The sequence below is a fragment of the Mus musculus genome, chromosome 13, assembly GCF_000001635.26.
Source record: "Mus musculus strain C57BL/6J chromosome 13, GRCm38.p6 C57BL/6J".
Lineage (NCBI taxonomy): Eukaryota > Metazoa > Chordata > Mammalia > Rodentia > Muridae > Mus > Mus musculus.
In genome coordinates, this window is record NC_000079.6 from 78,463,408 (window position 1) to 78,751,765 (window position 288,358).

General features: G+C 38.5%; 1 long non-coding RNA gene across 6 annotated transcripts; it reads left to right on the plus strand.

Moving 5' to 3' along the window:
* The first annotated feature begins 20,056 nt into the window (after window positions 1–20,056).
* On the plus strand, window positions 20,057–173,327 carry Gm32067. 6 transcript variants are annotated; one of them, XR_382673.2, is made up of 4 exons: window positions 20,057–20,494; window positions 167,260–167,514; window positions 170,630–171,545; window positions 172,811–173,327. It is a non-coding gene; the product is annotated as a predicted gene, 32067 (long non-coding RNA). The 6 variants fall into 6 exon arrangements; XR_001781012.2 differs by lacking the exon at window positions 172,811–173,327 and having other exon boundaries at window positions 20,067–20,494; window positions 170,630–170,705; window positions 171,346–171,627; XR_001781011.1 differs by lacking the exon at window positions 172,811–173,327 and having other exon boundaries at window positions 20,115–20,138; window positions 20,390–20,494; window positions 170,630–171,627.
* The last annotated feature ends 115,031 nt before the right edge of the window (window positions 173,328–288,358 follow it).

Here is a 288,358-nt window from a genome sequence, read left to right on the forward strand (position 1 = left end):
GGATCAAGGAACTTCACATAAAACCAGAGACACTGAAACTTATAGAGGAGAAAGTGGGGAAAAGCCTTGAAGATATGGGCACAGGGGAAAAATTCCTGAACAGAACAGCAATGGCTTGTGCTGTAAGATCGAGAATTGACAAATGGGACCTAATGAAACTCCAAAGTTTCTGCAAGGCAAAAGACACCGTCAATAAGACAAAAAGACCACCAACAGATTGGGAAAGGATCTTTACCTATCCTAAATCAGATAGGGGACTAATATCCAACATATATAAAGAACTCAAGAAGGTGGACTTCAGAAAATCAAATAACCCCATTAAAAAATGGGGCTCAGAACTGAACAAAGAATTCTCACCTGAGGAATACCGAATGGCAGAGAAGCACTTGAAAAAATGTTCAACATCTTTAATCATCAGGGAAATGCAAATCAAAACAACCCTGAGATTCCACCTCACACCAGTCAGAATGGCTAAGATCAAAAATTCAGGTGACAGCAGATGCTGGCGTGGATGTGGAGAAAGAGGAACACTCCTCCATTGTTGGTGGGAGTGCAGGCTTGTACAACCACTCTGGAAATCAGTCTGGCGGTTCCTCAGAAAACTGGACATAGTACTACTGGAGGATCCTGCAATACCTCTCCTGGGCATATATCCAGAAGATGCCCCAACAGGTAAGAAGGACACATGCTCCACTATGTTCATAGCAGCTTTATTTATAATAGCCAGAAGCTGGAAAGAACCTAGATGCCCCTCAACAGAGGAATGGATACAGAAAATGTGGTACATCTACACAATGGAGTACTACTCAGCTATTAAAAAGAATGAATTTATGAAATTCCTAGCCAAATGGATGGACCTGGAGGGCATCATCCTGAGTGAGGTAACACATTCACAAAGAAACTCACACAATATGTATTCACTGATAAGTGGATATTAGCCCCAAACCTAGGATACCCAAGATATAAGATATAATTTGCTAAACACATGAAACTCAAGAAGAATGAAGACTGAAGTGTGGACACTATGCCCCTCCTTAGATTTGGGAACAAAACACCCATGGAAGGAGTTACAGAGACAAAGTTTGGAGCTGAGATGAAAGGATGGACCATGTAGAGACTGCCATATCCAGGGATCCACCCCATAATCAGCATCCAAACGCTGACACCATTGCATACACTAGCAAGATTTTATTGAAAGGACCCAGATGTAGCTGTCTCTTGTGAGACTATGCCGGGGCCTAGCAAACACAGAAGTGGATGCTCACAGTCAGCTAATGGATGGATCATAGGGCTCCCAATGGAGGAGCTAGAGAAAGTACCCAAGGAGCTAAAGGGATCTGCAACCCTATAGGTGGAACAACATTATGAACTAACCAGTACCCCGGAGCTCTTGACTCTAGCTGCATATATATCAAAAGATGGCCTAGTCGGCCATCACTGGAAAGAGAGGCCCATTGGACTTGCAAACTTTATATGCCCCAGTACAGGGGAACACCAGGGCCAAAAAGGGGGAGTGGGTGGGCAGGGGAGTGGGGGTGGGTGGATATGGGGGACTTTTGGTATAGCATTGGAAATGTAAATGAGTTAAATACCTAATAAAAAATGGAAAAAAAAAAAAAAAGTAAACAGCTAAAAAAAAAAAAAAAAAAAACAAATTACCAAAGACTGTAGAACAGAGACTTTCAGCATAAAGTTACTCAGTAGGCCTTAAAACACAGATTCTGTTGTGTTAGAGCTGTGTGGGGAGCGGGAGTTTGTCCTGTGTCTCCTCTGTGCCAAGTTGTTCACCCATCTCAGAAACTCCAGAGGGCTTTCAGCATGCAAGCTGTGAATAGAAACCGAAATCCCTTAACAAACCTGTGAACCCAGTGACCTCACAGATACCAGGCTGTGCTTGGCGTGCACTCACCAGGGACTGAGTCCAGCTCTCCTGTGCTTCTTCTCCCTCTCACGGCTCTTTAGTCACCACAATCATTATTTTTCCTTGCCAACTTTTGTCTTTTTTTTTTAATCTTTTTACCATCAATGTACAGGAATGCAAATTAAGCTTCAAAAACCCAGTGATTCAAGAACACTCTGAAAAAGAGATGTTGACCCTGAAATGTGGTTATATTTGGGGCAATGTTTATAAGCAATTTTTTTTTTCTATTTTAATATGGCAGAGTTCTACAAATGTTATCAAGTATGTAGGAGACGAATAACACAAATTTTGTGGCTGTCAGCTTGGTGTAGGGTGAGGATCACAGTTTTTACGAGGAATCAATCCTGTAGGTAGGTCTCAGATATGTGAATTTAAAAAGTGGTTATGGTGTCCCAGTCTTTAGGAAAGTAAGTTGGCATGATTTTATTTCTTTTCACTCATCAGGGTTTAGGTTTTATTGTTCAAAAAGTCAATTAAATAATGGTCCACACTGTCCTTGTTATTGAAGACTTCAACCAAGCTGAGATTTATTAAATTTCAGAATTAGTTACCAAACCTTGGAAAGTATGTGAAAACCGCTGTATAAACTCTATAAAAGAAACAAAACAAAACATTTTGCTTGGTTTGATTTTATTTATAATCTGGAAAAATGTTTAAAAGGCTTAGAAGTTTTTGGAGAAGTTAATTAGTAATCTTTATTATCATGAAAATAACAGTAAGAGTTACAGCTTCAAACGGAATACATGACTAAAGGGGTGTTCAGCAACCCTCTCGCTATTTTGAAAGAGCCTGCCCTGTGAAGTCACAGTATCTGGGGACATCACATTTTGCTGTGTACTTAAGCCCAGTTAATATGGGACTGCTTGTGATTACATGAAAGAAATGAAGATTTTTCTCTCTCTGTCTCTGTTTGTCTCTGTGTGTCTGTGTGTCTGTCTGTCTGTCTCTCTCTCTGTCTCTCTCTCTCTGTCCATGCTATGTGCATGCATATGTGTGTCCTGTCTGTCTGTCCTGTGTGTTTTCCTGCTTGCCCCCCTCTGCTGCGTGTGTGTGTGTGTGTGTGTGTGTGTGTGTGAAAAGCTTCCTAAAAGGACACATGTCTCTGGTGTAAAGACAAGACCCTCAAAGCCTCTTTTCCTTCCCATGTGGTTAAAACTGCTGGGGCAGCAGCCCATCCTGACGATTCACCACTAATGTTCACAGCCCATGTCCAACAGGCACTGGATGAGTTTTGTTTTGTTTCCTATGGTTCTTGTTGGCTTGTTTGTTACAGTTCCGACAGAAGCCCAAGTGTTTTTCTTAGGCAGTAAAACATTAGATTGAAAGCTGCTTTGGTGGTATTTAAGAACCAGGAAGTAAAAACCATCACTGATCATTGGTTTGAAATGATATAAGAATTTAAGCTTACTAAATAAAATTAGGATTTGTGTTACATTTTACACACATACACTCCAGAGATCCAAATAACCCTATTAAAAAATGAGGTACAGAGCTAAACAAAAAATTCTCAACTGAGGAATACCAAATGGCTGAAAAGCACCTAAAGAAATGTTCAACATCCTTAGTCATCAGGGAAATGCAAATCAAAACAACCCTGAGATTCTATCTCAGACCAGTCAGAATGACTAAGATCAAAAACTCAGTTGACAGCACATGCTGGCAAGGATGTGGACAAAGAGGAACACTCCTCTTTGTTGGTGGAATTGCAAGCTGGTACAATCACTCTGGAAATCAGTTTGGCGGTCCCTCAGAAAACTGAACACAGTACTTCCTGAGGACCCAGCAATACCACTCTTAGGTATATACTCAGAAGATGCTCCAACATGTAATAAGGACACATGCTCCACTATGTTCATAGTAGGCTCATCTATAATAGCTAGTAGCTGAAAAGAACCCAGATGTCCCTCAACAGAGGAATTGGTACAGAAAATGTGTTACACTTACACAGTAGAGTACTACTCAGCTATTAAAAACAAGGACTTCATGAAATTCTTAGGAAAAATGGAGGGAACTAGAAAATATCATCCTGAATAAGGTAACCCAATCACAAAAGAACACACATGGTATGCACTTACTGGTAAGTAGATTTTAACCCAAAAGCTTGGAATACTCAAGATACAATTCATAGACATGAAGCTCAAGAAGAACAAAGTGTGGATGTTTTGGTCCTTCTTAGAAGGGGGAACAAAATACCCACAGGAGGAGATGCAGAGACAAAGTGTGGAGCAGAGACTGAAGGAAAGGCCATCTAAAGACTGCCTCACCTAAGGATCTATTCCATATACAATTACCAAACCCCAAACACTATTGTAGATGCCAAGAATTGCCTGCCGACAGGAGCCTCATATAGCTGTCTCCTGAGAAGCTCTGCCAGAGCCTGACATATACAGAGGCAGATGCTAGCAGCCAACCATTGAGCTGAGCACCAGGTCCCCAATGGAGAAGTTGGGAGAAAGGACTGAAGGAGCTGCAGGGTTTGCAGCCCCATAGGAGAAACAATAATGTCAACCAACCAAACCCCCCAGAGCTCCCAGGGACTAAACCACCAATCAAAGAGTACACATAGAGGGATCTATGGTTCCAGACACCTATGTAGCAGAGGATGGCCTTGTTGGATATCCGTGGGAGGAGAGACCTTTGGTCCTGTGAAGACTTGATGCTCTAGAGTAGGGGAATGTCAGGGTGAGGAAGTGGGAGTCGGTGGGTGGTTGAACACTCTCAGAGAACCAGGGGGAGAAGAGATAGGATAGGGGGCTTTCAGAGGGGAAATCAGGCAAGGGGATAATAATTGAAATGTAAAGAAGATATCTATTAAAAAATTAAAAAAAAAATACAGATTTATGTGCATGTGACCGTGCACACACACACTCCACACACACAACTCCCTTAATATTTGTAGGAGATTGGCTCCAAGATATCAAAATCTATAGATATCTGAGTCCCATTTATATAACATAGTGTTTGTGTATAACCTGAGTACATACTTCTGTATATATTAAATCATCTCTGGATTCCTTATATTCTGTTTAAATAGTTTAGTGAACAATGATGAGAAATAAAAATCCAGACCTATCAGTATAGTGTAATTATTCCCTGAATATTTACCTCCTTTAGTGATTGGGCCCACAGATGCAGAATCCAGAGGAAGGAGTTAGGACCATAGGACATTTTCTATTTCTAATTTCCATGTGTGGTAGATCACTGAAGTAAGGACTTAGCTGGCCTCTCTTGGTGATGGTGCCTCTAGTTAAGGTTGAAGGGTCTTGAAAAAGTAAATAGATAGCTTTAAATTATGTCCAAGGTCAAGGCAAAGTCAAGGCAAGGGGAGTGGTCCATGAAGTAGAAATTTTTTTTTTTTTTTTTGTATAAGTGGTAGAAAGTGATGTGAATAATGTGGCAGAATGCATATGGCCAAGAGGAGACGTGATCTTCAGTGTTCAGAAATGATTGAACCTGAGTCTTCTGGAGGTGTGGCAGCAATGTCCAGACATCACCACTGAGATAAATGACGTGGTCTGACTTCTTTTCCTTGTTGTTACAAAACAAGAAGGTAAATATAGGGAAAGATGTTTTCACCAAAGGGTTTGTCTCTTGGGACTGGGAATTTCCCAAAGCAAGACCCAGTTCCTATCAGAAGAATGTTCATGTTGTCAAAAATCAAACCAAAACAAAACAGATGTATAAAATCTAGAGGAATAAGCAGGAAAGAGGATGTGATTTCCTATGGTTTTTCTAGAGGAGCGCAGATTGAGTCTGCCACTTAGTTTGTTTGCTTGCCCTGATCCAGGGCCTCTGATTGCAATTCATGAGTGCAGCCTTTTGGGTGGGCGTCTTAGTAGTTCAGGATGCTATAACTGAACACTGTAGACTGAGTGGCCTAGAAAACCAATTTATTTCCTGCTGTGGTGGAGGCTGGGAAGTTCAATATCAAGATGTTGCCAGATCAAGTATCTATCTCTCAGAGTACATTTTATGATGTATAGGTGGGTGCTGTTGTTAGGTTTGCATTGCTGTAATGATGAAATGTGAGTCTGTTAACTTATACATAGAAAAGGCATATTTAACTCAAAGCATAGACATTTAAATCCAAGATTGAGTGGCTCATTGGTTTGGTCACTGAGGAAGGTAGTAGATGGTAATAGTGGCATATGCTTGAGAAAGTGAGCAAGGATTGAGAGGCAAAGGATTTCTCTCAGGGTCATACCCCTAGTGACCTAAAGGATCTCCAAGTAAATTCCTCCTGTTAAAGGTTCTACCTTCTAATAGAACTGCACTGGCAACCAAGTCTTCAAAAAAATGTGCCTTAGGGGTTAGTTAAAAACCTAAATTCTAGCAGTTTTCTCTTTGTTTCCTTACATGAGTGAGATTAGAGACTGTTCCTAAGAAAGGCACTAATCCCATTCATGAGCGATTTACCTTCATGCCTTAATCACACTGAAAGCTAATATTTCACCACAGAAATGAGATGAGAGATGTAAGAATTAAGTTCAAAATACTGTGAGCATGATAACCAAGGAGAGTCTGATTATTTACTTACCTAACCTTGTTTTGTTTCTTGTCCAAATTTGTTAAAAATGTCAGGAAAACCTAGTAAGACTCTGAATACCTTGATAACCCTTTGAAAAATAATGTATTAGGAATTTCAAAATTAGGTTACTTTTCCCCTCATGTTGTACATACATACCCCATGTACCCCCCCCCCCACACACACACACACGTTTTGCAGAAGTGTTTTCAGACATGTAGTGGAAATATGGAAACAAGTCTGATGGTTTGTCAGGGGCCAAGGGTGTGTTTCACCTTGAAGGCTAGAAAATTCAGGTTTGCAACTCATGAGTCATCACTCTTAATTGTCTGTTTCCAAGGAGTTAGATGAGTGGACCAGTGATCAGTCTTTCAGGATCTGACTATAGCAACTCATGACAAAACACATTTCTTCTTCAAATCCACACTTCGATACCTCTATGTGAGATTACATGATGCAGGGAGTTATATAACAACTTTGAATCCTTTTTTTATGAAGAAGCAAATACTCTCCATTGTATATAAAGAAGATTTAAGTGAAGTTTGGTTCTTTGGTTCAAAATGCTATTATATAAATGTCTTTTGTAAACCTTGTAGAACAACTGTTAAAATTTGGGGGATATTTCACCTCAGAAATTTGAGTTTTCACCTTTCACTATTGGTTGATTTCTTCAATAAGAAAAGTAACATCTATTGAGCAGTTACTATTTGCCAGATACTATGCTAAATACTTCTTCATATAAAATAGCTCATTTAGATGCCATGAAAGCTATAAGAGACCTAAACTATGATTGTATCAGTTTTACAGATGATAAAACTCAAGCTCAAAGACATTAAGTAATATTTTCCAGACTATGTGGGTGATAAGGGTAGAATATGGACTAAATTCATAACCACTTCATCACCTGGTTTTCTTTTGTTCTGCTATAAAAATTCAGAACTGCATTAGTTAAGTGTTATCCTTTATTTCTTTCCATTGCCTGGGGCTTCTTTTCATGTTAAGGCCTTGCAACAATGGCTCCCGAGGAAGGGAGTTATGGTGGAATATCCTTTCTTGGTTGAAAAGAAGTAATATTATTATTTTTTTGAGTTTTAGTAAGATACAGGTGTATGGTAAGGTGACTTGGAAAGAAAGTAAAATCAGAATTAGTATCCCCTTTATAATGTTTAAAAAAAAAAAAGAGTCAGGGTAATGGTGGCAAGAAAAATGGAAAATGGGTGACCTGAGAAGGAGCTTCTAGATTGCATCTTTACACAAGCAGTGGGGACACAGGTAGAATGCTCAAACTGGTCTAGAGATCCAAGAAATCTATTCGCTCTTTCCATTAAGAGGCCAAAAATGTTCATACACTGCTCTTCTTGTTTCATCACTAAGATTCTTCTTATAATAGGAAAAATACAGAGGATCTCTTGAGTGGAAACTCCTATAAAGATACTGAACATTCTATGTGACATGTAGATCCACAAAATGTCCTCCATAGCCACAGAAGGCCAGTAGATCTGTTAGAAGAGCCAGGATGTCTGAAGATCCATGCAGCCAAAATGAGAAAGGGAAGACATATATATATATATATATATATATATATTTGATAAATATAGTGCACACATTGGACAGTGTTGTGGATAGCCTTGTTGTTGCTTGTATTTTGATGCTAATTCCTCTTTCTCAGGAGGGGTTGCGGATGAGGAGTGAATCACTTATACAGGTGACTTCTTGTGAACCTTCTTCCCACTTTAACTTGTAAAATAAAGGCTACAGGCAGTGATTGGGCAGTGGAAGGGAAGGTAGAGCTGAAAAGTTTGGGGGAGAAGGAGGGAGAGGAGAGAGAGGACAGGGAAGAAAGAGAAGGAAGATGGAGGAAGAATAAGAAGATCCACAGGTAGCTATGAATATCATAAAGGGATAGAATAATTGAGATAACTTGTTTAATTTAGGTGGGCAGCTTGTATCTTTGTCAACTGGTTAGTAGTTTATTGTGTGGGCATCTTGTGAGTTGAGAATTTATTGATCTACAAATCTTATTGACTAATTATAAGCTTCTAGAATTTTGATTTAGTGGGTTAAGGGGATTTGTGACAAGTAGCCGCAGGGGATAGAAGCCTGAGAAGATAGAAGCTGCCCTGAAGAAGGCAAACTGGAGCTGAGAAGACCATCATCAGGGGCCAGCCTACAGGTAGAGTCTGAGAGACCATCGGGGCAGAGAGTAGCTGGGTGTAGAATGGGAACTTACAGACTTTTTAAATAGTTCCCGCAACAGGACTTCATCATAGGCTTCTATTGGGGTGGCAGTACCTGGGGATCAGTACCTTCCTTTCCCTCACCAACTTACATAACCCCTTGAGATGAGACACAATCCTCTTACAAATATAGATTAAAGAGTGTAGAAAGCGAGCCGGGCGTGGTGGCGCATGCCTTTAATCCCAGCACTCGGGAGGCAGAGACAGGCGGATTTCTGAGTTCGAGGCCAGCCTGGTCTACAGAGTGAGTTCCAGGACAGCTAGGGCTATACAGAGAAACCCTGTCTTGAAAAACCAAAAAAAAAAAAAAAAAAAAAAAAAAGCTACAAGTGCAGCCAGGTGATGATGATACACTCCTTAAAAAAAAAAAAAAAAAAAAAAAAAAAAAAAAAAAAAAAAAAAAAAAAAAGCTACAAGTGCAGCCAGGTGATGGTGATACACTCCTTTAAAAAAAAAAAAAAGTGTAGAAAGCTCTTGGTGCTGCTTCAAGGATGTTGGCAAGAATATTTACATTGGGTTGGGATAAGAGAGTAGGCTCAAGATGAATACAGCTGAGGAACCTGTTACTTGTATCTTGATCATCTTAAGTCCCTGGTTACAGTAATCATGGGACCTTTGTTTATGCCTTGTTTGTTCCTTGACTACTTTGTTTATGCCTAGTTTGTTCCTTGAATACAATGTCTTTGACCTAGAACTGTCTCTATTCTTTGCATGTACCAGAAAGGTATAAAAGCAGACTGGAAAAAATAAACCTGCTTCAGCATTTGCTAGAGTCATGTTACAATGTTGTCTAACTGTCTTTTTTTTTTGTTTAATCTTATTCCCTCCCTTGAGACCCTGCTGACTAACTAAGCTGGCTTGGTCAAAGGAGAATCCTAAATTGACTAATATTAAGTTTGCCCTACTAAAACTAGAGTTTGAGGCAGCATTCAAACTTCATAAAACTTGGAGCAGTGTTATTTCCTATATATCTAATTGTTCCTGGAGTTTGTATATCCTTTTTTTCATATTTTGGATATTTATTGGATATTTTACGTATTTACATTTCAAATGTTATCCCCTTTCCTGACTCCCTCCACCCCAGAAAGCCCCTATCCCATCCCCCCCATCCTGCTTCTATGAGTATGTGCCCCAACCCACCTAACTGCACCTGCCTCCCCAGCCTCCAATTCCCCTACACTAGGCCATTGAGCCTTCACAGTACGAATGGCTTCTTCTTCCACTGATACCCAAAGAGGCCACCCTCTGTTACATATGTGACTGGAGCCATAGGTCTCTCCATGTACGCTCCTTGGTTTGTGGTTTAGACCCTGGGAGATCTGTTTGATTGACATTGTTGTTCTCCCTATGGGGTTGCAAATCCCTTCAGTTCTTTCAGTCCTTCCTTTTAACTCCTCCATTGGGGGCCCTGTGCTCAGTCCAGTGGTCGGCTGTGAGAATCCTCCTCTGTACATGTCAGGCTCTGACAGAGCCTCTCAGGAGACAGCTATACCAGGCTCCTGTCAGCATGCACTTCTCGGCATCCATAATATTATCTGGGTTTGATGATTGTATATGAGATGGATCCCCAGATGAAGCAGTCTCTGGATGGCCTTTTCTTCACACTCTGCTCCACACTTTGTCTCTGTATTTGTTCTAGTAAGTATTTTGTTCCCCTTTTTAAGAAGGACTGAAGCACCCACATGTCGGTCTTCCTTCTTCTTGAGCTTCATGTGGTCTGTGAATTGTATTTTGGGTATTCCAAGCTTTTGGACTGATATCTACTTATCAGTGAGTGCACACTAGGTGTGTTCTTTTGTGATTGGGTTACCTCATTCAGGATATTTTCTAGTTCCATTTTCCTAAGAATTTCATGAAGTCCTTGTTTTTAATAGCTGAGTAGTACTCCATTGTGCAAGTGTACCACATTTTCTATATCCTTTCCTCTGTTGAGGGTTGTTTCTAGGTTCTGGCTATTATAAGTAAGGCTGCTATGAACGTAGTGGAGTATGTGTCCTTGTTATATGTTGGAGCATCTTTTGGGTATATGGCCAGTAGTGGTGTAGCTGGGTCGTCAGGTAATACCCTTTCTAATTTCCTGAGAAACTGCTAGACTGACCTTTTGAGTGGTTGTACCAACTTGTAATCCCACCAACAAAGGAGGAGTGTTCCTCTTTCTCTATATCCTTGCCAGCATCTGCTGTCACCTGAGTCTTTGATCTTAGTCATTGTGACTGGTATGAGGTGGAATCTCAGGGTTGTTTTGATTTGCATTTCTCTGATGACTAAGGATGTTGAACATTTCTTTAGGTGCTTCTCAACCATTTGAGTTTCCTCAGTTGAGACTTCTTTATTTTGCTTTGTACCCCATTTTTAATAGGGTTATTCGATTATCTGGAGTCTAATTTCTTGAATTCTTTATATATATTGGATATTAGCTGTCTATCCGATGTAGGATTGGTAAAGATCTTTTCCCAATCTGTTGGTTGCCATTTTGTCCTACTGACAGTGTCCTTTGCCTTATAGAAGCTTTGAAATTTTATGAGATCCCATTTGTCAATTCTTGATCTTAGAGCATAAGTCATTAGTGTTCTGTACTGGAAATTTCTCCCTGTTCCATGTTTATTCTTGATACCAAAAGCCATAAGCCTTTTGCTTAAAAGTCTTATAAAACCTTATGAAGCAGAATGGAGTTATCTAACAATTAAATTTAGGTGCTGCCAAGGTAAGGGCACGGCCCAATCTGTAAGTCAAGGCATTTCTACCTTTGTATGGTTCTGACATGCCTGGATTCAGGGATCTTGGTTTAGATAAATACCAGTCCCAAGACAACAGGGTTCAAATTTCAGTTGTTATGGCAGATTAACCACAATTAATTAAGGTACACTTTTCTGCTAGTTTAGTCCATATATCATTCTGTAAAACAGATGCCTCCTGTGAACAGTAACCAATTATATAATTTTACTCAGCTGGCCACTGATTGATCATTGCATCCTTATGCATTCTTCAGTTCATTAACAAACAGTAAACCACATAGTTTGTTGTAACTTGTCTCAGAGTGATAAACTCACATGATGTTTACAAAACCAATAACTGAAACAGCCAGGGAACTGATTGAAAGAAAAATTAACATACCAAGAAATAACAAGAGGTAATAACTCTGAAAGCCATTGTGACAATAACTAGACATCTTCCTTAGATATTGATTGAGGTTAAAAAACAAACAAACAACTCGACAACAACAAATATGAAAAAAAAAACCAACAAACCCCTCAAAATACCAAAACAAAAAGACCCCTCCGTGTAAAAGGTGCTTTTAGAGACAATATGCACATTTAAAACAGGAATAAAATGTTAGAAGCTGACTCAGAGTATAATGATTCAGTAAGACAAAAAAAGACATTTGCTCTATACCCTGTTATGTAACAAGAAAAGCAAACACTGCTTAAATTACTCTTGATAAGATGTTTTACAAAACCATAAGTGCTTCAATTGTCAATGTTCTAAATTGCAGAGTATAAAATAAATCTTAATCCTCCACTGTCTTCTTCTTCTCTGTATTTATAATTGACAGTAAGAGATTTATGATTTTGTTGGAAAAATTTAACGGTCACAGCACAATCATAATTTCTGCCAATGATTATTAAGACTGTTTGCATGAATTTTGGTATCCTCAGTCCTTTTTATGATTTTTCACCAAATGGTTCCTTTACCTATATTCTTAAAAATCCACCTCGAAACATCTCCATCTAAAAACCTGAACACCTAAAAATCCTCATTGCAAATCTCTGGGTCAAATACTGCCCTGAAATTGGCTTCTCCTTCTGCAGAGAGAAAGAGAAAAAGCTCTATAAGCCATACCATGAGATTTGGGAGTCCTGAGTGTGGCTTGGTAAATGCTTTCCTCCAGCAAGCCTTCAGTGCCTTAATGCCTCTCTGTGTTGTTAATAGTCCTGTGAGGTTGTCACTGCTCATTTAAGGTATTGTTAGCACATCATCTCATAAGTGGACCAGTGGTCATTGTGTGTAATGTTCACACATCCACACATGGCACTGCAGTCATTACTACTCCTTCTCCCTGTCATGTTTTATGTGGGAATATGCCTTGAGGGACTTGAAACAACCAGACACTTATATTAACAGAGAAGATAACAGATGTGCTCTTGTTTTCTTGTCTCTAGGGTTCTTTTAGATCATCAGAAATGACTACATGAAGTTTAAAAATATTTCCCCAAAAATGCTTAATGCAAGGAAAAGTTGTGTTTTTCACACATGGTGTTTATCAAAGCAAACTTCAAGCATCTTAGAGAGAAACAAAGTGAAAACTTTTAAAAAAGGCATTATAGGTGCAAAAGTGGATTTTTATGTTGAGACATCTATATCTATACGGAAAGGAGGAAAAAGAAAGAATGGGAGAATGAGCCAAAGCTTTTGCAGGACTGCAAGGTATATTTAATCTTTTCTTTTGTCAAAGATGTGTGTGCATGTGTATGTGTCTCTTTATGTGCATGCACAAATGTGTGTGGGTACACATGAATATATGAAATTAATTTCTATTTTGCAAACTTTATTATTAAAATCTTGTGAATAAATACCATATATCAAAAATTAGCCTGACCCAAAGTCTTTACATCTCAACAAACTTCTATCCAGTTAGAATGAAATAAAACTTTTGAATCTGGAAAGTTGCCTTTTAAATCTATAGAAATTTTTTTATTAGGTATTTTCCTCATTTACATTTTCAGTGCTATCCCAAAGGTCCTCCATACCCACCCCTCCCAATCCCCTACCCACCCACTCCCCCTTTTTGGCCCTGGCGTTCCCCTGTACTGGGGCATATAAAGTTTGCAAGTCCAATGGGCCTCTCTTTGCAGTGATGGCCGACTAGGCCATCTTTTGATACATATGCAGCTAAAGACAAGAGCTCCCGGGTACTGGTTAGTTCATATTGTTGTTCCACCTATAGGGTTGCAGTTCCCTTTAGCTCCTTGGGTAGTTTCTCTAGCTCCTCCATTGGGGGCCGTGTGACCCATCCAATAGCTGATTGTGATCATCCACTTCTGTGTTTGCTGGGCCCCGGCATAGTCTCACAAGAGAGAGCTATATCTGGGTCCTTTCAGCAAAATCTTGCTAGTGTATGCAATGGTGTCAGCATTTGGAAGCTGATTATGGGATGGATCCCTGCATATGGCAATCACTAGATGGTCCATCCTTTCGTCACAGCTCCAAATTTTGTCTCTGTAACTCCTTCCATGGGTGTTTTGTTCCCATTTCTATAGAAATTTTTTATTCCAGTTATTTACACACATTTCTAATATTCCAGGTGTAATCCCATAGCATAGTTTATTAAATAGCTGCTAACTTTTCATTTGAAATGGAAAGAATCTAGATTATTATCTCTATTATAGCATAATGATGGAGCATATAAATTCACATTTCTTTAAAGTGTACCAACTGATTTATATATTGAATTTTAGTTGCATCAACTGGAAAAGACTAAGATCAAAATTTCATGTCATGTTTCTAAAATAAATGTACTTATACTTTCAAAATAAATGAGATAGATACAGGATATACTCTTTAACTCTTGAAGGAAGAGATTTCTCATCTCCAGGAGAAGGTATTCCTCAAAAGACAACCTATAAAAGGGGTTATATGTACACGAGTTTCTCTCAGTTTATAAAATGAGGAAACAATGTTAAGCCTGGTATAACATCATATAGTGATGAGCTAAATGTTGGGTTAACTAATACTAAAGCTACATTGTCTGTTGCAAGCAGACATAGACTAGACAAAACAAATAAGGAAATAAATCCATGGGTCTAGAAAACAGAAATAATGGTCATATCTTCCCTTGAGGGAAAGGACTTGAGGTGAGCTGCCTATTTTCTTCAGTGTTTTCACTGGTGACCTTTTTTAGACTGTGCTCGTGAAGGTGAAACCCAAGAAAAGGGCTGCTTCTTTAGTAATGCTTAAGTGGGTCAAATATTCAGGCTAAAGCTTTTTAGCCACCAAAAGTGGCTGATACCATGAACTTGGGTCTCTGGCTATCAACTGGGACATCCCTATGTAGGCTTAAAATCCTGGAAGACCCAGAAAAGAATGACGAATGTCAAAAAGCTGAGGAAAAACTGCTCTAAGTAGCACAGGACTGAGGTTCTATCTCTGCAAGGTAAATTGAACCCCTGGCTGGTTAGACTGTGTCCTATAGGAATGAGAGCCATATATTAGAATAAAGGCCACACTCTTTATTATTGAATAGTATGATTAGGTAAAAATAATATTCCAGGAAACTATCCAACTGCTAAACTATATTTGCCATGCTTTAAAGTCCTGGTAATAGATGTCCATAATCTCAGTACATGAGATTTGGATATCAACCTGGCCCACTCAGTGGTTTTTATTTATTTTTTTAAAGAAAACAACATCATTATCATCATCAACAACAACAAACTCCACTAAACAAAACCTAAATCAATATCATATAACAAAAAACCCATGGATTATTAATAATATCTAATTTTTATTGTCAACTTGACACAACCTAGAGCCATATTGAAAGAGGAAAGTTAGTTGAAGAATTGCTTCAATCAGATTGGCCTGTAGTCATATCTGGGGCAAACTGTCTTGATTAATGACAGATGTTGGAGGGGTCAGCCAACTTTGGGCAGCGCCATCCCTAGGCCAGTGAATCTGAGCTGTGCAAGATCATGATCCAGTAAACAAATTAGCAAGCAGAGTTTCTCCGTGGTTTCTGTCTCCAGGTTACTGCCTTAACTTCCTGCTCTGACTTCTCTCAATGATGGATTTATTTGGGAGTCGAAGATGAAATAAACCCCTTTTTCCGCAGGCTATTTTTCCTCAGAGCATTTTATCACAGCAACAGGATCAAAATTAGAACAATAAATACAATATTAAAAATTGCAAGTTTGAAATTAATTCTTAAAATATATATAAAAGTAAGCGATGGAACACTAAATTGTAACTCATAAACAACAAAAAGTCAATTAAAACAAATTTTATAAGGTCAGTTGTGTTTTCAAGGATTTGAGAGAAGTGATGGTCAAAAGGAATACATAGATAGGATATCTCAATCAACATGGAATAGAAAATATGTGAACTCAAAAGCAAATTATAGAAATGAGAAATCAAAATATCTGCAGGGAAAAACGTCTTCACTGGGAGGCTATACTGTTCTACTTCTCAGAAAAGAAGAGTCAGGGAATGAGAAAACAGCATAGAAATTACAAAAATCAAGGAATAGAGACAGAGAAAGACAAATTGAGGAAGAATAGAGTCTCAAGATCTGTGAAAATGTCAGGTACCTAAAGATCCAAGAACACTTGAAAGACACAGGAGGGACCATTCAGACAACAAACTATTGAAAAAATACTGATGCCGAATTTCATTCTCTAAGGTAAAACACAATTAACTATGATGAGAAATGGATCAAAAGGTCTTAGAGACATTGGGAAGAGGGTGCTGGGAAGGGGTGGGTAAGAGAGACTGGAGAGAGGAGATAAGAGAGATAAATGGAGGGGAGAGATCAGGTATCATGCACACACACACACACACACACACACACACACACACACACACACATATATATCAAGGAGCAATGCTGATGGACATCTCATCAGAAATGTTGTAGCTGAGGAGGGCATGATTTATTAAATGCTCAGCATGAGAAATAATGCCCACCTCCAATTCAGCAAGTACTTGAACTTTAGAGTGCCAGTGGACAAGGTGCTGGCTGCACAAACATGAGAACCCGAGTTTGGATTCTCAGAAGTCACATGAAAAAGCCTCGCAGAGCGTGTTCCTGTCACATCAGTCTGGTAGGTAGAGATAAGAGGGTACCTAGGGCTTGCTAGAAAGACTAGCTGAACTGCTGAGAATCTCAGTCAGTGACAGACCTTTTCAAAAGGGTAAGCTGGATGGTGATAGAAAAAGACTACTAATGTCAGTGTTTGGTATGCATGCATACACATGCGCATGAATGTACACAAGGATGCACCTACACATACATGAGAATATACCACCCACCATGTAACATGATTTATAAGCAAAAATTGAGTGGCTTCACTATTAACAGATCTGAGAACAGAGCATATGCAAAACAAGTAGAAAACTCTAGTCCATGTAGTGACAGAAGATTTCTGACCCCCTGGATCTCCCAGGGACTGAACCACAACCAAAGGGTACACATAGAGGGAACAATGGCTCCAGCCATATATGTGGCAGAGGGAGGAGAGGCCCTTGGGCCTGAAGGTGTTCTATACCCCAGTATAAGCAAATGCCAGGGCAGGAAGACGGGAGTGAGTGGGTGGGGTAGCACCTTCACAGAGGCAGGGGAGAGGGAATGGGATAGGGGATTTCCAAAGGGGAGACCTGAAAAGGAAAAAACATTTGAAATGTAAATAAAGAAAATATCCAATTGAAAAAAAAAAAGAAGAAGAAGAAGAAGAAAAAACAATGGCTTCAAAATCATAGCCACTTGTCTGGGGATAGAGCTATCATTTCAATTCAAGAATTTCCAAAGACGACACTCTCTATTCTACTCACCAGAAAGAGGCTTGTTGATATCATTCTGAAAATACTGTGATCCACTACCACTTTTATCATCTGAGTCTTTAGTATTTCCTTTCTCACTGTTTTCCTTGCTATAAATTCTTCAAACACAATCACAGACATAAAAGTTGTGAAACAATTACTTATGGGAGTTGTGTTTCAATTAGCAAATTTGAAGGCAGTGTGGTCAGTTATCTAGATTCCAACATACCCTGCTCCTTCCTGTTCTTTTTTTGTAGTGTACTTTAAAATGTGCTGATTGAGAATTGGACTGCTGACGGTTGCACCAACCTACCCATCAAAAAGAAGGAGGCAGTGGGGAACAGTTAGGAAGAACATAAAGATATTCCTTTCCATTTCTTAAAAGCCTTTACTGGCAGTGAGAGAGTGAGAGAGACAAGAGATGGTCCAAAGGTGCCCTGTGTTTCCTGACTTTAAAGGTACTTAGTGTGGGGCAAGAAGTTTTTTTTTTTTTTTTGCTTCTCTAAATAGGGATAGACAAACTGTCTTAGAAAACAAACAGAGAATTGGTTTCAGTGTCTGATTTAGTGTAATCCTTGGAAATGGTTCTCAGATTTGTTTCATTGGATAACTGTGCAATCAGAACATTTTTTGATGTATGCAGGTGAAATTAGATGGTTTCCATGTTCACCAGTTTAGTGAAAAGTTTTCCTTTTTTCAGTTTAAAGGGCTAGTTTAGAGGAAACAGTTTATTTTAATAGAGTTTTTCAAGAGCTCTGATTAAAAACATGTGTAGACTTTACTAGGATGGCTATCTGCTTGACAAACTTAAACAAGTAACTTCAGAGGTTTTTAGAACAAAAATATCACCTATTCTGTTAAATTATCTAGGTCAGTAATGGCAACATATGGTGCTGATGTGATCTCAGAAGAAACTCAAAGTTGTGGTGATGTATCGCTCTTAGGGAGGAGAGCTTCTTATGGCAGGAGATAAGTCAACTTAATCAAAATGCTGAAAGAAAGTTAAAAACCTTGTTAGTATTTCCCTCAAGAAAGTTATATCTTCCAATGTAACATCTATTTGTCAGTCTGTCTGTCTGTCTGTCTATCTATCTATCTATCTATCTATTTATCTATCTATCTATCTATCTACATATCTATCTATCTTTATCCTCACTATCCATTGATACTAGAATAATTATTGTAAAAGTAGAAATTTGTCAACAGTGAAATGAGAGTTGTGTATGGGAGAAGATGGGCAAAGCCATTTATTGTAAAATATTGGAACATCAGACTTGCTCCTAACTCTGAATTAATATGATTATATTGGTATCAGATCTCTTAGTGGAATACTTGATAAATTCCTCAAGGTCCTTGCCAATCAGATGATGTGTGTAGTTTGTAGTATCTGCTTTCAGAGCCCACTACATTTAATCTTATTTTTATATTCTTGATTATAAAATTACTACTTTATTAAATATTGAACATAAAAATCTAATTACTATAAGCTTACATTAAACCAAGTTTGTAACAGAATTTAAATACTTTTGATTTTGAGATTTCCTTGATCCTTCCTTTCAGGAATCGATACTGTTATCCTACTTTTCACTAAGACTGTTATGCTTTGAACACAACTATCTGTGACAATGGACAGGAGACCATGTGCTTCTCTAAAGTACTAAGAGACCTCAGCTCATTCAATAATAGTTGTTAGCTGTATCTTAGTATCCAGAAATCTTAGAAATCCTGGTGACACTGAGTGATAACTTGGGTATACTTATTGTTTTCTTGATACATGATTCAATTATCAAAAGTGTGCAGACAGGAGACTTTAGGTACCTGGTCTCTGTTCTAGGGGCAGCAATTGATGGATAGAAATCCACCTCCCTCTTTCCTTGGATCTTCCTGAAGCTGCTTCATTTCCTGTATTCTGCAGAATGTTTTTCAGATTATTTTTGTCCAACTTCAAACAAAGGAGTGTGTGCTCTCTACAGCCTCAGGAGAGGGAGTAGTAAGTGGTCCCTGACCCTGACTTTGTCCCATGTGCCTTCTGACTCTCTAGATTGGGGCTTGCGCTGTGGATTGATAGGTTTCTGGCAATTGTTTACAAATGTGTCTCTACCCTCTAAGTGTTCTCTTCTCTTCCCAAGGATTTTTACTGTGCCAGACTGACATTACCTTAAAGGAAATAGCATTAAAAGTTTGTCCTTTATTGGGCCTTCTAAAGAATTTTTATCAGATTAAAGGAGGATGCTAAGTTGAAACAAGGAATAGTAAAGCTTTAGCTTATTTTATGAGCTACTATGGATAGTAACAGTGCTATGCCCATTAAAGAACTAATTAACCTGATGAAAAGTTTCAATCATCTTAAAATGCAAAGTGTTTTATAATCTTTTCTTCAACATTTTTCCTTCCAGCATGGGTACAGGCACCGAACATCCCTTTGGATTATAAAGAATAAAATATACATTTATTCTATAAATGAAGAAATGCCTTACAGCTGTGGTAAATACTGCTGATTCAGCAGTTTTCCCTTTAAAACTTAAACTAGGAAACATAAAATGTCTAGATTTTCAGATCTCCGAGAGACTCCTAGAAATAGATTTTTAAACAGTGATCCATTGACAGAGGGAGCAAGGCTCCTTCCTGTTCTCACAACCTCAGATAGCCTTGAATGCTTGTTGGGTAAGGAACATGATTGACAGAGCTAGGCTTAACTTAGTGTGAGGGCCAAGGGCACTGAGCCAAGGAAACACCACTGGAAAGGTGCCCAGCGGAAACTCAACCACACGGGTAAGCTTCCACACTAAAGATTTTAATGGAACGGTTCCAAAAATATCTTCTGTAAGAGGAAATGAAATAGGAAATCGTGTGTTATTCCAAAAGGGTGAGGGGGTGGAGGTGAAAGTTGATAGAAGGAAGGGAAAGGAACCAAGCTGTGAAGGTGAGGACGGGTGAGGAGGGGAAGGGAGAAAATGGAGGGAGAAGTGGAAATAAACGCACAAAAATGAAGAGGAAGCAGCCCTTAGGAAGGTAAACACACACAGTAATGGAAAGAACAGTCTTGCCAAGAATAACAAAAAGAAAGTTAAAGCGAACAGCTAACATAGATGTGAGGGTAGAGAGAAAATGCTGAGCAGTGCTCAAATACAAGAACCTCACAACTCTGCATTTCATCACTGACCACATAAACAGGAAAAGGAAAAGAGGCAACCTACACTATGAACATGGATGTTCCACCCCGGGAAGCTGTGTTATCTCAGGTCCTGTTGACTAGAGACATGGAGATGACTGCGTGAGGTAAGAATTATAGCCCTAGCTGTTTCTATGTATTGTATATATTTGTCAGCAGGTCACCATGCCAGAATATTTTATTAATTTCCTGAACTGTGTTATGTTGTAGTGCTAATGTCTGTAATTTAGTGGATTAGAAAAACTACACCATATATCTATTTTATATAGAAGACTTTTTTATTTTGACTCCTTTCATGATAATAATGAACTGTCAGAGAGACACTGTTAGATGATCTGGCTTCTGCTCTGATGTGCCCTGACCACACACATTGCTCAGTCCTGTCCTGTAAGAGGTTAACATCAAGAGCTGTGTGTTTAGTTTATTCCTTCAGCATTCCAAAGCATTTTCCCCAGAATAAAAGTGTTCAGAAGACAGAGATCTTCTTTTGGGAGACAGGAGTCATAAAGACCACAAGTAAATAAAATTCTAGTAAATTTTACTGAGGAGACTCAAATCTAACTTCTACATTGGTCAAATAAAATTGATATTAGGTTCTCTACTCAAAATAACATTTATACAAAGTTTTTAATAAAAATTTTTCTGTTGTGATGAAATTCATGAATCTGATTTATTTAAAAAAATGTTTATACAATTTTCTTGAAGGGTGTTTGTCTGTGCTTAGATTTATAATTCTAGGAGTATATTATTTTAAAAAGGCATAACAATACATAAAGCCTCAAAGATTGTGTGCGACTAACCAAACTGTCTATTGCTTTACTTTATCCTCTTTGTTAGCTTTATAAGTTTGATATAATTTGGTCTTTTTGTTTAACTTTTAGAAATTGTTTCTTTCGTGGGCATAGTATTGCTTTTATAGCAGTTAATAAAATCATAAAAATTTACATATTTCACATTTGCTGGAGCAGTTGGTGACACATAAACTAAGAGAGAAACTTTAACCTTGGTCCTTTCATCATTGTAAAAGCCTTAGGATTTATCATTGTTATCTACATGAGCTTAAGATGTAAGAAAGGTAACACTTGGATGAATGAGCTCCTTTCAAAGATCCACTGGACTTGTGAGTTAAGAGGGTACATTGGAGCCCTGGAGTCACTCTGACAGAAGGAAGGAGCCAAGGACGAAGAAAGCAAGAAGCTATACTCTAGTGAGGTTTGGGAGATGTATCAAAGGAAATTAAGCAAAAGAATGAATAGCAGGGGTGCAGAAAGTAAGGAATACTGATGAAGGACTGGCATCCAATTTTAAGCAAACAGAAAAGGTGTCTAGAGAGTGTAGCCTAGTGGCAACATTTCAATTTTAATAATAGAGTTTTATTAAAGAGTCTCAATGGGACTGTCATTCAATTTTGGATTGAGCATGTGTGTCTCACTAATACTTGTTTTGTTTGTTTTGTTTTGTTTTGTTTTGTTTTGTTTTGTTTTGTTTTTTCAAGGCAGAGTTTCTCTGTGTAGCACTGGCTGTCTGTAATTCACTTTGTAGACCAGGCTGGCCTTGAACTCAGAAATCCGCCTGCCTCTACCCCCACGTTGTGGGACTAAAGGCATGTTCCACTACTGCCTGGCACTAATACTCTTACTAATACTCTTTTTGGTGATGGGATATTGTCTTAGTAAGAGTTTCCATTGCTGTGAAGAGACACCATGACCAAAGCAATTCTTATAAAGAACAACATTTGATTGGGACTGGTTTACAGGTTCAGAGGTTCAGTGCAGTATGATCATGGCAGGAAGTATAGCAGTGTCCAGGATGGCATGGCACTGAAGGAACTGAGAGTTCTACATTTTGTTCCAAATGTATTCCAAAGAAGACTTTGCAAAGCCCACCTGTACGGTGAGACTTCCTCCAACAAGGCCACATCTATTCCAACAAGGATACAACTCTTAATAGTATCATTCCCTGTTGGCCAAGTATTTAAGCTCATGAATCTGTGGGGGCCAAACCTATTCAAATCAGTACATATTTTAAACTTAGGTTTGCTTTATATAAGTTTAATGTCAATTGTATGCCCTGTTTTAGTAAGAACAATACAGATTCTGTATCTGTGGCTCCAGTCAGATATCCCTTAGTACAAATTTTGTATTGGTGGCTCCAGTCAGATATCCCTTAGTACAAATTCACTCCAAGATATAAATACTAAACAAAAGGGCTAGGGAGGAGGAAGGAGGGAAAGGAGGAGGAGAGAGAGGAGAAGGAGGGAGGCAGGCTAAGGATCTAGGGAGGAGGAACAGCATTGAACAAGGAAGCAGGCTTCCGTCCCACTTTCAATGCTTCAGAAGAGGAGAGGTTGACAAAACAGCCACTGGCTGTTGAACTATTACCAGCATCATGTTTTTAGCAATACTTCAGCAGAGCTTTAAAGAGTTTTTACAGCAAAACCATTATAGCAAACCACCCCCAAACACCTCAAGATAATATCCAACTAAGTTTAAACATTGGTATAAAATTCAGCATAAACAATGAAGACAAGGAAAATGATAGCACATATACCTCTGTTGTACGATTAATCTTTCTTAGAAGTATCACTTAGAAGTTTAATGGGTTACAAATGTCATTTCTAATTCTTTTTCTTTTGAACTTGCTCTTTTTTTAAAAGAAATCTATTTATTCATTATATATATATACATATGTACACTGTAGTTGTCTTCAGACACACTAGATCCCATTCAGGTGGTTGTGAGCCACCATGTGGTTGCTGGGAATTGAACTCAGGACCTCTAGAAGAGCAGTCAGTGCTCTTAACCATTGAGCCATCTCTCCAGCCCCTGAGCTTCTTTTTAAATGTAATTTTTTATTGATTCTTTGTGAATTACTTATCATGCACCCCAATCCCTGTTCTTTTGTACTTCCCTCTGCTCTTAGGACCTCGTCCCCCAGATGGGGAGCAGGGAAGAAAAAGTGGAAAAAAAATCTCACTGGGGAAGAAAAAGTGGAAAAAAAATCTCACTGGGGAAGCTTCAGTGTGTCACAGTTTCCCACAGTGTGTACCCTTTTGACCATACATCCTCACTTGTAAATGTTCATTGCAATTGAGTCTGATTCAAGGCCTCTGGCTTCTGTTTCATTGTCAATACTAGATCCTCACAAGGGCTTTACTCAGATATCTGTTGTTGCCCTATGTAATGGAGATCCTGCAGCTTAAGTTTTGTAGGACCTTTTATATGCTTCTGTAGTTCATTAATGAGGTAGATGTTTGGGTAGACCAACTGAAAGTTCTAGATCTGCACCTGGATAGTTACTGAGCTGCAGCTCTCTTATACTCACACCACAAGTGCAAGCTCTTCAGCACTCCCCTGTGTAGCTCACCCATCATCACAGCTAGCATGGGGCAGAGCCAGCTTTCCTACTCTCATGCACTGGGAGCCAACTATGCACCTTGCCCAGACAGCAAAGTAGAACTGACCTTGGTGGTAGGTGTGTGTGTGTGTGAGCAGGCCCCGAGGGTGTGAGTAGGAAAGCTGTCCCTAAACTTGTGGGAGAGTCATCTGTCCTTATGTGTGTGTCCTTGCCTACAGCCCTGTCATGAGAGTAGGAGAGCTGCCCCTGCTCCTGCTACTCACCAGTTGCAGCACATGGGAAGACATGTGAGTCATTTCCATTTCTAATAATTATCTTGCCACATGTGGCTAGAGATAATACAGTAATGGTTAAAAAGCCTCCATGCAGTCCTGTTAGTGTTGTAAAGAACCTAAAATCTGGAACCAGTAAAACTCACAGAAGTTCATTCTTGCCCTTCAGAGTTTCTGAAAAGTATTTTTTTAAAAAAGGTGTGGGCGGAAAAAAGAAAAAGAAAGAATAACAGTGGGGCAAGACTTACATTCTAAGACCAAATGTGAAAGTCAAATTTGGTAGTTCTCAGTGAAAATGGGGAACTTTCACAGGGAGGGTTTGAGAGACAGGAGCCATCAGAGCTGGCTTTTCTTGTAACAGAGTCATCCAGAACACCAGAAAGAGATGTTTCACCTATCACTGTTTTGTTTCTCTTTGAAGGAGAAGTAGGAAGAAGAGGAGGAGGTCTGGAACATAGTTTTCATTTCTAGTTTGTATATAACTTTTGAAACATGATCACAATAGACTTGAAAAGATCTTCAAAATATAACCTCACCCTAAACTTTTTTATGGTACTGTCTTAGTCAGGGTTTCTATTCCTGCACAAACATCATGGCCAAGAAACAAGTTGGGGAGGAAAGGGTTTATTCGGCTTACACTTCCATATTGCTGTTCATCACCAAGGAAGTGAGGACTGGAACTCAAGCAGGTCAGGAAGCAGGAGCTGATGCAGAGGCCATGGAAGGATGTTCTTTACTGGCTTGCTTCCTCTTGCTTAGTCAGCCTGCTCTCTTATACCAGCCCAGAGATGGTCCCACAAGGGGCCTTTCCCCCTTGATCACTAATTGAGAAAATGCCTTACAGTTGTATATCATGGAGGCATTTCCTCAACCGAAGCTCCTTTCTCTGTGATAACTCCAGCTGTGTCAAGTTGACAGAAAACTAGCCAGTACAGGTACCACATGGAGTAAGACATGATTCAAAACCCTTAATATTCCTATTGCTTCACAGTAGCATTATAACTGTATAGATGGTCACTGAAATGAATTATTTGAGGCTTGATGAACAGAGGAGTCACTCTATGAAAGTAGCTGTGTGATATTATTTGTGGATTAGTTAGAATACAGTTATGTGCTCATTTATTTTAAAGAAGACAGTGTGTGGGGGTGGGGTGGAAATGACTGGACTGCCCCACCTAAAAAGAACTTGAGTAATCCAATCTGCAAAGCTGTCACCAAGACTTTTCGAACAGGGGAAATGGAAGCTATACTCAAAGAGCAGATGCACTGTGCTAATTATGCACCTAAGGGAAATTGAACTTTCTTTTCTTTTTCTTTTAAAAAAAATTTATTACATCTTTTCTTTATCTACATTTCAAATGTTATCCGCTTTCTTAGTTTGCCCTCCAAAAATCTCCTATCCCTCCCCCCTATGTCTCTGCTCCTCAACCCACCTACTTCTGCTTCCTGGCCCTGGCATTCCCCTATGCTGTGACATAGAATCTTCACATGACTAAGGGCCTCTCCTCCCATTGATGACTGAAGGCCATCCTCTGCTACATATGCAGCTAGAACCAGGAGTTCCACCATGTGTTTTCTTTGACTGGTGTTTTAGTCCCAGGTAGCTCTGGGGGTACTGGTTAGTTCATATTGTTGTTCCTCCTATGGGGCTGCAAACCCCTTCAGCTCCTTGGGTCCTTTTTCTAGCTCCTTCATTGGGGACCCTGTGCTCAGTCCAATGGGTGGCTGTGAACATCCATTTCTGTATTTGTCATTCACTATCAGAGCCTCTCAGGAGGCAGCTTTCTCAGGCTCCTGTCAGAAAGCTCTTGTTGGCATCCACAATAGTATCTGGGTTTGGTAGTGGTCTATGGGATGGATCCCGAGGTGGGGCAGTCCCTGGATGGTCATTCCTTCAGTCTCTGCTCTGAACTTTGTCTCTGTAACTCCTTCCATGGGTATTTTGGTACCCCTTTTAAGAAGGATCAAAGTATCCACACTTTGGTCTTCCTTCTTGCATTTTCTAGGGCATAGTTTCGCTCCTTGTGCTGGAGTTCTCCCTTTATTATCCTTTGAAGGGTAGCTATGATCATAGTGTACCATGTGTCCTTATTACAAGTTGGACTACCTTTTAGGTATATGACCAGGAGTGGTTTTGCTGGATTTTCTAGTAGTACTATATCCAATTTTCTGAGGAACCTCCAAGCTGATTTCCAGAGTGGTTGTACCAACTTGCAATCATACCAGCAATGGAGGAGTGTTCCTCTTTCTCCACATCTTTTCTAGCATCTGCTGTCACCTGAATTTTGATATTAGCCATTCTGACTGGTGTGAGGTGGAATCTTAGGGTTGTTTTGATTTTTATTTCCCTGATGATTAAGGATGTTGAACTTTTTTTCTTAGGTGCTTTCAGCCATTTGGTATTCATCAATTAAAAATTCTCTGTTTAGCTTTGTACCCTATCTTTTAATAGGGCTATTGCTTCTTGAGTTCTTTGTTTATATTGGATATTAGCCCCCTATCAGATTTAGGATTGGTAAAGAGGTAGAAGCCCTTAAAGAGGAAACACAAAAATCCCTTAAAGAGTTACAGGAAAAAACACTCAAATAGGTGAAAACAAGGAACAAAAACATCCAGGATCTAAATATTGAACTAGAAACAATAAAGAAATAACAAATGGAGACAACTCTGGAGATAGAAAACCGAGAAAAGATATCAGAAGCCATAGACGCAAGCATTACCAGCAGAATACAAGAGACGGAAGAGAGAATCTCAGGTGCTAAAGATTCCATAGAAAACACGGACACAACAGGGAAAGAAAATGCAAAAAGAAATTTAGGACACAATGAAAAGACCAAACCTAAGGATAATAGGTAGAGAAGAGAGTGAAGATTCCCAACTTAAAGGGCCAGTAAATATCTTCAACAAAATTATAGAAGAAAACTTCCCTAACCGAAAGAAGGAGATGACCATGAACACACAAGAAGCCTACAGAACTCCAAATAGACTCAACCAGAAAAGAAATTCCTGCTGACACATAATAATCAAAACACCAAATGCACTAAACAAAGAAAGAATTTTAAAAGCAGTAAGGGAAAAATGTCAAGTAACATATAAAGGCAGACCTATCAGAATTATACCAGACTTCTCACCAAAGACTGTGAAAGTCAGAAGATCCTGGGCAGATGTCATACAGACCCTAAGAGAATACAAGTGCCAGCCCAGGCTACTATACTCAGCAAAACTCTCAATCACCATAGATGGAGAAAACAAGATATTCTATGACAAAACCAAATTTACACAATGTCTTTCCACAAATCAAGCCTATAAAGGATAATAGATGGAAAACACCAACACAAGGAGTGAAATTACACCCTTGAAGAAGCAAGAAAGTAATTTTTCAGCAAACCCAGGCAAACATAATTCAACCTCTAACAGGAAAATTAACAGGAAGCTACAATCACTTTTCCTTAATATCTCTTATTATGAAAATTAATATTACCTACGAAAATCCATCAATGTAATCCACTATATAAACAAACTCAAAGACAAAAACCACATGATCATCTCATTAGATGCAGAAAAAGCATTTGACAAGATCCAACACCCATTCATGATAAAAGTTCTGGAAAGATCAGGAATTCAAGGCCCATACCTAAACATGATAAAAGCAATCTACAGCAAACCAGTAGCCAACATCAAAGTAAATGAGAGAAGCTGGAAGCAATCCCACTAAAATCAGGGACTAGACAAGGCTGCCCACTTTCTCCCTACCTTTTCAACATAGTACTTGAAGTATTAGCCAGAGCAATTCGACAACAAAAGGAGATCAAGGGGATACAAATTGGAAAGGAGGAAGTCAAAATATCACTTTTTGCAGATGATATGATAGTACATATAAGTGACCCTAAAAATTCCACCAGAGAACTCCTAAACCTGATAAACAGCTTCGGTGAAGTACCTGGATATAAAATTATCTCAAACAAGTCAATGGCTTTTCTCTACATAAAGAATAAACAGGCTGAGAAAGAAATTAGGGAAACAACACCCTTCTCAATAGTCACAAATAATATAAAATATCTCGGCGTGACTCTAACTAAGGAAGTGAAAGATCTGTATGATAAAAACTTCAAGTCTCTGAAGAAAGAAATTAAAGAAGATCTCAGAAGATGGAAAGATCTCCCATGCTCATGGATTGGCAGGATCAACATTGTAAAAATGGCTATCTTGCCAAAAGCAATTTACAGATTCAATGCAATCCCCATCAAAATTCCAACTCAATTCTTCAACGAATTAGAAGGAGCAATTTGCAAATTCATCTGGAATAACAAAAAACCTAGGATAGCAAAAACTCTTCTCAAGGATAAAAGAAGCTCTGGTGGAATCACCATGCCTGACCTAAAGCTTTACTACAGAGCAATTGTGGTAAAAACTGCATGGTACTGGTATAGAGACAGACAAGTAGACCAATGGAATAGAATTGAAGACCCAGAAATGAACCCACACACCTATGGTCACTTGATCTTCGACAAGGGAGCTAAAACCATCCAGTGGAAGAAAGACAGCATTTTCAACAATTGGTGCTGGCACAACTGGTTGTTATCATGTAGAAGAATGCGAATCGATCCATACTTATCTCCTTGTACTAAGGTCAAATCTAAATGGATCAAAGAACTTCACATAAAACCAGAGACACTGAAACTTATAGAGGAGAAAGTGGGGAAAAGCCTTGAAGATATGGGCACAGGGGAAAAATTCCTGAACAGAACAGCAATGGCTTGTGCTGTAAGATCGAGAATTGACAAATGGGACCTAATGAAACTCCAAAGTTTCTGCAAGGCAAAAGACACCGTCAATAAGACAAAGAGACCACCAACAGATTGGGAAAGGATCTTTACCTATCCTAAATCAGATAGGGGACTAATATCCAACATATATAAAGAACTCAAGAAGGTGGACTTCAGAAAATCAAATAACCCCATTAAAAAATGGGGCTCAGAACTGAACAAAGAATTCTCACCTGAGGAATACAGAATGGCAGAGAAGCACCTGAAAAAATGTTCAACATCCTTAATCATCAGGGAAATGCAAATCAAAACAACCCTGAGATTCCACCTCACACCAGTCAGAATGTCTAAGATCAAAAATTCAGGTGACAGCAGATGCTGGTGAGGATGTGGAGAAAGAGGAACACTCCTCCATTGTTGGTGGGATTGCAGGCTTGTACAACCACTCTGGAAATCCGTCTGGCGGTTCCTCAGAAAATTGGACATAGTACTACCGGAGGATCCAGCAATACCTCTCCTGGGCATATATCCAGAAGATGCCCCAACTGGTAAGAAGGACACATGCTCCACTATGTTCATAGCAGCCTTATTTATAATAGCCAGAAGCTGGAAAGAACCCAGATGCCCCTCAACAGAGGAATGGATACAGAAAATGTGGTACATCTACACAATGGAGTACTACTCAGCTATTAAAAAGAATGAATTTATGAAATTCCTAGCCAAATGGATGGACCTGGAGGGCATCATCCTGAGTGAGGTAACACATTCACAAAGGAACTCACACAATATGTACTCACTGATAAGTGGATATTAGCCCAAAACCTAGGATACCCAAGATATAAGATACAATTTCCTAAACACATGAAACTCAAGAAAAATGAAGACTGAAGTGTGGACATTATGCCCCTCCTTAGAAGTGGGAACAAAACACCCTTGGAAGGAGTTACAGAGACAAAGTTTGGAGCTGAGATGAAAGGATGGACCATGTAGAGACTGCCATATCCAGGGATCCACCCCATAATCAGCATCCAAACGCTGACACCATTGCATACAGTAGCAAGATTTTATCGAAAGGACCCAGATGTAGCTGTCCCTTGTGAGACTATGCCAGGGCCTAGCAAACACAGAAGTGGATGCTCACAGTTAGCTAATGGATGGATCACAGGGCTCCCAGTGGAGGAGCTAGAGAAAGTACCCAAGGAGCTAAAGGGATCTGCAACCCTATAGGTGGAACAACATTATGAACTAACCAGTACCCCGGAGCTCTTGACTCTAGCTGCATATGTATCAAAAGATGGCCTAGTCGGCCATCACTGGAAAGAGAGGCCCATTGGACATGCAAACTTTATATACCCCAGTACAGGGGAACGCCAGGGCCAAAAAGGGGGAGTGGGCGGGTAGGGGAGTGGGGGTGGGTGGGTATGGGGGACTTTTGGTATAGCATTGGAAATGTAAATGAGCTAAATACCTAATAAAAAATGGAAAGAAAAAAAAAGAAATATAAATGAAGAAAATATCTAATATAAAATCTAAAAAAATATTTTAAAAAAAAGAAAATTAATATTACCAACATACCCTAATCGATTGAAATTCAAAATATGAGGAATTAGAAATTTGTCAGTTGTCATCCTGTGGTCTCTCTAATTTGGTAATGGGAGAAATAGTTCCATATACACTTTCTGCTCGTTAGTACATGGCAAGGTCTTGCTGTGCCCCACACAATGGACTTGAAATCATGCTTCTCCTATCTCAGTCTCTCTATTAGCAGGACTGTTTATTTCTTTTCTTTTCTTTGCTCTTTATTTTCTCTGTTTAGCTCTGACTGTCCTGGAACTCACTTTGTAGACCAGGCTGGCCTCAAACTCAGAAATCTGCCTGCCTCTGCCTCTTGAGTGCTGGGATTAATGGCATGCGCCACCATGCCCAGTACTGTTTATTTCATGTTTTTACACTATTTTATCATTTTCAGAACAGCTTACATATTTCAAAATTATTTATACAGCAAAAAGAAATGTAGACAATTAATTTGGGAGGTGGCTTTTAAGAGAACAACAAAGAGTGAGACTGAAGACTTTGATTGATATTTATAATTATTGTATCAATTTTGAAGAAGACGACTTTATAAGTTACTCTTATTCTGAGATGAACAATTTTCAAAATCATCACAGCCAATGAACAAGAACCTTACCCTCACCTAATGTCTATGCCACCTTCCAAGTAGAACCATTGTTTATTGAAACAGTTGATGAATGACTTCATGAATAGATCATCTTAATACACACACCATTTCTTAAATGAACATAACCTGTTCCCTGGGGGCTGAGAATCGTGACAATCACTCAAGTGAAACAGCTTTGACCATAGCAGGAAATCTGTATCCAAAAATCTTGCCTACAATTCATTCCTTGGTGCACCAGAACTGTCAACTCTCAGCTTAGCTACTATGGAGGTAAAATTCTTCAGTGATGTGAGGGACATTGAAGTACAGCCTTATTACAATGAACTCCAATGTCCAAAAACTGTTCTTGCTTTGTGTTTGTACAAATGTCATACAGTTAATATATTTGGTGTTATTTAAAATTTATATTGAGAAAAAAAGTATGTATTTTCAGTATTGCTGTAGACAAACATCTACATAAGACTTGTTAACAGATTCTGTTAATAATGTTAACAGAGTCAGATAAATTGAAATTATGTATCTTTTCTCATCATAATAAAATAAAACTTAAATCAGAGAGAGAGAGACAGAGAGAGAGAGAGAGAGAGAGAGAGAGAGAGAGAGAGAGAGAGAGAGACTGGAGAGAAAATGGAGATCTCCCCTGATTCCTGGAGTCAGAACACTCCCTGTAGGCAAGTTCTCCTCTGGCAGGGAAGGTGCACAGAGGATTGAGGATCAGCTCTACCTCCTGGCTACAGATGTAAGCCCGTAGGACCCTGTCCCAGAAGCTCTGTTGCCTCTGTGACCTGTGCTCTCATGAGTGGACCAGCCTTAGAGAGACACCAGAGAGAAAATGGAGATCTCACCTGAGTCCTGGGGTCAGAGCACTCCCTCGAAATTGAACTTTCCATGGAGACTTGTTGATAGTGTACTTGCTTCTCTCTTAGAAAAGGCTGCTTTAAGCTAATTCATTCTTCAAGTCGATTTATCCTCTTATTTAACCAGCTGGCATATTTTCTTGTACACAATACCAGCTCAATATTTGCTGGGTACATCAAGTTAAAAATAAGTCTTAGATGTTTGTGTGTGTGTGTGTATGTGTGTGTGTGTGTGTGTGTGTGTGTGTGTGTGTGTGTGTGAGAGAGAGAGAGAGAGAGAGAGAGAGAGAGAGAGAGAGAGTTATATTTCCATGTTTCTTATAATTAAGGAGAAATATACGTATGCTTAAAAGTTATTCTCACTAGAAGTCTCTGGGATGTTGAGATTACATTAAATCTAAGTTATCTCCTTATGAGTAAGACCAGGGCAGGGAGAGATAGATGTGTCTCTGGACACAAAAACTGCAGAAAATGCCATTTTCTTACTGTGCAAGAGATAGGTGAATTGTGAAAACAGAGACAACCAGCCTGTTAGGCTCACACCTCATCTCTAAAGCATCCAGACTACCTCTTAGAAGGACATCTTTTCTCTCAGTTTCTTTATGATCCCCTGATAAAATTCAAACTGTTTCTTTCCTTTCCTGACACAGATTTTCACTGTGCCATGAACCTTACTTTAGTAAATTGTCATCACAGAAAACGTCTTCATAAAGGCATTTCTTCCTTTGGCTTCATAGTGTGTTTAGCTTCCAGGTTGCTTGAGGAAGTCTGTAGGAATGACAATTACCTTGTAATAGCATCTTAAATACATCCTTGTTTTATAGGTTGTGTTTGGAATCCACTTCCTTATACTGTAGGTATGTTAGTTGACGTTTCATTGCTGTGAAGAGACAATGTGATGAAGGCAACTCTTATAAAGGAAAACATTTAATTGGAGCTGGCTTACAGTTTCAGAGGTTCAGTTTATTATCATCACGGTGGGAGGCATGGTAGTGTGCAGACAGACATGGTGCTGGCAGAGCCAAGATTTCCACATCATGATCATTAGGCAGCAGGAGGGGACTGGATGTGTTTCACATTCACTTGGCATGGCTTGAGCATTTAAGACCTCAAAGCTTTACCTCCACAGTGACATACTTCCTCTAACAAGACCATACCTCCTAATAGAACTCCCTATGGGCCAAACATCCAAACACCTGAATCTACAAGGACCATACCTATACAGACTATCACAGTAGATTTTGTTAGTATTTAAAATTACATTTGGTTTTTCATGATTCATGAGGAAAAAAAAAGTAGAGGATTACCACAGACTAGTTTCTCTTTTATTCTATGCAAAATTGGAGGATTTTTAAAAAACAATATCTGATTTAGAATTATGAACAAAAAGAATTTTTCCCTATCACATTAGAATTTCTCTCTTGGGTCTCATTTAGGGAACAGTGGATTACTTGCTATCTCAGATTCTAAGACATTTACCTGTGGTGAGTGGGTAAAGCATTGGCAAGGCCTCTCAAAAGTCCTGTGCTCCAGAGGCAAAGGAGAGTGGCCCCTGGGTTTTGGTCTCCTTCCTCTGAAGCCAGAGCATAATGACTTATCTTCTAAATTTCAAGAACAAAGGGGAAAAAGTGAGTTGGTTTCCTGTTGTTGCTGTTAACACATAGTGACTGAAAATTACACAGATTCATTCTTTCCTGTTATGAATGTCAGATATCTAGAATCTGTTCAGGTTCAGCAAGGGCATGCTCCCTTGAGTCACTTGAAGAGTATGCATTTCCTTGTTCTTTGCAGCTTCTGGAACTGGAAACCATGCCTTCTTCAGTTAATGGTCCTTCCCACCATCTAGCTGCTAGGATATCACCATGCCATCTGCTTCTACTGTACCTCCCTGAATGCATTTCTTCTGTGATACACTGTAGCTCTTTGATTCTCCTTGTGATGTCATTTTGGGAAATCCTGGAAAACTTACCAAAATCTTATCCCAAGATCTTTTGCTTCACAATGTATGAAAATTTCTCCTTTTCCTTAAGAGAGTTCATAGCTAAAGACACAGATAATTGTTTATAAACTTTATCCACCCAACACAACAGTCTTCTGGCCTTTTATCCTTTTAGGATATGGAAGAAGATGTTTCCTATTTTTCAATGTCTTGAAAATTTATGCAATAAATACAATTTGTTTTAATAGACAAAATGCAATTTCTGTGTCACGGATAATTTTGTATTTTATAAGAATTTATGAAATAAATATATTTACAGTTGTCAATGAATTACTATTAAAAACTAAACATGACTATAAAATCTAGTTTTGAAGCATGAAAACATAGCCGATTCACAGGTGAAGAAACTTAGATGCTGTGAGATTACACAACATGCAAACAAGGAGGAACTGGTAACCTGCTGTAGCAGAGAGAAGAATGAGGGTAAGGCTCAATCCAGAGGTAGAAAGGGAATTCATCTACAAGCTAATCTTTATTAGGACTCTCTCGATCTATCCATCACATATTCATGAGCATGCCCTGGAATTTTGGGTGTTCCAAACTCTGAAGATACCAAGACAAAAACCTTTGCCCTGGAAAAGTCTTAGTCCACTGGACCAGAAAAAGCAGGGTGCTGCTAAGACAAAATTGGAGGATAGCCAATTCTTCCTTGATAAAGAGGAGGACTGGAGTGCAGTCTCACTGGATTTTGAAGTGTTGAAGTACAGTTTGAAAAACAAAAGTGTTCCAGACAGTGATTGATTACAGTCAGTTCTAAAGTAGCATGGGTATTGAAGATGGTGGAGGAGAGGTAAACAAGAGTAGAAGTCGGCTATACTCAGGAATGCAATAAAGACTAAAGGAGGTGACAATGGGAAGGTCAAAGATGCAAAACTGAACAAGAAGGGAGATGTAAGAAGAGCAACTGAGTAGCATCATGATGGGGGAAGTTATGCCTCAGGAAGATGGGACAAGTTTGTAGGAAGAGCTAAAGGGAGTAGACTCGTGGGAAATTGAGGGTGTTAGATCCAGAGCAGGCAGAGGGATCCAAGTTGGCTTTAGATCCAGAGCAGGCCAAGCCTTTACTCTACTTTCATCTCCATCCTCTAGCAGGAGCACGCTTGTTCCAAAGTCTTTTTAAAGGTCCATTTCCATGGTAGCCAGATCTGGCCAAGCATTTCCAAGCCCAGGGCATCAGTGCTTGCTCCTTATTGTTCTAACTTTAAGTTTTTGTTTCCTCTTTACTTTTGTTCTTTTCTGGAAGACCTCTTTACTTTTCTTCTTTTCTGGAATACCCTTTGTAACAGCTATTTTCATGTGGCAGCACTATTCCACGAGCTTTGCCTCTCTTAGGCGTTGTACCAATCCTCTCCTCTAAGAACTGTAAATATTCCCATTTGGTAGGTCAGAAAGTCTCAGTAACTTGTGAACGGTTAAAGGATCGAATCTGCCTGGCAGAGCAACTAGATCTTTAGAAGTCGGCAGCCCCTCCAGTTACACGCTGCTTCTTCAGCAAATGGAAAGTTATAGAGCCAAGGCTCATAGGTCCTAAGAGCAGAACTGACATTCAAGTCTAGGTCTCTCTAGACCCCTGGCTGTTCTTATTCACGCTACTGCATATGCACTAGCATCCCTCCTAGAGAACCATCACAGTCTAATAAGGTGTGGCCTCCAGTCTGTTCCCTGTGGTTCTCCTAGGAGCCTTTCCTTCCTCAAGCCCAGGTGGGAAATGCTGATTGAATCTCAGCAGAGCAGAAAGGCAGCTGTGGCACATATGTTGCAGCATAAGGAACTATGGAAGTATTGCCTGTATTTCATATCCTCATTCAAATCTCTGCTCTCCCATTCACCTGCCACCACGAGGAGCATGGTTTCCTTTTCAACAGGATAATCTGATTGCTACTTTTGCATCTGAAAACTAAGAGATTCATATATCCTGCCTGGATGGGAGCATTTTTCAGTCTCAAAGCCCATAAAAATATTGTGGCATGAATGGTTCAGCTGAAACAACAGAATGCTACAAAAATGAGTCTACAAAATGTGCTTGAAATATTAGTCATCAACATGGTATAAAGCACCCTTTCTCCACAGAGGCAGGCTTGTGCCTGATTGCTAAGTACACTTTCATCTGCAGGACCAGGTGGAGATTGTTGGTTTATGTTCTGGAAACTCTTAACTACCTAAATCTGTCTGCTGGTGAGAAGATTAAAGAGCGGGAAGTATATCCCATTCTTCTATGCTCCCTGATATTCTCCCAGGGCTGATAGAAAGCAGAAGTCTACTCACACGCTACAGAAACTAGACTACATATATACAAAATTCACACACACACACACACACACACACACACACACACACACACACACACACATATATATATATATATTCAGGAATATTTTATGAAAATGCATTCTATTTATAATCCAGTGATTCAAAAAATTGCTCTTGTGTGCATGCATGGAACAGATGTGTGTGGTTAAGGGAGCATGCATGCACAGGTGCTTGAGGAGGTCAAGAGGCCAACCTCAGGGTTCATTCCTCAGGTACTCTGCATCTTTCTTTTCTCCTTAACACAGTCTTTCAGTGGCTTGGTATTTGCCAAATAAGTTAGTCTGGCTGGTCAGTTCTCCTCCCAGCCTTGAGATTACAAGTGTTAAAAATACAAACCTTTGCAGCTGGCTTTTTGGGGAGGAGGGGATGTGGGTGGTTTCTGGGAATTATATTTGCAAGACTAACACCTTGCCAACTGAGGTATTTCCCAGTTCTCCCAAAATTTGTTTTGAAAGTAACCTGGAAATAAACAGTTGTCCTTTTTTTTTTTTTTTTTTTTTTTTTTTTTTTTTTTTGTATCAGTAGAACCATAAAAAAAATAAAACTGTAGATAAAAGGAGAAACAGGAATATTTTAAAACTAGTGAATGGAATCAATTTGGTGTCATGTAGAGATGTGATTGGTGGGCACAGTATTCAGCTTTCATTTAAAATGATGAAAGTATTTTTTGAACAAAGAAAATCTCTTGAGAATTTTTTTTTCAGAATTTGGCCCAAGTTTCCCACTGTTTTTATTATTAGAAAGACTAGTCATCCTTATCTGTTTAGGAGAGACAGTTTTAGGATTTCCCTCTATGTTTTTGTTGAGAGATTTCAGTTTTTGCAAAACGTATTCAGCTTGAGGGAATGTCACTCTGATTGCGAGGAGAGAAAAGGTGTCGTGCTCTGAGGACTGCTGGGGCCATTGTCCCCTTGGAAGCTTCCAGTGGCAGTAAGGGCCCAGTCAGCCAACATCCACAGTATGACTTCGAATATTTTTTTAATAATGGATTCAGAGAGCTTGAATACGTTGGAAGCGTTGGATTTTCACATGCATTCTGAACACTGGGGATTGATACTCTGCTTTAATTAGCAGCCGTATTGATGCTTACACTGTAGAAGGTGTTTTGCCGTGGAAGGCACACACCTCATTTAAGTAACTGGTTCCTTCACAAGTCACCTGCCAGCACAGCACACTTCCTGGATGCCAGCAGCTTGCCCATTTGTCAAGGCGCCAGCCTTTGGTGACTGCTTATAATGGATTTTCCTGTTTGTTTTATGAAGAGTTTTATTCAAATACTTTAAGAAGTTTGTCAGCTTACAAGTGAACAGCTCTCAGAGTGTGACCCGAACCAGTGTAGCAAGCTGAAGCAAGGTGCCAGCAACCTGCTTGCGGTGGGCGCCGAAATCCCAAGAAGCCTGGCTTGCCTGGCTGAGCAAAAAGCTTTTCCTGTTTTTTCTTTCTTTTTTTCCATCAAAGGCAGGGCCAGCTCAGTGAGATGTACTGGACATGTGAGGTGGATATTATTGTAGTTCTGGGGTAAGGCCTGCTGAAGTGGAAGCATGGAATATATATGTCTGGGGATCCCAGGAATACTGCCGCCAAAATCCTATCTACCTCCTTGAGTTTTCATCCTGCTGGTCTTAATTTAATGGCTAAGACCTCATGCCTTCTCTAGCACATGCTTTCATAGGCTTGATCGAATCAGAGACCTCAGGAGATGGGAATTTGTTGCATATTTTCCTCTGTCTAGCCAAGGGACTAGCCAGCTACCTCCTGGGAAACTCACATGGACAATAGTTTCTTAGAATAGCTTGGGGAAGAGGAAAAGGAGCCCAAGAGTTATCAGATTTGCCCCATTAGTCAGTCACAAACCAAAGCTTGTGCAACCCCACAGTTTATCCCTGCTGCAACAGTTGATCAGAGGGACATACAGATAAGCATGGCAGGTAAGAGACACCTCATGGAATGTGACAAATGAACAATTTTAAACCGACATTTACTTTTACAAGTCAGTCATTTAAGTGGGTTCTTTGTATGGAGCATTTTCAATTTTTATGTCACCTTAGAGACTTTTGCATTTCTTACAATTCTTCTGCACATTAAAAATGAATTATAGTCTCATCCACTTTCAGAAAAAAATTTGGAAGAAATTTTAAAAGCAGACAAAGGCCACATGTGCCTCAAGATGCTCCAGCAAGGACTTTCTCTCTTTGATCTCCTGATGACAAAGGAAAAGAAGGATCCAAATCTTTGTATGAATCTAGTATTTGCTGCCATTTAGAACTATTTTTTTCTCTTTCTCCCATTAGCTAGTGTGCGTCTTAATATTTCCTTGGGAAAAATCATGTAGTCAGAAAGAAAGAAACAGTGGCAAGCCAACATTCCAAGCCAGAGTGCCCAGGCATCTCTGTGATAAACAGAGGGATATCCCCACCCTACACCCCAGCCTCCCCACCCCACACGGGACAGCAGTGACTTTTTGTGCAAGGTGTAGTACAGACTTTGCTTGTCTCCACTTGCTGAAGTTTATCAACAGCTCTGAGGCTACTTTGTAACATGTATTTCTTAGAAGAGTTATTAAAGTCTCTGAAGAGTTAAAAAAAAATTGCCCAAGGCATAGGACCTATGAATCCAGGCCTTGTGGTCCAGAGCTCTGCCTGGGGATCTGTACCTATGACATCTGCTCTTAAACTGGTCTTTGGCCTTCTCTTTTGATTTCTGTTATATGGGCCATGACTCATCTTTGCAGATTCTTTAAAGTATTCTAACAAGTCTTTGGAGAACAGAAACCAGGCTTCATTTTATATCCAACAGCTACTAATTTCATATTTGCGGGATGAGTGAACTGAATTTAAGCGTTTAGGCCTCTGTGATTTTGAACATCAAGGAAGAATTTTAGTAGGCCCATATTTCCTGTACTGCAGCCCTAATGGGGGCCAAACTATTCTTTCCCCAGTATGAGGACATCAGATCCCAGAGTTTGCTCATTGTATATTCAGCCAGTAAAAATGAACAATAATGAGAAAAGGTCTTATTCTGGACTCATTTGGATAGGAATGTAGTTTCTGTGAGTCTTCTGATAGGCTCACCCAAACATCTGCAGACTGTTTAGTTTCATGTATACATCAGTGCTAAAGAGAGTTCAGAAGCTGTACTGTCTCCAACACCGTGAGACATCGTGCATGTTTACCAACATCTTGGGAACCACCCAATAAATGGAAACCATGTCTGCTGAACACACACACTGTCATTCTTCAGAGAGAAAGCTTTTCTCTGCAAGATGATAATTGTAATTCATGTGGTTTTATGGGTGGGGATATGAATATGTGAAACTTTAGTACGAATTCACTTTCCAGTGATCCCATAATACACTTTAGGTATGTGACCAAGCAGCTTGATTATGGGTTATATCTATATCTGTATATTTTGAGACAGGATCTCCTGACTGGCTTGGAGCTGAGTATGTAGACTAGGCTCGCCTAAAACTCACAGAGATTCCCCTGCCTCTCCCTCTCCAATTCGGGCATTAAAGGCATTCATAAGCATGCATTGCTGGCCAGAGATATAGTTTAAGAAGTTAAGGGGAATGTATAATGTAACTTACACTGTTTTTCTAGAACACACACAGAAATTTGATTCTCTTCTCTACAGCTTTTCCTCAGAACATAGGCTGTTACCAGGCATTGTTTAGGAGCTGGTAAATATTTGTCAGGTGGTTTAAATGATGAAAGCTTATAGATTAATATAAAAATTGTGAGGTCCTTAAAGATCTCACAAATTCCACTGTTGATGCTTGATATTAGTAGTTTTCATTTTGTTACTTTTAATTATAAAAGGATGTAGTGGCTTGAATGAGGATAGCCCACATTGGCTCATAGATTTGAGTGCTTGGACACCATGGAAAGGCACTAGTTGAAAGAATTAAGCACCATGGCCTTGTTGGAGGAAGTATGTCACTGGAGTGTGTTCTGAGGTTTACTTTTTTTTTTATTAGGTATTTTCTTTACTTACTTTCAAATGTTATCCTCTTTCCTAGTTTCTCCCACCCCCAGAGACCCCCTACAACTTCCTCTCTCCCCCTTCTTCAATGAGGGTGTGCCCCCACCCACCCACTCTGGCCACCTCACCACCTTGGCATTCCCTACACTAGGGCATCAAATCTTCACAGGACCAATGGCCTCTCCTCCCATTGATGTCTGACAAGACCATTGTCGGCTACATATGCAGCTGGAGCCATGGGTCCCTCTATGAGTACTTTGGTGGGTGGTTTAGTCCTTGGGAGCTCTGGGGGATATGGTTGGTTGATAGTGTTGTCCTTCCTATGGGGATGCAAACCGCTTCAGCTCCTTTAGTCCTTTCTCTTATTCCTCCATTGGGGACCCCATGCTCAGTCCAATGGTTGGCTGCAAGCATCCACCTCTGTATTTGTCAGGCTCCAGCAGAGCCTTTCAGGAGACAGCTATATCAGGCTCCTATCAGCAAGTACTTCTTGACATCCAAAATAGTGTCTGTGTTGACTATATGGGATGGATCCTCAGGTGGGTCAGTCTCTAGATGGCCTTTCCTTCAGTCTCTCCTCCACACTTTGTCAATGTATTTTCTCCAGTGAGTACCCCATTTTTAATAGAGTTATTTGATTCTCTGGAGTCCAACTTCTTGAGTTCTTTGTTTAGCCCTCTATCAGATGTAGGATTAGTAAAGATCTTATCCCAATCTGATGGTTTCTGTTTTGTCCCATTGACAGTGTCCTTTGCCTTGCAGAAGCTTTGCAATTATATGAGGTCCCATTTGTTTATTACTGATCTTACAGCATAAGCCATTGGTAATGTGTTCAGGAATTTTTTCCTTGTGCCCATATGTTTGAGGCTCTTTCCCATAGCTGGATATAAAATTAACTCAAACAAATCAGTAGCCTTCCTATACTCAAAGGATAAACAGGCTGAGAAAGAAATTAGGGAGATGATATCTTTCACAATTGTCACAAATAATATAAAATACCTTGGTGTGACCCAAACTAAGCAAGTAAAAGATTTGTATGATAAGAAAGAAATCAAAGAAGAACTCAGAAGATGGAAAGATCTCCCATGCTCATGGATTGGCAGGATTAATATAGTAAAAATGGCCATCTTGCCAAAAGCAATCTACAGATTCAATTCAATCTCCATCAAAATTCCAGCTCAATTCTTCACCAAGTTAGAAAGGGCAATTTGCAAAATCATCTGGAATAACAAAAACCTATGATAGCAAAAAATATTCTCAACAATAAAAGAACCTCTGGTGGAATCACCATGCCTAACCTCAAGCTGTACTACAGAGCAATTGTGATCAAAACTGTATGGTATTAGTACAAAGCAAGGCAGGTAGATCAATGGAATAGAATTGATGACCCAGAAGTGAACCCAAACACCTATGGTCACTTGATCTTTGACAAAGGAGCTAAAACCATCCATTTGATAAATGACAGCATTTTCAACAAATGGTGCTGGTTCAACTGTTGGTCAACATGTAGAAGAATGTACATCAATCCATTACTATCTTCCTGTACAAAGCTCAAGTCCAAGTGGATCAAGGACCGCCACATAAAACCAGATACGCTGAAACTAGTAGACGAGAAATTGGGGAAGAGCCTCAAACACATGGGTACAGGGGAAATATTTCTGGATTTTCCAAAAGCTAAGCCAGGCCGTTTTTCTCTCTTTCTGCTCCCTGTGTATCTGAATGTAGAGCTCTCAGCTACTTCTCCTGCTCCTCGTCTGCCTGCCTGCTACCATAATGCTTCCCTGCCATAATGATAATTGCCTACAAAGCTGCTTACATCTCTGAAAATGTAAGCAAGACCCAATTAAGTGTTTTTAAAAAAAAGTTTTGATGGCCATGGTTTCTTTTCACAGCAACAGAAGACTAAGATAAAAACTAACATCTGAAATAAAAATTTATAGAAGATGGGTATATAAATAAAATATTTTTGATGGAATGAGTGTTTTATAACTTTTTAAAGATTTTGACATTTTATTTCATGTGTATGAATATTTTGCTTGCATGCGTCAATGTGAACCATGTGCATGCCTGGTACCCAAGGAGGTCAGAAGAAGCTGCTGTATCTCCTGAAACTGGAGTTAAGGAGGATTGTCAACTACGATGTGGGTTCTGGGAACTGAATCTGGGCCCTCTGTAAAAGCAACTCATGTTTTTAATTCCTGAGACATCTCTCCAGTCCCATAGAAGGGCTACTTTAAATTGATTGTTTTCTTATTTTATAGATATTAGTGATAACCACAAAACAAACCAACCACAAAATTAAAATCCAAGATTCAGAATGATAGCATGCACCATGCCATCAAATCCTGAAGCCCCATGTGTTCCTGTCTTCTGTTTTGCTTACCTTATACTTTATCAAGGAAATTCTGCTGAACACAGAAGTAGCCTTCCTTACAATCTTTAGACACTTGTAATTGAAATAAATTCCCATCCAGTTGAGAAAACCACTAGAATGACAAAATATTGAATTATTGATCTAATTCCTCATAATATCGGGTCATAAGTGTTACAAATGTGACCAATGCTGAGTATCTGTAGTATGGGCACAAACTGGGCCTTTGTGTGTTCTTGGCCACTGGACATATTCATGGAAGGTTGTTCCCTTTCTTGTTGGCCTAATTCTTGCCTAGCTTTTCATTATGGGACACTCTTGCATTTCTACACAAGTTTGAATGCTCTACCACACTTAGAGTTACAAAGATCATTGGGAGCAGGAGGCAGGAAGTTGGCAAGAAAATCTCATTAGTGAGTGAGACTTCATCTAAATCAATCATTCATTCATTTGTTCACTTGCTCATCCCCTGTTATTATGATTAGTTTTAATTGTCAACATGATCCAGTCTATAATCACCTGAGAAGAGAGTCTAATGAAGAATTGTGTAGAATACATTGGCCTGGGGGGGATACCTTACTTGGGTTAATTGAGGTGAGAAGGCTCACAGTGTATATGAGTGGCAAGTTTCATGGGCTCTGGACGGAATGAAAACGAGGCAGCTGAGTGTATGTGCATTAACTCACTGTGCTGTGCATTTGACAATGAATGTAATGTCCAAGTTCTTGGTGACTCAACTTCCCTGCAATGGTCATTTGTGAGCCACACAGGCCCTTTCTTCTTGCGGATGCCTTTCTCAGGGTATGTATCACAGCAATGGGAACCAACTTCAAACTCCACCCCAATGTCTTTTCTTGAGTACTATAAATTAAGAGCTCTTCTTTAAAAGCCTGGTGGTCCAGCTTTATATATAAAATCTACATTGTGGAAAATGGAAACCCCTAGGAAAGCAGGAATGTACAGATTCCTTTGATGAAGGTGGGTAGGTGTTCAGAGAAGGTCTGTAGTTGACAGGTCTGTGAGATGTTTGATATTAGGAATATGGTTGCTATTCTTTGCTTTGTCATACATACATATATATAACACAGAAATACTGGTGTTCAGAGGACATAGCTTTGCAAACAACCAGGAAAGAAGGCAAGGCTAACATGAAAGAAGAATATTTCTTGACTCTTTTAGATCAGCCTTTCCTGCATATCATGTAGTAATGAGTGACTCAACTCAACCCAAGTCAAAGCAGAAACACAAATGATGTTTGTGTTTTCTTCCCTTTTTTCTTCCCTGTGTTTTGAGACTGAGATTACCTGGGAAACAAGAAAGTAATTATAATCCTAGATGTTGGCAGATTTGTGACCACAACCCTATTTTATTTGTGTTTCCTTTATCATAGGGCAAAATTATCCACTATAACTTAGCTTCTGACTATCCTGAAACTCTTCTGGGCTGTGATGATATCACGAATGATCAGGTGCCATGAATATAAAAATTCTTAATCACTTAACTATCCATCACTTGTAATTGAAACTGAAGACAGTAAGTCATAAAGGATGAGTAGGGAGAGGAGCAGATGGGAGAGGAAACAGGTTCTGAGAAGTGCTCTGGAGTTAACCCTTTAGTAAAGCAACTCCATTCCACCTTCCTGGCTGCCTTTCTGTACACATCTCCATGGCTGAACTTCTTACAGAAGGAGGACAGTTGCACAGGTCAACCTTGGTCATGGGAGTAGGGCTATATTTTCTGGTCTAGCTGGAGGCCCAATTCGAGTATCAGGTAAAAGGTCAAGTAAGGTCAATAAAATCCAGCTTAGGGTAGTGGCAGCTGTTCTTATTTCCTCAAGTACTTTTCAATTTAGAAGTCTCAAGAAAAGCTGCTTCTCTCTGAATCATTGCCTTCCCAGGCTTATGGACCCCAGAAACCCTTGTACTTTCCATTGCTTTCCAAACATGGCTTTGTTTCAGGCCTCCCTGCACACAGATTGCAGTGATGTGGGCACACAATTCTGACAGGATCTGTAGCTTTGAGAAAAAGCACTTAGGTTTACAGGGGCATGCAGTACTGTTGGGCTCTATAAAGGTGGAAGCAGAAGCTGTGAGTTTTAACCCCTGCTAGGGAAATCCAGATTGAAGCACCTTTAGTGTGGCAGGATTCTAGTGCTCAGTGAGATGCTCAGTGAAAACGTCTGTGTTCTTTTTGGATCTTATCTTCAGATTTGTAGCAACAGTTGGTCATTTTATGTCTGGGTTCTAGGATAAAACAAAATCATCTAGCTCAAAACGTGTTTCCCTCAGAGCATCATTTTCTCTATCTCTGTCTCTCTCTGTCTCTCTCTGTCTCTCTCTGTCTCTCTCTGTCTCTCTCTGTCTCTCTCTGTCTCTCTCTCTCTCTCTCTCTCTCTCTGTATAGTTATATATGCAGGTTTATGTGTACGCAGTTGCATTTTATGAACCAGAGGTTGTTCTCTTTAATTTTTGAGGCAAGGCCTCTCCATTGAACAAAGAATCTAATATGGCCACTCTGACCAGTCAGTTTGCTTCAAGAATTCCCGATCTTGGCTTTTGTTTCTTCTTTCCCTGAAACTGAAGTTAGGGGCAAGTTGCCATGCACACAGCATTTATGTGGCATCTGGGGATTAGGACTCTGGCTCTTCTGTTTGCCCCACAAGCACTTTCACCTCTGAGTTTTACACATAACTTTTATATTTGAGATTAAAAAATGTGTGTTGAACACCAACCCATGAGCGGGGCACAGCAGAGGAGTGAAATAAAAACTGAAGATTTCTACTCTGCCTTTGGAGATACAAAGGAAATCATAGGTAAAAGTTTACAAAAGTTCACAAAAGTTCTAGGAAACTGCAGAAAAAGGTCAGATTAATGCTTTAACAAAGATGGACCTGAGGGTTTTCAGCAGGCTTCTTAGGCCTTTGTTTTTATTTTCATATAAGGCTTTTGGCCATCTGTTACTTTTCTTTATTTTTTTTCTTTATTTTTCTTTGTCAAATCTGATTTTTTCTTTCCTTTTTGTCCTTCCTTCCCTTCCTTCCTTCCTTCCTTCCTTCCTTCCTTCCTTCCTTCCTTCCTTCCTTCCTTCCTGTCTTTCTCTCTTCCTTCCTTTCTTCCTTCCTTTCTTTCTTTCTTTCTTTCTTTCTTTCTTTCTTTCTTTCTTTCTTTCTTTCTTTCTTTCTTTCTCCCTCTTTTTTTTTTCTGTAAGGATGCAATGTGATCATGACCTGGCTGCCCCAAGCTTGTTGCCTTGAGAGAGCAATGCTTGCAATCTAGGTATGGATTTTGCCATGGCAGGGAAAGAAATTAAATATCTTTGATATAAAATATAACTCAGGTGAGTTTGAACATAGCACTTTTAAAATAAGATAATTGCTAAACTGTTCTGTTGTCTGCTTCAATAGTCAATGCTCTACAAACATACACAGCAGATTACTGACGACTGAGGACATAACAAATAAAAGGATACATTTCTAGACTTTCCTTTGAAGAATAAAAGGCAAACAAAGAAGATGTTTAGTTGGGGAAAGGAAAACCTCAGGAAAGAGGTAGACTTGACTCTGACAGCTTATGGGTCTTGAACATCAACCTGGACAGACAAGACTATAGGCGGAACATGTGCTTTGGGGTCAGAGATGCCTGCATTGGATCCTGTGATGTTATAGGTTATTTTTAACAAGTGACTTTTTACTTTCAATTCCAATTATCTCACCTGGTTATGTACAGGCAATGAGCAGCATATGTGTAACAGTTATGGCATATAACAGACGGCAAAGTCATGTAAAGATAGTCTCCTTTGCTTAATTTAGGTGTCTATTATTATTATTTAACTGTCTATTTTGCAAGGTGCAAAATGCAAATCTTAAAGCATTTTTTTTATGGCAACATCTCCACTATAACAATAATGAATCTGTGTTCATTTTTGACCAGTGAACTTGACCTGGGAGTGTTTCCCTGGGTGCTCCTATGCTTCTGTGTGAAGTTGCCAAGGGTTCAAGTAGCCCGGGATTTAGAGCTACATTGATGTATGTGTACTATCTTGCTGGATAGCTCTCCTAGCTGGTAAACTACTCTACCATTTTTAGCTCTCATTACATCTGTAAAATGACAAGCTGACAGACTAAATTTCAAGACTATGTTTTGGCATTTCAAAGAAGAAAACATGAAGTTGTTCTGATTTGATTTCTTTCTGGGCAAGAATGTGGCTCTAATCATTACTTCTTCCTTCAAGTGAGTGGCCTTCAGAGTAGTACTTGTCTGTTAATGATGATCTCATTGACTTGGGAGAGTTAGTATTGATGCTTCTTGAGAGGATTCCACTCAGTGAGTATTAATAGAATCCATATTTTGTTATAGAGAACTCATTCTTCTATCTGAGCATCTCTGGTTTTTTTGTTTTTTTGTTTTTTTGGTTTTTTTGGAAATAAATACCTTAAAGGTCAAAGATGTCCTTTTATGATAACTTTGCTGCAAGTTTCTTTCCTGATTCTCTTGTCAAGTAAACTAGGATAGAAGAATGATGAGAAGAAGTCAGGACAGGTGAGATCCAAAGAGGGGAGAAGTACTGTAGCTCAAGAACTAGGTGACAGTAGAGGATGACAGGCATCTGAATGCCTGCTAGAGACTGTTTCTGCATCCATTACTCCAGTACTGGAGAAGTTGGTCTCTGGCAGTAATGTTTCACTGAATGCTGAAACTTGAGTTGAGTAAGTCAGCCTGTGTGTGGCTTCATTGAATCTCATTCAATATATCTTAGTTCAATACTGAAAGAGCACAGAGTTTATCCATCTTGACATTATTGTTATTGATGTTCTGTTCCTTAGCCCATTTTACTCTCTGTCTTTTGTGCATCTTTGTTTTTTTCTGGTTTCTGAAGGCTACACTTGTTTGAGACTATGTGGTTCTTCCACGAATGTCCTGCCCTAATCACAATGTCAGTAATTATTGCTGGGGTTATAGCTTACTAGTGAGGTACTTAGCCTCATGCAGAGCCTGAGGCAGAGGAGGTGTTATTCCTAGTACTGGAAAGAAGTTCTGGGACTCTTGTCTTCATTAGGGTTTTAAACCTTTTAAATTTCATTTCTGTCATTTGTCAGAAGCTGTGGAGGCCTCATCAATGAGGGTCCATGGAGCAAGAATGTGTACTGTCCCAAGATTTACAGAAGCTAGCGCATAAATTTATAGTAGTCTGAACATGTATGAATATTTGATAGCCAAAGAAGTAAGGGCAATGTCTTAATCTGTATGTTATTGCTATTACAAAATGACTAAAACTAGTAATTTATAGGAAATAGAAGTTATATGGCAGGGAGGTGGCTCTCATAGATTGTAGTTTAGTTGTTCAGCACCCAAATAAAAACACCAGTATGGTAGCATGTGCCTGTCATTCAAGTGTTGGGGATGCAGAGGCAGGAAGAGAGCTAGAACTTGCTGGCCAGCCAGTTTATCTGGGTTGGTTCAATGACAGAGAATAAAGTAGATACTGACTGAGGAAATTAGTTACTTATTTACATACCACATGCACACATATGCAAACCACATATGTACATAGAGCCAAACACACACACACACACACACACACAAACACAAAGAGAGAGAGAGGAAGAAAGAGACAGACAGACAGACAGACAGACAGAGAGAGACATAGACACAGACATAGAGGGGCTGGGTCGTAGAGAAGGAGAAGGACATAAGGCAGCTTATTTGAGGTTGAGAAGTCCATGACTGCTGTGCTGATATCTGTAGCCTCTGGTGAGTGCCTCCTTGCCGCACCATATATAGCAGGAAACATCTTGTGGTAAGACAGACTATTTATGTCAAGTCAAATGTTTTTTTTTTCCTCTTTGTATAAAGCATTTGTATAAAGGCTATCATGAAGACCTCATTTTCGTGACCTAATCTAATCCCAATTATGTAACAAAGGCCCTATGTCCAAATACATATGATTTTGAACACTAGATTTCCATGAATGCATGAGGGTCACATTCAAAGCATAATTGGTTATGTGGTTTAATGAATTACCTTAACCATTTCCTACTTTTGCCAGGCCATGTTGGTTGTTGTCTTAGTTAGTGTTTTACTACTGTGAAGAGACATCATGTCCAAGGCAACGCTTATAAGGACAACATTTAATTTGGGCTGGCTTAGACATTCAGATGTTCAGTCCATTATCATCAAGGCAGGAACATGGCAGCATCCAGGCAGGCACAGCACAGGAGAAGCTGAGAGCTCTACATCTGAAGGCAACTAGCAGAGTACTGGTTTCCAGGCAGCTAGGACGAAGGTCTTAAAGTCCACATCCACAGTGGCACACTTACTTCAATAAGGCCACACATAATCCAAAAAGGCCACACCTTCTAATAGAGCCACTCCCTGGGCTGACAATATACAAACCATAACAGTTGTATACTGGTGAACAAAGCTGCCTTCCTAGTTGGAGTAGACCTTTTGTCTTTCATTGTGTGCTTTCTGACTGGAAAGAATCAACAAAATTATCATTTTTGCTAAAGATCTTCTGCTCTATGCTAAGGATGCCAATGCCAGCAATGACTTTCACATTCTTACTTCCCTTGGACTGCATTATCAGACACTTTGGTTGGGTCTGAAGCCCTTGTAGTTTCTCATGTGCTAGAAAAGGGCATTATGCCATGGGGTATTTTTTTTTTATCCCAAAGCCTGTAACTGTCTGTGGACAGCATCTGTCTTACAAATGTTTGTTTCCTTCTTTTCTTTGTTCTTACCTAATTAATTTTTCTTTCCTTAAAATCCTTTCTACCTGTTACCTATTTTCCAAGGTATATGCTCCTCCCCCAGTTATTTCATTCTTTCTCATAAGTGATTGGTAGAGAGTCATGTCTTAAGATATATTGCTTTTTTGTTATCAACACTTATTTATGATATCTGAGCTTTTGGTTGCTGCAATGGCAGTGGGGTTGTTTCATGGCAAAGGTATTGCAGAACTAATTAGAGTACCCCTGCTCAGGGCACACAGCTCAATGCAGATTGTAATGCTTACTAGTGGTGTCAGAGTCAGGTGTTCTATACTTTCAAGGAAGTATGAGAATGGGCATTACCATATCTGAATCTCAGGAACCAATGACCATGTTACATTTCTGGATGTTAGTGTTGCTCATGCAACCAACAATCAAAAACCCCTATATAAAAATCTAACTTTCAAGATGACAAAGAACTAGAGGCTTTGGTAAGTGATTAGGTTATGAAGGATGCTGATGCTTGACTACGGATTTTCCAGCCTCAATAATTGTGAGCAAAAGTTTTCAGTTTTCGATGGGTATAGTGGTGTATCCTCCAAATCCTGCAATGAGGAGGCAGACACAGGCAGAATTCTATACTGTGAAGTCCTGATCAGACAGAGATCTATAGTGAGACTCTGTCTCAATTTTTTATTTATTTTATTTTTTTATTATTTTTTTAAATTTTCAATCAGATATTTTCTTTATTTACATTTCAAATGCTATGCTGAAAGTCCCCTATACCCTCCCTCCGCCCTGCTCCCCTACCCACTCTCTCCCACTTCTTGGCCCTGGCGTTCCCCTGTACTGAAGCATATAAAGTTCGCAAGACCAAGGGGACTCTCTTCTCAAAGATGGCCGACTAGGCCATCTTCTGCTACATATGCAGCTAGAGACATGAGCTCTGGGGGTACTGGTTAGTTCATATTGTTGTTCCTCTTATAGGGTTGCAGACCCCTTCAGCTCCTTGGGTACTTTCTCTAGCTCCTCTGTTAGGGGCCCTGTGTTCCATCCAAAGATGACTATGAGCATCCACTTCTGTATTTGCCAGGCACTGGCATAGCCACACAAGAGACAAGCAAAATCTTGTTGGCATATGCAATAGTGTCTGAGTTTAGTGTCTGATTATGGGATGGACTCCTGGGTGGGGCAGTCTCTGGATGGTCCATCCTTTCGTCTCAGCTTCAAACTTCGTCTCTGTAACTCCTTCTAAGGGTATTTTGTTCCTTATTCTAAGGAGTAATGAAGAATTCACACTTTTGTCTTCCTTCTTGATTTTCATGTGTTTTACAAATTGTATCTTGGGTATTCTAAGTTTCTGGGCTAATATCCACTTATCAGTGAGTGCATATCATGTGATTTCTTTTGTGATTGGGTTGCCTCACTCAGGATGATATCCTCCAGATACATCCATTTGTCTAAGAATTTCATAAATTCGTTGTTTTTAATAGCTGAGTAGTACTCCATTGTGTAAATGTACCACCTTCTCTGTATCCATTCTTCTGTTGAGGGACATCTGTGTTCTTACCAGCTTATCCCTATTATAAAAAAGACTGCTATGAACATAGTGAAGCTTGTGTCCTTATTATCAGTTGGAACATTTGGGTATATGCCCAGGAGAGGTATTGTTGGATCTTCTGGTAGTACTATGTCCAATTTTCTAAGGAACTGCCAGACTGATTTCCAGAGTGGTTGTACAAGCTTGCAATCCCACCAACAATGGAGGAATGTTCCTCTTTCTCCACATGCTCACCAGCATCTGCTGTCACCTGAATTTTTGATCTTAGCCATTCTGACTTGTGTGAGGTGGAACCTCAGAGTTGTTTTGATTTTCATTTCCCTGATGATTAAGGATGTTGAACTTTTTTTTTTTTCAGGTGCTTCTCAACTGAGGAATACTGAAGGCCTGAAAAGCACCTGAAAAAATGTTCAATTTTTAATTTTTATAAATTGTCCACAGTAAAACATTTTATTGTAATAGATCAAATGGAGAAAGTCATCCTCTGGCCAAAGAAGATGAAGCTTACTGTTGGCATCCAGCTTATGTTGATGGCAAGATTATTCTATATCATACCGGTTATTCAGAATAATTGAATAACTTCTTTTTTTTCAAGTTTTTATTAGATATTTTCTTCATCTACATTTCAAATGCTATCCCAAAAGTTTCCTATACTGTCCCTCTGCCCTGCTCCCCTACCCACCCACTCCCACTTCTTGACCCTGGTGTTCCCCTGTACTGGGGCATATAAAGTTTGCAAGTCCAATGGGCCTCTCTTTCCAGTGATGGCCAACTAGGCCATCTTTTGATACATATGCAGCTAGAGTCAAGAGCTCTGGGGTACTGGTTAGTTCATATTGTTGTTCTACCTATAGGGTTGCAGACCCCTTCAGCTCCTTGTGTACTTTCTCTAGCTCCTCCATTGTGTGGCCTGTGTTCCATTGAAATGACTTCTTAAAAGTAGAAAAGGGGATGAGAAGAGAACAGGAATATGGATCACCTGAAAAGAACTTGACCAAACAACACTAGCTTTGAAGATGGAGAACAAAAGGAAAGGAGGTGGTTTCTAGTGTGTGTGTGTCTGTGTGTGTGTGTGTGTGTGTGTGTGTGTGTGTGTGTGTGTGATTGTATGCTATATGAGTGCATGTGTCTTTTGATGCAGGAATGGTCTATAGAAAATGCAACATGGGACAGGGAACTGAACTTAGGTCCTTAGTAGAGAACAGGTGGTGCTCTTAGCTCCTAGACCATCTCTAGCTCTTGGAATATAACTCTGGAATATAACTCTGACTCAAGGGGTCATATTTTCATTTCTATTTACAAGATAATAAATGTGTGCTGTTTTAAGCTATACGTTTGTGACAATTTATTGTAGCAGCAACAATAAACACTGTCCTAGTAGATAGAAGAGGTGACTGACAGGTTTCCAAAGGTAAGACCTGGATAGGAGCCAAAACAAGAGTGGATGTGTTGTGCCTGCCAGAAACAAGAAACAAAGGCTTCACAGCTTTGACCCATCTGTTATAAATAATCACAAATTAAGCTTTCCACCCCCATTCTCACTTTTCCTTCTTCATCCTTTCTTTCATTAGTTTTAAAGTGAATCACAGGCTTTCATCAAGTGGTATGACCTTTATATATACTCACTTATAAAATCATTTGTGCAGTAAGAACTAGTGAAATATGAAAAACAAACACCAGCATAGTTAAAAATTATTATAACAGATATTACAACCATGCCAAATAAAATTAGAGTCAGTCAAGTACTATAAGAGCAAAAAAATACTTTATTTCAATAACCTTGAAACATGGTCATTTAAATGTACTCATGTCATTTAAAATTATACAAAGGGAAAAAGAAATAAACGATTGAGTCATAAAAATATACGTGGGAAAGTATGCAAAATTACGAAGTTTCTGATTTGAATATCTAGTTTGCATATTCATATTATAGGGTATAGTTCACTCCTGATTTAGTAATGAACATTCTCCATGTATAAGATGATGACCATTAATCTTAGGTACCTACAATAAAATAGATGTTGATTCAAAAGGCAGCTTTAATTAGCTGAGTTGGACACATCTTAAAGCTTCAGGCTTTTAGAGAATCTTAAGACATGGGTTAGAAGCCTTTGGCTTCCCAAGATACAGAGACTTGTAGAAACCAAAAGTTCATTGAGTCTGTTATATTGTCAAGGGAAGAAAAATAAGAAATATGAAAAGAGTGGCTTTTAATATCTTGGAAGTGAAGTTTAGGATTTCAGTCCAAGGCATGTGTTCAAGAATAACACTAGTAAAAACTAACACCTTCTCCCCAAAATTTGTAGCAGCTTAAACCAGAAAGATTTTTTTTTTTTATAAAATGAAACTTATGCATTTTGAATATTTTCTCATGAGATGCTCTGCACTGCATCTAATGACATGGGCACCACTTTTGGTTTTCCAAGTCAGGAAGTCTCAGCAAATATTTCAAACAAAGCACTTGAAATATAAGTGGAACAAGCACAAATTTTCAAAAGACTGAATGTAGTAAATTGAGAAGAACAATGGCTGCTGTAAAAAGGTGTGGATGAGGTTTCCCACAAAATGCTGCTTTTTAGAGACAAGACAAAGCAAAGCCACAGCTGCCACCGATTCCATCTTTGTTGTGTTTGTAAAACCTATCTGTGAATGCTGGCAGCCTTGGCGCACTCCCCTGGAGTATCACTTGAGATGAGTCTTTTTGTACATCTAGGGCTAGATAAAATCTCCCAGGACACAGAAGCAATGATTTCCAATATAGTGTACAAATCTGGTAGCTAGCTAAAGCTGTGTGCCACATTTCCTTACTCTTTGATAAAATGGTTCAACAGGACTTTGTAAAGGATATGGGGTGGCCTCAACACCAAAATTCAGTGATTTTTCTCCATCATCTCTTTAGAATATTAGACTGAATTTTTCCCCAAATTACCACTGCTACTGTTACGAGTCTTTGCATCATTGTGATTTGCATGAAAGAACTAGTTTTAGTATCAAAAGATGGCCTAGTCGGCCATCACTGGAAAGAGAGGCCCATTGGACTTGTAAACTTTATATGCCTCAGTACAGGGGAACGCCAGGGCCAAAAGGTGGGAGTGGGTGGGTAGGGGAGTGGGTGGGAGGGTATGGGGGACTTTTGGGATAGCATTGGAAATGTAAATGAGGAAAATATCTAATAAAAAGTATTTAAAAATAAAGAAGATTAATGCTGGGCTGGAGAGATGGCTCAGCGGTTAAGAGCACTGACTGCTGTTCCAGAGGTCCTGAGTTCAATTCCTAGCAACAACATGGTGGCTCACAACCACCTGTAATGGGATCTGATGCCCTCTTCTGGTGTGTCTGAAGACAGCAACAGTACTCATATAAATAAAAATAAATACAATTTTAATAATAAAAAAGAAAAAAATTGTATATATTGAGTTTCAGTTATTTTTTTAATTTTGTCAGTATTTTCAAAAGAAAATTTTGCTGAACAATCTTTGAGCTTCCTGGCTCTGTGGTTTGGTTCCTGACACTTTTGAGAAGGTTTGTCCTACTAATACTGTAGATAATTATTTCTTCTGGTATTGTCATTATCCATTTTTAAAAACATTTTGAAATTGTCCTACAGTTTTTGCCTGCTTACTGATGCTGTCTCCATCAACATACTTTTATAGATCTTATGATTATCTCCTTATCTATGCCCAATGTATTGATGAGTTGAAGGCACCTTCATTTCGATTACTTTATATAATGTTTAGCCATTGCTTTTTGACTCTTCTTTGCAATCAACATTTTTATTGCTTGTGCTATCCACCTAAATGTTCATAATGTCTACTTTTCTATTAGAAATCACTCTTGATACGTTACCAATAGTCACTTTTAATTTCTTGTCTGTCAGTTGTGACGTCTGTGCTACACTGGGCTTCACTATGGTTATTGATCTATTTTCTCTTTTTGTGTGTGTGTGTGTTTCTTTGCTCTTCTGGCATGTCTGTAATTTTATTCTGTTGTATATTAGACATACTATATCAGATAATAGAAACTAATATAATATATGTTTAGTGTAAGGGTTTGTGCTCTTCTTGCTTGGTTATGTCCATGCTTCATATTTTTGTAGTTATGAGTACAAAGGCTTCAGACTCCTCTAGCACCTTTTTGTTTCTCTTCCTTTGCCTGTATAATATTGTTCACCAGACAACCTGTGTATCAAAGCTAACCTTTTTGGTATTTTGGGCTGTTATTATACTGAAAGTTTGATGGAACATTCTGTAGTATTTTGTAAAAAATCCCATCTTTTAGTGGGTTAATTCACAAGGTTTGTAGATTGTACACATAGTATTGTTCTCCAATGAAATGGTCTGCTTTTTTTTTTTCTTTTTCCTTTTGGTTGCCACTTTTCACATATATTTCTTTGAAGACATCTCTGTTCTCCTGCCACCTCTTTGGATAAAACAGAGGCTGGGAGAACTGAAATGGAGGAATTCCTCTCGAAAGCTGTGGTAAAGTTGATTATTTTGACAAGGCAACCCAAGAGAGTAGGGACTTTTAAAATAGGTGTTTAGACATGTTTTTGAAGGCTTTGCTCTTCCACTCTCCTTGCCAGAGGCACAAAGGGAACTTTTTCTGATCTCTAATGTTATAACCTCCTGTGGTTCAGGGCTCCTGGAGAGGAAGCCAAAAAAAAAAAAAAAAAAAAACAATAAAAAATATATAAAGTAAAATTAATCAATCAGTCAATCAATTTGGGCCTCTGGGGTTTCCTCATATTCATATTTATCTATACCCATTCTTTCACAAAGAATGTAAAAAACAAACGAACAAACAAACAAACAAACAAAACCAAAAAAAAAAAAACCCACACCATTTAGTTTTACATGTAGGTCATGATTCCTTTGACTTCTGCTTTGGCTTATCCACCATTGGTTGCTGTTTCTGTCACTTGTTTGAACTTTGTAGCTTGTCTCTCACCTTATTATCTACAGATCCAAGAAAGTGTTTGAGTTGTTCATTTGGATTTGTTTTGGTCTGTGTATGTGTTCTCTTGTGTGCTCATGAGTGTTTTGGGTTATGCATGTAAGACAGTTTACATCAGTTGTTTTCCTCAACTCTTGGCTACATTATTATTTAAGACAGTCTCTTACTGAACCTGGACTTCCCCAGTTGGTCTAGCCCAAGGATCTTCTTGTCTCTGCTGCCTCAATGCTGGGATTGCAAGTACCATGTACTACCTCACCTGGCTTTTATGTGAGTGCTAATGTGTGCAAGGCAAATAGTTTATCGCCTGAGCCATCTTCACAGTACCTGTCCCACATTAATTAATTAATTTTTGTGTGAGTAAAGATTTCCAAGGTATTTTCATGTTGAATTGGAAAGTGCATTCTTGATAGAAGTTGAATTGCTGTTTACTTTATATACAGTACTGGAGTGTTTGGAATTTGTGTGCATGGATTAGATTGATCTGTAATTCTCTTTTTTTTCCCACACTGTCCTTGTCTAGTTTGGTTTCAAAGTTTAATATAACCACACAAAATTAGTAGCTCTACTTTCCCTGCTTTGCACGCACTCTGGAGCACAGCTATAAGATTGAAACTACTTATTCCCAGAACATTCTGTAGAAATTACTTGTAAATTTGTCTCAATCTACTGTTTCCTATGAAGGAAGACGCTCCTCTCTACTTCAATGCACACTGATGGTTCAGAGGCATGGACACTATGAACATCATTCTAAACATCTTTTGAGAATTTCTTCTTTTCTACACAGTTTTACGCTTAGTCAATGTTTTATAAGTAATCAGAATAAAGTTATTCTTAATATTTTCCTATTGGTCTTGTGGTTTTTTTTTGTTTGTTTGTTTGTTTTTCCTTCTGGTGTCTCGTTCCTATAGAGAAGATCAGAGCCAGGTAGCAGATACCCTTCTCAGGAGACTTCTCTGGCAGTCCAGAGGCAGGTCAAGACTGATTTTAAAAACATACACTCCCTGAAACCCTCCAATCAGTTTTAACTGTCAGTGATTTTTAAGAGTGACATCAGAGTCAAATATTGCCTATCAATCTGTGTCATATGTTGGCCCTCAGTCTATAGACCCTCTGTGTATAGGTCTATAGATTTAAAAAAGGCTTTAATAATTGGTTGTTTTTGATATCTCGACATTTTACAAAGACCTCTACAACCAGTCTGGCTGGATTCTGTGTGCAGCAATCCAAGTCAGAGGCTACATTTAGACACAGCCTGTGAATCCAAAGTAACATGAGCAAAGTTCTAGTCACGCCATAGTTTATAACTGCCAAAATGTGGACACGGAGGCAGTTATTTTAAAACTTGATAAGCAACACAGCATTTTGCAGAACTGTGGAATAAAAAGAATACTTCTAGTTGCCCAATTAGAAAAGCATTGCACAATTATTGACATCTTGCTATCAAATGCTCTTTACCTGGCTGTGGGATGGATACTTCAGGCTAGAGTTGTTTTTAAAAACATAATTTGTATTTTAGATAAGATTCTTAAAGCCTGGTTTGTATTCTAGAGAATTCTTTATATTTGATAGTTTATGTTGGAGAGATTTAGTAACCTTCTTGTTAAAAATGAGAATATATTTAACTTTTATCCATTTTAAGTCTAATTTATACTCATATATAGACCTATCTATCTATCAATCATATATTTAGATTCCTAGATGCCTTAGTATAATATTCCTGTATTACATTTTTTCTGGGTTTTTTTTTGAGGAGGGTATAATTTATTCACAAGTTAAATTGGGAAGCTGGAAACTTCTTCAGTGTTCATGTAATGTTTAATTTAAATTATTTCCAACCATAGCCCAAGTCTTATGCTGCTATGGACAATCTGTGTTTCTTGGTATATGTCCCAACATTTTATTTAACAAAATAGAAATAGAAGAACAAATATAAAAGCGCCAAATGTGAAGTAGAGCTAGAAGACTTTGACAGACATAACAGCATAGCTGCTTCATCTTTACAGCATTTGATTCAGGGACACTGCAACTCAAAAAAATTTCATTTTTGAACATTTAATTCCATAATTCCATAATTTAAAGAACAACTCAATACAATACATAATGGAGAAACGTCCAGTTCAATCTTCATTCCCATAAATTTGTTGGTATGAAAGAACATCAATTATAAAAAGTTCAATCCTGATTTGGTTCTGATTATTTCAGAAGAATTGCCTTTTGAGCCTTTCCTACCAACTTCCTCATGTAGTCAGACAGGAATATTAACTCAGTTTGAAAGAATAATTATTAATGATTATGTGTGTATAACTTAATGTCATTGATGTTGAACTGTCAAGATTTTCAAAACTTATATTTGCAAATGAAGTGAAGCCTGCAAAATGGTCACACTGATGTTCACTTGGTGAAGGAGATACACAAGTGAGGGAAAGGATGAGCACATGATCAGTGAGAGCAACTTGACCATGGCATGGAATTATTTATCCTTTCCTCTCTTGTTTGTATTTTCTGTCTCAAAAGCTCAAACAATTATAAGGAACAGATGTGTGTCTTTTAGGTAAAGTAGGATAAATAAGTATATTTTTATAGGTTCATATAAATGTATTGTAATTGGCGCTTCTCAGAGGTTTGGTTAAAATAAAGTGTTTCCCATTTTATCACAAATATGTCTTGAAAGGATAAGAAATCGCCTGACTCAATGTATTAGCATCGTTGAGCATATAAACCCGGGTGACTTAAAATATAGGGGTGCAGTTTTTCACTATGCCTACCAAAGCACAGCATGGTTAAGTACTAATGTAGATTATTAACTATATTCTGTCTCTAGGGACCATCTGTTACTTAAGTAGGAGCAAAGGAAGCTCTGTAGTATGCTCAACTGATACTGAACAAATAACCTATGATGAAGAGCACGCATTTAAGGACTGAGTATGTGGTTCTACTAGATGAATCTTGAAAGCCAAGTGTGCTCCAGATTATAGAATGCTATAGATTAATTCCAAAGTCTTTACATAGATTACTTAGAAAAGAAAAGATAACTGTGATGGTTTACTATAGACCACAGTCTGAGATGTAAGAGTGAGGAAAAGTGGAAAGTAGACAAAGAATAAATCTAAAATAGTGCATTCTGGAACTGCAACACTAAAAGCAGATTTGCCTGTTACACTGAATGGCTCCAGAGAGACATTGTGAAACACTGCAGAGGTGTGCGGGTGCTTGATACTTGCCTCTTTTTCACTTTATTAGCCTTACTCAAGGGATTATATCCCCGGCTTGTGTTATCTGAACTATGTGGATAGTCTTCATGAAAGCTATAGTTTCTTTTTGCCTGTTGTTGCTGTTGTTGTGGTGGTGGTGGTGTGTGTGTTCCTATATTAGTACACTCATGAAAAGAGTATGTATGGAATGCATGTGTTTGTACAATGATGAATTTTAGGATATGATTGGACATGATTCGCAATAAAGCCTGATCTGTGGTTATGAGAACACAAAAGCTGTAGACAGTGTAGATGCTATAAAAGAGACTGTTATAGAGTCTAAAAGGGAAATCCAAGTCACTTCAACTCTGAGAATCCTTTATATGTCTCAATGAGACATAGAGAGATGTAGCCACTTGTAATGTAACTGAGGAATAGAGTTCAAAAATGGTTGTATTACTGAAAGGGTTTCAGAAAAGGTTGCTGTGGAATGACATGTAACATGAGTTTGAGAAAATGAAGTCAGCAGACTATTCCAGGTAGCAGCATCATATGTATAGACATGTTCCCACCAAGTCTTTTTTTTTTTTTTTTTACTTATTTCTAGAGGTTAGCTCCTTAACTAGGCAGGTGCTATTATTCATGTCATCTATAGAAAATTTTCTATCTTGAACACTTTAAAAAGCTGAAAGAATTTCTGATGTTCCATCAGCAAGGTTGAAAAAGGGTTACAGTAGATCAACACACAGGAGTGCCATGGAATGGAAAAAGTGTAGTTTGACTAAAAGTACCACCTACAAATTGCTCATATGATCAACTGATCCAGTTTCATCTACCTGCAGTCAAACCCAAACTCAAGAAGTAGAAAATTCCATAGTATTGCTATACTTGCAAGGATTTTCTCTTTAATGGCTTGTTCAGTATCAGGCTTTTTAAATCATTCAATACATCTTTGTCTAAAGGTCACAAAATTGGCTTTAGTGACATCTTTTTACATTTCAATCATAGGTAGTAATACCTTACTTTGACATCAGTCACCAAAGTAAGACTGAGTATAATTTTATGCTGTATATAGAGTGGATCCAATCTAAGAAATGTATAATTAGGACTAGACAGATGGCTCAGAAGTTAAGGGCTTCTCTTCCAAGGACCCAAGTTCAATTCCCAGCACCCACATGGCAGCTCACAACTATGTATAACTCCAGGGGATCTGACACCCTCACACAGACATAAATGCAGGGAAAACCCCAACACACATAAAATTAAATAACTTATTTTATTAAAAAAGAAAATGTATGGTTGTTATCATAGTTTCCATTCAATGTATAAAAAATTATTAAAAGTTTATATTTCAAAAGATTTAAAATTTATCAAAATAATGAGAAATTAGGGTGTCCTAAGACAATATTTGTATGTCATATTCCTTTTGTTACTTATATTACACATATAAAAACTATTCCTATCAATAATGGCTTTGATATTCATTCCATTCATGTATGTGATGAGCACAGCAAACACTGATACAGCTATAGTTATGTGCCGAGCATGTTAGACAGAGAGATGAAAGTGAGTGTGTCATCATCCTGCACAGTGAGGCTATTCAGGGGTCCGGGGTGAATTTTGGGAATGTCTTTGCCAGGGCTGCCTATGATCAAAGTGTGAGCCTACGATCAACGTATGAGGCTGAAATGCAGAAGAAAGTGTTGGTTTACCGATGGAGATCTGGACTAACTGAATGATGAATTTTAATAGAAAAGGCTCAAAAAGGAAAAAAAAAAAAGCAAGTATTTCCTTAGAATAGTTGCATAGATCAGAGTCCAAGTGAAGTTTATGTGTGACCTGTATGTTTTCCTTGAGAATAACCATGATTAAGTTTTTAGGTTAGTTGACAATAATCAGTTTTAATAAACAAACAAAAAACCAAAAATCATAGCACAAAAGGTTTCCTTTTTTTTTTTCTTTATAGTTCAGGCTAATCTCAAACTCAGGGCAATCCTGTAGTCTCAGCCTTATGAATGCTTGTTGGAGGTTGCCTGCTCAAGCCATTGGGTCCAGATCATACCAAGCCAAACAAAGAAGAAAAACAAACAAACAAGCAAAAGCAACTAACAGAACTACCTCATTTGTCTTTTAGTTTGGAGTTCTGAAACCTATCTTCTCTGCCCTAGTTGCAAAAGTGGAGCTGGTCTAGTTCATGAGAAGCTGAGTGAATTAGATCCATGTGGAAGCCAGTCGTTTCCTAAACCTCAAACATTTGTATGACAGAAGGTTTCTTTCTGGGTCAAACTCTTCCCAGTTCTTATTGAGGAAATGGAGCTACCACCTGGTCTGTGGAGCTGTTTGGGAATGTGTGTGTGTGTGTGTGTGTGTGTGTGTGTGTGTGTGTGTGTGTGTGCATGTGTGTGATGCTAAAGACTGCTGACAGTGGAAGTTTATGTCCTTTTGTCTTCCAAATCCATGTGAGAATTTCTGGAACTAATGAATTTTCTCCACATGTGCACATGGCCAGGCTTTGCATAATCTTTCAGAGGATTTTAAGACGTATTGAAACCCATCTATGGACTTTTATTTTACATTATAAAAATAGGACATTCACTATGGTCTCATAAAAGAAAGCTTATATGACTTAATCCTAGGGAAAAGTGTAGTAGAAATATAAAGGATAAAATTTTAAGTAAGTATATGTGTCTAAGGCATACAGATAAAAGCATGGAAAATAGAGTTACTTCTAGAAAAAGGAATGCAGAAGGAGAGAATGGGTTTATTCAGTGCTTTGAATTAATTTAAAATTAGACACAATTTAAGAAAGATATTATGAAAAACAGGTCTACATTAGATGATGTGTGCAAAATGAACAAAACTGACTTGAAAAATTTTAGTCTCTAACACAAAATTAATGAACAAAGATGTTACTCAACTAGGAGGGGCTGAAGATACTATGAAGATTTGATGATGATAATGATTATAGTCACTTCCATGGATAAGATATGTTAAAAATGAAGTACTCCAAATAATTATTTCTGAAAAGAAGAGTAAGACAATTGGCTCTTATCTTCCCAGAGGCTAATAATTAACTTTACAGGTGATATTAGTAAGGCCTACTCCAACAGTTATAGATACTGTTTGGTGTGCCCCAAGCATCATTCATTATAATCCATTATAGAAAATCCTGTGAGATACAGTCATCATCAAGAATAAACATACTCAAACCAGCGCAGAGCAACTGGAAAGTTAAAGTGTTGATTTAGAAATCACTTTGGTGTGCCAGTAAATTTGGCTAGGTGTACTGTTTGTTCCAAATTAAGCTAAGTATGGGGACAGCTTCCTTGGTCCTGTGAGGCCTAAATGGAATAAAAAGCATTGAGTGACATTGGCTTCTGAGGGACTCCTACCAGGAGATGATTTATAGGAGACATCAGACTTGTTTAGGTACAATCTTGGTATGTGATCAGCTTGGAAGAGAAGCTTAGCTCTGTGCACTTGGCAGTTCTAGAATATAATGTTTACATTAAGCTAAGAAGTTCATGTACAGGAGCAGTAGTCCTACGGGGTTAACTTGGTAGGCTCTTACTTTGTAATTTATTCTCCTCAGTGTGAGTGATTCCAGGGTCTGCATATTTGAGGGCGATGTTTCACTTAGATATTAGATATTAGATGTGGAGGCTTAGTTTCTATTAAACTAAAAGACGTTGAGAAAACAGTCTGCATGGAGTATATTATGGAGACAGTGGTAGGATGATATTGGTAGTATAAACCTGAGGGGAAATCTGTTACCTCTAATTATTTTCCTTATGAAATTGACATAATAAACATGTGATTTAGTCTGATAGAAACTAAATGATCTTAGTTGTATTTCAAAAAATGCTTAAATACTAGAGTTTGGTGTTTAAAGCAACATGTCCTGATAGTTTTCAAACAAGATGAGATAGATTATGAATGTTTATCTTGAGTGCCAACTGTCCAAGCCCAAACTAGAAACATCTGCCAAGTGATTTGCATACTAGTTTTAATACCATTTCTAATGTTTTAGTTTCTTCCAAACACAGTATGAGAGTTGTGCTGACTGTCAATAAGAGAACCCCCAACATGAGACCAACTTCAGCAGACTTCTTAACATAGCTATTTGGCACACCAAACATTATGATTGGGGAGTCCCTCTAAACATTCTAAAATATCCTCATAAGTTTTATGGCTGTGATAGTGAAGTTTATCAAGTTGGCCTTGAGAATATTTAATTCTAACAACCAAGTTATTACAGCTCACAGAACTTGCTAAATGGAAGTATTTATTCTATTTAATTCCAACTATATCTGTCTATTAAAAATTAACTACCAATGCTTTGGGAAAACAGTTTGATAATAATTTTTATTTTTTGAATATAATATTTAAAATGTAATGTTAATCTTTATGCAAGCTTAGAAACAGTCAATGATTTAGTGGATTATGTTATTTAAATTTTATTCTCTTTTTAAAAAATTCATTTATTTACATCCCAAATGCTGCCCCTCCCAGTTCCCCCTCCCAGGTTCCATGCCCCCATTCCCTTCACCTCTGAGAAAGTGTTCCTTCCCTCCTTGTATTCCCTACCTTGGTGCATCAAGTTTTTGCAAGATTAGGTGCATCCTCTCCCACTGAGGCTAGACAAGGCAGTCCTCTATTACATATGTGCCCGGAGTTGGGGGTGGGGGGTGGGAGTGTCTCAGACCAGTCCGTGTATGCTCTTTGGTTAGTGTTTTAGTCCCTGGGAGTTCCAAAGGGACCTTGTTAGTTTACACTGTTGGTCTTAATATGGGTTTTCCATCTCCTTCAGCTCCTTCAGTCCTTCCCCTAACTTGTCCAGTGGTTAGCTGTTTGTATCTGTATCTGTGTCAGTCAGCTGCTGGTAAAGCCTCTCAGAGGACAGCCATGCTAGACTCCAGTCTGCAAGCACAACCAAGCATTTCTAATTACATATTTTCTTAAGTAGAAGATTGTTCAATAATCTCTAAGTTATCCCTATGTAGCTAATCAATGCAATACCTATGGATTGTTCATTTTAGATAGAAACCCTTCCCAAATATGAAAAAGTGAAATACATTTAACACATCTGACCAGTAAATACTTTTTGGCTTTGGTTTAATGAAATGCAAGACAAGCTGGCACAAAATACAGAACCCAGAATCCAGGTGCCCCACTCTCAGCTCTTCAGCTTAGCTCCTCTCTGGCAATTCCTCCCATGGAGCCTTAAATATACTGTTTGGGCAGAGGCACATGTAAGATGTAGAAACCATCAAGATATATTAATAGGCAGTGATGCAAGCTGACCTGAGATGGGTTGATGTAAAGTGGTAACTCCAGCCTTGGGCAAATGTGTTGCTGTTTCTCAATTCTTCAATATTTAAAGTGAAGGCTTTAAAACCCTCTTTCAGTTAAGCATCTATATAGCTTCCTGCATATATTAATGATGTCTGTTATGAATGACCCTCTATGGAAGAACATTTTTCTTTGTATAACCATGGTGGTTTTTTTTTCCTCTTTATATGGCAAGGATAAAGATAAATCAATAAGATTAAAGCAAAAAATTGAAAATTCATGATGTTAGTGATTTCTCTACATTTATCTGAAACTTTTTTTTGTCAGCTTTGCCCCTGGTAATTTGCAAATGGTTTCTGCCACTGGATCTGACTATGAAACTATTTGTAGAACTAAATGTGCTCTATCTGGTCCTTGGGATCACCCTGACAATCTTGCAGACACCCCATTTCTAGCCACACTTGTGCTTGCCAGTGAGTAAGATAAAAAGGAGAGAAATTTCTAGTCAGGTGACTTCATTGCATACCCCGGTAGAAATCAATGTTAGATCAGGATGGTCTAAACAGTGAGGTAGTAGCAGTTCACTGGAAAAAGAACAGAGTGTAGATATTCTAAAGGAACCATGAAACTATTGTGCATATTACCTCAAGAACCTTTCACATTAACAGAATATTGCCTTGATACTTGGTTCTGGTTTGATGTATGTCTCTTTCCTCTGTACACAACATTTATTTTATATATCCATACGTCACCCCTCCTCATCTTTTTCTTCAGTGATGGATGAGAAAAGTACAGTAGAGAAGAAACCAAGAGACATGTGTTTGGAAGTTGAAGGAAAAATCTGAAAACAGAAAAATAAACTTAATTTTATTTTTCCCCACTGTGATATATTTTGGTGCTGCAGAAATACTGTTTTACCTCCGACTTTGGCATTTTGCCTTGTTAATACAAAATAGCACCCCTCTGAGAGCCTAGTTCCCAGCTCAGAATCCCATTCATCACAGAGTAGGGGCCTTTCTTAGAGACAAAGAATGAAATAGATGGTATTCTTGATTTTACACAGAAAAAGGCATCCTTGGTAGATTTTAAATGATCCTGTGAACAGGAGAGAGAGAGAGAGAGAGAGAGAGAGAGAGAGAGAGAGAGAGAGAGAGAGAGAGAGAGAGAGAGAACACGCATTGGAGCCCGTGCTTGCAGAAAAGCAACCATTTCACAATTCATATGAGTGGTGAAGTAGAGTTTGCAGTAAGAATGGGCACATTAGTGCTGTCAGGCAAATGTTTACCCTAAAATATTAGTATCCACTCAGATGTATATATGTTTTGATCTTTATGTTACAAAAAAAGCCAATGGTGTTTTGACAAGAAGATATTTGAAACTTGTGGGATTGGATATTGTTTAGTTATAGTCTAACACTGAATTGATATTGCCATTAATACTAATATCAGTGATTTGATGTTGAAAAGGTTACAGTATGGATGGCTTTTGTTCTAGTTGTAATGCCAGAAGAAAACATTTCTCCCCTGAATGACACTATCACTTATATTCTTAAACAAGTTAAATCTCTCTCTCCCTCCCTCCCTCCCTCCCTCCCTCCCTCCCTCCCTCCCTCCCTCCTACCCTCCCTCCCTCCCTCTCCCCTTCCCTCCCTCCCCCCTTCCCTCCCTCCTTCCCTTCCTCACTCTTTCTCTCTCTCCCTTTCTCTACCTCCTGTTGCCTGTGCATATCTATTCCAAAATTAGTGATCCCATTTTCCTATCAAGTCCAATCACTTTCCTTATTCTGACACTTTTTCCTTGACTTTTAGTATTTGGAAAGGTATGAATAATGAAGAACGAAAAGTAGGGGAAAAGGATTTGTAAAGGTGAGGGGGAAAGAACAAAAAGAGAAAAAAAAAATAAAGCCTGAGTTAAAGGAAAAGTAGAAGACTGGACTTAAGACTACCCACGAGTCTTGAACTTCCTTCTCTGTTTTCTACCAGTCTCACTGAAGAAGAAAGAAGGAAAAAATAAATACCTAAAAACAAATCCCAATGCTACAGCATGCTGTATAGCTTATCTGTATTAGGAATGACCTGAGTTTTGGATGCTGTACTAATCAGAAAAGCTCTTACAACCCACAATTGTTTACATAAAATTCCTTGACAATTGCCAATGCAAATTTTCTGTCTCTCATAGAAATAATACTATCCCTTCTGGTCGGTGCCAGCTCCAAGTCACCTTGGGTCCCACGGTCCCCAGAGGACTCTCCATGTTATCTTAGGATCACTGGTGAGTGGAACATAACATCGGTTGCAATTGAATCTTGCTGGAGCTGAGCCAGCAGCAGGGAAGCAGAAAACCCACCTGGCAAGGGGCACAAGTCTCTTCCGGTCTGTGCCAGCTCTGGGTCACCTTGGGTGTGGAATGAGGGACACCCCCAGAGTCCCTAGAGGATTCTCCATGGGATCTTAGGATCACTGGTGAGTGGAACACAACATCAGTTCCAATCCAATTGTGACAGGCCTGTGACATTAGGAACAAGGACACCGGAGACCTTCCTGACCAGAGGCTTGGGTTCCTTTTGATCAGTTCTGGTTTACCTTGGTTTTGAACAGACCAGACAGCTCCACAGTCCTCGAAAGAGACACCACTTCCAGGCACTGTAACATGCCCAGGATCTTAGGATAACAGGATCCCAGGATAACAGGAGCTGGGCCACACCAGTATTTCAGGGTCTCAGAGGAGTTTGACTGCCAAGAACTCTAACACACCCAGAATCTCTAGTTCACGGGAGCCCACAATCAAAGGATCAAAGAGAAAGCTGGATTCTGAGGAGTCCTAAATCAACTGGGATTATAGGAAGGACAGGCTCCAATCAGATATATTGAGGGCAGCAAGCATTTGAGATAATCAGATGGCAGGAGGCAAGCATAAGAACAGAAGCAACAGAAACCAAGGTTACTTGGCATCATCAGAACCAAACTCTCCCATCATAGCAAGCCCTGGATAAACCATCACACCAGAAAAGCAAGACATGGATCTAAAGACAGTTCTCATGATGATGATGGAGAACTTTAAGAAGGAAATACAGGAAAACACAGGTAAACAGCTAGAAGTCCTGAAAGAAGAAACAAAAAAATCCCTTAGAGAGTTACAAGAAAACACTAACAAACAGGTAAAAATATTGAACAAAAGCATCCAGGATCTAAAAGTAAAAGTAGAAACAATAAAGAAAACCCAAATTGAGACAACTGTGGAGATAGAAACCCTAGGAAGGAAATCAGGAACCATATATGCCATCATCAGCAACAGAATAAAAGAGATGGAAGAGAGAACCTCAAGTGCAGAAGATTCCATAGGGAACATGGAAACAACAACCAAAGAGAATGCAAACTGCAAAAGGACCCTAACTCAAAATATCCAGGAAATCCAGAACATAATGAGAAGAACAAATTTACAGATAAAAGGAGTAGATAAGAATGAAGATTTTCAACTTAAAGGCCAACAAATATCTTCAAAAAATTAAAGAGGTCAGCGCCAGCACCTGGGCACCTTGGTCGCAGAGTCTGTAGACACCACCAAGGTCCCCAGAGGACTCTCCACAGGGTCTTAGGACCTCTGGTGAGTGGAACACAATGTCTGTTCCAATCCAATCTCGAAGGACCTGAGACAGCATTAATTAGGAAAGCAGAAAATCCGGCCTGACCAGGGTCACAAGTCCCTTCCCGTCGGCTCCAGCACCTGGGCAACTTGGGCGTGGAGTCTGCGGACTCCCACAAGGTCCCCAGAGGACTCTCCATGGGATCTTAGGACCTCTGGTGAGTGGAACACAACTTCTGCCAAGAGGCAGGTTCGAACGCCAGATATCTGGGCTCCTTCCCTGGAAAAGGAGAGCTTGCCTGCAGAGAGTACTCTGACCACTAAAACTCAGGAGAGAGCTGGTCTCCTAGGTCTGCTGATTGAGGCTAACATAATCACGGAGGAACAAGCTCCAACCAGAGACAACTATAACAACTAACTCCAGAGATTACCAGATAGCAAAAGGCAAACATAAGAATCTTACTAACAGAAACCAAGACCACTCACCATCATCAGAACACAGCATTCCCACCTTAACGAGTCCTGGTCACCCCAGCACACCCGAAAAACTAGACCTGGATTTAAAAACATATCTCATGATGATGGTAGAGGACATCAAGAAGGACTTTAATATCTCACTAAAGGAAATACAGGAGATCACTGCTAAACAGGTAGAAGACCTTAAAGAGGAAGCACAAAAATCCCTTAAAGAATTGCAGGAAAACCAGACCAAACAGGTGATGGAACGGAATAAAACCATACAAGACCTAAAAAGGTAAGTAGACACAATAAAGAAAACCCAAAGTGAGGCAATGTTGGAGATAGAAACCCTAGGAAAGAAATCTGGAAACATAGATGCGAGCATCAGCAACAGAATACAAGAGATGGAAGAGAGAATCTCAGGTGCAGAAGTTTCTCTAGAAAACATCGCACAACAATCAGAGAAAATACAAAATGCAAAAAGATCCTAACTCAAAACATCCAGGAAATCCAGGACACAATGAGAAGACCAAACCTATGGATAATAGGAGTAGATAAGAATGAAGATTTTCAACTCAAAGGGCCAGCAAATATGTTCAACAAAATTATAGAAGAAAACTTCCCAAACCTAAAGAAAGAGATGCCCATGAACATACAAGAAGCCTACAGAACTCCAAATAGACTGGACCAGAAAAGAAATTCCCCCCAACACATAATAATCAGAACAACAAATGCACTAAATAAAGACAGAATATTAAAAGCAGTATGGGATAAAGGTCAAGTAATATATAAAGGTAGGCCTACCAGAATTACAACAGACTTTTCACCAGAGACTATGAAAGCCAGAAGAGCCTGGGCAGAGGTTATACAGACACTAAGATAACACAAATGCCAGCCCAGGCTACAATACCTAGCCAAAATTTCAATTACCATAGATGGAGAAACCAAAGTATTCCAGGACAAAACCAAATTCATACATTATGTTTCCACGAATCCAGCCCTTCAAAGGATAATAACAGAAAAAAACCAATACAAGGATGGAAATCACGCCCTAGAAAAAGCAAGAAAGTAATCCCTCAACAAACCAAAAAGAAGAGAGCCACAAGAACAGAATTCCAATTCTAAAAACAAAACTAATAGGAAGCAACAATTACTTTTCCTTAATATCTCTTAATATCAATGGATTCAACTCTCCAATAAAAAGACATAGGCTAACAGAATGGCTACACAAACAGGACCCAACATTTTGCTGTTTACAGGAAACCCATCTCATGGAAAAAGACAGACACTACCTCAGAGTAAAAGGCTGGAAAACAATTTTCCAAGCAAATGGTCTGAAGAAACAAGCTGGAGTAGCCATTCTAATATCGAATAAAATCAACTTCCAACCCAAAGTTATCAAAAAAAACAAGGAGGGGCCCTTCATACTCATCAAAGGTAAAAATCCTCCAAGAGGAACTCTCAATTCTGAATATCTATACTCCAAATGCAAGGGCAGCCCAATTCATTAAAGAAACTTTAGTAAAGCTCAAAGCACACACTGCGCCTCACACAATAATAGTGGGAGACTTCAACACACCACTTACATCAATGGACAGATCATGGAAACAGAAACTAAACAGGGACACAGTGAAACTAACAGAAGTTATGAAACAAATGGACTTAACAGATATCTACAGAATATTTTATCATAGATCAAAAGGATATACCTTCTTTTCAGCACCTCATGGTACCTTCTCCAAAATTGACCATATAATTTGTTACAAAACAGGCCTCAACAGATAAAAACATATTGAAATTTTCCCATGCATCCTATCAGATCCCCATGGACTAAGGCTGATCTTCACTAACAACATAAATAATGGAAAGCCAACGTTCACGTGGAAACTGAACAACAATCTTCTCAATGATACCTTGGTCAAGGAAGGAATAAAGAAAGAAATTAAAGATTTTTTAGAGTTTATTGAAAATGAAGACACAACATACCCAAACTTATGGGACACAATGAAAGCATTTCTGAGATGGAAACTCAGAGCTCTGAGTGACTCCAAAAAGAAACTAGAGAGAGCACACACTAGCAGCTTGACAAAAGACCTAAAAGCTCTAGAACAGAGGGAAGTAAATTCACCCAAGAGGACTAGACAGCAGGAAATAATCAAACTCAGGGGCGAAATCAACCAAGTGGAAACAAGAAGAACTATTCAAAGAATCAACCAAACGAGGAGTTGGTTCTTTGAGAAAATCAACAAGATAGATAAACCCTTAGCCAGACTCACTAGAGGGCACAGGGACAGCATCCTAATTAACAAAATCAGAAATGAAAAGGGATACATAACAACAGATCCTGAAGAAATCTAAAACACCATCAGATCCTTCTACAAAAGACTCTTCTCAAAAAAACTGGAAAACCTGGTTGAAATGGATAAATTTCTAGACAGATACCAGGTACCAAAGTTAAATCAGTATCAAGTAAATGATCTAAACAGTCCCATATCCCCTAAAGAAATAGAAGCAGTCATTAATAATCTCGCAACTAAAAAAAGCCCAGGACCAGCAGGGTTTAACGCAGAGTTCTATCAGACCTTCTTAATAAGATCTAACTCCAGTTCTGCACAAACTATTCCACAAAATAGAAGCAGAAGATACTCTACCCAACTCATTCTATGAAGCCACAATTACTCTGATACCGAAACCAAAGAAAGATCCAACAAAGATAGAGAACGTCAGACCAATTGCCCTTATGAATATTGATGCAAAAATACTCAATAAAATTCTCCCTAACCGAATCCAAGAAGACATTAAAACAATCATCCATCCTGACCAAGTAGGTTTTATTTCAAGGATGCAAGGATGGTTTAATATATGGAAATCCATCAAGGTAATCCATTATATAAAGAAACTCAAAGACAAAAACCACATGATCATCTCCTTAGACCCAGAGAAAGCATTTGACAAAATCCAACACCCACTCATAATAAAAGTCTTGGAAAGATCAGGAATTCAAGGCCCATACCTAAACATGATAAAAGCAATCTACAGCAAACCAGTAGCCAACATCAAAGTAAATGGTGAGAAGCTTGAAGCAATCTCACTAAAATTAGGGACTAGACTAAGCTGCCCACTTTCTCCCTACCTATTCAACATTGTACTTGAAATCCTAGCCAGAGCAATTTGACAACAAAAGGAGATCAAGGGGATACATATTGGAAAGGAAGAAGTCAAAATATCACTTTTTCCAGATGATATATAGTGTATATAAGTGACCCTAAAAATTCCACCAGAGATCTCCTAAAACTGATAAACAGCTTCGGTGAAATAGCTGGATATAAAATTCACTCAAACAAGTCAATGGCCTTTCTCTACATAAAGAATAAACAGGCTGAGGAAGAAATTAGGGAAACAACAGCCTTCTCAATAGTCACAAATAATATAAAATACCTTGGTGTGACTCTAACTAAGGAAGTGAAAGATATGTATGTGAAGAATTTCAAGTCTCTGAAGAAAGAAATTAAAGATCTCAGAAGATGGAAATATCTCCCATGCTCATGGATTGGCAGGATCAATATAATAAAAATGGCTATCTTGCCAAAAGCAATCTACAGATTCAATGCAATCCTCATCAAAATTCCAACTCAATTCTTCAACGAATTTGAAAGAGCAATCTGCAAATTCATCTAGAATAACAAAAAACCTAGGAGAACAAAAACTCTTCTCAAGGATAAAAGAACCTCAGGTGGAATCACTATGCCTGACCTAAAGCTGTACTACAGAGCAATTGTGATTAAAAACTGCATGGTACTGGTAGAGGGACAGACAAGTACACCAATGGAATAGAATTGAAGACCCAGAAATGAACCCACACACCTATGGTCACTTGATCTTTGACATGTGAGCTAAAACCATCCATTGGAAAAAAGACAGTATTTTCAACAAATGGTGCTTGTACAACTGGTGGTCATCATGTAGAAGAATGTGGATTGATTCATTCATATCTCCTAAGGTCAAATCCAACTGGATCAAGGAATTCCACATAAAACAGAGACACTGAAACTTATAGAGGAGAAAGTGGGGAAAGGCCTCGAAGATATGGGTACAGGGGAAAAATTCTTGAATAGAATAGCAATGGCTTGTGCTGTAACATCGAGAATTGACAAAATGGATGTCATAAAACTGCAAAGCTTCTGTTAGGCAAAAGACACCATCAATAAGACAAAAAGGCCACCAACAGATTGGAAAAGGATCTTTACCTATCCTAAATCAGATAGGGGACTAATATCCAATATATATAAAGAACTCAAAAAGGTTGACTCCAGAAAATCAAATAATCCCATTAAAAAATGGGGCTCAGAGCTAAACAAAGACTTCTCACCTGAGGAATACCAAATGGCTGAGAAGCACCTGAACAAATATTCAGCATCTTTAATCATCAGGGAAATGCAAATCAAAACAACCCTGAGATTCCATCTCACACCAGTCAGAATGGCTAAGATCAAAAATTCAGGTGACAGGAGATGCTGGGGAGGATGTGGAGAAAGAGGAACACTCCTCCATTGTTGGTGGGATTGCAGCTTGTACAACCACTCTGGAAATCAGTCTGGCAGTTTCTCAGAAAATTGGACATAGTACTATCGGAGGATCCCGCAATACTTCTCCTGGGCATATATCCAGAATATGTTCCAACTAGTAAGAAAGACACATGCTCCACTATGTTCATAGCAGCCTTATTTATAATAGCCAGAAGCTGGAAAGAACCCAGATGTCCCTCCACAGAGGAATGGATACAAAAAATGTGGCACATTTACACAATGGTGTACTACTCAGCTGTTAAAAAGAATGAATTTATGAAATTCCTAGGCAAATGATGGACCTGGAGGCCATCATCCTGAGTGAGGTAACCCAATCACAAAACAACTCAAATAATATGTACTCACTGATAAGTGAATATTAGCCCAGAAACTTAGAATACCCAAGATATAAGATATAATTTGCGAAACACATGAAACTCAAGAAGAAAGAAGACCAAAGTGTGGACCCTTTGCCCCTTCTTAGAATTGGGAATAAAACACCCATGGAAGGAGTTACAGAGACAAAGTTTGGAGCTGAGACAAAAGGATGGACCATCTAGAGACTGCCATAGCTGGGGATCCATCCCATAATCAGCCTCCAAACGTTGACGCCAGTGCATACACTAGCAAGATTTTGCTGAAAGGACCCTGATATAGTTGTCTCTTGTGAGACTATGCAGAGGCCTACCAAACACATAAGTGGATGCTCACAGTCAGCTATTGGATGGATCACAGGGCCCCCAATGGAGGAGCTAGAGAAAGTACCCAAGGAGCTAAAGGGATCTGCAACCCTGTAGGTGGAGCAACAATATGAACTAACCAGTACCCCCGGAGTTCATGTCTCTAGCTACATATGTGTCAAAAGATGGCGTAGTCAGCCATAAGTGGAAAGAGAGGCCCATTGGTCGTGCCAACTTTATATGCCTCAGTATAGGGGGATGCCAGGGCCAAGAAGAAGGAGTGGGTGGGTACGGGAGGGGGGTTGTATGGGGGACTTTTGGGATAGCATTTGAAATGTAAATGCGGAAAATACCTAATAAAAATTTTTTAAAAATTAAAGAAGAAAACTTCTCTTATTTAAAGAAAGAGATGCCCATGAACATACAAGAAGCCTACAGAACTCCAAATAGACTGGACTGGAAAAGAAATTCTCCCCGATACATAATAATAAGAACAACAAATGGTCTAAATAAAGACAGAATATTAAAAGCAGTAAGGGGAAAAGGTCAAGTAACATATAATGGCAGACCTATTAGAATTACTCCAGACTTCTCACTAGAGACTATGAAAGCCAGAAGATCCTGTACAGATATTATACAGACAGTAAGAGAACACAAATGCCAGCCCAGGCTACTATAATCAGCAAAACTCTCAATTACCATAGATGGATAAACCAAAGTATTCCATGACAAAATCAAATTCACACAATATTTTTCCACGAATCCAGCCCTTCAAAGGATAATAACAGGAAAACACCAACACAAGGACAGAATCTTCACCCTAGAAAAAGCAAGAAACTAATCCCTTAACAAACCTAAAAGAAGACAGCGACAAAAACAGAATTCTAACTCTAACAACAAAAATAATAGGAAGCAACAATTACTTTTCCTTAATATCTCTTAATATCAATAGACTCAATTCCCCAATAAAAAGACATAGACTAACAGACTGGCTACACAAACAAGACCAAACATTTTGCTGCATACAGGAAACCCATCTCAGGGAAAAAGACAGACACTACCTCAGAGTGAAAGGCTGGAAAACAATTATCCAAGCAAACGGTCTGAAGAAACAAGCTGGAGTAGCCATTCTAATATCGAATAAAATCGACTTCCAACCCGAAGTTATGAAAAAAGACAAGGAGGGGCACTTCATACTCATCAAAGGTAAAATCTTCCAAGATGAACTCTCAATCCTGAATATCTATGCTGCAAATGTAAGGGCAGCTACATTTATTAAAGAAAATTTAGTAAAGCTCAAAGCACACATTGCATCTCACACAATAATAGTGGAAGACTTCAACACCCCACTCTCATCAATGGACAGATCCTGGAAATAGAAACTAAACAGAGACACATGGACACTAACAGAAGTTATGAAACAAATTGTTTTAACAGATATCTGTAGAACATTTTATCCTAAAACAAAAGGAACTGTAAAACCTGGCTGAAATGGACAAATTTCTAGACAGATACCAGGTACCAAATTAAATCAGGATCAGATTAATGACCTAAACAGTCCTATATCTCCTAAAGAAATAGAAGCAGTCATTAATAGTCTCCCAACCAAGAAAAGCCCAGGACCAGATGGGTTAAATGCGGAGTTCTATCAGACCTTCAAAGAAGACCTAATTCCTGGGTATATATCCAGAAGATATTCCAACTGGTAATATGAACACATCCTCCACTATGTTCATAGCTGTCTTATTTATAATAGCCAGAAGCTGGAAAGAACCCAGATGTCCCTCAACAAAGGAATGGATACAGAAAATCTGGTACATTTACAAAATGGAATACTTACTACTCAGGTATTAAAAACAACGAATTTATAAAATTCTTAGGCAAATGGATGGTCTTGGAGGGTATCATCCTGAGTGAGGTAACCCACACACAAAAGAACTCACATGATATGCACTCACTGATAAGTGGATATTAGTCGAGAATCTTAGAATACCCAAGATAGAATTTGGAAAGCACAAGAAAATCAAGAAGACCAAGGCATGGATACTTCATTCCTTCTTAGAATAGGGAACAAAATACCCATGGAAGGAGTTACAGAGAATAATTTTGGATCTGAGATGAAAGAATGGAGCATCCAGAGACTGCATCACCCAGGGATCCATCACATAATCAGCCACCAAACCCAGACACTATTGCACATGCCAGAAAGATTTTGCTGAAAGGATATAGTTGTCTCGTGAGGCTATGCCAGTGCCTGGCAAACACAGAAGTGGATGCTCACCATCAACTATTGGATAGAACACAGGAGCCCCAATGGAGGACCTAGAGAAAGTATCCAAGGTGCTGAAGGTGTCTGCCACCCTATAGGTGGAACAGCATTATGAAATAACCAGTACCCCTAGAGCTCATATCTCTATCTGCATATGTAGAAGAAGATGGTCTAGTCTGCCATCATTGGGAAGAGAGGCCCCTTGGTCTTGCAAACTTTATATGCCCCAGTACAGGGGAACACCAAGGCCAAGAAGTGGGAGTGGGTGTGTAGGGGAGCAGGTTAGGGAGAGGGTATAGGGGACTTTCGGGATTGCATTTGAAATGTAAATGAAGAAAATACCTAATAAAAAAAAAGTTATAATAGCTAGAGCTGGAAAGAACCCAGATATCCCTCAACAGAAGAATGGAGACAGAAAATGTACATTTACACAATTGAGTATTATTTAGCTGTTAAAATCAATGAATTTATGAAATTCTTAGGCAAATGGATGGATCTGGAGGATATCATCCTGAGTGAGGTAACCCAATCACAAGAGAACACACATGATATGCACTCACTGATAAGTGGATATTAGCCCAGAAATTTAGAATACCCAAGATACAATTTGTAAAACACATGAAACTCAAGAAGAAGGAAGACCAAAGTGTGGATACTTCATTCCTTCTTAGAATGAGGAACAAAATACCCATGGAAGGATTTGCAGAGACAAAGTTCTGAGCAGAGCCTGAAAGATTGACCATCCAGAGACTGCCCCACTTGGGGATCCACCCCATAAACAACCACCAAACCCAGATACTTGGCAGATGGCAGCAAGATTTTGCTGATAGCACCCTGATATAGCTGTCTCCTGTGAGGCTCTGCCAGTCCCTGTATATACAGAAGTGGATGCTCACAGCCATCCATTGGACAGAGCACAATGACCCCAATGAATGACCTAGAGAAATACCCAGGGAGCTGAAGGGGACTGGAGCCCCATAGAGGGAACATCAATATGAGCTAACCAGTACCTTCAGAGGTCCTTGGAACTATACCACCAATCAAAGAAAACACATGGTAGAACTTGTTCCTCTAGCTATATTTGTAGAAGAGGATGCCTAGTTGGTCATCAATGGGTGGAGAGGCCCTGGGTCCTGTGAAGGCTCTATGCCCCAGTATAGGGGAATGCCAGGACCAGTAATGGGAATGGGTGGGCTGGGGAGCAGGGGAAGGGGCAAAAGATAGGGGATTTTTGGAGGAGAAACTAGGAAAGGTGATAAATTTTGAAATAAAAATAAAGAAGATATCAAATAAAAATATAGTAAACTTTAAAAAAAGAAATAATACTATTAAAACAAGTGCTGTCAATCATGGAACACTGCTAGAAGATTATGCTAGGTCATATCTGGAAAACCAAGGATCTGTGAGTGAGGTGTTGATGGTGGAATGGGTGGCAAATGTGAATGGAGAGATTTACAAGCTGCTGCTGAAGATTAGGACTAAAAGACGGCAAAGAGACAAGAGAAAAGTAGAATGAAGCAAGATCATAAGAGTATACAAGTATGGTGAAGTTTTATTATAGAAAGGTTAAAAAATTTAGAGATGTACAACTTTAAACATTTACATTTACACCCAGGCTAACTGATTCTTAGAACATGAGCAAATAGAACTTTGTCTCTATCTACTGTGTACGTCTCACAATACTCCTTTTGATTTCATCTCCTGTGTGTGTCTCCCCCTCCCCCTCCCATGGTCTATCTCCTGTGTGTGTCTCACCTATCCCCCTGTTGTCTATCTCCTGTGTGTATCTCACACAACTCTCTTTGTCTATCTCCTGTGTGTGAATCACACACCCCACCATGGTTTATCTCCTGTGTGTGTGTCTCACACAATCCCCTGTGGTCTATCTCCTGTGTGTGTCTCACACTCTCCCTCCCCACCCCCACATGGTCTATCTCTTGTGTATGTCTCATCACCCTCCCCCCCCCATGGTCTATCTCCTGTGTGTGTCTCATACAACCCCCTGTGGTCTATCTCCTGTGTGTTTCTATATTCTGTGTGTATCTCACACATCCCCCCTTTAGTTTTTCTGAGTTCACCAGTTTTTGGTTTATTGGAACTGATTTCCTGTTTTGTTTTCACTTGAAATATTTTCATTGTTTATCTCAGTGAATTATAAATGTTGAAAAAGATTTCAGTCAACCCACCCACAATATACATCTTTGATAGGAAATAATTAATTGAGGAGTCCATGGAGTAGAAAGAAAAGAGATGCAGCTGGCCACACCACCAGCTTTTCTGGGTTGTTCCTGTTTCAGGTGCAATGCTTTGACTTTCCAGAATTCCAATCACAGGTGATTGGAAATGTTCTTCAAGCAACTCCTCTTTAAGTTTTTAGTCAACCTTGCCTAGTCAATACATTTATATTGAATTTTCTCAACATATTCTCTCTGAATAAAATTATTGTCATATCCTGTAAATCTACAAAGTAAAACTATTAACTTTTCCAAGTAGTCTCAATATTTATGTTATGGAGAAGAAAAGATTTACATCATCTCTCCATTTTTATCATGGAACAGCCACCAGGGTTATTCATTGGCAGCAGAGAATGAGTGTGTGTAATTGATACAGTTTGGTACTTCTATTATTAGTGTAGACTATACCTCAAAAGAGTGTCTTAATGTTTAATAACTTAATGGCAGAATTGTCAACCAGATCCTTCCAAATTCAGGCACCTGTATTAAAAAAAAAAGATTTGAAAGCATCAAAGATTTGATTTACATAGCTAAGCTTAATCAGTCATACTATGAGACTAAAACAGGTAACAGTGATAATGAATGGGGGTCTAAAACATACATATAAATCATTAATAGTTTCATCAATTTAACTATTATCCATGTATCTATGTATCTATCTCTCTCTATATTATCTACCTATATTTTAATATCTCTATAACCTTGTTGTTAGTCTAATGAATGTAATGAATTATTCATATAATTTACTTAAATTTTATGAAATTGAAAGAAGCCATAAAAGTAGAAAGTGCAAAACTGATATATAGATATATCATTTTATTATATAAAGGTTAAAAAATTTAGAGATGTGATATGTGTGTATATCATATATATGTATATTAGTTACATATGGTATATATCAGTTTTATATAGACCAATGTAGAAGAGGCAAAATTATCATCAACAAAAGTGATAGTTATCACAGTTAAGGATCCAGAAGCATCTTTCTAAAGCAAAGTGTTCTCTTGATTTGTCTCACAAACATCATTTGAATAATATCTGACAGACGAATACCAAGAATGGATCAACCTAAACGAAATATTTTAAGCCTACCTATACTGTGATTTCTGGGGACAAGGAAGTTGTTTTTCATGAAGGAAAGAAAACTGTATGCAGAAACGGTGTTAAATACTTGCAATTCAGGAGGCTGGGCCAGGAAGATCCTGATATTGAGGCCAGCCTAGGGTCATGGTGAAACCTTCTCTCAATGAAAGACAGACACAAAATGCTTGGTTTCCACTAAAGTCTCATCTTTTTCACCAAGTCCCCGTCCTTGTACATACATTCTGTGATATTTCCTGCTGTCCTGATTTCCTGCTCTCCTATCTCCCTCTATGGCCTTTAAAATCCGCTCTCATCTGGGTTTTACCTTAGCTCCTTCTATGTTTCCTCAACTCATTCTCCTAGGGTTGGTTCACTCAATATTGGCTATTAAGAACCATGATTCACAAGCGAATGTTCTTCATGTTCAGTTCTTCCCCCAAAGTTCAGAAGATATATTAACATACTCTGATTGGCTCTCCAATAGATACTGTGACTCACTGTGTCCCAGAGATCATAAGCATCTCTGCTTCCAGTCTGTTCCTTCCCTGCCTCAGCAGTCTTGTTTTTACTTTTTGTATTTTTTTCAATTTTTTGAAATAAGTTCCTTTTACATATCCTTCCTGATTAAAGTTTCCTCTCCCTCTTCTCCTGCCAGTTTTTTTTTTTCAATTTCCATCCCATCTGAGTCCAGCCCTTCATGTCTTTCATTAGAAAAAATAGCTTCTAAAATAACAAGATAGCTTCTGGCTATTATAAATAAAGCTGGTATGAATTTAGGGGAGCGTGTGCCCTTGGTATATGTTGGAATATCTTTTGAGTATATGGTATAGCTGTGTCCTCAGGTAGAACTATTTTCAATTTTCTGAGGAACCACCAAACTGATTTCCAAAGTGTTTGTACCAGCTTTAAATCCCACCAACAATGGAGGAGTGTTCCCCTTTCTCCACATCCTTGCCAGCATCTGCTGTCACCTGAGTTTTTGATCTTAGTCATTCTGACTTGTGTGTGGCAGTCTCAGGGTTGTTTTAATTTGCATTTCCCTGATGACTAAGGATGCCAAACATTTCCTTAGGTACTTCTCAGCCATTTAGTATTCCTCAGTTGAGAATTTGTTTAGCACTGCAACTCACTTTTAAAATAGGGTTATTTGATTCTCTGGAGTTTAACTTCTTCGGTTCTTGGTATATATTGGATATTAGCCCTCTATCAGATGGAGGATTGGTAAAGATCTTTACCCATTCTGTTGGTTACCATTTTGTCCTATTGACAGTGTCCTTTGCCTTACAGAAACTTTTCAATTTTATGAGTTCCCATTTGTCTATTCTTGATCTTAGAGTATAAGCCATTGGTGTTTTGTTCAGGAAAATTCCCCTGTGCTCATGTGTTCAAGGCTCTTCCCCATTTTTTCTTCTATTAGTTTCAGTGTATCCACTTTTATGTGGAGGTCCTTGATCCACTTGGACTTGAGCTTTGTACAGGGAGATAAGAATGGATAGTTGTGCATTCTTCTACATGCTGACTGCCAGTTGAACCAATACCATCTGTTAAAAATGCTGTCTTTTTTCCCCCCAATGGATGGTTTTGGTTCCTTTGTCAAAGATCAAGTGATCATATGTATGTGGGTTCATTTCTGGGTCTTTAATTCTATTCCATTGATATACCTGCCTGTTTCTGTACCAATACCATGCATTTTTTTTTTAAAAAAAATCATGATTGCTCTCTAATACAGCTTGAGGTCAGGTATAGTGATTCCCCCACAATTGCTTTCATTGTTGAGAATAGTTTTTGCTATTCTGGGATTTTGTTATTCCAAATGAATTTGCAAATTTTTTTCTAACTCTATGGAAAACTGAGTTGGAATTTTGATGGGGATTGCATTGAATCTATAGATTGCTTTTAGCAAGATGGCCAGGTTTGCTCTTGGTGCAAGTTCAGACCAGAAGGAACCCATGCCACTGGCTAGGCGGGATTTCGTGGGTCCCTGGATCCTGGGGGACCCAGTTACTCTGGATATTAGGGGAAATGCTGTGCCCTCCTCACCTGTAATCCTGGGCATGTTAGAGCACCTGGGAGTTGAGCATCCTCTGGGTGTTTTGGGATTGGGTGTGGAGCCAGTACCCAAGGTTTATGTATTTATTTTGATTATTTCTAGAAAGACTTTATTTTTTTCTTTCTTTTAAATTAATTAATTCATTTTAAGTCCCAACATCGATTCCCCTCTCCTTCAAGTGCCTCCTCACACTTCCTCCAACCATTCCACTCTACCCTTCTCCTCTGTGAAGGGGGAGCCCCACACTGGGTATCATCTTACCCTGGTACATCAAGTCACTGTAGGACTGGGTATATCTTCTCCCACTGATGCCAGAAAAGGTGGCATAGTTAAGGAAATGGTATCCATAGGCAGACAACAGGTTTAGGGACAGCCCCCTACCACCACTCCAGTTGTTGGGAGGCCTGTATGAAGACCAAGATGCAAATCTGCTATGGAGAGGTGATTTTTTCTTGTTATTGATTCTAGTTTTGTTTAGTAATAAGTTATTTAGTTTCCATGTGTTTGTAAGACTTCTGTTGTTTCTGTTGTTGATATCCAGCTTTAATTTATGATGGTCTGATAGGATGAAGGATGTTATTTCAATTTTCTTTCATCTGTTAAGGCTTCTTTTATGCCCAAGTATGGGTCAATTTTGGAGAAAATTTTATGAGCTGCTCAGAAGAAATTGATTGTGATTGGATAAAGTGTTCTAGGAATATCTGTTAGGTCCATTTGGTTTATGATGTCACTTAACTCTAGCATTTTCCTGTTTAGTTTTTGTTTGCATGACCTGTCATTTGATAAGAATGAGGGTGGACTAGGAGGGAGTCCTGAGGGGTTCTACAGGAGGGAAAGAAGCAGGGTGTTCTACCAGGAGGGAAGCACAATGTTCTACCAGGATCTACTTAGTCCTCTGAGAATGATAGCAGAGAGTAAGAAGAGAGCACAATGGGTAGTCTGCTACAGAGCTGGGTATGGGAATAGGGGATTTTATATGAAAGACAAGAGGAAGAGTGAAGATCTGAAGCTAAAGTACTCATTTCACTGGTTTATTTGCTTCTCTGGTAGACTTAACTGGTGGGTTTCCAGAGAATGCCTGCTGATTTAAGAGGCTGGAATAACAGGATAAGTAGGTAGGAGAGTTAAAGAAGCTCTGCCTGAAACACTGATGATGGAGGCAGAGAGGAAGGAGAAACTGCAGCCGGTGGTCTGATTGGAATCTGGGGTGAAACTGAAGAACAGTGAAGACTCACTGTCTGGCTATTTGCTTTCCTGGCTGAAGTGTACTGCAGATTCCCAAGGGATGGCTAGTATGCCAGGAGCTCATGGCCCAGATAAAATGATGAATAGGGGAGGGAAGGAGGAGAGGGTCTAGGTGATTCCTTGGAGATGGGGACAGAGAGCAAGGAGGGCCACAGTAGGTAGTCAGCCAGAGAGTTGGTGAAGTTCTATAGATCTACCTGCTTCTCTGGCTGGAGACTCTTTGCTGACAGTGAGCATTCTCACTCCTCCTCTTCGTCACTCAGTGCCCACAGCCAATGAACTATACATTTCCAATAGCTTTAGCTAAACATACCCCATTTCCAATAGCTTTGGCTAAGCATACCCCATTTGCTTCTCCTTTCAACATGACCCTTTGTGGGAGCTATAGTCATCACTCATGGTTTAATAAGAAAATGTTTGAGTGGATCTCCCCAATATATTTTTATTTCCATTCAGTACAGTTATTTCAGCCATTGAAATATTAATTCATCCTGGTCTTTACTCTTCTGAAAATTTTAACCCCTTAAGAGTTTCAACTTAAGTTTTGTTTCCTTGGTTAGGTTTACCTGGATCCTTACTGGTTGGCCCAACTGCTTCCCCAGACTTCTCTCTCTTTTCCACTAGATTCTTATTTCATGCTGAGTCTAACATACTCTCTAACCTAAAATTCAGAAATGGAATAATGGAATATATATTTGTGCGTGCATGTGTGCATTTGCCATGACTGTGGAAGGGATGGTGTGACATGGTTCCTGCTCCTGGAGCAGGGCCAGCAGAGCCAGCAGGGCATGAGGCTCCACAAGTGCAGATATTTGCTGTAGTCCCAAGATGCAAGGCTTGTTTGCATAATAATGTATATATTTTTCATGATCTGGGGAATATTCTCCCTGCCAAAGTTATTGAGGAATATTCTTCCTGCCAAGGTTAATGACTTCAATGACAATTAGAAATAACATGAGTCTGGGAAATGAGAATGTGTCTAATATTCCTCAGCAAAATGCTCATGCTGTGACCTTCAGAAGATCAGCCTTCAAGGCTCTGGGAAAGAACTCTGAAAACATGAGTTCAAGAATATTAAACAGGTTTTCTCAACTATGTAAAATATAAGGATGCAATATGAATTGTATGAGGAGCTTCATGGGCCTGAAAGAACAGAGGCAGCTACACTAATGAGTCAGAAAAGGGGAAAGAATAGATAAAAAAACAAGGCCCGTGGTTCAAGTAATATAGGGGCACCAGGAAGTGAGGGACTGGTGCTCTCAGGGCATGATCCCACCCAGCTAAGTTTATTGCTTGTGTTTAAAAAGGCAGGCAAATCTCTGAGCTCAAGATCTGTCTGCAGAACAAGTTCCAGGACAGCTCAGATTAGGCAGTAAAGGAGTTAGAAAACAGAAAGCTAACTTTCTCACATAAAAATAGCCTTTATGTCTAGATTTAGCAGTCACAAGCAGTGAACCACATAGGATTGCTCTATTAAAAATTGTACTCCCTGTCTTTTTCTATAACTAAGGTCATAAGATGCTGATTTATAGGACAATCAAAAGGGAACCTGGGGTAAATGACTGAATTGATATGCAAATAAAAGATTGGGCCTTTATCTTCAAGAACTAAGCTATCCAGAGAGCTATTACAATTCTTTTAGAATTTTTCTAGCAGGTTTTCTAACTTCTATCAGAAAAATGTTGAGCTACCTAGAGAGCTATCTAGAAAGTTGTCTCAAGCAGAATAGAGCTGTCAGCTTCTGTCCATCATTTAATTCGAGTTGTTTCTTCTGCCACTCCCTAATACCCCTTTATCTCGACCTTATACCAAGCTGAGGCTGGTCCTTGGTGCTCAAGCACATGTGTGTAACTAGTGTGTAGAGATTAGAGTATAACTTCTTGGAATTTGCTCTCTCCCTCCAGTGCTTGGATCCTGGTGATCACACTCAGCTGCTCTGGCTCTCAGTAAGCATCTTTTTTTCTGCCGATCCATCTTGCTGACCTGTAAATTTTTTCCTTTTATATTAGTAATTAATTTTTAAAACTTACTGTTGTGTGTATTATGTATGCATGTATGTATGTATTTTTACAGATACATTCCCAGGATCCTTTCAAGAAATAACTGTGTGAAGTGAACACTTGTCTTAACTCCTTCTCCCTGCCTTCTTCCTGTTCTTCCTCCTTCTTCTTATATCCATATACATTGTGGCAGTATTCACAGTAAATAGCCAAATCATACAATCAGCCTAGATGTCATATAACATATCAATGAATGAAGAAAAGGTGGTGCATAAAGATGTAAAGGGATTCTATTCAACCACAAATGAGAATTACCACTTTTTAAAGAAAATGCATGGAACTGGAGATTATCATGAAAGCAAAAATAAGCCAAATTAAGACAAATATTGTATTTTTTTCAGATGTTGAATATATCATTTAAAAATGTAGTAAAGAGTGGGGCTAGAGAGATGGATCAGTGGTTAAGAATTTATACTATTCTTCCAGAGGAGTAACATGACTTGGTTCTCAGCACTCAGCTCCAGAGGAGCCTCCATAAACACATACACTCATATACGCATACCTCACATGGCACATGCACTCACATATGCACACTCTCACATGGCACATGTGCTCACATATGCACACTCTCACATGGCACATGCACTCACATATGCACACTCTCACATGGCACATGCACTCACATATGCACACTCTCACATGGCACATGCACTCACATATGCACACTCTCACATAGCACATGCACTCACATATTCACACTCTCACATAGCACATGCACTCACATATGCACACTCTCACATATACATTCACAGAAATAGAAGTGATAAGTCTATGGTATTGAAGAGAAGCTATAGAGACAAGGATGGTGTACTGCTCTTGTAGAAGACCCATGTTTGGTTCATCGACCTACATTGAGTGGCTTCCAATGGCCTGTTTCTCCATTTCTGAAAGATCCAAAAATCTTTGGTCTTGCGCCCACCGGACTGGCCAGCAGTAATGAAGCTGCAACAGGATCCTTCTGCACACGTTTATTGGGAGAGCTTGATTGCAGAGGCGAAGAGACCCTGAGCCCAGAACTGGTGCTGCTTATATAGGCCTAGGAGAGGCGTGTCTCACACCTGGATTGGTTATGCACTAAGCCTCATTTGCATGTTCCTCATCTGATTGGCTACTCTCTCTGTACCTCACAGAGCTTCATTATCATACCTCATTTGCATGTCTCACATCTGATTGGTTATACTCCCAAAGCCTCATTATCATGCCTGGGCCAGGCAGTGTCTTTGCAAAAAACTTTACTGCATATGTACACATTGGTTGTTTGTCCAAACTTATGTGTGGTGGCCAGCATTAGTCAGTGCCACTCTGCAATGGCACATGTGGCTTCCCACACTTTGGTATTCAACTACACAACACACACACATACACACAAATGCAATAAAATATAATTTAAAAAGTAAATCCTTAAAAATTACATATAAAGGCATAAAGACAAAGGAGGTACAAATTTGTAGGAGGATAGTGCTGACAAGGGATAAAAATATGACAAAAGCACATGACTAACACATGAACCATCTTGAGAAAATCCATCATGTTGTACAGTCGTGTTAACTAATGAAAAGTTTTTGAGTGGAATCTAGTAAGCACTCAGTAAGAATCAGTGGCCATAATAATTTCTCAGTTTAGTTTTGTATCTTTTCTTTCTATGCTGGATTCCTTTCTATGATTTTCATAGAACTCTACATGTGTACCTGTCACAGTTATTCTTCATGATAACTGACCAGCTCTCTTCCATGATTAATTGGGAACTTTGTGAGGCCAGGGTTTTATTTTGTTTACCATGGCTTTTGTCAGAACATGGTCTACAAGTGAAGCTCTGTGAGAAGCCTGAGAGCTTATGAGAAAACTCCAAATAAATAAGATAAGTGACCTGTGATCTCTGTTCCTCCAAACATGGGTTTTTCTTGGAATGTGTTTTTGTGTCTTTCTCAGGTGTAGTAAACAGGAGTGGGTTTACTTCTGATTTCCCATCATTTATGGTTATTCAGATGATGTTTTCAAGCATGGATGACCCTGTGACTATATGCAACCTAAACTCTTGTAAACCTTGCTCATTTGAGCATTCTTAAGCTTCAGAATACACTCAGAGCACAAGTCATCTATTGCATGAGACTTTGGTCTGTCTTACTCATAGCCCTACTCTGCTAAGTTTCATGGAACCAACTATGGTGGTAAAAGGCTTTCTATTCTTTTGCATGTCTTCTAATAAGTGCTCAGTAAGTATTTCCCAGGGGAATTTATATTATTTGTAATCACCATAGGTAGCTTAATTCCCACATTGAAAGCTTTTGCTTTTCTTGAGGAAGATCACAGGATAAAATGAAATGACTCTATTTACATGTTCAGTCATGACCGGGTATTTAAATGAATTATTTGTATTTAACCAGGTGTGAGGTTGAAGAGAGAAGATGTGCAGCTCCTTGGGATTCTCATCTATAAACCAAAATAAGACCATTATAAATAGTTTCCTTAGCATAATGAAGTCAGCCTGAAGGAACTGCTGTGTGATTAGTATTCCCAAGTGTTTTCAACCCTGTGCATGTCTTAATAGAGAAATAGAATGTGAAAATGAGGACATGTTTCCTAAATTGTAAGCAAGGCTTACAGACTCCAGGCTCTAAGAAGGACACAGGTTTTGTTACAAGGAGCCAGAGCAATAATCTCATGTATGAAGCAGAGACTGCTTGCTTCTTGCTCTTTGTAAGCCTAATCTCTGAGCTCTGTCAATCTTTATTTCTGTTTCCATTTGTCTTCTGTGCCTGCCACTCCTACTAAAGCCTGTCTTCTTCCTAAATTTGAAAAATTTTTAGTTAGAAGGTAGTTTCTGCAAGATCATTTCTATTTTGGATCTACTTTAACATGGAAAACAAAAGCAGTCTGTAAAATATCACTTTAATATCTTTTATTTTTCTTGTGTTGTAATTTAAATGAGAATGAGAAACCCATGTCTAGGAACAAAATAACAACAACAACAACAACAACAACAACAATATCCTAGTTTTGTATCAGAGCGGGCATTTTTGTGTGTGGGACTAAGAATGTAATGGCAAAATAAATTTTTGCTATTGATGGAAAGGCAAAAGGATGAGATGTTTTGAAGGCTACTTTATATTATCCTTGTTATATACCTTAACAGGTTTTGTTCAGGGAAGTTGAATGGTCACAAGAAACAGGTAGGTATTTGATAAAGTAGGAAAACACAACAAAAACTGTTCAGTTGAAATAATATAAATTAGTTGTCTGTAGGAAAAGCAGAAAAGCAGGTAAAATAATGAGAAATGCATGAAATAAAGATAAAATCATAAATGTGGTATTGGGAATAATGCAAGTGAGAATCAGGTTTGGTGAAGCAGAGAGCCAAGGCCTGGGCTTATCACAGACTGCACTGTCTCTGCTCCCAGAAGCTTTGGCCCAAGTTACCATCTCATGTGTAATCGTTCTCTTTCTACTTCTTTATTTTTCAAAGCCTCAAAGAGAGAGATAGATAAGATAGTAAGAAAATGTGTCCAATCTCTGTTACCTCCCTTCAACAATGGTAATGAGGTCTATACATATTAAACTAAACCTGACAAGAAAGAAATGGCTCATTCTTATAGCACAATTGAAAGAGATTGAGACACAATTGTTGTATGAGGGTCTAGATAGGGTAAGGTAGATAAAACTTAAGATAGAAAGACTCTGGAGTCAATAACAATAATAATCACTTCTAGACCTGAAGGTGTAAGAGAAGGTAATAGTTATTTAAACCTAATGAGGCTGTCTCATAGACTGACTACCTTCAGTTAGAAAAGCTTATTCTGTCACAACACGGATGAGACTAAGGGAAAAGCCCATTACAAAAGACAGAAATTGTACAAATCTTTTTACAAAAAGTACTGACAACATGTAAATACAGAGGCTGTGCTATGGGAGCAGGGAATGGAGAGAATGGGAATTTTTTTCTTTTTTCTTTTATTAGATATTTTCCTTATTTACATTTCAAATGCTATCCTCTTTCCTAGCTTTCCCTCAGAAAATATCCTTACCCTTTCTCCTCCCTTGGCCCCCTAACCCACCCACTCTTGCTTCCTGGCCCTGGCATTCCCCTATAATGGGGCATAAAAACTTCACAGGACCAAGGGCCTTTCCTCCCATTGATGACCGACTAGGCCATCCTCTGCTACATAGGCAGCTAGAGCCAGAGTCCCACCATGTGTTTTCTTTGATTGGTGGTTTAGTCCCTGGGAGCTCTAGGAGTACTGGTTAGTTCATATTGTTGTTCTCCCCAGAGGGCTGCAAACCCCTATAGTTCCTTGGGTCCTTTCTCTAGCTCCTTCATTGGGGACCCTGTGCTCCATCCAATGGATAACTGTGAGCATCCACTTCTGTATTTGCCAGGCACTGGCAGAGCCTCTCAGGAGGCAGCTGCATCAGGCTCCTGTCAGCAAGCTCTTGTGGGCATCTGCAATAGTGTCTGGGTTTGGTGGTTGTTTATGGGCTGGATACCCAAGTGGGGCAGTCTCTGGTTGGTCATTCCCTCAGTCTCTGTTCTGAACTTTGTCTCTGTAACACCTTCCATGGGTATTTTGTTCTCCATTCTGAGAAGGAATGAAGTGTCCACACTTTCCTTCTTCCGTTTCATGTGTTTTGCAAATTGTATCTTGGGTATTCTAAATTTCTGGGCTAAAATCCAGTTATCAGTGAGTACATATCATGTGGGTTCTTTTTGTGATTGGGTTACCTCACTTAGGACGACATACTCCAGATCCATCCATTTGTCTAAGAATTACATGAATTCATTGTTTTTAATAGCTGAGTAGTACTCCATTGTGTAAATGTACCACATTTTCTACATCCATTCCTCTGTTGAGGGACATCTGGGTTCTTTCCAGCTTCTGGCTATTATAAATAATGCTGCTATGAACATAGTGGAGCATGTGTCCTTATTACAAGTTGGAACATCTTCTGGATATATGCCCAGGAGAGGTATTGCTGGATCTTCTGGTAGTGTTATGTCCAATTTTCTGAGGAACTGACAGATTGATTTCCAGAGCAGTTGTAGCAGCTTGCAATCCCACCAGCAATGGAGGAGTGTTTCTCTATCTCCACATTTTTGCCAGTTTCTCCTGTCACCTGAGTTTTTGATCTTAGCCATTCTGACAGGTGTAAGGTGGAATCTCAGGGCTGTTTTGATTTACATTTCCCTGATGATTAAGGATGTTGAACATTTTTTTTTAAGTGCTTCTCAGCCATTTGGTATTCCTCAGTTGAGAATTCTTTGTTTAGTACTGTACCCCATTTTTAAATAAGGTTATTTGATTTTCTGGAGTCCATCTTCTTGAGTTCTTTATATATATATAGTATACTAGTCCCCAATCTGATTTAGGATTGGGAAAGATCCTTTCCCAATCTGTTGGTGGCCTTTTGTCTTATTGACAGTGCCTTTGCAGAAGATTTGCAATTTTATGAAGTCCCATTTCTCGACTCTTGATCTTACAGCACAAGCCATTGGTTTTCTGTTTAGGCATTTCCCCCCGTGCCCATGTGTTTGAAGCTCTTCTCCACTTTCTCCTCTATGTTTCTGAGTATCTGGTTTTAAGTGGAGTTCCTTGATCCACTTAGACTTGAACTTTGTAAAAGGAGATAAGAATGAATTAATTTGCATTTTTCTACATGCTAACCGCCAGTTGAGCCAGCACCATTTGTTGAAAATGCTGTCTTTTTTTCCACTGGATGGTTTTAGCTCCTTTGTCAAAGATCAAATCATCATAGGTGTGTGGGTTCATTTCTGGGTCTTCAATTCTATTCCATTGATCTACATGTCTGTCGCTGTACCAGTACCATGCAGTTTTTATCACAATTGTTCTGTAGTACAGCTTTAGGTCAGGCATGGTGATTCCACCAGAGATTCTTTTATCATTGAGAAGATTTTTTGCTATCCTAGGTTTTTTGTTACTCCAGGTGAATTTGCAAATTGTCCTTTCTAACTCTGTGAAGAATTGAGTTAGAATTTTGTTGGAGATTGCATTGAATCTGTAGATTGCTTTCGGGAAGGTAGCCATTTTCACTATACTAATCCTGCCAATCCATGAGCATGGGAGATCTTTCCATCTTCTGAGTTCTTCTTCGATATTTTTTCTTCAGAGACTTGCAGTTCTTATCATACAGATATTTCATTTCCTTAGTTAGAGGCACACCAAGGTATTTTATATGATTTGTGGGTTTTTTTTTTTCTGTTTCCCTAAGTTCTTTCTCTGCCTGTTTATCCTTTGTGTAGAGGAAAACCACTGATTTGTTTGAGTTAATTTTATATCCAGCTACTTCACTGAAGCTGTTTATCAGGTTTAGGAGTTCTCTGGTGGAATTTTGGGGGTCACTTATGTATACTATCATATCATCTGCAAATAGTGATATTTTAACTTCTTCCTTTCCAATTTGTATCTTTTTGATCTCCTCTTGTTGTGTAATTGCTCTGGCTAGAAATTCAAGTTCTATATTGAATAGGGATGGAGATAGGGGGCAGCTTTGTCTAGTCCCTGATTTTACCGGGATTGCTTCGAGTTTATCTCCATTTAGTTTGATGTTGGCTACTGGTTTAATGTATATTGTTTTTATTATATTTAGGTATGGGACTGAATTCCTTATTGTTTGGAGCCTTTTATCATGAATGGGTGTTGGATTTTGTCAAATGCTTTCTCAGCATCTAACGGGATGATCATGTTTTTCTTTGAGTTTGTTTATATAGTGGATTATGTTGATGGATTTCTGTATGTTGAACCATCCCTGCATCTCTGGGATGAAGCCTACTTGATCATGATGGGTGATTATTTTGATGTTTTCTTTGATTTGGTTTGCAAGAATGTTATTGAGTATTTTTGCATCAATATTCTTAAGGGAAATTGGTCTGACATTCTCTTTCTTTGTTGGGTCTTTGTATGGTTTAGGTATCAGAGTAATTGTGGCTTCATAGAATGAATTGGGTAGAGTACTTTTTGTTTCTATTTTGTGGAATAGTTTGAGGAGAACTGGAATTGGGTCTTCTTTGAAGGTCTGCTAGAACTCTGCACTAAACCCATCTAGTCCTGGGTTTTGTTTTGGTTTTTTTTTTGTTTGTTTTTTTTTTGTTTGTTTGGTTTTTTTTTTTTGGTTGGGAGACTATTAATGACTGCCTTTATTTTTTTAGGGGATATAGGACTGTTTAGATCATTAACCTGATCCTGATTTAACTTTGGTACCTGGAATCTGTCTAGAAAATTTTCTATTTCATCAAGGTTTTCTAGTTTTGTTGAGTATAGGCATTTGTAGTAGGATCTGATTATTTTTGGATTTCCTCAGATTCTGTTGTTATGTCTCCCTTTACATTTCTGGTTTTCTTAATTCGGATACTGTCCCTGTGCCTTCTAGTTTGTCTGGCTAAGGGTTTATCTATATTGTTGATTTTCTCAACAACAACAACAACAACAAAAATCAGCCTCTGGCTTGGTTGATTCTTTGTATAATTCTTTTTGTTTCTACTTGGTTGATTTCGGCCTTAAGTTTATTTCCTGCCATCTACTTCTCTTGTTTCCTTTTGTTCTAGAGGCTTGAGGTGTGCTGTCAAGCTGCTAGTGTATGGTCCCTCCAGTTTCTTTTTGGAGGCATTCAGAGCAATGATTTTTTTCTCTTAGGACAGCTTTCATTGTGTCCCATAAGTATGTTGTGGCTTCATTTTCATTAAACTCTAAAAAGTCTTTAATTTCTTTCCTTCTTCCTTTCCTCCTTTCTTCCTTTCTTCCTTTCTTCCTTTCTTCCTTTCTTCCTTTCTTCCTTCCTTCCTGTCTGTCTGTCTGTCTGTCTGTCTGTCTGTCTGTATTCCTTGACCAAGTTATCATTGAGTAGAGTGTTGTTCAGCTTCCAAGTGAATGTGGGCTTTCATTTATTTATATTGTTATTGAAGATCAGCTTTAGTCTCTGGTGATCTGTAGGATGTATGGGATTATTTCAATATTTTTGTATCTGTTCAGGCCTGTTTTGTGACCAATTATATGGTCAATTTTTTCAGCAGGTTTCATGAGATGTTGAGAAGGTATATCCTTTCGTTTTAGGATAAAATATTCTACAGATATCTGTTAAACCCATTTGTTTCATAACTTCAGTTAGTTTTAATGTGTCTCTGCTTAGTTTTTGTTTCCAGGATCTGTCCATTGATGAGAGTGGGTCCTGACATCTCCCACTATTATTGTGTGAGGGTCAATGTGTGCTTTGAGCTTTATTAAAGTTTTTTTTTAATGAATATGGATTCCCTTGTATTTGGAACATAGATGTTCATAATTGAGAGTTCATCTTGGTAGATTTTACCTGTGATGAATATGAAGTGCCCCTCCTTGTCTTTTTTGATAACTTTGGGTTGAAAGTCAATTTTATTTGATATTAGAATGGCTACTCCAACTTTTTTCTTGGGGCCATTTGCTTGGAAAATTATTTTCCAACCTTTACTCTGAGGTCTTCTTTGTCTTTGTCCCTGAGGCGGGTTTCCTGTGTGCAGCAAAATGTTCTGTCCTGTTTACATAGACTGTCTGTAAGTCTATGTCTTTTTATTGAGGAACTGAATCCATAAATATTAAGACATATGAACAAAAAGTAATTGTTGCTTCCTGTTATTTTTGTCGTTAGAGTTGGGATTCTGATCTTTCAGCTATCTTATTTTAGGTTTGTTGAAAGATTACTTTCTTGCCTTTTCTAGGACATATTTTCCCTCCTTGTGTTAGAGTTTTCCTTTTTATTATCCTTTGAAGGCCTAGATTCGTGGAAAGATATTGTGTGAATTTAATATTTTCATGGAATACTTTGGTTTCTCCATCTATGGCAATTGAGATTGTTGCTCGGTATAGTAGCCTGGGCTGGCATTTGTCTTCTCTTAGGTTCTATATAACATCTGTCCAGGATCTTCTGGCTTTCATAGTCTCTGGTTAGAAGTCTGGTGTAATTCTCATAGCTCTTCCCTTATATGTTACTTAACACTTTATCCTTATTGCTTTTAATATTCTTTCTTTGTTTTATGCATTTGTTGTTCTGATTATTATGTGTCGGGAGGAATTTCTTTTCTGGTCCAGTCTATTTGGAGTTCTGTAGGCTTCTTGTATGTTCATGGGCATCCCTTTTTTTAGGTTAGAGATGTTTTATTCTATAATTTTGTTGAAGATATTTACTGGCCCTTTTGGCTGATATTTGGTCTTCTTATTGTGTTCTGGACTTCCTAGATATTTTAAGTTAGGATCTTTTTTCATTTTTCATTTTCTTTGATTGTTGTGCTCAGGTTTTCCATGGAATCTTCTCCATCTGAGACTCTCTCTTCCATTTCTTATATTCTGTTGGTGATGCTTGCATCTATGGTTCCTGATTTCTTTCCTAGGATTTCCATCTCCAGAGCTGTCTCCCCTTGTGATTTCTTTATTGTTTCTACTTACAGTTTTAGATCCTGGATGGTTTTGTTCAATTCCTTCACCTGTTTGTTGTATTCTCCTGTAATTCTTTAAGGAATTTTTGTGTTTTTCCTTTAAAGGCTTCTGCCTATTCACTTGTGTTCTCCTGTAATTCTTTCAGGGAATTTTGTGTTTCCTCTTTAAGCATTTTTACATGTTTAGCTTTGTTCTCCTGTATTTATTCAAGGGATTTATTAATGTCCTTAAAATCCTCTGCCAGCATCATGACATATGGTTTTAAATCCTAATTTTGCTTTTCCTGTGTGTTGGGTTATCTAGGACTCACTGTGTTGGGAGTACTGGGTTCTGATAATGCGAAATAGTCTTTTTTTTTTCTGTTGGTAAGATTATTACATTTGCCTTTCACCATCTGGTAATCTCTGGTATTAGATGTTCTAGCTGTCTCTGGCTGGAGCTTGTTCCTCCTGTGAGTCTGTAAGCCTGTGTCAGCACTCCTGTGAGACCTGCTTCTCCTGGCAAGACCAGTGCACACAGGACTGTGGATCAGCCCCACCTCCTGAGTGCAGATGGAGGCAGGAAGGGACCCTGTACAAGAAGCTCTGTTGCCTGTGCTCTCCTGAGTGGACCCGCCTTAGAGAGACACTGGAGAGAAAATGTAGATCTCACCTGAGTCCCTGAGTCTCTCTGGGAGCAAGCTCTCCTCTAGCAGGGAACGTGCACAGAGGACTGAGGATCAGCTGCACCTCCTGGCTGCGGATGTAGGCCAGTAGGACCCTGTTCCAGAGGCTCTGTTTCTTCTGCGGACTGTGCTCTCCTGCGTGGATTCACCTTAGAAAGACACTGAAGAGAAAATGGAGATCTCACCTGAGTCCTGGGGTCAGAGCACTCCCTGGAGGCAAGCTTTCCTCTGGCAGGGTGGGAAATTTCAATGCATAATAAGTTTCAGCTTTGTAAGGTGAAACAGTTCTGGGGATTGTACAATGGCATAGATGCATTTAACATGCTCAACTATATACTCAAAAATGATTAATACCATCCTATTGGCCAAATTGTATTTCATCAACTTTTTCACACACTCACCCTCAGTATTTCAGAATATGTTTGTATTTGCAAACAGAATCTTTAAAGCACTTATAAAATGACATTGTACCCTGACTTGCCTTGGGATGGATCCTCTGGCTGCTCTGTTGAGGATTCTGACAAGGAGGTCCTCACAGTATCTCAAAGGCCTTGAAATAGACCAAAGACTCATGATAATGATCATTTTGCAAGTGAAAATGTGTAAACAGAGTGATATACTGTGGGATACACTATGGCATACTATAGTTTCCACGATGAAAGATGAGATGTTTTCTATGGTTTTTGTTTGTTTAATTTGTGTGTGTTTGTGTTTTTTTGGAGGTAGGGGTTGCAAGGGTGGAAGGTGGATAGATATGTGTGAATGGGAGATGAGCAAGACTTGAGTGCATGATATAAACTCACAAAGAATCAATAAAATGTTTTTAAAAATGACAATTTAGCCTCCCCATTCTAATCTATGGGACCCACATTAAAAGGGAAGTTAGACATACTTGATAGATATACGCAGAAAGAAAATGCCACATGAGGACACAGAGAGGATGTAACTATGTGCAAAGTGAATAATAAGTCTTCGGAGCAAACTAAATCTGTTGTCACTTTGTTCTTAAATTTCTAACTTCACAAACATTATAAAGCGTGTTTATGTTTTAAAATTTATCCTGTGATATTTAAAGCAGCCCTTGAAAATAGTAGAATGTATTCAACATGAATTTTATCATGATTTTAAAAGTATCTGCAAATAAGTTTGGAAAGCAACAAATGATGGACTGTAGAAAACTAAATTATATTTTCAACAAAATGTTTTGGTCAAAATTGTACATTCAGATATATCTTGAGAATTGAAGTTCTATTTTCTATGTTTCTACAAGAGTTTTACTCATTTCAATGCTAATAATAAGATAAATGTTTATGGGACTGTTTTGTCTTATTCTGTGGGTCATGGCTTAGAAAGAAACTAGTAGATGCAATGTGGGTTCTTGAAACTTATCCATATACTCCAAGTGCCAGTTGTGCTAGTTAAACTTAAGAATAGAGCTTTCTGTTCTCTGTACAGCATTTAAAGGATTGGTATTACTCATATCAATTAAATACTATTTCCATGTCATTGATAAAGACATTAAGCTTAAAGGTATAATTTGTTTAATAATTTATACATCAATCTCCCTTCTGGTCTCTACCTGCTTGTGGGCAGATCAGCCTATCTCCATGTCTGACTCAACACCACACAGTCTGCAGGGCTTCTAGGATATCTACTGCAGCCAGGGCAATAGTCTACAGGGCTCTGAGAAGATCAGCTTCAGTCAGGGCAATAGTCTGCAAGTCTACCAGGAGATCAGCTGCAATGAGGGCCTCAGATCCTCCAGGAGATTGGTGGAAACCCAGGAACACAGGAGGCAGGCTCCAGACAGAATCACCCAGGCCAGATAATACCTGAGATAACCAGATGTCAAGAGACAAGCTCAAGATTATAAGCAACAGAAACCAATATACTTTGGCACTATCAGAACTGAGGTCTTCCAACACAGCAAGCCATGAATACACCAATATACTTGAAAAGCATGATGCTGGCCTATAACTCAAATAAATACAGGATATCACAGTAGACACCTTTATAGTGGAAACAAAAACATCCAATCAAATAGGTGAAGGAATTGAACAAAGCAGTGCAAAATCTACAAATGGAAGTAGAAACAATAAAGAAATCACAAATAGAGGCAACTGTAGAGATGGAAAACCAAGAAAAGAGGTCAGGAGCTACAGATGCAAGAATCACCAACAGAATATAAGAGATAGAAGAGCAAATCTCAGATGTAGAAGATACCAAAGAAGATACTGACACAATGGTCAAAGAAAATATGAAGCATTAAAATCTCCTAACCCAAAACATCCAGGAAATCTAGGATACAATGAAAAAACCAAACCTAAAAATAATAGGAATAGAAGAGAGCAAAGATTCCCAGCTTAAAGGGCCAGAAAACATCTTCAAGAGAATCAGAAAAGCTGGGTAGTGGTGGCGCACTCCTTTAATGCCAGCACTTGGGAGGCAGAGACAGGTGGATTTCTGAGTTCCAGGCCAGCCTGGTCTATAGAGTGAGTTACAGGACAGCCAGGATTATACAGAGAAACCCTGTCTCAAGACAGAGAGAGAGAGAGAGAGAGAGAGAGAGAGAGAGAGAGAGAGAGAGAGAGAGAGAATCATAGAAAAAAGCCCTTCCCCAATCTAAAGAAAGTCATGGCCATAAATATATAAGAAGCCTATAGAACACCAAATGGATTGGACCAGAAAAGAAAATCTCCCTGTCACATAATAACCAAAAGACTAAATGCACAGAACAAAGAAAGAATATTAAAAGCTGTAAAGAGAAAAAGGCCAAGTAACCCATAAAGGTGGATCTATCAGAATTATACTAGACTTTTCAACAGAGACTCTAAAAGCCAGAAGATCCTGAACAGATGTCATTCAGATCCTATGAGAACACAAGTTCCAACCCAGACTACGATACCGAGCAAAACTTTCTCTGTTTTTGGATTTTTTTTCATTTTTTATTAGGTACTTCCTTCATTTACATTTCAAATGCTCTCCTGAAAGTCCCTTATACCCTCCCCCCCGCCCTGCTCCCCAACCCACCCACTCCCACTTCCTGGCCCTGGCATTCCCCTGTACTGGGGCAAATGATCTTCACAAGACCAAGGGCCTCTCCTCCCATTGATGGCCGACTAGGCCATCCTCTGCTATATCTGCAACTAGAGACACAGTTCTGTGGGGTACTGGTTAGTTCATATTGTTGATCCTCCTATAGCGTTGCTGACCCCTTTAGCTCCTTGGGTATTTTCTCTAGCTCCTTCTTTAGATATCCTGTGTTCCATCCACTAGATGATGGTGAGCATCCACTTGTGTATTTGCCAGGCACTGGCATAGCCTTACAAGAGATAGCTATATCAGGGTCCTGTCAGCAAAATCTTGCTGGCATATGCAATAGTGTTTGGGTTTGGTGGTTGTATATGGGATGGATCCCTGGGTGAAGCAGTTTCTGGATGGTTCTTTCTTCATCTCAGCTCCAAACTTTGTAACTCCTTCCATTGGTATTTTGTTCTCCATTCTAAGAAGGAACGAAGTATCCACACATTGGTCTTCCTTATTCTTGAGTTTCATGCGTTTTGCAAATTGTATCTTGGGTAGTCTAAATTTCTGGGTTAATATCCACTTATCAGTGAGTGCATATCATGTGTGGGTTTTGTTTGTGTGTGTGTGTGTGTGTGTGTGTGTGTGTGAGATTGGGTTACCTCACTCAGGATGATATCCTCCAGATCCATCTATTTGCTTAAGAATTTCATAAATTCATTGTTTTTAATAGCTGAGTAGTACTCCATTGTGTAAATGTACCACATTTTCTACATCCATTCCTCTGTTGAGGGACATCTGGGTTCTTTCCAGCTTCTGGCTATTATAAATAAGGCTGCTATGAACATAGTGGTGCATGTGTTCTTATTACCAGTTGGAACTTCTTCTGGGTATATGCCCAGGAGAGGTATGGCTGGATCTTAAGGTAGTACTATGTCCAGTTTTCTGAAGACTCGCCAGACTGATTTCCAGAGTGGTTGTACCAGCTTGTAATCCCACCAACAATGGAGAAGTGTTCCTCTTTCTCCACATCCTCGCCAGCATCTGCTGTCACCTGAATTTTTGATCTTAGCCATTCTGACTGCGGTGAGGTGGAATCTCAGAGTTGTTCTGATTTGCATTTCCCTGATGATTGTTGAACATTTTTTCCGGTGCTTCTCAGCCGTCGGTATTCCTCAGTTGAGAATTCTTTGTTTAGCACTGTACCTCATTTTTAAATAAGGTTATTTGATTTTCTGGAGTCCATCTTCTTGAGTTCTTTACATATATTGGATATTAGTCCCCTATCTGATTTAGGATTGGGAAAGATTCTTTCCCAATCTGTTGGTGGCCTTTTGTCTTATTGACAATGTCTTTTGCCTTACAGAAGCTTCGAGCAAAACTTTCAATAATCATGGATGGGAAAACCAAAATATGCCATGAGAAAATCAAATTTGAACAATATATTTCTACTAATCCAGCCCTACAGAGGACTTTAGAAGGAAAACTCCAACAGAAGGAGAGTATCTACACCAAAGAAAAAGCAAGAAATTAATCATCTTACAATAAACACAAAAGGAGAAAATCACACACACATAATTCCACCTCTAACAACAAATATAACAGGAACTGTCATGCCCCAGTTCTTTGGGAAACCCAGAAGAGCTCAAGAATTTTAAAGTCTGCTGCAATTTGCAAAAGAGTCCTTTTGTCTTGACTTGGATCGAACGAAAGTCCCCTTCATTTTAGGTTTGGTGTTCAACCTCCAGCTCCAGTGCTTTAGCACTTATATACAGAAGAGTTAGAAATTCTTTGAATGCCTGGGGGTGGGGAGAGGAGGGGAGACGGGTTTGGTAAGTCATAACTCAGACTGGATACCATTTGGTAGGATGGAACTGTGAGGCTGGGAGGGGGATTAAAGAGTGTCTTTTGTGGGGCTAACAGGAACTAGTTTTATGGCTGGCCATAACTTTCTATGATCTCTGATTACCTCTTTTCTATGATTTAAGCGTGGTCCCTAATCTCCTTTTTCCAAGGATAGGCACCAGCTGCACCTGGTTATCTAGTAGAGTGCTGGCTTTGGTGCCACAGAAGTGAGTTTTTGTCAGTTTTCTTACTTGGGCTGTCACATGCTCCTTGAGTCTTCTTGGAGTGCCTGGGAAGGGGGAATGAACCCCCAAGTTTGCTACAAGGGAAGGAGGGGTAACAGGGCTTCTGAGGGGCAAGGTAGATGCAAACCTTAGAAACAAGTCTTACCACGCTTCTGAGGGATAGTGCAGAGGCAGGCCACAGAAGCAAGCCTTACTGCTTGCTGTGGGAGGGATCCTAGGGGGAAGGGAGACTCCTGCAGGAGAGTGCAGAAGCAAGTCTGACAGTCATGTGTCTTTAATACATCAGTGGACTCAATTTCCCAATGAAAAGACATAAGCAAAAAGACTGGATATGCAAGCAGGATCCAGCATTTTGCTGCATCCAAGAAATACACCTCAACAATAAAGACAGATACTACCTCAGAGTAAAAGGCTGGAAAATGTTTTCCAAGAAAATGGTTCCATGAAAGAAGTGGGAGTTGCCATTCTAAAATCCAATTAAGGGACTTTCAACCAGAAGTTATCAAACAAGCTAGGGAAGGATTTTTCGTATTCGTCAAAGGAAACATCCACCAAGAAGAAAACCCAATTCTGAAGATCTATGCCCCAAATGCAAGGGCACCTACATTCATAAAAGAAATTTTACTAAACCTCCAAATATACATTGAGCCTCACAGAGTAACAGTGGGCGACCTCAACACTCCACTCCCTACAATGGACAGGTCATTGAAACAGAAACTAAACAGAGACACAGTGAAGCTAATAGAAGTTATGAACCAAATGGACTTAACAAATATCTATAGAACATTTTACCCAAACAAAATAATATACCATCTTCTTAGCACCTTATGGTACCTTCTCTAAAACTGATCGTATAATCAGTCACAAAACTAGTCTCAACAGATACAAGAAGATTAAAATAATCAATACATCCTAGCAGATCACCATGGACTAAGGCTAGTCTTCAATAGCCAGAGCAAACCAAAACAAATGAACAAACCAAAACAATCACCCCCCCCAAAACAACAAACAAACAAACAAACAAACAAACAAGGAATCCCACATAGCCATGGAAATGGAACAATCTTTACTCATTGATAACTTGGTCAGGGAGGAAATAAAGAAAGAAATGAAAGATTTTCTAGAATTCAATGAAAATGATGACATAGAATAACCAAACTTATGGGACAACAGGAAAGTAGTGCTAACAGGAAAATTCATAGCACTAAGTGTCCTCATAAAGAAACTGGAGAGATTCTATACTAGCAAATTAACAGCATACCTGAAAGACTTAGAACAAAAAGAAACAAACACACCCAAGAGGAGTAGAGGGCAGGAAATAATCAAACTCAGGAATGAAATCAACTGAGTAGAAACAAAGATTCAACAAAACCAGAACCTGGTTCTTTGAGAAAATCAACAAGATAGATAGGCCCTTAGCCAAACTGACTAAAGGGCACAAAGACAATATGCAAATTAACAAAGTCAAAAATGAAAAGGGAAACATGACAACAGAAGTTGAAGAAATTAAAAAAAAAAAAAAAAACATCAGATCTTACTACCAAAGCCTTTATTCAACAATACTAGAAAACCTAGATAAAATGGTTGACTTTTTAGACAGTTACCATGTACCAAAGTTAAATCAAGAACAGGTAAACTATCTAAACAGTCCATATTCCCTAAGGAAAAAGAAGAAGTCATTAAAAACCTCCTATCCAAAAAAAACAAAACAAAACAAAGCAAAACAAAACAAAAAACAAAACCCAGGGCCAGATGATTTTAGTGCAGAATTCTATCAGACCTTCAAAGAAGACTTAATGCCAATACTTCTCAAACTATTTCACAAAACAGAAACAGAAAAAACACTACCCAATATGTTCTATGAAGCCACAATTACTCTGATACCTAAACCACACAAAGACCCAAGAAAGAAAGAGAACCAATTTCTCCTGAATATTGATGCAAAAATACTCAATAAAGTTCTCGAAAACCGAAACCAAGAACACATCAAAACTATCACTCACCATGATCAATTAGGCTTCATCCCAGGGATTCAAGACTGGTTTAATATATGAAAACCCATTAATGTAATCCTCTATGTAAACAAACTCAAACAAACAAACAAACAAACAAACAAAACACACGATTATCTCATAAGATGTTGAAAAAAGCATTTGATGATACACAACACCCCTTCATGTTAAAAGTATTAGAGAGATCAGGAATCCAAGGCCCTTAAGTAAACATAATAAAAGCAATATACAGCAAACCCTCAGCCAGTATCAAATTAAATGGAGAGAAACTTGAAGCAATCCCACTAACATCAGGGACAAGATATGGCTGCCCACTGTCTCCATATCTATTTAATATAGTACTTGAATTTCAACCTAGAACAATAAGACAACAAAAGGTAATCAAGGGGATACAAATTGGAAAAGAAGTCAAGGTATTACTATTTACAGATGATATGATAACATACATAAGAGACCCAAAAATTTACCATGAACTTTTACAGCTGATGAGCAACTTCAAAAAAGTGGCTGGATATAATATTGACTCAAACAAATCAGTAGCTTTCCTTTATACAAATGATAAACAGGCTGAGAAAGAAATTAGAGAAACAAAGCACTTCACAATTGATACAAATAGTATAAAATTACTTGGTGTAACTATTACCAAGCAAGTGAAAGATCTGTAGGACAAGAACTTCAAATCCATGAAAAAAAAAAAAATTGAAGACAACCGCAGAAGATGGAAAGATCTCCCATGCTCATGAATTGCTAGGAGAAATGTATTAAAAATGGCCATCCTACCAAAAGCAATCTAAAGGTTTAAGGCAATCTCCATCAATATTACAACATACTTTGTAATAGACATGAAAAAAAAAGCAATTCTCAATTTCCTATGGAAAACCAAAAAACAAACAAACAAACCAAAACAAAACAAACCAAAACAAAAACAATTCTTAACAATTAAAGAGCTTCTGGGAGAATCATCATCCCTGAACTCAAACTGTACTACAGAGCAATAATGATAAAATCCACATGGTACTGATATAGAGACAGACAGATTGATCTATGGAATAGAATTGAGTACCTAGAAATATGCCCACACACTTACAGATACTTGATCTTTGACAAAGAAGCCAAAAACATACAATGGAAAAAAGAAAGCATCTTCAATAAATGGTGCTGGTCCAACTGGCAGTCTGTATGTAGGAAAATGAAAATATATCCATGTTAACCACCTTGCACAAAGTTCAAATCCAAGTAGATCAAGGACCCCAACATAAAACAGATTCACTGAATTGAATAGAAGAGAAAGTGGGAAAGACCCTCCAACTCATTGGCACAGGAGGAAATTTCCTAAAGAGATCTCCAATGGCTCAGGCTCTACGAACAACAGTTGATAAATGTGATCTCATGAAAAGCTTCTGTAAGTCAAAAGACATAGTCAATAGGACAAATCAGCAACCTACAGATAGGGAAAAAAATTTTCACCACCCTACACCTGATAGGGCTAATGTCCAAAATATATAAAGAACTCAAGAAGCTAACCTCCTAAAAACCAAATAACCCAATTAAAAATGGGATACAGAGCTAAGCAGAGAATTTGCAACTGAGAAATCTCAAATGGCACCCCCCCCCAAAAAAAAAAACACCTAAAAAAATGATCAACATCTTTAGTCATCAGGGAAATGCGAATCAAAATGACTCTGAGATTCCACCTTATACCAATCAGAATGGCTAAGATAAAAAACTCAAATGACAACACATGCTGGTAAAGATGTGGAAAAAGAGATATGCTCCTCCATTGCTGGTGGGATTACAAATTGGTACAACCACTCTAGAAATAAATCTGGTGGTTCCTCAGAAAATTGAAAATAGTTCTATCAGAAGACTCAGCTATACTATTCCTGGGCATATACTCAAAATATGCTCCAAAATATAACAAGGACACATGCTCCACTATGTTCATAGCAGTCTTATTTATAATAGCTAGAAACTGGAAACAACCCAGATGTCCCTCAACAAAGGAATGGATACAGAAAATGTGATGCATTTACACAGTGGAGTATTACTCACCTATTAAAAACAATGACTTCCTGAAGTTTACAGGCAAATGGATGGGACTAGAAAATATCATCCTGAGTGTGGTAACCCAGGTCCAAAAGGACACTCATGGTATGTACTCATGGATAAGTAGATATTAATTCAAAAGCTCAGAGTACCCATGATATAACTCACAGACCATATGATGCTTAACAAGAAGGAAGGCCAAAGCATGGATGTGTTAATCCCAGGTAGAAGAGGGAACAAAATAATCACAGGAGGCAAAGGGAGGGAGGGTCCTAAGTAGGAGAGGGAAGAGGTAAGAAAAAAGGTGGGGCAGGTTCAGGTATGGGAAAAGATGGGAGAGAAGACCAGAGGACCAGGAGAATCAATAGAAACATGTAGCAGTGGGGATGGGTAAGACAGGGGAGGGGAACCACTAAAAAGTCCCAGACACCAGGGATACAAGAGGCTCTCAGGACCCAATGTGGATGACATTAGTTGAAACTCTCAACAGAGGGGAGATAGAACTGTTAAAGGCCACCCCCAGTAGGCAGGCGTGATCCTCAGTTGAGGGGAGGGAACACTCACCCATCTCAAAAAATTTAACCCAGAATTATTCCTGTCTAAAGGAAACACAGGGGCAAAAGTTGCATAGATACTAAAGCAAAGGCCATCCAGAGTCTGTCCCACCATGGGATCCAAACCATCTGCAGACACTAAACCCTGAAACTACTGCTGATGCCAAGAACTACTTGCAGTCAGGAGCCCAGTAGGGCTGTCCTCTGAGAGGCTTTGCCAGCACCTGACCAATACAGATACAGATACTGACATCTGTATTGAACTGAGCCTGAGAACCTAAGGGAAGAGATAGGGAAAGACTGAGAGCTGAAGGAGATTGCAACCCCTAAGGAAGAACAACTCTATCAACTAACTGGGCCCCTCAGCGTTCTCAAAGAACTAAAGCACCAAAGAGTTTCCATGGGTGTGTCCATGGCTCCTGCTATATATGTAGCAGAGGATTTCCTTATCTGCCATCAATGGGAGGGGAGGGGTTTGGTCCTGGAGGCATGCTGCCCTAGGAAAAGGGGATGTTAGAGGGTGAGGTGGGAATGGGTTGGTGGGAGGACTGAGTACCCTATTAGAGGCAAAGGGGAGTGGGGATGGAATGGATGGTTTGCAGATGGGAGACTGAGAAGGGGGACAACATTTGAAATGTAGATAAATAAAATAACCAATACAAAAGAATCTATATGTCATAACACATGTAATTCTCATATTTGTAGACTTATGGCAGAGGAAAACATAGTTTCTTTTAAAAATCCACTTATATTCAAATAATTTCACCCTTTGCTCCCTTTTGAATTCATGACCTCTTTTTCTTGAACCATTATTAACACACACACACACACACACACACACGTGTGTGTGTGTGTGTGTGTGTGTGTGCATAGTGCCCTTGTTTTACATTGGGAAGATAACATTCCACTCAGTCTACTAATTGAAATGTTCATATCATTCAGAAATACTTGTGCAGATATTCTCTTAGCAACATTTGACTGAATGTGGATGTGTGTGGTAACCTTGCAACCAAATACAATTAAAATTCAATTATAGCCCTCAAATTGCTATCATTTCTTAATGAGCCTTCATGAACTTAATCCAACACCTCCACTTTAAGAAGGCACTTTGTATTTCTTTTTCTCCCTTTTCTCTTAAACATTACATCCTGAGCACTGTTCCATCCCCAACTCTTCCACACCCTCTCTCAGCCACCTCCCCCTCCTCTGCTCCTCCTGTCTCCATTCAGAAAAATGAGGACCTCCCAGGGATATGTACTGAGCAAGGCATACCATGTTACAATAAAGCTAGGCACAAACCTTCATATCAAGGCTGAGCAGGCAGCCCAGTAGGTGGCATAGGCCTGAGACTGAGGTGACAATTATGGGCCCTGCATGGGTCTAAGCTAAGTCTTCCTCATTTATATTGCGGCTGTGTAACTCAGCATTGTATGTTTTTGTTTCTTTACTGAAGGTAAGACTGTTTTTCAGCTTCCTTCAAATTTCATGTCAGCAGATTTACAGATGGTGCACAGAGCTTTGGTAGTGGGACACCCATAGGAGCAGGATTCTTTCAGTCAACAAAATGGTTTTGAGATTCATTCATATTTAATTATCAGTAGTTTCTTTTAAAGTTCTTTATTGGTAAATAGTACCATGACTGTTTTATTCAACTTTTGTTGAAGGGTTATTTTTTGTTCCCCACCACCCGTCAAGAATTTGACCATCTGAATAAAGCAGCTAGTTATGAATCCACCTCTCTTGGAAAATTATCTAAGAGTAGGTTTACTGAGTTGTAGACATATTTAACTTCACAGAAAAACTTCCAAACTCTTTCCCAAAGGGTGTGACCTTGAACTCTCATCAACAACTCAAAGGACTTCTAATTTCTCTCTTTCTGCCATCTTGTCTGCATGCTCTTTTTAACTTAGCTGCTCTAGTAATAGTTTCTCATTGTGGCTTTAATTTGACGACCAGTGAAGATGAATATATTTTCATATACTTGTTGTATTTGCCGGTATTCATTTATGAAATGTCTGTCCAAATTTTTTCATGGAGTTGCTTTGAGTCACTAGAACTACTTGTATGTTTTCAACCCAACAATTTGCAATTTGTGCAGTGCTTTTCCATTTTAGAAATGACATATTTTAGTTTTTTTTATTATTAGGTATTTTCCTCATTTACATTTCCAATGCTATCCAAAAAGTCCCCAATACACCCTCCCCCACTCCCCTACCCACCCACTCCCACTTTTTGGCCCTGGCGCTCCCCTGTACTGGGGCATATAAAGTTTGCGTGTCCAATGGGCCTCTCTTTCCAGTGATGGCCGACTAGGCTATCTTTTGATACATATGCAGCTAGAGTCGAGAGCTCTGGGGTACTGGTTAGTTCATAATGTTGTTCCACCTATAGGGTTGCAGATCCCTTTAGCTCCTTGGGTACTTTCTTTAGCTCCTCCATTGGGGGCCCTGTGATCTATCCAATAGCTAACTGTGAGCATCCACTTCTATGTTTGCTAGGCCCCAGCATTGTCTCACAAGAGACAGCTATATCTGGGTCCTTTCAGCAAAATCTTGCTAGTGTATGCAATGGTGTCAGCATTTGGAAGCTGATTATGGGATGGATCCCTGGATATGGCAGTCTTTAGATGGTCTATCCTTTCGTCACAGCTCCAAACTTTATCTCTGTAACTCTTTTTATAAAGTCTAATTTATTAATTTATTTATTTTTTGGTTATTCACTTTTGTGTCCATTGCCTTTTCTTAACCATGAAACTTATCCTCTGTCTCAATAATTTTGAATAGGCATGTACTGTGAGCAGGATCATAAAATCATGAATGCTACCTAGTCCATATTGCAGGGAAAAAATAGAAGCAGCCAGAGATTGGAGACAGAGTAATTTCAGTGATTAAAAACAGTCATGTCCAAAATTATTGTACTGTTTCTCCAAAACAAAATTTCTAATCTGACATGAACTACCATGGGCAATTACTGGAACTGAACTTTTAGGTTTGCACAGGTACAGAGCAAAAACAAAGAGAGGGCTGGAAGGAAACCAACAGAGTCTGAGGTGACTAGACAGTTACCCGAGTAAGAAGTGAGAGGGATAGTAGATGTGGGCTCACATCACTTATATGTTGATGTATATATTTGTTTGTTAATTTAGTAATGTGAGGAAGTCATCTGTTGTCTTCCTAGTTAGCAATCTTCAGTGATTTCTTCAAGGTTTGACATGGAGACACCTGAGTCAGATGGCATCAATAAACAGTCTAGCATGTCAGCTATATTGTGATGTGGTCCTTGGCAGAGGTGTGAGGAGGGGTTGGTTTGCCCTGGCTTGGAACTTAGTGCAGATAACTTTAAAAGCAGAAGACATCCTGCTGTTTCTTTGTCTTTTGGCTGTAAAAAGGGGAACAAAGAGGACACTCTTGTCCACCAAAGAGCTAAGCTTGAACTGAACATTTCTTTACCTTGTGAAATGTTCAGTTAAAGTGATTTTGCACTTTTAATTTTCCAGCCTGGACCAAGACCAGAAATGCCAAAATGATATGAGAAAGGCTGTTCTTACTGTTTTTCTGGCTGAGATTGGAAGAGAAAGTGCCAGCAATCTTGTGAGAAAGCCTGTTCTCTCAAGATCTGCAACCCAGTTTGCAGAATCAAGGGCTTTGGATAGTTCAGATGAATTTGGCTGAGTGTCCTGGTGTGCTTCTCTGAGTAACACTGCAGATAGCATTGTATCTTATCAAATCAACCACAGACTACACTGTCTACTTCTTTTGACATCTTAACTGTTACATGTGCCCTCCAGATAAACTGCTAACGGCTAGTAGGCTAGTAGAATACTGTCAAATTCAAGTATGATCCGTATAGCTGGGTCTTAGATTTCTAACCTGTAATAATAAAGATCATAATCAGAGTCATAATTCTATAGGGCCTTTATAGAAATGACTTCAAATCGCTGAAGTGTCCTTAAACTATAGATGACACTAGGAATGGTTTACCTTAGCCCTTCATTTTATAATTTCATAATCTTATAGTTTTATAATTTAGACGTTTAGAGTTTAGACATAACTTTTCACTCAGTGTGGTGTAGTTCGGTGGAAATAGAATCTAGCTTGAAACATACAATGCTCTTTCATCACAACACACCAATATACAAGCGGAATGGCTTGTTTTGTAAACAAATAAACAAATGACACTATCATGTGGCCATGTACAACTAATAAAGGAGATTTCTGATGTAGCACTGAAATGGAAGAACATCCTTTCCCTCCTCAGGTTGGCAGTGCCCAAATTCAGTTCCATTAAAACTCCTAAATGACATACTTTTAATACACATTACAATTTTTGGTAATAGATAGTAAAAGACTTTTTTTTTCCTGGGCTTTGAACTATCTTGTAATGAAGAAATAGGTTTGTGTCATATACATATATTGGGAACACATTTCAATCCACCTATTCAATAAACAACAGTGGAAGCAACTGTTGCTCAGAACTGTCCTGTCTGGAATGTGGTCAGACAGGTGTTCCTGGCTGAAGATGGCAGAGCAGGATGCTAACGTCTTTGGTAGACTCTCGGGAAGGATGAATGCCAGTATATTCCAGTGGTCTCAGATGTAGGCTGTCCTGCTACTTCATTGCATACCTTCAGCAAACAGTGCAGTGATTGCTCTATAGTAGTTTCTATACCTGAAAACAGTTGAGGGAGCTTACTCCAGAAAATACAGAATGCTGGGTATTTTTTGTTCTTAAAATTTTAATTTTGACTCCCATGAGATACCCATTCCTTGCTCCCCCCACCCATTCCTATGGGCACAGGCTTTATTATTTATTTATATAGTTATTTATTTATCTATACATTTGCTTATGTATTTCTATATTTCTAATATGCCTGTTTAGTAGAGGTAATTTAATTAAGGTTAATGTTTTTAAATCCCATTTGTATGTTTTCATGTTCCCTTGTCTCTAGCATGCAAGTCAGGGCTTTCAGCTCCATGCCTCTCCTGCTTCTCCTCCTGGCAGCCAACCAGCTTCCCTATCGTTGGGACCAGATACATTCATGTAACAACAATATTATGCGAACCTGGCATGAGAAATGTAAATAGATTTACAACATGATTATATCATATCCTCTTAACAAGTAGAAAAATATTTCTATATGCACAGCATATAAACTGCAGACTTCCTATAATATTAAACACTTTAAAGTTATCATAAAATCTGTGCTAAAACGACAGAAGAAAAAAAAATCCTTTGGCGACCACTGCAAGTGGAGTTTTGAGTCACATATTCTCTCTTACCAATGCTAAATATCTACCTGCTGGGGTAACAGCAACAAACCTGTGCTGTTTAGCACAGCTGGCAATTTAAAGTGTTTGATTCTTCACAACGGTTGGTTTGGATGATATAGGGACAATGAACATTTCAGAATACTGTGAATGGTACTTATAACAGTGCTACAGTTGATTTCACTAATTTTATTTACTATCGGTTTTATTTAGCAGATGTCACAGTGTAGGCAATTGCTATTAATGGGAGTATTGAAGATTCTGAAAGTGGGCTTTCTAGCAAACCAGCTGGTTCAGAAATGATATTTATGTACACATGCATTCTATGTGACAACAAACCTAGTTCAAAATACATGTTGTGCACAGTGTAAGATCCCACCTAATTGTCTAATCTTTAAATAGTTATCCATTTTACTGTTGTCAAAACAAACAAAACAAAATACACCACAAAACAACTCCCAAACACTGGATCTTATTCTGAAATGCAGAGCAGTATGTTCCACCAACCCATTAAGCTACATACAAATTAACTCTGTTGGATCAACAATGGAACGACAGTTCGAAAATCTTTGGCGTTTGGAAACCTGAATCCGTGTGTCCAAGATTTCAAGAGCAAAGGTCCACTGTAAAACCCTGTAATCTCTATCTGTAAAAGTGCCAAATCATACAGAAAACAAGCATACACCTAGCTACCATCTCAGTCCTTCACCCTTCACCCTTGTCACCCTTCACTCCTCACCTTTCACCCTTCACTTTTCACCCTTCCTCTTAACCCTCCACCAGTCATTCTTCACCCTTCGTCTTCATCGTTCATCTTCACCCTTCACCCTTCGCCCTTCACCCCTTTCCCTCTCCAAGCTCCTAGACTCCCTTCAGGCAACCCACAGTCCAAGCAAGGAGCCCAGAGATACAGTCTGGCTGTCCTAGGGGGATGGAGGGGAGTGTGGCCGGGAGGTGAAGGATATGGGGAAGTGAACACCACAGAAAGACTCTTCCAGGTGAAGATGTCCAGATCAGTTCACTGTGTCTGCTTGAAAACTACCTCGCAGGCAGTTACGTTCCAGGGTCAGCTATCCCTCCCTGCAGCTCTTTTAAGTGTGCTGCTCAAGTCTAGCTCTAGGCTGAGGTGCTGCCTCTGTCTGGGGGCTGGGGGAGGGAGCCTTTCTGCCATTCTCTGTAGGTCCCTCAGACCTAGTCAGCTTTCAATCCACACTGCTGCAGCCTATTGGGGGTTTGGGGGACACTACATTGCTCATCTATGAGATCCCTTATAACTTGTGGTTTCTTCAGGCCACTTGCTTCTGCTACATTGCCCTTCCATCTCCACCTCTCGCTCATCCTCTCTCCCTTCTTTCCCAAACTTTCCAGCTCCACCTTCCCTTCTACTGCCCAATCACTGGGCTCTAGCCTTTATTTTACAAGTTAAGGTGGAAAGAAGGTTCACAAGAAGTTACCTGTGATTCACTCCTCATCTGCAGCCCCTCCAGGGAAAGCAGAATTAGCATCAAAATACAAGACCAGGACTATCCACATCTGTGGCTACTGGGTTGTCTATCCACCACTATTTTTCCTGATATCCTTTTCATTGGCTGAGATTTTCTTCCCTTTCTTCTCTTTCTGCTAATGCAAATTATTCCCTAGAAGCTTGTTCTGGAGTGTGTGTGTGTGTGTGTGTGTGTGTGTGTGTGTGTGTGGTTATGCATGCATGTGTATGGGCTTGTGCACCTGGAAGCTAAAGGAACTTCAGGACTCATTCCTCAGGCATTGCCCACTTTTGATTTTATTTGAGACAGTCTGTCATTGGCTTGGTGGTTGCTGGCCAGTGATCACAGGGAATTTGATCATCTTTGTTCTCCCAGTGATAGAATGTAAGCATTCAAACCCCACCTTGCCCATTCCCACCTTCTACATAGATTCGGAGAATGAAACTCAGGTACTTGTGCTAGCAAGTCAAGCATGCCATCAAATGAGCTTCAGATTATTAAATAAAATTAAATACTAGATACTGAGTGTGCAGCTATCCTTTGCACAAAAATTCCTCTGATTTTTTTTCATTTTCTAAATAGAAAAACACTTCATGAGTTATATTTCCTTACAGCTTATTATTTCTGTCTTTTAAACAAATTTTAAGAAATGGTGCTCAGAAAGCCGTTGCTTTCTCTGTAAATCTTTGAAGATTTTCTGACCAACCAAACACTAGTGAGGCCACAAAGCCCTGCATTCAGATGCCAGGAATTGAATAATTTAAATGAAGTAAATAGACATCTTTTTTTTTTTTTAAAGTAGTAGATGTATCTAACATTTGCTTAATTTTTAAGTGAATAATAGATTAACATGGTTCAAACAAAATTAACAAGGGTAAAAATAAGCACAAAGTTCCTCCTTCATCGTTCGCCCATCTGCTGGTTTCCATGCCAACACTAAAACAGATAACCTGTGTTATTAGTTTCTTCAGCAGACTTCTAGAGATCTAAAAGAACTGTTTATGTAATCAAATGCTACACATATTTTTCCCACTCTGAAGACCAATGCCACACAAAATACTTTTAAATCTTCTGAGTCTTCCGTCTTTATTCACTAATCGTACAAAGCATCCTTACTTTTCTTTCTTTTTATTGTTCTTATTCTGTTACTTGGATTGCCATAGTTCATTTCAACCATTCTGTATCAATGCAGTTTAGACTGTTTAACTCCTTGTTATTATAAAACGTGCTACAGTAAACAATCATGCACATTTATGATTTTCCCATATGTGAATATATCTGTAAATGCACTCCTAGAACTGGAACTGCTGAGTCAAAGAGTATATGTATTTGTAAAATTTCAACAAATATTGCCAACTTGCCTTGCAGCGTGGATACCTATTCACACGCCCACCAGCAATGAGTCACTGTTCTCATTTTTCTGAATCTTATCAACCTTAAAGTTGTCAAATTTTTGGATTTTTACCAATCTGATAGTAAAATATGATATCTTGATGAGATTTTAATTTGCATTTTCCATGTAGAAGTGATTTGAACATCTTTTCATATATTTATGACTCATTTTCTTCCCTTTTCTATAAATTACTGTATTTACTTTTTAAAATTTTTTTCTCTTTGGATTATTTTAACTATATATTATAGAGTTCAAGTCTTAGATTGTGTTACAAATTAAAACATCTTTTCCACAGTTTGCTTTGTCTCTTTATGTATAAAAATTTTTATGGTAAATACTGTCTTAGCATTTCATGGTGTTTGGCCATGAAGTACAAGCACTGGGCTCTGTGAGGCAGCAAGCTTCTTTTATTTCTATCCATACAAAAAGCCTTGGTGTGGGCTGGTTGTATCCAAGAGGCAGGAGAATCTCAACCTGACTCTGAGTGTCTGAAGAAGTCAGCCTGGCTTCCTTGCTGGTGAATAGATCACACATATTTGTATAGGATTGCCCACATGTTCCTAGGCTGTAGGATTTCACCTCTGAGAAAACAAAACCAAACAAAACCCCAAAGTCAACCAACCAACAACCAACCAACCAAACAGAAAAACAAACGGCAAAACTGACACTGGCTTCGAATTGCCCTGGGATGTTCATGTGAAGCTAAGCGTACTAAGGGCACATGGCATTTGCCTGAGCAGACACTGAGTGTGGGGTTCTTATGCACGACTGTGCCTGCCAGTGATTTGTGTGGACCTGATCCAAGTTTTCAGGACACTATCATGTTTTAAAGGTTTTTTTTTCTAATGAATTATAATAAATTTTCTGTAGTTTACATCAAATTGTGTTGAATGGCATTTTTAGCAAATTGTGTCACATTGTGATCTTTCCCCCAAATTTACAAAATTTCTTGTGCCAAAAAATAATCAGTGAAAATGATTTTGTGTGAAACTTTGTGAAAGCCAAGTTTAGCTGATTTTGTTAAACAGCACTAGCAAACAATTTATTCAATCTTTCTCCAAGCCCCTTTTCTGTGCCTTGTTCTGTTTCCAGCCCCCTCTGCTCCCCACCAACTCAGTTGCTTTCTCTCTGTTTACTGGCCTTTGTTTCTGCTCTGAGTTCATCTTTCTCTAACATTATCAGCCCCCCTTCCATCCCCCAGCCCCTAACTATACCAAGCCTTGGGCTATAGTTTTGGGTTGAGGGTCACTGGGGTCATGGATTTTCCACCGAAAGAAAGAAAGAAACAAAGGGGGAGGAGTAACGATTACTTTTGCTGTCTCTTTTGCGCTCGGTGCTGAGGAATTTATTCTCCAGGCCCATGGCAAGGATTGGTGCTGTGGGGTTGGGAGGACCGAATTCACCATAAGAACCACAGCAGTGTTGCTTTAGACAAAGGAAGGGCTCATTTACATATGCCTGACACCAATGTGGAGCTTTCTGTGTGTGGGTGGGTAGATTTTTGAGACTGCTTTTTTTTGAACTGACTCGTTTCTCAAAAAGGAAAGACAGAAAGCAGTAACAGAGACTATGGTTTTGAGACAGGATTTCTGGGTTTAAAACCCACCTTTCCAGGCATGTAGTCTTCTTGAGTGTGTTATGAAATGAAGCAAGCAGTACTTAATATAGCAGTGATTAGAATAATAGTTTTCATTAGCAACTACTATACACTACTAAGAATTTATACCCAACCTTTGACCTTTTACAACTCTGGCAAATGTACTGTCCTCATATTATGGGGAAGGAGATTGTTTTAGGGGACTTGGAGAAGCAGCAGGATGGAGGTATTTTATTTTTATCCTGTGAGTTTTATTTCTCATTTTAAAGCTCACTCTTTGAATCACTCTAACAGGCAGACATGAGTATTGCATGATGTAACACACAGCACCAAAGATAAGGTGTTATTCTCTTGTACTGTTTTGAAATGTTTTAAGGCCAGAAATTGTAGGTGGCAGAAACACAGGCCTACATCCTTCCTTGGCTTCTTCAGAAGTTCTCCCACATTATATGAATACAATTTCCACCAAACAATCAAACGCTGATTGAAGTTTGTAACTTTAACCCAGAAGTCACTGAGTTTCTTTGACAGTGTTGAGGACACACTGAACTGGCAGCAACATGTCACACCAGACTGTAACTGGGGAGTTGTCTGGCCTCTGATTGTAGGAGAACAGTCTGCCCAGATAGAATGGACTGAGGAATAAGAATGAGTCCAGAAAAATCCCTATCACTAATCTAGTTGTCCTCTCCCTGCAAGCCACTAAAACTTACAGTGATCATCAAGAAAAGCCACAAGTTATAGGACAGAATTCTATGGCTTCCATTTGTATATTTTGTGAGCCTACGTTGCATCTAGACCACGTGCTTATGTCTACCTGCTGAACACAATAGAATTTGCACTAAGTAATGTTTTCAAGAACTTTCTTGGCGACTCATTGGTGGGCAAAGTTTTAAGGTTAAACCCTGACAAGCTAGAAAATGCTAAAGAACATTTGACTAGTAATTTCTGCTTAACAAATATTGGGTCTTTTGCAAGAAGGATCATAAAGGTCTGAATCCGTGACAAATGCTTTAGGTATGTCTTTAACGTTTGGGCCTCTATGAATTTAGCTATCTCTGTTAGATCACCGTTTGTGAAATCTGTGATTTTTGAGGTGACAAACATTTTTTTTTCATTATTTTGTGACCTTTCCCCAAGCATCTATTCCTTTGATACATGAAGTTTTGAAGTACTTAGAAGTCTCTTGCTATTCTCTGGGGACTAGGTCAGCATTCCTATCATCTCTATTTTAAGATGAAACACAGAGACTTTAAGTGAGTTGTCTATGGAGTCCCAGCAAGCCAGCATTTGTGCTGGACACAGACATCTTAAGCTTTGGGCTTTAGATTAGTTCACTGAGCCAAATATTTCCCCCAGCAATTATTTATATACACGATGCCTCTGACCTGGATACTCTGCTGCCTATTTCCCATTTGCATGATAAGCAGTACATCAGACATAGAAGAAGAAAGATGTTCTTACCACAAAAAAACTGAGCCTTAGTGTGGCTCTGGCCTTGCAGGTTTAGGAAGAGTCAAAGAACAGACTGACTCTTTCCTTGGCACAGGCATGGAAATGAAGGCTCTTATATGGGGAGGTGAGCCAGGGAGCTGACAGCGCTTCATTAAAGAATGACACGTGCAGATATCTTTTTGTTTGGGCCTTTTCAATTTAGTCATGAAATGCTAGCTTACTTTTAGATAACTTAGGGATTACCAAGAGATACTCTGGATAGCATGTGGACATGTATTTGTAAGTAAATGTTTTTGAGCTATTTCTTTAGAAGCAATTTTTTGTTTTGTTTTGGTTTGGTTTGTTTGTTTGTTTTTTTGTTTTTGTTTTTTTTTTTTGAGACAGGGTTTCTCTGTGTAGCCCTGGCTGTCCTGGAACTCACTCTGTAGGCCTCTAACTCAGAAATCTGCCTGCCTCTGCCTCCCAAGTGCTAGGATTAAAGGCATGTGCCACCACTACCTGGCTTAGAAGTCACTTTTATTAAAAATTAAAACAACATAGTCTTTTATGTGTATTAAGTAAGTTTTAGAGACTACAGAACAGCAAAGGAAGTATAATGCTGTGGAAACACTGCTTAGGGACAAGCTTCAATAAAGTCAAGGTGTATTTTCCTCATCAAAACATGGCTTCTCTCTCTCTCTAAAAAAGAGCATTGTTATACACTTAAATATATTCTGCAATTTTTAGTATGGATTTTATAAACACAGGCATTATTTTATACACATTAGGCACATTACCTTATAATCTCCTTTTAAAACTTAATCTGTTTTGAAAGTCTCCTCTTGTCATTATTTTCCCCCATATTATTTTTGATGGCTGTACAGTATCTCATTGTGAGACTCTATTGTCGTTTATTTAATTTATTGCTCATTGCTAGTCATTGATGTCATTTCCAATTTTCTCGGTTAGAAAAGGCTGTGATGATGACGATGTAAATCTTATATATAACAGCATTACATCATATATATTTTACCTGGATCATCTGGAAAACCTAAAATAAAGAACAGCAAGCAATGTCACTGATTTTTAAATCTTTTAATGGGAAGACCTGATAGAGCACGATGGGGAGCCTAGCCAAGGCCAAGGTTAAGGTAACTCATCCAGCTGTAAAGTGCTAGTTCACTGGAAGTGAAAGGAAGACCAGTACTCAAAATCAGTACTACTGTATGTGACTGAAGACACACACACCTCATACAGCCGCTATGACAGTAGAATAGCAGTTAATGAAGACTGACGAATACAATATCCAAAAGTGTTAAAAGGTGAGAAACACAGTTGTAAAGTCGTCTGGAGGCTGAAATAGTTGTCCAGGCCCATGAGTGTGTCTGTCTGTAGTCTTCGAAATAGCCTTTCCAAGAGAGATGCTTGGATGAGACAGCCCAGCAGTAAGCCTGTTCCCACAGCCCAGCTCATCTTTTCTTCCCATCTTTTACATTAGCTATATCTGACTCGACTTTCCCCACATCCTGTGGATTTCACTGGATGCTTGTAAGAAGGCTGCACGGTCTCACAGGTTTTTCTTGTGTGGATTTATTATGTTAAGGAAACAAACCTAGTCTTTTTGTCTTTTTATTTTACAGTTATAAAATAAGCTAATTAAACAAAATGCACAGCTTCTGAGGACATCAGAAAGCACAACTACTTCTTATTAGCTTTTTGTTGTTTAAACTCTACATTTTTCTGTGATGTGTTAAAGGAGCAATGATAGTAATTTGACTGGCAGACAAGGATGTCTGTACTAAGGGAACGCATGGATCTTAGCAAATGGCTGCAATTCTATAGAATGAAATAATCAAAACCATGCCTTTCTTTTTCTTCCCTCCCTTCCTTCCTTCCTTCCTTCCTTCCTTCCTTCCTTCCTTCCTTCTTCCCTCCCTCCCTCCCTCCCTCCCTCCCTCCCTCCCTCCCTCCTTCCCTCCATGTCTCTCTCCTTTCTTTCTTTCTTTCTTTCTTTCTTTCTTTCTTTCTTTCTTTCTTTCTTTCTTTCTTTCTTTCTTTCTGACAACTTACAGATTTACAGTTTGTATCTTCTATACCAGGATCTGGCATATAACGATGTTAGCTTCAGATGGCTTTGTGAACATGGCTAGAGAATAACATGTTTTGTTTTCCTTCTCTTTGGGGTGACCATTGTCTCCAGTTAGTCCTGTGCTCAGTGAGTCATTAATTAAACCCAGAATCTTTATAAGTGACCTGTTGCGGCATTGAGGTTTATTCTCAACTTATTCTGCTTCACTGCATAATGTTTGCCTAATGGGCCTTGTTTTTATTTTTTTCTCATCCTTCTGCACACCATGAGGATTCATTTCTGAGATGAAGAGCAAAGACTAGGTTAAGAAAAATACAGGCACCTCCAGAGTGTAAAAACTGCAATAAACCCATCACCTCTAACAACAGCAGAGTATGAAAAGATAAAAAACAGCCTGCCAAGAACGTAGTAACCACCCATTCACTTTTAAATGCTCGCCACACTTCAATGCACAGACCTAATTACTTTTCTGCATTCCCAAATCCACTTTGCCCGAATTGCAATCAGAAACCTGGCGTTAAAATATTTTAGACTTGGAGGATCAAGACTAATTATGGGCCTTTGCTGCACCTTTGGTTGCTCCCCACCCCCTCCTTCTTCTCTAGGTTACTTTAAAGCACGCTCCACTGGAAGAAAGGCTGCCCAGTCCCAGTTGGGGGTGAAACAGTGAGAGAATAAAACAAAGAACAACTCAACTCAATTCAGTAAGCTTCAATGAGGCTGGGATATTTAATGTGAGCCCAGGGTTAGCCCACAGAATTGCGGCAGAATGCAATATTCTCAACAAAAAAAGATGTGTTGAAGGTCTGGTAAGGCCCCATAAGGCTGTTGTTGGTGTTTAAGCAGTCCACTGAGGTATTTAGCACTGAGGGTTTCTAAACATTCCAGCTGAGAATTAAACCACAGCTTTACAGTAGCTGCTTAAAGGTTTGGGGGGCAGGGAGCGTCCCCTCCCCTCGTATTGAAAGGTCAACAAACAGTAGGGAAGATCATGTCATAACAAAGATGAAGTCACCTATTATGGAGTATAGTGACAGCTAATAGCATTACCAGAGAAACTAATCCAAGGTGTTAAAGAGTGTAATTGTTCAAATGATATTATGGTTATTAGAACACCCAAGCATGAGACATTCTTCATTTCATGCAACATGGCAGAATTGCAGGTGAGCTTCGTGCCATGACAGGCTCTTGTTATAAATATGTAAATATTAGAAAACAGGCTCAGTACTGCAATTTTCCTGCTTTGTATACAATGCATTTTTGATACACCAATATTACATTTCATGCATTTACTGAGCTACTTTTGGATAATTTTTCTGAGAGTTAGACTCTTAGAAAGCTTTCATTCATGTGAAATATTTTACTGTGGAAGTTGATGGTAATGTTTGACTTAGTTAGGCAATTTTGAGTTTCATGGACTTAATAAAGACAAATCTGAACACTCACAAAAAGTATCATTTCTCAAAGGTGCATTTCTGGAACAGACAGAGATGAACCTGAATTGGAGAAAGTTAATGTCAGGTCCAAATTTGAATTGTAGTATAATGAGAGTGTATCTGAGCATGTGGATCTTAGGCTCACAGGAATCTTATTATATTAGATTGTATTAGAAATAGGGTCTTCTACAGGGGGTACAGATATCTCCAAAGTGAAGCTTCATCAGACTGTAGAATTATTCTTTGTTTTTTAAAAAATTTAATGGTCAATAATCCAAGCCACAAACTATACTATAGGGGGTTCAAACTCAAAGATGCATCAGATGGTCAGACGATAATATATGTATGTCGGCTCACAACTACCAATTAGCTGTGCTTCTTAGGTAATTTATTCCACTCAGAGGCATCAAATATCAGAGAAATCATGGGCCAAAACAGTAATTATCTGTAGGGAATTCAAAGGCTTGAAAGCCAATGATTCCAAAGAAATGCAAACAGAGTTCTTTTCATTGTATAGACTCATCTTAAAACCTGTAATAGGAGGCAGGCCCTGGCTGTGAACCTTTACACTTCAAGGTGAGACAGGGAGGTTGCCTAGAGCAAAGACAATGCTCAGCGGCTTGTCTGCATTAAACCCTATTGAAGGGGGAAGCCAAAGACCAAAGACTGCAGGCACTGGGTAGCCACGTGAAATGAAGGGCCCTGCAGGCTGAAGGGAGAGACAGGGGACAATATCAAATCATAGTGCTAAGTAGGAGGACAATAAAGGGCCTGGCAGTTTAATTTGAAGTTTAAACCCGAGTGAAATAAAATAATCTTTTCAAGGATAAAAAAGTAATCACAGAATTTCTTAAATTCCATGGCAAATTCTTCTTAAGAAAAGCATTTATACTTAAAATCTCATTTCCTTCATGCTACATTCATATTTTATAAGGCTGGCTTTGGATATGTGGAGCTGCTGGATCTGGCCTTTGAATACAGCATCTGACAATTAATCTCTTCCTCACTTACATTCTCACATAGTTTCTTTCTTTTTTTTTTTATTTTAACCCTTTATATTTTTGCTATGTTAAAAAGAGAAAAACAACAAATGAACAGATGAACAACAAAACCAAACAAACACAATCTTAAAGCAATAGTAGATTTTCTAAGGTGTATATATTCTGTGGGTTGAGTACTGGCATCTGGTACTGGTATCTCTAACTTTTGAAACACTTGACTTCTTAATATTGTGTAGGGGCCTTGACTCTTACACATGCCCTATCAATTTCATAGATAGTCATGGAGTAACATTGACTTTTCCTCATGTCCAACCACAGGTGCTAGAGGGAGAAGCATAGTTCTTATACGTTTTTCTTCCTCTGATCTTTGACCATCCTGCTGTGGACTGAGTAGAACATATTTGCATATAATATGGTGGATTTTCCAGTATTGAACAGCTTCCCAAGATTTTTGTTCTAAGTTAAGCTAATTCTACAACTACACATAGCAGGATTATCTAGGACAAATCTGAGCACTTTGCACATTGGTAAGGTAATTGGTGATACGAGGTGACTATTGATAGGATTTGTGCATAGATAATTACACAGCTCTGCAGATATCCAATAGTGGCCTTGTGATTGCCTCTAGGAATATCTATAAGGGATTCCAACTCCCAAGAAGCTGGGTTAGATATTTTAATGTTTCCCTTCAATTTCTTTTTTGTTTTGTTTTGTTTTGTTTTTTCGAGACAGGGTTTCTCTGTATAGCCCTGGCTGTCCTGGAACTCACTCTGTAGACCAGGCTGGCCTTGAACTCAGAGATCTGCCTACCTCTGCCTCCTGAGTGCTGGAATTAAAGGCATGCGCTACCACTGCCCGGCTTCCCTTCAATTTCTAATGTTTTTTTTGTCCAGTTCAAAGCATGATATACTATTCTACTTAAGAGAGCATTTTGTTTTCTGAATTTACGTGTGCAAGTTCTTAAAAATTATATTTATTTTAGAAAGCACATATAAAAGTGCCTGTATTTGAGCTGGCAGGAATATTGAATCCTTATAAAGCCAATGCCAGCATGCCATTTTTAGCATTTCAAATTACTTAGCACATTTTAATTCTCTCATGTTCCTTTTTCAGGGGTTTCAAAAAGGAAGTAGTGGTGACTCCTTTCCAAAAGTAGAAAGTGAGGGCACAGATGAGGAGAGTGTCCCCCACTTTTGGCTAAAGGTGAGAAGTCAGATGCCAAGATGCCTTTTGATGTATTAACTATCTTTGTCATATTAATTGAGAAACAGAGAGGAAAGAATGCAAATGGATAGGGGCTGAGGGAAAAGTGAATGATATATGTTGTGCTGGAATTGAGATGTGCAGACAGACCACACCAGTACAATGCAGTTCTACGTCAGAGAAGTTTATTGTGTGTGTGTGTCGGGCGGGAGGGGGGGGGGCTCAGGGGGAGCAAAAGGGGGTAACACAAAGGAAGGGAGAAAAAAGAGAAGAAAGGGAACAAAGTTCAAGCGGGTCTGACTTTTATTTAGGCTGTGATGTAACTGCTTGCAGCTAATTGTGGAAGGTTAACCAAATGGATGCTGAGAATGTATGGCAATTGTCATGACAATAGATGTGTGGGTCCCTGTTTCCTATGGGAGACATCACTGTCATCGTTGGGTTTGGAGGCAATCTGAAAAGCTGATTCCTTATACTAGCAATATAATTGTGAAATTGTCAAAGAACCAATTTAGTCAACATCCAAATCAGAGGAAAAGATCGAAAAATGAAATCTGCCTCTCGGTGACATAGACAGGTTAGAACATTGTGGTGACCACTTTAATAACTCACTTTCTGCAGTTTTCTTCTGTTCAATGTCTTCTACATTGGTATTTTCACGACTGATCACTTGGTAATTATTAATTTGTCAAATAATTATTTATTAGTAGGTTAACAAATTAAATGTTCATTAATAATTCTTTTGTGCAGTTCAAAGTATGATGTATTTTTCTATGTAAGAGAGCAATGAGTTCTATAACTCATTGGTGTTTGTGTTTCTTTCTATCAAAGGAGCTCAAAGTTAGAAGTAAACTCAGGTGGTCCCCCACTCTTTCCTGTTTATGCTCTCTTATTTTCCTGTATTCCAAAGGCTTTGCCCAGGCCTTTCTAGGACCTGTTTGTGACTGTGTCTCCCTGCCTTGGTGTACCTGTTAATAACATTATCCCCATTGTCCAAATTCTCTAGACTCAAGGCCAGAAGGCATTTCCAATACAGCACTTTTCTTCATGGTTCTTAGTATGTTCTTTACATTTTCACTGGGGACTGGTGGTGTTAATTTCTTTGTATCCCAAAGCACACTGCACCCTCCTGTGGTTCCACACTCTCTCTGATTCTGCTGCTAAACAAACATTTGTAAGATCCCCTGTCAAGCCTGCAAGATCCCTGAGTTCTCTGTAAGCACACATGGACATGGAGTTTGTGCTTGCATTGGAACAACAGAACTATCTTTCCGTTACTCCCATGTCTAGGCCTGTCTGGCTTTGCAGTCTTGCTCATTTTCCTCCTCCTCAGCTTTGGCTTGTGAGCCTTTCTTTTGCTTTTCACCTCAGGTCTTAACCACTTTCATTCTTCTCTCCATGAGATTCCTCTGTTTTTGTCCACATAGTTTCCCCTCTCCTTTGACCAGGCAATGCCCTAATCCTTAGTTTCTTTTGGTATTGTATTGTACCTTGACACTTCGGTAGAACGGAAATAGCCCTGTATGGCATGAGGTAAATTTAGTTTCTAACAACAAATCTGATTTCTGGAGAGTGAATGGTGGTGGTCTTATGTCTCTTCCCTCCAAGGCCTTCCTCCACAATCTTGTGTGAGATTTTGCTGCCAGTAAATACATATGGAATAAAATTTCCATTGTGAAAACTTGGCCTCAAATGTTCTAAGAATTTTCTAATGTTAAAGTTAGCTTAATTTGGGGCTTTACATATCCTCAAAGTAGAAACAAGTGAGCAAACTCCCAGTAAGCTGCTGTCTATAGAGAAATCTCAGCCGTGCTGTAGAATGCCTTAGATATTAGACCCTACCATAAATATAACTGGGTAGTAACTTTTGTTTCTTATAAACTAGTTCTGTGAGTTTTAATGGAATAAAGATTTGAAGATCCTCTAACCAACTTCTCCCTAGGATAGTTTCTCATGAATAATACCCATTTCTTCTTTTGATTATTTTAATTTAGTTATTCAGTTACCAGCAACTTTTGTATGTTATTTAAGAAAGATACACATTGTTACAGTGCTTTATTAATATTGATTCATTTCATTGTTTCTGTCCCCTATAAAGTAGGCATCATCATTACCATCATCATCACCATTATCATTATCATCATTATTTTTCTAAGGATGTTAAAGATCACATGGCTAGGGCATTTGGAGAATAATGTAAAGCCAGATAGGTAGTTGGTTCCCTTAGTCTTGTTTCTTTGGCAGAATGTGGGGCTTCCTCTGAACTCATTTTGTTCACACTGACAGGACACGGTTTGTGTGAGTGTCTGTGTTCAGCTTCCCCATTGTGAGCAGAGATCTCTGCTTCTTTAAGCTCTTGGCACTCACTTAGCATCATCCTCTCCATCAGTGATCTCTGAGATTTGGGAGAAGGGCATATGATACAGGTATCCCACTTAGGGCTGAGAATTCTTCAGGATCTTCTCTGCACTTTAACTAGCCCTGGATCTCTCTGTTGGTCATTATACACTGCAAACAGAAGTGCAAAAGAGCTGGCATTTCTATAGCTGTATTATTCTTGGAAGGTCTTTTGCTGCAGCCCATCAAGATATATATATCTTATGTTAGGCTGTTTCTGTGTTTTGTGTTTCTTAGTATGACGGTTATTGCAGCTTATCAATTCTGTCCTCAGAGAAGTTGTGAGCATTTCTGATCTTTGTACAGCTTAGCAAGTTTGCTCTTTCAGATGTGTGGTATGAATAAAGGGTCTGCTAGATTATGATTGTTCTCTGTCACATTTGTAGTTTCATGACAAAACCTGTCTCAATGAAACATTTTTATATAGAAGGAATTTTTTATAAGTAGAAATAGTTATGATTGTAAGGATGATTTCAAGACAAGATTCTTACTTTGTTAATGTTTGCAAATATGGACTAAAAGATTGCTAGCTGGTATTTATAAAATCCACTTAGACGAGTTCTTTTTTTTTTTTTTTTTTGGTTTCTGGATTTTTGAGACAGGGTTTCTCTGTATAGCCCTGGCTGTCCTGAAACTCACTCTGTAGATCAGGCTGGCCTCTGCCTCCCATGTGCTGGGATTAAAGGGGTGTACCACAATGCCTGCCTAGATAAGTTCTTAAAAAGATTTTCAGCAAGGCCCCCATGTCACCCTCTTTGCTGAAGGAGTAGGCTGGCACCTCCTGTTCTGCACATGTACAGGCCTTTATGTTCATTAACTAAATAGGATATAGCTGCTTTAATTCAGAAAGTAAGATGGGTGTTATGACAAACATAGAAGGTGTGATTATCATTGCATGCACTCAGCTATGTAAGATATGCCAAATTTCTTATTTTGAGTTGACTAAGATCCATCACAAAGCCATCTTGATGGTCTGGACACAAATTCAGTTCCAAATATAAGGCCTCTCATAAGCCTCCGAAATAATTACCTTTTTGGTTCTTGTTCTGGCCATCTGAATGCTTCTTTCTGGTCAGGAAGTTTGGTTGCTTCACTTTTGTACCAGGGATCTTTGCCTGGCTCTGAGTTCTGTACTTATAACAGCTCAGCATTCTGAGCCCTCTCATAGTTGAATTCTTGCTGCTGGCTGGGGTCTAGACTGATAACTCCTGACAACTTCCTGCTGCAGAGCTCAACTGTGTTCTATCAGAATTTATACAATGAGCTTCTAATCCCCAATAAATCAGGAAGTGATTTTATTTGGAGATAGATAACTTGGTTATCAAGTTTTAAGGGGGTCATATGGATAGTCTTAGTCCAGTCCAACATATGTCCTAAAGTGATTACAACACACACACACACACACACACACACACACACACACACACCAAAAAAAAAATAATAAAAAACAGTAAATACATAAGAAGATGATGGGCATCCCAACTAGACAGGCTTAAGAACAAAGCCAGCTCTGTGGACACCTTCATCTGAGATTTCACCTTTCAAGAGTTTGAGAAAAGCACTTTCTGTTAGTTAAGCTTACTAGCCTGAGGTACTTTGCTATGGTATCTCTAGTACACTGCATCTGGAATCTGAGTGAATACAGGAGGAAGTTTCTGGAACTTTCCACCTGTCTTGATTTTCTTCTATTCTCTGTTGTTATTACATATTTGATCTTTTCTATTTGGTATATTTCATTTCTAGCCTATATTTTATTTAAATTTGAATTAAGTCTAGGTGTGAGAAGTTTTTCAACGTAAAACTTTCCCGCTAACATTTTATTGTGAAAATAAAAATCAGCAAGGTCTAGCATTAGTAGAAATTGCATAATGGAACTATGACGCAAATGGAAGTAGCTCATCAAAAATAGCAGGATCAGTAATTAGCATAAGTTGCAATCAAATAATGTTGGCATTTTCATAATAGTGCAAAAACTCAGGCAGTAGCGTCCATCCCCCTGAATATTCTACTACATCTATTAAAAAAAGACAATAAAATTATTTCGATCTTATCTTTAGAAATTTTTAAATTATATATATGTATATATATATTTAGAAAAATTTAAATGATATATATCATGCTTTATATCACACACACATATGTGATGTGCAAGTATGTATGCATATTCTCATGTTTGTGGGCATACATAAGTAGTAGTTGTGTGTGTACTTATATGTAGAGGTAGAAAAGTTGATGTCTGGTGTTCTTGGTGACTCTGCACTTTATTTACTAAAGCTATGTCCCTCTGTGAATTGGAACTCACTGATTCAGCTACTCCAGCTAGCTATCATGCACAAATCATCTCCTGTCTCCACCTTCCAAGTGCTGAGATTTCAGCTGGGCCATGGCTCAGCTGACACCTAGTTATTTACATGGGTTCTGGGGGCTTCTGAATTCTGGTTCTCATGCCTGAACTGCAAGTGTTTTTAAGCACACTTTATTTCCTTTAGATGAAAATTTCAATAATATCTCCCATCATATTACTTTAATCTGTGGAACCTCTTTAATATTTATTAGGATGTAAGTTAGCTCTCTTTTTGTCTCTGTCTCTCTTTCTCTCTGTGTGTATGTATATATGTGTATCTGTGTATGTGTTTGTATTTAAAATAAAAAGGCTTTATTTCTCTCCTACTTCTGAAAAACATTTTTCCTGGAACTATGAAAGTGCTGATTGATTTAAAACTCTTTGCTGATGCCTCACTTATTTCCTACATTTCCTAATTTCTGAGGGGAAGAGTATATTGTTCCTACCTGTGTGACTTTTTCTCTCTGGATGCTTTCAAGATTTTATCTTTGATTTTGGTGGTTTGGCCTGCCTTTCTCCTCCTCCTCCTCCTCCTCCTCCTCCTCCTCCTCCTCCCCCTCTTTTTCTTTTTCCTCCTCCATCCCCTTCTCTTCCTCCTTCTTTGTCATCTTCATCTTCCTTGCCTTCACCTTTGTCTTTGTTGTCATCTTCTTCACTATTGATCTCCGAGGATCTCTGTTGCATTATGCATGAGCATGTTTATGACATCTGAATCTGTGGTTTGTTATTATTTATTCTTGGGAAGATTCTGATCTACATGGATACATTTCTGTCTTAGCCTCTTCTTTTCCTTAGGACTTCATTATTACACATGTGTTAGACTCTGGTCCTGCTTCACAGCTATTGAATCTTCACTGTTAGGTATTCCCCGTCATTCATTTATATTTTCCTACCTGTTTACTTCTGTTTTCTCTGATGGAAACATTTTCCTGGTGCAAACACTGAAAGTATTTATTTGTATTTCCAGGTGCTTTAATTGAATCTTCAAAAAATATTATTTCACCTGAAATTTCCATGAACCCATAAAAGTTGTTTAGCTTTTCCAATAGATCTTTCAACATACTAGACATTGTTTTCAAGTTCTTATCTAGTGGTCCCGTGTTTGGATCAACCCTAGATCTGCTTCTGATTCTTTACTTCTTGACAGTGAACTTTTAAACTTCAAATGTTTTAAATCCAACATGTTAATTATATACAATAATGAGTTTCATGATGGCATTTACACACATCTACATAATAGTCATATGCATCCTGTTACTCTCTCTTGTCTTGGAGGCAGAGCTTCTCTTAGACACCTTCCTGCGGTAGCCTGTGCTTTTGTCTGGAGCCAGGACAGGAAGGGTGCTATCAACTAGTAGCCTCTGACAATTTGTGATGAGGGCATTTGTGGGAGGAGTTTCTGGCTTCTTCCTTAGAAACAGATAGCTTCTGATTCTATCTCTCCATTAGTGACAAAACAAACAACCAAACTAACCAAGCAAAACAGGACTCATTTTGGGCACCTGTCCTGGAAGCAGATGGGAGAAATTTGACACCTGAAGGAAGAGAGAGGTTTTTTTGTCTCTTTGCCTAGATGCTTGATACTTTTTCTTCTCAAAGGAAAGAGGGGCCTGACGAAGGGTGTGGGCTCACAACTCTACATCAGGACAGTCTTACTCCGTTCGCCTATTTTGTCCTCAATCTCTCCATAAGCACTCACCGTGGAAATAATCTCCAAATGAGTGCAGACCCCTAAACCTTTGCATTAGTCACAACCACACCTTGAAACTTTAAATGTTGTTTTCTCTTTACTGTGCTTTATAGTTACTATAGCTTTCTCTCCTTTTCTGCTAAGGTATCCTAGTTACAGCCTGTCAGTGTTTGTAAGTCCATTATAAGTCTTGTTTTTCACCTTCTTTCTAGTGGGAGGTAAGCCATCCAGCTGGGTCTCATTAGACAGGAATACTAGTCCTATTCTCTTCATGGTTTTTTGTTTCAACCTAGACTGTGGATTGAGATTTTGAAGACTGAGATCACTAATTAGAGAGAGGGAAGAAATTGGAAAAGCATCCCAAATAGCAGAGTAACATCTGAAACTGGAGGGCAGCACGCACATGTCTGCTTAGGCTTATATGAGTCTCCCTTTTTTGAGAGTCTATAGCAAAGTAGAACTTAATTTATAAATATCTTCCAAATGGTTAGCTTGACAAGTCCATAACTGTTCTCTCACTAGAGAGAAGGCTACATAATTTTCACTCAAGAGTCTTTTAATTTAAACATACCTGATTTTGATTAATTTAGGGAACTAAGTGATTATGGAGTAATTAACTTGATAGCTGGGTATGACTTACAGAATCAGCCTTGCAGTTCTGAGCATATAAATTACACTCTAAAAGCTCTTCCAAGCTTAAACTGAAGTTTTGACAAGGCAAATTTGCTCCCTGAAGTAAAGCACATTATTTAGGTATAGTCTTTGGTTTAATGGAGTGATATACTCTTGTATGGATCAAAATCACCAATTTCTAATGCCTCTTCAACAAACAAAATAAAATCAGTACCTAAATTCTGCCAGCAGAATTCTGAATTTTGTTGTTTTGTTCCATTTACTTTTAGATTGGTAGCAGGGTATATGTTCCATGTGATGTACAGTTTGTTCATGTATTTAGTTTTTTTCTATGTCTTCTATTGCTATCTTCTATTTTTTTGTTTCATTTATTCATTTATTTTTAGCTGACAAAATGTATACAAATTTATGTTGTACTGCACGATACTTTGCAATATACTTTCATTATTTTTTTATTATTATTAGGTATTTATTTCATTTACATTTCCAATGCTATCCCAAAAGTCCCCCACACCCTCCCACACCCACTCCCCCACCCACTCACTCCCACCTCTTGGCCCTGGCATTCCCCTGTACTGATGCATATAAGGTCTGCACGACCTTGTATACGGGCCTCTCTTTCTGCTGATGGCCGACCAGGCCATCTTCTGATACATATGCAGCTAGAGACATGAGCTCTGGGGGGTGGGGGGGGGTGGGGGGAGAGGGGTACTGGTGAGTTCATATTGTTGTTCCACCTATAGGGTTGCGAATTCCCCCAGTTCCCTGGGTACTTCCTCCAGCTCCTCCATTGGGGGCCATGTGATCCATCCAATACTGACTGTGAGCATCCACTTCTGTGTTTGCTAGGCCCGGGGATAGTCTCACAAGAGACAGCTATATCAGGGTCCTTTCAGCAAAATTATGCTAGTGTATGCAATGGTGTCAGCATTTGGAGGCTGATTATGGGATGGATCCCAGGGTAAGGCAGTCTCTAGATGGTCCGTTCTTTCTTCTCAGCTCCAAACTCTGTCTCTGTAGCTCCTTCCATGGGTGCCTTGCTCCCAATTCCAAGAAGGGGCAAAATATCCACACCTTTGTCTTTTTAGTTTTAGCTCCCTTGTCAAAGATCAAGTGACCATAGGTGTGTGGGTTCATTTCTGGGTCTTCAATTCTATTCCATTGGTCTACTTGTCTGTCACTATACCAGTACCATGCAGTTTTTATCACAATTGCTCTGTAGTACAGCTTTAGGTCAGGCATGGTGATTCCACCAGAGGTTCTTTTATCCTTGAGAAGAATTTTTGCTATCCTAGGTTTTTTGTTATTCCAGATGAATCTGCCGATTGCCCTTTCTAATTCATTGAAGAATTGAGTTGGAATTTTGATGGGAATTGCATTGAATCTGTAGATTGCTTTTGGCAAGATAGCCATTTTTACTATATTGATCCTGCCAATCCATGAGCATGGGAGATCTTTCCACCTTCGGAGATCTTTAGTTTCTTTCTTCAGAGACTTGAAGTTCTTATCATACAGATCTTTCACTTCCTTAGTTAGAGTCACGCCAAGGTATTTTATATTATTTGTGACTATTGAGAAGGGTGTTGTTTCCCTAATTTCTTTCTCAGCCTGTTTATCCTTTATGTAGAGAAAGGCCATTGACTTGTTTGAGTTAATTTTATATCCAGCTACTTCACTGAAGCTCTTTATCAGGTTTAGGAGTTCTCTGGTGGAACTTTTAGGGTCACTTACATATGCTATCATATCATCTGGAAAAAGTGATATTTTGACTTTTTCCTTTCCAATTTGTATCCCTTTGTTCTCTTTTGTTGTAGAATTGCTCTGGCTAGGAATTCAAGTACAATGTTGAATAGGTAGGGAGAATGTGGGCAGCCTTGTCTAGTCCCTGATTTTAGTGGGATTGCTTCTAGCTTCTCAACATTTACTTTGATGTTGGCTACTGGTTTGCTGTAGATGGCTTTTATCATGTTTAGGTATGGGCCTTGAATTCCTGATCTTTCCAAGAGTTTTATCATGAATGGGTGTTGGATTTTGTCAAATGCTTTCTCTGGGTCTAATGAGATGATCATGTGGTTTTTGTCTTTGAGTTTGTTTATATAATGGATTGCATTGATGGATTTCCGTATATTAAACCATCCCTGCATCCCTGGAATGAAAACTACTTGGTCAGTGTCGATGATTGTTTTGTTGTGTTCTTGGATTCGGTTAGCTAGAATTTTATTGAGTATTTTTGCATAGATATTCATAAGGGAAATTGCTCTGCAGTTCTCTATCTTTGTTGGGTCTTTCTGTGGTTTAGGTATCAGAGTAATTGTGGCTTCATAGAATGAGTTGGTTAGAATACATTCTGCTTCTATTTTGTGGAATAGTTTGTGAAGAACTAGAATTAGATTTTCTTTGAAGGTATGATAGAACTCTGTACTAAACCGATCTAGTCCTGGGCTTTTTTGGTTGGGAGACTATTAATGACTGCCTCTATTTCTTTAGGGGATAGAGGACTGTTTAGATCATTAACCTGATCCTGATTTAACTTTGGTACCTGGTATCTGTCTAGAAATTTGTCCATTTCATCCAGGTTCTCCAGTTCTGTTGAGCATAGCCTTTTGTAGAAGGATCTGATGGTGTTTTGGATTTCTCAGGATCTGTTGTTATTTCTCCCTTTTCATTTCTGATTTTGTTAATTAGGATGCTGTCCCTGTGTCCTTTAGTGAGTCTGGCTAAGGGTTTATTTATCTTGTTGATTTTCTCAAAGAACCAGCTCCTTGTTTGGTTTATTCTTTGAATGTTCTTCTTGTTCCACTTGGTTGAATTCACCCCTGAGTTTGATTATTTCCTGCCATCTACTCCTCTTGCATGAATTTGCTTCCTTTTGTTCTAGAGCTTTTAGGTGTGTTGTCAAGCTGCTAGTGTGTGCTCTCTCTAGTTTATTTTTGGAGGCACTCAGAGCTATGAGTTTTCCTCTTAGAAATGCTTTCATTGTGTACCATAAGTTTGGCTATGTTGTGGCTTCATTTTCATTAAACTCTAAAAAGTCCTTAATTTCTTTCTTTATTCCTTTCTTGACCAAGGTATCATTGAGAAGAGTGTTGTTCAGTTTCCACATGGATGTTGGCTTTCTATTATTTATGTTGTTAGTGAAGATCAGCCTTAGTCCATGGTGATCTGATAGGATGCATGGGAAAATTTTAATATTTTTTTATATGTTGAGGCCTGTTTTATGACCAATTATATGGTCAATTTTGGAGAAGGTACCATGAGGTGCTGAGAAGAAGGTATATACTTTTGTTTTAGGATAAAATGTTCTGTAGATATCTGTTAGAATCATTTGTTTCATAACTTCTGTTAGTTTCACTGTGTCCCTGTTTAGTCTCTGATTCCATGATCTGTCCATTGATCAAAGTGGTGTGTTGAAGTCTCCCACTATTATTGTGTGAGGTGCAATATGTGCTTTAAGCTTTACTAAAGTTTCTTTAATGAATGTGGCTGCCCTTACATTTGCAGCATAGATATTCAGAATTGAAAGTTCCTCTGGGAAGATTTTACCTTTGATGAGAATCAAGTGCCCCTCCTTGTCTTTTTTGATGACTTTGGGTTGGAAGTCGATTTAATTAGATACTAGAATGGCTACTCCAGCTTGTTTCTTCACACCATTTGCTTGGAAAATTGTTTTCCAGCCTTTCACTCTAAGGTAGTGTCTGTCTTTTTCCCTGAGATGGGTTTCCTGTAAGTAGCAGAATGTTGGGTCCTGTTTGTGTAGCCAGTCTGTTAGTCTATGTCTTTTTATTGTGGAGTTGAGTCTATTGATACTAAGAGATATTAAGGAAAAGTAATTGTTGCTTCCTATTATTTTTTGTTGTTAAAGTTGGTATTCTGTTCTTGTGGCTGTCTTTTTTTTAGTTTTGTTGAAGGATTACTTTCTTGCTTTTTCTAAGACGTGGTTTTTTTCCTTGTATTGGTTTTTTTCTGTTATTATCCTTTGTAGGGCTGGATTCGTGGAAAGATAATGTGTGAATTTTGTTTTGTCATGGAATTCTTTGGTTTCTCCATCTATGGTAATTGAAAGTTTGCGTGGGTATAGTAGCCTGGGCTGGAATTTGTGTTCTCTTAGTGTCTGTATAACATCTGTCCAGGATCTTCTGGCTTTCATAGTCTCTGGTGAAAAATCTGGTGGAATTCTGATAGGCTTGCCTTTATATGTTACTTGACTTTTTCCCTTACTGCTTTTAATATTCTATCTTTATTTAGTGCATTTGTTCTTCTGATTTTTATGTGTTGGGAGGAATTTATTTTCTGGTTCAGTCTATTTGGAGTTCTGTAGGCTTCTTGTATGTTCATGGGCATCTCTTTCTTTAGGTTTGGGAAGTTTTCTTCTATAATTTTGTTGAAGATATTTGCTGGCCCTTCGAGTTGAAAATCTTCATTCTCATCTACTCCTACTATCCGTAGCTTTGGTCTTCTCATTGTGTCCTGGATTTCCTGGATGTTTTGAGTTAGGATCTTTTTGCATTTTGCATTTTCTTTGATCGTTGTGCCGATGTCCTCTATGGAATTTTCTGCACCTGAGATTCTCTCTTCCATCTCTTGTATTCTGTTGCTGATGCTCGCATCTATTGTTCCAGATTTCTTTCCTAGGGTTTCTGTCTCCAGTGTCGCCTCACTTTGGGTTTTCTTTATTGTGTCCACTTCCCTTTTTAGGTCTAGTACAGTTTTGTTCATTTCCATCACCTGTTTGGATGTGTTTTCCTGTTTTTCTTTAAGGACTTGTAACTCTTTAGCAGTGTTCTCCTGTATTTCTTTAAGTGAGTTATTAAAGTCCTTCTTGATGTCCTCTACCATCATCATGAGATATGCCTTTAAATCCCAGTCTAGCTTTTTGGGTGTGTTGGGGTACCCAGGACTGGCTGAGGTGGGAGTGCTGGGTTCTGATGATAGTGAGTGGTCTTGGTTTCTGTTAGTAAGATTCTTACATCTGCCTTTCACCATCTGGTAATCTCTGGAGTCAGTTGTTATAGTTTTCGTTGGTTAGAGCTTGTTCCTTTCGTAATTCTGTTAGCCTCTACCAGCAGACCTGGGAGACTAGATCTCTCCTGAGTTTCAGTTGTTAGAGCACTCTCTGCAGGTAAGCTCTCCCCTTGCAGAGAAGGTGCACGGATATCTGTTGTTTGGACTTGCCTCCTGGCAGAAGATGAAGGCCTGTAATAGGGCCTGTCCCAGAAGCTGCTAGCTTCTGTCTTCCACACTCTCATCTGTGCAGACTGTCATGGCAGGATCTGGGAACAAAGATGGCTCCAGCAGATGCTCCAGAAAAGCCCTCCCCTGCGGGGTGGACACCTCTCCTCTGGCAGGGAAGGTGCACGGATGTCTGGATCCCGATACGGGGTCTGCCACAGAAGCTCTGTGGCTCCCACCTGTCCCAGAAGCTGTTAGCTTCTGTAGTCCACACTCTCACCTGTGCAGACTAGTATTGTCAGGATCTTAGAACGAAGATGGCTCCCACAGCTGCTCTGGCAAAGCCCTCCCTTCTATTTTATTTTTTAAGGGTGTGGAAGAAATGCTTTTCATATAAAAGTTTACTTTCAACTTCTTCTTACTAAGTGGTTGGTCTGTTTCTACCAGCTGTACATATGGCTGAGTACTTTGACTGTTTCGACTACCAGAACATGCTTGAAGTGATAAAGCATCAGTCTTTACATGTAGATCTTCAACTCTGGAAAGCATACCTCTGGGGATACTAAGTTCTGGAGGATTGATCCCATAACTAAAAAATTAGGATACCTTGAGCATGATCTGCTACAAGCAAGTCTAGGTTAGCCAAGTGGGGAGATAGTAAAAGAGAGACCAGTGCTGGCCTCTATCCATTATCCCCTTCCAGATTCCATGTCTCTGTGTGTGAAGAATCCATACAAGTTCAGTTTCTAGTTGTAGACTACCATATGACTCCAGATAACTCCAGATAATGTCAGGAGCAGAATTGCCCATTGTGATTCCTGCTTTAATTCCCAACTCACAAAACATGAAAAGAAAATGGTAAAATGGTAAGTTATTGTTTAGCGATTCCTGGCTACATGGCAGTAAAAATTAAAAAAAAAAAATGGAAATCTTAAAGGTTTACTTAAGAGTTGGGTAAATATCTATCTTTAAAACTATTAAAGATATTGCATTAATTTCTCATAAAATCTGCAACCTTTTAATAGTGACTTAGAAATTTAGCATTCTGCTTGAATATTTTAAGCTATCTAAGAAAATGAATTTTTTTGCTTATATCAAGAGTAAATACTGACTTTTTCAATGAAAGGATATTTTTGGATGTCTTTTTGAAAATAACCTAAATGTATTTTAGATGTATATTATATTACATTCTTAATAAAATTAAATGCAATTATATCATAAACACAGACCCTAAAATTCTGTAACTCCCATAATCAGCCACAAAACGCAGACACTATTGCATATGTCAGCAAGATTTTGCTGACAGGACCCTGATATAGCTGTCTCCTGTGAAGATATGCCAGTGCTTGGCAGAAACAGAAGTGGATGCTCATAGTCATCTTTGGATGGAACACAGGGCCCCCAATGGAGGAGTTAGAGAAAGTACCTAAGGAGCTGAAGGGGTCTGCAACCCTATAGGTGGAACAACAATATGAACTAATCAGTACCCCCAGAGCTCGTGTCTCTAGCTGAATATTTAGCAGAAGATGGCCTAGTCGGCTATCATTGAGAAGAGAGGCCCCTTGGTCTTGCAAACTGTATATGCCCCAGTACAGGGGAACGCCAGGGCCAAGAATTGGGAGTGAGTGGGTAGGGGAGCAGGGCAGGGGCAGGGGACTTTTGGAATAGCATTTGAAAAGTAAATGATGAAAATATCTAATAAAAAATTAAAAAAATAAATGTGTAATGTATAACATGAGATTCATGTTGATAATAAGAAAATGTTGCATCTCACTGGTAATGCTTTGGACTCAAAGGGGATAATATTTCCATTTTATATGATCATTTTATAAAGTAAAATATCCAGACATATGGAGACAGTAATTCTCCCTAGATCTATCTTGGAATAGAAAAATAATGTATTATAGATAAATTGATATCATACATGTCTATCAGTTGTAAATTAAAATTTTATTCATTATAGAATCGTTAGTTCACAAAATACAGAATAGGTTTATCATGTGAATTGAGAAATTTCTATTCTTTATTTGAAAAATTATTAAACATATGAGAGTTAATGAAACCAAACTGTTTAATACTATACATTTTCCTTTTCCTTCTTTGAGGTCTTGTATCTATGGGAGGTTGCTTCTCTGCTCCCCGAAAATGACCCTCCTTATCCTGCAAATGTGGTTGCAGGGCACACTTCTTAGTCTTAATCACAGAAATTACTTGGTTATCAAAGCTGTATGCAGTTCATGATTTGATTTTCATCCTTTTTAGATTTTGCCATGATATTGCTCTGCCCTTGGAAACATTAAAATTGTCTTTGTTTGATATTCAACGTGCAATTTCAGAAAGATGTTCATTTTAAACATTGAAACTAAGTATTAGAAAGGAGTTTCTTGACAAGGCTTAGGAATAGAACCATATTGTCTAAGGGTTGGAGGTGGGGTGAGGATAAAATGGAATGATCATTAAAATAGCTCAAACCTCAGTCTCTCTCTCTCTGTCTCTCTCTCTGTCTCTATCTCTGTGTATGTGTGTGCACATTTGTATGTGTATACGTTCGTGTGTATGTATGATTGTAGAGGGTTTTTGAATGCCTGAACATCCAACTCTCTTTTATGGAATAGTCATAAAATATTACTTTAAAGCCAAGACTATTGTTAAAAGAAATCTTTAGCTTCTTATAGCCTCTTTGAACAGTAATCTTTTAAATTTGCTCTATTGGAAGACAATCTCTTCCAATTGGCTGTTTCTAATAAAGAGATATCAGTCCATATGTTCTGTGACAAATCAGAGTTGTTTGGGCAATGTAAGTCATGTGACCTGTTTGGAAAGTATCTGAACACCAGGAGATTAGAATGCCACCTGCCCTCAGTTAACCTACTTTTTCTGTGGTGGAGAAAATTTTCTAATGCTAAGTCCGTATAAGAATAACACAATTATATGTTTTCAAAACAGAGATTAAGTTACCTTGTAATAAGTAATGCCTGTGTAGCATGCTGCTTTTTGTGACGTAGACAGTGGGTTTTTGTTCAATTTCTGTAGATATCTTCTGCTGCAGAAAGGGTGGCTGTCTTTATTTGATTTCTTGCTGTGGGTGTTTTGAAGCATGCTTATGTGTCTGGTGTAGGTTTCCGATGACAAGGGTTAGGGACCACTTGGATAAGCCACTAGAAAACCTTGATGGTCATGACAGAGCGTTTCAGTGGCCCATGTCTTAGGAAAAGTTTGTTTGTTTGTTTGTTTGTTTGTTTTAACAGGAAGACGATCCAGATCTAGATTTACTTCGTAGAACAGACCCCTCATGCTACAGTTTGCCATGCCGATTGTATAGAACTTAGTGCATATGAGAAGCACCAAGGCTTGTTTATTTGGGGGTGTGTGGAGGGTCAGTAAATAATCAATTTAATGTCATTTCAAAATACAAAATTGATGTTTCCTATGGAAAGTCACCACATACAAAAGTGAGATACTTTATCATCAAGAAAGATTCAATATATGATCACCTGGAACTTTCTTATAATGACTTAGAATGATACTGGCATTTACTAAAAGCCCCAGTTCTTGAGAGTGAAAGTCTTTGTTATCAAGAATCTTTAATAAGTCAGTGATCATTTTCAATAATTCTGCCTTGAGCTAAGGAGTTTTTAGAAATATCTTGATGACATCACTTTGAGAAGGCCACAGTGAAACTCCTTGGTTTTTAATTGCATTATCCCAGTTCCCTCTTGTTTCCATTTTTTGTCTCCTCTGAGTGTACCCCATAATTTTGTGCTGGCAGGATCAACCCTGGTAGCTGTGGTCACACAGTCAGGTGGCCACTGCCTTACGAGCCTTCGTTGTCAGGACTTTGCTTCAGGGGCCAGTGGCAATGAAGAATTCCGAAGGTCATCACCGCTGACCTAGAAAACCAAGAAGTTCTTGCTTTTGCCCATGGCTTCAGGCAGTGACACAACCCTGTTTAGCTAAGTTATGTGTTCTCAGCCCAGGACTCGGTACATCAAGACTGGTATTGGGGTGGAATGTCTGTGTTCTTCAGTTTTATGTAAATGACCCAAATAACACACAGCTGTTATTTTCCCCTTTTGCTTTTATTTTATTTATTTATTTTTTCCGTAACACAGCGGAAACACAGGGATTACAGTGCGGAAATATACAACTCAATTTCAAAAATTATTTTCCTGAAGGTAGAATTGAGCAAATGCCACCGATCGCTTAAAGGAACATAGCCAGCGAATGTGGCTTCTTGTTTTCAGCTTCCCACTTTGATAGGAAAATCAACTAAAGAAACACAGACAAGTTGGTTCTCTTGTGCCGCTGAGCCGCAATCCTGGCTATAGTTCTCTATTGAGTTTGCTTTCGCTGCTGACGTTTTTTAACGTCTTAATGAAGGGACTGGAAATTGCCACTCACTGATTTGGGTTTTTAAATTTGGAGTTTCTAAATTAGGACTACTTAACGATACAGGCATGCCCATTTCCAAGACTGGGGCTGCAGCTTCTGTACTTGATGTGTAACCTTAAGGGCTTCCTGTGAGGTAATTATCGTGCTGGGACGAGCTAATCTCCCATCGAAGAGTACACCTGCCTCATTCTGCTAACAAATAGGCCCCTGCCTTCTCAAGACTGTCTGAGCTGACTTATTATATCTCCCCATCAGCAGAAAGACTCATATCATCACCGGGCCAAAGGTGAATTGCCTAGAGACAAAGTTGGAATGAATTTTTTGCAGTCCCATTTCAGCAGACATTCAAACCACTTCATTCTGAAGAGTGGAGACCTTTTCCTCTGTCACATATTTATATATGCTTATAATGTCAGAGAAGGGTCTTACTGCGGATCTGCTCTCTATAAATGTTTCAAAATAGTGTTCCATAATAAACCAGCTGCCTCTCGAGCCCTTGCTTCCCATTGTTACTCAGTGTAGACCGGGCTACTGCATTGATTTTTAAGTTTACTTGGAAGTTGGGAGAGCATGGATCTGTCATGTTGTAATCAATGGGCATGAGATTCTAAGTCCAAACATGTATAACATAGAACCAGGATAGGAATCGGGGCTATGTATGTGTCCTTTCAATCCTAGGGGTGGAGGCAGTTTTAGCTAATATCTGTTTTCTGCATAAAAATTGGCTTTAAAAAATAGTTTTTCTTATTCCCTACAGCAAAAGAGGCTAATATTCATTTAAAACCCAATAACAATTAAAACCCCCAATAACAATTAAAACTTACAATGAACAACTGCTCTAGCTTTGTTTATTGCATGCATAAATAATCATACTTCAATGAACATGTTAGTATCTATGATCTTTTTCCCGATTAAGGTTGCCTTGAGACTGCTTGCTTTGGCTACCGTAAATGTGACATGAATTACGTTCAGGAAAATGTGTCTAACATGCTGGGTTTGAAGTAAATTATTTTCTTCTAATATACCTACACAACTGTCACAAGGAATTACACTGCAGATTTACTGATGTTAAGTGTCAATTGTAATTTGGTGACAGCCATTTTATTGGCTATGCACACTGCTCTGCTAGAACTGTTTCTCAGTATGGAGGCCACCGTATCATTAAAAACCAGTGATCCTTCACTGATGACATAATTTGACTGGCAGAGAGAGAAGCAGAGAGGGGCTTGCTTCCACCTGCACAGAATCTGCTGTGTGTCAGAGATGAATTTGCCTTCAAATTAGAAACAGCACTGCAGACGAGGGCTGTGATTTTGCTTGAGTTCTTTTGAGGCGTGTTTTTGGACTGGTTACCAAGCAGCTGATGGAAGTCTCCTTTAATATGTCAAACATATGTATTATGCAGCCTGTAAACATTTCAAATATTTGAAGCCATAGCTTACAGCGAGGTATCTATGAGTTACTATCAACTGAATGGAGCCACATGCCTTCCTGCACATTAATCTACCAGTTCTTTTGTCTGTAACTATGTCTTTGGCATATGGTCCAGGAACACAATTAGTGTAATAAAACATCAACACCACCATTACCAAGAACAAAAAAGTCCAGCCATACAAATTCACACACACGCACATGCACACGCACACACAGACACCCTCCCTACCCCAGGACACCAGCCAAGGCCTGAAATGAGTCAGTATTTCCCCAGGTAGAATAAATCATCAGAGTTATATAAAAATTTACAGTAGGGACAGAAGTATAGTCATACATTCTGAAAATTTTATAAACTGACAATTCAAGTTATGTGTTTTATGCTAATATACATTGTGGTAGGTTCTAATAAACTATGACTCGCTCATAAATAGTAGAAAGCTGACAGCACTCACAGGCCAGCACATACACAGACTCACACACATTCTGCACTTATGCAGAAAAACAGGAAATGGGTTCCAAGACTTGCTTAGTGAATTTAAATCAATATAGCTGCATTCCATTTTCAGTATTTAAATTAACTTTTTTTGCTGCAAGGCACCACAAGGAACAAAGCACACTACCTTAAAAGAAAGTGTATCACTCATAATGTTAGCTCATTTCACACCTATTTGACACCTTCTCTTAGCCACTTGGTTTCACTGAAATGCTGACAGTGTTCATCTATTAGAGGCCTGCCTTTCTATGTGAGTACCATCCCTCTCAGATGTCCGTTATTAGCTGCCAACATGCTTTTACTACAGTCCTTGCCTTAGCTTCCTCTTCTCTTACACAGCTTTATTTACTTAGTATAACCTTCCAGAACAACAAATTGGATAAATTATTCAGCCACATACATCACAGTCAAGTAGTAAAGTTATTTATGTCATTTTTTTCTTCATGAAAATAGTGTGACCGTTTTTGTCCACAGTACAGAGAAGAGTATTCATAATAGCATACCTTTCTGAATTAAAATGTAAGAGGATGGCAGACACACTCCTGAAAATATATCTGACTGTTGATCTGTTAATGATGTTCACACAAGACACTTTTTTTTTCTGGTCAGAGTGTCTTCACATTGGTCCAAGAGAAATTAAACAGTTTGGTAGCAGGATGAGTCCAGTCAAGGTAGCAGAGGAGAAGATACTTCCTGCCCTATCATTTATTCTTCAGGTTTCTGTGATTTGAAATTTTTTTATTATTTTTAATTTCAGGTGTCCTCTTTTTCTTCTTTATTGACATAAATGGGACTCATAGAAATGCCATATTACAGCACAGTAGGCTAAAGTATGCCCCATAAAGAATTTTTCCTCTCCTCTCCTCTCCTCTCCTCTCCTCTCCTCTCCTCTCCTCTCCTCTCCTCTCCTCTCCTCTCCTCTCCTCTCCTCTCCTCTCCTCTCCTCTCCTCTCCTCTCCTCTCCTCTCCTCTCCCTCCCTCCCTTTCTCTCTCTCTCTCTCTTTCTTTCTTTCTTTCTTTCTTTCTTTCTTTCTTTCTCTCTCTCTTTCTCTCTCTTTCTTTCTTTCTCTCTTTCTCTCTCTCTCTCTTTCTTTCTTTCTTTCTTTCTTTCTTTCTTCCTTCCTTCCTTCCTTCCTTCCTTCCTTCCTTCCTCCCTCCCTCCTTCTCTCTCTCTTTTTCTTTCTTTCTTTCTTTCTTTCTTTCTTTCTTTCAAGCTTTAAATAAACATTACTTTTGCTCCCAGTATGCAGACTATAGTCTTAATTGCCCTAATATTTTAACTTCTGGCATTAAAATTTTTTTTATTATTATTTTTTATGGCATAGTGTTTGCTTTTGGACAATGGAAGGCTTGCCACATAGGGAAGATATTTGGCAATGTCCGCAGTGAAAATGGTCATGACTATTATGAGACTAGAAGAACTAGTCTCACAACTTGGATTTAGTGGGGATGGGGGGTAGGGTGGGTGGGGGTGTATGTTCTCTAGTTAAAACTACTGGGGAAATTCAAGAAGGTAAACCAGCTAACAATGACCAAGAACTCAGGCATTGTATTCTGGACCTCAAAGGAAGGTTAAATGTCATAAGACTGTCTGTCCTTCCAGGCTTCATTTTTGCTGTGGAGAGCTGAGTCTCAGCAGCCCAGTTCATCCCAGGGTGCTAGTGAAGCCAGAAAGAGGGGAAGCTCAATTTCTCTTAGGGTATGTTTGCTGAAATAGCTTCTGGTGTCAACCTTGCTTACCTTACAAGCTCTGAGTGAATTGTGGCGCAAGTAGCTGCGGCTCTGGCCACGTGGCAACACATTCCTTCTGTAGTACATAGGGGCTTTTGCCATAAAAAGGTACAGCACATGGACCTCCTGAGGAACATGCATCAAGTTTATTTTCTGACTGGTAAATGAATAAAATTTTCTGACTCAATTGGGAATGAAAGAAAATAACCTGCCTTTGGAGCTATCCCAGGATATAATTCCTCTGGAGTGGTTCATGTAATTTAACAACAACAACCCAGTCCTCAATGAACTCTGGTGTAAGTCTAGAGTGAACCATAAGCATCAAAGATGAGGGAACTGTGAGACTCTTGGGGTGCAGGCAAAGGGAGAACTGAACAGTTCTGAGGGAGAGAGTTTAGTTCAGACAATGCCAGTCCAGTTCTTAGCCTCTGTTCTAGGAGGTTCAGTCATTCATCTTTCTAAGTTTTGGGCTGTAGAATTGCAGTACACTCAGAGATGGTTTCATTATGGTCACAGCCTACTCAGGAGTTGTAGTCACTGGTTAGTTTTGTCAACCACATATCAAGTGTTGTAGTAAATGGATAAGGACTTGGGACCATCCTCCAGAAGCTTTGAGAAGAAGCTGAGGTGTTCACGTACAAGGACTGAGTTCTCACACCAAGAGGATGGAAGCATTTCTAGATAAAAGGAAGATGAAAAGCAGTATAGATTTTGATGATGTTCCTAGAGAATAGATGTCAATATGAATCTAAATTTTCTTGGACCAATTGTAAATTCCTAGATGTAGTGCTGATCTTGGTCCCAGTGCATTCACAACAAATCTAGTTATGATAGATGGAACAGGCATAATGATTCAGAATACTCGATTTTATCCTCAGAAAGATTTTGGTTTGCAAATTGTCACTTTAACCAAAAGTAATCTCCTTTTGAAAATGCAAAAATTAGAATAAAGGAGAAAGGCAGACATATTTGACATGGAATGCATGCCTAGTTTCTTAGAGCTGAGGGATAGTTGGGCAAGCCCATGGAAACAAGAGTAGACTTCTTTAAATGAAGGTGTAGAAAGAAACTTCTGATTTTACTTCAAGATAAGGATTACACAATACAAATTACCCTTTGCATCTTCTGAGGACGATTTGCAATGAATTAAAAGTGGATTTGACCAATCCAGTGAACACTGAGGGCATTCCTCATTCTGTCCAAGTAAAAAGAAGCACTAAACTCTGACACGTCCTGCAAACCCAGACAACTCCCATCTGAAAATAGCTAATCAAGATGTTTCCTAGCATTGTAGATTTTAACTAATCATATTTCTTATGTTAATTTAGATGTTAAAAATTACACTTCATTGCTTGTCAGATTTTTATGATTAAACACATGTTGGCTAAAGTGCGGTAAATGTGAAGAATGATTATTTTTTGGTATTTTTCTTTGCACAGCATGCATTAAATTAATTGCTTTAAAATGTATATATGAAATGGTACACTCAAGGTCTTTGGTAAAATAGGAAATATAGAGAATTGCTGTGTTTTGCTAGGAATATTATCTTCTATTTTGACTTACTTATTTTCATGTAACAGAAGTCTAAATTGTTAATTGAGGAAACACCTGTTTTACCCGACTTTCTTAAGTGAACTGAGTGGATGTAAGATGCCTGAAGGAAAACTCTCATTAAACCAAGGATTCCATGATGGGGGCAACAATGGTTGCATTATTGCATCTAAGAGAATATTATCCTGAAACTTTACTGCACCAAGGTCCTCAGGGCTTTGCTATAGAATTGCTTCTAAATGGAACCGTTTTATAAAAACATCTTTCTGATGTTTCAGAATTTCACAGAAGTAAATGAGAAGAGATACTTTGGTATAGACAAGCAGTTTGGAGAAGAAGTATATTAGAAACAAATGGCTTTCTTGGATTGACAAAAAGTAAATATCCATGATATAGAGTTGGTTTTATTTAATCCCTATAAACTACCTAGAGAAACTTAAGTAATAGAAATGTTAAAACTGTGCTGCTGCTTTCTTGGGTTGTTCAGTGTGCTCTTCTCCTCTTACTCCAGCACTGGGGCACATCCCAGTCAGTGTGCCATGAGCAGTAGGCTGCAAACACGTTCTCTTACAAGTTTGTGCCTCATTTACAGAGGAGGCCATCTTTTGCTTTAAGGGAAGCCAATTTAGTGGAGACTTGGGCACTGTTAGAATATCAGTACTGACAAGGTTGCTGTGCTGATTAAATAAGGGATGGTACAATGGGAAAATTTTGAGCTTTGTGATGACTTAAACATATGGGCTTCTGGTCAGTGGAAAGAAAAGCATCACAGAATTGAGAAAGATTTCTATAACCTAAGTAAAGAATCTATTGCAACAAGGGCTTAATAAATATTTGCTTTGTTTTTCCGTTGCTGTTCATTGTGAAATATCTAATTATGTCTCCATCCTTTTACAGTTTTTTTTAATTAGGTATTTTCCTCATTTACATTTTCAATGCTATCCCAACGGTCCCCCATACCCACCCCCCCCCAATCCCCTACCCACCCACTCCCCCTTTTTGGCCCTGGCGTTCCCCTGTACTGGGGCATATAAAGTTTGCAAGTCCAATGGGCCTCTCTTTGCAGTGATGGCCGACTAGGCTATCTTTTGATACATATGCAGCTAAAGACAAGAGCTCCCGGGTACTGGTTAGTTCATATTGTTGTTCCACCTATAGGGTTGCAGTTCCCTATAGCTCCTTGGGTAATTTCTCTAGCTCCTCCATTAGGGGCCGTGTGACCCATCCAATAGTTGACTGTGATCATCCACTTCTGTGTTTGCTAGGCCCCGGCATAGTCTCACAAGAGAGAGCTATAACTGGGTCCTTTCAGCGAAATCTTGCTAGTGTATGCAATGGTGTCAGCATTTGGAAGCTGATTATGGGATGGATCCCTGCATATGGCAGTCACTAGATGGTCCATCCTTTCGTCACAGCTCCAAATTTTGTCTCTGTAACTCCTTCTATGGGTGTTTTGTTCCCATTTCTAAGAAAGGGTAAAGTGTCCACACTTTGGTCTTCGTTCTTCTTGAATTTCATGCGTTTGGCAAGTTGTATCTTATATCTTGGGTATCCTAAGTTTCTGGGCTATTATCCACTTATCAGTGAGTACATATTGTGCGAGTTCCTTTGTGATTGGGTTACTTCACTCAGGATGATACCCTCCAGGTCCATCCATTTGCCTAGGAATTTCATAAATTCATTTTTTTAAATAGCTGAGTAGTATTCCATTGTGTAAATGTACCACATTTTCTGTATCCATTCCTCTGTTGAGGGGCATCTGGGTTCTTTCCAGCTTCTGGCTATTATAAACAAGGCTGCTATGAACATAGTGGAGCATGTGTTCTTCTTACCGGTTGGGACATCTTCTGGATATATGCCCAGGAGAGGTATTGCGGGATCCTCCGGTAGTACTATGTCCACTTTTCTGAGGAACCACCAGACTGATTTCCAGAGTGGTTGTACAAGCTTGCAATCCCACCAACAATGGAGGAGTGTTCCCCTTTCTCCACATCCTCGCCAACATCTGCTGTCACCTGAGTTTTTGATCTTAGCCATTCTGACTGGTGTGAGGTAGAATCTCAGGGTTGTTTTGATTTGCATTTCCCTGATGATTAAGGATGTTGAACATTTTTTCAGGTGCTTCTCTGCCATTCGGTATTCCTCAGGTGAGAATTCTTTGTTCAGTTCTGAGCCCCATTTTTTAATGGGGTTATTTGATTTTCTGAAGTCCGCCTTCTTATTCCAGCATTGTGGTCAGTGAAGAAAGGACCAGGAAGGGACTTGGTTTTATTACTTCAGCCAGACTTTTGTAACACAACCTCTCTGTGACTTACTCAGCCTGGTGGTTCTTTGAGCTTGGCTTGTTCTGATCTACCCCTGTCTTTTCCCACAGAAGAAATAGAAGGACATTGCCTTGGAAAAGCTGGGATACTGGAAACTTCTCCAGCCACATGGCTGAGCTATTTATGTGGCACGTTCGTTCCTCAATTTACCTGGCCTTACAGACCCATATATTTACTTCTACTCTGATTTGTAAGAGCCTTCAATTTTAGTGAACAGGACCCAATGTAACACCCTTCAGTGCAATAACCTCTGTATCATTTGATAGGTATTTATTCCCAATTCAGTTAAAATGTATCTTTGGATTGTTAGAGGTTTAGATATGGTCACCTGGGTATCAATAGTTAATTTCCATTTAATGCATTAAAAATTGTGTGACAATATTTTCAAAGTGTTAGTGGCAAATGTAATAAGATAATGGGATAAAATGCTATATTATTAAAAGTAATATGTGTTGGCATCAGAAGGTAGAAACACACTCAGTTCTATCTTAAGTGAAAAGGAGAATGAAGTTACATCATTTTTATTCTCATACTAGATTATAGGATGATACTTTTTGTAGTACATTTTATACCCCTTCCCACATGGAGATGGAAATAAGAATAAGGTTAAAGAAGTTTTTTGGTGATTTATTTCTCTTTATGGCTATTCTTTGGAAACAAATACAAAAAGTTTTCTTGTATAACATGCATCATGGACTAAGAGTTAAACCCTTTCTACTGTTTGCTAGACTTCCTCTTAATTTTACTGAATTAAAGCAATGAATAAGTTTGACACTTTGAACATCAGAATCTTGATTTCAATCGTCATTTATTCTTTTAACAGATCATAGTCTGTATCAATGTCAAAAAGTCTGTAAAACAGCATGCTACAAAAAAGAGCTCCAACAGAATAATTCATATATGTGCACACACATATACTCTGAATATTGAGATTAACCCAGAATTTCAAATTCTTTCTACTGATCAACACTAATGAGATGCACTTCAGAGATTTTTTTCTTCTATTAACTTTTGTCCTAGTTCTACTACTTAACTTTATTCAAATGCTAAAATGTATAACCAATTAAGTTGTGGTAACTTATATAAATGTAGAATACTGAGAAGTCACAGCCAAGGGACCACTGAATTGACCTTGGGGAAATCAGAGAAAATTCTCTCTGTAGATAAATTTTTAGTTGAGTCCTAAAAATGTGAAAGTGGTACTGATTTGGTGCCTTATATATTGATAAAACATTGATTGACAGTCTTCTTTGCTAGACACTGTGACTAATTTTCCTGAAACAAAAAACAAAGACATGATAGTAGAGATCAGTAAGGAGATGGGTAGGAATGGATAAACAATAGAATAATATTGTGAATGGAGTAGGGGAGTTTTGCTTACTGCCTCATTGTAGTAGACATAGGATATTGAAAGAATGTAATTCAGATTCTATCAGTATGGCTTGTTACTTGTATAACAAGCTATGAGGACCTAGAGTATACTTAAGACATAGGAGTTCCTTGCCTGTCTTTGATAGGAAAGTACTAAGTAATGTGGTAAAGTTAAATTGGCTCTCTCTGGCATTATATCATACCCAGCAGTGGGAAACAGATGCAACTTAGGAGACTATTGTAGTAACTCAGGAAAGAGGTCACACATGCCAGGACTGGCAAAGCAGAGAAATGGCATACATAATTTTATTTATTTATTTATTTATTTACTGATTTGATGATATGGGATGTGGTGGTTCAAATAGGTATGACCTCCATAGACTCATGTATTTGAATGCTTGGCCCATAGGGAGTGGCAGTATTAAGAGGTGTGGCCTTGTTGGAGAAAGTATGTCATTGTAGAGGTGGGCTTTAAAGAGGGTTTTCCTATTCTCAAGCTATGCACAGTCTTATTTTGCTGCCTTTGGATCAAGAATTAGAATTCTCAGTTCCCTTCTCCAGCACCATGTCTGCCTGAGTGCCACCATGTCTCCTGTCCATGATAATAATGGACTGAACCTCGGAAACTGTAAGCTAACCCCTATTAAATGTTGTGCTTTATAAGAGTTGTAGTGGTCATGGTGTCTCTTCACAGCAATAGAACCCTAAGTAAGACATGGGAAAAGGATATATAATAATATAATATATATATTAGTGAGTAGAAGATGGAACATGTAGATCAAACACATACTTTGTAAGGAAAGCTAATGAGTCACCATCTGTTAGCATTTTCAGATAAATGGTATCAACTTAGAAGTTGGATTTAAGAGTCTGATGATCATGGTTAATGCAATAGAGAAATGTAGATAAAGAAGACAGATGAGAGATGGCAGTGCATGGTAGGATTGTTCCAGGAAGGTAAATATGATAAGAAGAAAGAAGAGACAAGGATAGACTTTTTCAAAAGTTTCAAGGCTTCAAACGAGATTCAGGGAATATGACCTGATGAAGACGCTATGAAGAAATAACCAAATGGTTAGCTAGTAGGGGGAAGCTAGAGAAATAAAGAGTTTCATGGAATGGCCTTTATGAAATGCAAAGGAGAACAAAGTAAGAATGTTATAGTCTAGAGAAATGAAGTAAAAAAGATACTGGTGAGTGTCTACAAGTGAGTAGACTTTCTTGGTTAGTCTTTGTTGGATATAGTGACAGAATTCCTTTCAGTGGAGGGAAAGAGGTATCATCTATCTCACTTGGGATTAAGGAATATGCAAGGTGCAAAGCTGAGAGGCTGAAAATGAATTTCCTTTGAGGGAAAGTTGTTAGTGAACAGAAGAGCATATTTAGAGTGTACTGTAAATGGAATGTTTGTATAAATAAAAGAGAGCCTTAAAACTTAGTGGTGTTTGGCATAGTTAACTCATCAACTAGAAGAAGCCAGGGCAGAAGGGAGGCTAACAATAAAAGAATAAATGGGGATTTATGAATAAATAATTCAGAAAAGGTCTGCAATTGGAAAGAGAAATAGGTCACCGATACCTTTTTTTATGTCATCTATTTTTTATTAGATATTTTCTTCATTTACATTTCAAATGCTATCACATTTTTCTAATTTCCTCTCTGCAAGTGCCCTATACCCTCCCCTCATCTTGATCCTCAACTCACCCACTCCCACTTCCTGGCCCTGGCATTCCCCATTACTGGGGCATATAATTTTCGCAAGACCAAGGGCCTCTCCTCCCATTGATGGCCAACTAGGCCATCCTCTGCTACATATGGAACTAGAAACAAGAATTCTGGGGGATACTGGTTAGTTCATACTGTTGTTCCACCTATAGGGTTGCAGACCCCTTTAGGTCCTTGGGTACATTTTCTAGCTCCTTAATTGGGGGTCCTGTGTTCCATCTAAAAGATGACACTGAGCATCCACTTCTGCATTTGCCAGGCACTTTCATAGCCTCACAAGAGATGACTATATCAGGGTCCTGTCAGCAAAATCTTGCTGATATATGCAATAATGTCTGGGTTTGGTGGTTATTTATAAGATGGATCCCTGAGTGAGGCAGTCTCTGCATGGTCCTTCCTTCCATCTCAGCTCCAAACTTTGTCTCCATAACTCCTTCCAAAGGTATTTTGTTCCCCATTCTAAGAAGGAACGAAAGTATCCACACTTTGGTCTTCCTTCTTGAGTTTCATGTGTTTTGTAAATTATATCTTGGGTATTCTAAGTTTCTGGGCAAATATCCACTTATCAGTGAGTGCATATCATGTGTTGTGTTCTTTTGTGATTGGGTTACCTCACTCAGGATGATATCCTCCAGATCCATCCATTTGTCTAAGAATTTTTTGTCAAATGCTTTCTCTGCATCTAGCAAAATGATCATGTGGTTTTTGTCTTTGAGTTTGTTTATATAGTGGATTACGTTGATGGATTTCCATATACTATATTAAAACATCTCTGCATCCCTGGGATGAAGCCTACTTTATCATGATGGATGATCAGTTTTATGTGTTCTTGGATTCAGTTTGTGAGAAGTTTATTGAGCATTTTTGCATCAACATTCATAAGGGAATTTGGTCTGAAGTTCTCTTTCTTTGTTGGGTCTTTATGTGGTTTAGGTACCAGAGTAATTGTGGTTTCACAGAATGAATTGGCTAGAGTACCCTCTGTTTCTATTTTGTGGAATAGTTTGAGGTTAATTGGAATTAGGTCTTCTTTGAAGGTCTGATAGAACTCTGCCCTAAACCCAACTGATACTGGGTTCGTTTTGGTTGGGAGACTATTAATGACTGCTTCTATTTCTTTAGGGGATATAGGACTGTTTAGATCGTTAATATGATCCTGATTTAACTTTGGTACCTGGTATCTATCTAGAAAATTGTCCATTTCATCCAGGTTTTCCAGTTTTTCGGAGTATAGCCTTTTGTAGTAGGATCTGATGATGCTTTGGATTTCCTCATGTTTTGTTGTTATGTCTCCCTTTTTATTTCTGAATTTGTTAATTAGGATACTGTCCCTGTGCCCTCTTGTTAGTCTGGCTAAGGGTTTATCTGTCTTGTTGATTTTCTAAAAAAAAAAAAAAAAAAAAAAAAAAAAAAAAAAAAAAAACAGCTCCTGGTTTGGTTGATACTTTGTATAGTTCTTTTTGTTTCCTCTTGGTTGATTTCCTGCTGTTTACTCCTCTTGGGTGAATTTGCGTCCATTTGTTCTAGAGCTTTCATGTGTTCTGTTAAGCTGCTTGTATATGCTCTCTTTTGTTTCGTTTTGGAGGCACTCATAGCTATGAGTTTTCCTTTTAGCATTCTTTTCATTGTGTTTCATAATTTTATGCTATGTTGTGCCTTCATTTTCAATGAATTCCAAGTCTTTAATTTCTTCACTTCTTTCCTGACCAAGTTATCATTGAGTAGAACATTGTTCAGCTCTCACGTTAATGTTAGCTTTCTCCTGCTTTATTGTTATTGAAGACCAGAATTGGTCTGTAGTAATGTGATAGGATGTGTGGGTTTGTTTCTACTTTCTTGTATCTGTTGAGGCCTGTAATTTACAGATTATATGGTCAATTTTTGAGAGGGTACCATGAGGTACTGAGCATAAGGTATATTCTTTTGTTTTAGGATGAAATTTCTATTAATATGTGGTAAATCCATTTGCTTCATAACTTCTGTTAGTTTCACTGTTTAGTTTCTCTTTCCATCATCTGTCCATTGCTGAGAGTGGGGTGTTGAACTCTCCCACTATTATTGTGTGAGGTGCAATGTGTACTTTGATCTTTAGTAAAGTTTCTTTAATGAATGTGAATGCCCTTGCATTTGGAGCATAGATGTTCAGAATTGAGAGTTCATCTTGATAGATTTTTCCTTTGATGAGTAAGAAGTGTCCTTCTTTACCTTTTTTGATAAATTTTGGTTGTATGTTGCTTTTATTCAATATTAGATTGGCTACTCCAGTTTGTTTCTTGGGAGCATTTGCTTGGAAAATTGTTTTTCAGTTCTTTACTCTGAGGTAGTGTAGTTCTTAGACACTGAGTTGCATTTCATTTATGCAGAAAATGATGGGTCCTGTTAGCATATCCAGTCTGTTTGTCTATTTGTTTTTATTGAAGAATTGAGTCCATTGATGTTAAGAGATATTAAGGAACAGTTATTGTTGCTTCCTGTTATTTTTGTTTTTAGAGGTGGAATTTTGTTTGTTTGCTTATCTTCTTTTAGGTTTTTTGAAAGAAGATTTCTTTCTTGCTTTTTCTAGGGTGTAGTTTCCCTCCTTGTGTTGGAGTTTTCCATCTATAATCCTTTGTATGTATACTTTTGTGGAATATTTTGTGTAAATTTTTTTTTTCATGGAATATCTTGATTTCTCCATCTAACATAATTGTGAGTTTTGTTGGGTACAATAGTGTGGGTTGGCATTTGTTTACTTTTTGGGTCTGTGTGACAGCTGCCCCGGATCTTCTAGCTTTCATAATCTCTGGTGAGAAGTCTGCTGTAATTCTGATAGGTCTGACTTTATATGTTATTTGACCTCTTTCCATTACTGTTTTTAATATTATTTGTGTTGTTGTTGTTGTTGTTGTTGTTTTGTGCATTTGATGTTTTGAATTTTATGTGACTGGAGGAATTTCTTTTCTGGTCCAGTCTATTTAGAGTTCTGTAGGCTTCTTGTATGTTTATGGGCATCTCTTTCTTTATGTTAGTGATGTTTTTTTCTATGACTTCTGATATCTTTCCTAGGTGTTTTTTTTTTATCTCCATGGTTGTCTCCCTTTGTGATTTCTTTATTGATTCTCTTTCCATTTTTAGATGGATGCTTTTGTTCAATCCCTTCAACTATTTGGTTGTGTTTTCTTGGAATTCTTAATGGGATTCCTGTGTTTCCTCTTTATGGGCTTCTACCTTTTTACCTGTTTCTCCTGTATTTCTTTTTATTTTATTTTATTGGATATTTTCTTTATTTACATTTCAAATGTTATCCCCTTTCCTGATCTCCCTCTGAAAATGCCCTCCCCTTATCCCCTTCCCCCTCACTCTGCTCACCAACCCACCTACCCCTGCTTACTGGCCCTGACATTCCCCTAAACTGGGGCATAGAGCCTTCATAGGACCAAGGACCTCTTCTCCCACTGATGACTGACTAGGCCATCTTCTTTTGTCTATATAACTAGAGCCATGAGTCCCACCATGTGTACTCTTTGGTTGGTGTTTTAGTCCCTGGGAGCTCTTGGGATACTGGTTAGTTCATATTTTGTTCTTCCTATGGAGCTATAAACCCCTTCAACTCCTTAGGTCCTTTCTCTGGCTCCTTCACTGTGGAGTCTGTGCTTCGTCCAATGGATGACTGTGAGCATCTCCTTCTGTACTTGTCAGGCACTGGCAGAAGAGAATTATTTATGTTCTTCCTAAATCCTCTATCATCATCATGAGATATGACTTTAAATCAGAACCTTGCTTTTTTTGGTGAGTTGTGGTAATCAGTGCTTGCTGTGGTGTGAGAACTGGGTTCTGATGATGCCAAGTAGCCTTGTTTTTTGTTTTTTTTTGTTTTTTTTTTATTTTTATTTTTTTGCTTATGTTCTTGCCATTGCCTCCCACCATCTGGTTCTCTCTGGTGTTAGCTGGTCGTTCTGTCTCTGACTGGTGCTTGTTCCTCCTGCAAGCCTGTGGAGACCAGTACTTTCCAGGATGAATTTGGGTATGAAGAATTGTGGCACAGGGTCAGTTCTGGGGAGCAGATGGAAACCAGAAGGATCCTGTTCCCGGCTGCTACTTTGTTCCTGTGTCCTGATGACTCTGGGCTGGTCCCTCTTTGGCTAGGATTTGAGCAGAAGTGGTAGTCTTACCTGTACTCACAGCTGTGTCAGCATTCATGGGAGACTAGCTCTTTCCCAGCGGTATTTGGGTACGGAGCACTGTGGCACAGGATCAGCTCTGGGCACTGTGGCACAGGATTAGCTGCAGGGGCAGATGGAAACCAGAAGCTTAAGCAAACTTTTCTTTTCTTTTCTTTTCTTTTCTTTTCTTTTCTTTTCTTTTCTTTTATATTTTTTAAATTGGCTATTTTCTTTATTTACATTTCAAATGTTATTCCCCCCGCTCCGAAACTCGCTATCCCATCCCCCCTCCCCTACTTCTATGAGGGTGATGACTGACACTTGGTTGTTCATTTTGCTTCTTGCTGTTTTGAATATAAAAATATTCTTTGATAGTGGATTTACTCATATTTCTTTTATTAGAATTATAGCTCCCTTTAATAAAAAAAACTAATGTCTTGGTGGAAATATATTCATACATTATTGAAACATATTATATGTATTTTGTATTTTGGTCCTTTCCTTTTCCCTCTCCTACCTCTAAAGCTTTTCATATCCTCTCCCTCAAGTTCATGATGGCTTCTTTAATTGTACATATAAACTTAAAAGAGCAACCTGCTGGGTTCCTTTGGTGTTGTTTATGTGTATATGAGTTCAGGTCTGATGACGTGGCATTAGATTGGTTTCTCTCTTTCGATGTCTCTTATTTAAAAAATGTATGCCCATAATTTCTATATATTTTCCATAGTATACTAGAGAGTAGAAACACTAATGTTCCTTGGTCAACATTCTCCTGCTCCCTGAAGTCGAACATTTCTTTCTGAAAGGGGCAAAACCGATCTGGAAGTAAAGCTGAATTGCATTGTGGGATTTTTTTTTGTTGTTGTTAAATAGATTTTATCTGCTCTTGTCACACACAAGTGAGATTATGGCTATATTGACCTCATTCAGAATAGCAATCATTTCCCTTTATGTGTTCCATAACATGGTGCTGCAAAACTTAAATTGCACAATGAAATTTATTTAAAATAGAGAAAATATCTACCGTAGCCTTTTGTACTTTCCAAAAGTACAAAGTAGCCTTAAAGGACTGGCTACCAGGTAGAGGAAAGCCAGCACCATGTGAAGGGAGGAGAAGGTAAAGCTAAAGGATGGACCTTAGCTCTCTCAAACCTCATTACTCATCAAAAGCATTGAAACCCAGGCTTTTGCAAGGCAGTAGCCTTAGGGTGGGGTATGATAATTTGCATGATTAAGTTTCTAGGGCAAATTGGCTTACTGACTTCACTAGGAAAACCACTTCAACCCATTAGCATAATGTGTAGCAAATCAAACTTAGGATCAATGGATAAATATTACTAAGACATTGTGTGAAGTATGTGAAACATAGATTTTATTAAAGGTTAAAAATGTCTGAATACTTGGAGATATAAAGCAAGACATTCTCTCTTTCTTTCTTTTATTTATTTATTTATTTATTTATTTATTTATTTATTGTATAGGAGTACACTGTAGCTACCTTCAGACACAATCAAAGAGGGTGCCTGGGATCCTATTACAGATGGTTATGAGCCACCATGAAGTTGCTGGGAATTGAACTCAGGACCTCTGGAAGAGCAATCAGTGCTCTTAACTGCTGGGCCATATCTCCAGCCCAAAGCAAGACTTTCTTCATGCTTGGTTACTGACCTAGGGTATACTCCTCATAGGAACTTGACTGGAACTATAATTTGAAGAAGGGATACATATAAAATAATGGATGGGGATTAATGATGGGATTTTAGGCATCCAAAGATAGCTGAGAAGAAAGTGTTTACAAATAAGAAAAGTGGGTCAATGCAGTAAATATCTATCTATCTATCTATCTATCTATCTATCTAGATCTAAGATCTAGATATAACAACTTTTTTCCTAAAGGATCTCAGAAGTTTTATAATTTCATCAGGTTCAGTCTTGTAGCCTTACTTTTTTCCCCCAAAGCCTTTTATGTGAGTGCTTTTCCTGGTCTACAATGCATTGATGCATGTATACTTGTAAATACTCATCCAGAATAGTGCATGAATTTAATGAATATGATAGCTTTATCCAATACTAAAATTCCTCAATGAACTTCTTAGTCCTTGTAATTATGAATAATATCAGTGTGTAAAATCTCAGTTATGCATTCTTAGGTCAGATTTAAAACACTAAATTTTTGTATTGTTGAGTGACTAAATAAAGTTTATGCTTAAGATATCCTTTAAGAAATTCTTAAAGTAAATTTTACAGTAATATATTCCATAGAAAACATTGATTCATATCCAGGTATGAAGATGCCAATGTGTGGAAGAAGTAAGTATTTTTATAAATTCTAATACAATTTCAGCATAGACAGAAAACCAAGTTCCATTTCCCGTAAGCTTATTCTTTGTAAGTAAATAAAATTTACAATTATGCACCATGTTTATATTGTTTGTTGCTATGCAGTTGAGCAAGTTAGAATGTGAGGAAATATCAGCATTTGTGAGAAGGCAAAAACAACTGACACATAATCACCTAAACTTTGGACAAACCTCTGAAATGGAAGCCAATATAGCAATGAAATCACAATGAAATTATAAATTTATGGAGGAAAAGCTGGGAGGTTAATTTTACCCTTTAAAACCTCAATGAAGCACAAAATTCAGGGGAAAAACTAATAATTATGACTAAGAATTGTAAGATTTGGAACATCAACTCAGCAAATGAAGACATTACCACATGGCAGACATTAGCCAATAAAAGGCATCCAATCACTCCAAAATGAGCCCATCAGGCGAAATGTGAGCACTGCGGATTTCCAGAGACATGGTGCATTTATTAAAAGAATCCATTTATTGCTTCCTGCCACTGATCTCACCCAGTCTACACACATTCAATGAGCTTAGACAATGCCTTGCAATTTGAGGGAGGTGCTGAAGATTAAAAGCAAGTCAGGTATACAACATCCTGACCCAAATGAGCTTACAGTTTAGTCACAATATGTGATGAGAGGGGAAAACAGATGAGCAGAAGGGACACAGCAAAGATAGAAATTGCTAAGAAGCCAAAGAGTGAGATAGATGGAGAAGGAGCTGCAGTGAGGGTCATCCAGGAAGAGTAGAAATGTAACAAAGACATATTTGTGCAATATCCTTTGTTTCTCTCTTAAAACTGTTCAAGTATATACTATGTCATGGTGAAAATGCCATGCCAACCTTTCCCATCGTGATATGCTGGTTTGATAGAACAGATTTTATTATGTGAGGTAAAGCAAAGCCTAACAATGTAGATTTCAATGGCTTGATCACACAGCACTCAGTGTAGATCTCATTGTGTAGAGATCATAGATACCACTCAGTGTAGACTGCTTTATATGCTAATCGCTTAAAATAAGGACAGTTATTTCCCACTTATATGAAGTTGGCTGCAAGTGGCTATCTCATTCAACTGTCCTCCATGTGTCCTTCAGGGATATCTCCCACTGTACCAACATCTAATTGTTGTGACAAAACTACAGCATTAGAGAGTTCATTTTGACAACTCTGCTCTCATATGGAAGTGATCTATGCGGCAAGACATACTTAATTGGTCTACATTAACTGCTTGGCCCTGAGTATTTTGATGTGTTCATTTGAGGCCAGGTAGGGTGGTCTCAGGTTTGATATATTACCAGATGAGGATGGAAGCTTAGGGCTTCATCAGATTTATAAAGATTTTGCATATCTTTACAAAAAGTTTTATCTTTGTCACATATATAGTAGAAAAAAATTAAAACGGAAAAGATATGATAGACCATATTCAGAAAATTATCTGGCTAAAACAACACACAGATGACAGGTTGTATGGATAGCAGAGCCTTCAGAAGATTCCTGGGGAAGTAAAACAACTGTGAGCCAGCATTGAGTGTATGTCTGCAACTTCTGAGACAGACTCTAGACTTGTCACATGTCCATGGAGATAGAACTACTTTATCAGAGCTGAAAGACAAGGAATAAATACCTATGACTAGTCTGTATGGCTTGGTTGACTGGACAGATCGTGATGGTAGTACCTGGTAAGATATTATTTGCTTAGAAGAAGCAGAAACACTGGGGGTACACCTGATTGTCCTACTTGAGGATATACTTAGTCAACATTGACTGATCAGTTAGAAATACACACTTGAGTCAAAAAAGACAGCCTAGATGTGGAGGTTTGTGAACAATTGGTTTTAAGACAAATGTAGAACTGTGAGACAACTGAGGCATCCTATGAAGTAGAGTTTGTCAAGAGACCTCAGAGGTCAAGCTTTTCCTCTTGTAAGACAGGATTTGTATTACTTTCCTAGGGCCAATGTAACAGAACACCATGTCGCTTCAGCACTGGGGCCTATTGTCTCACAGACATTGAGGCTAGAGTCTCTAATCAAAGTGTTATTGGCTTGGTTCTATTTGAGAACTGGGATGGAGTCTTTCATGAGACTCCAGATTCTTGTAGTGAATTCCTGGGAATCTTTGATATTTTGTAGCATTACTTGAATGTGTGTTCCTTACTGTCTTTCTACCCAAGGTCTTTTTATTTAGAGATAATAATTATATGTAATAGAGCCCACTACAATAATATCACTCTATTTTGACTATTTGCAAAGACTGTATTTCCAAATAGTTCAATAGGTCCCAAGAATTGGAACTCCAGCATATACATATTGTATGAAAAAATTCAACCTACAGAAATCTTCTTTGACCCACTTCTCTTAGCATGATTTGGAACAAAGATCAAGAATCAGACTGCACTAAGCTTAGAATGAACAGGAAATAAGAAGGACAAAGCTGTGACTGTAGGCTATTCATCTCAAAATACATCCACTGGTATGGGAACAGAGAGAGATAGGAGTGTATGGACAATGCAGTTTCAAGGACAAACTACTTTGCAGTTTGTCAAAGAATGATTCAAAAAAAAATCCAAGACATCCTAATGTCACATGCCTTCTGCAAGACTATTTCTTCAACCTAAACCATGTAGGCTGCTTGCCTGGTGAAGAATGGCAGCCATCCCTAGAACTTCAGTTAGTAGTTATCCACTTTGCATCTAGTATAATGTTCTCTTCTCTGATGAAACTTGGAAGTTTGAGTTTGAAAAATGATATGTCTAAAGAGTACAGGCTAAGCAATTTTAGATATGGCATAGCAATAAAAAACATTCTTGCCATGAATTCATTGGAGGTACAAGGACACAGATTAACCTTGTGGGTGTATTATACCACTTATTTTTTCAAAAGAAAGGAATTACTTGATATTTAAATTCTCACTTTCAGTTGGAGAGAAAAAATATAAATCTTGGGATGTCTAAAAAATATTAAAATGTTCACAGAATTAACCATCAGTGATAATATTAAATGTCGTATATCTACTTCATCACATGTTGGGAGAAACTGAAATATGTAACCAAATGGTGGCACATCAGTCTTTTCCTCTCCTGGGAGTGTATTAATGTTCTACCAATCTGTATGGATATGAGTATGTATATACAATATTTGTTAGGGATTTAAATCGGTGATTTGTGATTTGTAGTAGAACTTAAAGCCTAAGGAATTGTTTTGAGTATCAGAATATCAATAGTGTTAATTTTTTAAATTAAGGTTGTATTCCTGAATTCACTATTTTTAATCTAAAAAAAAGTAGTATGAGTTGAGAGTAGTTAGTCAGATATGTTTCCTAAATCTTATCCATGAAAAGCAGTGATGTTTCCCTAACATTCTGATCCAAAAGAGTGAGTACATATTTCATGATCCTTTATTCCTTTTCTAGAAGCTTTACAGATAGGATGTGCTGTTTCTGGGAAAATAATGAAAATTGACACTGAACTTCTCTTTACCCTGGTAAGAATTATAGCCTTTGACTATTTATTAACGAACATATTCTCCCATAATTGTGCTCAAGGTGACCACAGTGGAAATAGCTTATGACATATCAGTGCTCAGCACCACTTTCCTACCACGTATGCTCTATCTTCTCTTCTCAGATTGGCTTTGGGATGTTAGTATTGCTTTGATTTTGCTACCTGGCTCTAGGTATTGAGCTCTTTCTTATTATTTCTCTAACAAGTAGAATGCTTCTTACCACCCCCCATGTCTCCATTGTTCTGAGGATAAAGGCATAAATCTTGTTCTATGAGAAAACACTAAAGATATGACATTAAAATAGAGTCTATGAAATGGACACTGGACTCGAAATCAGAAGATAGGAGGGAAGATACTTTCTTTCCCTTGGTCAGCTAATTAATATCGTTACTTAAACATGATTTTTAGTTTCTTTTTTCAAAAGTGCATATGTGTGTGTGTGCATGTGTGTGTTTTTGTGTATGTGTGCTGGGTGTGTATGTGGTATATGTATGGGTACATGAGTCTATGGCCCACTGCATTCCTCTTTTTTTCTGCTAGTGATTGATGACATCCCAGATTGTAGACTGTATATTTTTCAAACCAAGAGGAATTTGGAAATGAATTTAAGTACATGTGATAGTAAGTGGAATAAGGAAAGAAAAACAAAAGTTAAAATATTTATTTTTATGTGTGTTTCAGAATGGTGGGAGCACTTCAGAAATGTGAGAAAGAAAGATTCTTCTAGCTTCAAGAGCAGAGGGAGTAGTGATTAGGTGAAATATATGGCAAATATTGAATCATAATAATGTTTTTGAATTTTTGCTCTAGGATAAATCCTAGCTCATGGAAAAATAATTTTGTTAGGCAGTTATGATTGTTAATAAATAGTACTCTATACACCTAGTTAAAATACTTTTCAAAGATAGTTAAATAAGAATCAACTAATGATATTTCTATATTTGTACTTTGTTTAAATATATTTGAAATTGTATGATTGACATATTTTCCTTTATCAGTCAGTGTACCTGACAACAGAATCGATTTGGGCAATTTCAAACCGAGTTAATTTAGTTCATTGAATCAGTTTCAAAGTACTGAAGGGGCTGGAGACACTAACTGGTTAAAGATATCTGGAGAGAGATAACTTTTCTAAGACACCTCTACCTTCAGGCCTGAAAGCCCAATGGGTGCTACTTGGAATTCCTGTTCCCTTTGCTCTGATGAAGTTAAACCTAAGTTACATTAGAAGATCTTATAACCACACTTACTGGAACCATTGCCATTGCTGAAACTACTCTTAAAATATAGAAAAATTGGGTATTTATTTCCTCAGTTTTCTCTTAGTGTCACCAATTAGAAACATTTAAGAGAAAGTCACAGGAGATAGGGAAACCGGCTTACAGGTCATTGTGTTGGCAATAGAAACAAACAACCAGAAATCCCCAATAAACAGTGCAAGGGAGAAGCTGAGAGACAGTGGCACTGTGTTGTCTTTTCTCACCATGATATTCTGATTAGTCTTTGAAAGTCTTTCAATATTATTGATTCAGCGAAGGCACAGTGCACTGAAAAGTGGAAAGGAGAGGTATGAAATGGCATAGCTCATATCAGAGAGGAAGGAAATTAGCTGAGCTTAAAGGGGTGATACGAAGGATGCAAACAGCAAGAGGTCAGATGTGGGTTTGAATTCCTATTCCGTGAGATTCAGACCCTTTTGGCAGATAATCTGATTGAAACTGCCATTTGTGGGTGGAGGATCAGGACCAGCCTGAGGCTATGGAAATGTCAAATTTCTTAAGGAGTTTTCCTGTTTGTCATGGTGCAGTAGAAACATGGCTCCACACAACTAAACATGAGCAATGATAGAGAACACCCACCTTCTAAGGTAGGGCCAGTAATGCCTCTGGCTTCACATGGCTATGGATGCATCTATGCATTCTGAACATTCTTGAGTTTCCCACTGTAAGCAGATTAGTGCAACGTACACATACTGAGATAGCAGGAGACTGGAGTAGGGTGTAGGTGCTATGAGCAGAGTGGCCAGTGTGGCCTTTCTGTGCTCCTTCCTCAAAGCTCCAGGTGATATATTAGGTAGTGTCACAGGATATGCAGTAAACCTGTCATTGGGAACAGAATAGCGGAGGTCTGGAAAGCCAGGCCAGAGGCCTCTTACTCACCCCATACAGTCATTTTATACTCAGATAACATCTAGGGAAAAGAGGCAGAAAAAGTCTTGACAGTTTAAGTAAAACAATTTCAGCAATTTAAAGTTCTCAGAGAAATGTACCAAGATGGGAGGGAATTCACAAGAAGGTGAAGTTTCTCCATGCAGTATATGCTTATTCTCTGGAGTATTATGTTCAAAGGGTTATAGCGAAAGATAACAAAATATCTCTATCTGAAGCCTTTTCAGGAAAATGTTTAGAATTTCCAAACTATACACGATAAAATAGGCTAGTGTAGGAAATTAGTTACTTTCAATCAACACTTACTATTTAATAGGTATAAAATAGTTAAAGCTAAGAGAGAAGAGAGTTTTAGACTTTTTGATCATGACTTTCCATCATTTATAGAGAGACGTTGTGGTCTTCCCATGAGCATACAGAAAGCATGATCTTCTATCCAAGTATAAGAAGACATACCCAAAAGTGATCCATGCATTTGTAGAGGTTGGGTTATTGTGGGAACAAAAGAATGCTTTATAGAGTTTATAAGCCAAAGGAGATGAGATTGCTTCAATTCATCCCTATGTTTCCATAATGCTTTTGTAATGGGTACAAATATTAAAATGATCCATTTTTGTCAAAAAGAGTCATAACAGAACAGTTAGGTTACCCACCCACTACAGGACCGTGAATCCCAGTGGTACTCCACCACCTTGAAGCAACTGAAATATTTTAGTCATATTTACGTGAACTGTGATACCAAATTACATTAAATACCCACTTAAGTAAAATAATCAGAAAACTTGCTGTATGTGTCTGCCTAAATTCGTACATGAGCCTATCCACATGGCTCTCTGTGTTCATGGGTATGTGACCATGTTGTAATGAGTTATTTCATTTTACGAATTGGCTGCTCAGAATGCTTGAGCATCACTTTCTGCAGTGTTCCATTATCAGATCACCATCATGCTAAACTGTGGGCCATCTTAGCTGATAATTTCTGAAAAGTGCTTACTTTTGAAATGAAAAGCAAAGTCAAAAATAAATAATAAATAAAATAAAACCATAATGCTGACTGAAAAAAAATCTTTATATTTATATCAAACCCCTCAGCTAGAATCTCAGACACATCACTGCTTAAAATGCAGTCACCTGACAAAAACCGTTCTAATTATTAGCCCCTTGGGCGAACATTTTTCAGAGTGACTGGCTAAAATGCACTCCAACTCATAATTTCTGCCTGTGACAGTGGAAGACATAACCTAGTTTCCTCTAATGCAAAAGTCTCTAATCTAGAGGGCAAGACCCTGCTGGTATAAAACTGAAGGGAGAAAATGCAATTTGAGCGCAAGGAAATTGCACACATACTTTGATAGTTCTACCACGCTCAGGTTTTTTTCTCTCCTCGGGTTTAAATGTCTTGTTTTATTTTATACTAAATTATGACCTGGCTGAAATTGCTATGTTTTCCTTGTCATATTCTAGAAACCTCTTACTATAAAAATGAAGGTTATACTATAGTTCCATACTTTCACTTTTTTCAGGGGGTAGGAATGTTCGCATTTTGACAGTTCAGCAGTGGAAACATTAAAACTTACTGTGCTTGCTACAGCAATATTTTTTCCCCATTGAATAATAGCACTTTTGTCTTGGCAAATGGGGCATATATACTGCATTAGAACAAGGTAATTAAATTGGTTCAGAGTGACGAAAGTGCAGATTTTCAGTGTGGACTAATCAGTAACAATTTCATTGTTGAATCTGTGAGTGAACAAACCTTATGATTGCTGGGAGAGATGAATTAACCTCACATGGTTCTGGTTCACTTCACAGACGGTGGTCGAGTAATGCATTGCCCTGCAACTGATGAGCGAGAAGGCAAAAGAAGTTTCAAGGAAGTTAAGTCAGAAGTGTTTGGAAAGAGCACAGCTATCAGTGTCTGTTACTGGGGATTTTCATTACTAGTTTTTCTGTCTGTGAGCTGGAGAGGCATCCGCTCCTTTCCTACTGCTTTCTGCTGACAGCTTCTGCTTAGCTTCTCCTTCCAGGTGGGAGGGCAGCAGGGTGGATGCAAAGCTGCTAATGCCAGAATGACTCCTTAGTGAGCATAGGACACCAGCCTCCTCCTGGAAACTGCACATGTTACCTTCACGTCTCATGCATGTTCCATTTATGTGAATATATTAGGAGCTCAGGTACAAGGCAGTAGGGTATGAACGTGTAGCTAGCCATTGACAGAAAACAAAAGCCACCTTTAGCTTCGCTTCTGGGGTAAATAATGTTTTCCCTTTTTTTGTGCAAAATGAGCTTGAATCTGAAAAGATCACTACCTTCCCATATTCAGAAAATAAAATTGAAAAGATCATAGAGGCAGATTTTTTTTTTTTGGTAATTGATTTACATAGTCATCAGTAAGTAATGGTATATAACAGCTCAACAATGTTACCGGTAAACCTGTAAATTCAGAAGTGTATGTCTGCAGTGATTTGTAATCATGACATCATAACTTGTTACCAAATCAGTAGCTGTCCTTCAGAAGATGGGACATGATTTTTCTAATATGATCACTGAATATGGGTACAAGATTAGACAAAAGTAGGGTGAATTATTGGAAAGCTGGTATAGGCTATAATTTAACAGGTATTTAGGAATATCTTTTGTGGCTTAATTGGTTTAATCTAGTTAATAAATTCTAAGGTTCACGTCTAGAAAACTGAAACATGTTTCTTAGTTTTCAATCATTAAATGTCATTAGATTGTGGATGTCAACATACGTTTTAGAAGAGCCTGATTTTCATAATACCATATAGTATCTGTCTCTGGGGGAAGCAAATCAGAATACCAAATGGGACTGGGAGATAATTTGTCCTTAACTCAGCCATATCCCCATCCCAGGCCCGTTGAGAGATCTGGACTCCTCTTACCAAATAGCAATGAAAAATGCAGACTGAGAGCTCAGTTGCCTATGATAGTCATTCTTGGTACAAGTGCACACAAGCAACTGTGGACTTTGAATCTAAGAAAATACAGTGAGGCATCACCATATACTGAACATAATATTCTGAAAACATTATGATATTAGATGTATCTTATTAATAACATTTATAGGACCACATGACTATATCGCACCATAAACTACTCCTGTTTTCTTTCAACCTTGCAGTATTTTCTATTAGATAATTCTTGAAGTGGTATATAAAAAGCTTACTCTTGATGTTTTATTCAGACTTGTCATATATTAATTGAAGAGTTTTAAAGTATTTCCAAGTTAGGATGTTGGATATTATCACGACTATTGTGGAATATTTTCAGTACACCATGTTAACAAGCCCTCTGATATTTGAAAAATATGGTTTTACTAGCTTCTTTTAAGCACATAAGCTACTAGATGTGGATAAAAAGGTTAACAAAAACGAATATCTATCCACTCAAATCCATCCTTCTATATGCCAATTATTTAAAGTTTACTATGTGCAGAATACTTATGTTTAGTATTGTGCATTCATTATTTCAGATAACCTTTAAAACTCTCCAGTGGAAAATTTACTATTATTGGTTCCATTTTTACAGATAAAGAAACTTTAGCAGAGGCAGGATGTAAAACTCACTCAGAAGTATTGTAAGTAGAATAGTGTCAAAAATGAAGGCATCCAGATACGGTGTTCCTTGCCCTTATATTTTGTTACATTGCTTTCCATTCTTTAACACTGACTCAAAGCTGTGTTAAGATGTGAGAGTGTAAAACTCGGTGCTAGGTCAGAAGGAAGCTGCATCTGTGAACAATGATGTTTGTCATCCCAGGTGTGTTAACAATGTGAATATTGCTCACCATAGTTTTGAGAACAGATCCACAACTATGTCAGCTTCATGAGGTTCTTCAGAAGCCATAAAAATAAAGGGTCTCAATGGCTCCATACAAAGTGGACAATTTTATATTTTTGTATCGATTAGAATAGGAGTAAAAAATGCATCTAATTAATATACTGACTCACTGATATTAAATATTAAGATTGTCTACCATTACAAACCTAATTTTTTTTCTTTAGAAATAAAATTCATAGCTCCCCTCGTCCTCCCTGGAATTTTCATTTTGTTTGTTTATTGGTTGGGGCCAGGTCTCATGTAGCCCAGACTAGCCTTGAACTCCTAGTCTCCCTGCCTCCTCCTCTGAGTGCTGGGATTATAGGTATGAGCCCTTGAGAGCAGTTGGAGTTTCACATTTTGATTAGACTAAAAATAAATTCCTCTGATGAAAATTACTTTCACAAAATTGGATTAGCACATAATTTGAAGAAATATGATTTGTGAGTTTTCCAAGAACAGTTTTATTTTTACTCAGATGATACCCAATAGATCAACTTAAACTTTGATGCATTTTTAGCATAACAGAAGCATGTTGGTCTCTCAGTTGGCATCAGAAAGAAAACATTCTGTCAGGGGTTTTATTTAACCCAGTTAGGCTCCATACACAGCCTTTGCCTGGGGTGTATTTGCTCTACCTCTGATGTTCTGCTACCAGAAAAGATTGTATGCAGAAAGAGTACATATTTCTTTGGAGTAGACGTTCACTTATAGACTTTAGATATGTCAGAAGGTTAGTGTAGAGACATTCCTATCCTTTGTACTTTTTTTTTTTTTTTTCCGGATAGTAACATACACAACTAAATCATTGCAAAAATGCTTAGCAAACATAAAAAACTAATTTCATCATTTCTTGTGTTCTTGTTTTGAATTTTTTTCTTCAATAGAACTCATAAAGTAAAATCTCACCAAGATCATTGCATATAAATAAGTGCAAACTAACAAAAAGGAAATTATTTGCATGAATGTCCTGTTAATGCAAACCAATTTCTCACAATTCTAAATTTGCATTCTGCAATGTGTTTTGTATTTCTTATCAGATTTACATGTTCCCATGTGGGTATGTATATTTTGTACATATTTCATGCATATCCATAACAGAAAATGGTTTGGAGTTTTAACTAACAAATAAGACAGAGGCAAAGATTACTTTTTTCCCCTCAGAATTTTACTCCAGGATTTCTGGCTTTTCCTCACTTCTGTGTAGACCACAGTAAACATTTGGAAGGCATTTTGTGTGGCAAGTTTGTGCCTTGCAGTTTTTGAGCAACGCAAACTTCCCGTTAAATAAATGAAAACAGACCTTAGAAGGGGTGTGCTTCCAACACATTCCCCTAAGATCTGAGCACCGCTGTGCATTCTTGCTCAATTTAAACAAACTAAACTTCAGTTAGTCTCCCTCCCCTAATGGGCACCCCCACTGGGAACATTGTTAGGTTACCACCATGGACAAGGCTTCAGTACAGCTGGATATGTAAACAAGACCATAATCCGCATGAAAGGACTCTCAGAGTTTTGGCAGCGCTCTCTCGATGTTGTTAACATATTGTGCCAAAGCAATAACAAAGCCATCATTTTTAAGTTTGTTCACGGATTTGTATTAATCAAGAAATTTTCCAGAAATTACTTCTAAATGAGGAAACTTCCAGAAAGTTACCATTTGGCAAGAAGGTTTCCAGATGCTTCATTCCCTCCGCCTCCGCCCCACCCCCAACCTTTTCTTTTCCCCTATCTTCCACATATTCTTTCAAATAAATCACAAGTTTGTGGAAGTTCTGTTGAAACAGAAAACACATTGCTGCTGTGTTGGCAAAGGGAGGCTCACTTCACGCCCTATTTCATCAAAGCCTGCCCAGGATTGAATGATTTCTTCCTGTTAGCAAAGAGGTGGGTAGGCCAGCTTTCTTGGCATTCTAGAGATAGATATTAAGTATTGATAGAAGTATTAAGTATTGATCAGAAAAAACATTTATTAGATTATTGTTAGAACTGCAAACTAAGCATGCAGGAGCAGGTAAAAAAGAGAGTGTAAATTTACTTGTCAGTTTTTATTAGCACAGTAAGTGATTAGTTCAAATTCATTTATTTTCGATATAAATTCCATTTTCATAGGTTTTCCAGAATTGAGTCTCCTGAGAACTTCTGTGTCTAATTTCTAGGGAAAGCAAAAAGGATAATGCCCCGCAGTTAGAGAACCATGGCCGTACAAACCTAAAGTTACTTTTTACATTATTTCATTGCTTAAGTATTCCACAAAAGCAGTTTTTCTTGCAAATTCTACATCATTCAAAATAGACCAGGCAAAATATCCTTTAAAAATGTATTATTATTCACAATTCAGGCCGGTGGCAGGCTCAGCCACATGAAAACCATGGTTACTGCTACGGGTGGGCTCAGAGACTGGGAGACTGGGAGCTGAGGGGGTCACAGGAGGGTTTTCAGAGAATGGTCATTACAGTTTTGGGCTACTCAGGGTGTCCTTGTCAACCTACTCAAAGGTAACTCAAGCCCTACTGGCCATAAAAATCCTGACACTGTGAAGGCTGGTCTGGATGAGCTTCAGGTCGGCCAACGGGATCTTTAGGCTCTCAGCCCCAAGAAGGAGCTTGCCTCACACCTTTCTTGTATCTCATCAATAACTAGTTATTGATATCTGATGGATGGTATTTATTTTCATTACAAGGAAGGACACCTGTTTGAGTACCACTGACATTAACTAAGCAGAAGACCTTTCCTAACTCTTAAATGGATTTGGAATTCTGGATGCCGTCTCTTGTTTACTCCTTTCGATGAGTTATGTGAAATCTCACCATCATATTCTGCCTTGTTCTAAGGCAGCTCCAATTTTTTCACCTTCTCTCTGGCCTTCTCCTGCAGTGTCTACAAGGATGTATGTCGTAGCACAGACTTCTCCCTGGTGATCTACTGCAGTATCTAGAGGATGTGTGGAGCATCGCAGAGAGGCTCAGTGAACCGATCTAGGATGTTGATTCTCTTTCCTAAACTACGCATGTTGGAAAGCACTTTAATTTGCTGAAACTGCCAGCATCCTCTTGTTCTAATTATGGTATTGTATTCAGAAGCTCCCTAGAAGATTACTTCAGGAATTGATGGCAAGATCTATAGCTTATGGTGAGTAATAAACACTACAAAGACAGGGAACTGCAGAAAAATCAGGTTCAGAAATAAATCCCAATGAACTTATGGTACTTTGGAACCAGCATCCTTTTTTTCAGAGAACGTGGACTTGGTACTTCTCAAGATCCTTGACGTACATTCTGCTTGTTTAGATTTGGCCTTTGGTGTTGAGCATTGGAGATACATATATTTGATTATTTAAGGAGTATGTGTTTATCATCTATTTTAAAATTAACTCACCATTTACTTGTATATTACCATAGAAGACTAGACTAATTTACTTAATACCGCAAGAGCATTCTCACCTGAAAACACTTTTGTTTCCAGAGCTGTGAATTTGAGATGTAGTGGCTTATTAATGAATGAATGAATGAAATAATTAATTAATTTTTATATGAGTCAATGGCTCAACTTATTTTCTTGTCAGGCTATATGTGTTTACAATATGTAGACTTTTAAAAAATGTGTATAATGTTATATTTCAAACTTAAAAATAGATAAGGCCAGAGAGATGGTTTGATGTGAATGCGCTTACAGTGTGAGTCTGCTAGCATGAGTTGGTCACCAGAAGCTCTGGTGGAAGGATTGAACCAACTCTCAAAAGTTGTCATCTTACCTCCACATGCATATCTCAGCATATGCACATCTATACACACAGGAGCATCTACACACACACACACACACACACACACACACACACACAGATACACAGACACAGACACAGACACACAGAGACACACACACACACACACACACACACACACACACATGCACTCACAAAATCTGTCATTCTCTTATCTGAAAAGTGAAAGTTGAAATTTCTTCAGGACTAACAGAGAAAACACACTGAACAGATGGAACACTAGCCATGCTAAGAAGGCAGCAGTTAATTTTGTGCTGGAGGAATGATGGGCGTCTAACTTCACAAATTCAGGTCTATTTTTATGTTGTCCATTTTTTAAACTAATGTGAGAAATTGCAGAGTAATCTAGAGACATAAAGTTAAATTTCAAATTAAGTATTTTTACGGCCACTAGTCTAGCTGAAAATCATGGCTATTTAGTAAGTGGATTAATATGTGGTTACTATGGGCTAGGTACTTTGGGGAACAATGATTGGCCAAGATGAAGAAAGCTTCTGTATTTTTGAAATACTCAAAGAGGTGATGTGCAGTTAATTGTAAACTATGATAAGTGCCAGTTCCAGAACTTTGGCTCTACTTCCCATGTCCTATAATATCTGTTGTACTTACTCTTATGGATGCCAGCTTCTCTACATTTATTATCATTTAATATAAATCAGTACTTTGGAACACCATGGGAAAGTGCTTTATAAACTGTGTTTCAATTTATGGGTTAATGTATATAATATATTATACAGTTATGCAAAGTTCCTAGTGATATTGCTAATTGGAGTAAGGACTGGATTAATATATAGGACTGTGAGTCTGTAGATGTTTTGGTCATACCAGCTCTACTATCTCACCTCTCTGTTCAGAGGATAAAACCTAGGATCCAATATGCTAATATTTCTCATTGATTGCCATTTTGTCATATGCATTCAAATCTATCCAGCATGAACAAGAAATCAGCCAACTGAACCATATTTCCCTACCCAGGGTCATCCTTTTAGCTCTCTCTCTCATCACACATCTGGGCTGTTGAATGTTGCTATTGAAAATCACAAAACTATTCTGATTTGATCTGTACAGAGTCATACTTTCTAATTTTACTTCTGCTCACAATTCTTTTGCTGACTCTCCATCACATCTCCTACTGCAGCTTTTCCTCCCCGCCCTCCATCTCAGCAATGCCTGTACTTCATATTTGACTGAAGATGAACATTTCTAAGTGAATAGCATTGAAAGTCCTCTTTCTGGACATTTTTGTCCCTGTATTATCCAGGAATGAATAGCATTAGAGCATCACTCTGCCCCACCTCACTCCTTACTCTTACATTTGAGGATGAGTGGTTCTGCCCATTTGGTACCTGTGGAACCTGTTCTATGTATTTCCGTCCACTCCTGGGCATGTTGGATACTCCACTTCACTGTCTCTCTGCATCATCTTCTTTTATGTGCCTAAGGCTTGTTCTCATAATAATTGCATTCATTTTGTCTTCCATGGAACCATTTCTGAGGGTAGGTTAAATTATATGCTATATGTAATATGTTAGGTCATCACTTATTATACGCAGTGTTAGCTCTGCAGCACCTACTGGTCTAGGCTCTGAAAAGAGTGTAAAGTTGCCTAGCACCACAATGGCCTTCAAAGCTACTATATACTGGTTGACAAATTAAGACTGGCTAAAAGCGGTTGCCAATACATGATTGAAAATGATATAACTTAAGAGAAATGTAGCAGGGTGGGGGAAGGGTATAGGGGGCTTTGGGGACAGCATTTGAAATGTAAATGAAGAAAATATCTAATTAAAAAATGCCTTAAAAATCAAAAAGAAATTTAAGAGACATGCAAACAGCATGTTCGTATAATTCTAGTGAAGTTGGAGTAGCAAAGGCAAGGGTTACTTTTGATGGAATAATTAAAACAAAAACAGTACAAATTCTCTACCGTCAAAACATTATGAACCTGTTAATCATATGCACTAGCACTCTTCTATGAGTCCAAGAGATAATGTCTTCATGTTTCAATCAACCTTTAAAATATGCTACCATGGGGTATGTTCATGTCCTGCTTATAGACATAGGGTATCAGAGAAGTTGACGTTCTTAGAGTGTTGGATAGTTTGTTCAAAGTCACATGGTCAAAAGTCACAGTTATAGGAAAGGAAGGATTGTTTGTCTATTTTATGCCCATATTCTTTCCTTTACATGTTTTCACCATTAAAATTAGATTTTTAACTAGTTGGTGCAAGATAAAAATTCTGGGTATAATAGACATTAGAATTTGACTACTCTATCCAGCATTTCCCAGAAAAGTGATTTTTGGACAAGTACCACTCTACTTTGGTTTTTTTACTTGTAAAGAGAAGGAGATAACATTTCCCCTGATTTGAGTAACTTAGAAGTTAATTTGGGGTAGTGCATCTGACTGCTAGTGTTCTGAACCAAAACTTTATTTAAACTAAAATGCATTCATTGCCTTTGTAGCCCTCAGCTGAACTTCTCCACACAGCTCTTCCATCAATACAGTCATAGACTGTGCAGCCCGGAATTAGACTTGGAGGTGAGGAGTGAACACACCCACATGTATTGAGCAACGGTTTGAGTGCACTTCTACAGAAGACAGTTGGGCAGCACTTGGTACGGGAGCACATGAAGAGCCAGAGAACTCCAAGTGAAGTCAGGCTGCTCTCAGTAGCAGTTCTAAGTTTGTTTAAACTGAAACAAAGAAGCTTTTGTGTCCACATGAATAAACTACCCAGGAGCTAGAGATGGCTCCCTGAGAAAGACTATTAGCTTGCACAGGGCATTTTACTGTGGCTGAAGACAATTCTCAAGAAGGGTTATAGAGGTTGATACTGACCAGAAACCCTCTTCTCTGATGACTAGTTTGCCTGGTACCAGAAAGCACCATATGAAGGATGCCACCAATAGTCTTTTCCAGCTATGACGCTTATAAACTACAACAGTGACTAGGATGACCCAATAGCCTTAGAGATGCAATACTGGGAAACATATCTTGATTGTAGCCAACAGCTCTTTCATTGGATTTATGGCTTGTTAAACAAGAGGGCAATCATACCCAGTATTGGAGACCTAGCCAACTAATTGCTGCTAGTTAAGTAGTGAGAACTTAAAATTGTCACTTTACCAACCAGCACAATTCCTAACTACATTTAAAATATTCATCCTTATACCCACAGGTTAGTGTAATTCTCACCCCTCCTCAAGGAAACTTCTCTTTGCAACAGATGGAGATCATTACAGCAAACTACAACCAATCAAAAGGCAGAGGTGTGGAACTTTGTCTGAACTGACACATCTACAACACATTTTACATCTCAGAGATCACCGCAGAAGAGGGCAGAAGGATTGTAAATGCCAGAGGAACAGAAAGTTTGCTGTGAGATTTTTTTCCTATAAGTGTCAGAGAAGCTGCACCCATAAAGGCTTACCACAAGGATGACACCAAAACCAAAAAAAAAAAAAAAAAAAAAAACCAAAACAAAAGAGGGAAACAAATAAACAACAACAACAAAAACCCACCAAACCATTGTATTTTCCCCTAAATATTTCAGGCTTGAAATACTTAAGAATTTAAACCTAAGAATGCAATATATATATATACATATATATATGTATATAAATTTTAATTTTATTTTACAATGTTTCAGAAGTGCTACGCATGTTTTGAATGTTGCTATCCAGCCAGGCTATTACTACATGGCTGATAGTTGAGAATTTGAGTAGCAACCGTGAACCATAGCTCAGAATCAGTCATGTAATCATAAAAATAATCAGTTAATACTCTATAGTCTACTATGTTGTACATTATGATATTGTCTAGATTAGGCATGTGAAAGCATAACTTGGTTATGGTATGGAAAATTTATAATGGATTTATTGGGATGTAACCCATCATAAGTCAAAGAATTTCAAAATTCCATCAGCACTTGAAAAATAAACATGACATTGAATGGAGTGAGTTCAACTATCACTTTAGATTCTGTCCATTGATGGTGTTGACGAGTTTTTGTTTGTTTGTTTGTTTTTTTCATGTTGATCACTTCTCGAGCTTTGAGCTAAGATCAGGTGTGGCACATGCTTTCTGACTTTCTGCTATGCTCTATCAGCTGTCTGAGGGATGTTAATGAGTCTCTCACACCGGATTTCCACATTTGCCTAGCTTCAGGTTCAGTTTCTCCCATTTTTGTATCATGTTTTGATTGTGCACATACAATTAGAATTGCCACATCTTCTGATTGCCTGTTCTTCTCTTTACCATGAAGTCTACATTATCTGCTATTATGTAGCTGCTCCTTTTCTCCTTGGCTTGTTAGTTCACTCTTTATATTCAACTTACATAAACACAGTATTCTATTTCAGAGAGCTTCTTTTAGACAACAAGTAGTTTGATCATATTTAACAATCAATTCTGCTAATATCTGTCTTTTACCTAGCCCATGCAGACAATTTGCAGGTTGGGGTGTGCTTTATGGCAGTGTTTGCCTAAGGTCTGTGGAGTTTTATTGTTAGCACTGCAAGACCATTTGCATTTGATATAATGATTGACACATTAGAATTTAAATCTATTTTGTGTTTTCATTTGTTTTGTCTTCATGCTTGTAATTTTTATTTCTATTGTTGACCATAATTTTGAAAATTCAGGAAGAGAAGATACTTATATTTTCCCCTGGACCACTATTGACTGAAATTTCTTTTCCTGGTATGTGAGTCTAGATATTTTCCTTTGATATTAACCACTCCTTATGAGATGAACTTACTACAAAGCATGTTGTATCAGAGTCCTGCTCCACTTGTTTCTGAAGAAAAGTGAATTCTAATTATCATATTTAATACAAACAATGAGATAATAAATGTAAAAGGAGGATGTAGGAATGGGAGTTCATAATACATTCAGAGTTTCAAGACACACAGTCAATGTACACTGATTTACAATGAAAGCTTGACACTGTCATGTAACATTAGGATTGTAAAATCAGTCAAGACAGCATTTCCATCTCACACTAAGTTTTCCCACAAAATAGGGCTGAATAAAGCCAAGCTGATTCTACGCCAGTTCCCAGGCATAAGCCCAAAGAATTGCACACGCATGAACAAAAATTATGGTAAGTAACATGAAAATAGATTTTTCAGGTGAGTATGGCTTTCATTTTGAATAAATAGCTAACTATACTTTAGTCGAAATTTACATGCTCCAAATGTAATACACATGTTTTTGTTTCTTATTTTGACTATTTTCAGTGATGAGCACCAGTATACATTATAAATCTTATTTTAGAAACACTCAACTTTGATATAGTAAGGAAAAATGAAAAGTAGGTTCTAAATTTGAACAATCAGGGTTTGTGGTGTTTGATTTGATTACCTCTTGGTGTTATTCTTCTTCCTGGGCCATTGGTATAATGGACTTTCTCTTTCTTGATGGTGTATTAATTGACTGACATGATTTCCCTCATGAAGATATAAGCTTTATTAGCATAAGTAGAGATAAGTACCATTAATACTTGTTTTCTAAACTATCCTCAGAAGGAACAATTTTGTTAAATATTTTTATCTATAAATATTATAAATAATTTTAAATTATAGGTGAATGTTTTTATAAATTCAAATAATAATTAAAATGAATTTTTTATAGTTGGTATAAATATTGCTTTATTGTCATTTGTAAAGTAGTAATGAGCTATAATATTTATCCATTTCTTGGCTGGTGTGGGTTTTGACAGATTCTGTACACAACTGGTCACTGGGAACAGGAAAATAATCTAAAGCACAGGAATTTCTTCATATAAAGCTTTGCTGTACTTAGAAAGGAAGAGTAATAAATGGCACAATTTAAATACAAGCAGTGATATGTAGTGTGGTTCATAGCATGCACTTCAGGACTTCAAGGTCAGGACAGGACACAAAGGTCTTAGGGAAGTTTTCTGCAGTAAAAGGGACCCGAGTAAGTCCTTAAACTCAGGGCTACAGGAAGGCGAAGAGAAAATACCAGTGACTTGGGAGACAAATGGGATTTTTCTAAAGGAGGAAATTTTTACCAAGAAAATACAACTAAACTTACAGAAAGTAAAGATGACTTCTAAAGACCATTGGATCTTTGAGATATAGCCTTCATTTCCATTATGCAATAAAGACAAACTGGACATCTCAGAGAGATGATTAATAATATAAATAATGAAAGAGGATACAGAGTAGTTTGTGGTATAGATAATAGCTGTTCAAGTTGTAGGGGTAGAATAACCAGAAAGTTCAGAGAGAGAGAGAAAGAAAGAGAGAGAGAGAGAGAGAGAGAGAGTTAGTTTAGCAGGGTGATGTATGTGTTGGGTCTATGTATTAGCAAGGTGACCAACATGACCAAGGCAGAGACCCAGAATCTTAACCAGTATCTCAGTAGTAATAGGACTTGTGGTTACACTTATCTGTTTCTCTAATCACCATTGAATTTATAGGTTATAGCATGAAGACATCTCTTTGAACTGGAAAGCTATTCCCATATGTAAATTTAATATGTAAGTATTTAATTATGTAAGACATGTATTTTTGGTATTTGTTTTGAATATATCATTTATGAAATGCTGGCTTGCATAAAATTGGCATGTGTATAAATATATTGAAGAAAGTTTAGAATTTTTATCAATGTAAATTGTATATAAAATATACATTTTATACAGTAAGGAAAATGAATGTACATTTTATATACTTCAGTAGTGTTATCACTCTAGCATATTTGAAGAGGGAAATCCATTTTTACGACATGGGTCTTAAGAGTAAGTAGAGAAAAGCCATCCATAAAACATAATTCTCTAGGTTTCCCTAGAAAAATTCCTCTCTGCTCCATATGTGCCTTGGGTTTTATAATTAAACTCATGCCTGGACCCATGTCATCTGAATTTTAAAGGTTATGTACATAGACTGTCAAAACACCATTTAAAACACATTAGTAGAGTGAAGGATTGGCTGAGATGATTTCCAAAGTTCCTACCACACTCAACATTATCAAATGCTGTGAATGACAAGCGTTGGAGCTACTGTGAGTGGTTCAGTTTGGTTTGCACGCTGTTGAACGACTGGGTTGACTGGCTCTCTTTACTGGGTCTCTGGGTTTCTTTGGGGATGCAGACATAAACTTGGATGTGGAGCAGAACTTTCTGCAATCACAAGTTCTGGAACTCATGGTAGCAGACCAACAAGGGAGCCAGCTGTCCCACGCACTGCGTTTTATCTGTGCAACACATGTTTGCATAAAAAGTTTCAAAAACTTTAAAGTTGGAACTTGCTTTGTCTGTGACGTTTTGGGAACAAGAGCACTTTTATCGCCAAGTTTAGTATGGTCTTGAATTTTAGTGCTTCTTCAATTTGTATCCAAATTTGAGTCAGCTGGATTAGAGTTTGGTGGTGTTGGCAACACATGAATTTCTGGTTCGGAGGGAGACAGACTAATTAGAAGATGCAGAGTCATCAAATTGCTAACTGCACATGGTAGGGAGTTTTGTGTAAATAAATCAAAATCACATGAGCTGAATTTACTGAAAAATAAACTTTGAATTTAAAAACTAATGGAAAAAAAGTATTGCCAGAGTGACTTGTCTCTTTTCTTAAAACTCAAACATTTATAATATTATTTTCTGGACTGAGAAACCATGGTGGGGCTGGTCATTTCCAATTTGAAAGAAAAGAAATCCAAAAGGGCCAAGTGCTGGACAAGAACAAAATCTAAACTAAAACACAAAATTGTAGTTTAGGAGTCCATGCTTCTATTTGGTTATGAAAGCCATCACAGGTCCCTAAAGATCTGCACTTTCCCACTCATAATTAGGAGATATAATGTTAGGGCTGACACCATTCTGATGTTTGGAACTCTTTGTCTCCCTTTCCCTCCCCCTCTACCTCATCTCTCTTTTCAATCCTTTCTCTTGTAGCAAATTAGCTGTCGTCTTAAGTTTACTGTTTTTTTATTTTTTATAATTTTTTTTTCTGAGACTGAATATGCTCTGTGGACCAACAGCTTGACTGCCTCGGAGTCTTAGTTTGTGCATGGTCTCCATTTGAGAGCTTCCTTTTTATCTTTGCTTCTATTGCTAACTTGGTTTAGTGGTTTTTCTTTCCTAACCAAAAACATTCTGGCATCAATGGGAAAGGAAGCCCTTGGTCCTGTGAAGGCTTGATGACCAGTGTAGGAGAATGCTAGGGCAGTGAGGCAGGAGTGAGTGGGTAGATGGGGAGCACCCTCACAGAAGCAGGGGGAGGGAGGATGGGATGTGGGTTTGCAGAGGGGAAACCGGGAAAGGGGATAACATTTGAAATGAAAATAAATAAAATGTCCAAAAAAATACCCTGCTCCCAAAGTCCCCCCAAAATGAACAACAACAACATTCATCCAGGCGAAACACAGTGTCTAGCACCCCTTTCTACTAGGTGCTGGCATTAGTTTCCACAAATAGGTAGGGTTTGGAATCCTACTTGTGCTGACACCATATTCATTATATTGTAGAGAACGAAGAATGGCTATTCTACAAATAAGTAAATTACTTGGAGTAAATGCTATTGTTCCAAAGGTGTGTGTGTGAGTGTGAGACACAGGACTGAGGAAAGGGCATATAGGTCAGTAATAATACCTAACTCTACTTATATGACCCTCAAATTGTTTGATTAGTATACTTCTATACATTACCTAGCCTTCTGTTCTTTAGGTGAATTTCAGAAGTTTTGATTGTTGCTCACAGGACATGGTTTTGACTATCTTTGCAATTTCATCATTTTCTGTAAATATTGAGATGGTTTATATATTTATAAGGAGAAGAATAAAACTTTAAAAGGTATAGTTTATATGTCCATTGAATTTTAGTATATCAAAACTGTCATTCTTAGTTAAAACTAAAAAGAAATGAAAAAATTAAAAAAAACTGTATATACATGTTTGTGTTTGTTCACATGGGTGCAGTTGACTGTGGAGGCCAGAAGGGGGCGGTGGACTAAATGGAGGTGGAGTTAGAGGCAGTTGTGAGCTGCAGGACATGGGTGTTAGGAAACAAGCTTGGTTCCTCTGTAAAAGTGGTTTTTGCTCTTAACTGCTGAGTCTACCTCCCACCTATCTATTTCAATACTTTGCTCCAGTAAGATCCTCACAGGGTTAAATAAGGTTTTCTCTCTGAGACCTCAGAATTTGCTTCTGACTTAAATTTCTAGATCCATTTTCTGTCCACACTAAGGAAGTCTTCTTTTCATGAATTGCATGCTTGGCTCTTTGTTCTTTGGCTCAATACATTTTACTTGCACTTAGATTTGGGTTTTGTTACAAAAGACTTAGTTTTATTGTAAATAAAGCAAACAGTCTTTCTTTCTTCTAGGGAGTTTGATTCTTGACTGATTGTATATAGCACATAGAGGTAAATGTTTACTAACTAAACAGGGAATCCCCCTTTGTTAGGGTTTGCCTTACTGCTACATATCAAACCATTTCACCATGATCTTTAAACTGTTTTCCAACATATTTTTCTCAACCTTAACTGATTTTAATTTGATAACCTGACCATCAGAGCCAGTATTTCTCTGCCTTCTTCTGCTCTGCTCTGTGGCAGAGAAAGAGAAAGCTATCTTTTGTAGGTCTCATTGATAATTGACCTCTAGTCACTAGTCTTGCTAAATGCAGGTACTAAGGCTAAGTTGGAGAAACTGAGAAAGGGAAAATATAGGTTATCTTTTGTTTCACTTATCTTGCCTAGAACTCTGATCTCCAGGGCAGGGAGTCTGCTTTTGTAGGACAGTACCCCAGTCCACAGAGTCAACAACTTTCTAGACCTGGAGGTGCCGGTCACTTTGTGACTCACTGATTTCTGAATTACCTTTATTAAGCCCCTTGGGACCCATTGACATTCTAATTCTTCTTATACTTAGCAACAAGTTGTCCATATTAGATATGAATTTGTTAGAGTAAATTACTTGGAGTAAAGGCTGCTTTCCTAAAAGTGTGTGTGTGTGTGTGTGTGTGCGCGCACACGCACGCACGCATGTGTGAAAAAGAGAAAGAATGTCTTTTCTGTCTCTTTCTTCCTTATTTTTATGTAATAAAGAGAAGATATATTTGATTCTGTACCTCAATTTCTTGTGCTAAAAAATATTGAACATATTATTTTATTCTTGTGAGATTTATAGAAAACAATTCCTTTACTTGTAATATTTTGAGCCAGATATATTTTGAAACTTAGAAATTTTGACTTTATAAAGGTCATAGGACCAGGAATGTAGATCAGTGGTGGAGCGCTTGCCTCATATGTACAGAGCCGTCATATGGTACAGACAACCTATATTTATTATATAAATTACCATATGTCATACCATATGCAGCAATTTGTATTTATGCAATGTACCCTATATTGCACAGAACTCCAGTGGGATCTAGGGAATTAATCAAACAGCACTTTTTCTTTCAATTAGAAATTTTTTCAGACTTTGCTGTCAAGTGAATTTGGTTAGTTTTATTGCTTTTTAAGTTATAAAACTGTTGATTTTCAAAAGATTTTTTTGATCTTAAAATTATCAGTAATGGACTGTGAACGCAGAATGCAGAACATGTAGAACAATGGATGGCACATAGTTAGCACTAGATTTGTATCACTGAAAACATCTTCCAGCTTGGCACCCATCCATCATTTTCTATCCAACTTGATAAAACGTCTATTCAGGAAGAAGCGCCCCAGGCTTTTCAAGATTAAATAGCTCTAAATAATAGTACAAACCAACCTCCAATTTGTAAAGTTCAGAAATGCTGCCTGTCTTTTTCTACTAATTATTTCAATTCAAGAGAAATAGCAACAGCTATGGGGATCTGGAACAATCACTTGCTAAGTAGGTGAAATCTAGTCCTGTTTCTCAGGCAGAGAAGCATTAATGCGCTGACTGTCATTAAATACACCAGTCCATAATTGGGTAACACTGTGTGAGTTATCATCCTGTACTGTGTTTTTCCCCCTAGATAGCAATGTCTGAATCTGCAGGAGATCAGGACTCTTCTCAGCAGACCAATCAGTCTTAAGCAGCTACGTTAACGATCAGCAATTCTAAGAGTGTACTCAGCTTTGATGGATTCAATAAGCTACATTTGTCTTGGAAATCTGAGTCAAGGTAGAAACAGAATTGATATTTTTGTTATTAATATTTATGATAAAATGTAGAAAGATACCTCTCAACGATAAGGAGAGGAAATCGCTCATAAATTTAGAAATTGAAACTGCCTCTGTTAACATTGGATAAGATAGTACATCATGGATTTCCTTTCTAGCCATTTTTGGCTTGGGCCATCACTTTTCTTGCTGAGTAATTTTATTAAAGGCTTTGGAAGAGCTAAGAACATTTATCTGAACTCACTGCCTCCTCATGAGAATGCCAAAATTAAAATTCTATGAATGGAATCCATGTTTTGTTCTTTGCAAATTTTCTTTTCATTATTTTCTAAGGCTTTGTAGAAATATTTTTCTTGGTGCTGCTCATGGAGGCTTGTTCCCCATCTTTCCTGACACTAATTGTCCCAGAAGGCACTGATGCCTCTCATCTGAGTCATTTATCTCACCAGGGGGCTTAATTGATTGAGACAAAGCTCGCTAAATCTGAAGCACTTGGGTTTTGCTCTCCCAAACCAGCTATGCACTCCACTGTCAGAGCTACCGTGATCAGGGGCACAAAAGGCTGCTGTTGTCAAAAGCGAGCTTGGATCTCATTTCTATTTTACCACAAGCACACAGAGGCTGTCCTCCCCTCCCCCACTCCTAACACTCTGCCCCCTGACTCCTGTTGCTTACATTCTACCTCACACAGTTTCACACAAGTTTTGGGCAAAAATTATTTGCTCCTCTTTGAGCCTTTTCATAGTTTTGTAAGTCATTATTAATGACTCTAAGGACAATTTCTTTCTCTTCTGTGTCTGTCTAGCTTGTATCTGAGATTTCTACAAAATCTGACCTACTACTTGGGAAAATTTCATACCTAAAAGGTTCTTTTGTTTATACAATGCCTTGAGGTGTTAGATCCTCATTGTTGCGAGCCTCTTAACTTTTTTATTATTTAAACAATATCAAGTTTTCTTTTCATTTTATAGTACATATATTTATACCTACATATAACTATATAAATATCACTATGTATATTTGTTTTTTTTAAAGTTCAGTTTTTATTCTCGTGTGTGTATGAGTGTGTGTGTGTATGAGTGTGTGTGTATGAGTGTGTGTGTGTATGAGTGTATGTGTGTATGAGAGTGTGTGTGTGTATGAGTGTGTGTGTGTATGAGTGTGTGTGTGTGTGTGTCTGTCTGTCTGTCTGTGTATACCATCTGAGTGCAGGTACCTGCTAAGGAGAAAGAAGACCATCAGCGCCTCCTGGATCCAATACAGGCAGTGTGGGTTGGCAACCAAATTCAGGTCCTCTGCAAGAGCAGCAAGAACTCTTGACCAGTGAGCCATCTCTTCAGCACCAATAATAAATGTTTCTGTATGCTATTGTCTTGTATATATTGTACTGTGTGTCTACATACATTAGTCTAATTTGATCATCTAGAGCTTCCACAATAAAATACCATACAGTGTGTGGCTTCAAAATTTTCTCTTAGTTTGAGAGGCCAGTATGTTAGTATGGTTTGGGTAAGAACATTTCTTTTCCCAGCTGATCAATGGCTGGCACCACATTGTGCACATACTTATTTTTGAACATTCTGTCTCAGTTTAAGGCATTGTGCCAATATGTTTAGAGGATGATGACCATTCTGTCTTTTAAAATCCCAGAAGAATTAAATGTTTGGATAGATAAAGTATCCATTTCTTATTAAGTAAACAGAAAAAAAAAACAAAACAAAACATTCAAATACCAATTTAAGGCCACCAGAGGAAAGGCAGTGCATAAGAATGAGGCAGACCAAGGGAAACAGAAAAACTCCAAAGTTCCAAACATCACTTTGAACCAGTTTCAGTCTCTAAAATTCCCCATGGGGCATCTCCAAATGAGATAATGCTCATGTAGAAGAGTTTTGCAAAGGCACAAATCTTTGCACTGAGTTTTTATTGTTTGTATTGCTGACTTCTGTTATTTTGTTGTTCAGTGTGTTGGCCCAGATTCTCATCCCTCAGGGCTAGGAGACCAGATTAACAACAATCTCCAGAGAAAAGACCTCCAGGGACCCAGAGGATGGGGCAGAGAGGGCTGGCTGCTGTGGGGAGCTGGGAGGTTGTGCCTGTGAGTTCTTGTTGCTCCTGATTCCCACAGCCCATGGATAGGAAATCTGAACACATCCCACTGGATTAATCCAAACGCTTTTTTTTTAAGTCCCCCAGAGAGAAGCAGCTTGGAGATGGCTTGCTTGGGAAAACACATTAGTGGAGAGGGGAGCCTGCAGCCAGGGTGCAAGCCAGAGAAGAGCTGAACATCACCAATGTTTTCAGTCATCTGTTAGAGAAAGTGGAAGGAGATTTACCCAGGGAGAGGAAATTTATTATCTTGTTGAAAACTCCACACTAGTTGTATCCTATCTGGATGTTTTTCAGTGTTATATATTTCTGAACATTATTTAACTAACTAGGAATATAGGCACCAGAACCAGCAAATGCAGATGGAATCATGATTTTATGACTTACTTTGTGGTTTTGAGCAAGTTAATTTACATCTCTAGTCATGTTTGTTCACTTGTAAAGTGGCTACAATTAGTTTGTACTATTGATACAGCCAATATTACATAAAATAATAAAGGAGGGGAAGTCACTTAGTACAACACATTGCCCACAGCAAGCTCTCAATAAATATTAGCTGCTTCTAATTTCATGTGGCTACTCTCTTATTCTTGTCTGAGTTTGCACCCTAAAAATGTGACTATGTAAACTCCGTGCCTCAGCTTTCATCTTTAAAGGGGATATAATAACATATATCTCATAAGATTACTATAAAACTTAAATAAACTAATATCTGTAAATCCTTAAAATATACCTGGTCCACAAATAATATTATTATAAATATCCTACTAAAGTCAAAGAGAAATTTTCCTCTTTACCAATGATATGTCTTAGTTAGGGTTTCTATTGCTATTATTAGGACCATGACCAAAACTTACTTTGGGAGAAGAGGGTTTTCTCATCTTATAATTAGGCAATATTGCACCAGTGATGGAAGTCAGGGCAGGAATTCAAAGCAAGAACCTGAAGGCAGCAAATGAAGTACAAGCCAAAGGAGAATCCTGTTTACTGGTGTCTCCTTCTAGCTTGCTTTCTGCACTTTCTCATTCCACCTAAGACCACCTGCCTGTGGGCGGGGCTAACCCTACTGAGCTGGGCTTAGACACTTCAATAATTAATTAGGAAAATACAGCAAATCTTGTGATTGTGTTTTCTCCAGTAAGAGTCCCTTTTCGAAATGACTTTAGCTTATGTCACACAGACAGAAAACTGACCAACACAGTTTGCCCTTTGTCAATTTAACACACATACAGACCATAAAAATTTAAGCCATAAATTTTTCTTTATTGTTTGTTCCCAATATTACATATTATATATAATCTGAATATATAATATATAATATAATGTAACATATAATATAATATATATAAAATTATGTCAAATATATAACATGTAGTTATATATTTAAATAACTTCCATAATTATAATTTATATAATTAAAATTATAATATGTAATATAAAATGTCAATACAAAAATATAAAATACATTCTACCTTCAAAAAGTAGCATTCAAATGCTTTAAAGGTTTAAGTTGTTTAAAAGCTCAATGACTCTTTGAAGTTCAATGTCTCTCTAACATATCCAAAGTCCAATATTCCTAAGTTGTTTAACTGTAGGCTTCTTCAAAAAAAAATAAAACAAAAACAAAATTAAACCTTTTTTCCTTCAAGAGGGAAGAAACAGAACATAGCCATAGTCAAATCAAAGCAAACCAGAGTTCAACAGTGTCATGCTCAGTATCAGGTGTCTGGAAGTCACATCCTTTTGGGGTTCAACAGGCCAAGGCAGCTACCCTTCTCAGCTTTGCGATGCACAGAACACAGAGCTTCTCATCAGTGCAGACAAGATCAATACCACATCTCCTTCCATCATTCATGCTCACCCCATGGGACTGGCATCTCCAAACTGCTGGGGTTTCTGCTTCATCTGAAGCTTGCAATTTCACCAATATTTTATCTTGGGCTCACTCTAAGGGACTCTGACCCTACCACATGGTGCCATGCCTTAGCGTTTCTCCATGATCCCTTTGGTTCTGGGGTTTCTACTGTGCCTGAGGGTGCACCTTCACCATGATCTTTCCTGGATTCTCACAGTGCCAAGCATCAGCTGCTCCCCATGACCCCTTCACACCTTCAAAGCCAGTACCAACTTTGAGAACTCTTACTAGGTCAGTTATCAGTACAACTAACAGCTTTGGTCCTCTCTGTATGATGGCTTATGTATGCTGAACCTGAGGAAACACCTCTCAGAAGATTTTCACCATGATGGTGATCTTTTCTTTATCACAGCTGATTCTGTAGACCCAGCTGAGCAGTCTCAGTTGTTCCTGTAAAGCAAAGGTTTCACCCCAGTGATTTTGGTCTCTTGTTAATTACAGTCAATTGTTCCATCATAGCTGACCAGATTCACACATTCTTAATTTGAAATATCACACAAAAGACCTGGGTAGAGTCTTTGCTCCCCTATGAAGATTTCACAAGGTAGTCCTTCATTATGTGTACATTGTTCTCAGAATTATTTTCTTATAATATTCCAAAGAGCCAACTGACCTCTGAGAACTCAATAACTTTTCTAGTTTAAAGTTCCAAACTTCTTTCATAATCCTCCCAAAACCAAAATGGCCAGATCTGTCACAGCAATAACCTACTCTCTGGTACCAATTTCTCAGGGTTTCTATTAGACATAATAAAGACCAGGAAGAAAGGTACTGGGGGAGAAGGAAAGGGTTCGTTTCATTTTACAATTCTCAGATCACTATTAGTGAGGGAAGTTAGCATAGGAAAGGAGGCTAACTAAAGGCAGGAGGCTGGAGATAGTAACAGAAGCAAGAGCCGCCAGGGGAGCACTATATCCTGGAGTACTCCCTGGAATTTGCTCAAGTCACTTTTCATACCATCTAGGACTGCCTGCCCAGGACATAGTACCATCCCCAGTGAGCTGTGTTCTCGCACATCAATCACCAAACAAGAAAAGGTTCTAAAGATTTACCTACCGGCAAATCTTATTGTGGCATTTTCTCAGTTGAGAGTTCCTCTTTCAAGATTACTTTAGCTTAGTCAAGTTGATATAAAACTAATCATTCATATATTTAAATGGATCTTTAAAAATGTATATGAGTGTTTTGTCTGCATGTATGTACAGGCACCATGTGCACAGCCATTGCTTGTGGCTTTTAGAGGAGGACATCAGGTCCCTAGGATTCGCTGGAACTTGAGTTACAGCGAATTGTTAGCTACCATGAAGGTGCTGAAACCAAAGACTGGTCTTCTGTAAGAGAAACAAGTGCTCTTAACCACTAAGCCACCTCTCCAGCCCTACGGCTTCTGTTTAAAACAAACAAACAAACAAACAAAAACCTTCAAATACTACATTTGAATAAAATATTTGAGGTTTTCCATAAATATTAATCTCTATGTTAACATTACTACTGCTTATAAAGCTTGCTGGTAAACCTTGAGGCAATCAAAAGATTTGCCTCAGCACTATCTAAAATAATAACAAGAAAACAATTTGGGAAAATTGACTATCTATGCCGAAAACTGAATTATGTAAATTGATATAAAAACTTCAGGACAAAAAGTGACTCTATTATAGATTAGAAACTCTGCCTTACCCGTGTGAAGCAAGTATAGAACACTGATTGTCTGGAGTCTCCAGTTCCCTTCATGACCAAGTGGGTAGTGGTGGGCAGTGGGGCATTTTGCAGAGGTTGGCTAGGTAGACTTCTAAGGCAGGATGCCCTTTAATTATATCATTTGCTTTGAGAATCACATGAATCTGTGGTCCATCTCTTCCAGCCAAGAGAACTTGCGCTCATCTTTTGCTCAGGAAGGTGTAAAAAATTCAAAGATTTCCAGGTTTAATACTATTAGACAGCTTTGAACAAAGCTTAGGTTACCCAGCTTGGAGGGCTTGAAAATTTGGAATCAGAAAATTCGAGTTATAATTTTTTGGTGTGTGTGTGTGTATGCACCTGTGCGTTCCTGAGTGTATATATGTTTGCAAGTGTATGGACAAAGATATAGGATGTACATGTACATATGCACATTTGTGTGCATGTGTTCTGATGCTTCTCAAATATGTCTTCCAATTGCTCTTCACTTGATTTGTTGAGGATGGGTCTCTCACTGACTCCAGAGCTCATCGATGCTGCCTTTCTATCTATCTAGCTGGCCCTGGGGATGTACTGCCTGGCTTTTATATGGGTTCTGGGGTCTGAACTTCAGTTCTCATGATTGTGTGGCAATCCCCTTACCACTGAGGCATTTCCCTAGCCTCTCTATGGATGGTTTTATTGTTCCTGTGGAAGAGCAGCTAGCTGCTTTTGAATTGTAGCATCCAAACTTCTTTGATAATGGGAAGACACTTTTATGGCAGGCAGGAAATTATATGTGTACATACAGGAGTACGTATAATAGGACAGGATAAATAGGCATAGTATTAAATTGCCCTCTATATTCCTATCTCTATAGCCATAGATTAGTGTACTTCTCTGACCTCATTAGAGAAATGCAGTGGATTTAATGCAGAAACTCACAACAGACTGAAGGACTGAGAATAAGTATCAGTGCAGTGCACAGCAGCAGCAAATAGAACATCTGTCACATTTGCTATGCCAAGGCTTAGGAACCTGAGAAGAAACAGAGGGCAAAACATTATAAGAGGCAGGGATCATGATTTGAAAAACAAAAAAACAAAAAAACAAAAAACAATCAGTGTCTATGAACTTGAGAGACTAGCTTCACTCATGAACTCATAGCAGCTATGGTTGCCTGCACCTGACCAGTACAAGTTAATTCAGTCTAGCATGAAGTGGGAAGGGGTTTACAATCCAGATCCCTAACATAGGAGCAATTGGCAGTTAATGACTAATAGCTGAATGATTATCAGGTTTTTTCCCCTAAGGCTATGGTTCCTGGTAGGTATACCCTGTTCCAGTGGACAGCCCATGAACATAACTACATGGGAAGCACAGGTTGCACTTGGTGGATCATCTAAAGCAAGTTGTGGGTGAGAAAGGACATAGGAGTGAAGGATAGGACTGAGGGGTGAATATTATAAAAATAAATGGAATGAAATTCTCAAAGGATGAATGGAACTATAATAGCAAGGCCCCCAGTTGAGGGATGGGGCCACCCATTCATCTCCAAATTTTTAATCCAGAATTGCTCTTGTCTAAAGGAAATATGGGGACAAAGTGTGGAGGAGAGACTGAAGGAAAGGCCATTCAGAGACTGCCCCATCTGAGGATCCATCCCATGTACAGTCACCAAACCCAGACACTATTACTGATGCCAAGAACTGCTTGTTGACGTCTGTTATAGCTGTCTCCTGACAGCTCTGTTGTACCAGAGCCTGACAAATATAGAGGTGGATGCTCACAGCCAACAATTAGACTGAGCACAGGAACTCCAGTGGAAGAGTTAGGGAAAGGACTAAAGGAGCTGAAGGGGTTTGCAATCCCATAGGAAGAACAACAATATGAACCAACTAGACCACTACAGCTCCCGGGGACTAAACCACCAATCAAAGGATGGGACCCATGGCTCCAGCTGCATATGTAGCAGAGGATGGCCTTGTCTGGCATCAGTGGGTGTTGTACCTGTGAAGGCTTGATTACCTGCTGTACTGGCTAGTTTTGTGTCAACTTGACACAAGCTGGAGTTATCACAGAGAAGAGCTTCAGTTGAGGAAATGCCTCCATGAGATCCAGCTGTAAGACATTTTCTCAATTAGTGATCAAGGGGGAAGGACCCCTTGTGGGTGGTACCATCTCTGGGATGGTAGTCTTGGCTTCTATAAGAGAGCAGGCTGAGCAAGCCAGGGGATGCAAGCAAGCCAGTAAGTAACATCCCTCCATGGCCTCTGCACCAGCTCCTGCTTTCTGACCTGTTTGAGTTCCAGTCCTGACTTCCCTTGGTAATGAACAGCAGTTTGGAAGTGTGTGCGGAATAACAGATTGGGAAAGGAGCTTGTAGACTCTTAAGCATCACGTTGTTTACATCTCTGATCAGAGGTACACACAGGTTTGTAACTTTGGGGAAAAAAACTTTCAAGATCAACACTTGTGGGGCGAATGCAGCCAGAGGACCATGGAGAAGTCAAAATACCATTGGTAGTAACCAGCTTAACCTGGACCCCAAAGAGCTCTGCAGCAGCCAGGGCTCCAAACTGTGCCTGCTGTGCTAGTGTATTGCCTCAGTATCTACCAATTGGTCAAGGTCATTAATTTCAGATTCTTTTCAGCCACAGCAAGTCCCAGAGGGCCAGGTTGTCAGGAGTAGTGAGCACTGGAATGCATTCCTAGTGTAAGAGGGTATCTGAGCAGCACATCCTAGCTTCAGAGCACTGCTAGCAACACATTTGAGTTCATGAGTACATAGCCTATTCAAACCACATACTATTCCTGGAAGATTTAGTTATTTACACTTTCTGACTCTGTTTCTGTGTCTGTTTCTTTTTCCCCCCTCTCTCTTTTATATCATGTTACATCATATCATATCGTATCATATCATATCATATCATATCACATCACATCACATCATCGTGAATATCATTGAATGGCACAGAAGTAGGAGCTAAAGAACTGGGTTCTAATTTTTGCTCTGTTGTGTGCTAGACTCCTTTGTTCAATTTACATAATGCCTTGAGATTCCACTTTCCCTTTTCATGCTTTGACTGGCTCTTATTAGATGGTCTGTATGGCTGCTTTCAGTTCTACAGTTCTATCTCTACTTACTGCATTAGCTTTCCAGAAGCCAGCAATAACTGAAGCAAACATATTTGAATGCTTTTTAAGTAATGCTGGAGATAACTTTTTGCAAGCTTTAGTGGCTTTCTTAAGCTCTGTCAATAAATCTTGATGGGATACGTGAAAATTCACACAGCTCCAATATCACCCACATTCTTTGAAGAATGAAGCTGTCCCTTTTTTCCCTTGAGTGTCTTTGGTATACATAAAGTTTAGAATACTTGACACTTCTCATTCTTTCTGAGCACAACTCATGCATATGTTTTGTTTTAGAAATTGTTTGAGATAATTGCTTTCAAGGCATCATTGGTACACTTTGAGAAGACAGGGTGTTAATTAGAATAGATAATTTTGAGAAAAGAAAAAATGGAATGGGAGATAATACTCATAATTCTTATTGGAGAACTAAAACTGATTTTCATACTATAAAGCCTAAGGAAATAAACAAAAAAAGAGAACACACAATTAAATGATTTAAAATTAAACAATAACAACAAAAGAAGTGGAGGTATTGGTAGAATTTAAAATAACTGAATATGTACACAGTATTGTAAACTTTAATAAAATCTCACAACATATCTTAACAACAGAGTAAGAACTCTAAAATGGAGCCAAGTAAATACAGAAGTGTTTTAAGATTTATTTTGTTGAGCTGTGGCAAATGATTCAATAAGAACAGTGAATAACTCTATTGTCAGTCATGTCTGGCCTCACCTCTATGATTTCCCAAAGTAAGCCTGTGGTCGAAGCTGCTTGAACCATAAATAAATAACTAGACATACCTTCACTCTAGCTTCCATACCTGACTCTCGTTAAACCCTATCAGCAACTGTAGAGAGCCAAAGAGGCAATTTTAATAAATATTTCATTCCATGGGAGCCCATTTGCTGGTATTTCCAATAAATAAGTACATTTTCTCACTGCACGGACACTACAAGTAAAATTTCTCCAGCTTCCATTCCATGCTTTCCTGTCTTCTCTGAGGAGGTCAGTCGTTTTTGTTTTCCAGTGTACAACTTGATTATTTATTGGAGGAAAATGTTTTAAAGCAGGAAAAGAGGGGAAAAACCAACCAAATAATTTATTAAAGATTGTCTCTTGGCAGATTAATCTCTACCACTTGGCCTGGGTTCATTCCAGAGTGAGCAGAGTGGTCAAGCTTAAATCGTATGTCTGTAAGAAGTTGCATAAATAATCCAAAGTTCTGCAAATCTCTTTGCACTTGGCCATCTCCCTGACCTTCAAAGAAAATGTCAGAAAGGTAGTAAGGAAAAATATAGCCTAAGACTACTTAGTATTTTATAAGACTACTTATGGTATTTTCTAATAAATAACAAGTTTTTGCATCTTTTCATCCAAACACATTTATCAGTTGGGACACTCTAGGTAAGGAAGAAGAATTACAACTCCCATCCTCTGCCCTGAAGTAGTCTAGAATTACCATTAGAAAGGTTCTAAGTCACAGTTAGGAGTGAAATTCAGTCAAAGTCAGCTCTTACTTCATTTTCTTCTTATTACTATTATTATCTTCAACTAAGCTATGGATTAGTCCAGTTTTTAAATTGCCCCCAGAACTGAGAAGCCATGTGTAAAAGAGGCTTAAAGAGGCAGTTTCTGAACACTTCTAGTTCCCAGTTGCTTAATCTATGTCTGGGCCTTGGTTTACAGTTTTTGGAGCCCAAGAGCATTCTTACAAACCTTGTGCTGTCACTTCTTGCTGAACGATTTCAGTCTAAAACTCAAGTGTCATTCCCTCTTAATACTTTCTAGAAGTTTTGGCTGGTGGCAGTACCAATGCTTGAATTCCCCAGACCAGAAATTAAAATTTTCTTAAATCTTTGTTCTAATTTATTATAGTAAATGTTCTGTGTGCTTAATATATCTGCTGTCTTAGTTAGGGTTTCTATTGCTGTGAAGAGTCACCATGACTACGGCAACACTTAAAACGAAAAACATTTAATTGGAATGGATTACAGGTTCATAAGTTTAATTCATTATTATCAGGGTGGGAAGCATGGCAGCATCCAGGCAGACATGGTGCTGGGGAAGGAGACGAGAGTTCTACATCTAGACCTACAGGCAGCCGGAAGAAGGAGAGACTCTGGACCTGACTTGAGCATCGGAAACCTCAAAGCCACATCTACTTCAACAAGGCTACAGCTTCTCACAGTGCCACACCCTATGAGCCTAGGGACCCAGTTTTCATTCAAACCACCACATTTGCCAAGTCCATAGTTTATCACTTTTGATGAAAGAAGGAATGTTTTTTAGGAAAGAGGTCTAGATGTCTAATTCTGTAGCTCTGCTGATTAGACAGGGTCTAACAGTTACAGTTATTTTCAATTTTTAAGGTGAAGTATACTCATATCTGTTCACTGACCTTTTAGAAGTTTTGATAAGGAAAATGTTAGTGTAAAATTTAGTTGACCTCCTGGATATGTAGTAGAAATGGAAGTGATTAATTTACTAAATCTTTTCCCATCACTTCAAGAGATCAAGAGACAAAAAGAAGATGCAGTTATTCACTAGCATTACTGCTAAATGGCAATTCCAGCATGCATCTACTCATGGTTCAATGTATTCAGAATCTTTCAAGAGACCACAGAGAAGAAATTATTCACATCTTGTCAGGCAGTCCACATCTGCTGTGGGCTATGCCACCAGAGCATCATAGGTCTAAAAGTAGATTTAACATTCCCTAAGTTTAAACTCCTTTCCTGTGCCTCCTACTCTTAGTGACAAGCATTGCATCCATTCATCTCTCCAAGCTCACATCAAGGGTAGTTTTAACCTGCCCTGTTTATAAAGACACCAAACTCCTTGGGGTTGTCTCCTACATATTTTATGTCTATTCATTTCCTCCTCATCTGTATTATTACCTACCCCACTTCAGGGTCACACTATCCTATTCTTGCATTCTGCCATAGCTTCTTTAATCATCTACTCATCCTCTCCTCATTGATCCCCTTTCCTTTAGTTATGTCTCTATTCCAGGTCAAGGTTATTTTACTGAAATGCAAATCTCACTGCCTCATGACCTTGCCTTGAAAATACTGGCATAAGTATTTCCATAAGTCCTTTGGAGGGCTTAAATACAGTTTATGTGGTTTGTCCACTCTGAAACTACCACTGAAGTTTGATTCTTGCTATGAGATATTAAGAGAAGGGACCAGGAAATGTTAAGAGGTGATTAGCGCTCCTCCCAAAAGAATGGGTTAGTATACACATATGATTAACAGATTAAGGTGCTATTTTGGTAGTGGACCTTCTATAAAAGTAAAAAAGTCAAACATTAGTTTGCTTAGGCCTGAACTACCCTGGCATTTTGTCAGCAAGATGGCTATCACCAGATGTGGCCTCTTGACCTCACATCAGAACCATGAGCCAAAATAAACCTCTTTTCTTTATCATTTGCCCGGTGTCTGGAACTGTGCTAGCAGTGACAGAAAATGGATTAAAGCATTCCTATATGGTCAAATTTCTGCTAATGCCTATAGCTTTCCTCTCTCTCTCCCTGTTATATGTGAAAAGCTTATAAATTTGAGCAATTACTTCCAGTTTCAAGAATGTTCCTTGAGTGTACATTCATAACATCTTGTGGGCCTTCCTGGGTTACTTTATGTGAACTTGATAAACTTGATAGTTCTCAGTCAGTCTTTGGATTTCAGGATAGATGTTGGTTCTACTGACATTTTTTTCTCTGTTTGACCAAGTTCTGAGAGTGTTGTGTACTTCTGCCCTGTTGATGCTCAGTACATTGTTTGGTACTGCCCTCCACTCCCTCCCTATTTCCTTTATTAGTACTCTACAAAAACAGGGGTTATGTCTAGCTGGCTTAGTATTTGCCACTGTCCATAGGACATAGAAAACTCTCAAATGACATTGTTTATTTTCCCTGGAAAATAGTGATACAGTTAAATAATTATACTGGATATCAGCAATTCCACACCCCTATCCTATTCTCAATTGTGTGATATGGTTGTCTCTATTCTCTCTATAAAATGGAATACTAATATCTACCCTAAACTAAATCAATATTTGCTTAAAGATAAGAAGCATCATTCACACCCTATAAAATGCAGATTTCTCTGAAAATAAAAAGTATTAACACAGTGGCTATGCTGTTACAGTGTCATGTATGTTGAGTAATTTAGCACTATTTGAACTCTGCCACTAAAATTCTTATCAGATGATAAGCATATGGCTGTTTAAATGTGTGCAAAATTTTAGTAATGTAAAACACAAAAGAGTGGTTGGTTTAGGATGGTTTCAGGTGGATAGCTTGACTCAGCTTCCTGTGTTTTCTCATCTTCCTGTAAGCTAACTTGGGCTTGCTCACAGAGTGAGGGGAGGGGGAAGCAGGATTCTGAGAAACAGAAAGAATGACATCTTTCTTAAAGTCAAAGACTAGAACTGCCATGGTGAAGTTTCACTGCATTTTAGAAGATAAAGCAAGTCTAGTGTTCGCCTGTTTTAAATAAGTTTAAATAACTACCCGTGGTGGGGAAAGCTCTAAAGACATTAAGAGGTGTGGGTACTTGGAGGGTGATCATTGTGTCCATCCAACAGTTTTCCACACTCCATCAGCACTTTCTTTTAAGTATTTACTGTCACAAATCTAAGCATATTGCTTCTGAATCTAAGATCACTTACCAACTCCTCATTGTATGTAAAATAAAGCCTGTCTTCACAGCAAAGACCTCTGTGAAGTTCCCACACCGGCCTCATCTGCCAGGTCCTTTATGTGCTAGGAGTAGAGCATTCTCACACTTCCCAGGCTCCTGTTGTGTTAATTCTGTCCCCTGTACTTAATGTGTTCACTCTGTCTGGAGAACTGCTCCTTCTTGCCCCAACAATCTTACACATTCTAATAATAACAACAATCCTACTTACTATGTGCCAGGAACTAGCTGCTCTAAGCACTTTATATGGATATAGGTTTTCCTTATGAAGAAGGTACTATTTTCTTCTTGTCACAAATAAGGAAACTGGGGCACTGAGAAGTTGAGCAATTTGCTTAAAGTAACTCAGCTAGAAGTCTGGTTTCAGGCTGGAGATCTGGAGTTTGTGCCTTTATCCTCTAGAAACTCCCACCTTTGCGACCTAACTTAGTTTGCTCTATTCTCTTACACACCTTGACATTTAACATATTCAGTGATTAGTTTTAGTGTTGGATGTTTTGAGCTATCACTTTCTTATGAGCACAGACTATGTATCACCTTTGAAATTATCAAATGGAGCACACTATCATGTCTGGGTTGCCTTCTTCAAACTTATCAAGATGTGCCTTTTGCGACATTAAAAATTTCTGCTCCTTTTCAGAAGAAAAAAAAAATCAGAGCAAAAAACCCAGAGTCTATGAGTCCTGACAGCATCTCCAAGAGAGAAGCAGTGAGTGGGAGCTAGACTCCCTTTGCAAACAGGAACTTCAGGCATGTGGAGATGAAGTCACCAACGACACTGCCAGTATTCTTTTTTTGGTTTTCCAATTCCTAGTTTGTGTTCTGTCTACCAAAAAGTGGTGTTTGCCTATGAAGTGCCTCTGATGGTTGCTTAATTTCTCCTAGAACAAAGCTAACAAACATAACAATTAAATTAAATCACCCAAGAGGGACACAGCTTTCCATTCTAAAGTTCTGAGGGAACAAACTTTTGGGGAAACTTTTCCCCTGGGGTGCAGTGCTTTCTTCCCTTTCAGTAGAATATATTGTGTCTGATGGAGCAAAAAATTGTTTTTAAGAAACCCTGCACCAATCTGTCTGCCCCAGCTCAGACACACGCTCACACTGAAAATTAAATTCACAGAAATGAGAGAAAAATCAAAGGAAACAAAGGAACATGTCTTCTGCTTCCCAGACATGGCCTGGTGGGTGACAGGATGATGAGGAGAAATGATAGGGATGAATTAATTTGCTGTGCCTTCTTGCTTACATCACCAAAGCACCGAGAAAGGGAGCATTCTACACCTTTTACCTGCAGGGTTTTAATCCACAAGAAGCTGTAGCAGAACCCATACAGTTAAGTAGGCTTCCCTTTCCCCCTTTGTTCCAGCTTGAGTTTCATGACTACCGTTTCCTTCATTAGCAGCACTAACTTCTTAGATGTAAAGTTTGTTTGAAATGGTAACTACCAGGAGATCATGGAGAGAGAAGGAGAAATTAAAGGAGGCTTACGGAATAGGACCATTCAAACACACTCATAGGAGAGAGATTTGATTCTGCAGCAAGAATAATCTCTGTAGCCCTTTAAAATGTTGCTTCTTCTTAAGTGCGTTTGTTTATTTGTTTGTTTTTTGGGTATGTGTGTATATTTGGTGTAAATTTTATCCCTTCTTAAATAGTGATCTTTAAATTCTAAACTATTTTGACTGTCTTTTAATCAGAAATACAAATTGAATATGAACATTTGAGATGAAAATTTATTTTGCATTGTTTTGCTTTATAATGACTTCCTAATTTACAGCCTTCCTTGGGTTATAGCTCTCTAAACATCATTAGCAAATATAACTGGGTACTTGACAGAGATGTTGGCATGTCCCGCAACCACACACGTAAGGTTAAATGTGGATAATGTATATGATCTTGCAGATGCTGACCTTTCCTAGTAATCTATTTTTCTTGAAATGATTGCATTTATCCTGTCTCTGTGACTCAAGCATTTCCATGTGTGCGTGTGTGCGTGTGTGAGTGTGTGTGTGTGTGTGTGTGTGTGTGTGAGTGTGTGTGTGTGTGTGAAGTGTATTTATGAACACCAAGATTTTACTGATTTGTCATTTCGCACTGAGGAGTGGAGAGTTTGAGGAGCTAGTTGCTCAGCCTCTTTGGTCACCAAGAATGCCTGTGAAACTGCAGATGAACTGGCAATTAAAGCCGAAGCTCTTCTCCACCGTCTCAGAGTCTTCCGCCCGATCCCTTCTCACCTCTATTCTCAGAATGGCTGGTTTGTTATGAAACTAATTCTTTTCTAGGCCAAGTTTCCTTTGAACAGGGTGCAAAGGCATATGATCCTGTGGATTAGAAGTGGGTTGTCATCAAAATGATACAGCTCTGTTCTTCTCTGTTCCTTTCTTGGAATGGCTGAGAACAGACTTGCGAAGAGAAAAACTTGTTGGCGTTTGGGAGCTGCCAGGTTTTAGAGAGCCCAATTATGTCTTTTTTGAACTAGCATTTCTTTAATAGAGTTTAATTTTAAAATGTTATTTTTTTCCAGTTTTTGACATTTCTTTCAGTTTTTAATTTGAAGAAATAAAGATATGTTTACTCATTGGTAAAATAAAAAAGGACTTAGTGAGTAAGCAGGGCCAGCAGTCCATCTGTGTTCAAAGCTATTAGCCACCAAAGGGCTCGTGTGTTCTGAGAGGTGCCCTTCATACTACATCTCTTTCTTGTGCCTTTGCTTTAGCTCACTGCAGCCAGAATGTACTAGGCTTGGCTGTGGCATATCATCTATGACATCTATTTTTTCAGGCATATTTTCCCTATGCAAATTATTCCACTTGTGTTTTGTAGGCATTAATCCTCCCAGAGTAATACTGGTAACCGGAGTCTAGTACCCAGACTGGAAAAGATTGCTCAAGAATGAGCACACTATAAAGACCCTTGAAGAATGTAAAAGTATATGTACTTTAGAAAAACATTTGGTCTTTCATAGGAGGCTACAAAACATCGTTTGCTCTCCTTTTCCACTGGAGCTGGAGTAGGAGAATAGGAAGTATGACACGACTGATCCTCCAAATCTAGACTTGAGGCAAGTTCCTGAGAGAGGATATGAACTTGTGAGAAGGGGGATAGAGAGCCTAACAATGGGGCTGGAGAGATGGCTTGGCAATCAAAAGCACGCACTATTTACTCTTTCAAAGGACTGGAGGTATGTTCCTAGCACCTAGTCCATAGCCTACAGTTGCCTGTGACTCCAGTTCCAGGGGATCTGACCACTATTTTCTGACCTCTGGTGGCATAGGCATGTGAATGTACTTACACACACACACAAGCATATATACATATAAATAAAATAATGTAATATAATACATAAAAATAAAATCATTTTTAAAACTGAAAAACATGAGAAAACTGGGCCTTGGTAACATACTTATACCATTAGATCAAACTTCACCTAGTTTCATGTGAACATATCATCTACATATGATGTAACTGCATGAATGTCATACAACAATATGACTACTTTTATAGATTTTTGATTATCATCTATTTTGACTTAACTCTCAGTGCCTTTTCAGTGTCAGACTCGCAGGGAAGTAATTGAAACTTATGAGCCTTCATTCCAGTTTGACTTTTCCCTGTACAAAGGACAATTTCCTCTCTTTCACCTTTGCTGATCTATGGACACACTAAGTAAATCCATTTTCAGGGTACTCCATCTTAGAGTCGTCTTCCTAGTACACTCCAAACATGCAAAAATATCTCTTTTCAGGCAGACTAGATTTCTTTGGGATCAGCATCGACAGCACAGTCTCTCCACTTAATTAATGGTTAGTGAACATTGATGAAGAGGGGGTGGAAAGACTGAAAGTGCCACAGGACTAGGAAGTCTGCTTCAATATTGTATCTTCTAGCCATGACAGGAAAGCCACAGTACTCAAATCCCAATAATATGGCTGTTTCTACAAATCCCAAATAATAGCAACACTAGTTGACATACCAATACGAATGAAAATAAAATCTCATGGGGCTCCACCCCCTGATGAAAAAGAACGGGCTATTAATGACCACCAAAAGAGGGAGATTTAGTCTTCCCCATAGATGAGCCACCTAATTGTTATCCAATACCAAATAGTTCTGACTGCATTTGTGTGTGTGTGTGTGTGTGTGTGTGTGTGTGTGTGTGTATGATAGTGTGTATGTGCATGTGTGTGTAAAAAGAACATGACTTTGAGAGGAGTGGCAGAAGACATAGTGGAGAAAGGAGAGGGAAGGGTGATATAATTATATTTGAATTTAAGAAAACAACAAAATAAATAAACAAAACATTGTTGCTGTTTACTGCTTTACAAACATCTGGAAGTTTACTTGTTGCATTTACTCCACTACTCAACAATTACTCAGTACTTTGAGTTATCTCATTAAAAGACCAAAACTAGAGAAGATCAGGGTAAAATATTATCTTCTAGATTTATTAATCAAATTTATTCTTTATTTTAAAAATTCAACTTATTTGTGTGCCCATGGTATTTCATTTAAACTGATGTGTACTTCCCCTTTGGCTTTTCTCTCATTTCTGTGCAGCCATAGATCAATTTAACTTGTCCTACATATTTTTTGCATTTTTAGTAATCTTTTGTAAATTGAACCAATTTTTCTTATTTTACTCAGCATGTTCTGATTTATATTTTCCATTGTATGGATATACAACTTGTATATTTATTCATTGATGGCAGCTTGTGTTGTTTCCAGTGTTCCACTATTATAAGACTGCTATGAGAATTTTGAACACGTGTATAGATATATGCTTTACTTAGCTTGGCTACATAACGGAGAGTAGAATGATTATTTTTCAGAAATCTATGTCTAACATTTTATGAAGATGTAAAGCTATTTTTAAGTGGTTCCATGGTTTTATATTCCTATCAATAGTAGTTTCTCCATACCTTTAACATGGCTATTTGTGTGTATCCATATACATGTCAATGTGTGCATGTGCAGTGTGCATATGGATACCCATGCATGAGGAGCGTAGAGGGCAACTTTTGGTGGATTCTGTACTCACTTCCCATCTTTCATTTGAGACAGGATCTTTCATTTGCAAGGAAGCTTTGACAAGTAGGATAGAATACTATCTGGCCAGGGAGGTCTCAAGGATCCATCTGTCTCTGCCACCCATCTCATCATTGCAAGAACTAGATGCATGCCTTCATGCCCAGCTTTTTACATGGATCTGTGGGTCCCAAACTCAGGTTGTCATACTCAAAGGGAAACACTTTACTAACCGAGACATTCTCTCAACCTATCTTCCTTTAGATCTTTTCTTACCTTGGGCCTGGACTGTCTCTTTATATATTAACTGTTCTCCAAGTCAGCAATGTCATTGTAATGGTTTTAATTTGCCTTTCACTAATGACTAATGTCACTGAACATCTTTAGATATGGTTTTCTAGTCACATGTTTTCTCTGGTGAAACATTTGTTATTTTGTTTATTATTTAATTTGGTCACTTGCTTATTATTTTAAGAGTACTTTTGAAATAATATATTTTATGGGCAAATACTTTGCCAGATATGTGTTTTGAAAACAGTTTCACCTAGACTGTAGCCTGTTTTCATTCCTCACTTCTCATACCAATGCATTTCAAAGAGTATAATTTTTTATTTCAATTAAATTCAATGTATCTTTAAATGGTCTTATAAGCTTCATTTCACATATACTTTAATTTTTCATTACCCAAAGCAACAATTATTTTCTTCTAGAAGTTTTATGGTTTTAGGTTTCATATATAGTTCTTTGACTCATTTATCTTTAATTTTTATGAGTTAATTTTTATGTATTATACAAGACATGTATTGAAATTTATTTTATTTTTGCATCTGGATACCCAAGTGTTCTAGCACCATGTGTTAAAATCATCCATCTAATTTTAAAAAATGGTGCATGTAATTCCAGTAGTCCATAGACAGTTTTAGGATAATCATTCCTAGTACCTGTTAAAAAGAGTATTCTTAAGTCTGACATTATCCTACCTAATTCATGTCTGATGAGAGGCATCCTCAGAGATTCTTGTGAATACTAATCCTTAGGAACAATGGACATGCGCTATCATTAGCCATTTATACTTCAAATCAGCACCATCATCATCTGAGCTCAGAAAAAAAATGTAACTTAGTAAAAGTTTAGTGCAACTTTACCTGTTTAGAGAATAATTTCCCAAAAAGTATGGGCAACAGTAAGGTTTATAAAATGTCAAATATTAACATATATCTCAATGTATGAAAAAATTCTAGACATCACTCTTAAATAGCCTGAAAATAGGATAGATAGTAGTGTTCAAAATATTTTTGCAAAGGACAAGCATTTAATTTTATTTTGTAAAATATATAGAATAAAAAATGAGTAAAAAGTCAAAGCACACATAAAATGGAAAAGTCATAAAGGACACCATTAATTGTGTCAAGGGGCTATTGCTTCAATTCCATAAAATTGTTCTAAAAATATTTTTCATAATGATGAAGAGATCCTTGCATGAAAAAATTCCATACATACAAAATTATTTGTCTTTAGATGCACAAAATCAACTTTTGGAAAAGGAGCTGAAAGCAAATACAGAGAAGTATGCCAATGGTTCTGTTCTCTGTCATGGTAGAAAAAGCATGCTTACAGTCATACTGTCTACCTGCAACAGCATATCCAGAGGGTTAGAAGAAGCAGCCAACATCTCACAGTGGAACAGCCTCTGTGTTGGGTGGTTTTACCAGAAGGTGGACTGATGTAAGAGTTTTGAGTATGCTTAATATAAGATCAACTAAGTTATGATGCTTAACCAGTTATAGACAATAAATGCAGATTTTATCTGTTATTTCGATCTCTGGTGAGTTTATTGGGATATAACTTCATCCCTCATAAGCTGTTATTCTTGGATGGTATTTTCTAAATTATCTACTATGAATCTATACATACAGTTGAAGTAACCAGAAAAACAAAAATTAAAAAAAAAACAAATAAAACATATGTTAAACATTTGCAGGGATTATAAAGATATCTAAACCAAAAGAAAGACACTGGGAGGAATTAAAGACAAGGTTAGGTCCCATGATTTAAATGAAAAAGAAGGCAAAAGTTTACTGACTAAGCAACTATTAAAGATTGCTTTCATATGATAGCACAGACTGAGAGGACTAGCAAAAGCATATCTGTGTCATGACCTGTTCTGATCATGTTTACATTCCACTGAAGTCGAGTCCATTCCTTAACTTATAAGGTGAGCGGGATGTGGAGGACAAAGCTCATAACCAGTTCCACCTGGCTTACAAAACATCTGTCAGTTTGTCTTCTTTCCAGTGTTACTCTGTGGTCTAGTCCTCCTTCTACACTCTAGAAAGTACCTCTGAAACATTTAATCCCATTGGAGACCCACTCATATCTTCAGGGTTGTACTCTGAACTGAAGTTGAACTCTGACAGCTTCGTTCCCATGACATTCAAACAATGCTACTTTTTGTTTTGAAGAACTGCTTTAAAAATCTCATAAATGAACTCTGCATGTTCTTGGGTATCAAGTAGCACTTATAAAGAACAGTCCTGAATTTTAGTAATTCTGAATAAACAAATGATAGAGAGACAGAAATGTATAGATTGTATATTTTGGATTGCACTCAGATTCAAAAACAATAAAACTGTATTTGTTTCTTTAAAGTCCAGTGCCATAAACTCAATTAAAATTGCAAAAGGAGTATTGGAAGACAAAAGCGGATTATGATCTACAAAAGCACATTAAATAATTTAAGAAAAGTAAACTACATTTGTAAGTGAAGCTGGAGAAATCTCAACAGTGCTATGAATTTTATTCTAAGAAATTTCGGCATAAACTTGTTATTTATATGGTTCTATAGTTTTATCTCAGGTTACGCAGATAAATCTATATATGTGGGACAAACATTAGATCTTGAATAGAATCTCCAGAATTAAAGTAAAAGAGGAGGTTCATGGGCATGCATTTGTGGTCCCAGAACCCGGGAGGCAAAGACAGGCAGATTTCTGGTTCTTAGTGCCAGCGTACCTGTACCTAGTCTAATTGACAAGTGCTAGGGCAGTGAAAGACTCATCTGAAAAAAGGTAAATGATATCTGATAAAGTCAAATTTGTCCCCTTCCTCCATTTAGACATGCACACATGTATATGTGCACCTACGTGTACATGAGCACCACACACACACACACACACACACACACACACACAAATACACAACTTTTGCAAAGTCTTAAGTTTTTGTTCAGCCATAAAATAAGTACCATCAAACAGTGATTGATTAAGCAAAGCATGCAGAATATATAAAATAAAATAAATGAAAATGTATGTTTACCTAGGAAAAGTTTGCTTTTCAGGTTTAAAAAGACAATAATGCAATATGATTGAAAACTATAAAAATTAAGTTAGCAAGAGGCAAAATGTTTCTTGAAGGAATCCAGGGGAAGTTAAAAAATAGGCTTTAAGACTGATCATCAAAAATGTTACCATTTTATGGTCTCTTCCAAAGTATTGACAATATAGAAATGATGACCATCCTAAAACAAATAATTAAATCCTAATAAGACATGAGATTGGGCCAAGTAAATGGCCCAAATGGACTCACTGGCTTATGCTTTAGAATATGTATTGTACTGCCCTGCTATGAACTACTCACATGTTTGACATACTTGTATAAACTTGTGTGAACTGCGCTAGAAATGGAATAGAATGACCAAAAGCATGGGTTATCATTGAATAATGAAACTTTGAATCCTAATAATGTATAGAAACAGATTTCATGTCCACATTTTGGGCCCCGAGAACCTTATTTTCTCATGTATTTCTTACTTAGCTTTTAGAATTTTTTAATTCACATCACATTTTAAGACTCTTGAATGTGCAAGCCACACTCTGTCAAGTTCTCCCTTTATAGCGCAATCATCAGCATAATACATGAGGAGTATTCTCACCTTAGTTTGAGGGTCTTTTCATAGAGACAGGCTTCAGTTTCACAATGATTTGACTAGATATGGATGTGTACCTCCTATTCTGTACCTAACTCACTCTACATCTGCTCAGACCTATACTGAGATGGACATTAGGGCTGACAATACCTGATTTTACACCTAAAAGAAAATTTCCCAGCTGATAATGTTAGACATTATTTTAGAAATGTGAGCAAATATGTTTGCTGTTTCTGTTTCCCCAGGCTTAAGAATTATACGGTCAGATATGTGCTTATTTTCTTGTGAACATGCAAATTATCAATCTTAGATTCATGCATAGAGATAATTTCAAAGGAAATGTTTTGTTGTCTTTAAACATTCCATTCTGAGGGTGAAGTCATGTGTCCAGTACTTTATTAAGCACTGGGAGAAAAGAAAAAAATGAGACTAATATGATTTCCAGTAGCAGCTACACTCTTTTATATTTGGCAGCATGTGATTACATTATTTTGTTTCATTTTTACTGGGACTCCGCAAGGCAGATATTGTTTCCTCCGTTTTACAGATGATAAAAACAGAATTAACAATGCACTTGCCCAGATTTTCATTTTTAGTAAGGCCAAGAGTATAACTTCAGTGGGCTTTGGCTCCTAGGCCTTTTTTCTTTTTGTTGCTCAAAAGGATATTACTTTTTTTCCTAATATGTTTACCCCAAGGAGAAATCAAGTAATTATTTTAATGTAAAAAAAAAATCTCTTTAGTTCAAACTGAAGAATTCAATACCTTGTCTGATTTTTACTGGCCATTTCAACACTACAGAAGCAAGAAATTGTTCAGTTCAGGGGAAAATTCACACACCTTTGGATTCCATCTTTTGCGCAGGATTAATAGGTGAGGTTGGATTTGATTTGCTCCATGACTAAACTTTAAAATTGGAATTTCAGATGGATATGCAGTCTCACTCTGATTCCATGTCTCCTGTAATGATGCCTAATGGTTATGCCAGTATTGGAAATGCACTTAAAGTAACAACATGCCCTTTTATCCACTAACATCAAACCGAGGTCTTCTTTGTTCACTTTTGTTGGATCTCTAACCTTTAAAGGTGAGTCCAGCAGCTGCAGAAAGCCTGAGCTTATTTTATGCCCCTGGCAAGACTTTCTCAAGTTCATCTTTTTTTTCCTTTCTCTCAAAATCTGATGAAAAATGAAATGTCAGGAAAACAAGCTCTTGGGCTAAAAAACCTTGTGTCTGTCTCTGCGACAGATGTCACTTTGAAAGGTTTCAGGTCACCTGTCAAAAGCAAGCCAGTGTGAGCTGTGCTCACATGGATGGGACCTCACACCAACGCTGGAGGTCTGCTCTTTCAAAATCTTTGGCAAAAATGTAAATGGTTGGAAGTTATTGCCTTTTCTATTATTAAGTTGTTATTAATGAGATAAAGTAGGTTGAAAAGGTAAAGGTTAAGGAGGAGGGAGGGTAGGGAGGGAGGGGAGACAGAGAGAGAGAGAGAGAGAGAGAGAGAGAGAGAGAGAGAGAGAGAGAGAGAGAGAGAGAGAGAGAGAGAGACGTTTTACAAGGGGGAGCTCGACCTTGAGGTGACCTGACCTTGAACCAATCAGCATGCTTGTAATCCAAACACAGATGCCTGGAGCCAAACAAATCTTATACTTGTGAACAGGGACTCAGTTTGCTGCCAAAATACTGTGAGGCTCACCACAGTGCAGCTTTAACAAGTATCTTCAGCTAAGGGTTTAATGTTTGTGATTAACTGAGCAAAGTAATATTAAACACTATAATGTTTAATTAGTGGTTCAATTTCATAAATATCTCCAGCAAAAATCCATGTGTTTTGAGAAGTACAGGATTCTAATTCCAATTTGAATATAACTCCTTAGTAATTCCCACCATAAATAACACAGATATCATTGTATAGTTTAGTAGTTTGCAATGACTAATAAATGGGGTTGAAATCTTCTTTCTGGATTAGTTGTGCAGTGTTTGAATTACTTACCACAATGATTAAAGTGATTAAATATTTTTCTTCATTCTTTTTGCTATATCATAATCAAATTTAAGAATTAACAAAAATGCAGATTTAGTTGAATCATTTTGGGAGATTATGGCAATTGGAAAAAAATCAATTAAGTTTATACCTTCAAAATCACATTTTTGCCAAATCTAAGCAAGAGGACAGACACAGCAGGGAAGATTAGCAAACTCAAAGACACAAAGATAGAGACTTTGAATAGGGCCATTGAGACACAGGTCTTTTCTTGCCTTTATGTTTTGTGTTGTGCTGAGATTGAATTTAGGGCTTTGTGTATGTGGACAAGTGCTGTACAGGTGAATATATCTCCAGATATATCCAGATTTGCTTGGTTTAACAACAGTTTTTATACATTATTTATTTATTTTGTTCAAACTTGCACACACAAGTGAATGCATGTGTGTGTGATGCACACACAAGTGTGTGTGATGCACACACAAGTGTGTGTGATGCACACACAAGTGTGTGTGTGTGTGTACGTATGTGGTGTGTTATGTGAGTATGCACATGCACTGTGGCAACCATGTGAAGAGCAGCAGACAACTTGTGTGATTTGGATCTCTCTTTCCACAAACTGAGTCCTGGGGATAGAACACATTTTGCCAGGCTTCAAAGCAAGTGCTTTTACCAGCAGAGGCATTCTGACAATCTCTGCTTGACTTTCAAGTATATAATGCTTTTCTCTATTTAAGGAGGCCCCAACCTCCATATAAAACCAGATATGATGAATCTAATAGAAGAAAAAGCAGGAAAGAACTTCGGACATATTGGCACTGGGAAAAATTTCCTGAACAGAACATCAACAGCTTATTCTCTAAGATCAATAATTGACAAATGGGACCTCATAAAATTGAAAAGCTTCTGTAAGGGAAAGGAAACTGTCAATAGGACAAAACAGCAACCAACAGATTGGGATAGGGTCTTTATCAATCCTACATCTGACAGAGGCTAGTATCCAAAATATACAGAGAACTCAAGAAGCTAGACTCCATAGAAACAAGTAACCCTATTAAAAATGGGGTACAGAACTAAACAGAGAATTCTCAACTGAGAAATCTCTAATGGCTGAGAAGCACTTAAAGAAATATGCAACATACTTAGTCATCAGGGAAATGTAAATCAAAACAACCCTGAGATTCCAACTCACAACAGTCAGGAAGGCTAGAATCAAAAACTCAGGTGACATCAGATGCTGGTGAGGATGTGGAGAAATGTAGACTCCTTTATTGCTTGTGGTATTGCAAGCTAGTACTACCACTCTGGAAATCAGTCTGGCAGTTCCTCAGAAAATTAGACATAGTATGACCTAAGTACCCAGCAATACTACCCCTGGGCATATACACAAAAGATGCTCTAACATGTAATAAGGACACATGCTCCACTATGTTCATAGCAGCCTTATTTATAGTAGCCAGAAGTTGAAAAGGACCCAAATATCCCTCACGAAAATTTGGTACATTTACACTACTCAGCTATTCAAAACAATGATTTAATTGAAATTCACAGGCAAATGGATGGAACTATAAAATATCATCCTGAGTGATGTAACCCAGTCACAAAAGAACACAAGTGGTAGGTAATCAAAGATCACATCAAAATGTGAATGCTACAGTAATATTTGGTAGGGGGAAGAGAATAATATCTGGAAAGTAGAGGAAGAGAAGAATCTGGGGGTGGGGTGAGAGCAGTGGGAGGGAAAAGGTGAGCCAGTTCAGATATGGGTGTAGATGTGGGAGAAGGACCGAAGGTCAGGAATTGGAAGTAGGTGTGTAGCAATGAGGGAGGGGGATAACTGGAGTTAGCCACTAGAAAGCCCCCAATGCCAGGAATTCAAGAAGTTCCCAAGACCCAACAGGGAGGGCTTTAGCCAAAATACTCCAAGAAGGGGGAAATAGAACCTGTAGAGACCATATCCAATGTATAGGCATGGCCCCCAGTTGAGGGATGGGGCCACCCACCCATCTCAAAAATATTAATCCAGAATTCCTCCTGGCAAAAGTAAATGCAGTGACAAAGAGTGGAGCAGAAACTGAAGGAAAGGCCATCCAGAGACTGCTCCACCTCTGGCTCCATACCATCTGCTGACACAAAACCCAGACACTACTGCTGATGGCAAGAAGGGCTTACTAACAGAAACCCAGTATAGGTATCCCCTGAGAGGCTCTGCCATTGTCAGATCAATACAGATGTGGATGTACACAGCCAAACATTGGACTGAGCATGGGGACCCCCAATGGGAAAGTTAGGGCAAGGACTATAGGAGCTAAAGGGGTTTGCAGCCTCATAGGAAGAAAAACAATATCAAACAACCAGAGCCCCCAAAGCTCCCAGGGACTAAACCACCAATGAAAGAATACATAAGAGGTACTCATGGATCCAGCTGGATGTGTAGCAGAGGGTTGCCTTATCTGGAATTACTGGGAGGTAAATGCTTTCATCCTGTGGAGGCTTGATGACCCACGATAGAGGGATGCTATGGCAGAGAGGCAGGAGTGGGTGGTTAGGTTGAGGAGCACCCTCGTAGAGGTAGGTGGACAGAGGAGGGGATAGGGGGCTTGTGGAGTGGAAACTAGGAAGGGGGATAACATTTGAAAGGTAAATAAATAAAATAACCAATTATAAAAATGAGGTGCCATCTTGATTTTAAATAAAAGTAAATTTCTTAAGATGTGGTTGTTGTATCCATGTTTGGAACAAAGTGTGAACATGAGTGTGTATATAAAATCTTAGGGGGAAGAAGAAGTAGAGACTTAGAGTGGATTTTGTTGAGTTGAAATAAGATAGAAATTGATTCAAAGAAGCAAATTGTATGAACTTGTGACATTTTTTACCTTTACCATCTAGAGCTGCACTTTAGAGCATTGCTTCTCTGACTTTAGTGCACTCACAAGACACTTAGTCATTCCCAGTATGTAGGGACAGATTCAGCAGGTCTGGAGTGAGGCCTGTCCATCTGTAGTTTTAGCAGACACCCTCCCCAAGGTGGGTGTCACACACTGAGTTAAAGTTTTAGTCTGCCTGACCAGCAGCTCGGGTTCCTTCTGATCGGTGCTAGTATACCTTGGTTTTAAACACACCAGACAGCTCCACTGTCCCCAGAGGAGACACCACTTCCAGGCACTGTAACATGCCCAGGATCTTAGGATTCCAGGATCCCAGGATAGCAGGAGCTTGGTCACACCAGGATTTCAGGGTCTCAGAGGAAGCTTGACTGTCAAGAACTCTGACACACCCAGAATCTCAGGTTTACAGGAGGCTGGAATCACAGGATCACAGAGAAAGCTGGACTCTGAGGAGTCCTGAATCAACTGGGATTATAGGAAGGACAGGCTCCAATCAGATATATTGAGGGCAGCAAGCACTTGAGATAATCAGATGGCAGGAGGCAAGCATAAGAACAGAAGCAAGAGAAACCAAGGTTACTTGGCATCATCAAAACCAAACTCTACCACCATAGCTAGTTCTGAATATACCATCACACCAGAAAAGCAAGATATGGATCTAAAGTGACTTCTCATAATGATGATGGATTACTTTAAGAAGTAAACAAATGACTCCTTTAAAGAAATACAGGAAAACACAGGTAAACAGCTAGAAGCCCTTAAAGAGGACATAAAAAAAATCCCTTAAAGAGTTACTTGAAAACACTACCAAACAGGTGAAAGAATTGAACAAAACCATCCAGGATCTAAAAATGGAAGTAGAAACAATAAAGAAATCAGAAAGGGAGACAACTCTGGAGATAGAAATCCTAGGAAAGAGATCAGGAACCATAGATGCAAGCATCACCAACAGAATACAAGAGATGGAAGAGAGAATCTCAGGTGCAGAAGATTCCATAGAAAACATGGACACAACAAAGAAAATACAAAATGCAAAAAGATCCTAACTCAAAACACCCAGGCAATCCAGGACACAATGAGAAGGCCAAACCTAAGGATAATAGGTATGCATGAGAATGAAGACTTTGAGATTAAAGGGCCAGTAAATATTTTCAACAAAATGATAGAAGAAAACTTCCCTAACCTAAAGAAAGAGATGCCCATGAACATATAAGAAGCCCACCGAACTCCAAATAAACTGGACCAGAAAAGAAATTCTTCCAACACATAATAATCAGAACAACAAATGCACTAAATAAGGATATAATATTAAAAACAGTAAGGGACAAAGGTCAAGTAACATATGAAGGCAGACCTATTAGAATTACATCAGATTTCTAACCAGAGACTATGAAAGCCAGAAGATCCGGGACAGATGTTATACAGACCCTAAGAGAACACAAATGCCAGCCAAGGCTTCTATACCAAGTAAAACTCTCCATTAGGACAAAGACAGACACTACCTCAGAGGAAAAGGCTGGAAAAAAAAATTCAAACCAAACAGTCCAAAGAAACATGCTGGAGTAGCCATTCTAATATCGAATAAAATTTACTTCTAACCCAAAGTTATCAAAAAAGACAAGGAGGGGCACTTGATTCTCATCAAAGGTAAAATCTTCCAAGATGAAAGCTCCATTTTGAATAACTATGCTCCAAATGCAAGGGCATCCACATTCATTAAAGAAACTATTGTAAAGCTCAAAGCACACATTGCACCTCACACAATAATAGTGGACTTTCATCAATGGACAGATCCTGGAAGCAGAAACTAAGCAAAGACACAGTGAAACTAACAAAAGTTATGAAACAAATGGATTTAGGAGATATCTACACGACATTTTATCCTAAAACAAAAGGATATACTTTTTTCTCAGCACCTCATGGTACCTTCTCCAAAATTGACCATATAATTGTTCACAAAACAGGCCTCAATAGATACAAAATATTAAAATTATCACATGAATCCTATAAGATTGCCACAGACTAAGGCTGATTCAATAACAACATAAATAAAACATAGCCAAACATAACGACAACATAAACAAAAAGCCACTGTTGATATGGAAGTTGAACAACACTCTACTCAATTATAACTTAATCAAAGAAGAAATAAAGAAAGAAATTAAAGGATTGTAGAGTTTAATGAAAATGAAGCCACAACATACCCAACATTATGAGACACAATGAAAGCAGTCCTAAGAGGAAAACTCATAGCTCTGAGTACTGGCAAAAAGAAACTAGAGAGAGCACACACCACCAGCTTGACAGCACACCAAAAGCTCTATAACAAAAGGAAGCAAATTCACCCTAGTGGAGTAGATGGCAGGAAGTAATCAAACTCAGGGCTGAAATCAACCAAGTGGAAACAAAGGAACTATACAAAGAATCAACCAAACAAGGAGCTGGTTTTTTTTTGTTGTTGTTTTGTTTGTGTTTGTGTTTGTGTTTTTTTTTTTTTTGAGAAAATCAACAATGTAGATAAACCCTTAGCCTCACTAACTAGAGGGCATAGGGACAGTATCCTCATTAACAAAATCAGAAATGAAAAAGGAGCCATAACAACAGAACCTGAGGAAATCCAAAGCTTCATCAGATCCTACTACAAAATGCTATACTCAACAAAACTGGAAAACCTGGATGAAATGGACAAATTTCTAGACAGATACCAGGTACCAAAGTTAAATCCAGATCAGATTAACGATATAAACAGCCCCATAGCCCCTAAAGAAATAGAAGCAGTTATTATTAGTCTCCAAACCAGAAAAGCCCAGGACCAGATAGGTGTAGTGCAGAGTTTCAAAGAAGAACTAATTCCAATTCTCCTCAAAATATTTCAAAACATAGAAACAGAAGGTACTCTACCTAATTTGTTCTATGAAGCCACAATTACTGTGATACCTAAACCACATAAAGACCCAACAAAAAAAAAGAGAACTTCAGACCAATTTCCCTTATGAATATCGATGCAAAAATACTCAATAAAGTTCTTGCAAACCTAATCCTAGAACACATCTAAATGATCATCCATCATGATCAAGTAGGCTTCATCCCAGGGATGCAGTGATGGTTTAACATACGGAAATCCATCAAAGTAATTCACTATATAAACAAACTCAAAGACAAAAACCACACGGTCAGCTCATTACATGCTGAGAAAACATTTAACAAAATCCAACACCCATTCATGATAAAAGACGTGGAAAGATCAGGAATTCAAGGCCCATACCTAAACATAATAAAAGCAATATACAGCAAACCAGTAGCCAACATCAATGTAAATGGAGAGAAAGTAGAAGCAATCCCACTAAAATCAGGGACTAGACAAGGCTTACCACTTTCTCCCTCCCTATTCAATATAGTATTTGAAATCCTAGCCAGAGCAATCAGACAACAAAAGGAGATCAAGGGGATACAAATTGGAAAGGAAGAAGTCAAAATATTACTATTTGCAGATGATATGATAGTATATATAAGTGACCCTAAGAATTCTACCAGAGAACTCCTAAACTTGATAAAGAGTTTCAGTGCAGAAGCTGGATATAAAATTAACTCAAACAAATCAGTGGCCTTTCTCTACCAAAGGATAAACTGGCTGAGAAAGAAATTAGGGAAACAGCACCCTTCACAATAGTCACAAATAATATAAGATACCTTGGTGTGACTCTAACTAAGGAAGTGAAAAGTATGTATAAGAACTTCAAGTCTCTAAAGAAAGAAATCTAAGATCTCAGAAGATGGAAAGATCTCCCATGCTCATGGATTGGCAGGATCAATATAATAAAAATGGCTATCTTGCTGAAAGCAATCTACAGATTCAATGCAATCCCCATCAAAATTCCAACTCAATTCTTCACCAAGTTAAAAAGGGCAATTTGCAAATTCATCTGAAATAACAAAAAAACCTAGGATAGCAAAAATTATTCTCAACAATAAAAGTACCTCTTTTGGAATCACCATGCCTGACCTCAAGCTGTACTATAGAGCAATTGTGATAAAAAGTGCATGGTACTGGTACAATGAAAGACAGATAGATCAATGGAATAGAACTGAAGACCCAAAAATGAACCCATATACCTATGGTCACTTGATTTTTGACAAAGGAGCTAAAACCATTCAATGGAAAGAAGACAGCATGTTCAACAAATGCTGCTGGCACAACTGGCAGTTATCATGTAAAAGAATGAGAATTGATCCATTCTTACCTCCTTGTACAAAGCTCAAGTCTAAGTGGATCAAGGAACTCCACATAAAACCAGAGACTCTGAAACTTATAGAAGAGAAAGTGGGGAAAGCCTGGAATATATGGGTACAGGGGAAAATTTCCTGAACAGAACAGCAATGGCTTGTGCTTTGAAATCGAGAATTGACAAATGGGGCCTTATAAAATTGCAAAGCTTCTGTAAGGCAAAAGGCACTGTCAATAAGACAAAAAGGCTACCAACAGATTGGGAAAGGATCTTTACCAATCCTAAATCCTATACAGGACTAATATCCAATATATACAAATAACTCAGGAAGCTGGACTCCAGAAAATCAAATAACACTATTTAAAATGGGGTACAAAGCTAAAGAAAGAATTCTCAACTGAGGAATACCAAATGGCTGAGAAGCACCTGAAAAATGTTCAACAGCCTTAATCATCAAGGAAATGTAAATCAAAACAACCCTGAGATTGCATGTCATACCAGTCATTTTCTGATCAAAAATTCAGGTGACAGGAAATGCTGGCAAGGATGTGGAGAAAGAGGAACACTCCTCCATTGCTGGTGGGATTGAAGCTGGTACACTCTGGAAATCAGTCTGGTGGTTGGTTCCTCAGAAATTTGGACATAGTACTACCGGAAGATCCAGCAGTACCTCTCCTGGGCATATACCCAGAAGATGTTCCAACTGGTAATAAGGATACATGTTCTACTATGTTCATATCAACCTTATTTATAATAGCCAGAAGCTGGAAAGAACCCAGATGTCCCTCAACAGAAGAATGGATACAGAAAATGTGGTATGTTTTCACAATAGAGTACTACTCAGCTATTAAAAATAATGAATTTATAAAATTCTTAGGCAAATGGATGGATCTGGTGGATATCATCCTTAGTGAGGTAACCCAATCTCAAAAGAACACACATGATATGCACTCACTGATAAGTGGAAATTAGCTCAGAAACTTAGAATACTCAAGATACAATTTACAAAACACATAAACTGAAGAAGAAGGAAGATCAAAGTTTGGATACTTCATCCCTCCTTAGAATGGGGAACAAAATATCCATGGAAGGAGTTACAGAGAAAATGTTTGGAGCAGAGTCTGAAGAATCAACCACCCAGAGACTGCCCCACTTGGGGATCTTCCCCATAAAGAATCACTGAACTCAGACACTAGGCAGATGCCAACAAGAACCTGCTGATTAGAGCCTCATACAGTTTTCTCTTGTGAGGCTCTAACAGTGCCTGGTAAATACAGAAGTGGATGCTCACATCATCCATTGGATGGAGTACAAGGTACCTAATGAATGAGCCAGAGAAATACCCAGGAAACTGAGGGGAATGAAGCCCCATAGAAGGAACATCAATATGAACTAACCAGTACCCTCAGAGCTCCTTGGAACTATACCACCAATCAAAGAAAACACATGGTGGGACTTTGGCTCTAGTATATATGTAGCAGAGGATGGCTTAGTTGGTCATCAATGGGAGGAGAGGCCCTTGGTCCTGTGAAGGCCCCAGTGTAGGGGAAAACCAGGACCAGGAATGGGAGATGGTGGGTTGGAGAGCAGGGGTTGCGGGGGAGCTGAAAGAGGAGTTCAGAGGGGAAACTAGGAAAGGGGATAACATTTGAAATGTAAATAATGAAAATATCTAATAAATAAAAATTTTAGTCAAATGTGTGTCTCAGTTTTCCATGAGAGTGTTTCTACTTTAAGTGTCTCATGTAATTTTGAAAGTTCTGAAAAATTATTTTGCATAAAAATCCCTTTTTAATCCATGATATGCAACATCCAGATCTTCATAATCAAAATGTTTTAACTTTTAATATGGAGTACTACTCAGCTCTTAAAAATAATGAATTTATGAAATTCCTAGGGAAATGGTTGGACCTGGAGGGCATCATCCTGAGTGAGGTAGCACAATCACAAAAGAACTCAAATGATATGTACTCACTGATAAGTGGATATTAGCCCAGAAACTTAGAATAGCGAGATAAAAGGTACAATTTGCAAAACACATGAAGCTGAAGAAGAACGAAGACCAAAGTGTGGACACTTTGCCCCTTCTTAGAATTGGAAACAATCACCCATGGAAGGAGTTACAGAGACAAAGTTTGGAGCTGAGACAAAAGGATGGATCATCTAGAGACTGCCATATCCAGGGATCCATCCCATAATTAGCCTCCAAACGATGAGACCATTGCATACACTAGCAAGCGTTTGTTGCAAGGACCGTGATATAGCTGTCTCTTGTGAGACTAGGCCGGGGCTTAGCAAACACAGAAGTGGATGCTCACAGTCAACTATTGGATGGATCACAGGGCCCCCAACAGAGGAGCTAGAGAAAGTACCCAAGGAGCTAAAGGGATCTGCAACCCTATAGGTGAAACAACAATATGAACTAACCAGTAACCCGGAGCTCTTGACTCTAGCTGCGTATTTATCAAAAGATGGCCTAGTCGGCCATCACAGGAAAGAGAGGCCCATTGGACAGGCAAACTTTATATGCCCCAGTACAGGGGAACGCCAGGGCCAAAAAATGGAAATGGGTGGGTAGGGGAGTGGGGGGGGGGAGGGTGTGGGGGACTTTTGGGATAGCATTGGAAATGTAATTGAGGAAAATACGTAATAAAAAAAAGAAAGAAATACAAAAAAAAAAAATCTTATGGAGAGTCAGGAAAAAAATATACTACTTGATTGGGGCTGCAGAGATGTTTCAGTGGTTAAGAGCACTGGCTGCTAATTTGGATGTCTAGGATTTGATTTCTAGCACAGTGTGGTAACTCATGAATATTTTTCGTTCCAGTCTTAGAAGATCCAACACCGTCTTTTGGCCTCTGAGGGCCTTAGGCATGCATGTGGTTCATAGGAATAAAGGCAGGCAGAACACCAATACAAAAAAAAAGCAATAATTTAAGAAATAATATGAAAATCTGTTGAGAAGTAATGGAGCATGGGGGAACACTTGAATACAAAGGAATCAAAAATACCAGCCGTGTTTAGACCCAGGTAACTGCAAACACCCTGTAATCTGCTTACTCGTGCCCAGTGAGTCATGTTACATCTCTATATGCTAGTTTAATTTTTCTTCTTATAAAATTTTCTTGATGCAGTGGACAGAAGAAGTAGATTCTTCCACAGAAATTAAAATGTGCTGTGCATTCTCGCAGATGATAGGTGGAGATCTGGCTGTTAGCCACACAGCGCTGTGCAGTCTTCTCGTGCACATCACATGTTTCTAACGTGAGCATCCTTGTCCCATAGTGTGCAGCTGCTTCAGCTGGACACAAATATCAACCAAGAACACAGCGAATATGAGCTGCACCAAGACCACAGCACATATGAGCTGCACCAAGAGAGAACGTGTTGTCTGTGACTCTCACCGTGCATTCTTTGTGTGATGGCTCTATGTGTGGTGGTTGTGAATTTTCTAATCAGTCTTTTCATAATTTAGTATTTCATTACTAAATTCATTACTTTTATAAGTAATCTTTATCTCTTTCATGTCAAATTCTTAATTTATTTTAGTAAGCATAAAGTAATATTTGTTAACTTTCTCCAAAGGCTGCAAGGCTATTATTTTCCATGAAGTGGTTGATGGTCCCTGAAGGTGTTAAGACCTTCTATACAACTTTCACAAAAGGTTGTATTTTGTGTTGATGACATCATCTGGTGAGTGGCCTACACCTGGAGAATTCTATCATTGATTAGAAGCAGTATTACAGACTGTGACTTCTAGCCAACTGAGTGCTCACTGACATTACTGTTAATATCTTAATCGGAAAACTGCTTCAACCTTCTGAATAAAAAGCAGAGGAAGAAGAGGAGCCAGGAGAAAGATATATATCCATTTAGAAGCAGACCTTTCTGATTGAAATTAATAATTTTGAGACACACAAAAATTAATTACTCTGCGATTGTAAGTAGGCAGTGGATTTATAGTAAATGACAGAGTGTTTACAAATTTTCCTGACTATTCGATTAGAAAATGCACAAGTGCAGGCGGCAGCCGAGCATGCATTATTTAAGTGGCTGGTGTCTGGCGACAATCTGGAAACTGCAATTGTTGTGGATGCGTAGGAAAATTCTCACTTTCTGAGAGAAATTCTTTCACCTTTGTGTGCCCACAGCATGGATCTTTCCTCGTGGCAGCTGTAGGAAACACAGGAACTCTGTGACCTGGAAAATGTGGGACAACTGACACAAGGTGACCCTGTAAGGCTGGGGTAGGCCCAATTAATTTAAAATTTTGCTTGGCCTTGTCTCTTCCAATTTTCTGAATCCTCTGGAAAAATGATTAATGCATACACTGCCAATGTGAAAATATTTTTGACCCTATTAAAGTCGACCAAGGATAAACCAAGTGTAGGCTGGCATTGTATCAAACTGGCTTTATTAAATTTGATTGGAGGTTTGTATGAGGAAGGGACAGACAAGGACATTATTTTGCACAGCCGCTCTCTTTTAAATGAAAATATCAAGTGGAATACAAAGTAGTGATATGCCTTGGACAGGAATCATTTTACATATAAAAAAATACTACAAATAACTTATTTAAAAGGTATTTGCTCAGGGAAAAATGTGCTTATTGCTATGCTCGTCATCCAGCAGTTAGGATGTTTTAATTTCTGAGAGGTTGTATGGAAGCCTGATGATCTTACCTCCTTTATGGATGTGCTTGGTCAATCCGCCTGCCTTCTCTTATCTGTCATTGGAAATTGTACAACTTGGAATTATTGTGGGCATTTTCAACCTTAGCTGACAAGAGTTTTCTAAAAGTCTTTCCCTGATGTACCTATCTTACAGTCCTGAAATTAAAGTGACTACTTTTTGTACTGGACATGTGGTTTTCAATAAAGATGTTATGCTTTCAACACCAACCCACTGAGTCTTTAAAGTTATGTTCTTTAAAAATATAGTACTTGTAAAGAAATTTTAAAATCCCCTTAATTCTCATTAAATAGAGTAAAAACATGATGTGTGTATGTGTGCACATGTGTCATATTAATTTAACTCGTTAGTACCTGTACCTTTCTCTTTTTCTCTTTAACAAATGCACCCACCTACAAGCAGTGGTTAAGCCTTCTGCTTGCACCCTGGATCCCATCAAATGATAATGTCTTTTTGTTAAGTTTCCACGTCTCTTCCATAACATCAGCTTCTCTCTTCCTATTGCATCATCCATTTCAAGAACTGAAAACAACACTTTCCTGCTTCCATGTTCCTTCCCACTTGTCTCTTATCTCAACTATGCTAATGTACTGTCTCAGTTCACTTCTTGTTAGCTTCTAACCCATTCTAAGATATTTCTCTTGCTGCTGAAACCAGGTTGCCCAGGCAACAGAGAGCCTGTGGAATGTCCAGTCCAAGGACACTCCCATGTGCTGCTTTCCTCCCCGTGGTGGGATTTCGTGGAGTGGGCTCACTCTCCCCCCTGAAGGGCTCTTGGCTTCCAAGGCACTCTTACATTCTTTGTACCTGACTCAGTCTTGCCCTTCACTCACCACTACATTTGTGATTATTCATGAGTCAGTTCTCAGTTCCTTGTCCCTTTTCCCTTCACATTGTCTTCCTATGTTGAATTGGGTCTTGTTTACTAGAGTAGCCTTTTGAAGTTTCTGTCCTAGAAATATCATATATATGCTTCTCTGCTTCTCATGTTAAGCATCCCTCCTAAAACGTTAGTCTGAATTCTTGACTTCTTTATTTTAATCCACATATTTAAATTAAAAATTCCTCAATTCTTAGTTATAATATATGCTAGGAGTTATAATAGGTGCTATAAACATGAAAGCGAGTAGAATATATTTCTCAGAACTAATACTTGTGGGGGGATCAATAGTACAGCCACGGAAAAATGAAAACAATCTAACAATTGTGCTGGAAACAGAAGAAAGAGAGAAGTTTCACTTTCTGGGATAGCAAGAAAACTTCCAGAGGAAGTAAAAAAAAAAAAAAAAAAAAAAAAAAGCCTGAGTTTAGGCAGCAAAGGCAGAGGCTGTGCTTGGGGGTCTGGATCCAGTGTAGGAGGACATGAGTGGAGTTGAGACTTTCGATGTTCTGAGTTGCATTTGTGATCTCTCCTGCTTGTCTCTATGTGATCCATCCCATTACTATAAGTAAGGAACCCAGTGTACTGAGGTCGCGGAGTGCATCAGCAACATTAAGTTGTAAGTCTTGGAGGCATGCATCCTTCCTCATTTCTAGTTACCCTATCATATTGCAGCTCCCTATCTATTTTTGATCACCTTTATTATCGGCTTTTACTTAATTTGACATGGGAAAGTAATTTTCTAGAAAGATTAACGATAAAATATGTAGGTGCTACTGAGATGGTTCATTGAGTAAAAGCAGTTCCTATGCAAGTATGATGCTCTTAGTTCAATCCCTGCATCCTGTGGTGAAAGGAGAAATCTGACTCTTTAACATTGTCCTCTGGTAGCCATTCATGTACTTGGACAGTTGTACTCACACTTAAGTCATTCATACATACATACATACATACATACATACACACACACACACACACACACACACGCAAATGAAAAATGAATTAAAACTACTTGCACTAATCTAACTAGAGAAACAGAAGTTCTGAATATCCACTAGCTATTTGCATATTTAATATGGATAAGATGTTTGCAAGTCCAACATGAGAAGAGAATCTTAATTGGGTGATTATAAAATTTATTTAAAATTATTTAATAGATCTTATTGGAAGCACACTTCTGAAAAACTCAGCATTGCATTAGGAAACATTACAATTTATATAATTTTATTGTAATTATACTCTAAGCCCAAGATTACTGGTAATTATTAGCATGTGTTTTATAAGTTATATATATTTTAAAAGGGTAAAAATATGTCAAAACCATTTTATGCACATGGCTTTGTGAACATTTCATATCTTCTAGCAAACAAAGAAAGTATTTTGAAAGTAACCCATGTAAGGCATTTCGCTTCTACATGCAATATAAAACATTTCATATATTTAAATTTTGTAATGGAAAATTCAGTTGAGTCATATGAATTTTTTAAAAGATATTTTCATTCTTACATTGTTTGTTTGCCTTAAATTCTTAATTTACAACCAGAGAGATGAATTGCTGATGAAGTAGTCAGTTTACACATAACCTTTGACCTCACAGTGGATCAATAGTTTCAGGGACAAACCTTCACTGTGGAGTGCTAGCAGGCACTATTGTCTTACTTGAATTATTTTATAGTTGAAACTGGATGGACTCTGATAACTTCTCCAGTAAATTAGTCATTCTAGTGGACTGCCTAGAGCATTTTTGTGAAGGCAGTGGGACCAAGAACAAAGAGACATTAACAGTATAAATCAGATTTTGCCCTGTGACTTCACAAGTAAGTTGAGGAAAAGAAAAAAAGAATGATAGGGAAGTGTACAAGCCTAATTTTCTGAAGATAGAAGCAGTTTATAAAATGACTCTAAATACTCAGTGATTTCTTATCTGCCAAGCACTAGCCCATTCAAGTGCTCATTATAATTTTCTATTAGTATTTGATAGAACAGAGCTAGGTGGGCAGCCATTAGCAAATAACTTGGCTCCACTGAAATGGAGACTCATTTGTTACTCAGGACTTACACTACTGGGCACAAGGATACTTTCCAATACCTATTATTTGTCCACTCTTTCAACCAAGAGTTAGAAAATATGTTGTTCTTAAAACTTTTAGAAATAAAAGAAAAATCTATGATTCAAAAGTGTAAGTTACTAAATATAAGAATTTTAAATAGAAAGATAAGCAACAATGAGCTTCTTGGCTTCCCACCATGTCTGCATCTCTTTTTGATACGCCAAGCTAAGGGGTTGATAGAAGCTCATTGGTGATGTAAGACCACCCGAGAACTACAAAGACCATCAAAGGTTACCACCAACCCACAAATGCATTAAACGGTCAAGTGGGCCCTGGAGAAGTCTGGTTCTTTATCTGGTTACAAAAATCCTCTGATGCAATGTCAGCATTGTAGCCCACAGTTGTGGGGATCTAAGAAATTAGTGTTAGAGTCTGCAAATGTCCAGAATTCTACACAATTTCCCAATTTGAGTATGTGGTGATATGTGTCATATAGCATCCTGACCAACCCCCCCACCCCCCCAAAAAAACCCCCTTATTGTATTGGAGGAAGCAGTTAATAAAATTCACATGGAAAGTCACATGTGCAGAAAAGAGATTTCTTCACTTAATGAGATAATAAACAATGTCTTTTCCTTTACCAAATGAACTAAAATAAAGGTAAATACATATAGTCTATTAAACTGTCTTCATTTTGTGTTTCTTAAAATTATTTCAAAGGCTTAATCCTAGTATTAAAAGTTTTTACTTTTTATTATGAAGTAAATTCTAAAACCAGTTCTAAATCTGGTATTTAAAAAATACTGCTCTAAGGGTTATGGAGGCTGTATATGTTTATGAGTATGATGCTGTTTGTTGTAAGTCATGGGGTATTCTCAGGTAACCTCAAACACATGACGCTTACAAATGTACAACATAGCAGGTAATGATTCTAACAGCTTGCTCTGGTAAATGAATGTAATCTTTTTTTCTTTTTCTTTATTTTTTTGTGGTGGCCTAAATAAAATGGAGTTGAGAAATCAGAAAGTTTTAAAAAATATTTTACAGCCGGGCAGTGGTGGTGCACGCCTTTAATCCTAGCACTTTGGAGGCAGAGGCAGGCAGATTTCTGAGTTCAAGGCCAGCCTGGTCTACAGAGTGTGTTCCAGGACAGCCAGGGCTGTATAGAGAAACCCTGTCTCAAAAAAATTTATATATATATATATATATATATATATATATATATATATATATAAAACAATATAAGAAATAAAAATATTAACTGGATAGCAATGTCAGGTAAAATTATACAAAACCTTGCTATTTATACTTTATATTTATACTTTATGTTCTTCAAGATTATTTTTGTCAATGAGAGATCAAGAAGTTTGTAGGTAAAGTAATGCTGAAAATCTTTAGAAAATCAGTGGTGGTTCTCTTCTTGAAGTAAGGTTCATGGTGGGCCATACTCCAGTTAAGGAAGACTTTTAATTTTCCCTAAGAATAAAGAATAACCATTTTAAAATTGCAGGAATGTATAATAACCATTTAAAACCATGAAAGTTAAATGTTATAAGTGTTCCTGGAATTGAAATTATTACACAGTTTTGTTCCTTTATTTTGCATCTACTAAATAATTTCAACAAACTTCCCAACATTATATTGGACTTTCAAATCAAGACCATCCTATTTGATAATAATGTTGCAGTTTGTGGCTAGATTTTATGACTCATTTATTAATTGTTAAATTTATGTGGTGTTGTTAGATTTCAATTTTATTGTACTGTTTTCAGTAATATTTGATATAAGAATTATGGTGCCTTGAAAAATATTTTAGACAGATACCTACTTTTCTTATAGAGATTATCTGTTTGGGAAAATATCTGATTTCTTCAAAATAAAACTGGTCCAGTTCCATTTTTAGATCAAGATTCTTAGGATTTCTTTCCTAAAATTTATTTAGTTCAAATTTTCTACCACAGCTTGAAGCAATTTTTAAACAAGAACAAGAACAGCAACAACAAGAACAACAGCAACAACTACCACCAAGCTATGCATTCCCAGAATACACTGACACAGAGTAAACATTCCCATTGCAAAGTGAAACATGGACACATTGCAAGGAATGAATGACTAAAGCAGACTAAAACTTCATGTCTGACTTCAAGGACTTGTGTGGAATATTATGTCTCCCAAAGGGGTTGGGTAGCCCCACTCTCCTAACTGCACTGTATACATTGCCTTCCTCTTAGACCATCTCTATTTCATACTGAAAGCTTTCTGGGACAGATGTTGTATCATCCTGGCTTCAACAACATTCTGTGGTCCCCATTGCAACTTCTGCTTCACTTTCATAGGTTCATGCAGAGACCTCTCAGGACCTTCTTGCTAAACATTTTTATGGCTTCAGTAGCTTTCTTAAAATTTGGAGCAGGATTCCATAATCTTCTTAATCTTGCATCTCTTACGTCTGTGAAACTAGTGCCACGTGCATGATGCTGCCAGTTTCTTCTCACAACTCAAGGTACAGCCTGCTCCTTTTGAGCCATACTTGCATCTGCTTTTATGTGCTGCTTATTAGAAAAACACTTCCCTGGGCATTTGCTTTCAAGCATGGAACTTCTTCAGTTTCATTCCCACAGCAGCTTCTCTCCTTTCAAATGCATTTTCCTTCTTATAACTAGAACCTTCAATGGGTGGGACTTGTCCTTGGGGCACCGATGCTTTTGAGTGGGTGGGTCTTGTCCTCTGGGTACCCATGCTCTTGTCTGTAGCTTTGAACATGTTTACCCACACACGTCCCTTTTCCAATCTCATATACTGTTTATTGCTCTGCTCTTATTCTCATTTTATCTCTGAAAAAGCGCAGGGAATAGTAGTCAGACCACGAATTTAATGCTACATATCTCAGAGTTTATTTAACAAAAGAAATTGATTCATTACTTTTTAACTGAGGCCCCTGTAAGTCCGCAAAACCTGTACAGTGCAGCCAGATTCTAAGAATACAGCCTGAATGGTCTTTAGCCCAGTTCCAAAGGAGTCCTTGTTTTTCTGTGGAAATACATGAGCAAGCCTTCCAATTTCTGTGTTTCTCCTAGCATTGTGGTCTTTTAAACTCCCCATAAAATGACCCACTAAACTATGCTTAAGAGTATCATGGGGACTTTTCTAGACAAAAACTCAAACCTATTCATACTGCTGCAAGTTTATACCAAAGGCCTTCAGGTGGCCTTTGGTATGAATATAATGGGATTATATTATCACCTCTTTGCTGGTACCTGGAATGTTCTGGATTGTGCTTATCCAATTACTATGGCAAAATACCCACCAAAAACAATGTAAGGAAGAAGGATAGTTTTTGACATTCAGTTCAACAGAACCCAACACAGTCCACACCATGATGAGGAAGGCATGGGGCAGAATCAGGAAGTCAGCTGATCACAATGCTAAAATCAGGAAGCAGAGCGCTAAGAAGTACATCAGGTATAATATCCTCAAGGCCCGCCCCTCACACCATGACTCACTTCCTCCAGCCACTTCCTCCAGCCGAACTGCTGAGACTTTCCACAGCCTTCCCAGATATCCCCTCCAGCTGGAGGAGAACTATGCAAACTCATGAGGCTGTGGGGAGCATTTCTACAGTGGAACAAAGGTAGCTTTGTTGAATATGCCCTTGCTTTTCTCTTAGCAATTGAATCAAGTATATCTGAGTCAGTAACTCTAAGTTTTAATAAATGTCTTTCCACTTGTTTATAATTAGTGTCCTGACATATTATATACTAAATTTTTTTTTGAGAAATCTCATTTAGGTGTAGTAAATTTCTGTTCATTGTTGGGTGATCTCTTAGCTTTTCTGTGAAATCCTCAGGATTTTCCCATTTGTTTAGGGTTTGATTTTTTGTATTAATTTGTCTTGAAGGGTATTGTTTCCTTTCATTCTCTTGAGCTCTAGGTAGATTCAAAGATGCATTTTATTTCAAACTACAAAAATATCTTTTACTCATTTTTATAATTATTTTCTTTCTTATATTTGTCTTCTCTATAAATTCAGAGAATGTTAAATTCATACTTTTGTTCTCTCTGGAAAGTAGATAACTTTTGTATGATGTTATTGCTACTTAGTCATTTTGATGACTTTTTAGAAATATGTTATCTTTTCAGTAATAATTCATTACTTGACAATGTTCTCTTTCCACTAACCTTAAAACTTCTGCTCAAAACAAGTCTGACAATAATATTTACAATTTCCGGGACCATTAGTTGTTCCTAATTCTGTATACAAGATACTTTTGAAGATCTCTATTTGAATAATACATACATATTTAAAATCATCACTCCTTTATTTGTTATGAATTATAAATTCTAATTTTAATAATTTTAATTGTCTTTCTCACAGACATTGATAATGATTGCTCTTCTCTTCATACTTGAGCGTCTGTTAAAAATCTGTCCCCTCTCTGGTGCTGGAGTTGTGGAAGCTGCTAGGTAGACTGCAAAAGCATCATCTTTTATTAGGAACATGAAATTCTATTCATCTTGGGCTCTGCTAATGATTTGGGCCATTTTTTTTTCATACAATATATTTGATCATATTCTTTTCCCATCTGCCAACTCCTTCCTGATCCTATCTGCCCACCCAACTTTCTGTTCTTTTATCTCTCAAAAAGCAAACAAAACCAAAAACATGATAGTCAAAAGAAACAAACAAGACACAACAATAACAGAGCCCAGATAAAAATAGCAAAACAAAGCAAAACAAGCATAGAGAAAAACTTAGAGTTAGTTTGGTGTTGTCGAATACTCCTTGACACAGGACCTGCCCTGGAGTGTGGTGGATATACTCAGTTATACTTTCTTGGAGAAAACGAATTTCCCCTTTTCCAACAGGCATCAATAACAAAGAATTTCTTGATTGTGGGTGAGAGTTTTCTCTTCTTCCCCTTCTCAAACTGAGATTTTGTCTGATTTGAACCTGCATAGATCTTCTGTGTTCTGTGACAGTCTCTGTGAAATCATTTATGTATCAGTCCTGCTGTGTCTAGAAGTATTGTTTCCTTGGAGTCTCTTACCACCTCTGTCTCTTTTACAATTTTTTTTATATCTTCTTCATAAATCTTTGAGCCTTGAAGGAAGGGATTTGATGAAGGCATTTCATTTAGAGAGGAATGCTCCAAAGTCTCCCACTTTTTGCATATTGTCCAGTTGTGGGTCTCTGTGTTTATTACCATCTATTGCAAGAAGAAGCTACTCGAATGAGGGATGAGTAATTCTCTGATCAGTAGGTATAGCAATGTGTCATTAGAGGTCATTTTATTGATATGTTCCTTTAGCAGAATAATAGTAGTAGTCTTTCGTTTAGGCCCATATTCTACCTACTCACAGAATTTTGGCCACTTTCACAGTATGAGGTATGGATTTCATCTTATGAAGTAGACCTTAAACAAACAAGCAAACCAACCAACAAAAATGTTGGTTACTCCCATAATATTTATGCCACTATTATAATAGAATCTTGCAGATAGGTGACTAATATATACTGCAGAGTGTGTAACTGGGTGATATTGATTATTAATTTTCTCTCCTAGAAGCATGTAGACAATACCTTCTAGCAACATGAGTGACAGTCAGTAGGATTGAAGCTTCTACTTGGACCCCAACTTGATTTCTCCATGTTTGATGATATCAGTTAGCTGTGTCTTCAGCAATAAAGCCTTACCGTCATGTTCTGGATATTAAGCAATATCCTTGATAACAGCCTGAGATGTTGTGAGCTGTCCATGGGACCTTTCTGCCAAAGACATAACAAGATGTAGCCAAATCATGTCTTAGGAATTTTACTTAGAGGCATAAGATGTCTAGTTGAGGAATTGTTTCCCCATTATATGGTGACTTCATTTATTTTTTGTATATGTATATGTTTACATAACTTCAAATTTTCTTTTTTTTTTCCCATTTTTATTAGGTATTTAGCTCATTTACATTTCCAATGCTATACCAAAAGTCCCCCATACCCACCCACCCCCACTCCCCTACCCACCCACTCCCCCTTTTTGGCCCTGGCGTTCCCCTGTACTGGGGCATATAAAGTTTGCGTATCCAATGGGCCTCTCTTTTCAGTGATGGCCGACTAGGCCATCTTTTGATACATATGCAGCTAGAGTCAAGAGCTCCGGGGTAACTGCAAATTTTCTTAATGACAACTTGGAAGACGATGGCTGACTGCTTATCTCTTCGTTATTGATTTTGGTGTAATATATTTGAAGTACATGAAGAACATCCATCTTCATATGGATGTATAGCTTTTAAAGAGAGGGATATTTAAATATCTTTTCACTTTTCCTTATTTAATGTTTTTGTAGCTACAGAAATTGAGGCCAGGGTCTGGCATGTAGGTGCGATGTAAGTTCTGTATCACTGAACTATATCCCTAGAGCCAACTATTCTCCTGTTAAAAGTGGGTAATTTGCTGAAATAACAGTTTAAATGAAGAGCCTTCTATGACATTCATAGTTTTCAGTATGAATTCCTTTAACTCCAGTAGCATGTCTTATGATCTGAATTAATTTTATACTCATGCATGATTTTGTAACATCACCACACTTTGATCTTTTGCAATGATTTGTTTACTATAATTTCCAGTACTCTAAACATTACCACGGTTCATCAATTACCAATAATTGCATCACAAGAGTTTTCGAGTGTTGGAAAGGTATGAAATTCACAGCAGTAACAAGCATTATAAATTTCCATATGCGTATGTGTGTGTGTGTGTGTGTGTGTGTGTATTTGCTTCAGAGTGCAGATATTTTGCAATAGTTTGTGACTGTGGTATAACCCAGACTTCTGGCCAGTGTGGAGACACTGAAAGACTTTCAAGCTCTGCATGTTTGTTATTCAGTCAGTACTTTTAGTCCATATGAAGAACAAACCATTAACAAAGCTAACATTAGAAATCTGAAGATCATGTGCATGCTTGGCCATCAACTGTTTGTACAAGTTCCATTGAACATTCAGAAACAAGGGCAAGAAATAAGAGATTAATTTTACAAATATATATTCCATGGCATCGGAAGTGAGCCAGAATGGGAGGAGAACTAAAAGTTAATGAGGAAACTTTAGTCATAATTTAATTATAAAATCCTCTAATGAAGATGGGCTAGTGAAAACAGAGGTGATGAGATGAAGTCAAAGCTTCATCCAGTTAGAGGTCAGTTATCATTAGTACTACAAATATGAGTATAAATGACTTGGACAATGAACAGATAAGTAAAATAAGAGGAGTCACATGATTCAGGTGCCTTAATTGAAGGAGTTAAGTTCCCATTCCTGCCATGTAAATTCTGGTATTAAACCTGGCATTACCTAGGGAGGGGCAGGATGAAAGATACATGGACTTCCTTTGTGATGAGACAAACATGCAAAAGCAGCAGAGGAAGCCACTGCAGGTAACTTGTGTTCTCTAGGAAAGGCTTTGTAGGTACATTGTAGTAGAAGATCAGTTTAGACATAATAATGAAAGTTGGAAGAGGGAACAGACATAATTTTTAAAAAAGTAACAGAAATAAATATGCAATTTTTGAAGGCCTCCATATACTCACATTGGTATGAATAATAACAGTGAAAATAATGAAGAAAAGGATTAAAGAAAAACATGAGAAAAGGAGAATGGATTAAGATGTTGAGTCTATTTTGTTCACAGAGAAAAGGCCAAAAGAAAGGTGAGGGATGGCTGGCCTTAAATCCTGATAGTACGAACATATGTTTAATGGCAGTGAGATATTAGCTACCTGTCTCTGGGTAGATGATCCTTGTCAGCTCTGTACTGGGAACAAGGCTATCTTTGTACCTGTAGAATACCTTGGACACTGATGAAGACTTAAGGTGGCTTTGCCTACCATCACTTCACTATACAAAAGGGCTGTCTCCTGACATCTCATTGTAAAGGCTCTGGAGCAATGCTTTACTCTAAGACTATCTACGTAGATAGGGCATCAGGAAAGAGCTCCAGTTCTTGGCTTCAAGTTTCCCACCATGTGATAGAATTGTCCTCTGAAGCTCATTTTTCTTTTACCAATTTTAAAAGTGTATGTATTTAGAAATGAAGGCACATATATTTGTTTCAGGAGCTTGAATGACTAAATAAAACTATCTCTATTTTGAAACAATTGTGACAAGTAATTAATTTTCATGTTGCTTATTCATTCTTCTACAGACTTGCTCTTAATTTCTCTGTGCTATATGTCAAAATTGGGGCTTTGGGTTATCGGACTAGGTTCTAAAGGAGAATTGAACCATTGTGTTAGTTTCCTTTCTCAATGTCATTGTCAACCTATTAAATACAGTTTCATACCATCTTTGTGCTTTTTCACTGTCTAAGAGATAAACCACACATCTGTTAAGTATAAACTGGGGTTCTAATGATTCACATATATATACACACACACACATATACACACACGCACACACACACACATATATGGAATTCCATATATATGGAATAAAACACATATATGTATCATATATAATATCAATGAATATCAATATCTGTCTATCTGTCTATCTGTCTATCTATCTATCTATCTATCTATCTATCATGTCTTCACACTCTATGGAGAAAACCACAGCATAGGAAAGAATATATCTGTAATAGGGTTTCTTATAGAGATTTTGTTACAAAGACAGGAAGGATAAAAAAAGAAAAGAAAAATTCAAGATTTAGACTATGTTTTATTTAGATGGAAAATGCAATAAAAAACTTGGCATTATTGGAGAGGAAGAGTTGATGGCATTTGGGTGGAGACTTCAAACAGAAGGATTGTGCCATGCCACTAGAAAGTATCTGAGTCTGAGGTGGCAGCACAGTGAAGCTTTACAGAATGGAATACTCAGGGAGAAGGCATGGCAGTGTGGTTAGAATTGAGACAGTGAGGAAAATACCACTAAGAGTCACATCAAGAAGGTGGATGGACCTGTAGGTTAACTTTACAGAGTGAGGTAGGCAGCCACTGGTAATGTAGATAACTTCTGTCAAATGATGAGCACTTGGCTAAGAATGAGAGCTGAGGAACTGAGAGATCAATTACCTGTTGCACTTTCCAAGTTCATCAGATGGAAGTTTGCTGATAGGTCACTTGTGAGAAGCCAAAATGGGAGAAAAGATGGTCCTGAGGTCTTTGTGTAAGCCATTCTCAGGAATGGTGCAAACAATGGAAGGTTCTGTGTAATTTGATGGGCAGCTGATGGGATATGAGGGTTGGATTAAAAAACACATACAGCATACGAGGCACACCTTAAGGTGTGTCTCTGAGGATGTTGTCACATGAGTTTTGTTACTTTCCTGTTATTAAAAAATGTATTTTTCAGATCTTAGGCGCGAACCCACCAGAGGGTCCCAAGGTCCCCAGTGCCGCAGACGCTCTTGGTCCCTGTGTCTGCGTGGAACGGGTCTCTCGATGCGGGTGGGCAAAGTGTGGATGAATGACAAACAGACACACACAGGAGAGGTCGTGTGGAATCTGAGTGTAATTTTCGAATCAAGCATCAGACTTTTTATGCAGAGGACAATAAGGAAGTTGGGTGACAAATTCGCAAGGTACAATTGAGGTAACTGGAATCTTACATAAAACAGAGGAATGCAAACACAAAAGGTCTAATGGGAACCACCTGGGATAGAATACATTGATAACAGCTGGGATCAACAAGGGCTCCACCTTAGAAGCCAGGGTCAAGGGCTTCGTGCCCTTGCCATAGTACCTATTTTAGTCTCTTGTATAGTCCACCTTCCCCTTAGGCCATTGTAAATACGTGTGTATGGGTGTAACTCTGCTATAGTTTTTGGTTTCTCCTTTGGTCTGAAACTTCCTTCTTCCTTAGTGATGGTAAATTCCTGTGTAAGGGAGTGACTTAGCTTTTACAATCTTACTGAATTCCAAGCCCTTGATCTTTCAAGGACGTTCTAGGACTGTTGGAACACTGGTGGAAGGCTTTAGCCATGTCAGAATTCAATTTTAAAAAGCACTTATAATAGGAAAATACTAAAAGAGAGCACATGGATCTATACACTAGACTAACGCGGTAATGGAACGCAGGAATGAAAAATTAATGTATGGGTAGAGAACACTAGACTCCAGGAGGAGAGCTTCCTTGAAACTCTTTTGCCTCATGAGTGACTTTTAAGCCTTTCAGCTTGTCTAGCTGACTCTACCGGAGATCGTAGCACTCCAGAGGACTTTCCATGCTGCAGGCCTCCTATCACACCCAGGACTTGGGATCACTGGTGAGTGGAAAGCAGCAGAGGGAGTGCTCTGACCCCAGGACTCAGGAGGTGGATTGGAGCTCCAGACTTCTGGATACCTTCCCTGCAAGAAAGAGGATAGATGACCTGCAGAGATTGCTCTGACCACTGGGACTCAGGAAAGAGTTGGACTCCCAGGATGCTGACAGAGGCTAACAGAATCCCAGAAGAAACAAGCTCCATCCAGAGACAGCTAGAACATCTAACACCAGAGATTACCATATGGAAAACGGCAAAGGTAAGAATCTTACTAACAGAAACCAAGACCACTGGGCATCACCAAAACCTAGTATGCCAACCACAGCGAGTCCTGGATACCCCAACACACTCGAAAAGCACCACTCGGATTTAAAATCATTATCTCATGATGATGGTAGAGGATTTTAAGAAGGGCATTAATAACTCAAAGAAATACAGGAAAACACTGCTAAAGAGGTAGAATTCCTTAAAGAGGAAACACAAAAATCCCTTAAAGAATTACAGGAAAAGACAACCAAAAAGGTAATGGAATTGAACAAAAGCATCAAAGATCTAAAAATGGAAATAGAGACAATAAAGAAAACCCAAAGGGAGACAACTCTGGAGATAGTAATCCTAGGAAGAAATCAGGAACCATAGATGTGAGCAACAGACTACAAGAAATGGAAGAGCCTTATTTATAATAGCCAGAAGCTGGAAAGAACCCAGATGCCCCTCAACAGAGGAATGGATACAGAAAATGTGGTACATTTACACAATGGAGTACTACTCAGCTATTAAAAAGAATGAATTAATGAAATTCCTAGGCAAATGGATGGACCTGGAGGGCATCATCCTGAGTGAGGTAACCCAATCACAAAGGAACTCTCACAATAACAAACAAACTCACTGATAAGTGGATATTAGCCCAGAAACTTAGGATACCCAAGATAGAAGATACAATTTGCTAAACACATTAAACTCAAGAAAACGAAGACCAAAGTGTGGACACTTTGCCCCTTCTTAGAATAGGAAACAAAACAACCATGGAAGGAGTTACAGAGACAAAATTTGGAAGTGTGATGAAAGGATGGACCATCTAGTGATTGCCATATCCAGAGATCCATCCCATGATCAGCTTCCAAACACTGACACCATTGCATACACTAGCAAGATTTTGCTGAAAGGACCCTGATATAGCTGTCTCTTGTGAGACTATGCCAGGGCCTAGCAAACACAGAAGTGGATGCTCACAGTCAGCTATTGAATGGATCACAGGGCACCCAATGGAGGAGTTAGAGAAAGCACCCAAGGAACTAAAGGGAACAGCAACCCTATAGGTGGAACAACAATATGAACTAACCAGTACCCCGGAGCTCTTGTGTCTAGCTGCATATGTATCAAAAGATGGCCTAATAGGCCATCACTTGAAAGAGAGGCCCATTGGACTTGCAAACTTTCTATGCCCCAGTACAGGGGAACGCCAGGGCCAAAAAGGTGGAGTGGGTGGGTAGGGGAGTGGGGGTGGTTGGGTATGGGGGACTTTTGGTATAGCATTGGAAATGTAAATGAGCTAAATACCTAATAAAAAATGGAAAAAAAACTTTTTATCTTTATAATAGAGATTGCAAGTTTTCTCCCCCAGTGTAGATTCTTTATGAATTTCAGTGTAGATTCATAAAGAATAATTATGACTTATTCTTTAGCTATAATTTATGAGCTTATATTTGACTAATATAATATTTTGGGGGGCTTTAGACTTGATATGCATGCTTATTCTGATGGAAAATATATAGGAAAAGAAGCAAAACAGTAATCACTGGATGGAGATAAACCCCAAGGCATGCACTGACTTGGTTAATGTTTAAATCAGGTCTTTCTTACTATTTAACCATCTTCCATTTCTTCACACATCTATGGCCAGCATTTTGGCTTACAAATCTTAACTCTTAGCTATATTAGCTGATTATTTCTCCAGCAAGAGTCAGTGTACTACATGATTTCCTGAGATAGTTTAAGTTATTGCCAATAAAAGATGTTTTCAAATATCATCTAAATAAATTTAATTATTTTCTAATATCATGTTTTCCTTTACCTTTTTTGTTCCCCTCTAAATTTAAGTTGAAGTTTCTTGGGACAAACTGTAAACAATTGTGCTATTAGCTTTAATAAGATTGACTAAGTTGCTCAAAGAATTCCAAAACTCAAAATATGTGTTCTATATTTAACTGGAAAATATATAGTGTTTATTTCTTGACATCTGTAACATGTCCATGTGTTCTCCTGTGTCTCTTTGTGTTAAGCTGCTGTACAGGGAGAAGGAACATAACAGGAAGTGACATGATGGGCATATGGCAGTGCCATGTATAATTTACAAACTGCACTCCTGTTGGAAGCAGACACCTGCAATTAATTCACATCCTGGGAATTTAATAGGAGGCTGGTGAACAAACCTAGGAATGCCCATAGCCCAGTGGATTAAAGGCCTGATCCATTGGCCCTAATCCATTTCAGTTTATGGGAGGATGTTATCTTCAAAGATCTCAGAAGTCTAGATGGCCTGTTTATGTGTTCATCTGTATGAAGTTGTCACTTGATATTGCCTAAATTTGGTTAGCATCATTGAAGGACAGCCAAACAAGCAAGTGTTTAAGAAAAGCATTTTTGTGTTTTAAATTATAGTAATTTAGTTATCTATATTGTTTAAATCTCAAAGCAGAAAATTAATCCAAAGTTACTTCTGCCATCTTTATCTGGATGTGTTATATAAAAACATATATTTTCCCACCAAAATACCTGTATTTCTTTGTTGTATTCACAAAGACAGAGTTGTGGAATCATGAAGGCCCTTTAGTTGAATAAATTGAAGAGAAATATGGTTTATATGTAGGAGAAGAAAATCATGCCATTTTCAGCAGGATGAATGTAGCTAGAAGTTATTGCGTTAAGAGAATAAGCCACACTCAGGCAAACAATCTATGCTCATGTATAGAAAAGAAAAAGCTGATTTCACAGAACAAAGAGGTAGAGTAGTGGTCACCAGAGGCTGAAAGTCAGGAAAAAGTGAGGAGGAGGAGGAGGAGGAGGAGGAATTAGTTCTGGTTTTCTATATCAAAATAATATAATTATTGGTGTTGACAATCTATGATATATTTCAAACAGGAAATGTTTGAGTATGTAATTTATTGGACATAGAAGTGACTGACACTTGAGGAAATGAAAGTACCTATTGCCTTGATCAGGTTATTACAATTGGAATAATCCATAGTATACTAAGTTATTATAATATACACTATAAAGATACAAATTTTTCTTAATGATAATGATATATATGAAATATACACACACATGTGTATATCTATAAACATGTAAACATAATCGATGATTGGAATTCATTATTTTCAATCTTTCAAAAGATGAAAGTCACATTTTATTTATTTATCCTACAACAATTCCTTGAACATTCATTTTTATCCCTGAAATCTATTATATATTTACAACATGATTACTTTGCCATTTACCCATTGTCACATAATTCATCATATTTTGGTTATACTAATATATAAAATAAAATTCTAGTTCAGATATATATTTCTGTATTTTTATTAGTTCCTTGATCAGGAGTCCAAGAAAGGAAATCAGCTGAGGGCAGAGACAGATGCAAGACCTGCGACAGCCCAGTTGCTCCTTGGAATGCAGTGTCATGTGTGTCCGCAGCATGATTGACCCACTCACATCTTTCTATCTTCATTAGTCATTTCTAAGTCTTTGCTCAGCTTAAGTAAATTCCGAGTATTCTCATATATATATATATATATATATATATATATATATATATATATAATTACGTATTTTCCTCAATTACATTTCCAATGCTATCCCAAAAGTCCCCCACACCCTCCCCCCCCCCCCACTCCCCTACCCACCCATTCCCACTTCTTGGCCCTGGCGTTCCCCTGAACTGGGGCATATAAAGTTTGTGTGTCCAGTGGGCCTCTCTTTCCAGTGATGGCTTACCAGGCCATCTTTTGATACATATGCAGCTAGAGTCAAGAGCTCCGGGGTACTGGTTAGTTCATAATGTTGTTGCACCTACAGGGTTGCAGATCTCTTTAGCTCCTTGGTTACTTTCTCTAGCTCCTCCATTGGGGGCCCTGTGATCCATCTAATAGCTGACTGTGAACATCCACTTATGTGTTTGCTAGGCCCCGGCCCGAGTATTCTCTTGATGTCATTTGTATTTATGAAATTACTAGTAAAGGATGAGATATTTTCACTTTTCTTATCAATTTACTTTCAAATATTTATTCATTATTGAGATACTAGTTTTCAAAATCATCTCATCTGAACTCTCTATATTAAGTCATCATCCATTCTAAAGATTGAACTATGACAGTATATGTAAATACCTTTGAACAGAAATTTAAGATGATATGACCAATCAAGGCATCAATTTCTCTACATGTTGCGGATGTCAACAAGACTGGTAATGTTTTAGAACAATTTTGTAAATTTTTTTTTATTGGAATGGTTTTATACTTTATACTCACTTAAGCTGTGTCACACAGAATCATAGAAATTAGAATGGCTTTAGTATTTTAAAATTCTATTTCAAAAACAATAAAGTGATACAAACATCTAGGTTCAGTGTTACCTTATTACTTTGTCTCTTTGAAAATGTAAACAAAATTTAAAATATTTTATAAAGTCTAGAAGCTATTGTTACTGTACATTTTTCACTTATTGTAGGAGAAATACTTTGAACTCTACTTTTTTAAAATAGTCACAGCCTGTCTTGTTTCACATTACGGTTATATTCATAGATTCTTATGGGAGAGAATTTTAGTACATTTTACCCTAAACTTATTTTTATTGCTGATAAATATTTTTAAGTTATTAGTTCTGTAAAGGATCAATTTCCCTCCACTCTGCTTGCCAGTGTCTGCTGTCAGGACACTGTAATGTGGGTTATAAAGGGAGAGAAAAGAGAATGACTGATAGCTCAGTGTGACTGCAGAGAATCTGTGCACCCTGGGGAAGGGCTGTGAGGCTCGCCATGGATGGTCACAGCACAAGTTCCCAGGAGCAATATCACAAATTGCTGTGGGGATCTGAAAAACAAAAAGAATGCCAGAATCTCTACAAAGACATTTTCCCCTCTTCTCCTATGAAATGAAAGTATTTCGTCATTATGTCCTGCCAAGATTTGTCCTCAATAAATTCTATGTCCTTCTTTTTACTTTCCAAAATTCTGTAATATACTTTGCTATTGATTTCAAAACATATATTTTCTCAAATAATTCTTCCTCAAAGATGGTTTGTTTGATGTGTGCGTACTTGCCCATGCATCATTTCCCAGTGTCCTCCCTTTCTGCTGCTGCTCTGGTAAGCAAGAGCTCTGTACTGCTTGACTACTCACTAGTGTTCAGTGATGTCAAGATTACAGGTCTACCCAACACATTTTAATACCTGTACATTTTATCTTTCTTCTTTTTCTTCATTTTCTTGTATTAGATGCAATTGAAAGAAACACTGGCAGTGCATTTGTTCTAATAGTTATACAATGTGATGCTGTATCAAACTGCCATTGCTTTGATACTAAACTAACAAAAGATAACATAATAATTTTTGTGTGGATGCAACTGTATGATGTTATTTCATCCCCTGTCTTCTGTAGAACTGCATAACGACCCCCTTTATTACTGATGGGTTTCTAATAATGGTGTCCATGTGGCCTTGAAACAACAGTAGAATGCTAATTTTTTCCCCAGTGCTACCTAGAGGCCCTGACTTGGGTCCAGCACTGGTGATGCCCTAATTTAAATACTGGGGAGGACCAGGCTGATCAGGTGGCTCTGAGCTAGCACAATAGGCAGAGAGGAGAAGCCCACTCCCTGATCAGGGCAGATCGGGAGGATTCCATGTGTAATTGGCCTCTGGGGAGTGTGCAAGTCACTCTTGTACACTCCCTTTTGACCTCCTTAATGCCTTGCCAGCTGGAAGGAAAAGTCCCTTCTTGTATTGCCCACAAAGGAAGTGGAGGCTGAGAGGTGAAGAATTGAAGAAATTAAAACAGAGGAAAGGGACAGTTCCATAAGCACGGAGGTGGGTGTCGATATTGTGCATCTAGAAGCCTGGAACTGTGTCATAAACAAACAGGCTGCAATGTGCAGTAGACAATTATATTCTGTTACCTCATTTAAAATGCTGACTAATTACACAGAGCAAGAGGAAATTAGCACAGGAACCACATTCCTTGCCAAGTCCACATCAAAATGCTCTGAAAGAAAAACATGAAATGGATCTTCCATGGCTTTAAAGAACACATAGTTCCCAAAGCTTAAACATCTGTACAAACTCCTCCAAAGTTTAGCAAGAATTACAGTATGTTCAGATCTCAGAGATTAGACTTGCAAATGAGTCCCCTCCCCTAAAAAACAAACAAACAAACAAAAAACAACCAAAACCTCAAAACCTTAGGACAAGAAAAGGAAAATACCCCAAATCAAATAACTTGGAGTTTGTCACCTTTGTGATCTGAGCTCTGAATGTAATATTTTTTACTTACTCTGAGATTGTTTACATCTCTTACCTTATTTTATTTGCTTCATGTCAAATAACATTTTGCTGAAGTGAGAAAGTACTGACTTCAACAAAACTATCTCCTGAGATCTCTCCCAGGATGCCACTCTGCTATCCTTGTTTCAGGGTTTCAGGGTTTCAGGGTTTCAGGACTTTGCCAAATTCTTCAAGTTCCTATTGTGTGAAGTGCAGGCTGGTGAAGAGTTAGGGCATTTCTTTCTCTCTCTCTCTCTCTCTCTCTCTCTCTCTCTCTCTCTCTCTCTCTCTCTCTCATAATCTTTGATCTTTCATAGCCTTTTCTGAAAATCAAATCATTGAAAATCAAATCATTCTCTTCTGATACACAATTTTTAAAAATGCATCACCACTGAAATAAATAGTTCTCAAAGAAATTTAAAGGTATTTAGCAAGTGTTCCTCTGAAAACTAAAATCTTTAAAAAAACATGCCAAACCTTTGTTTAAAAATATGCTGGAACTGGAAATGTAACTTAGTGGCAGAGCACTGGCTCTGATTGTGCAAGGCCCTGGGACTGATTCTCTGCACTACAAACAATTAAAACAACAAACAAGGAAATGTTGCCATCTGATCTAAGGGAGAACCTGGATAATTCCAACCAGCACTGTAACTCTGGGCAGTAACTTTCTTGATCTGAGATGATTGGACTTCAATGGCAGTCACAGATAGTCTCCAAGCACTGATGATGCGGCTTCTGGGCTCCTGTGCTCAAGGACAGGATATCTCTTTGTTTTAGATTTGCTTGAGTTAAAGAATTATGGTCCTAACGATGTTGGTTAAAAACATTCAGGTGCTGGAAAGTTTATAGCTCATCCCTTCATCTATTGAAGGACATCTTTCTTGTTTCCACGTTTTGGAAATTATGAATAAACCTACTGTAAACATATGTGGATAGACCATCTAGAGACTGCCATATCCGGGGATCCATCCCATAATTAACCTCCAAACAGTGGCACTATAGCATACACTAGCAAGATTTTGTTGAAAGGACCCAGATATGACTGTCTCTTGTGAGACTATGCCATGGCCTAGCAAACACAGAAGTGGATGCTCACAGTCAGCTATTGGATGGATCACAGGGCCCCCAGTGGAGGAGCTAGAGAAAGTACCCAAGGAGCTGAAGAGATCTGCAATCCTATACATGGAACAACAATATGAACTAACCAATACCCCCCGGAGCTCGTGTCTCTAGCTGCATATGAATCCGAAGATAGCTTAGTTGGCTATCAGTGAAAAGAGAGGCCCATTGGTCATGAAAACTTTATATGCCTCAGTACAGGGGAATGCCAGGGCCAAGAAGTGGGAGTGGGTGGGTGGGGGAGTGGGTTGGGAAGCATGTGTGGGACTTTTGGGATAGCATTGGAAATGTAAATGAAATAAATACCCAATTAAAAAAAAGGAAAAAAGAAAACTCACACTAAACCTGCAGCTCACTAAAACTGGCTGGGTCATTCATAATGAGCTTTTTGGAAATACATTTATGGAAAGCTTGGAAAATTCATGGTTGTATTTATTTTTATTTCAAAGACTGAACATATAGGCCAGGAATGTAGGTATGGCATAAGCTTTCCTAGTTAGGGTTTTTATTACTATGATGAAACACCATGACCAAAAGCAAGTAGGGCAGGGGGAAGGATTTACCTGGACTACAGTTCCACATCAAAGTCCATCACCGAAGAAAGTCAAGACAGGAGCTCAAACAGGACAGGACCTATGAGGCAGGAATTGATGTAAAGGCCATGGTGGGGTGCTGCCTACTGGCTTGCTCATCATGACTTGCTCAGCTTGTTTTATTATAGAACCCAGTAACAATTAGCCCAGAGATAGCACCAGTACAATTGGGTGGGCCCTCCTCATCTGTCACTAATAGCAAAAATTTCTACTGTTGGATCTTATGGAGGCATTTTCTCAACTTTGACATTTTCTCCTTCAAAGTTACTTCAGCCCGTGTCTTGTTAATATAAAACTAGCCATCACACAATTTTTAATCATACTGTGGATTTCTTTTTAATTTCAGAAAATTACCATTCAATAAGATTCACCATATATGTGTTTTGGGTGTACTTTAATTATATTTCATCAAAAATTAATTATTTGCTCAGCCCTAAACAAGAAGCATATCATCTGCAACTAACAAAAAAGAATCATTTTGGAAGAGGGGAACAGACAGAGTGTAAGATTCAAAAGACCCTCAAGAAATGTTGTGAAATGCTGTCTTCTGGGCAGCACACAGCCACTGTGTCACCTTACAGTGAGATATCACAGGCTCCCAGAAGTGGGGGATGCCTGCACTCACACAAGAACTAGCAAGTGAGCAGTCAGGCTCTGAAGGAGGAGGGCCTATTGATTTAGTTGCTACTGATTAGTTTAGGTAGAGTGGGAATCCATGCCTGTGCCTTTGGTTGTTTTCCTGCTTGTGACCGCTTCAGGATCCAATGGGTAATTCTGAACCAGTGGCCACAGAGATGGCATTGGAACTGACACAAATGTCATGGGAGACAAATAGGGAGAAAGGGAGGTTGTTTGTATGAGAGGGTATGGGAAGTATATAACCAGAATGCATTATGCACACATATAAGATTATTAAAAATTCCCAACAACATTGAGCATAATTCTCACTACCTCCATCATCACCATCATCACCACCACCACCACCATCATCATCATCTCCTTACTTCCAAAGCTATGACTCTAAAGCAGCAAAACCTGTCTTTTCTTAAGAGACATTTCAAATAGAATGGAACATGATTATCGAGCTGTGGGAGGGGTGATATGCTGGTCATGCTCACTATCAGCATCAAAAGACCTGCAGCATCTGCAACACATTACAGCCTTTGTGTCAACCTACAAATTATCCGCTGAAACTGAGGAATTTACTTAAAAGGCTCACAGTGAAATCCTATGACAAATAGGTATAATCTAATATCTGCCTTCTCACTAAATGCTTCATTCTTGGCACTTATAAATGTTCATCACCACCATGCATTCCTCAGTAAGTTTGAGTTTTCAAAGATAATTTGTATTCCTTGCCATTTCTCTTCTGAATCCAGGTAGCCACCATTTTTTTCATAGTTGAAAGGGGAGGCCTCAGAGGGTTAAGTGAATTTACCCACACAAAAAGTCAACATCCAGTATTTCTTTAAATATGGACTCTTTGGCAATCTTGGCTTTCCATTTGCAAGGCCCACCAATTTAAAACCTTTGGTAATAACAGGCCTGCTTTCCACTGAGATGGAAGCTGCCTGTAAATGGAATCCTGCCAAAGTGCCACAGCAGTCAAGCCTGTGCCCAACACCTTGTCAAAGCACCAGTGAACCACGACTGGCAGAAGGCTCATTTTAGGGAACTATCTGCCTCAGCTTCATCCTCCCTATTCTAATGGTCAGCTCAGCTACAAGGTGTTCAGCTTGTCTACTATTCTGTTGGTAAGAGGGGAGGGGAAGAAAGGAATTAGATGATTTCTTCCCCTTTCTCTGTGTACAGAAGTTCCCTGTGTCACCAATCCATGGCTGAGCTTGTTGAGAACAAGGTCTTGATGAGTAACATTGAAAATAGATCTTCAGAGTGAAGCAATTCACCAGAATTAAGGTGCTATTAAGTACGATACATAAGGTTTCAACAATATATAACACCTTTATAGACATCCTTATACATTACATATCTAGCTTCATCCCTGCCTGATCAATATCTTCACTGACGGTCTGTAGTAAAATGCTTCAAGGTTAACCATGTGAAAGGAAGTTAGCACTTGCATTGCTAGGGACAGCCATGTCCTGCATTGGTTGTTCATGTAGCAACATGTTTTCAAGGTCTACGGCAAATACAATCCTAGTGACCGTGCATGAAGCGCCCATGAAATAATGCACAGAAAGAGGATTCATCTACCCCAAGTACCCAGCTGTTTGTAATCTTCTTCCTCTTCATTCTTATATTTTATTTAAATTACTACCTGAAACACACGTGAAAGTACAGAAATAAGTGCTGGTGCAGAATTACTCCAAGCATTTAATTTTTAGGAGAATGTATCTTGTTGAGAAGACAAGTAATTAAGTAAAGCTATATTACCTGATTCTATGGAATTATGGCAAAGCAAATATAGCCCTTAGAGTTTCTAACTCCTGGCAAGTAAGACTAATATACCCTAAGAGTTTACTGTGCACATAGTGATCTTGTTACTATACATAAAAAGTGGTGTATGGCTCATTACAGATGGATTTACTACATGTATCCTAGGAATATCTTTCTCTGTCTTCCTCACAAAGGAGCTTCAAGGTAGATAGATGTGCTAGCTGTGTAGCAATGAGCATGTGCTTCTTTCTCACTGTGACTACAGATTACCTTGTATCTCAATGCAGTCCTCCATATTCCTCATCAGGGAGGTATATGTGTGTGTATAGATACATCATCATGGACAATGGTCAAAAGAAGGCACAAATGGAAAGAAATTCACATAAATGACATGAGATGACTCTGAGCTTCTTTAAAAAGGGGTGAGATTTACACATACACACCTAAGAATTTAAGTTTAGAAGGTGGGGGATAACTCTGTGTGTGTGTGTGTGTGTGTGTGTGTGTGTGTGTGTGTGTGAGGGGGGGAGGGAGGGAGGGAGGGAGAGAGAGAGTGAGGGGAGGGAGGGAGGGAGGGAGAGAGAGAGGGGGGAGGGAGGGAGGGAGGGAGAGAGAGAGAGGGAGAGTGAGGGGAGGGAGGGAGGGAGGGAGAGAGTGAGGAGAGAGAGAGAGAGAGAGAGAGAGAGAGAGAGAGAGAGAGAGGAGATTTATTGGTTTTAAAGAACATGCTTTCTTAGGTAAACCTTATCATTTGTTTTCTTATACCTTTGAGATGCCTGTGTGGGATTCTTTCAAGACAGCAACCTTCTATGCAAAATTAATATGGTAGGTATGATTTTCTTTCTCTTAAATGCAGGCATTTTCTAGTGAGTGGTCAAGGAATTGCTCTAATCTCATAGAAGCCAGCTTACTCTGATTATGTTTTTTCCTCCCCATTTCAGTTCACACTGTCAGACTCCCAGGCCATCTTTCCTGAAAGACACCTCATGCTTATTTTCAATCACTGTCTCTCTATGATCTCTCACATAGCTTCATTCAAACTACTAATTACACTTTAGAGCTGGCATCCTTTCCGATGTCCCTAGGCGTGCTGTGTTAACATGTTAAAACATTAGTCTTTATTAATATAAAAGAGAACAAGCTCTAATAATCACACACCTCTTAATTTGAAACAGTTCCAAAGGGGGACCACAATTCTGGAACCTGAGAACAAATAGCTCCCGGAAATGCAGATGCACTTGGAATTCTGCTGCTAATTTTTCTTTATTCTTTACATTGCACTCCAGTTCATATCCCTGCTGTAGAAAATGCTCTGATGTCTCCTAATAGTCTAAAGAATTTTCCTGATCATGGGTATGGATAATTTACTTTCAGCAAGGGTTGTTATACATTTAGTTCAGCAAAAGAAGGGATCTGTGGTTAGTACTCAGAAATGTCAGGCTTATGTGAGGCTGTACCTGAGGGAGATGAGTCTATCTGTCTCTAGATATGCTTCAGCTGTGAGGTACTTTCAGGAAAGTTCTACATTTTCAAAAGGCTCACCACTACTTACTGTGTACATAAATGTATCTGATACTTTAAATAAGATACCTAATTTAGAAAGAATTCATATGAGTTTCATATATGTATGAAGGTATTAGCATAAGGCTAAAATATTGAGCCATGTAAAAGCATGGAAGAGATCATTAGATCTAAAATCTAAGCCAAGGATATTTTCTACAATTGAACATTAAGTTTAGTTCCTGTGCAGGTCACAAAGGCCAGTGAAGAAATTCTGTGAGTCATGTAGTATTCATTTCCTAATAAAAGAATGTAAGAAGAAAATGTTCCCGGAAATAAAATCAAACAAAAATCTAACCATGGATTACTATAATAAAGGAAAGTGTCTTTAATAATGCTCTTCAGAGAAGATGCAGAATATTTATTCATTTGGCTGTTTCTTATGCTCAGTCTCAGTGAATAGCAAGAGAATAATAATGCTATATTATAATTATTTTATGTGTTTTTATAGGGGTTGAAGAAAGAGTCATCATGGCCATTGGAATTTGGTATTTTGTTGCAGCTGGAGGTGGCTAGATGGGTGGTTCAATGCCAAGATTTCTTATATTGCTCAATCTAGACAGCCCTTGTTCATAGCCCTGCGGACAACAATGTTCATGCCACTGGTCTGTGAGGCCATATACACTGCTTTGTTTTTCAACAGTCTGGAAGACCCCTTAGCTTTCCAACCTTTCTTTTTACCTTGTCTGTAGCAGAACTGTGCACAGTAACCATATGGAACACATCATTGTCACCATTGTCTTCACTAGACTTTTTTATATATAACCATGTGGCATTAGAAGGTAGCTTATGGCAAATTAAGTGGCAAATTACTTTCTAATCAGCTAATTGGGAAATAGCTCAAAATTTAACAGCCATGACATTATTTCAGTATATTTCCTACTTCACCATAAGAATGGCACCTTTTTCCTCACTAGATTCAGTATTGAAGTCTCTCTTCCTACAGATATTTGTCCTATTTCTTATCCAGTAGTCTGTGAAGTCCAGAAGGGCAGTGCCGTGTCCTCTTCCTGTGCTCCATGGAACTTAGCATAGTCCATATACTTATGGTATATCTGTTGAACAAACATGAATGTGGCACATGTATTAAATTTCTTTAGTGTCTTTAAAATAAGTGCAAATAAGTGATATACTTGTGATTTTTTTTTTTTTTTTGAGACAGGGTTTCTCTGTACAGCTCTGGCTGTCCTGGAACTCACTTTGTAGACCAGGCTGGCCTCGAACTCAGAAAATCACCCGCCTCTGCCTCCCAAGTGTTGGGATTAAGGGCGTGTACCACCACTGCCCATCTACTTTGTGAATTCTTTTTTTTTTTAATTTTATTAGATATTTTCTTTATATACATTTCAACTGCTATCCTGAAAGTTCCCTATACTCTCCCCCCGCCCTGCTCCCCTACCCACCCACTCCCGATTCTTGGCCCTGGCATTCCCCTGTACTGGGACATATAAAGTTTGCAATACCAAGGGAACTATCTACCCGAGGTGAGGGCTGCCTAGGCCATCTTCTGCTACATATGCAGCTAGAGACACGGGCTCTGGGGGTACTCCATTCTTATCTCCTTGTACAACACTCAAGTCTAAGTGGATCAAAGACCTCCATATAAGACCAGAGACACTGAAATTGATGGAGGAGAAAGTGGAGAAAAGCCTCAAAGATGGGAAGAGGGGAAAAATTCCTAAAGAGAACAGCAATGGCTTGTGCTGTAAGATAGAGAATTGACAAATGGGACCTCATGAAACTGCAAAGCTTCTGTATGGCAAAAGACACCATCAATAAGACAAAAAGGCCACCAACAGATTGGGAAAGGATCTTTACCTATCCTAAATCAGATAGGGGACTAAAATCCAATATATATATAAAGAAGGTGGACTCCAGAAAATCAAATAACCCCATTAAAAAATGGTGCTCAGAGCTAAACAAAGAATTCTCACCTGAGGAATACCGAATGGCTGAGAAGCACCTGAAAAAATGCTCAGCATCCTTAATCATCAGAGAAATGCAAATCAAAACAACCCTGAGATTCCATCTCACACCAGTAAGAATGGCTAAGATCAAAAATTCAGGTGACAGCAGATGCTGGCGAGGATGTGGAGAAAGAGGAACACTCCTCCAATGTTGGTGGGATTGCAAGCTTTTACAACCACTCTGGAAATCAGTCTGGCAGTTCCTCAGAAAATTGGACATAGTACTACCAGAGGATCCAGCCATACCTCTCCTGGGCATATATCCAGAAGATGTCCCAACGGGTAAGAAGGACACATGCTCCACTATGTTCATAGCAGCCTTATTTATAATAGCCAGAAGCTGGAAAGAACCCAGATGCCCCGCAACAGAGGAATGGATACAAATAATGTGGTACATTTACACAATGGAGTACTACTCAGCTATTAAAAAGAATGAATTTATGAAATTCGCAGGCAAATGGATGGACCTGGAGGGCATTATCCTGAGTGAGGTAACACAATCACAGAAGAACTCCAATGATATATACTCACTGATAAGTGGATATTAGCCCAGAAACTTAGTATACCAGAGATATAAGATACAATTTGCAAAACACATGAAACTGAAGAAGAACAAAGACCAAAGTGAGGACACTTTGCCCCTTCTTAGAATTGGAAACAATCACTCATGGAAGGATTTACAGAGAAAAAGTTTGGAGCTGAGACAAAAGGATGGACCATCTAGAGACTGCCATATCCGGAGATCCATCCCATAATTAGCCTCCAAACGATGACACCATTGCATACACTAGCAAGATTTTGCTGAAAGGACCCTGATATAGCTGTCTCTTGTGAGACTAGGCCGGGGCCTAGCAAACACATAAGTAGATGCTCATAGTCAACTATTGGATGGATCACAGGGCCCCCAATGGAGGAGCTAGAGAAAGTATCCAAAGAGCTAAAGAGATCTGCAACCCTGTAGGTGTAACAACATTATGAACTAACCAGTACCCCGGAGCTCTTGAAGCTAGCTGCATGTGTATCAAAAGATGGCCTAGTCGGCCATCACTGGAAAGAGAGGCCCATTGGACATGCAAACTTTATATACCCCAGTACAGGGGAATGCCAGGGCCAAAAAATGGGAATGGGTGGGTAGGGAAGTGGGGGGGGTATGGGGGACTTTTGGGTTAACATTCTAAATGTAATTGAGGAAAATACGTAATAATAAAAATATTTTTAAAATCTATTAAAATATACATGATATGATCCTCAAAAAAAAAAAAAAAAAGAATTAACAAATGGGACCTCATAAAATTGCAAAGCTTCTGTAAGGGAAAAGACATTGTCAATAAGACAAAAAGGCCACCAACAGATGGGGAAAGAATTTTTACCAATCCTAAACCTGATAGGGGACTAATATCCATTATATACAAAGAGCTCAAGAAGCTGGACTCCAGAAATTCAAATAACCCCATTAAAAATGGGGTTCAGAGATAAACAAAGAATTCTCAACTGAGGAACACCAAATTGCTGAGAAGCACCTGAAACAATGTTCAACATCCTTAATCATCAGGGTAATGCAAACCAAAACAACCTTGAGATTCCACCTCCCACCAATCAGAATGGCTAAGATAAAAAATTCAGGTGACAGCAGATGCTGGCGAGGATGTCGAGAAAGAGGAACACTCCTCCACTGCTGGTGGGATTGCAAGCTTGTACAACTACTCTGGAAGTCTGTCTGGATGTTCCTCAGAAAATTGGACATAATACTACCGGAAGATCTAGCAATACCTCTCCTGGGCATATACCCAAAAGGAGTTCCAACTGGTAGTAAGAACACATGTTCCACTATTTTCCTAGCAGCTATTTGTAATAGCCAGAAGCTGGAAAGAACCCAGATGTCCCTCAACAGAAGAATGGATACAGAAAATGTGGTACAAACACAGTGGAGTACTGCTCAGCTATTAAAAACACAAATTTATGAAATTCTTGGACAAATGGATGTATTTTGTGAATTCTTATCTCTGTTTATTTTAATTAGATTGAACGAAGGAGGACTACTCTTTGTTATATCAGTAGTTTCCATACTTAACTATAAATGTGTAGATTCTTGAAGATGAAACCTTAGGAAACATTGGTGCTGCCAGGTCTTAATCATTGATGTACTTTTTTCTTCAGCATTAAGTAGAGTCTTCATTTTGACTTAGAGTATCAACTTAAGATGCTGAGGAGTCTCTCTTCTAATTTGCGCCCCGCCCCCATTTGCTGTAATAATATATTGCCCAAATCAGTGTTCTTCTGAGGGTGAAAAGATAGTTTCTCTATTTTTCTTTTATTGAAAATAGATTCTTTTTTTTCATATAATATATTTTAAATATAGTTTGCCATCCTTCTACTTTTCTAGTTCTTTCTCACACCTCTCCTCCCTTCTGGATCTACAGCCTTTCTGTCTCTCATTAGAAAAACAAAAGCTTCTAAGTGATATCAACCAAATGTGACAGAATAAAATATAATAAGAAAGCAAAAGTTATCATATTGAAGTTGCACATGGCAACCCAGTAAGACAAAAAAGAGTCTCAATAGGAGGCACAAGAGTCAACGACCCACCCACTCTCATAGTCAGGAATTTCATAACAATATTAATCTAAAAGCTATTATATATACATACATTTACACATATATAAGTATACACACACACACACACACACACACACACACACACACACACATATATATATGCAGAGAACCTCATGTAGGTCCTAGGCTTGTTGTTTTATTCCCTATGAGCTCATGTTAATCCAGAGGGCGTTGTTCTCTATCCCTTCTGGCTCTTTTGCACCTTTTTAATGAGATTTAATGGGATTCTCTGAGGTCAGAGGCTAGGGATTTGAATCAGACTTCCAATTTAAACTGCCTTTCTGCTTAATGTCTGGCCCTGGGTCTTTGCATCTGTTCACATCTTCTGCTGGAAGAAGCCTCTGTGGTGATGACTGAATAAGGCACTCATTTACCAGTAAAGCAGAGTTTTTTAGGAACCATTTAGACCAGTAGTGTTTGGTTTTATCACAGGTCTCTGGTGCTTGATTAATCAAGCAGTGTCAGGTGAGTTCCTTCTCATGGACTGGGCATTAGGTTAAATCTGTCATTGGTTGAATACTCTCACAAGACCTGTGACATCACTGCCCTATCTTTGTAGGCAGAACAGAAAAAACAGTAGTTATACCAGGGATGAAGGAATTGGTGAAATTTTTCCTGAAACAAATATATTTTCATTTTCTGGATGATTATTTGCTAGCATTAAAGTCAGGCTTTCAGTCCATCAGTGGCTACAGAAGGGATTAGACATAACATTGAAGTCACTTTATATTTTGACAAACTGCTGTTTTAAAGTATAAAAAGATAAGGATCTTGCTTGTACCCTTCATTCCACATCAGAATGTAATCTCAGTTTGTAAGCATAAAAGAGAATAAAAGAAAAAATGGTTACCCAATTTCTTCTAGAATCCAGAAGCCCAAAACATACTTTGAAAGGAGTTTATCAAGCCATAAAACACAAGGGACATGTTTAGAGGAAAAATGACTTTCCTACTAGATGTCTAGAACTTCAAATTGTAAAAGTCAATATTTAGGAAGAGTCTCCCAGAAATAAACTCATTTTCTGTGGAGTACTCTTTAGCACATTATTCTTTATTGGAAAAGAAGTTTTATCTTAGAGAACATAGGAGTAGACATAAAGACTGATATGAAATGAAGTGAAAGTTTTAACCCTTGGATGGGGCTCTCTAAGTGATCCGTCAATGCTTAGAGCATGAAGTATCTAGATTTATCATAATAATATTCTGGTTTGCCTTCTGGTACTCATGTAGTTCTCATTACGTGTTTGCTCATGGCCTTGAGAATCCTAGACACATCAGAATTCTAGATAAATCTTACTCCACAACTTTTAACAAGCACAGATGGAGAGCAGACAGTATTGGTGAGCTAAAGGAGAGCAAATGTCTACAGTGACATCTTTTTTCCCCTAATGAGGGACCAACATATGTCTGACATGATCAGTAGGTTTTCTGATCATTAAAGGGGTGGAAAAGAAGCTCCTCCCTGGCTTCATAAATCCCTCATAAATAACTGTTCCTCTTCATGCTGTAGTTTGGAATGGAAAGTTTTTTTTTTGTGTGTATGAACTGCTTTTCTTGAGTCAAACAAAATTAATCCATAAGAGAAGTGGAAATGGCAACATGTTTTCATCTTTAAACTTTTTTGTGAATTAAAAAGAAAAGATTATCATGGATTTCTAATTACCTTATTACTGCTGTATGGGCAGTACCTGCTCTTTGGAAAATTAGTGTGACAATGCTGAATCATCTTATTAAACAGAATATTCGTTCTTTCCCACAGATTCATGTACCTTCATAATAGAGTTCTTTTTGTTCAAAACATTTGTGAAACATTTATATCTTTTAACTTTCTTACATTTCTTAGCATTGTATGTCCCTTCCTTCCTTCCTTCCTTCCTTCCTTCCTTCCTTCCTTCCTTCCTTCCTCTGTCTCGCTCGTTCTGTCTCTCTCTCTGCCTCTCTCTCTCTCTCTCTCTTTCTCTCTTTCTTCCTCTCTTTCTCTGATTCTTTCTTCTTTCTATACTAGCACTTCACAAAGTGTAAACGTTCTGTATAGGTCAGTAGATATAGACACAAATATATCTAAACACTAAAAAATAGCATACTTCCATAGAATAAATGGGTGTTCTGAAATTTTTAAAATATTACTAATATATGGCATTATAGAAGAGATAGTACCGAGATGGGTTGCTTCTCTCTTTTGGAAGCTTACACACTGCCTTCTGGTGCCATAAAAGCTAATATCCAAGGTGGAGGCAGTCAGGTCTATTCCATCTCATGCGTGTCTGGGACAGGTTGCTGAAGTTCAGGATAAAAAAAACAAAAGAAAACATTGCAAGAGATGACAACCACTACAGAAAATCAAAAACCATAAAAATATAGAGTCATGGAGACCAATTCCAAAGGATAATCTAAAAAAACACTGCACATATCAGGCTTAGGGAACATCATGGGAGAAGGGTTGGAAAGGTTGTGAGATACAGAGAATCCGGGAGTTTTCTGTGAGATTTTGTTTCCTAGTAAGGTCAGAAGCAGCACCGATACAGTTTTACCAACATGACTTCTCAAACATGAGCTGAAAAATGATGACAATGATGGACATGGTAAAGTAGATGGAGGAAAGCCCATGAGACCTTAATCTTACAAACAACTTGAAAGCTGAGAGCAGGAAAGGTGCCCTTCCTAAGGAGCAGCACAGCATTTGGTTCTCAGTGCCAAACATCTAGCCTTGAAAATATACACATAAATAACATTATACAGACTGAGCAGTATTTACTTAGGAATTTATATGTATGTAATAGCAATGAAAGAAGTGGGCATGAATGTGAAGAACATGGAGCAGTTTGTGGGAAGCCATGTGAGGAGAAGGAAAGAAGGAGAAGGAAGAAATGTTGCAATTGCAGTATCAAAATCGAAAAGTGTAAAAAAAATACTCCTCAGAGAGAGAGAGAGAGAGAGAGAGAGAGAGAGAGAGAGAGAGAGAGGTGTGAGCCCTTGGAAAATGCTGACAAAGGACGCTCAGGAATGGAAGAGGTTAATGAATTCTCTACATATAACTCAGGTGTAATATGCTGTTAAAATACCCCAGTAAATGGGGTTCAATCGTTTCAGGGGTTAATAGTTTCAAGGGGTAGTCTCTGGCTTCTCCTTTAAAACAGCTTTTTATTGATTAATAGTGAGTTTCATGTTATGCATCCTATCCTGCTCATCTCCCCATCCATTTGTATCCACTGTTGGTCTGTTGTAAAGCCTCTGGCTTCTGCTACACTATCAATACTGGAACCTTACTGCGACTGCCTTCTGATGTCCTGCTGTTCCCATGTGTCATGGAGATAGATCCTGTAGCTTTACATCTGCAGGATCAGCTACTTCATTCACTTTAGCAGTATATAGATGAGGTAGACATTGGGTGGGCCAACTCTAATCTCTCCCTCTGAGCCTGAGTGGTAGCTGAGTTGCCCAGCTAACCTGTTCTCCTGAGCTTATACTACTTTGGTGAGATCTCCAGCACTGCCTTGGCTCACCCAATCCTGCAGCTGACAGGGGCAGGGCCAGCTCTCCTGCTTTCATGTTCTCAGAGTAGCTCACTCAAACCCATGCTATGAGAGCCACTTCTACTGTGCTATCCAGTTGAGGGGATTCCTGCTATCCCGTTCCTAAATGTTGCAGCCAGTGAGGGTCTGGGACAGCTCTCCTGCTCTCATAATCCTGGGGGCCAGCTATCTTGCTTGCCAAAGGTGACAAGAAGTGGGGAAAGGAGAGGATCTCTCTTACATTCATATCACCTCATAATAGATGAGTGGCCAGGATAATTTTCCCATGTGCATGCCCTGGAGGGACAGTTCATCCTAGCTGTGAAGGCCATCTCTACTGTGCTGCCCAGGTGAGGTATAGTCTTCTCCCTTTGAAGTAGAGCAAAATAGAGCTGAACATAAGGAATAAGCAAAAAAACATGTAGAGATATTATGGCCATAGATAATCTTTGAGAAGATCAAATTCACACTTTGTGAATTCCAAATTCATGTTGGGATTGGTCATCAAAATAAGAATATTGAAAAGTGATGACAGAACTCTCCTGCAATGATTCATGAATGGAGACATGTAGAATTCACGTTCAGGAATGGTGTATTTTGCTTAATGTCTGGCATAGTTTGGAATTTGGTTTCCCTGTGCTTCTGTCACATGCCCACCCTTTTTCCTTTTGCTGTTATGTTATTCATGGCGCGTTATGTGATCCTCATCAGGGTAGAACAGATGTGACTTCCCAAACTTCCTGTCTCTAAAACTATGAACTAAAAAACATTTTAAGTTACATAGCCTCAGGTGCACTATATTGCATAATGCATCCTAAAACTACATTATATTAGTTCCTGATTTTTTTTGGTTAAATAACTAATCAATGATTTTAAAAATTGTATCCATTTGAAGTGATATTCATCTAATCTGAACTTAGTTTTATTAGATGGAGACTTTTATTCGATGGAGTGGCTGTTGAAAAGTCATCATTTCCTGAGTATGGAAGTCAGGGTGGTTGTTCATTCATTTCGGCTGTTTGTTGTAGAAGACTTGACAAGACCACAGTTGTGCTTTACCTATTTTTTTGTATAGACATTTGATAGCTTCTCCAGCAACATAGACTGTGTTCATGGGAACTGTGATTAAGCCACAAACTTCCTGTCCCTCTCTGCTACATCTGCAGTAATCAGTTGACATGCCTCAGGTTCCTAACCAATATCATCAGTTTGCAAGTGCTTTGATGGCAGGCATGACAAGCCTCATATTGGCATGCATTGCTCAAGAAATATTTGTCAAGTGTTGGAGAAGCTATGAAGAACCTTCTGTTTGTACAAATTATGAAAAGCAATTCATGAGCTGGTGACATGGCTCAGAGACTCAAAGCTCTTGCCTCACAAGCATGGTGAACTGAGTTCAATTTTTAGAATCCCACAATGAAAGGAGAAAAGAGAAACCTTACTCTCCAGATTTAGTATTGGTCTGTCTTATGAATGTGTGGTATGCACATACATACATACATAAACACATCACTCATGACAATAACAGTAATAATCAAATACATAACAATAATAAAAGTTGGTGAAAAATTAAAGACAAAGCAATTTATTACAAAAACCCTGCATTCCTAACATTTTAAAGAGAGCAATTGTTTCATTTTTGAATTTGAAGTTGGATCACAAAAATATTGCTGAACTATAGAGAAAATTGTAAGTAGAATTTGAGAATTTTACAATAAGCTCCAAACTAAATTTGGGATTACCAGGTAGACAAGAAGTAAAGGATAAAATAAAGTTTAGAAAGTCCTAGTTTAAACAAACAACATGCTTACTTTTTTTGTGGAATTGAAGGAGAGACTAGATGAATGCTGGTATACTTGGAGTTGTTTGTTTTGTTTTGTTTGCTTTTTGTACCTTACCAAAGTTAGGAACTTTCCCTCCCTGTCCTGGAGTGTGCCACTGGGAGGAGGGTAGTGCAGAACAGCATTTTACTGGGACAGAAGGATCAGGGATGTTGGGCAGACAGACAGACACACACTGAGAACTTTTCATGAGTACCCAGAAAGGCTCAAGGTGGACTTTCTGTTGGTTGACACAGAAGGACATTCATGTCACTTACATCAGTTAAGTTCCTAAATCTTGGGACACTAACAAAAGTCTCTGCTACTATGGGAGATGTCTCCTTCCTGTGATTTCTTTTGCCAGTGAACCTTAGGCAGCATCATGTTAGTTTCAGGAATGGTGCAGATGATGGAAGATGAAGGGAACAGAAGACATTTTGGATACTCTCTGTGGTTTATAAGAGGCCATTAAACTCATCAAGATAACATGGAAGGAAATTTGTCCATCCCTTGATACAGTTGCTTTGACATCATCCTTGGAAATTCTCCAGTGATCACAATTTACCATAGCTGTGCTGTGCCTTTTCTGTTTATTTCACATCTGCAAATCTACTTGGCCATTCTTCCTACAGTACTGGTTTCCATCTCTGAATTTTTTGCTTCTGAATTATTTTAAATTACTCTGATAACACTCAGGAGTTCCAATAAATATTTATTTAATAGATTAATATGATTATGCTCTTTTTATCCTACATATATCATCTAAAATTTGGGATTCTATTATAAGTATAGTAATAATCACAAAAATAAGATTTGGGAAAAACAAAATTCTAAAAGATTTATTCTATGCAACAGTATCTTGTTATTAGCAATTTTACATTGTGTCAGTAGAACATTTTAAAGAATTTCCCTTTTGACCAAGAAAGCTGTTTACTTTAATCAAATAAAAACACACTGTAAACAGTGAGCTAGTGACTTATCTGAGAATGCAAATATATCTCATGAAAAGCCTTTAACTTTTTGAGCTATCATATATACATTAAAATAATACAGAGTCAGGTAAATCTGAAGTATTTGTCTCAATAAGAGATTTTCATACACTTCTGTATTTGTCAGGCACTGGCAGAGCCTCTCGGGAGACAGCTTTATCAGGGCTCCTGTCAGCAAGCTCTTGTTGGTATCTGCAATAGTGTCTGTCCACAGACATCCATTGGACAGAGCACAGGGTCCCCAATGCAGCAGCTAGAGAAAGTACCCAAGGAGTTGAAGTGGTTTGCAGCCCTATAGGCAGAACAATAATATGAACTAACCAGTAACCCTAGAGCTCCCTGGGAGCAAATCATCAATCATAGAAAACACATAGTGGGACTCATGGCTCTAGCTGCATATGTAGTAGAGGATGGCCTAGTTACTCATCTATGGGAGGAGACACCCTTGGTCCTGTGAAATTTCTATGACTCAGTATAGGGGAATGACAGGGCCAGGAAGTGGGAGTGGGTGGGTTGGTGAGCAGAGGGAGCGGGGAGGGTAATAGTGATTTTCAGAGGGGAAACTAGGAAAGGGGATAACATGTGAAATATAAATAAAGAAAATGTCTAATAAAAATAAATAAAAGAGATTTTCAAAACGTATTTATTTATGAATTTTAATTTTCTCATATAGGTCAAAAATACTTTATTCACTGACCCACTAAATTTATTCTGACAGTCTAATAATGCATTTATTTGGACATTTTGTGAGGTGTCAAGTTCTATATAGATACTGGCATATAAGAATTCTTTAGTCATATATTTGATGTGCTTTGACATGTATATGGTCAGTAGATTCAAGTATGACAGAAGACTCAATAATGCAAAATGCTTGGCTTGCTCCCCTCTTCAGTATGATTATTAATTAGTGACATTAGAAGTTGCTAGCTGAAGTAGTGACTATTACAGAAAAACTATGCAATTAAGACAATACTCCAAAACTTTATGGAAATAAAAATATTTGTGAATCTATTATATGTATAATCTGGAGGGAAACAAGTTTCAGGAAGTTTGGGTATGACATAGCTAGTATGTTGAAGATTTGGACAGTGAAAAAGAAACATGGCAGTGTTCAGGAGATTTGCTTCTGGTATTTGATGGTCTACACTATGCAAAACACATTTGAATAATTCTGTGTGCTTGATTATACAGGTAGAGTAGTAGCAAAAAGAGAAATTCTTAATGCAGGAAAATATTCATATTCAGAGTGGGTAGCCTGTGAAATAATGAGTTGTCTATGACTAGAGAAATTGAAGTTCAAACATACTACTTTTGGGTTGAACTTAAAGATATGTAACTTAGTGGATATTTTTCTTTTGATAAGGCTATGTCCTTCCGTGTACTCTATGCCTCAGCCTCATGGGTACTGGGATGACAGGCATGAGTAACTTCCATAGATAATAATCATAATCTTGATTCAAATGTTTATTACATTCTTTTGGTTTAGTTGAGGGTGGGCAATCCATATGCCATGGTGTTGGAGGCCAGAAGATAACCACTGGGAGTCAGGTTTCTCTTTCTACTACCTTTATCCTGGAATTGTGGAGCATCTTCAGGCTTGAAGGCAGGTTCTTTTGGCTTTTGAGCCATATCACTGACACCTATAAATTAAATTTTACTGCTGAGATGCAATGATTCTATTCTTTAAGTGGTCTCATTCTGTCTCATTAGGCTGTAGGACTCCACATAGCTATCCTTTCCCTTTTAGTCTCCCTTTCCCAGCTTCCATCCCAGAAGCCTTTGGAGTACAGTGAAGCACCAACTCCTATAATGTCAATCCTGCTGTTAATCAGGGAGTGTATTTTCATCATGATAAACTTTCTATTTAAGGATAAACCAGGGGTCACAGATTGTTCTAGTTTCTTCTGTTGCTATGATAAAATACTGTGACCAAAAGCAACTGGTGGAGGAAAGGTCTATTTGCTTACAGTTTCAGGTCACAGTATATTACTGAGGGAAGTTGGGGCAATAACTCAAAGCAGAACCCATGGAGGGGCAGTACTTCTTGGTTCCCAGGTTCATTCTTAGAAAGCTCTCTTGTATAGTCCAGGACCACCTGCCTAGTGTTGTACCACCCACAGTGGTCTTCGGACTCCTATGCCAATTAGTAACCAAGACAATTCCTCCACAGGGATATTCACAGAGCAGTCTAATCTAAGAAGTTTTTCAGTTGAGGTTGCCTCTTTCAAGGGGTCTTTAAGCTCTGTGAAGTTGACAATAAAGACTAAACACCACACAGATTCATGATTTTCCTTATTGTCCTCATGTTAAATGGAAGCAAAGTCTTTTAAATGGTACTCTTATTATTTCAGTTCATTTTCTAAGGGTGTAAGGATGGAATAAATGTTTGCCTTGATATAGTAACCACCCTTCCTCTTCTGCCCTCAGTTAGACAGTTTTAAATTTTGGTGAGGCGTGTAAACACACTGTGATAGATGACATTAATAAATAAGTATTACACTGGCTCTGCTTGAGTGGTCCCTCTTCATCTTTATCTTTTTGTTTAAATCCTGTGGGGTCTCAGAATGCTCTTTATGGAGATCAAGAAGATTAAGCAAAATTAGCTCTCAACCACATAATGGGTTTCCCTCTCCTGGCATGTGTCTCCCCTTCTCTGCATGAGGTGACCCCCTGATATCAACAGGAGCTTCACAGATGGAGGGGAAATTATGTTTCAGGAGAGCAGGGTGCACACGGGGTTTCCGTTTTGTCTTTCATTTCTAGCAGTGTGTGTAATGTGAATTGAAATCCAAACTGAATAGGATAAGTAAATTGACTGGTGCTTAAAAATACCTTCAAATCCATCTGCCTCTTGGGGCAAGCTGACCTGCTCAGTTCCAGAGTGAGGGATATTGTCTTGGTATTGAGGACAACTAAACCACAGCTGCATAAACAGATGATACCTTAAAGGAGGCTGCTGGCAGGGAGAACAATGCTTCACCCATGTCGAACAGTGAAATTCATGCTGTTTATAAAGTTCTCCAGAGAGAGACTGGCTCATTCATGGGCAGAGTCAGCAGCTGCCTGCATGGAATAATTTGAGGATCAGTGAGAGGCCCCCATGTTTAAAAATCCATCTCTTTCATCCATTTGCAGTGGTGCCTGAAATTTCCACTATTACTGTCATTTCTTAAAAGCTTTTAAGAGGACATATGCCCTATTATCTTGAGGGAGGTAACATTAATTAACTATATAACATATTAGAATGGATGAGTTTTCTTGTTAATAACCCATTACAACCATTGACATCCAGTAAAGATCAGGTCTCAGAAGAAATAGAAGCAAGGGCAGGTAAGATTTAATGAAGAAGGAGACGGCGAGTCACTGTGTGTGTGGGAGGGGCTCTATGTGTGGGCTCTTGCTCAGGTCCAATTGGGAATGGGTGCTCAAATTTAGGGACCATCAGCCAAAAGAATAGCCTGGTTGATTTTTTTTTCCACAACAGTATTGCTTACTCTAGCTCTAGGCTCCTTAAGAAGTTTATAGTCTTGATTATCAAAATTGAAGTAATTTAAGTAGCCGGTGATCTCATATGCATACACAGAATGTTTCATTACCACTAAATGAGGAAAATGGAGAAACCGTTGTTTGTGATGATTTGGATGGCAATCTTCCATTAATTTGGATTTTAATTGGACTTACAATATCCTCTGTCTAAATAATCACTTTACCAGAAATACTATACAAAAGTATTTAGTCCAATAATAATATAAAACAATTTCTAAGGCTTAATCATAATATGACATTTTAGAGTTTCAGTTATGGTCCAAGAACTTTTGCTTCAATTCTTTTACTTTAGGAGTGACAAAGCAGGACTTACAGTCAAAAAAGGCTTTATTTTTCCTTAAGTGATTAAAAAATATTCATATACAATGTAGTGTGTTGGCCTTTGCAGAGATGCAATGGCAAGCAAAACAGATGTGTTCTTCATAAATCTTTATTGTTATGGGAAAAACCCACTAGTTAACAGAATGATCACATAAATACCTGTAAAATAAAAGTTATGATAAGTATAATTAGGACCTTATCAGATTACAAGAGGAATTGAATTACTTTTTTGTGAAGATAATGTTTGAATGAATATGCAAAGATAGACCTAGGACGTGTGAAATGGAAATTAAAGGTTAAATGGGCCTAGATAACAGGTAAAGCATGTAGATAATGCATACTTCAGGAAGACCATGGCACGGGGCAAGGAGTTAGCAATGGCCTGGATAAACAGGAAGCTTTTATTGTGAGGAACTGGGGAAGTAGCAAATGCTGGTCATATAGAGTTCTCCTCTAGATTTTGGAGTTTTTATTTTGTTTTGTTTTGTTTTTCTTTTCTTTTTTTTTAGTGATCATTTTAAAAAAATTTTTATTGTTTTAACATATTTAAGAAATAAATGTAATAAACAAAATACATGGACAAAAAATGAGTGATATGATCATCTGAATAGAAGCAAAAAAAGAGAAAAAGTCTTTGATGAGATTCAACATGCCTTCTTAATAAAAGTCCTAGAACAAGTAGGACTGTAGGAAATAAATTCCAAGAATAGCACAGTTATGGATGACAAACCCATGGCCAACATCATCCTAAATGAATAAAACCATTAATAAGCCCCATTAAAATCAGGAATGGAAGTAGACTGCCCACTATCCCTACTGCTCATTCATAAAATGATTAAAGCATTAGCTGGAGCAATAAGGCAAGAGAAGAGATACAAATGGGAAAATATTAAGTCAAATTATATTCAAATGAAGATTATATTATCTTACACCCAATGTTCCCAAAATTTGACTAGAAAAATGGTAGAAATTATCAATATTTTTAGCAAAGTGTTATGATACATAATTGACTTACAAAATTTAACAGTCTTGACACATATTTGTAACAATTATGCTGAGAAAGAGATCATGAACACAGTCATCTTCTCAGTTACTCAAATATAATAAAATATTTAGAATATACATAATGAAAGAGGTAAAAAACCTCTACAATGAAAAGTTTAAATGTGTGAATGAAGAGATTAAGAAACATACAAAACACCCATGGAAGGAGTTACAGAGACAAAGTTTGGAGCTAAGACAAAAGGATGAACCATCTAGAGACTGCCATATCCAGGGATCTATCCCATAATCAGCCTCCAAACGCTGACACCATTGCATACACTAGCAAGATTGTGCTGATAGGACCCAGATATAGCTGTCTCTAGTGAGACTACGCCAGGGCCTAGCAAACACAGAAGTGGATGCTCACAGTCAGCTATTGGATGGATCACAGGGCCCCCAATGGAGGAGCTAGAGAAAATACCCAAGGAGCTAAAGGGATCTGCAACCCTATAGGTGGCACAACATTATGAACTAACCAGTACCCTGGAGCTCTTGACTCTAGCTGCATAGGTATCAAAAGATGGCCTAGTTGGCCATCACTGGAAAGAGAGGCCCATTGGTCATGCAAACTTTATATGTCCCAGTACAGGGGAACGCCAGGGCCAAAAAGTGGGAGTGGGTGGGTAGGGAAGTGGGGGGGAGGGTATGGGGGACTTTTGGGATAGCATTGGAAATGTAAATGAGAAAAATGCCTAATTAAAAAAAAGAAGAAACATCCTAGAATTTGAAGACCTCCCAAGTGTATAGCTTGGTAGAATTAGCACTGTGGAAAAAGACCTTCCTACCAAAACAATTTACTGATTCAATGAAATCACAATCAACATCCTCATCTCATTCTTCACAAAAAAAGAAAATCCTCAAATTAATATGGAACAATAAAAGACCCAGAATAGCCAATTAGGACTCAAAGAATTTAAGAGTGAGTTCTGAGATACCTAACTGTGGAAGAAGAGGGCAAATGGATACAATGGAGGGATTGAAAGTACAAGTGACTTAAAAATCAATGATACAATATAAACAGATGTATAAAAGTTGGAGTCTTAGACAGATGCATTTAACACTTAAAACGAGCAGAATGCATAGAAACAAATACTTATCTAGGATGAATTGGCTATTCTGGGTTGTTCCATGCCAGCTTGAGGGTTTTGGAGCTTTCTCCTAGGAATAATACATTGAAGGAGCAACAGAATGAAATGTAGGTTAGTTGACCAAATCAGTAAACCAACTGAGAACATTAGAGGTAGTTTTCTGAAAGCTAGAAAACTACCATTCATAGGTTCCTTGATTAATGTTGGCCTGTGCACTTTTCACTCACAGGGCCCTAGGTGGTTTTTGAACTCTTCCTTGTCCATTGATGCCACATTTTTAGATGTACCTCCCACAACTGGTTCTGATCTTTTTCATCAGTATTGGTTTGACAACTTGTAATTTAGACTTGACTACTATGACACTCAGATTCTCTTGAGAATGTACCAAGTGGCACAGATATGGTCATGTGATGCAGGGGTGGTGGTTCCCACCACATCTCCGTTTAACTCTCCTATCTGGCCAGTGCAGAAAACAGATGGATCATGGAGAGTGACAGTTGATTATCGAAAACTAAATCAGGTGGTAACTCCAATTGCAGCTGCTGTACCAGATGTAGTTTCGTTACTTGAGCAAATTAACACATCTCCTGGCACCTGGTATGCGGCTATTGATCTGGCAAATGCCTTCTTCTCAGTACCTGTCCATAAGGACCACCAGAAGCAATTTGCTTTCAGTTGGCAAGGCCAACAGTATACCTTCACAGTTTTGCCTCAAGGATATATTAACTCTCCTGCCCTGTGTCATAATTTAGTTAGAAGGGATCTTGATCGTTTGGATCTTCCACAAAATATCACATTGGTGCACTATATTGACGACATTATGCTGATTGGACCAAGTGAGCAGGAAGTAGCAACCACTTTGGACTCATTGGTAACACATATGCGTATCAGAGGATGGGAAATAAATCCAACCAAAATTCAAGGACCATCTACCTCAGTGAAATTCTTAGGAGTCCAGTGGTGTCGAGCATGCAGAGATATTCCTTCTAAGGTGAAAGATAAGTTATTGCACCTGGCCCCTCCTACAACCAAGAAAGAAGCACAACGTTTAGTGGGTCTATTTGGATTCTGGAGACAACACATCCCTCACTTGGGTGTGTTACTTAGGCCTATTTACACAGCTCAGGACTTTCATTTGTGTTTGTAATACAGAGACCTAGGGTGTTTAGGGAGTATATGGCAGTCCATTTGACCATGTAGCAGTTAATATAGTCTACATTAAGAGAAGTGGAAAGAAGCGATATTGGAATAATAACACGATTAGGAAATATCTGAGTGCAGAGTGAAGGACAAGAGAGACTAGGAAGATGATGGAGAAGGTAAGCCAAGGTGATTGCCATAGAAAGGAAACTCAGGAGGAGGAGCAGGTACGGTCAGAGAAAGTGGTCAAAAGAATATGTTTAAAAATTCCAGTCAGTTGATTCTTCATGGTACAAAAGCTCTGGGTAAAGTTAATGTAACTTTTTATTTTATGTATATCTTACTTTGTAGTGCTTACTATCATACTATAGAATAGTGATAATAATGATACAATTATATGTGAAAAGTTATATCTCAAATAAATGGATTTTCTCCATTCTATGAATGCCAGATGCCTTCACAGAGTGAAGAAATGACCCCTTTCTTTCAAAAACTATTTACTACGGATGCAAGATCCACATATTTCATTTCACCATGCCCTCTCTTGATCCACAGAAAATTTCAGTGGTAGGATCTTTTTTTGTAGAGATAAAAGCCAATAGTATATGAAAAAGGTATGATATTAAAAAATATGAGCAAAGAATGTATTTAACATCATAGACAATATATACACTTTGGTGCCATTTATTACTTGCAATGTTAATATTTCTAAACTCTAACTGAGCAAATGGCTAACACACCAAAGATAATTTTAAGCTATGGACTTAAAATCATGTATAAGGCCAGTGAGTAGCTATTATGAAACTTGTTTGTATATTCTTTATATAAAGTCCTTAAGAGTTCAAGGACTCACAACCTCTTTTAAATTTCTGAGCTTTGAGTCCCTTGCAACTAAACAACTAATTCTCTGTTGAAATCATTCCTCCTCCATTTACCATTAGCTGTTAAAGTCCACCAATAGTTTCCTGCCTGGTTTTGGTGAGACATCTGGGATTGATGGTCCCCCTGAAAGGACTAACATGACTATGAAATGACTTGGAAAACACATGACCCTCTCAATTGTTCAGTATCATGATGTGAGCCTAGGATGCACTCTGGAATTTGTATGATTCAAGCCTTGCATAATGGCAGTAGGAGGTGGCAACAGATAGAGTCGGAGAAGTTAATAAGGCAATACCTCTACATTCTCAAATGTCCTTTAAGGCCTTGTGTGCTTCTACATACTCAGAGCTCAACTACTTCTGCTTCCTGACATTGACATGCCTAGGTGAGGACTGATGCAATAGAAACACATTCAGTAACACATTCTCCTTTCTCTTTCTTTCTTTCTTTCTTTCTTTCTTTCTTTCTCTTTCTTCCTTTCTTTCTTTCTTTCTTTCTTTCTTTCTTTCTTTCTTTCTTTCTTTTTTCTTCCTTCCTTCCTTCCTTCCTTTCGTTTTTCTGCTATAAATTATTTGTTTTATTTTTTAATTACTTAATTAATAATTTTTTCCACTCTGTATTTTATCCCCTGCTCATTCACCCTCTGATTGTTTCACGTCCCACACTTCTTCCCTACTCCCTTGTCTCCACATGTCACACCTCCAATCCCACCTAACCACTAAACTTCCTGAGGCCTCCAGATTCTTGAGGTTAAGTGCATCATGTCTGACAGAACACAGACACAATAGTCATCTGTCATCTATGTGTTGGGAGCCTCATATCAGCCGGTATACACTGTCTGTTTGGTGGTCCAGTGTTTGAGAGATCTTGGAAGTCCAGATTAATTTAGACTGCTCATGCTCCCACTGGACCACCTTTCTCCTCAGCTTCTTTCAGTCTTCCCTAATTCAACAACAGGGGTCATCAGCTTCTGTCCATTGGTTGGGTGCAAATATCTGTATCTGACTCTTTAAGCTGCTTGTTGGGTTTTTCAGAGGGCAGTCATGCTAGGTACCTTTTTGTGAATGCTCCATAGCCTCAGTAATAGTGTCAGGCCTTGGAACTACCCCTTGAGCTGGATCCCATTTTGGGCCTGTCACTGGACCTTCTTTTCTCAGGATCCTCTCCATTTCCATCCCTGTAATTCTTTCAGACAGGAACAATTATGGGTCAGAGTTGTGGCTGTGGGATGGCCCCCTCTCCCTCATTTCATGCTCTGTCTTCCTACAGGAGGTGGGCTCTATAAGTTCTCTCTCTCTACTTTAGGGCATTTCATCTAAGCCCCCCTCCCTTTGAGTCCTGAGAGTCTCTCTTCTCCCTGGTCTATGGTGCATTCTGGAGGGTTCCCTAATTTCCTATGTTCTAAGGTTGCCTGTTTCCATTTTTTTCTGCTATCCCTCAGGGCTTCAGTCCTTTTCCCTCACCTAATACCAGATCAGGTTCCTCTCTCTCCTCTCTCTCCCTCCCCCATCCACTTTCCTTCCCAGGTCCCTCCCTCCTTCCCTCCCTCTCTCCTTCTCTCCCTCCACACTTGTGACAGTTTCTTCTCCCTCCCAAGTGGGACCAAGTGTCTTCTTTGGGTATTTCAGCTTGTTGATCTTTTTGAATTCCCCAGGGTCAGATGGATTTAGGGCAGAATGCTACCAGACCTTCAAAGAAGACCTGATACCAATTTTCCTTAAAATATTCCATAAAATAGGAACAAAGGAATACTACTTAGTTTATTCTATGAAGCCACAATTAGTTTGATTTCTAAATCTCACGATGGCCCAACCAAAAAAGAGAACTTCAGTATCCCGAGCTATTGTCTCGCTGGCAAGAATTCACTCGGACAACCAGATTCTTCTACGGCAAAGCTTTATTGCTTCATCTGAAGGAAGACCCCGAACAAGGAAAATGGTGCTGCTTATATACCCCTCCGTGTGATGTGTCAGCTCCTGATTAGCTGCTCACTCATCACCCCACTACTATGCCCCGGAATAGGCAGTGACTTGGCACAAATTTACTCTTGCACCTGCGCATATTACTTGTTTACCAGTTAGGCACAGCAGAGGCTCATGATGGTGATTGCTCACGGCTCTCCACACTTCAGACAAATCTCCCTTATGAATATCAATGTAAAAATACCCAATACAATTCTTGCAAACCAAATCCAAGAACACATCAAAACCATCATTCACAATGATCAAGTAGGCTTAATCTAAGGGATGCAAGGTTGGTTTAATATATGACAATCCATTAATGTAGTCCACTATATAAACCAACTCAAAGGAAAAAAAAAACCAGATGGTCATCTCCTTAGATACAGAAAAAAGCATTTGACAAAATACAACACCTCTTCGTGTTAAAAGTATTGAAGAGATCAGGATTTCAAGGCTCATACCTAAACATTATAAAAGGAAATTACTGCAAACCAACAGCTAATATTAAATTAAATGAAGACGTACTTGAAGCAATCCCACTGAAACTAAGGACTAGCCAAAGATGACCACTCTCCCCATGTCTATTCAATATAGTACTCCCAGTGCTAGCTAGAACAATAAGACAACAAAAAGAGACCAAGGGGAGAGAAATTGGCAAAAGAAGAAATAAAGGTATCACTATTTGTAGATGATATGATAGTATACATAAGCGACCGCAAAAATTCTGCCAGAAGACTTCTCCAGCTGATAAACAACTTCAGCAAAGTGACTGAATATAAAATTAACTCAAATAAATCAGTAAATATCATAAATCAAATAAATCATAAAAAGGATAAACAGGTTGAGAAATAAATTAGGGAAACAACTCCCTTCACAATAGCCACAAATAGTATAAAATATCTTGGGGTAATTCTAAACAAACAGGTGAAAAACCTGTATGACAACAAGTTCAAGTCTCTCAAGAAAGAAATCAAAGAAGATCTCAGAAAATGGAGAGATCTCCCATGCTCACGGATTGGCAGAATTAATATAGTAAAAATGGCCATCCTACCAAAGGCAATCTATAGATTCAATGCCATCCCCATCAAAATTCCAACACAATTCTTCAAATACATAGAAAGAGAAATTCTCAAATTCATCTGGAAAGGCAAAGAATCCAGAATAGCAAAAACATTTCTTAACAATAAAAGAACGGCTGGGGAAGTTAATTTCCCTGACCTCACACTTTACTACAGAGCAACAGGGATAGAAACTGCATGGTGTTGGTACAGAGACAGACACGTTGATCAATGGAATAGAACTAAAGACCCAGAAATAAAACTATACACTTACAGTACTTGATCTTTGACAAAGATGCCAAAAAATATACAATGGAAAAAAGAAAGCATCTTCAATAAATGGTGCTGTTATAACTGGCTGTCTGTATGTAAAACAATGAAAATAGCCCCATATTTGTCACCTTGTACAAAGCTCAAGTCCAAGTGGATCAAGGACCTCAACATAGAACCAGATACACTGAATCTAATAGAAGAGAAAGTGGGAAAGAACCTAGAACTCATTGGCACAGGGATAAATTTCCTAAACAGAACTCCAATGGCTCATGCTCTAAGATCAACAATTAATAAATGGGACCTTGTGAAACTGGGAAGCTTCTTTAAAGCAAAGGACATAGTCCATAAGACAAATAGGCAACCAACAAATTGGGAAAAGTTCATCACTGACCCCATATTTGATAGAGGGCTAATATCCAAAATATAAAGAACTCAAGAAGCTAAACACCAAAAATCCAAAAATAAAAAAAAAATTTAAAAATGGGGTATAGAACTAAACTGAGATTTCACAATTGAGGAATCTCAAATGTCTGAAAAGCACCTAAAGAAATGTTCAAAGTCCTTAGCCATCACAGAAATGCAAATCCAAAGGACCCTGAGATTCCATCTTATAGCAATCAGAATGGGTAAGATCAAAACCTCAGGTGACAGCACAAGTTGGAGAGGATGTGGAGAAAGAGGAACACTCCCCCATTGCTGGTGGGGTTGCAAACTGGTACAACCACTCTGGAAATTAATCTGGAGGTTCCTCAGAAAATTGAAAATAGGTCTACCTGAATCTTGTGCACGCCTAACTGGCCAGGAAGAAAGATGCTGCAACAGGATCCTTCTGCACACGTTTATTCAGTCCTGGTTCTTCTTGTTTATATCTCCCTTGTTTATATCTCTCTTGTTTATATCTCCCTTGACCCCTGGGCCTCTCACTCTTGTGCTTGTGGGATCATCCACCACATCCACAGGGGCAACTGGATCAGGAGTCTCATTCTTGCAGCGTCTCACCAATCTCTCCGACACCCAAAGAGGTTCTGTCTGGTCCTGTGGAAACACACAAACAGACCCTCTCCCCCAAACTAATTGAGAGCGCTCCTCTCTTACCTGAGTCAGCACCTAATTGCCTCTCTGGAGTTCTGCAACACCATCAACACCGGTGGGCAATGATTTCCACACTCTTATGGCAATCTGATTCACCTGCTCAAATACCTGCACTGGATATCCTGTCTGTTGTTGTGCAAATCAACCTTGACCAAGCAGCATATCCCTATCCCATACTGGATTTCCTGCAGCAGAGTTAGGCACTGCCTGTTCATTTGTAAATGTCTATTCAAGGCCTCCACCTGAGCCACAGTATAGGAGGCAGTTAAGCTGTATGTCCGCATGGACTCAGCCAAATTCCTAATTACTTTGAAATCTAGAGGCTCATGATATCTCTGCCCTGCTTGGTCAGTGAAAATAGGACATCCCAGCATGGAGAATCTAATCTCTCTCCAAACCTCCAGACAGAAGGTTCACTTATAGGCGGCTGCTGAGGAGGCATAGGGAGGAGGCACAGAAGCTAATTTGCCTTCCTCCTCCGCCTCGGCTCTTTTATTTTGTCCTTTCTGTCCACCTGATAACACTGTGTCTCCTTTCTTTTTCCTTTTTCTTTTTAAGCCCTTCTCCTCTTCCGACATACTTTCCTGTTGCTCTGTAAGAATTTTCTGACCTGTCTTGACTGCCTCTCGATTCAAACAGTAACAGAGTCCATATATCAGAACAAACAAGACCAAAACTATCAGACCTACCCACAAAGGGTCAATGGGAGAAAAAAAGCATAACTACACAGCGAGGATCTATTGATCACTACACTGAGGTTATCATAGCTCCTTAACTTGTCCCAAAACCGTGAACCTTAACTTGTCCCAAAACCGTGAACCTTATCATTACTTTGTGCCTGCTTCCTGGCAACTTTATATTCGCCTCTATTTTATCCGAGGTCCTTCCCAAACTCCTGGAGTCGCAAGTTTCACTCACCGTGAACTTACCCTGCCTGCAACCACTGACTGCTGAAAGTTCTGAACTCGGTGGGGGAGTCGGTTCCCCTTATGGGCCACCAATTGTCACGTCCACTCTCGACCAGCAAGAACAACACGACCACCAGTCCTTCTAACAACAGTTTATTCAGTCTTCATCTTTCTTCTTTCTCTTCATCAGTACTGTTCCCCAGCTGAAGAGTTCTGAATCCATGCCGTAGCAGGGGGTCTTCGCTCGTGCCTGAAGATGTTTCTTGTCCCTTGTCCTGGGTCCCGGGTCCCGGGTTTCGGCACCACTTGTTGCGCGCACCCAACTGGCCAGGAAGAACGATGCTGCAACAGGATCCTTCTGCACACGTTTATTCAGTCCTGTTTCTTCTTGTTTATATCTCCCTTGTTTATATCTCCCTTGAACCCTGGGCCTCTCACTCTTTTATACTCTCAGTTCCCATCCATGCACAGCAGGCCACGCCACCTCACCAGGCATGCAGCTTCAGCTAATCAGGGCAGCAGGGGCATATCTCCATCAAAATGGATTCACCAGTATCCTGGTACACCTGCGCAGCTCTCAAGATGTTTGTGGCTTATATGAGGAAGTCAGGTGCAAGTCATACGACTTAGCTGCAGTCCCTGGTGCCTTTGGGACTGCCGCCACACCTGCTCCTCAGACCTGAAGACCCAGCTATACTACTGTTGGGAATATATCCAAAAGATGCCTCACCACGACATAGGGGCATGTGTTCCACTATGTTCATAGTGGCCTTATTTGTAGTAGCCAGAAGCTGGAAACAACCCAGATGTCCCACAACAGAAAAGTAGATACAGAAAATGTGGTTCATTTATACAGTGGAATACTACTCAGCTTTTAAGAATGAGGACATCCTGAGTTTTGCAGGCAAATAGATGGAACAGAAAAATATTATCCTGAGTGAGGTGACTTTGCCGTGAAAGGACATGAATGGTATGTACTAATAAGTGGATTTTAGCCAAACAAACAAACAAACAAAAGTACAGAATACCCAAGATTCATTCCACAGAACTCAAAAAGGTCAACAAGCTGAACCTTCTCGTTTTCAAGTATAATAAAATGATTATATTTTGGGCAGAAATTTGAGTCTTCAAATAAATTATTCTTGTAAAATACGAAAATATGTGGCCTGTCTCATTTTTAGGTGCACTGGTATGTAGTTTATAGTGAAGACTGAGGTAGCTTGGAAACAAGAATGGATTAGACTTGTTTTAAAGACATGCATGGTGCTGAGTTCAAGAGGTATGTACTATGAAGAGCTCATGCTACAGTTGTATGATTCTGAAGGTGTGTGTCTGCTTAGGCTTTCAGTGTCTGTTTCCTTCAAACAAGTCTCAGATGGTGGTTACAACCAAGTCTTTTGAAGATGGCATGAAATTTAGTAGAATGTGAGTTACAACTCCTTAACGTTTCTCCCTTTCGAGACACAGAAATAATAGCAACTTTAGGAAAAAAGGATTCTTTTCTCAACCAGCAGGGCTTGGGTGTCATTTAGGGTCCCTAGACTTGTAAGCAACAGGACTGACATTCAATAAAAATGTATTGGTGGAATATTGGGTGGTTTCTATGCAGGAACAGAAGTTTCAAAAATCATGTTGAAGAGTGAAGGTGATGTGTAGAAGAAAGACCAATAAGAGTAACATGCATAAAGTGCCTAAATGAAATCTAGCATTTTGTATACAAATAAAAAAAATGAATGGAAATAAGTCTCATTGGCAAACTCTGAACACAACATTCTCCTGTGGCTGTGGGAGAGCAGAGCAATGGGATATACATTTCTACTAAAATACAGTATGGGAAAGCTGAGTTTCATAATTAATTATAGGTTTATTTTCCAAAAGGTGTGGGTAGATGTTTCAAAATTAGAAAGCAAATATTCATTTTAGCACTTCAGATGGTAAATTAGAGAGTCTTGCCCAAATGTTTTGGCATGTCTGGTATGCTAAGAGAGGTAGAGTCATCTTCATGCATTTAATTGCATGTACGATTCAATTTCTACACACACACACAGAGAAAATCTACACAAATCAGTTAGGACAATATCAGTCCTAATTGACACTTATAATTTTTTAAAAAAAAGTATAACATTTATATTGTTTGACAGCAATTTTAGTCTTCAAATAATTTATTTATTCAGTTAAAATATCAGCATGTTTGTTCTAACTGATTACTAAGAGACCTGCTAGGTAGCAGATGGTAAAGAATGAAGAAGTTGTTTCCATCTGTATGCTTCTTACCTTGTGTGGAGATGATGGAGAAGCACAGAAATCATGATGCAGCCAAATGTAGTGTCCATGCATCCTCAAAGTAGGATTGACTGATAGAGCAATTTAGAAAAGGAGACACTGGGTCGGGGTAGCGGGGGGATGGATAAGCAGTCATTGTGGGTTGTTCAAGAGTAGAAATGGGTGGAAACATTCCATATCAAGCATTCATTTTTTTTTATGTATTTTCCTCAATTACATTTCCAATGCTATCCAAAAAGCCCCCCCCCCCGACTCCCCTACCCACCCATTCCCATTTTTTGGCCCTAGCATTCCCCTGTACTAGGGTATATAAAGTTTGCCTCTCCAATGGGCATCTCTTTCCAGTGATGGCCGACTAGGCTATCTTTTGATACATATGCAGCTAGAGTTAAGAGATCTGGGGTACTGGTTAGTTCATAATGTTGCACCTACAGGGTTACAGACCTCTTTAGCTCCTTGGATACTTTCTCTAGCTCCTCCATTAAGGGCCCTGTGATCCATCCAATAGTTGACTGTGAGCATCCACTTCTGTGTTTGCTAGGCCCCTGCCTAGTCTCACAAAAGACAGCTATATCACGGTTCTTGCAACAAACGCTTGCTAGTGTATGCAATGGTGTCATCGTTTGGAGGTTAATTATGGGATGGATCCCTGGATATGGCAGTCTCTAGATAGTCCATCCTTTTGTCTCAGTTCCAAACTTTGTCTCTGTAACTCCTTCCATGGGTGATTGTTTCCAATTCTTAGAAGGGGCAAAGTGTCCACACTTTGGTCTTCGTTCTTCTTGAGTTTCATGTGTTTTGCAAATTGTACCTTATATCTCGCTATACAAAGTTTCTGGGCTAATATCCACTTATCAGTGAGTACATATCATTTGAGTTCTTTTGTGATTGTGTTACCTCACTCAGGATGATGCCCTCCAGGTCCAACCATTTGCCTAGGAATTTCACAAATTCATTCTTTTTAATAGCTGAGTAGTACTCCATTGTGTAAATGTACCACATTTTTTGTATCCATTCCTCTGTTGAGGGGCATCTGGGTTCTTTCCAGCTTCTGGCTATTATAAATAAGACTGCTATGAACATAGTGGAGCATGTGTCCTTCTTACCCGTTGGGACATCTTCTGGATATATGCCCAGGAGAGGTATTGCTGGATCCTCCGGTAGTAATATGTCCAATTTTCCAAAGAACCGCCAGACTCATTTCCAGAGTGGTTGTACAAGCTTGCAATCCCACCAATAATGGAGGAGTGTTCCTCTTTCTCCACATCCTCGCCAGCATCTGCTGTCACCTGAATTTTTGATCTTAGCCATTCTGACTGGTGTGAGATGGAATCTCAGGGTTGTTTTGATTTGCGTTTCTCTGATGATTAAGGATGCTGAACATTTTTTTCAGGTGCTTCTCAGCCATTCGGTACTCCTCAGGTGAGAATTGTTTGTTTAGCTCTGAGCCCCATCTTTTAACGGGGTTATTTGATTTTCTGGAGTCCACCCTCTTGAGTTCTTTATATATACTGGATATTAGTCCCCTATCTGATTTAAGATAGGTAAAGATCCTTTCCCAATCTGTTGGTGGCCTTTTTCTCTTTTTGAAGGTATCTTTTGCCTTGCAGAAGATTTGCAGTTTCATGAGGTCCCATTTGTCAATCCTAGATATTACAGCACAAGCAATTGCTGTTCTATTCAGGAATTTTTCCCCTGTGGGCATATCTTCAAGGCTTTTCCCCACTTTCTCCTCTATAAGTTTCAGTGTCTCTGGTTTTATGTGAAGTTCCTTGATCCACTTAGATTTGACCTTAGTACAAGGAGATAGGAATGGATCGATTCGCATTCTTCTACATGATAACAACCAGTTGTGCCAGCACTATTTGTTGAAAATGCTGTCTTTCTCCCACTGGATGGTTTTAGCTCCCTTGTCAAAGATCAAGTGACCATAGGTGTGTAGGTTCATTTCTAGGTCTTCAGTTCTATTCCATTTGTCTACTTGTCTGTCACTATACCAGTACCATGAAGTTTTTTTGTTTTTTTGTTTTTTGTTTGTTTTTGTTTTTTAAATCACAATTGCTCTGTAGTAAAGTTTTAGGTCAGGCATGTTGATTCCACCAGAGGTACTTTTATCCTTGAGAAGAGTTTTTGCTATCCTAGGTTTTTTGTTATTTCAGATGAATTTGCAGATTGCTATTTCATATTTGTTGAAGAATTGAGTTGGAATTTTGATGGGCACTGCATTGAATCTGTAGATTGCTTTTGGCAAGATAACCATTTTTACAATGTTGATCCTGCCAATCCACGAGCATGGGAGATCTTTCCATCTTCTGAGATCTTCTTTAATTTCTTTCATCAGAGACTTGAAGTTTTTATCATACAGATCTTTCACTTCCTTAGTTAGAGTCACTACAAGATATTTTATGTTATTTGTGACTATTGAGAAGGGTGTTGTTTCCCTAATTTCTTTCTCAGTCTGTTTATTCTTTGTGTAGAGAAAGGCCATTGACCTGTTTGAGTTAATTTTATATCCTGCTACTTCACCGAAGCTGTTTATCAGGTTTAGGAGTTCTCTGGTGGAATTTTTAGGGTCACTTATATATACTATCATATCACGTGCAAAAAGTGACATTTTGACTTCATCTTTTCCAATTTGTATCCCCTTGATCTCCTTTTCTTGTCGAATTGCTCTGGCTAGGACTTCAAGTACTATGCTGAAGAGGTAAGGAGAAAGTGGGCAGCCTTGTCTAGTCCCTGATTTTAGTGGGATTGCTTCCAGCTTCTCTCCATTTACTTTGATGTTGGCTACTGGTTTGCTGTAGATTGCTTTTGTCATGTTTAGGTATGGGCCTTGAATTCCTGATCTTTCCAAGACTTTTATCATGAATGGGTGTTGGATCTTGTCGAATGCTTTTTCCACACCTGATGAGATGATCATGTGGTTTTTGTCTTTGAGTTTGTTTATATAATGGATTACATTGATGGATTTTCATATATTAAACCATCCCTGCATCCCTGGAATAAAACCTACTTGGTCAGGATGGGTGATTGCTTTTATGTGTTCTTGGATTCGGTTAGCAAGAATTTTATTGAGGATTTTTGCATCGATATTCATAAGGGAAATTGTTCTGAAGTTCTCTATCTTTGTTGGATCTTTCTGTGGTTTAGGTATCAGAGTAATTGTGGCTTCATAGAATGAGTTGGGTAGAGTTCCCTCTACTTCTATTTTGTGGAATAGTTTGTGCAGAACTGGAATTAGATCTTCTCTGAAGGTCTGGTAGAACTCTGCACTAAACCCATCTGGTCCTGGGCTTTTTTTTTTTTTTTTTTTTTGGCTGGGAGACTATTAATGACTGCTTCTATTTCTTTAGGGGATATGGGACTGTTTAGATCGTTAACTTGATCCTGATTTAACTTTGGTACCTGGTATATGTCTAGAAATTTGTCCATTTCGTCCAGGTTTTCCAGTTTTGTTGAGTATAGCCTTTTGTAGAAGGATCTGATGGTGTTTTGGATTTCTCAGGATCTATTGTTATGTCTCCCTTTTCATTTCTAATTTTGTTAATTAGGATGTTGTCCCTGTGCCCTCTAGTGAGTCTAGCTAAGGGTTTATCTATCTTGTTGATTTTCTCAAAGAACCAACTCCTCATTTGGTTAATTCTTTGAATAGTTCTTCTTGTTTCCACTTGGTTGATTTCACCTGTGATTTTGATTATTTCCTGCCGTCTACTCCTCTTGGGTGAATTTTCTTCCTTTTTTTCTAGAGCTTTTAGATGTGTTGTCAAGTTGCTAGTGTGTGCTTTCTCCAGTTTCTTCTTGGAGGCACTCAAAGCTATGAGTTTCCCTCTTAGAAATGCTTTCATTGTGTCTCATAGGTTTGGGTATGTTGTGGCTTCATTTTCATTAAACTCTAAAAAGTCTTTAATTTCTTTCTTTATTCCTTCCATGACCAAGGTATCATTGAGAAGAGTGTTGTTCAGCTTCCCCGTGAATGTTGGCTTTCCCTTATTTATGTTGCTATTGAAGATCAGCCTTAGGCCATGGTGGTCTGATAGGATGCATGGGACAATTTCTTTTTTCTTTTTTTTTTTTTCATCTTATGTTCAAATTTTTAATGAACTTCAGAAATGATACAAGGAAATGGTACATCGCAGTAAATAACTGGAAGTGATCATTATCCTCATGTATCTTAAAGACCAGTAAAAAAAAAACTAATTACTAAAGAACAATAAATATTCTTCATAAAATTAACTTTTCTTTTCTGTCAGTGTTATTACATACTAGCTCTATTTTTTTCTTACTTATTTTTTTATTAATTTTTTTCATTACGTATTTTCCTCAATTACATTTCCAATGCTATCCCAAAAGTCCCCCACAACCTCCCCCCCCCCCCCGCTACCCTACCCACCCATTCCAATTTTTTGGCCCTGGCGTTCCCCTGTACTGGGGCATTAGTTTGCCTGACCACTGGGCCTCTCTTTCCAGTGATGGCCGACTAGGCCATCTTTTGATACATATGCAGCTAGAGTCAAGAGCTGTTAGGTACTGGTTAGTTCATAATGTTGTTCCACCGATAGGGTTGCAGATCTCTTTAGCTCCTTGGATACTTTCTCTAGCTCCTCCATTGGGGGCACTGTGATCCATCCAATAGTTGACTGTGAGCATCCACTTCTGTGTTTGCTAGGCCCCGGCCTAGTCTCACAAGGGACAGCTATATCACGTATCTGTTGAGGCCTGTTTTGTGACAAATTATATGGTCAATTTTGGAGAAGGTCCCGTGAGGTGCTGAGAAGAAGGTATATCCTTTTGTTTTAGGATAAAATGTTCTGTAGATATCTGTCAGATCCATTTGTTTCATAACTTCTGTTAGTTTCACTGTGTCCCTGTTTAGTTTCTGTTTCCACGATCTGTCCATTGATGAAAGTGGTGTGTTGAAGTCTCCCACTATTATTGTGTGAGGTGCAATGTGTGCTTTGAGCTTTACTAAAGTTTCTTTAATGAATGTGGCTGCCCTTGCATTTGGAGCATAGATATTCAGAATTCAGAGTTCCTCTTGGAGGATTTTACCTTTGATGAGTATGAAGTGTCCCTCCTTGTCTTTTTTGATAACTTTGGGTTGGAAGTCGATTTTATTAGCTATTAGAATGGCTACTCCAGCTTGTTTCTTCAGACCATTTGCTTGGAAAATTGTTTTCCAGCCTTTCACTCTGAGGTAGTGTCTGTCTTTTTCCCTGAGATGGGTTTCCTGTAAGGAGCAGAATGTTGGGTTCTGTTTGTGTAGCCAGTCTGTTACTCTATGTCTTTTTATTGGGGAATTGTGTCCATTGATATTAAGAGATATTAAGGAAAAGTAATTGTTGCTTCCTTTTATTTTTGTTGTTAGAGTTGGCATTCTGTTCTTGTGGCTATCTTCTTTTTGGTTTGTTGTGGGATTACTTTCTTGCTTTTTCTAGGGCATGATTTCTGTCCTTATATTGGTTTTTTTCTGTTATTATCCTTTGAAGGGCTGGATTGGTGGAAAGATAATGTGTGAATTTGGTTTTGTCGTGGAATACTTTGGTTTCTCCATGTATGGTAATTGAGAGTTTGGCCGGGTATAGTAGCCTGGGCTGGCATTTGTGTTCTCTTAGTGTCTGTATAATATCTTTCCAGGCTCCTCTGGCTTTCATAGTCTCTGGTGAAAAGTCTGGTGTAATTCTGATAGGCCTTCCTTTATATGTTACTTGACCTTTCTCCCTTACTGCTTTTAATATTCTCTGTTTATTTAGTGCATTTGTTGTTCTGATTGTTATGTGTCAGGAGGAATTTCTTTTCTGGTCTGGTCTATTTGGAGTTCTGTAGGCTTCTTGTATGTTCATGGGCATGTCATTCTTTAGGTTTGGGAAGTTTTCTTCTATAATTTTGTTGAAGATATTTGCTGGCGCTTTAAGTTGAAAATCTTCATTCTCATCAACTCCTATTATCTGTAGGTTTGGTCTTCTCATTGTGTCCTGGATTCCCTGGATGTTTTGAGTTAGGATCTTTTTGTGTTTTGTATTATCTTTGATTGTTGTGCCGATGTTCTCTATGGAATCTTCTGCACCTGAGATTCTCTCTTCCATCTCTTGTATTCTGTTGCTGATGCTTGCGTCTATGGTTCCAGATTTCTTTCCTAGGGTTTCTATCTCCAGCGTTGCCTCACTTTGGGTTTTCTTTATTGTGTCTACTTCCCTTTTTAGGTCTAATATGGTTTTGTTCATTTTCATCACCTGTTTGGATGTGTTTTCCTGTTTTTCTATAAGGACTTCTGTTTGGTTGTGTTTTCCTGTTTTTCTTTAAGGACTTTTAACTCTTTAGCAGTGTTCTCCTATATTTCTTTAAGTGAGTTATTAAAGTCCTTCTTGATTTCCTCTACCATCATCATGAGATATGCTTTTAAATCCGGGTCTAGCTTTTTGGTTGTGTTTGGGTGCCCAGGATTAGGTGGGGTGGGAGTGCTGCGTTCTGATGATGGTGAGTGGTCTTGATTTCTGTTAGTAGGATTCTTACGTTTGCTCTTCGCCATGTGGTATGCTCTGGAGCTAGTTGTTATAGTTGTCTCTGGTTAGAGCTTGTTCCTTAGGTGATTATGTTAGCCTCTATCAGCAGACCTCGGAGACTAGCTCTATCCTTAGTTTCAGTGGTCAGAGTAATCTCTGCATGCAACCTCTCCTCTTGCAGGGAAGGTGCCCAGATATCAGGTGTTTGAACCTGCCTCCTGGCAGAAGTTGTGTTCCACTCACCAGAGGTCTTAGGATCCCATGGCGGATCCTGTTTGGGTCCTTGCGGGTGTCCGGAGACTCCCTGGGCCAGGGACCCCGGTGTTGCAGTGGGCTGGAAGAGACTTGAGCCCCGGATCAGACCAGGTTATCTGCTTCCTTAATTAATCCATATCAAGCATTCATAAATGTATTGTCACAAAGCAGACAAAAGCCTCTTTCACAAACAGCATGCTGTAGTGCTACCTGGATACATGAATCACAACAACTGGAGTCAGAACTTTTTTCCAATTATTACATTCCCATGCCAAGCAAGTCAGTATTTTCTCATAAGCGCTTTTTAGAAGATCAATTATGTGCCTAATGCCTTTTCATTTTCCTCAATGCTATCAAATCTATTCTTATTTAGTTCCCAAGAGTATTTTTAAAGTAAGTAGTATTTTCCTATTCACACTGAGGCTCCTTTTACTATTGTATAAGAAAGATTATTGATCATTTATCCTGAATACCCTGTTTTAAATGTATATAAATGCTTTACTTGCAGAGAGGCTTAGGGATTTGTTCATGATCATCTTAACCTTTACCTTTACCTCTGACATGTCCATTTGTAGACTTTTTTTTTTCTCTCACTCTTCTAATGAAAATCACAATATCATGTCTAATACTCTGTAAATATGAAATTTTCTATTAAATAGTAAAACAAGTACAAGGATTAGATAAAAATAGAATATTGCTTTTGGTTCAATATTATGATTCTCCAGAGATATAGGACCAGTAGGAGCAGCTCTATTTTAAATAAGTGGTTTATATGATCATGGAACTAGCAAAACTGCAGGTTTGGACAGCATATCTGTGGACTGTGTGGTCCTTTAGCTGATTGGATGAGGCTCAACCATACATTGAAGGTTATTCTTCTTTACTCAGTCTCACTATTGAAATTAGATAATTTATTTCATTATGGATAAAATAATTCCATTATAATGAAATTAATAAATTAAGTTAATGAAAAATATCCCACCGAAAATTTTACAGACTAAGTGCATGGCCCTAAATCTGGCTCAGTACCGCAGCCCAGCCAAGTTGATCCATAACTATTCTATTTCCTCAGCATCTTGATTGTGTTTTAAAGACAATGTTGATATCATGTCTACTACTAGTAAGACCATCATTTTAGACATAGAGCTTAGGCTGGCTAATATTTTGACAAGCGTAGATCACATTTTCTCTTTGTTAATAATGAAGCAGTAATACCCTGTGGTAGACTTGATTTATTTGTGTTCTTTCACAAACTGGTTCCAGGAAGGGACATTCATGGTCTCTCATACATTCCCTTCTTCCAAACTAATATCTGTTACATTGCTCCCACACTAATTAAGGAGTCACCTACACAGCCATCAATACTCACAGTTAACTCACTTATATTTCTCTGGAGTGGTGACCTTCCCCTCAGTGACAAGTACTGACCTTTAGTGATTATTAATGTTATTCAGATTCTGGCCATGGAATCTAGATTTGTTTTAGAATGAGCCCAGTGGGAAGCTATCAGCTGCTTTAGATATTTCAGTTGGGCTTTAGTGGTTGGGCCAGGTCTGAGTCAACTGTAATTTTAGGCCACCACTGTTCTGTCAGAGGTGGCTAAGCAAGCTGAGGAGCACTGTCAGTCTCTTGGCTGATAGGCTGTAGCTCAGGGGATACTCTACCATCAATCTCTTGGCTGCTAGGCTAGCTCAGGGGACACTCTAGGATGAACACTTTGCTTGTTGAAAGTAGCATAATTTGCCTTGTTCTGGTATAGGTTATTAAAGCTGTTGTTTAATGTTCTTTTCCAAGGACATGGTCTCTGGCGTTTTTATCATCCAGGGAAATGTGTGTTAGCAGAAAAGATCACATTCCTGGTGATTTTCTTTGGAAATGGTAAACTTCTGCTGAATTTACTCTCTCTTCTATTAGGGGTGGATAATGAGAATTCGTGAGGATTATTAAGCACTCCTAGCTTTCAATAGGAACTTATTTAGCACAGATGTTTCTATAATTGCAGTACACTGGGAAAATTCAGTGTTCAATGGCCCAAAACTCATTATTACTTATTACATCTACCTGTGTATTGTGGTACCAGAAAGCTGGGCTGAAATGTTTCATTTAGCTGGGGCAATAGCTGAGGATCCCAGGTACTTAAAAAAGACTACCAAGAAGAAATTGGGTTATGTTCTGCCTAAACTCCTACTATTTACTTATTAATCAGTACTTCAACATTCTTATATGTTAAGGGCCCAGGTCACATCATCATGTTCATTTCCTCCAGTCAAATCTCCAGTTGATGCCTAAGAGAGAGGGGGAAAAAAAAACAAGGAAAGAAACAAACAAACACCCCCCTCTCCAAACAACACCATAGAATTTTAGGAGAGTTTAGAGACAAATAATATAACTAACCATTGTGCTTCATTAGAATAATAGTATGGAACATGTACAATTATATATTTTCTCCCATTTCTTAGTAAAACACAGCTATCTTACTTTAGCAGTATGCTTATATTTTTAATAAAAACTTGACAGCATTTAAGGACAGGAGGTCAAAAATGTTTTAAAAACACTTATAAAAGGCCACTTTTCATATTATTTCTTTTCTGTATTCTTTTTAAAAATGTTGATTATTTTATTTATTTACATTTTAAATGTTATTCCCTTCCCGTTTTCCCTCCACTAACCCCTATACTTTCCCCCATCTTCCCCTGATTTTTCTGTACTCTTAAACTGAATCTATAAAGTTTTTCCCCCACTATGTTCAGTGTTTTTGTAAACAGCAGAGAAACCATGTGGGTTCAGCTTACAGCTGTGCTGAGGACAGACTTAATAGACTTCCCTCAGAAGTTAGCCAAGGTGTCTGGGTTTTGAAGATGACCAATGATTGCTCATGATGTAGCTGGATTTACATTAAGCACTCACAGATATATTTTACAAGAATCTTAGTCTTGAGAAAGTTGGAATTGCTGGTCATTCCTGATTGTTTAGGCTTATAGTTTTTGGTTTTGTATTTGTGTGTTTGTGTGTTGAAGCTAGTATGTCAGAAGTTGAACAGTTTCCAGGCACATTAAAAAAAAGAGAGATAGTTTTACCTTCTATGGCCAGGAAGCCCAGAGAGCTTCATGTTAATATTACAGAGGAAAAAAAGAAAATAAAAATTTAGTGGCATTTTTCATACACAAGAATCAATATAGATGATATTATAGTTTAACATACATGTCATCTCATACACAAGAATCAATATAGATGATATTATAGTCTAACATACATGTCATCAAATCTAGGGTCATATATAAAACATGTAACATCTGTAAAAAAGATATAGTAAGGTTGTAGCAATATGCTGTTTTTTTCATTTTTATTAATAGTAAAAATAAGCTCAGGTCTTTTTTTGAGCAATGGCAAAACAAAGATGTCAAAACAGTCTACTAGATTTGGATAAGTTAGACTTTATCAGGATAATCTTATATTTTAACTCAAAAATCAATTTATCTTCACCTTTCCTTCTATTCTTTTATTGCATGCTGATAAATATTTGTGTAAACACACACACACACAAGGCATATATACAACAATGCAAAAAGAGTTTATATGTTTGAGAGAGAGCAAGGTGTGTACATGGGAAGTTTTGAAGGGAGAGAAAATGGGGGAAATGATAGAATTATAATATAATCTCAAAAAATGATTGAAAAAGCAGTAATAACATGATTATGCTGTAGTTGTAGGAAATCACACAGATTTGCACCCACAGAACTGTGTGTGTGTGTATTACCAAAGGCACGTTCAACTCTTCAAGAGCTCAGCTAATTTCTGCATGTGAGTTTATTTTTAACTGTCTCAAGGTTAAGGTATTTATGAAAATTATCTCATTGGTTTTCAAACCTTCTGGTTTTTCAAGCTTTTTATTGAGATCTTAAATGTTTAATCTACTTGATCATGAAAACAATCTCTTAGGAATCAAGAAATGGCCTGTTTTGGTTGTAGTATCTGGCTTTAGATGAAATTTGGGAGCATAGAGATTTAAAATAAAGGTAAAAACTAATTAAAATTTATACCAAGGTTATTTGAAAATAATGTCATTTTGACTCTTTTCTGGGGAAATCCAATTTTTAAAACAGAAGTGCAGAAGGAATTCTGACCTTAAATTTTGTTTGCATAGTTCACTTCTCATTCATTTGCAGTGATATTTTTGAAGATCTAAATCAAATTCTTCTTAGAGACAGAAAATAAGTGACAGAGATACAGCTAAGACTGGTGACACTTGGACAAGATGCTCCAGCTTCAGACGGAGCCATCAGCAGCTCCTTACTGTCAGATGCCGAGGCTCTTCTTGCCCATTCCTTCCCTGGAATTCACCTGGCAAAAAGCTGAAATAATAACTTCTCTGCCAATTAAAGTGTTCTACCTGGGGCCAGTCAGAGCTTAGTTTGGGGACAAGGTCACTTGCTGGGATGGAGTTGTAGATCCCCAATTACTGGTAGTTCCACTAGCTCTTCTAACTTGCCAAATAATGAGGAGACTTTGAAGGCTAAATCCAGCGTTGCTCCTAGCGGGGTTAATGCAGAGTGAATGACAACGATACTGAGGAGTGTGAGTCTGACAATGTCTGTCAAGCTCAGTTCATAAGGATGACGAAGTTCACTGCTACTCAGTGGTACTTAGAAAAGGTATTGGTCTTGCTCTTATCAGTGAGAAAAGACTACAACCCACACTTTGGCAGAAGTTCATTAACTCTTTCATGCCATTCACACGATCTGGGTGTGAACTTTGTTAATGACAGAAGATGAATATGTTACAGCAGGGTAGCCTGTATTAGAACCATACTTGTACTCCTTTTCTTGTGTCGTCATTTTATAGTAGGTGCCTCCCTCAACAATTCTAAATTATGAGTTTACTGATGAATAACAGCATATAAACCATTACAATCAGTACTCCTTATTAACATAACAGAGAATAACAACAAAATTATTCTACCACAGAAAAGCCAGAAAATTTTTATGCAATGGTAGTTTTTAATGCTGCTCTTATTAACAAATTATTAAACTGAGTTGTGGATCAAAAATCACTCAGCAAAGAGCTTTATATAATTTTTCTTTGATTGGCCATCTGAAATTTGTAGGAAGCTGACTAGGTAGCTTGAAATGTGCTGTCTCGAAATCTATGTCTTTCATGTTTCAAGTTTCTTGTGGGGAGTTAGAGAATATAAAGAAGATATAAGTCACAGTCTTTACATTTTAAATTTTAATAAGTGGGGCAAAATTTTAGAGGAGAAACATGATCACTTCAGAGGGTTTTAAATATTAATTGGAATATTATTCAACCTTATGTGGATGTGCGCTTATATCTGCTCACCTTCTACTTGCCATTTGTAAATGGCAAAGCTATGCCATAGAAAACCAAGGAGAGATACTGTGTCTGCTGTCTGCCTACAAGACATTTTTCTCTATGGACTCTTCTCTTTGACTATCCACACCACCATTTTTATTTGTTGACAAATCTTTCTTTCCTCTATAACCATTTCCAGTTCATATCACTAAAAGTATCAGACATGGAATAGGCAAAATCCTCTCTCTTGAGAAGAAGTCCCAAGGCTTGTTTATTATATACTTTGTGTTGGCGGAGAATCAACTTTCTCTTCTGACTTGCTGGGACCTGGTAAGGGCTGGGCCTTTCTCCTGCACTCTGTAGAACAGTTCTTTCCCCCAAGGGTCAAGAGTGCCATGTTGTTCAGCCATTGTCATTATTTTCACTGCAAGTTTCTTGTTGTTCCTCTCAGGGTATCAAATGTCACATCTATTAGCTACATTGATAGCTAATGTTCTCTTTGAGGCCCATACACTTTAAGTTACAGAGAGTTGTGCTATGTTGAGCATATGAACCAGATTTTATTAAATGGAGTTGGTGGTTATTCATGGAGTGTGATTGTGTACAAAGCTTGGGTCAGCCAGCCTTTCAAAACTTTCCCCACTACCCCTTACCAACCCCATGACAGTCACCACAAAATCACATGTGGCACATATACCTGGACAATCTTGTTCAGATTCTCATAGCTTACAGTTTTTGAGGTGTCTAGTCTGGAGAATCAAAACTGTTAACATGAATGGGGTATGAGGATATATGGCAGTCTCAACCTCATCCCATTTGCCATAGAACCCTCTTAAATTAATTTCCATATTTTTGCATCTAAAATTTTGGGAAAACCACAAATAATTAGAAAAGTACAAAATACATTTCTAGCAATCCATCTATAAAAAGGCATGTATTGGACTAATTTTTTTTGAATGGTGTAGTACCAGAGTGGGTAGTCAGTGACTAAAGATAAAAGCTCCCCAGGGACTATTGCAGGCATTATGTTAACACCACGGCAAATACCACCTTACTTAATTCTCACAGCAATATCAGAAGTGCTACAATTCTTAGTCCCATGTCATCGACAGGAAAGCACAGCCTCATTAGTGTTGTAGTAGGTGCACAAGCACTCTCAGAACCAGCACTTCTCTTCTAGTCATTGCTCTCATGTTCATCCTTTCTATTAGCTCACACTTGTGTTCATGTCATTTTATGACACTTTGGTTGTAGTCTGTCTTTTTCACTGGACCAGTTAAATGGTATATTTTCTCAGCTGAACCATGGCTAGATCTGCAGTTTCCATGGCTCCAACTCTTCTTTGCTATAAAGCAATCTTTTCAATGGCATTACAGTGTCAACTCTCTCTGCTGATAGGTTAGTTTACTAGAATTATTTTATAAAGATAACATAGAAATGAAAGATATGATACATTATTGAATAATTTGAATCTGTAGCCCAGAGTCCACCTAGTGTGCATGAAGCCCTGGATTTTATTCTCAGTACTTGGGGAAAACATTTTTAGGAATTCATTCTAGTGCTGAAGCATTTTGTAATTTTAATCTTCCCTGTAAATTGTAGAAATTTCTTTCTTCTTGTTATTACCAGTACGACAGTCGATAAACACTTTACATTAGTAGGAGTTAGGAAGAATGATATGTGCTCAGAAACTTGGGACATTCAAAGTTATTTTACATAACTATTTATGAATAATGTTATGAAGTGTTTTACTTCCTTTTATAAAACTTACTTAACATACTATAATTTTTTTACTACTTAGCTAACTTTCTTCAGGTATACTAAAAACGGATATAGTTAAAATAGCACCCATGAAAAACAGAAAAAGGAATATATATTTTATCTCAATTAAACCTGACATAAATCAAATTTCAAATCCCAATAGTCTCTTTAATTTAATATTTATTGTTACAATTTTGTCTTTAATGGAATTTTCTGGTTAGTCTTGAGTCACCTGGAAAGAGAGAACCTCAGTTGAGGAGTTGCCTCCATCTTACTGGCCTATAGGCAAGCCTTCAGGATATTTTGATTGATTAGTGACTGATATGGCAGAACCCAAACCACTGTGGGTTGTGCCACCTCTGAGCAGCTTTCTAGCTTCTACAACAAAAAGCAAGCTCCACGAGGATGCCACCAACCCCCAGCCCACCTAAATTCTAAAGTCCCTGGGGCCTCCAGTCTCTTGAGGGTTAAGTACATCATTTCTGAATGAACACAGACCTGGAAGTCTTCTACTGTATGTGTGTTGGGGACCTCATATCAGCTGGCATATGCTCTCTGTTTGGTGGTCCAGTGTTTGAGAGATCTCAGGGGTTCAGATTAATTCAGACTGCTGGTCCTCCTACAGGATTGCCTGTCTGCTCAGGTTCTTTTAGCCTTTCCTAATTCAACAACAGGGGTCAACTGTTTCTGTCCATTGGTTGAGGGCAAATATCTGCAACTGACTCTTTTAGTTGCTTGTTGGGTTCCAAAGAGCAGTCATGCCAGGTCCCTTTCTGTGAGCGCTCCAAAACCTCAGTAGTAGTGTCAGGCTCTATAAGTTCCCTCTCCCTCCTGTTGGGCATGTCATCTAAGGTCCTCCCTTTGATTCCCAAGAGTCTCTTACCTCCCAGGTTTCTGATGCATTCTGGAGGGTTCCCCAACACCCTATTTCATGAGGTGCTTGTTTCCATTCCTTCTTCTGGCACTCAGGGCTTCAGTCCTTTTCCCTCACCCAATACCAGATCAGGTTCTCCCCCCCCCCGAACCCCCCCCCTGCAACCCTCCTACCCGCCCCCACACCCACTTTCCCTCCCAGTTCCCCCTCCCTCCAGATTGTGATTGCTTTCTTCTCTCTGCTAAGTAGGACTGAGGCTTCCTCATCTGGGCACTTCAGCTTGGTGAGCTTTTTGAGTTCTGTGGAATATATCTTGGGTAATCTGTACTTTTTTTGTGGGGCTAATATCCACTTATTAGTGAGTACATACCATGCACATCCTTTTGGGTCTAAGTTACTTCACTCAGGAAGATATTTTCTAGTTCCATTCATTTGCCTGCAGAACTCAGGATGTCCATGTTCTTAATAGCTGAGTAGTATTCCATTGCGTAAATGAACCACATTTTCTTTATATCCATTCTTTTGTCCTGGGACATCTAGGTTGTTTCCAGGTTCTGGCTATTACAAATAAGGCCACTATGAACATAGGGGAACACATGCCCCTATGGTATGGTGGGGCATCTTTGGATATATTCCCAAGAGTGGCATAGCTGTGTCTTCAGCTATTTTCAATTTTTTGAGGAACATTCAGATTGATTTTCAGAGTGTTTGTACCAGTTTGCTATCCCACCAGAAATGGAGGAGTGTTCCTCTTTCTCCACATCCTCTCCAACATGTGCTGTTGCCTGAGGTTTTGATCTTTGCCATTCTGATTGCTGTAAGGTGGAATCTCAGGGTCGTTTGGATTTACATTTCTCTGATTAGCCATTCAAGATTCCTCAGTTGTGAAATCTTGGTATAATTCTATAACCCAGTTTTTTGATTGGGTTATTTGGATTTTTGGTGTTTAGCTTCTTGAGTTCTTTATATTTTGGATATTAGCCCTCTATCAGATATGGGGTCAGTGATGAACTTTTCCCAATTTGTTGGTTGCCTATTTGTCTTATTGACTATGTCCTTTGCCTTAAAGAAGCTTTCCAGTTTCACAAGGTCCCATTTATTAATTGTTGATCTTAGAGAATGAGCCATTGGAGTTCTGTTTAGGAAATTTCCCCCAGTGCCAAACACTTTAAGGCTCTTTCCCACTTTCTCTCCTATTAGATTAAATGTACCTGATCTTATGTTGAGGTCCTTGATCCACTTGGACTTGAGCTTTGTACAAGGTGACAAATATGGGTCTATTTTCATTGTTTTACATACAGACAGCCAGTTATAACAGCACCATTTATTGAAGATGCTTTCTTTTTTTCCATTGTGTATTTTTGGCATCTTTGTCAACGATCAAGTACTGTAAGTGTATAGTTTTATTTCTGGGTCTTTAGTTCTATTCCATAGATCAACATGTCTGTCTCTGTACCAATACCATGCAGTTTCTATCCCTGTTGCTCTGTAGTAAAGTGTGAGGTCAGGGATATTAACTTCCCCAGCCGTTCTTTTATTGTTAAGAAATGTTTTTGCTATTCTGGGTTTTTTGCCTTTCCAGATGAATTTGAGAATTTCTCTTTCCATGTATTTGAAGTGTTGGAATTTTGATGGAGATGGCATTAAATCTATACATTGCCTTTGGTAGGATGGCCATTTTTACTATATTAATTCTGCCTATCTTTGAGCATAGGAGATCTCTCCATTTTCTGAGATCTTCTTTGATTTCTTTCTTGAGAGACTTGAACTTGTTGTCATATAGGGTTTTCACCTGTTTGGTTAGGGTTACCACAAGATATTTTATACTATTTGTGGCTATTGTGAAGGGAGTTGTTTTCCTAATTTCTTTCTCAACCTGTTTATCCTTTTTATGATTTATTTGATTTATGATATTTACTGATTTATTTGAGTTAATTCTATATTCAGTCACTTTGCTGAAGTTGTTTATCAGCTGGAGAAGTCCTCTGGTAGAATTTTTGGGGTTGCTCATATATACTATCATATTATCTACAAATAGTGATACCTTTATTTCTTCTTTTTTTTCTCTCTTCTCTTGGTCTCTTTTTGTTGTCTTATTGTTCTAGCTAGCACTTGGAGCACTATATTTAATAGGTACGGGGAGAGTGGGCATCCTTTTCTTGTTCCCGATTTCAGTGGGATTGCTTTCACTATGACTCCATTTGATTTTATATTGGCTGTTGGTCTGCAATAATTTTATTTTATTATGTTTAGGTATGGGCCTTGAATTCCTGATTTCTCCAATACTTTGAACATGAAGGGGTATTGTATTTGTCAAATGGTTTTTCTGCATCTGAGGAGATGATCATGTGATTTTTTTCTTTGAATTTGTTTATATAGTGGATTACATTAATGGATTTTCATATATTAAACCAACCTTTCATCCCTTGGATGTAGCCAACTTGACTGTGGTGAATGATGTTTTTGATGTGTTCTTGGATTTGTTTTGCAAGAATTTTATTGAGTATTTTTGCATCTATATTCATAAACACGATTTGTCTGAAGTTCTTTTTTTGGGGGGTTAGGTCTTTGTGTAGTTTAAGTATCAGAGTAAATGTGGCTTCATATAATGAATTAGGCATTCCTTCTCTTCCTATTTTATGGAATATTATGAGGAAAATTTGTAGTAGGCCTTCTTTGAAGGTCTTGTAGAATTCTGCACTAAATCCATATGGCTGTGAGGATTTCTTGGTTCAGAGGTTTTTAATGACTTCTTCTATTTCCTTGTGTGATATGGGCCTGTTTAGATAGTTTACCTGCTCTTGATTGAACTTTGGTATGTGTCATCTGTCTGTTTAGTTGAGTATAGACTTTTATAGTAGGATTTGATGATTTCTTTTTCAATTTCCTCCATTTCTGTTGTTATGTCTCCATTTTCATTTCTGATTTTATTAATTTGGATATAAAGCACTGTTTAAAAGAATAAATGTAACCTTTGAGAATTTGTTAGCAAGAAATGTATTCTTGCTAGAATTTGTTATTTCCATAAAAAACATTTCTGTAAACAGCTCATATACATATCTATATACACACAGATACTAATACATCTAGCATGTTAGAAGTAAGAAGACATTTCTTTAAAAATTACAATTTTAGGGATATTTAAACATCAAATGTCAGTTAATTAAAAAGTAGTATTGCTCAAGTGAAGACACCAGTCATATGTCTGTATTCCTGTACATCATGTCCATTTAAAATTTCTATCTGTGTCTTTTTATACATTTGTTATACTTTTTATATGGTTAACTCATATACAGAATATAATATAACCCAAATCACTTCCATGTTTCAAAATGTTTATTTTTTATTTTAAAATGTATGGATCCATACTTTGGCCTTCCTTCTTCTTGAGTTTCATGTATTTTAAAATTGTATCTTGCGTATTCTAAGTTTCTGGGTTAATATCCACTTATCTCTAAGTGCATATCATGTGACTTCTTTTGTGATTGGGTTACCTCACTGAGGATGATATCCTCCAGATACATCCATTTGCCCAAGAATTTAATAAATTCATTGTTTTTAAGAGCTGAGTAATACTCCACTGTGTAAATGTATCACATTTTCTGTATCCATTCCTCTGCTGAGGGACATCTTGGTTCTTTCCAGCTTCTGGCTGAAGACCAAAGTGTAGATACTTTGTATCTCCTTGGAATGGGAAACAAAATACCCATGGAGGGAGTTAGAGAGACAAAGTTTGGAGCTGTGAGAGAAGGAAGGACCATGCAGAGACTGTCCCACCTGGGGATCTATCCCATAAGCAGCCATCAAACCCAGACACTATTGCATATGCCAGCAAGATTTTGCTGATAAGAACCTGATATAGCTGTCTCTTGTGAGGCTATGCCAGTGCCTGGTAAATGCAGAAGTAGATGCTCACAGTCACCTATTGGATAGCTCCCCAATGGAGGAGCTAGAGAAAGTACCCAAGGAGCTGAAGGGGTCTGCAACCCTATAGGTGGAACATCAATATGAACTAACCACATAGCTCATGTCTCTAGCTGTGGGGCATTGGGCTATGCACACACAGGCTGGTCTCCAGTCAAGCTGAGATGCTGAACCATGGGATCCAGTGGTCATAATTTACCTACATGGGACAGAAGGAGTTATCTCATGCTCCTGGAACTCTGGCTCCTCCCTAAGCTACCGTCCCCCAAGAGAGCCCACAAGAGAAGCATGGCTAGAAGTCAAGTAAACAATGTCCCAAGCTTCTGACCTTCAGGATAAACTCCTCCCCAGTTACCTAGCAACAGAAAAGATAGCAGCTCACTTTAAAGGGGCCTGTTTGGCCCCTTCTTGCTCTCTCACTCCTCTCTCATTCCTTTGTTCTCTTACCTCTCACTTCTCTTACTCCTCTCTCCTCTCTTTGTCTTCTCCTCCCCTCTCTTCCTCTTACTCTCTTTCTCACTAGCCTTCTCTCTCTCTCTCTCTCTCTCTCTCTCTCTCTCTTACATTCTCTCCTTCTCCCTGCCTTTCTAAAATAAAGCTCTAAAACCATAGACAGTCTCTGTTCATCAAGGCTGTGCTCACTCTCGCCTGTGAGGGAACCTCTCTTCCCTCTTCCCTCTCTACCATAAACCTAGGGCTACAGGGAGTGGCCCCGGGGTCCCCAGGTTGGGCTGCCACTTGTTCACCACCCCCCCCCACCGTCGAGTGTGTCAGAGGCTTGGATACCCACCCAGGGCTGAGTGGAAAGTGTCTGTCAGCTCTCCCGTGTCGTGTCTGCCTGTCCAGAGCATAGGTGGAACTCTGGTGGGGCGTGGGTCCTCCCTTTCCCTCTCTTTACCCAGGCCCCATTTTAGTTCCAACATCTAGCTGTATATGTAGCAGAAGATGGCCTAGTCGGCCATCACTGGGAGGAGAGGCCCTTGGTCAAGTGAAGAATATATGCCCCAGTATAGGGGAATGCCTAGAACAGGAAGTAGGAGTGGGTAGTTTGGGGAGCAGGGAAAGAGGGGAGGGTAAAAGGGATTTTCAGAGAGGAAACTAGGAAAGGGGATAGCATTTGACATGTAAATGAAGAAAACATCTAATAAAAAATAAATCTTAAAAAAAGTATAAAAAAGCACAAAAGTCTGCTTTTAACACAGGTCGGTCCATGCTTCCCATTTTTTAATTTTTAATATATTTTATTACGTATTTTGCCCAATTACATTTCCAATGCTATTCCAAAAGTCCCCCATAACCTCCCCCCCCCAACTTCCCTACACAACCATTCCAATTTTTTTTGGCCCTGGCATTCCCCTGTACTGGGGCATATAAAGTTTGCCTGTCCAATGGGCCTCTCTTTCCAGTGATGGCCGACTAGACCATCTTTTGATACATATGCAGCTAGAGTCAAGAGCTCCGGAGTACTGGTTAGTTCATATTGTTGTTCCACCTATAGGACTGCAGATCCCCCCAGCTCCATGGGTACTTTCTCTAGCTCCTCCATCGGGGGCCCTGTGATCCATCCAATAGGTGACTGTGAGCATCCACTTCTGTGTTTGCTAGGCCCCAGCATAGTCTCACAAGAGACAGCTATATCTGGGTCCTTTCAGCAAAATCTTGCTAGTGTATGCAATGGTGTCAGCGATTGGAAGCTCATTATGGGGTGGATCCCTGGATATGGCAGTCTGTAGATGGTCCATCCTTTTGTCACAGCTCCAAACTTTGTCTCTATAACTACTTCCATGGGTGTTTTGTTCCCAATTCTAAAAACGGGCAAAGTGTCCACACTTTGGTCTTCATTCTTCTTGACTTTCATGTGTTTAGCAAATTGTATCTTATATCTTGGGTATCCTAAGTTTTGGGCTAATATCCACTTATCAGTGAGTACATATTGTGTGAGTTCTTTGTGATTGTGTTACCTCAGTCAGGATGATGCCCTCCAGGTCCATCCATTTGCCTAGGAATTTCATAAATTCATTCTTTTTAATAGCTGAGTAGTACTCAATTGTGTAAATGTACCACATTTTCTCTATCCATTCCTCTGTTGAGAGGCATCTGGGTTTTTCTAGCTTCTGGCTATTATAAATAAGGCTGCTATGAACATAGTGGAGCATGTGTCCTTCTTACCGGTAGGGACATATATATGGATATATGCCCAGGAGAGGTATTGCTGGATCCTCCGGTAGTACTATGTCCAATTTTCTAAGGAACCGCCAGACTGATTTCCGGAGTGGTTGTACAAGCTTGCAAT